We start from the raw sequence: 241,785 nt of genomic DNA on the forward strand, positions 1-241,785 counted from the left end.
CTTTGTTAGAAAAAGTTTTAGAAACTAAAATCATAGAGGTCCCCAAAGGACCTCTAATGGAAAATCATTAGAAGTATGTGGGTTCCTAAAGAACTCATTACTACTAAAGATAAAAATATCTTACACAAATGGATACCTAAGGGGACTAGGATTTTGGAAACTAATGAATATGGACCCAAAAGAATTTGGGTACCAAAAATCAAAAATTAATCTATGTTTGTAGGGAAAGGAGCATTGCTACAAGGCACGGGAAACAAATTCAAATTCATGGTACCTTGATAGTGGATGCTCAAGACATATGACCGGAGACAAAAGCCGGTTCATTGAGCTTAACGCCAAAAATGGAGGAGAAGTGACTTTTGGAGACAATTCAAAAGGTTACATTGAAGGTATTGGTACAATAGGTAATACCTCTTCCATACAAATTAAGAATGTTTTATATGTGAATGGATTAAAGCATAATCTATTGAGTATTAGTCAATTATGCGATAAAGGATTCAATGTCTTATTTGAAATTAATGGTTGTAAAGTCATTGACATTGCATCTAATCGGATTATGCTTGTTGGTCATAGAATAGGAAACATTTACATGGTGCATTTAGATTCTATTGATATGACTAATTTATGCCTAGTTGCTAAGGATGAGCATGATAGTTGGTTATGGCATAGGAGACTAGGTCATGCTGGTATGAGTGTTTTGCAATGGTTAATTCAAGGAGACTTAGTAAGAGGGTTGCCTAAGCTTAAATTTGATAATGATAAAATCTGTGATGCTTGTGCTAAAGGAAAACAAAAACGAGTTTCTTTTAAATCTATTAATGATGTATCAACTAGTAGAGTATTACAATTGATCCATTTAGATCTTTTTGGGCCAACTAGAACTACTAGCTTGGGTGGAAAACAATATGCATTTGTCTTGGTAGATGACTATTCTAGATACACTTGGGTTCTATTCTTAAGTACTAAAGATGAAGCATTAGAAAATTTCATCACATTTTCAAAAATAATCCAAAATGAAAAAGGTTACTCTATCACTAGTGTTAGAAGTGATCATGGAACTGAATTTGAAAATCTTGGATTCATTGAGTTTTGTAATTCTAATGGTATTAGCCATAATTTTTCAGCACCTAGAACCCCTCAACAAAATGGAGTTGTTGAGAGGAAAAATCGAACTTTAGAAGAAATGGCTAGAACCATGCTTTGTGAAAATAATTTGCCAAAATATTTTTGGGCGAAAGCCACAAATACCGCTTGTTATGTTGTAAATCGAGTAATGATTAGGCCAATTTTAAATAAAACTCCATATGAAATTCTCAAAAATAAAAAGCCTAACATTAGCTATTTTCATCCTTTTGGATGTAAATGTTTTGTTTTAAACAACGGTAAAGAAAATCTTGGCAAATTTGATGCTAAAAGTGATGAAGGAATTTTTCTGGGTTATTCCTTAAATTCTAAAGCTTATCGTGTATTTAATAAAAGAACTTTAGTTGTAGAAGAGTCTATACATGTTGTTTTCGATGATAATCCCCTTCCGAGGAAGGATTCTTCTGTTAATGATGATGTAGGTATTGTACAAGCAAATGACGTTAGACATGACGTTGGAGAATCATCATCAAAGGAAGAAACAAAAGATGAGGAAACTCATGATCCCCTCGAGAATCCAACCATTGAAGAAAGGGAAGTATCTTTTCCAAGAGAGTACAACTATGTCAAGGATGGTGAAATTATAGGTGATCCATCAAAAGGGGTAACTACTCGATCTTCTCTTAGAAATATATGTAATTATGTTGCATTTATTTCATACATAGAGCCTAAGAACATCAAATAAGCATTAAAAGATGAACATTGGATTATGGCTATGCAAGAAGAATTAAATCAATTTGAGAGAAGTAAAGTATGGACATTAGTTGAAAGGCCTAGTAATAAATCTACTGTAGGTACTAGATGGGTTTTTAGAAATAAACTTGATGAAAGTGGTAATATAGTGAGGAACAAGGCTAGACTTGTTGCTCAAGGCTATACTCAAGAAGAAGGCATAGACTATGATGAAACATACGCTCTCGTAGCTAGGATGGAAGCAATTAGAATGTTATTGGCATTTGCATGTTTCAATGAATTTAAATTGTATCAAATGGATGTTAAAAGTGCATTTTAAATGGTTTTATAAAAGAAGAAGTGTGCGTGGAACAACCTCCAGGTTTTTAAGATTCAAATTTTCCGAATCATGTTTTAAAATTGACAAAAGCTCTTTATGGTTTAAAACAAGCTCCTAGAGCTTGGTATGAAAGATTGTCAAATTTTTTAATTGAAAAAGATTTTTTAAAAGGAAAGGTTGACACTACATTGTTTTTAAAGAGAAAAGGTAAAGATTTATTAGTAGTTCAAATTTATGTTGATGATATAATATTTGGTTCTACTAATGATGTTCTTTGCCAAGAATTTTCTAAGCTAATGCAAAGTGAGTTTGAGATGAGCATGATGGGGGAGCTCTCATTTTTCTTGGGACTCCAAATCAAGCAAAGAAAAGATGGCATCTTCATTAATCAAGCTAAGTACGTCAAAGATATGCTCAAGAAGTTTGGACTGGAAAATGGGAAACCTCATAACACTCCAATGAGCTCTTCAACAAAGCTTGACTTAGATGAATGAGGTAAATGTGTAGATGTTAAATTATATAGGTCAATGATTGGCTCTTTGCTTTATCTAACTGCAAGTAGACCGGACATTATGTTTAGTGTTTGCTTATGTGCTAGATTTCAATCATGTCCTAAGGAATCACATTTACTAGCTGTTAAGAGAATCTTTAGATACCTTAAGGACACTCCTAGTTTAGGACTTTGGTATCCTAGAGACTCTAGCTTTAGCTTGCATGCCTTTTCTGATGCGGATTATGGAGGATGCAAATTAGATAGGAAAAGCACCTCCGGTACTTGTCAATTCCTTGGAAATATGTTGATTTCTTGGTTTTCAAAGAAACAAAATTGTGTTGCATTATCTACCACTGAAGCGGAATACATTTCAGCTGGTAGTTGCTGTGCACAAGTTTTATGGATGAAACAACAACTTTTTGATTATGGAATTGAAGTAGGTATTATTCCTATCAAGTGTGACAATACTAGTGCTATTTGTCTCACTAAAAATCCCATCCAACACTCTAGAACTAAGCACATTGAAATAAGACATCACTTCATTAGAGACCATGTCACTAAGGAAGATGTAGTTCTAGAATTTGTTGATACTTTGCACCAATTAGCGGATATCTTTACAAAACCCTTAGACAAGGAAAGATTTTGGACACTTAGGAGAGAATTAGGTTTGACCAACCTATCTTCACTTAGTGTTTAAAATAATTTTAGCACTTTTAATAAATCTTGAAAAATGCTTATAATAATAATTGATTGCATTCTTGCTATTAGTTAGGGGGAGTTTGTGATTCTTAATGAAAATTAATTTTATGTTCAAAAATCGATTAAAGATTAATTTAATTGTTTGAACATAATTAATTTTTGATATATGAGTTGCCAATACCACTAGAAAAGATTAATTTAGCATTTTGTGCTTAAAAAAATCGGATTTTAGCATTTTGGTGCAGAGGGAATCGATCCCCCATGAGGGAACCGATTCCCCCTTTGAAGGGGAACCGATTCCCCCCACAGGGGAATCGATACCCCCCTGGGGTTCTGTTAAAATCGGACAGAACCTTCAAAACACCCAAAACCCTCCTTTGTTTTTTTCTCTTCCGCCGTTTCCTCTCAACTCTTCTCAAATCTCCATTTTTGCCTCGAATCAACGATATCAATCGGAAATCACTTCAAATATCATCTCCTAAACTTGCAATCATCATTAAAATCGTGCAAACAACATCTAAATCCCCTCAATCTTCATCTTTCAAGGTAAATTTTTCTAAACTCTCTATTTCATTATTTTTGAACATAGGATTAGTTTCAATTAGTTCTAGGTTGAAATAGTGATCGGGCATTGATTATTTAGGGATTAAAAACTAGATGTTACAACTAATTTCATCAAAAACACAAGAATTTTTCAAAAATTTTAAATTTTCGAAATTAAAAAAAAATGTTATTTTTCAAATTATTGTGTTTTGATTAAATTGTGTTGTTGTTATGAAAAACTATACATATATTGTTTCTCAAAACCATATTTTTCAAAAGTTTTTCAAAAACTTTTCCCATTAGGATTGATTTAGAGAATCTTGAAATATTGAGGACTCATTTGAGTTTTGGGATTAATTGAATTGCATACATTTGTTTTAAAATTGTAGGTTATTCTATCTATTCCGATTTCCTTCACCATGTCAAATCCTAAACGTCCTAGGTCTTCATCTAGTCGTTCTAGTCGTCAACCAAATCCTCCTCCTATTCCTCAAAATCCTATTCCAAATCTTGATCCTAACTTGACTATCCAAAATTCTTGTTTCAATCAACCGGGTCCTAAAGATTATCGTTATTGGTTTTACCAATATTTTGACTCGTATAAGATTAGGGAAGAACGTATCCCATCTCTTCAAACTATGGTTGATATTAACTTTAAATATCTCCCTATCTTGCACGAATGGAAATTTGATAAACTTTTCGAACTTGAACCCATTGTCTATCATCAACTTGTTCGTATCTTCTACTGTAATGCCGTTTGTATCAAAAATTGTGACAAAACCAAAACCATAGGAGTGCGTTCCTACCTCCTAGGTCAATATTTCCATCTTGATCCGGATTACATAGCCAATGCCTTAGGCTTGGACAATGAAGGTTTATCAAACGAAAAACAAGTTTTAGGCTCACGATATAAACGGAATGATAGTGCAAGTGTTTTAGATCTCCATGAGCGTTTCCTTCATCTCATGATCACTTGGTGGTTTCGACCATCCGGGGGTCGATATTCAACTCTTAGAGCTTTAGATCTTTGGTGGTTGCACTGTTTTGAAAACAATATAAAAATAAACCTTTTCGAGATTATCTTTGCTGAAATCGTTGAAACCGTTAACTTAGTGCCAAATAAGAAACTCTGTTCTTCACTAGTTTACGGTTGCATTCTTAGTAATCTCTTTTCTAAAGCCGAACTCCGAGTTGGTCTAGATGCCTCATTTCCTCTTAAGAAACAAATCAATCTTCTTTCTTTAACAAGAGCGGGATGGGTCAAAAATAAGGAAACCGGTGCATGGGTTCGATCTTCTACTCCGGGAGCTAGTTCTTCACAAGCTCCACCCGAAGCTGACGAAGATCCCGAATTTGAACAATTAATGAGGGATATTGATGAAGCTGAAGAAGAACCTGAACAACCCGAGGAGCACGCACAACAATCGACTCAAATGCCTCCATATTTCCAATCCTTTATGGAGACATTTGATTTCCGTTATGCTATAATGGATTCGCGCTTTTCCTCTATAGAGTCTCATTTATCCACAATGGGAGCTCAACAATTAGAGATTCTTCAGGAGATGCGTGCAAACAATGAAGCAACCAATGCTCGTATTAATGAACTAACTCATGAAATGGCTGCTATGCGAGCCCGTTTTCCACCTACCGATCCGGATGCTTGATTTTATGTTTAGCTTTAAAACTTTGAACAAACTGAATATTGTTTCAACATTTTGAATTGTTTGATTTTGTGGATTGTTGGATTTTGGATTTATGGATAATGTGAACTTATATGTTTGGTGTGTTTTATTCGTTATTGCATCATTTACATCATTATTAGCAATATGACCAATTTTGCCATATCACATTATTTATGAATATTGATGAAACTAATGGCTAACCTCTCTTTTGATTGTGATCTTAGCAGCTTAAGCTTATAATTAATAAATCAATTGGCTAAATGATTTCAAAACCTTGTTTTACAATGTCTTTTTGGTTTAACAAAAAGGGGGAGAAGAATAAGTTAAGTGTTAAATGTTTTACATAATAAATTGAAGAAGTGTTAAAGTAAGGGGGAGTAATTTCAAAACTTGATTTCAAAAATCTTAAAATTACTAAAATGTTTTGTTATATCAAAAAGGGGGAGATTGTTGAAACATTTTGATATTTCGATATAACAAATTAAGTTAAATGGATTTTAAGATTTTCCAAATGATTTTCTAAGTATATTCGATATAACTATTCGAATATCAAAACATTACTCCAAATATTTCAAAAATCATTTTTAATCCTTACTTAAGTGTAAAATTAAGTTTTAATCATAAAACAATTTCAAAATAATTTTACAAAGTATTTCGAACCAATTCAAAGCCAAAAATTCCAGATTGCTCATAGGGAACCGATTCCCCCCCATAGGAGGAACCGATTCCCCCTGAATGGTTTGGCTCCGAGATTTCCAGAATGCTCGGAGGGAACCGATTCCCCCATAGGAGGAACCGATTCCCCCCTAAACAGTTTTATTCCAAGAATTCCAGTATGCTCGGAGGGAACCGATCCCCCCCAAGGGGGTACCGATTCCCCCCTTGTACAACGGTCGAAATATTTGAATTTTACACTTAGGAACCGATTCCCTTCAAGGGGGAACCGATTCCCCCCACGCTCCAAGCTGTTTTATTAAATGTTTTCACACTAAAACGGCTATAATATCTTCTCTAATCATCCCCAACGTTCAGAAGTGATCCAAGGTGTATTTAAGCAAGCTTAGAAGCCATTGATCAGTAACAAGAAACATCAAGCAACTAGAATCAAGAGAGAATCAAAGAGAAAGCATCAAACCTCAAGTTTGAGCATTTCAAGTCTATTTTTCATTCAATATTCATTTTGCTTTCAAGAACACTTTTTGTGCTCAATTGTATTCATCTTTGAGTGTTCTTTTCTTTGTTCTAGAATTGTGCAAACATTTTACCTTGTGAGGTTTTCTTGTAAGTTTGCAAATTTGTAATCTTCTCTTTGGGAAAAAGAGTGTTCTCAAGAGTTGGGGTATACTCTTGAGGGAATTGTAAGGTTATCTCTTTGGCCTCAAAAGAAAGAACAAATTAGTGAATTTGTTGGAAAATCCTTAGTGTGGATAGCTAAGGTAGTGGACGTAGACTTTATTTGAGAAAGTCGAACCACTGTAAATCGCTGTGCAATTACTTTCAATTTTCTGTAAAAGCTTCCACAAAAATTTTAATTGCCAATTCACCCCCCTCTTGGCCGATTTCGTCAATCGATTAACTCAACAGTTTTTTTAAAGGTGATATTCATAGGCTATCCCTAGTTCATAGGCTATCCAGGCAAACTTCCAGGCTGCTGCTTCGCTTCGTTTCCAAAATTCATAGAAATCAACAATATTTGCCCTAACCCTAAAATTTAGTGTGAAAAATGAAAATAAGAATTTTTAATTGCTTCCATTGCTATCATCTTTATTTTATTTTGTGAAGGATGGCCTTTGGTAATTTGACGAGCTTAAGAGTTCTTTTAATTGCTTCTTTCTCTTTGATCTTTATTTAGCCAGCGATGACACTAATCTTAATGTCGGTTACCGATCGTCGGGGAATATTAGTTCTATTTTTTTTCTTGAGTCTTTTTAACTTTGAATAAGCATCTTTATCTTTGTGACATGATTTTTCTCTATTCTTGTGGCACAATCCTCATATTTTTTTGGTACGTTTTTTCGCATACCTTTGAGGTCGTTTTAGTTCTCGCACAAAAACCATCACGATATTTATTTTCTGATTGGTTAGTCGGTTGTCACATATAGTCAGATCCCCTCTTTTGGTAAAAGGTTGTTTGTTGATATAATCAGTATTGTGTAGCGAAGTAGCATGCCGGATTATTTAATTCGCTCTCCACTCCTTTATCACTTCGTCAAACGTCTCATTCGACAGAGACAATGAGTTTGTGTGAAGGTTATTGGGTTTTGATATTGGTCATCATTCTCAATGGAATGTTTTAATTTTCTTCGTATTTTTAGGTTTATTATTTACTTTTATTTTGAGTATTTTGGTGATTATTATCTCCAAATTTATCTCTTTATTCTGATACGATATAATTTTGATTTCTTCCATTATTAATAAGATTCAATCGTCATTGTTAAAAAAATGTATAGAGCATGACCATTATCATTATAATATTACAAACTGAAAGTGATAATCTGATATATGACACATCACCGAAAGTGATAATGTAATATATGTTATGTCACTCTGTCACGTCATTAAATTAATTATATAAAAAATATAACGCCAATATAATAGATCGATCGTTAGTCCACTAATAATTTTCATATAACATTGTATGTTTTTGACAAAGTTCAATGTTATAGCTCTCAGTTACCATTTTGGTTATCGATATTTTACTAACTTGATTATGACTTCTTTCTTGGGTATTCATCTATTCTGAAAGATCAATTATGTTAAAACAATAATTCCAATTAAATTTATTAAAAACAATATCAATAAATAATTTAGGGTTAATTACATGATTGATCACTTATGTTTATATTTTGTCCACTTGTCCTTACTGGTTTTAGGGAAAAAACATAATATATGGTCATATTTGTTTTTATTTAAGGGTAAAGTATAGTAATGGTCACTGAACATTTCTGAAGCTTGCATTTAGGTCCCCTAACTTTTAAAACTTGCAATACAGTCCCCCAACATTTATTCCGTTTGCAATATGGTCCTCCAACTTAAATCACTGTTAGAAAATTAGGGTAAATTATATAAAACGGTCATTGAACTTTTTAGGCACTTGAATTTAGGTCCCCAACTTTTAAAACTTGCAAAACAGTCCCCCAATAATTGTTTTTTCTTATTAAATATAGATGTATAGAAAATATAAATGATTCAATTTATATTTAAATGTATGAATCATTTATATTTTTGATATATTTTATTTTTCTTGTATAAACTAGTATTTAAAATATGTTTATATTTTAATCAAAATATTTCAATATACGAATAAAAATATATTTATATAAATGTATATTTATATTTAGATGTATAAATAAAAAAAATATATTCATATATTAATGTATGAATCATTTATATTTTTGAATATTTTATTTTTAATAAGAAATTAAAATTATTAATTATATTAGAAATACTCAACTTAAGATTATATATATATAATCATGAATTATAAATATGAAAAATATAATTATTAAATTTAGTTTAAAAATATATAAATCTTAAATTTATTCTTTTAAAATATTGTATCAACTAATATTTAAAAAATATATTAAATCTATCAAACAATTTATCAAATATAATATTTTTTATTGTAAAAAAATATAATATTTTCCCATCATTTATTGCTTTCAAATTTTTTGCCGAAGTTCAAATCTCATTATTTCCATTTTCCATTATATTCTTTTTTTTCTGGCATTGGTCATACTATTAGTATATGTATTATTGTATATCTCTTAACACAAACGATGGTGTTAGCTTAGTGGCTTCACCCTGTATCTTTCATTTGCGTGACTCAGGTTTGAGTTTGCCCAAGACCCAAATTTTACTTCTTTGTAACTTAATTTTCTTCTAATTAGGTGGTGACATGTGTCACCAATAACATATATCATGATCATGTGTTAACACATGTCAGATCCTGGTTAAATGATTAATTTATTAAATTTTATTTAATTTAGGACCAAATTGATAGCATATAAATAATTAGGTGGTGACATGTGTCACCAATGACACGTGTCATGATCATGTGCTAACACATGTCAGATCCTAATTAAATGATTAATTTATTAAATTCTATTTAATTTAGGACCAAATTGATTATATAAATAATAAAGACTGAATGCATAATAATGTCAATTCCTTTTAACTGCCACTTCATCATTTGTATCAATTGGTAACGACTAGTGGCTTAGTTGAAACAGTTAAATAATTATGTTGTATGATTGATAAATTTAAAAGATCGATGACAAAAGTAAAAAGGGCTAGATAGTTAAGTTGTCAACCTAGTAGTTTACACTTTTATTTATACGTCAAAATAACATTTTATAAATTTAAAATTCGAATTATTTTCAACCTCTTCTATATCCTAACTACTTTTTTTAATTAAAAATTTCTTCAACAGATAAGAATTATACTATTATATTTATATAAAAAATACGTATCACATGAAATAAGATGAAATTAAATAATAATAAATCTTACATAATTGAATTTAATTGAATTATTTTGGAATTTAGGGTTTAGAATGAAATTGAATTACTTTGGAGATTGGGGTTTAGAATGAAATTGAGGATTGTTTTGCAAGTTTTAAAAGTTGGGGGACCTAAATTCACGAGTCTGAAAAGTTCAATAACCTTTTATATAATTTACCCTAATTTCTAACGGTGGTTTAAGTTGGGGGACCATATTGCAAATGGAATAAATGTTGGGAGACTGTATTGCAAGTTTTAAAAGTTAGGGGACCTAAATGTAAGCTTCAGAAATGTTCAGTGACCATTACTATACTTTACCCTTTATTTAATTAAGATGTGATCACCATGAGTTGACTACCTTTAACAGTTAACAGATTAGGTGACATAGTATTTGATATAATCACACATTTGATCCCTATTACTTATATTTTCTCTCAATTTAGCCTTAATTTTAATAAATTAAAATAAATTGAATGACATCATGTGTCATCAGTTCCATGTGTCATTGGTGTCACGTGTCACCATTTGGTTGTAGGACTAGTTTTATGTTAATTTATTTTAATTTAGTCCTACTTTCAATATATTTTATGTTAAAATATTTTGAAGTTAAGATAAAAATAAAATAAAATAAAATAAAATAATGTTCGTCCTCCAACCGAATGATGACACGTGACACGACAGATGGTACCAGTGAAGGATTAAATTTATTTTAATTTATTAATAGTATGACTAAATTGAGAGAATATGTAAATAACATAGACCAAATGTGTGACTATACCAAAATATGTAATAGACAAAACGGAAGTGACCATATTTACTGTTTTTGAAATCAATGAAGAGAAGTGGACAACGCACAAACATAAGTGATTAATAATGTAAGTAACCCAATAATTTAAGTAATATTTTTAATTTAAATAATTAATTAAATGATTTTTTTTTCCAAAATAGTTGAAGCACTTTATTAACCCGTAGTTTTTCATTTTAAAAAGAAGGAAACTACAAACTAGGCCCATTTGAAATCCCATAGAACTGATCGCGAGAGGAAGAAGACGAGAAGGATATGGGAAGAATCAAAGCAATAACTTCAATTCTTCTCCTTCAATTTCTGTTGTTGCGGTTGGCAAATTCCCAGGTTTATTCATTTATCTTTTTAATTGCGAATATCTTATTGCCTCAGTAGTTTAATAGCGGATTTCGATTTCATTTCATTTTGCTATACTCATCTCGGTTTCCACTTTAATTCCTTCAATCCGATTTGGTTAGTACTTCCTTATAACTTAGGTTATTCAAACTCCTCGTTCTCTTCAAAGTATCCGTTCCGATATTCGGATATTAATACAAGGATTGAATTCTTCAAATGTGTGAAACTAAATGTATTCAAGATTACTTAGGCCTGTCAATTGAACGGGTAGAATTGGTTTTTGGGTTTGAATTTTAAAAGTTTTAGGGTGATCTATGTTCGGGTCTGTTTCGGATTTGAATCATTTCTGGTTTGGATTGTTTTGGATTCAATTTGAGTCTTTGGTTGTTCGGGTCTAGTCATCACGAGTGTTGTAATATACGAAAATCCCTAACTATCAAAGGGTCATTTTCTTGCATAATTTTTTTTTAATGAAGATATGCATGAGTTATTTCTGTATATGCTCAAGTCTGGAGCTCAGGGGATAGTTTTGGTACAATGTTGTTTGCTTATGTTGTATTTTTCTTCTTGAAACGAAAATCTTAGAATATGCTGAGCTGCACCGTTTTTTCCAACCTGATCTTTAGTGTTTTCTCTTCTGTTTGTATGCAGCAGGGCTTGGAAGAATTTTCTGCTGCAAGGTATGTTGTTTCGACTGTCATATTGGGGTAAACATGTACTGTATATTAGGCTTAATTTGTTTTCCTAAATGTAAATAAAACTTGGAGTTGTTTGAATCAAGAAGATGGAAGTTTGTGTTGACTTGCTGTATTTGTGATGACTAGTGATCTTGGGTGTTGGAATTTATTTGAAAATGGAAAAACTACTTAAAAGGCCCTTAAACAAGTTTACTTTTGTTTAATAACCACCTATGCTTTTATTTTACCTAAATAAGCCTCCAACCTTTGATTTTTACTTAATTTAGCCCTTATTTCAAATGAACTGATGATTTATGTTAAGAGTTTATCTAGGTATAAATTCAAGGTTTGGGGCTTATTTGGATACAAGTTAAAGATTAAGGGCTTATATATATGCAAATTAAAATTTAAGGGCTTATTTGGATGCAATAAAAAGTATAGGGGATTATCTAAATAAAGTAGTGAAGTTTGCGACTGCTTAATACTTTAGCCTTTAATAATATAGTGTCTTCTTTCTGGAATTTGTGCAACTAATATCATCATTATCCTTATTCTTAGGACTCCTAAGCAGGGACCACATGATTCTCATGAAGTGCATTGTTCCAGAGAAAGAAGTAGGGCAGCCTGGCAGATTATGGAAGATGTAACGACAAAATGTGTTCTTTAGGTTTACAAGGACTACCATTTTAGTTTTAGTTGTTTTGCATGGTGCTAATGAAAATGTTCTTCATGTTCACTCTGTAGTATTTGATGCCATTTGTTGAAGAAGAAGGGTTTGAGATTTCGAATGACTGTAGGCTTCATCCAGACAATGATCTTTTTAGGGATCAGGAGCAGCACAAGATTAATTTGGATGTAAACGAGTGGCGGTGTGGATATTGTAAGAAAAGCTTTCGTGCTGAAAGGTTTCTCGATCAGCATTTTGACAACAGGCATTACAATCTTCTGAATGTTGTATGTAGACCCCTGTTCCTTCTCTTGCAATGAACATTAGGTCCTTTTTTTGTGTTATACCATAAAATGCTTGCTTTTCTCTAACTCGGATTTCAACATGGATGTTATTTTCCTTTTGATGGTAGTCGTCTGTATTATCGTATACTACTTTGTTTCTTTAACTGATGCTTCTGCACTACACATCTTGACATGAATATCCCTCAAAGAAAAGATAAAGCTGGAAAATCTCCATTTTAATGAATAGAAAATAAATAATTTGTTTCAATAAATTCATTCCATTGTAAATTGTTTGCTAAACTTCTTTCGGTCAAGGGTGTAAACCTCTCTCTAATCTTCATAAGCAAATTATGGTTCATATTAAGATTGCTTATAATGCTTGAATGATGAATTCAGAGTCAAAGTAACTGCTTGGCTGATTTATGTGGAGCATTGCATTGTGATTTTGTGATAAATTCCAAGTTGCGCAAAGCCAGGTGCAATCCTGCTGCTGTTGCAAGGAATCACCATCTTTGTGAGGTTGTTTCTAATTATTGTAACTGCATGATCTGATAATTGCATTGTTCTGGCTCATTTATATCCATGCTTTCATGTGAACAGAGTCTTGCCAATAGCTGTTTTCCTATTAGTCAGGGTCCATCCGCCAGCCGCCTCCATGGTATATAAACACCTTTTCATATCCCAAAGTATATTTCAATTAATGTTTCTCTCTTTTTTTTCTCATACTGAAAAGCTGATACTATTGTAGTGATATTTATCCTTCACTTAAAACAAGGTACAGTCATACTGTTGCTAATATCTCTTATTTTCCGATGCTTTCTCTCTTACTTGAAGAATTGTTTCTGCGCCAATTTTGTGATGCTCACACTTGCTCCGGGAAAACAACACCTTTTCCTAGAGGAGGCAAGGTAGGTGATTTTTTTTCCTTCTTTAACGATAAATGGTTTTGTTCGGACTTGGGGTTAAGAGTTGAACTTATGCATGGATGAGTGGGGTTCAGTTTTTATGGTAACATCCCATTCTTCAGCTTGCATGACAGTGATGCCTAGATTTACTGCCTTTTCTTTTAGGATATCCACAGAAAAAATTCAAAGACCAACTAAATGTGGCTATAAAAAGTGTAATGCTACTTTTTTGGATCGTCATTGTTGGAAACTTCTCATTATCAATTTTTCAAAACTTTTATGTAATGTTGAAGAATTATGCTTAACGAATGTGATTGCTCATTTTTATTGTTTCAGAAGAGAGCAAATTTACTCTACTTGGCTACATCGATACTGATTCTGATGCTGCTTCCTCTTTTCTATCTTCTTTATTATTTGTATCAAAGGTGATAACCATAAAACAAAAAAGCTTTTATGTTTTTGGCATTACCGAGTCCCAGCAACAATGTTTAGGACTTCTATTTATTCTGCAGAGATATGAAGAGGGTAACCCAAGTGCTAAGACGAGTGTCACAAGTTGGACGGAAAGCAAAACTTTCGTAATTGGTAATATTCTTTTGCATTTTGCTTTTTCACTTCTATTAATAGGTTATTGTCATTGATTACTTATTTCAGTGGCAACAGCTTTGCATATTAAAACTTTCGACTTTTCGGATAGCAATGTGTGGTTTGAATAGCAACAGCATATGTTTCTAAGGGTTTGATTTTGCATATCTTGTTTCTGAGATTCACCTCGATGGGGAAGAAAAGTTTGCTTTAAAGGAAATTCTGTTATTTAAATGCGAAATGTGGTTTTGGATATATTCGAATAGTGGTTAGAAGACGATAGGGCATGTTTCCGTTCCCTGTTATCCGATAAAAGGAGTAAAAGTGTCATTTTAGTAGTTTTTAGTTTATTATGCTTCTGTTTTAGCACTTGTTCACTCCCTTTTCTCGTGTGCAACAAATTGTAGCCATAATTTAATTAGTTTTGCTTACGCTGGTCAGGTACTCGGATCTATAAACCATTTTAAACCTAATCTCAACCGTCCCCTAATCTTTCCTTTGTTTTCGGTTGCAGGGAGGAGGAGGAGGATAAAACGACTAAGATCGCTTCCTCGGATTTAGAAAGTTAAAAAGAATGTGTTGGCATGCCATGGAAATTTTCAGAATGGACAGCACAAACGCAGATGTCAATGCCCTGTTGGTAGTGATTTTCAGTTTTTGACGATGACAGCGAAAGGGTGTGTGCAGTCTGGTTGAACAAGTCAACTGAACTGGTTCGAGTCTCATCGAGACTGTTGTATAGTATGATGTATGGTAGTTGTGTAAGGTTACAAGGAGTTTTGCATACAGATTATATGTTGTTTCTAAACTGCAATGAATTCTGGATTTTGTCATGTTTTAAGCCTTTTTCTATCCTGTTTTCCTGATTGATGTTAACTAGAATTTATGTTTTCAAATTCGGGGTACATCTATGATTGTAGATGTATGTCTTCTTGTGACATAGGCCTAAATTCCAGGTTTAGGGTTTAGGGCATTCTTGTGATATAGGAATAGGTTTAGGGTTTAAGATTTATGACCTCTTGTGATATGTTTTGGGTTTGGGATCTTCTTTCAATATAGGCTCGGGTTTTGGATTTAAGTTTTAAGATTTAAGACGTTATGATATAGCCTTGGGTCTCAAGTTTTTTCACTCTAAATTCATTTATATATTTTATAATTAATGACATAAGTTATTTTTAGAGATTAAATTTAATGAATTATATTGAATGAAGACTAAATCGATTAAACATTGAAATAGAAAGGACTAAATGTATTATTATATAAAATTTAAAACACTCAAAAAGTTCTAAAATAATAATATTATTAAAAACTAATTCAGGTCAACTTATCCAAATGATCTTTATTCCTACGTATAAACAAGGTGTGAATAATTATTTGGAAGTATTTAAAATTAATGAATATGATTTGTCGGGATCATAGATGACGTTCCACATCCGACTGGGACGCATCGCCGGCCACCATCCGCTTCTCTCCCGATAATTTCAAGCACTCTTTGACTCTTTTTTCAAAGTTCTTTTCATATTTTCCTTGTCCATGAAATAATTTCTCTGAAAAATTATTAGATTAACCCGACTCACCATGTCAATCGTGATCCCAACCTATAACATTTTTCCATTTCATTTTTTTCTAAGATGAATCTTCACATCTTTCTTTCGTGTAAATAAAGAGTGGACAATTATTTGAAAATTATTTTAAAATTAATAAATGTAATTTATTGGGACCATGAATGACGTGGTGAGTCAGATCCATGAAATAATTTCTCATTCAAAGTAGTGTAACATACATGTAACGATGGTCCAATACAAACAAATTAAAAAATCAAAAGCCAAATTGGTTATAATAATAAAAAAAGAGATTTCACCATGTAAGGCCCTTCCAGTTCATACCCCAACTTCCTATAACAATGGCGGGTTCCTACTACCGATATCACTGCTATTTTTGTTGACCTCTGCTCCCTCCCAGCTATACGCTCTGCTTCTTCCATCAACAGCGTTCCATAACCCTGCAACATGCACCATGTTACTCGAATTCGGATGTAAATAGGTATTCCGATCTACCAGTTCCAATGAGATACTAGCGCTCGCAAGCCACTCGAGTTCAACTTGGAAAAAAAACTCATATTCGATTCGGTCTTATTGATTGAGTCAAGTTCGAGTATTTTCATACTCAATATGAGCGGCGCACGAGCCTACTCGAGCTTTTTATTTATAATATTTATAATAATAAATTACACTAAATTTTACTATTCAAATATAAACTATATGAATCAAGTTCAAGCTTGAGCTCAAATGCAATCAAGTTTCTAAATAATGTAAATGAGCTTAATCGAGCCAAGCTCGAATAGAGCGATTCTAGTTCGAGCGGAGCTCGAGCCAAGTTTCAAGCAGTAAATTTTGACTTGAGCTCGAGCTTCTGAATGTTCGATTACAGCTCTACTTAATTTCATTGAAGCTTTTCCATGTCTTTGTTTTCTTATACTTCCATACTCATGTCCAAATGTACACCAAACACGAGTGAGAGAGAATAGTTGCAGCAGCATAGATTACTCCATGGCGTGCCTATTTTCCTGTGCTTAAGATCGAAATTAAATTCAAAGTGTAGAACTTTGAAGTGTACCCACCTCAAAATGGGGCAGCTTCGATTGAACTCGGTTCTTTCTAGGTTATATTTAGTAGTAAAGATTTAATCATTACCTGGTGTTGTAGGTTATCAGCATCTCTGCCATGAACCGGAACAGCAGTTCCATATGCATGGAGTTCACAGACGATAGAACATTTTCCCATTAGTTCAGGGCAAGTAGTATTCCGGCCACATTTCCGCGGTCGCAACAACCCAACAAGAATATCCTATGTATCAGTGCATCCAAAAGAAAAATGCTTATGGATGTACACCATTATTGAAATAGACGAAAAAAGTTTCAAGTTGCACAAGATATCGTACTTGTCCCCTAAAACTAGAAAGTTAGGTCAGTTAAGGGGACATGGCATAGATATTTGTTTGCAAGCAGCGATTCAACTGTAGACACATATCAATAGGGAGGGTAATCACAGTACCTGATGTGTACCTGCGTATGACAGAAATGTTTCCCAACCTTCATTTGCTGTATAATCACGTCGAACAAGCTCCACTTCTTCAGGTTTAATTTTGTGGTGAATGTCCTGTATCAAAAGACATGTTAGTATTATACTCTCAACAACATGAAACCATGACCAGATTCCTGAGAAGCAACATCAATTCTCGTACCTGAATTCCAGCTTCACATGTTCGAACATCCCGACACTTCAAGCCCAAGTCATCAATACGAGCTAAAGCTAGTTCACGAATATTTCCTTTCTCAACACCTGACGTAACCAGAGGCATTGGAATATCACGCTGGACCCTATAAACACGTGTCCAAGGAGGCATCATAGCCAAGATTCTTGCCAAAATGTCCACAAGCTGCTCGGGTGCAGTTCCACAGATTACAAGGGTGGGATAGATTTTAAGTCTCTTTCAACACCAACATTAGGAAGATCAGGCATCATATGAGCAACAACCTCCAGATATGAAATGAAAAAAGTTCAGAAACGAGAGGATAAAGCTGAAAGAATCAAAGAACTTAAATGCATAAAATGCAGAAACTGATAATTAAGCCATACTCCATCACAATGTAAACTGATTTCAGTCAAATTGATATATGGCTTACACTAGACAAAATGCTGCTTGGAGTTCAAAAGATTCTTTTTTTCTCAATGGCTGTGTTAACATTAGAGGGAAGAGACAGCAGGGAGGAGGAGGATGAAGGAGATAAGAACGGGGATTCTTTATACTATATAGAGGTGTCTAAGGGAAACATAACAATCTTTCCACTCAAGAGAAAATTATGAATGCCAGGGTATGGAAATTGATACCTTGAAACCAGCATCCTTTGCCAAGCAAAAACAATCAGCTACTGCAGCAACAGTATGTCCTCTATTTGTATCACGGACAACATCCTCGTATGTGCTTTGAACTCCAATCTCCAATCGTGTACAACCATAAGAAAGCATTTGGCGCAGATGGGGACCGCGGCAATAGTCTGGCCTACTGTAGAATAGAAGACAACATTCTATTACTTATGCGGTGTATTACTCGTCAAAATAAGTCAAAATCAAACAAATATTCTTACATATTTATGACACGGGGAGAAAAAACATATATTCAACTTTGCAGGCTATTGTTACACAAACTAATGTCACTCCTACCTAAATATGTTACTTAGCCTCGAGAGTGACTGACAGATACAAATATGCATCCAATATGGATGTCTTCAATTTTATTTTATTTAAAAGAAAACTTGAATCGGGAAGATCCTTGGAGGGTCATATCTCCATACCCACAACAGGCATGGATACTTCAAGGAAAATAAAGAGTCGAAGCACTACAGCTGCCTAGTTTTGTGCAACAACATAGCAAGTAACAATATTTACAGAAAATAAATTAAGAAAACTATGAACCCCGATAAATTTCTAGAAAACTAACAATTACACCATTTTTGAATCTGAATAACTAGAAACCAAAAATGAAAGTCCTCGACAGTATAAAAAAACTCAGACAATGTCTCAAAATGCGACATGATAACTCATGTTTCAGTTGTCATTCCAATGCACTTTACAGCACTATGCTCGGAGTAGGCAACTGCCTCTTCAACATTCACAGAAGTGTGTCCTGATAATGCATCATGAAGATTTCTAATAAAATAGTCTCGGTAATCTGCCGGAATGGACATGAAAGTGTCACCCAGAAAGATGAATTCGACCAGCAAATCCCATAACTGTACTGTTAACAAATGCCAAAGTGAGATTTGAATTATATAAAAGGACTCGTAACAAAAAACAAAAGCAGATAATTGATCTGGAGAATATAATTTGAACCTTATCTACACTGTGACCCAATCGTTTCAGCTGGTCAATCCTGCTTCTAGCCTGGACGCATGGGACAGAGCCAAGAAAATGCACAAAAAAGTTCTCACTCTTCAATTCTCAACAATATTGAAACCTCAATGCTGCTAATTGAGTTCTCGAAAGGTAGTAATAGGAACAAACAAAAATATGCAAACATAACATAATATGCAAACAGAAATCAACGAGCTCAAAGAAAGCAAAGTGAAAAAGGACGGCAAAAACGCTTACCTGGCTCGAATTGCACGCATGCTAGTTGGTTCATATCCCGTATATTACTGCGTACTATACTCAGAATCCGAGTCCGGTCCACCTGGACAATAAACAAAAATATTTCCCATAGTTGCAGTATGCGGACACCGATGCGGCTTCGTCATCACCGCCACGTCCGCGATTCCGGAGGCGGTTCGGACCGGTTTGGCTCGGAGCTTAGGAAGCAAGGACTCCCGATCCGACTAGGGAAGTGCAGCGATCATCTCCACCAGCTTAGGGGCGCGTGCGAGTCCATATTTCCGACACACGGCCCCTGATTATTGATCATTGTATATGAAAGATTCATACATTTGTATATGAAGTAACAGGATAAAGTATATAAATGGCAGGATAAAGATTCATATATTTAAATTTGTCCTTTTTCGTTAAAACATTGACAATTTTATAAGTTAAACGTTAATCTACTAACTATGATATTATAAAATCATATTTTAATTATATCTACTGGCACTGTCGTTGCTTTCAAACACTAGCTCAATAATATAATGTTCGAAGCAGTAGCTCGACGGTATAATGTAAATAGAGAGTTGATCCATAAAATACAACTCAAACAATTCTTAGATATGATTTTATCGTACCCCAGTCAACAAGTTTACGTCTAGCTTAAAAAATTGTCAATTTTTAACGAAAAATGATGAGTTTATGACATCTGAATAATCGAGTGATCATTTTATAATTTTTAATAGTCGAAAGACTGAACAAAATAATTCCTTATAATCGAAGAACCAAGATAATAACCCAATAATTAATATCATAAACTCTTCCATTAATTAATGAGCTATAAGGTCTAAAACTAAATTGTAAATTTAAAAGGATTAAAATATAATTGATAGGGAACAAAATTAAATTTTATCATCATCTAAACTTAAAAATGCATAATGCAATAAAACAACCTTAACATTTGACACTAGTGTCAAATATACCCTTATCGTTTTTTTACACATTCGTCTAATCAATGTTTAACTTTTGGTCAAAAATCACCCTCAATAGATGGAAACCGTTAGTCAACTAACAATCAACGCCTAATACTGACCAGACATGTACACATAGACGTCGATGCTGACGTGATATGTCCATGTTAGAGATCATGATGACGTGACACTACTATATCAGAATTTTTAAAAATAAAATAAATATTTATTATGATTAATAGTATTTATGACCACGTTTGTTTAAAGAAACAATTAAAAAGGAAACACACAGGAGGGGAATCGAACCTGGGTAAAAGATAGGGAATGTCACAACTTTTACCACTAGACCAAGCTTCTTATTTGGATAAATAATGAAATAATTGATATTTAATAGATACTCTATTTGAATTTAATAAAAACTATTAAAACATGTGTTTATACTTCCCCTATACCTTATTATTCCCAAAATCCTCTCATAATTTGATTTTCCATCTACACGATTATTCTTAAAATACTAACCCTAATATCACCAAAATCGTTCCCCTTATGAAATCCATCTCCATTAAAGTAGAATCAAGCAGGAAATTGGAATCAGTTACGCATTTCCCATTCTTAGAATGTGAGTTTAATTTTTCAAACTAACTCGTTGAATATTTTGGTTATTTAGGATAAATATCGAATTTTGAATGGGTTCTAGTATAATGTTTGGGTTTGTGCCTTTTTTCATATTCTTTGTTTCAATAGATGGGTTTTATAAATGGGTTGTTCATAACCCTAAAATTTCATGTGAAATTCTTTGTGTTTGGGTTTTTATTTGGGGGTTTTGTTAGGTTATATGTTGGTTTAGGGTTGGGTTTATATTAAGGAATCGAAGTAGTGGGTAAATGGCCCCTCTATGTGCATACGACCAATTTTTGTTGGGGGTATATGTTTGGATTGTATGTTAGGTTATATTTATTGTTTTTAACTGGAAAAGTGGAAAAGTGGTCCATCTATTTTCATAGGATCATTAGAATTGTCTTAAAAGGAACTTCCAACATAAATGATTGTTATGGCCACTGATATTTTCTTTTTGATTTTCTTTTAACAACAATATTGAAACTGCTGATGATTTTATTTTCCACCTTACGTTGATAATGTAAGGATGCAACTATACCAACTATTTAGGTATAATTTACAAAATTTTAGATGTATATCTATAAGTATACATGTCAATTATGGAACAAAAAATGGTAATGATACTGTTTTTAGCATATTTTTTCTCCTAACTATTAAAAAGATAACATTAACTTTTATGCTTACCTTTTGCATATTGGTTATGAACATGTGTGATCATAATGATGCACAGGAAAGCATAGCTAAGACAACTATGTATACTAGGAAGAATAGTTAAATAAGATGGGTCTCTCCACGTGTATAGTTAATTTTTTTGTTTTTTACCTGTTTTGGGTCCCTCCATATCATGCTAACAATTATTTATTTATTGTTAAAATACAGATGGGCGAGGATAAAGAGTACTATATGAATTTACATGTTGGTGGGAAATTTGTCTGAGATCCATATGTGAGATATATAGGTGGTGAGTTGATTAGATTGAGAGAGGATCCATATCTCATACTTTGAAGTTTGTAAAATTATTCAGAATGCTTTACATTTCTATACTATCAAAATAATATACTTTCATGAACCCTTTAGTGGCCGTTTACAAGGTAATTTTAGGGTGCTTTGGGATGATACAATTACAATTGCCATGTTGAACTTTCGGGTTAAATATGGGTTTATAGACATATAAGTAGAGCATGAAGTAGACACCCCTAAAATTATTAATGACATTTTACAAATAGTTGCTGGTGAGGGTGATAATGTAGGTGAAATGAAGATGATTGTGATGTTGAAAGTGTTAGTGAAGATGCTAAAAATGTTGTTGTTGTAGGAGAAGTTGTTCATGTAGCTGTTGTAGCAGAATGTGTTGTCGAGGATGTTGCATATGGTGTCGAAGTTATTGCTGCAGCAGATTGTGGTGTTGCTACTGATGGAGAAAATGTTGAAGCTGGTGATGCTGCTGAGGGTGGTCTTGATGAACATAGAGATGGTGTTGCTGTAGGAGATGGAGTTGTTGTAGTTGCAAGCGAGGATGATGAAGAAAGTGATAGTGAGGAAGTAAATGGGGAAGAAGAAAATGATACTGAAAGTGATAATGAAAATGAAACTGAGATCCATGCAGAAAATGTAGGTGGGAATGACACTGATTATTATGACAGTGATGACCACGGGAGCCTGATCAATTTAGATGATGATGAACATGAAGAAGCTGCTAGGATAAGAAAAATATATCATATTTACAACCAACATACATAGAGTCCTCATTTTTGTTTGGGAATATTGTTTATAGATAGCAAACAATTCAATTATATCATCCATAAATATTCAAGATGCAATAGGAGAAAGTTGAAGATTGTACATTGTGAAACTAATAAGATTGGTTACAAATGCATTGCATCTAAAATTGTCCATGGAGAATCAGATTACAAATAAGATGACAGGTAGTCTACAGGTGAAGACTTTCATAGATGAACACATATGCGCTGTTAGTTTTAGTAATATGATAGTTCTACTAAGGTTGTTGCAGAATATTTTGAGGATACTATTAAAGACCACAAAAAATAAAGCTTAAAGAGACAAAAAAATGGTGCAATCTGAGCTACATGTAAATGTTAAGTTGAGTAAATGTCGAAGGGCAAAGAATTTGGTGACATCAAGGTTAGTTGGAAACTGCTAGGAAGAATTTGCTCAGTTGTGAGACTATGTAGAAGGGTTAAGGCCAAAAAATCCAGGGAGTACAATAAAGATGGCAGAAAATAGGGTGTCAGATATTTCTCCACTTCATTTCAAAAGATTTTACTTATGTTTTGATGCTGCGAATAGAGGTTGGAAAAAATGGTGCAAGCCTATAATCGGTCTAAAAGGTTGTTTCCTTAAGGGTCCATTCAAATATATACTTGTGTTTGTTGTGGGAAGAGATGGCAATGATCAGATGTACCCTATTGCATGGGTTGTTGTGGAGGGTGAAAGTATATATTCTTAGTCATGGTTTCTAAGTCTAGTCACAACAAACTTGGGATTGGATGATGGTTTAAGCTATACCATCATTAGTGATCAACACAAGGTAAAATTTTATTTAAATTTAATATACATACTATTTTTTTCATTTGTATCACTATAATAATTTATATTTTTACAGGGTATAGAGATTGCTATAAATGATATCCTACCACAAGTAGAACATAGAAATTGTGCTCGACACGTGTTTGTGAATTAGTCTAGAAGGAAACTAACAAAAGAATATCAATTTGCCTTTTGGCAAATTGTTAAGTCCACTACAAAGAGGGAATGAGAGGAGAACAAATATGCACTCTCGAAGATTTATGCCACAATAGTTGTTGAATTGTTTAGCAAAAAAGAGAAAATTTGGACCAAGACTTTTCAAAAATTGCATGTCAAGTCATATATAATTGATAATAATTTGTGCGAGGCTTTTAACTTGAAGATTCAATGTACAATGCTTGAGGAGATCAGAGTCGAGATAATGATTAGAATAGTTGAGAAAATGAGATTCTTGAGTACATGAAAATACAACTATGGGCCACTAATCAAGAAAAAATTGACAAGATGAAGAATGATAGCATTGAACGAAGAATGATTTGGAATGGAGAAAATGAATGTGAGATTAAGAAATGAAGGAAACAGTACATTGAGGACTTGAATGAAAGAACATGTGCCTGTCAAAGGTGGTAATTATGTGGGATTCCTTGTCCTAATGCTTGTTATGCAATATAGAATACTGATGGGGACCCAGATGAGTATTTGCATCCTTATTATCACAAGGACAGTTATAGTAAGGTATATAAATATTTTTACAACTTATTAATGGGCCTCAATATTGGAAGAAAGCTGGAATTGATCCTGTACTTCCACCTGTTGATAGAGATATGCTTGGAAGGCCTAAGAAAAATCGAATGAAGTTAAAAGATGAACAAAAAAAGTCAGGCACGGACATTTTAGTAAGACTAAACTTATTATGACTTCTAGAAATTGTGGTGGACAAGGTCATAATAAAATATTGTGTTCTCAACCTAAAACTGCAAACCAGGTAAGCTTCATGTATATATTGGATTTTGTGCTAAATTTTTATTGATTTATATGTTTCATTTATATGTTTCGAATGGTTGTAGGAGAGAAATAGGGATGCCACTGATTCGATGAGGTCATCAAGTACAATGGTATCAAACGCTACACGTGTATCAAGGAAAGAAAAGAAAAATCAGAAGGTTAATACTACTTTTGATAGATCAACAAGAAATAAAAGATATCATGGAATAGACCTCTACACTATTTGAGGATACATATTTTTTTATGTAAGAACACATATGTTATGTCATTCTTTAGTAATAATAATTTATGAATGTTTTAATATTTGTTAGTTTGTAACAGTTTGGATCAATTACACCAAAGAAGAGGAAATGAGTTGAAGAACATATGGGCACTCAAGAATCAGTTGCACCAAAGAAGATGAAGAAGATAGAAGTTGTAGACTTGAATGAGTAGTTCTTTGTGAACTTGCTATTATTTTTTGTGCCTAACTTGATATGGGAAACAATTGGCAGTTATAGATAGTTTTTGGGTAGCACGAGTTTTTGGGTAGCATGATAAGAAATGGATAGAAATATTGTCAATCATTTTACGTATGAAGCAGGTTATTTATGGATGAACATGATACTATCTATCATTTTGTATATGAAAAATACTATCAATTAAACAATAGGATACTATCCATCATTTTGTGTCTTTACAGGTTTAATTTTTTTAGATGAATAATATTCATCAACGCTAATTACCATAACAAATTAATTATTTTTTACATAAAATTGATTCAATTAATCAACCAATCTTGATTTTTTGAAACTATACAAACAAAATTACATTGAATTATAGATGACCTTATTATGTACAATTTGCATAACATATAGTGTAGATAAATAACTTAATAATTCATTTTAAATAAGTAATTGTCAAGCACTTAATCATTGACACAAACACTTAATCTTAAAATTTGAACACTAAATAGTAGACATACATAAACATATAATTATCTTATTACCTAAACCCTAAAGATTAAACTGCTATTACAAGTACTATTATCACAAAGATAAGTATGACACACAACATAGAGCAAATGAACATTGTCCTATAAAAATCTATTTGTTTGTTCAATGCTTTAGATTTTCCCCACAAGCTCTTAATATTTCATTTTAATTCATTATCACTGACTTCTCATTGCATACTTTAATTATGTTTCATTCTCTTTGCACACTTCCACTCTCTTCCTGTGGCATATTGTTGATTTAACCAGTGGAAATACCTCCACAACTTCTAAGTATTGTATTCTTCTTCGCTAAATTCCATTAACTATCACATAATTGTCGTAGCAAGTGATTTGTTCGTTCAGACATGCTACCATTATATCATTCAAAATACCTACAACCATTCTACAATAAGAGAAAAATCAAATTTCATTATCAATTTATATATACATTTCTTATTAGAAGTCAACTAATATGATAAAGTATCAAATTTTTTTACCAGAAAATTTGTGCAACCATAATACCTTCTTCCAAGGTTTAAATCTCTCCATGAAGTTTCTTTAGGAGCCAATTTATTGCAATAACATTTTTTGTGTTCTCCATCATACATGAAATCTCGTTTGAAAGAACTAAAGATGGTTGCAGAATCAGACTTGTCCATTAGACAATTTCTATCAACCTAAAAGCATACAAACAAGATTATTTATTAAAATAAATCTATTTTCTTATCCTATATACATCAAAATGTGGATTTCAACAGTATACCAACAATATTCCTTACTACAAACCTAAGTAAAAACAAAAAAAAATATTGAAGTACAAAATAGCACTAACGAATTCATTTTGAGCTATGCTATAGAACAATATTCAAGGGTTATAAACAACCCATTCATAAAATCTAAAAAACCCAATCGAAACTGACACAAACCCTAACAATGTTAGACAAATTATTTCAAAACCCATTCGAAAATAAAGAAATTCAAAATGAATTGATTCACAAAAATAAACTCACTTTCGAAATAATTTGAGGACTGTGGGAATAATCAATTGGAGAATAAGAAAACGATCCTTCTTAATCGATTGGAAGTTGCTGCTATAAAGAATTTGAAAAAGCGAGAAGGGTAACAAAACTTTAAACCCCAATCTATTTTGGGAATAATCGAGATTGTGAAGATGAGATTACGAGATGAGGGGAAAGTATAAACATATGTTTTAATTTTTTCCCATTAAATTCAAATAGAGTATCTATTAAATATCATTTAGTTCATTATTTAATTAAATAAGAAGCTTGGTTTAGTGGCAAAAATTGTGTCATTCTCCATCCTTTGCCTAGGTTCAATTTCGCTCTTGTGCGTTTCCCCTTTTAATTAAATATAAATACTATTAATCATAATAAATATTTATTTTATTTTTAAAAATTTTGATGTGGCAATGCCACGTCATCATGATCTCTGACTTGTACATGCCACATCAACATTGTGTCCATGTGTACATGCCTGGTCAACATGACCGTCAGTTGACTGACGGTTTCCATCCATTGAAGGTGGTTTTTGACCCAAAGTTAAATGTTGAGTGGACGAATGTGTCAAACAAAACGATAAGGGTATATTTGACACTAGTGTCAAACATTAGAGTTATTTTATTGCATTATGCCAACTACTTTAGAGTTCAAAGGAAAAAACCAAATTTACCAATAAGGAGCCAAATAATTATCATTATTAACTAGTTAGACACTTGGACTTCATAACGATACTATAAAAGAGTATCAAATTATGTCAAACTAAATTGTAAACTAAATCTCAAATTAGAACATAGTAGAGGGACGAAACCAGCAATTAACCTATATATAAATATACGGTCTTTTCTCTGTGATATAACTAGAGTATGGTTTTAAACGACGGCGTTTTAACAATTAAGCAACCTATTTGTCTGTGGGAAAGCAGAGAACTGGAAGGAGTTGGAGACGGCGGAGATGGAGGCGGAGGCGGTTGCGGCAGCGACGAGGAGGAGAGAGGTGGAGAGCCAAGTGATGGAGAAGGTTGGCGAGGTGATAAGGGAAATAGAAAGAGTAAAGCACGTCGAGCAAGTGATTTGCGCTCTTCACTCTTTAGCTGTTCTTCTCTTCCCTATTGATTCATCTCTTCTCTCAGGTCACTCCTTTCCGCTTTCCTCTTTAACCTTATAAAAATTATCAGAAATTTTACTAATAACTTTGTGAATATATAATTTCTGATTATTTTTTATTACTATAATGGACTTACAGGGAGTATCGACGAGCGTTACAAAGAACAGGTTTTCTTCTTATATTCCTTCCTTTTGGATTTATCCATTTCATTTTCTTTGAATTTTCATTATTTGTGCTTTGTTAAGATTGTGAGTACCGAAGTTCATGCTGCAAATGAAAAGGACGATTGGTGGAGGGCATTTTATCAAGGAGCTGCCTTCCCAACACTGGCTCGAGTTTTGTTGCTTGGTAATTTTTTTCCAGAAATTATTAATGTTTTTGGCAAGAATCAAATCCAGCATTTTCTTATAGGAAATCTGTTGTATGCAGATGTTGCTTCCAATTGGCTCACTTGTTTCCCTCTTTCAGCAAAGAAACATATCTATGATATTTTCTTTGTCAATGGACTTTCAATTGAAGTTGTTCAGGTTTTGGTTCCTTTCCTACAGCAGAGCAGCAGCAGCGAGAATCTCAATGTCAATGTTATTCAGTCAAATGTAGAAAGGTATGCTGTGGCATTTTCTGTTTAAATCAGTGAGTATTGAAATCATAGTTCAATTTCTTCTGTTAAACTTGATTTTTATCGATTGCTACTACATGTTTTACATTTGACAGGTTGCTTGTACTCTGCCTTCTCGACAATGGTGGGGTGCTTAAAATGGCTATAGACCTTGCAGTTTTCCCGGAATTGTAAGAGAATACAAATGAAAGGCTTAAGTTAGCTGTGTCTAGGGTAGCACAAATTGTAACATCTATTCCTGACAAAGCACGGTTGAGAGCCCCGCCTTTTCTTTCATCACAGTATCCTTTATTTTTTGCTCGCTAATTATTCTGTTTGTTTATGAATGTCTATCCATCTATTTGTGCCTTGACTGCCAGAAAGATGCCAGGCATTTTCGTTAGTCGTTCAAGGAGAAATGGGATTAAATTTTGACATCTATTTATTCTGGAAGTTTTTGTTTAAAATGCCTTTTATTAATGTTTTTCCTTAACAAAATTATTACAGTTTGTTTTTCAAGCAGATCACTGTTCAACTTCTGACTGGCATGGTTGAAAGAGTAGCCATCACTAATAAAAGTGATGTTGATGTTAACATTTCATTTCTTGGAGAAATATTTTCCCGCATTGTTCGACGTGGATCTTCGGGTAGTTTAGATATTTCAAGTTCTGGAGTTGGATTTTGTTTCTTTTGTTTTGATCGTACATCTCCGTTTTAGTGGACTTGTCCTCCACTATGAATTATATATCGAATTTGTTAAGTGAAAGGAAAAGTTTGAGTCTGACGATTATTCCACCCATTTTTCTGCCTTATCACTCTCTTTTGGATAGTTCAATGCATCATGCCAGTAGGTAATTCTTAGCTAAACAGATGAGTGCCATTTGTTATCACCTTAGTTTCTGATTTGTGAATGCAGAAATATTTGTTCTCTATGTACTAGATATAGAGAATCCATTTCATGTTATATACTGATGTTTGTGTGTTTCTTGGTGCTATACATTTATTATGCATCTTAAATATTGATGGGACAAAGGTAAAGGGATGGGACAAAGGAGGAATTGGAGGTCTGATTAGGGATGACAGAGGTTTGAAACTAGGAATATTCTCTGAAAAAATTGGAGGAGGCCCGTCTATTCTTGCAGAGCTGTTGGCGATCAAAAGAGGTTGCAGTCTCATCGAGGAGTTAGGATCTTTTCCAACTCAGAGGATTATTTTGGAGTCAGACTCGACTACAGCCCTAAAGTGGATTAAAAATCCAGACTTATGTACCCCGTTGTTTCAGTCGTTGGTAAGAGGCGTAGCTAATTATGTGGAAGGAAAGGGCATCATTTTAAGACATATTGTGAGAGCTGCTAAATGGGAAGCAGATGAGTTAGCAAAAGCTGGTATAGGATGATCTGTGGTTATGAGTTATTGTTTTTAGGATGTGGTGTCTATTCAGTTTTTTAAGGAGTATGTTTTAGTGCTGCAGTTTGTGTTTAGGTTGTTAAGTCTTATGTTTTTAGCAGACTATGGTTATGGATTGGTTGTATGTTATGTTCAAGATTAATATAATTCAGAGGCGCTCTTTTCCTCCTTCCTATGTCCTTCATGTTACTTATATAACATGTAGGATATGAAGGGGGGTTTTAATGAGGCCTATATTCTATAAAAAAAAATACTGCTAAAAATGATGAAATTTTGAACTGAGTTGAAGCTGGAGAAGCTACGGTGAACTTGAAGAACATGGTGATATCCGGATCCTAATTTTGAAGTGTTACAGTGTAGGGCTAGTTAAGTAAATGAACATTCATCACTATTAGTTTTTATAAGTCGGTAAACAGGCATGAGGGTCCTGAATCATGAATATTTATGTTCTATAGTTTCAAATTTCACATAGCATTAACCACGTGAAATTTAAATTTTCTGGTTTATTTAAAGGCAAATTCTATCCGAATATTCTGTTCATTCCATCACACACAGCTGAAGATGTTCTTTTTTTCCCTCTCTTTTTTCCTCTTTAGGAAAGCAAGATGGTGGTGAAATTGACACTGAAGTAACTGCATTCATTGCTTGCAGATGTGCTGTTAAGTGAAGTAACCCCCCAGATTCTTAGACATGTTCGAAGTTGCTTATCTTCAAACACTGATGTAGTTGAAACAGATGCATTTGAGTCAAACCCTGAATCTCAATTGTGGTTAAAGATAATGGAAGCGATAACAGACCCCTACACTGTTGAAAGAGTTGCAGAACAGCTTTTGCGTCAGCTTGCAACTGAACGAGCAAGTGATATTGAAGCTTATTTGGATATTGTTTCATCATTTACTACAAGTTCAGTCATCAGTCAGGTCAGTGAACATTTGTTATGTCAATTTTTTTGTTCAAGTGTAGCTGACAATATGCATTATTCAATTGGAATGATCCTTTTATTGCATCTGGGTCATTCAGTCCAGAGGAAATGACCATTGCGTGGTCATAAATCATTATAATTAATGACATTAACTTGGATAATTTGCATGCAACTTGACATTCTCGAATACAATAAATTGGAGAATGAACCTTTCATTTCTTTTCCTTTGTTGGACTTGGTTGTATATTTATCCAGAAGGTAATTGAAACTTGGATATCCAACCATAATAGGTCTCTTGGTTTCTCTAGGTGAACTGTGCGGCGTGCAAGTTGTTGTGCAATGCGGAAGTATTTCTTACTATGCAGATAAATAGATTAGCACATTGTACTTCTTTGTTTCTGTATAGCTGATGTTCTTTTTCTTACTTTTCTTTCTCAGGTCCATGTTTATTGACAAATCTTTGCTGTGGAAAGTGTTTCCTGTTTGTTGCCTCCGGTGGATCTTGCAATTTGCTGTCCTTGATTACTCGCCCATTAATAATTTGCAAACTAAAGGTCATGAAACCACCAATTGTCTTTTACACACAGCGGAACACCTGGCTGCTGTATGGTCAAAAAGAGACTTTGTGCAATCAGCTCCACTAGAGCAGCAAGCTTGTATCCTTTGCTTCTTTGGCACATCAAATTAAAAGTTCTTAATTTGGTTGAAAATTCTTTGACATGCAAGCTGTAGAAACTTCACTGTTATTGTGGGAATCATATATTTGTACAGTTACTTTCTTCTAAATATGAGTTGTCAAGGTGTGTGCCTACAGATGCCTGCACTTTAGCACTAGACTCAATTTTTTCATTAGATATACCTTTACTTGTAAGAAAGAGAAGTATCAAACCTTATACTTTTAACAGAAGACATGAACTGTAAGGAAATCATGCATATTGACCAATAAAAAAAATTGCATGTTTTGTAGATAAACTAGACCATGCTTTAGAGTTTAAACACACACACACAAATACAAAAACTCATAACATACACATATTGTGCTATGCTTCTCTCTGGCCCTCCTTCCATACTCATTCCTTTTCTCGTCTTCAATTTTTCATGTTTTTTTCCCTTTAACATGAAAAACAGATATAACTGCTGCTTTAGGCCTTTGCTTGGAGAAGATGTCCAAAGAGGAACTAGAGAAGACAAAGGATGTAATGCACTCAATTCTCCAAGGAGTCAGCTGTAACTTCTTGAAACTTTTGCTACCAAATTGTCCTGGATTTTAGGCTGTTGCTGGCTTTTGCACTAAAAATCTTTGCTGTTAACAGGTAGGCTGGAGAGTCCTGCAGACCCGGTGTGGAAAATGGCTAGCACTATAGCTTTAGTATTCTCTAAAATAGTTGACCCAAAAAATCCTCTATATCTTGATGACAGCTGCAATGGGGAGAGCATTGACTGGGAGTTTGGATTAACCACCTCTGAGAAAGGGAGCTTGTTGAATTCAAATGCAGAAAATAAAATTGATGGAACAGGGACGCTCCAAACAGCTGGCACTGGGAAAGGCAGTGGCGTGAAGAGTAAAAGCAAGAAATCCTCTGAGTTCAGTTTGGTTGATCCAGATGAGATTATTGATCCAGCTACTCTAAATTATGAATCAGCCTCAGATGAGAACGATGATGATAATGCAAGTCAGAATTCTGATTCAAGTGACTCCTCTCTGCAGCCATATGACTTGACAGATGATGACACGGATCTGAAAAGAAAATTTTCACAGTTGGTTTATGTGGTTGGAGCCTTAAGGAAATCTGATGATGCTGACGGGGTAAGTTTGAGTTCACCGTTCATTCTTGTGTTCATTACTATTATTCAGTTTGTGTTATGTTATCTATGTCGTCTAAACTTTGATACGGACTATGAAGAGAGTAATAACTGTTAGAAATTTTTTATATCAGCTACTGCATTGGGTTTTTCTTTTCCTTCAGCTGCTCAACTGACTATTATTTGCTCCCAAATTTGGTATGATTGCATGGATATTGATGGAAAATATTAATGCTATCAGCAATTAGACTACAATTTTAAATTGGAAAATTAAGGGTTTAATTTTTAATTTTTAAGTACAATGACAATCCAAATTTCATTCAAGTATCGATTTTGTATGTTTTCTACACTGCAGGTGGAGAGGGCTCTAGATGTTGCTGAAAGTCTTATACGAGCATCACCTGATGAACTAACACATTTAGCAGGTGATCTTGCTCAAACTCTTGTACAGGTTCGTTGCTCCAATGTGGCTGTTGAAGGTGAGGAAGAATCGGCTGAAGAGAAGCGGCAAAGAGCTTTAGTAGCAATCGTTGTCATGCGTCCATTTGAATCTCTTGATACTCTAAACAAACTATTATATTCTCCAAATGTAGATGTTAGTCGACGAATAATGATACTCGATGTCATGACTCTGGCAGCAGAGGAGCTTGCCAACGTGAAAACAGTGAAACCTAAACATCAAACAGGGCCCCTCATATCAACCATTTCAGAACCTCAACCATGGTTCTTGCCAAGCAATACAGGGCCTCCAGGAGCTGGATCCTGGAAACAGGTCTCAGATACAGGAACCCTTCTAAACTGGTCAAACCGATATGAAAGGGAACTTCCACTAAAAGGTGGGCATGTCAAGAGAGGAAAGACCCGCAGATGGAGCCTTAGATCGGGGAAATCTACATGAAAACCAAATGGAATGGTCTCAAAATAAGTTTCCTCTATATGCGGCGGCATTTATGCTTCCAGCTATGCAGGGATTCGATAAGAAAAGGCACGGTGTTGACTTGCTTGGTAGAGACTTTCTTGTCCTTGGAAAGCTCATCTATATGCTCGGTGTTTGTATGAAATGTCTATCGATGCATCCGGAAGCATCTGTCTTGGCTCCCCTTCTTCTTGATATGTTAAGATCCAGGTACTTGACTCAACATCTGGTGTCTGATGATACATATATATTGGCAAGCTAGTCATTCCCTTTCACATGGTCGTGAAGGACGCATACGCGTGCGGCCATGAGACTACATTAAAACATGCGTCATTCTTTGTTCATTCGACGGTGGTTTTGGTCATCATCTATTTTATTTCAAATCTTCATGCGTACATAATTTGATAATCTGCCGTTACCCGATTTTGTTAATGCAGGGAAGTAAGCCATCACAAAGAAGCATATGTCAGAAGAGCTGTTCTTTTTGCAGCTTCATGTGTCCTTGTTGCTCTTCATCCCTCTTCTATATCATCTTCCCTGGTTGAAGGAAATATCGAAATCTCTGAAGGGCTTGAATGGATCCGTACATGGGCCCTTCATGTTGCAGACTCGGACACCGATAGAGAATGCTATACGGTAAGCAAAGAGATGTCACGAATCTCTGCATCGGTTCTTGGACTTCCATCTCTCTGATCTATGCCTTTTAAGAACATTACAACGACCGCATTTCATCTATTATTCGAATTATCAGAATGTTGTTTAATGCCTAAAGCTTTTCCGATTTTAGATGGCGGTATCGTGTCTCCGACTACATTCCGAGATGGCGCTTTTAGCTTCCCGAGCGCTGGAGTCTGCAGAAAGTACATTCAAAGCCAAGAGTATCAACCTGTCATCCGATCTTTCAAAGGGAACAATCAAAATCCCCAAATCCAATGGTGAGTACTAGCAGATTCACATACAGTTCATGTCCCCTCGAAGCCAAAAGTGTTAGCACCTTGTGGGTGTAAATATGAATACATTTTTGAGAAAAAACTTATATTTTCACTAATTATATTTAAATTATACTCTTTTTTATTAGAAGGTATGTAAAGTTTTTTTTTAAAAATAAGTGTTTAACGTTTATTCCGTTATCGTACAAGGTTGTTCGTCGTTTGATCTTTTAATTTTTAAGGGAATTTAGAGATTTATTAAAAATAATAATATTTAGGGAACTTTAAGAATTTTAGTATTTTTTTTACTTTTAGAAAATAAATATTAAACAAAATTATTTCAGTGATAGTGAATGAATTTTTTCAGCTATAGTTGACTAAATGATATTAAAAAATATCGAAATAAATTTTAAATACTTTACAGAATAAATATTAGATATCTATTTTAATTTTTAATGAAAAAAAATCAGAAACTTAAAGTAATCAAAATATATAATTTGAATAATTATTTTTTGAGTTAATTGCAGTCCCCAAACTATGACTCTCATTTTAAACTAGTCCTCAAAACTATTACTCATTCTAAATTAGTCCTCAAACTTTTAACATTTCATTTCCATCCCCAAACTATGATCTTCATTCTAAATTGGCCCCCAGAAACTATGGTTGAAATAGATTACCTATTTGGATGAATTTGGGGATAAAATCGAAGATGCAAAAGTTTGGGGACCAATTTAGAATGAAGATCTTGGTTGGGGAATGGAAATGAAATGTTAAAAGGTTGAGGACTAATTTAGAATGAGAGTAATACTTTTGGGATGAAATTGAAATGTTTAAAAGTTCAAGGACTAGTCTGGAATGAGAGTCATAACTTGGGGACATATAATACAATTAACTCTTATTTTTAATTAAACTCTAACTATACATTGTATTAGAATGAATTCCAGTGATCTGAATTATTGAAGTGATGATTATTATCTTTAGAGATTACGGGTTTAAGTGTAATGTTTAAAAAACTCTAAACTCAACCTGATCTAATATCTTATATAAGACCTAAATTGAATTCAATTTTTTTTTATTTAAATCCATTATCATTATTTTAAAAATATTTAAGTTTAATTTAATCTATTAAAAAATAAAAGAATAAAAGAATTTTAATTATTCGTTATTTTGAAAAAATAAATTAAAATTTTTAAACCCTATTCTCAATTTTTTTAACCCGCCACTGAATCCAATTCCAATGTCGGAACCCATAGACAGAAATCATCGTCATCATCAATGGCGTTTTCCCTCGCTTCTCTCTGCAAATCACTTTCCTCTCTCCTCCCTTCCCAATCAATCCTTCCGAAGCCATCAGATTTTGCCCCACCGGTTTCCCGGTGGGACCCCAAATCGACATGGACGCCGACTTCTCTGTCTCTCTCTTTGACGACGGCCGATGAAATCAACGCCGTAACATGTCCATCGCTGGCGTATTCGAACACCCTTTTCTTCAAATCGGTTTGCTATAACGTTCAGGTGTTGGTGGCCGAGAATGAACCGGAGGAGAAGCTGTTGAACCGGTTCCGGAGGGCCGTGTTTAAGGCCGGCGTCATCCAGGAGTGCAAGAGGAGGCGATTCTTCGAGAGCTCGCAGGAGAAGAAGAAACGTGGAACCGCAAAAGGTTGGTTGGTTTGTTTTGTTGATATTGGAACTCGATCAAAGTGCCTCAGATGATGATGATGGTTTATTGTGCTCACTGTGAGTAAGAAAATTTATAACATGCTTTTCATGTTCACTGACCTGAGATAGAAATTCCGATTAGTTTTGTTGAGGATCTCCCATCAAACCTGAACATAGTTTGAATTATGGATGTGATTGCAGTTCCGATGATGTAGCGGTGTTCCTGCGGAACAGACACATAAATATATGTCGGTAGGTGCGAACATAAGAAGTTTAAAGGGCTGCGGACATATAAAATTTTAGGAGTGTGAAATTAGATAATCAATAGAAAATACAAAAAAAATCTAATTATCAGGGAATTTGAAAATTCTTGGGGGTGTGACCGCTTCCCCAGCACCCCTCAGTTCATTCTTGGTGTTGCGGCTAAAATTTAGTACTATGAACCCGAATGACTCGAATACGAATTGACCCAAACTTCGAAGTTTATCAGGACTGGATAAAACTCGGTCCGAGTTGATCCTATCCATATTGACCCGGTCGAGAACCAACACAACCTGCCCAATTGTCCCAGTTCCCAGTCCCACCATGGATTATAGAATTCGGCTTCTATTGTGCAATGGTTTAGAGGTTAAGCAGACAATAAGCATAATGGTGATTCAGATTGGTTGCAAAAATGAGTGTGTATTCATTTTCCTTTTGCTTACCATAGGGAGCGACTCTAAAGGCTTTTTTAACTTATATACAGTCTAGATTGATTTTCCAGAGGTCTTAGGCTATGTTACTCGAACTGTGCTTAATTTTCGGGTACGACTATGTGTCCAACACTTCGGATATGGGTATGTGTTAAACGCTGCTTATTGCTCAATACGTCACTTGAATATATGTATGTTTTCTGCTAATGAGCAGCATAGGATGCGACTCTTAAGACTTCCTAAGTTTTATACAGTCTAGATAGATTTTTCACAGGTCTTAGGCTATGTTACTCGAACTCTGCTTAATTTTCGGGTACGACTATGTGTTCAACATTTCGGATATTGTTACGTGTTCAACACTGCTTATTGCTTAATAAGTCACTTGAATATATGTATGTTTTCTGCTAATGAGCAGCATATGATGTGACTCTTAACACTTCTTAAGTTTTATACAATGTTGATAGATTTTTCAGAGGTTTTAGGCTATGTTATTCAGACCCTGCTTAATTTCGGGTATGGATATGTGTCCAACGTTTCGGATATGGTTACGAGTTCAACACTGCTTAGTATTTAATACATTACTTGAATATATGTATGTTCTCTGCTAATGATCAGCATAGGATGTGACTCTTAAGACTTTTAAAGTTTTTTAAAGTCTAGATAGATTTTTCAGAGGTCTTACGCTATGTTACTTGGGCTCTGCTTAGTTTTCGGGTACGAATATGTGTCTTAACACTTCGGATATGGGTACGTGTTCGACGTTGCTTATTTCTCAATACGTCAATTGAATATATGTATGTGTTCTGCTAATGATCATCAACATCAAGCAGAACCTATCATGGCAACTTTTGATTGTCAAAGAACAGAAGCAACTAATTACATATTTATTTACACAGTTATTAATGAAGATTTAACTTTTGAGGAACCACTTGACAGCTAACAAATCATTTCATAGATTTTAAGTGGTCTTAGCCTATGTTACTTGGTCTCGGGTATGTGTCAACCACTAGTGCGGTCATATCCTCGGACACGAGTGTCGAACACTAGTAGTGGTTTGTTATCAAAATGACCAATTCCCATCCAGTTTCAAGGAGTTTGGAGCAATAGATCTCTGGAAATAGCTTACTGAACGATCCCTTTTTTGCCTGTTTTCAGACGCTTTAAACCAAAGGCTTCCGCACAAGCCAAAGAAGAAGGCCCTAAGAAGAATTATGATGAAGATGATAACTGGGACCTTCCTGAAGGAGACTTGCCCTATTAGCCAGGTTCGATACCAAAATCCTATTATTGCATCGACTTCGATATCAGGTTACGAAATCTTGGTCTAGGATGATTTAGTTGCAAAGTTCACTTTTATCCAATTCCGAAATCAAAACGTGTTGTACATGTTTTGGATGTTCCATTGCAGGGTTTTCTAATAGCATTATCGTTGCAGACTCATACGACGGTCGACAATACGATCTTTTAATTATATAAAAAGAAAGTTTAAAACGAATTAAGTATATCAGTGTTAAACATATGCAGATAAAAGATTGTTAGTACAACAGACTGAGCAAAGGTTTAGAGCTGTCTTTGTGGAATTGAAGGAATGAGTGCTTTACCAATGGAGTCTCGTGTTGGGAAAGCCTTGGTTTGTAGGTAGGGTTAGAGCATATCAGATGAGGGAATGTTTGAGGACTAATGTTAATGGCCACATTCTCGTGTTCATGTTTGTGTTCATGTTTGTGTTTATATTCATGTTCAGATCTGTGTCATATATGAATGTCAAATAAGAATAGTCCCGTATTCGGTTTCATAATGAAATATTTCCATTTCAATCTTGTATTACAAAAAAAAAAACTATAAAAACCGGCATTTTCGTACGACGGTTCTATCCAGCTCACAAATATTTTGAGAGATCATTCAAAGTGGTTATAATTCTTCTTTTTAAAACGAGATATTATTGTCAGATGAAACTAACGGGAGGTAACATTAAAGATATCAAAAACGAATTAAAAGTTCGGTGACGTTAGAGACATCAAAAACAAACTAAGAGTTCGATGATTGTATTACAAGTTTGAAAAGTATGGTGATCAAAATGCAAGCACCCTATAAAGCTCAATAACCATTTATGTAGTTTACCCTAATTTTTATTACTCATACGCTATTATGACAGTCATAATATAAAATTGTTAATTTTATTAAAAATATAAAATATTCAAAATTATAATGAAGATTTATAAACTTAATTGTAAACATAAATTAAATTATAATTAATGTATTTTTCTATAATTATTGACACAAAAACTAGTCATTTAAATCACATAAGGACAAAAAAATATTAAAAAATCTAACAAATTTTGAAAAAAAAATATTAACAAATATGACTGTATCGATAAACGAATCATAAAAGGGATAAAACTACTAAAGACCACTGACAAATCGTAAATCAGAGTCAAGCGACGTGAGAACTATTTACGAACGCAAATACGTATCTGAATCAATCCGAAAATCTAAAACAATGAATATCGGCATTATAATAATCGAATATTCAATTAATCAAATGAACATAAACATAAGATGTCTTAAATAAAACTAAAGATTATAATGAATGGAATAAGAATATTCAATTAATAATCGAATATTAATTGTTGAAATTAAACAAAAATCATCCATAATAACCATATTTTATAATAACAAAAATAAAACATAAAATCTGGGAAACGTCAAAGCACATCAAAACATGCAAATTAAACTTAAAACAAAGATGGAAGAACGAAAATATTTACAATTTTACAAGGAAAGTTGATGGAGGGATGCATATGGTAAACTAAGCAGCTTTCTTCATGCATCGGAAATGGGTGTTTACCGGCCCAAGCAGAGGGCTGCGTTGATGTCTAGCCTCCACGCGAATCCGCCTCCGTTCATTCTCCAAACGTCACACGGCGCCGTCAACGAATTCATAAATATCCTTCCCGCATACGTGTTGCACCCTCACCCTGCACGTGAACGCCGCGAACGCCATCACCGGCGGTGGACTCTGCTTTATCAGCAACCGCACTGTCGTCTCGCCGCCTACCATTTCCTTATACGCCCCGTTGGTCCACGTCACCCTCCCGAACATATCCGACATAAACCCCGGACACGTGTCCTTCCCTAGATTAACCTTCCGCTCCTCGTCGGTACACCCCAACCCTTCACCGTTAACCCAAGTGTCCGTCACGCACGACGACCTCACCAGCTCACCGTCTCCGTCGCCGAAGAAACCGAAACTCGGTTTTATCGGCTTCACCGACGCTTAACCACAAAGGCATCGTCGTCGTCTTCATCTTCATCTTCTTCGTCGTGTTCTCCATGGAAATGGAGTCCTTGCAGTCTGGGGTTTCAGATATAAGCGGCAAAGTAACCATTTTTCTCCTCTTTGTATTATTATTACTCTCTTTCGACTGTCTTCTCCTACCTCTCCCCAGTTTACAATAACCCTCGGCACCGTTTTCCCGTGGGGAAACCGACCCACCGCCGTCGTTCGCCGGCTTGGGTGCGATCGGTCGGAACCGGAGCATTATCCGGTCCACTTTCGACGTATAGTAAACCCCACAGGCTTCATATCTATTAGCTATACAACATCCTCCTCTACTCTCCATCTCTCTCTCGCTCTGCATACGTTCGGAAGAAACCGGGAAAAGTGGAGAAATTTATAGGGAAGATGAAGGTGGCACGTGCGGTCTTTTCCACACGTGTGATCGGATATTTAAACTGAGTAATGATTTTTTTGTTACGGAAATGCCCTTGTAATTGTAATGTATTTTGAAAATGACCTTGGTAATTCGGTCATATTACAAAAAGTATAGATTCCGATGAAGGTGACGTTTAACTTTGCTTGGCTTGAAATGGAAAGTCTTTTATTGACATTTTTATCCCTTTTAAGATATTGGGATAAACTAATGCCAGTGTTGGGATAATAAAAGAAGGTTGAATTTAGGGTTTGGGGATGAAAATAATAATTTAATCATAAACCTATTGGATTAATTTGATGTAGAGTTTTCCCAATCTAATCAAATATATAATATATGTAACTTTTAAAAAATCAATTTAATCCTCAACTTTGTTTTATTCAATTTGATCTTTCAGCGGCAAGTATTACAAATTATTTCTTCTCGTCAATTTATTGAGTCTTTTATTACTCTCATCGGTACTTTATCCTCAAAATTTCTTCTTTAAAAAATAACATTATTAATATATTATATAATTTTAGATGATATTGTAACATTATAAATCTTACTTATCCATACGAGAAAGACCTTTATATAATTAATATTTTAAATAATAGACCTTTACGTTAGTCGATAAATTAAATAACGATGATTATATAAAAAATACTCTCAAAGTTCATAAGATGGAATCATGATAACCCCATAGTAGTGCTACCTTTATTGTCATTTGTGAGATTTAAGAATGTGGTTAGACTCTCTTATTACCTATCCCCATGTTCCCACCATTGTCTGTCCCCATGATCCTCGAATGCGTGGGGAAATGAACTTCAAGGACATTTTCTCGGCTGGCATATTTTTTTTCTTTCCACCCAAACAGAAGGGAAAAAAAAGCAAGGTTCCTTGAAGCACGTTACATCAATCATTTAAGCATTCTTTTCTTTACAAGTTATAGCTTTTATTTCATCGCCAAGTGTCCCTTGAAGCACTCGAAAACTACTCGAAAACCATTGTTTTTGAGGGATCGAGGAGCAAAGAGACAAAGGGTTCAATAATTCCGGCAAGGGAAAAAATATATATCATGGGGGAGGGGGGGACCCCATGGATGCAAACCTAAAAAGAGATGATACAAATGGAGAGATCTTAGCCATTGGTTCGGGGGTAGATGGAGGAATAGATCGGAGGCACGTGTTTTCTGAAAATTTTAAGTCATCGTACTTTTTTATTCGAGAGGGTCCACAAATCAAATGGAAGATCATGGGGGATGGTGGTTGGATGCTGTGGTGAAGGAGCATGAAGAGAGGATTACCTACATGTGTGTTCTCTGTTAGGTAGACGTGATAATTGAAGTGGAAGGGGGGCAGTTGGCAAATCTTGAGCCATGCAACGTTGTGATTTTTTTGGGTAAGATTTAAGGTTTGTGGTACTTGTAGTTTTTGGCCACTTAATTTTTTTTTTGGCATAATGTCCAATAATGTTAGTAACATTTTGTTGGATAGTCACTTTCATTTCTATATTTTTTTTTGAATTATTTTGACCCTGATTAAAGAGTACGAGATCTGAACCAGATAGATTTCGATCTGATCTGATTTAATCATATTAGATTTTAAAAATATTTTAGGTTTAGGGGTTGGGGTCGGGTTGAATTTTTTAGAAAATTTGTTCGAGTCAGGTTAAATTCGGGTTTAGAGTTAAAAATATCCGATCCGACCCAACCTAAAAAAATAATATAAATTTAGCTTGTATATTTAGAAACAATTATAATAATAAATCTCTATATATTATCTTTTTCAATTAGATCCCTATTTTTGTTGAATAAAAATAATATTTTATAAATAAATTTATTTTGTATCAGGTCGAGTTGGGTTCGGGTTTTATCTCAAAAAGCCGGGCCAGGTCACCCTTAAACTCGGGTCGGGTCAGGTCGGGTTTTAGGTGGAGGGTTTATATTTTCAGGTTGGGTCGGGTTAACCGAAATCAACCCCGACCCGATCCGACCCGACTCATGCCCATCCCTAGCCCTAACTTTTCAATTTTGGGGCAAAAAAGTCATTATATCGAATGGAAATTATTAGTTAACAAACGGTTAACGTTCCGAATAAGAGACTTTTACCTTAAAATAAAAATGTTAGGGGTCAAAATATTTAAAAAATAAGAAAAAGAGTCGAAGTGATTAGTTTGACATTTTGTCAAACGTTAGGAGATTTTTTGTCCTAAAATGAAAAAGTGAGAATCAAACTCTCCAAACAAAAGAAAAAAAGAATATTGATCAAAATGACAATTGTGAAAAACATTTGGAGCTAATTTTGATATTATGTTAAAAGTTATTACAAAGTAGTATACGTTCTAAGTACTCTTAATCATTTGACAATGAACGTTCAATGACCCTTGTAGTCTTTGGTGTTCGAACCCGTATCCTTTATGAACAACAATGATTCCTTTAATTATAAATTTTTTAAAAATTATAAAATGATCCTCCAATTCATCACATTGTTACAAAATAATTATTGTGATGTTATGCTAAGTATAAAAATTTGATAAATTTACTGATTGTTTTATAATTTTTAAATATTTAATAATTAAAAATGATCATTTAAATATGATTATGTAATTGGTGTGATGGGAACATTTACCTGAACTAATCGAAGTAGTTGGTTTTGACCGGAGAGGAGGGAACAGTGAAAAAGACTTTGAATTAAGATAAGATCTCCCTTCCAAATGGACTCTTATTTTCCTAAATGGTAAATTATAAATTTGGTAACTTAACTTTACTCTCTCACCTGTTTTATTTACTATACTTTAAATCTTTTTAATTTTCTCACTAACTTAATACATTTAGTTTTTTTTATCTCTCGACCATTGAATAGTTAACGGCATTAAAATGGGTTGTTATATAGATGTAAAATGACGTCATTTTGGTGAAACTTTTGTTTTTTTAAAACGGCGTCGTTTTTAATGTTGTTAACTATTTAACGAGCGAGTGACCAAAATAGGAGAGAGAGTAAAGTTAATGACCAAAAAAATCTAACGTATTAAGTTCAGTGAGAAAATTGAAAACCTTTAAAGTTAAATGAGCAAAATAGAAGAGAGAGTAAAGTTTAATGATGAAATTTGTAATTTACCCTTTCCTAAATTAGGGATTTAGCGTTGCTTTCGTCAAACACAAACACTCAAAATATTGTATGCTAGTTTTTACAATACATACATATATTCATGTACATACATACCATACATACATATATGCATACATATATACATTGTATGCTATTCATTTGAATATTTTTATAACATTCGATATTTGATCTATTAATTAAATTGATTCAGATTGTATTTTTAAAAGTTCAGTATGAAATATTTTTTTAATTTAATTTTTATTCATAATATTAAAATTTAAATTTATAATTTTATTTAAAAGAATATAACATTCATTTAAATAATCAAACCGATATTATTAATTTATTTGAATACTAATGGAATAAAATAGTGCATTTATTATATGCCGCAAACATATCAAAGTTAGGTTAAAATTTCCCTTAAAGACAATGCAGCATGTTGTTGGCTTTTAGCTTTAAGACCTTTGGGAGGGATTCCTCGCCCATATAGGGTTGTAAAAAAATAATTTTCTTATATAAGATATTCACCATATTATTTCTTGAAATAAGATTTTTTATTGGTCTAAAACGTCGTGCACTCATGGGTCTTCTCCATTTTCCTGAGACGCCATGCAATCGTATTCATTTGCATGAAAACGTCATGCAGTCTTTGGAGTCTTCATATTTGGCTTGAATACGCTTGGAGCACCTGACGTCTTTAAGTTGGTACTGTGCATAATTCACCCTAGATGGGAGAAATAATCCTATATTAGATTGTATTAGGAATTAAAAAATATCACTTACATTATCTCAGCCATTTGACCCTGTGGGAGGGTTACTGAAAACAATATTTATATTATTATGTAATATCTATATTTAGCTTTTAGTCCAGGATAGGCACGAGTCGGATCAGGGTCGGATTTTTGATCAACTTGATATGATATGAAAATATGTATGTGCCATCGGAATTCGATCTGACCTGAAAATCATATATTTTTCATTCGACCTGACCTGACCGAAAAATATATATTTTCATAATTTGACCCGACCCGAATTTTAAAATATAAATTCGACCCGACCCAACCTGATATAAAATAAGGATGTAATGTAATTAATAATAATAATTTTAAAAAATACTTTATTATCTTCGGGTGGGGCCGAGTCATATTTTTTCACCCTCCACCAAAATTCGACCGACTCGACATCATCCCTTAAAAATCTGGCCCGAACTCGATTTTTTTTCTAAAAAAATTGACCCTATTGGATCAATTTGGGTCAAAAAAAAACCATCATATTTAGGTAAAATTGTGATCCATACTTTTAGTTTAAATAATAATTATATATGCTTTATTTCTTTTACAAAAATTGATTTCAAAATTTATAGAATTTTAAAAAACGAATTTATAAAATTTTAAATGATATGAAAATAAATCATCAATAAAAATATAAATAAAACATTTCAAAGGATGATCGTCTCTATCAATCCTAGGGATGAGCATGGGTCGGGTCGGGTTGGTTTTGGTCCACCCGACTCGACCAAAACAAGTTTTCACTAACCCGATATTTAACTTAAACCCCAACCTAACCCGACCGGAAATAATAATAAAATATTATTTTATTCAATAAAAAACAATGATTTAATTGAAAAAAATATTATAGAGGGGTATTATTGTAATTATTCTTAAATATATAAGATAAAATTATATATTTTTTTCGGGTTGGGTCGGGTCGAGTATTTTTCACCCTAAATTCGAACTCGACCGACCTGAACAACATATTAAAAAACTCAACCCGACCTAAACTCAATTCATTTAAAAAAACTCTGACTTGATCGGGTCGTGTTCGGGTCTCATGCCCATCCTAATCATCCCATAGCCATATTTGATCCTACTTTAATATTTTTTTGGGGGAAAAAAACAGATAGAGAATAGTCAATTCAATAATTTCGTACTGGAATCTTGATTAAAGTGACTAAGACTAATAATTGTTAAAGGATTTGAAAGGGAGACAAGATCATCAGCAAATTATTGTACCAATATGGTAAGATTATTTTTAAGATAAATTGAAAAAAATATTAATGCATAAAATTTTAATCTCAATTATCTATTTAAATTTATTAACGGGTTATATTTTTATATAAAAATAATGTAAAATAATTTTTTATTCTCATATATATAGGATCAAACTTAGAAATTTAATTTTTTAAAAAAAATAATATTAAATGAAAAATATTTTAAATTGTAAAAATGTGATATATAACTAAATTAATAATTAAAATATCAGTAATATAAAGTTATAAAATGTGTGAACCTAATTAAGTTAGGTAAATGTGGGTGGATTCTGGATATTGTCTCCTACAAGTAGAGATGCACATAAGTCGGATTTAAATTCGATCCGATTTTTTTACCAAGCCAAAAAATCGGTTTATAAAAAAATCGGTTCGGATCATAACCGCTTTGGAGGGCCGGATGATGTAACCGGTTTTTAATCCTGTAAAAAATCCTGTCATCCAATTTTTTAAACCCCATACCGGATTTTTTTCCGGATAAAAAACCAGTTTTTTATCCGTTTTTTTCAAACCGATTTTTAATCCGGTAAAAAATCCGGTCGCTAATTTTTTTCCCAAACCGGTTATACTATCCGGTTTTAAAATATCCGATCCGATTTTAAAAAAACCGTTTTTCCCAAATCCGATTTCGAATATTTTTTACGTAAAATCGAATATTCGAATTTTTTGTCACCTCTACCTACAAGTAACCCACCACTTTGATGTCAAATGGGGAGGTTATGATGTGAAAGATTAAAATATAGTTAAAAAAATATCATGACTGGTTAAATAAGTGACGATTAAAATGCTATTGAAATTGTTATATGTTTCATCGGAATTGTTATTTGTGTTGGTAATCATAATGGTAATAATTGGAAATATTATCGTAGTATGTAAAATATGCCAAAAAATATTGACTTTAATATTATCGATTAATTACTGGAAACATTACCAATCTAAACATAACAGGTAGCGCTTATTTAATGTAATAGGTAGCGCATGTTTTAAGCTGATGGGCCTTAGAAATCTGACGATAACAAAATATATTAATTACTTAATTTGTTATTAATATTATCAACATATTAGGTTGCACCTAAAAATTACCAAAGTTTAAGCTGACGGGGCCTTAGAAATCCGACATAACAAAATAGGTTACTTTTATTATTAATATTACCAACATATTAGGCAACGCCTAAAATGTTACCAAAATTTAAGCTGTTGGGGCCTTCGAAATCTGACGACAAAAAAAAATTAATTCCTTATTTTGTTATAAATAAATGTTAACATACTAGGTTGCGCCCAATAATGTTATTTTGAATAAAGAAGTGGGTTCCAATCTAGAATATTAAAGTGTGTTTAATGATGTCAGTAGGATTTAATATATTACGTATTTTTAGATGACAATTATTTTAAAAAAAATATTGATACTACTATGATATGATGGTCGATGCTTTAGCAAAATCAATAGCATCTATGATATTCGATATTTTATCATTTTAAATCTGTTAATTTGAAAAATTGAAAGTGACTTGTTTACAAAATTCCATTAAAATATTTGTAAAAATTATCGATACTTAGTGTAGTGTATGAAATTATTATACTTAGTGTATATGTATCAGTACGTATTCAGGAAAATTATTAATATTCGATATTGATACTTTAGAATTTTAGATTTTTTTTTGACTGTTAACGAGACTTTAGCATTTGAAAAAATTGATAAATGTTAAAATCGATAATTGATATTTGATGTATCGATAATTTTGAAAAAAATTGATGAATTCCACCCCTCACATCAACCTACAAGTATCAATACTTTCGAATTTTAAAAAAATATTTCAACGGTTAAGTTGTATATATTTATTGTTTACATTATTATTAATCTTTAAACAAACCGGTAGCTAGTTTAACGCAATATGTAACGTCTATTAACATAATAAGTAACGCCTATTTTATTTTACCGTTTACATTATTATTAACCTTTAAACAAATCGGTACCTAGTTTAAGTAAATAGGTAGCGCTTATTTAACGTAATAGGTAGTGTCTATTTAACATAATAGGTAGCGCCTATTTTATTTTGTCGTTTACATTATTATTAACCTTTAAACAAACCAGTAGCTAGTTGAACATAGTAGGTAGCTCCTATTTTATTTTACGTTTACAATATTATTAACCTTTAAACAAACTGGTAGCTAGTTAACGTAATAGATAGCGCCTGTTTTATTTTACCGTTTACATTATTAGTAGTCTTTAAACAAATTGGTAGATAGTTAACGTAATAGGTAGTGTATTTTATTTTACTGTTTACATTATCAGTAACCTTTAAACACACCGGTAGATATTTTAAATTAATAGATATCGCTATTTTATTTTGCCGTTATATTATTAATAACCTTTAAACAAACCGGTAGGTATTTTAACGTAATAAGTAGCGCCTATTTTATTTTATCGTTTACATTATTAGTAACCTTCAAACAAACCAGTAGGTAGTTTAACATAATATGTAGCGTCTATTTTATTTTAACCGGTTAAGTTTTAATATATATATCAAATATATTTTATTTAATCATGGTGTAACACGACGTTCCAATGTTCCTGTAAATTTAAATAAATAATACTTAGTAAAATCTATTAAATATGATAAGTTACGGATTTAAAGAATAATACATGCATGTTTCTTTTCTTGTAGTATCACTGTTGAATAGAGGCTCAAAAAAACTCCATTAACATAGTAATAGTAATTTTCGGGAATGACGACTTAGAACGTCGATTGATTCTGCACTATTAGATGTCATGAAACCATATCTTGCTCCAAGTTGATGTACTTTTGACCATCTTTCAAACCCGACATCTTCTAGTGTTTGAGCACATTGAGGCAAAACACGTCTTAAACAATTTATATGCTTTTTAAAATCAATTTCTCGATAAGCTTTTACAGCCTTCCAGTATGTCCATTTGTGATTTTTTTACCAACAGACCTTGATTTTAGATTTTTGTACAAATGAATACCACAAAGACCATGAAAAAAAATCTGGGAAACACCTTCTAACAGCGTTCAATTGAGTTTGCCCTATCGGATATGATTGTCAGATTGCTAATAGGACCTATGCAATCCCTAAGATGCCCCATAACCATGTTCATGAATCAGAGGTTTCAGATTTGCCAACCCCGTAAGCTATTGGCAGTATCCTATTGTTAGCATTCATGGCTATTGCTAATAAGTTTACTCCAAGGTATCGACCTTTCAAATGTGTTCTGTCAACTATAATAATTGGGCACATGCAAGTAATAAACGAACGAATCTACAAAATAATATACACAAGAAATATAATCATTTAAATTTGAAATGCATGTAACTAACAAAAATGAGTCGACAAGATTATATTGATTTACTAACCGTAGCACCAATGGCGATAAACAGCAACTCAAAACGTTCATCTCTATCTATTTTGATATGAGTTATCGACCCAGGATTTTTCAGCTTTAAATTGTGACAATAAGCCGACAGTTGGGTAAACGATGCTTCTGGCGACCCCCTCAACAATTCCAAGGTATAACATTTGGCTCTTCAAGCTTGAGAATATGAAATATTAATCTTGAACCGAGCATTCATATCAGTCATAATTTCATGTCCCCGATATACCCTGCCATTCAAAAACATTAACTCAGCCAGAAAACCACCCAACACCTTTTTGTTTGCCTGTCTATGGTGAGGAAAAACTTGGGTTCTTGAACATGTATGTTTAACAATAAAAGTTCTAACTTGAAACATTTCGCAATCATTTATCCTCTTTGCAATCATACGCCACGTACAGTTTTTTTTCAATCATACACTTTATTTCGAAACGATCTTTGCTTGATTTGTTAACTTTTAATTGATAGCAATCTTCCACACATTTCGTATACAAAGCTATCTTCAAGTCTTCCTTTGTATCAAAACAATCATTTTTCTTGATACGAATAACTTTTGTATAACAATCAACTGCTATCTTTACCAACTCTTCTTCCGGTATCTGAAGTAATTCTGGCATATTCCAGTTATACTCCCATGGCATTTTCTTCTTTTTCTTTTCTTCGGGGACTTCTTCTTCTTCTTCTTCTTCTTCAGGGTTATATGAATTACAGAATGGATGTTCAATATGTTCATTCACAGTCGTAACTTCCTCCTCATTATCATCAACAACATCTTCATCGGCAGCGGCTGTTTCATTATCAAAATCTGGGTATTGACTAATATCAAAATCATTACATGCAAGGTCTGTTTCTTCTTCTGAAACATCATCAAAATCCGAGTATTGACCAAGATCAAATTTCGGGTATTGACCAAGATCAAATTTTGAATACTGACTAGTACTCACAATTTTTTATGTTGGCTCATCATCGTCTAACTGGTCAATACAAAAACTGAAATTTGGTGCTGAAAGTTGATTGGGATTTGGATTAGGGAAAGGTTGTGGGTTTTGAGATTGTATTTGATATTGTGTTTGGTATTGGAAATGTGGTGAAATAAAAATTTTTTGGTGATGAAATTGTGGTTGAACTATTAAATTTTGAGGTTGATAACAATGTTGTACATTATGAGCACCATAAACTGGGGTTGAAGCACTTAGTTGATTACTACCCGCTACTGACCCAACTTCACTACTTCTAGGTTCAACAACATACAATGTAACATCATTATCTTGCGAAACACTAATGTAAGCAATGAATCGTTCAACATCTTCATTGTCGGTTAACAAATAAAATTTACCTTTTCTCTGATAAGATAGCCTAAATCCACTTAAAGACTCTAAATTCAATTTCTTTGCAACACGTAACATTAGAGTTTCATAAGTTAACTTTTTGAATGATAGTTTTAGTTGAAGATTCATGGGTAAAGGCATATATTGTAAAACACCATTAACATTCTCCCATGACCCTCCAAAACATAAATCTATCCAAACATGATCAACATTAGATGATTTCATTCTACAAATTGTAAATTAATTTACTAAACAAAACGAGCTATAAACTAGATATCATCACTAACTTAGAGAAAAACATATCTTTATTAAGTTGATAGTTGATACTTTGGAACATGTCGCCGGAGAGATTGAGAGATGAAGATGGAATGAGTTACAATTTAGGGATTTAGGTTATGAGTGTCTGCTGCTGCGTAGTTTATATACCCAAAACATTTGTGTTGCGAAAATAAAAGCTGTTGCGAAATTAAAATTCGTGTTGTGAAAACAAAATTCGTGTTGCGAATTAGAAAATTTTGTTGCAAAAAGGCAACTTATGTTGCGAAAAGGAAACTTGTGTTGCGAGAAAGAAATTCGTGTTGCGAATTTGGAAAATCGCGTTGCGAGAAAGAAATTCGCGTTGCGAATACAGAAAACTGAGTTGCGAATTTGGAAACTGTGTTGCGAAATTAGAGTTCGCGTTGCGAATTTGTTGGTCATTTTCGCAAATAAAAAAAAAGTTGGTTAAATCGTATATATAAGGCATTTAGGTCACTGAAGTTATTTTCTATTTTTTTACAACTTGTGTCAATTTTATTGATCAATCTAACTTTTTCTTCTTTAATTTTGTTTAACTGCCGACGGTATCGATTTTGATGCTAGTTGCCGCCTGTCGGTTGTCTTTTTTTTTTAGTTTTTTTTTATTAAGAATGCTTATGTCTTTGTGACATATTCTTTGTCTTTATGTCGCATTTATCTGTTCCTTTGTGACACGTTTTTCTCTGTCTTTTGGCAGCTTACGGTTTTTTTATCGTTGTTTTCATTTATTTTTTTTCTCAAGTTTAGATTTAACATCATCATGACTGATCAAGATGAGGCTTATTTGTTATCATGCTGATCTTCTCTGCTTTGGACCTTTAGATTGATTTGGATACGCGTTTTACGTTCTTATATAGTTTTCTCACTTCGCTTAACTCTTATTTGCGATTTGTCAGTTGTCTTCAGTAGCTTCATCCATTTTTATGGTTCGTTTGCCGATACAGTCAAATTTGTTCGTATCTTTATTTTGTTCGAGCATTTGTTAGATTTTTTAATATTTTCCTTTTTTGTCCTTATGTAATCTAGGTAGCTAATTTTTGTGTCAATGGTTATAAAAAAATGTCTTAATTTAATTTAGTTTATGTTTACGGTTATGCTTATAAATCTTCATTGTAATTTCGGATATTTTCTATTTTTAATGAAGCTAGTGATTTTCTATAAAAAAAACATTTAAAATATTCATATTTGTAATTTATAAATTTATAATTTTTATTAAAATATAATTATATAATAAAAATTTTATGAGTTTAATTTTTTTGGTTCTTGGACTCATTAAGCGACTCTAGTGGTTAGAGTTATCTTAGACATTTTCGGAGTCATGAGCGAAACTAAAATACAGACTTTTATAAAATGTTAGAATATTCTATTACTTTGAACAATTAGTTTAATATTAAATTAGTAAATCATATAAAATGATTAAATTAGGGGCTTAAACTATAGGAGTAAGAAGTATAGTTGAAAAAATTAGGGACATCAATTATAAAGGTAAAATGTGAGATTAAAAAATTTGGGGGCCTCAATTGTAAAGGTAAAATGTGAGATTGAAAAAAAATATGGCCTAAATTATATAAGTAAAAAATGGAATTGAAAAAAACTAGGGGTCCAAATTATAAAGGTTAAAAGTGAGATTAAAAAAATTAGAGCCTTAATTATAAAGTTAGAAAGTGAGAATAAAAAAATTAGGAGCTCAATTATAAAAATACAAAGTGGGATTGAAAAACTTAGGGTCATCAATTATAAATGTAAAAAATGAGATTAAAAAATTAAGGAGCTCAATTATAAAAAATAAAAAATTTAATTACAAAAATTAGAGACCTTAACTGTAAAAATAAAATTAAAAAAAATAAAAGACTTAATTATAAAAGATGGGGCCGGAGCGGTTGCTCAAGGTATACCCCCTAATAGTCATCCCTTGTAGTGATAAAAGAAAATGTTACTTTTCTTAAATATCAAGTATTCGATCAACTGCGTTTGTCGAATGTGTTTCGTCAACGACTAAGATTTTTTTTAAAAAAAAATCATCTTATAATTATTCTAGACTTTAAAAATTATTCACTTTACACTCACGATTACTAATATCTGATTAGACAATCACTTTAATCTCATTATTTTTTTAGCATTTTGACTAAAATGTTCCATTTTTGATAAAATGCTCGTATTTTAAAGTATTTATCATTCGTTAACTAACGATTTTTATTTACGAATGTTATTTTAAAATAAAAATATCAAAACCATAATATTTTTAAATTAAACAAAAAATAAGATAACCATTTAATCAAATACATAAATATTTCTTATCATTTTATCCAAAAACTATTATATACTAAGAAAGGTAACGGAGGGTTGACAGAAATTATAAAAAAAAACAATGATATTTAAATAAGATTTCAATCTCAAATATTAGGAATAAATATAGAGAATATTATTATTACAATTAAATTTAATTTAAAATTGAAACAATATATCCGAGCATGAGATATTAATAATTAGTTGATCTCGTAAGATAATAAATTAGGTACATAATGTTTAATTTAGGTGTCTAAATTATAATTCATTTTTTATGTTTAATTTTTTTTATTAAAAATAGGTACATAAAATTTTATTTGTTACATTTTTTCGGTGTCTACCGTTTAAAGAATCGTTAAATGACATATATCACGCCCGAAAATTAAAATAATTATTTAATAAATATTGAGAGCTAATTTTGATATTATGTAATTATTATTTCATAAAGTTGTCGCCATAAACTAGTTTTTGATACAAAAACACACCACACCCCCAGTGGTTCCATTAGAACATTTTCAGAGCTTGGGCTGACCATTTGGATGATGAATGACAATGTGATTATACGCATCGAGTGTCAAAAAATCATCCAATGTCGAAGCCGTGCACTGTCGGATGAAAATCTTGCAGGCTTCTTTGTACATCCCCTTCTTGAACTTCTCTTTCCCCACCTCTCGTTCGATCCGGCCCATCTCTTCCTCGACCACTCTCCCGAAGAGCTCGCGGTTCACTCGAACCCCGAGTCCGTCGCCGTCCAATTCGACCCCGTATTTCAGCCACTGCCAGTTCTGAACCCTACTGATCTCGGCCGTCGCGGCGTCTTCCATGAGGTTGTAAAGAGGGACCGAGCCCGCACCGGTTAGCCAAGCCGCCAGGTATTGGATCCCGACGCGAGTATTCAGACGGAGGCCTTCATCGTACGAACCCCTCGAGGCCTTTGCAATAAGTCGTCCTCCGTTACGCCGCTCGCGTCTTCTCGTTTGACGGTTTCGATCTGGTTAGGGGAATCACCCATGGTGTTGGTGAAGACTTCCATGCATGCTTGGATGAGCCTGGATGAGCCGCCCATGTGCCATCATGCCCTGCCTTCACTTCTCTAAGCTTATCTTTTCTTACAAGATCAAAGGCTGCCTCATTAGCCGTCGGATCATCCCTGATCGGTATCTGAGCCGCCTGTTTAAGACAATTGGACCGTCATTAACACATACAACACGTACGATATGTACTGAAATGTTACAATTTATGTTGTATGTACCATTCCGCCCATAGCATGGACGCCGCGTCGATGGCATGTTCGGATGAGGAGGTCGGAGTAGCTCTTCATGAAGTGTTGGGCCATGCCGACTTGAACGCGATCAGGCAACAATCGGTCCGGGTGACCTTGGAAGGTCTTGACGTAGCTGAAAATGTAGTCCCATCGACCGCAGTTGAGGCCAACGGAGTGATCCCTAAGTTCGTAAAGGATTTCATCCATCTGGAAAACGGCAGGCAGAGTTTCGATCAAAACAGTTGCCCTTATGCTTCCTTTCTCTATGCCTGCCATCTTCTCTGCCCTCTCAAACACACTGTTCCATATCCTTGCTTCCCTGCCAAATTAAGGTAAAATTAATATAACAATAGAATCATACAAATTGCGATATCGAATCAAGAAATCATTTCGGGTTTGAGTCGAGTATTAAACAAAGTTTAGGATAAGTTGTATTAAATTTTAAATTTAAACAATCTCGTATGGGGATGAACATTTGACCCGAATTCTATGGGTTTAAATCTGACTTATCTAATTATGTAGAATCAAATTTTTCTGGAAAAAAAATTGGGTTTGGATTTTTTGTCAGGTTTAAGATGAAAAATACAAATATGACATTACCCAGATTATAAAATAATATTTTATAAATATTTAAAAATAATTACAATAATATTTTTATATGTACATATATTTAAACAAATTCATATTTTATTATATATATATATAGGTTATAAAACTTTTATTTAAGTATGTAATAAATAAAAATAGACACTTAAGATTAATAAAAAAAATAAAAAAAAATTATCGAATAAAAAAAAAAGCAAGGAGTTATAACTCAAGGTCAAATTGAAGGAATGGTGAAAATATTGTGTTTTTATACATTTTGGTTCAGTAGTAATTTAGGTCTTATAAGTTTATGTATCAAAGAAAATTATATCTTAGGGTAAATTCCACAATTAATACCTAAATTATCAATTTTAATATGTTTTAATACTTGAACTAGCAATCTTTTCACAGTCATATCTGACATTTAATTTTCATTTTAATACTCTTCCGTTGAATATCTAACGCGTTTAGTACATAAACTATCAATTTCGATTCGTTTTAGTACTTAAACTTTTAATTTTTTTCAAAACCTAACGTTACATTTTGAATCGGCACTAAAATGAAACAAAAGTTAAAATTTTTAATCTCTTGCTACTAAAATGAAACAAAATTAAATTTTATGTAAGATTTAAAAAAAAAATAAAAATATAGATACTAAAACGGATCAAAAAATAGTTTAAATACTAACTACTAATTTATCTTATATCTTATTATTTAAAGAGTTAAATTTTAAGTTCAAATACTTTATAAATTTTACTGTCTTATAAAATTGAGAATTTACCTTGAGTTCTCCATTTTGGGAAGATAAAAGAAGGGCCCAAAGCCTTGACCTTGGGACTTACGGAAGGCGGCATGATTGTGGTAAAAATAAAGGCCGAAATCGACGAGACAACCGGTGGCGGGTTCGCCGTCGATGAGGATTTGGGCCTCCGGCAAGTGCCAACCCCGTGGGCGAACAAACAGCTTGGCGGTTTCGTCGTTGAGCTTGTAAACCCTGTTCCTCGCCTTGTCGGTGAACATTATCGTCCCATTCACTGCGTCCTTCAGGTTGACTTGGCCTCTCATCAGATTCTCCCAACTCGGCGACAGGGCATCCTCGAAATCAGCCTAAAACCAACCAACCAAATCATCATATGGTAAAATGAACAAAAAATTATATCTTTTAATTAAGAATAAACTATAATTTTAATATTTAAACTATCAGTTTTAAACTGTTTTAATATTTAAATTTTAATTCTTTTTTCAAATCATATCTAAAATTTAATTTTTATTTTATTTTGATACCCTTTGAAATTTAACATTAAATTTAAAAAGTGAAAATTTAATTATTAAATGTGTGAAATTTTTAACTATTAAAATAAAATAAAAAATTAATTTTATGTATGATTTAAAAAAAAAACAAATATACTTGAATGAACAAAAACTGATAATTTAAATATTAAATATATATATTTTCTTTTTAATTAACTAAATAATTAATTTAACTCCTACTTTTTTAAGTATTTTAATTATAATATTTCCTTTTTAGAGTAAAAAGTTTTATCTATATAAAGTTATTGATTAATAAATTATAAAATAGAGATCTTTTCGTCATAAAATAAAATATTAAAAGTTAAAACATTTTGAAAATATAATAAGGATCAAATGTTTATCTAATCAGTGTTTGAAGTCATTTTTCATTTAAAATAAAATATTTCAAAATAAAAATAAAACTAAAATGATCATATAATCAAATATTAAAGATATTTTAAAAGGATAAATTACATATTTAATATCTTAATTATTTGTATAATTCTATTTTAATCATTCAATTATTTTTATTTTTTAAAATTATATCTAATATTTTAGTTTATTTTAATAACAATTAGTAGAATTGTTGATGTGATATTTTTTATTTTTAATAATGATATATTATATTATGATGATATATCAATAGTTTTATTAATTTTTTAATGATTAGTGACTGGAATAAAATTAAAAATAAATTTAGATATAATTTAAAAAATAATCGAATGACTAAATAATTGGTTTACCCTTTTTTAAATTATAAGGCAAGAAAAATCACTCACCATGAAGACTTTAGCTCCGGAATTAAGGGCGTTGATGATCATCTTCCTCTCGACCGGACCCGTGATTTCGACCTTCCGATCGGCCACGGAAGGCGGAACCGGCGCGCAAGTCCATGGCCTTCTCTGATATACCTCGTGGCAGGGTCGAAACCAGGCAACGCTCCTTCATTGTATCGCCTCTTGGCCTCTCTGCGGCATTCCATCGCATACTTGATGTGGTTCCTGAATTCCCTCTGCAAATCAACCACGAATCGCAGAGCCTCCTTCGTTAGAACACCAGCGAATTCGACGTCGAATCGGCCCGAATATCGACGCCTTCCGGCACGTCATAGCCGTTGGTCTTCCTCGGAGCCGGAGCCGAGCAACCGTTGCTCTCTAGCCCAATCATCTTTGCTGCTAAACGTGGAAATTGAGTTGTTTCTTGGCTTTGTGAAAATGGAAATATAGAGGTGAGAAGGGGCGGGGAGCGGTACAGTTTTTGAAAAAATGAAACAAATTATTGAATTAGTGTTAAGGGTTAATTTATGACTAATTTAATTAAATTTATTAAAATAAAGGGTAAACACGTAAATGATTCCGACTATAAAATTTATTTTATTAAGTCTATTGACTATTAAAAGTCACAAAATGATTCTTTAACTATGGAGTGTGCTTTATTGAGTCCCTCGACTATTAAAAGTTACAAAATGACAACCCGACTATTCATTATATTCCAAACTCGTCCTTTTTCGTTAAAAATAGACTATATTCTAAGCTGAACATTAACTTGTTGACCGTGATATGATAAAATTTGATCACAAAATCTCAAACGCCTATCACATCCCAGTCATCATGTTAACATCCAGCTTAAACAATCGCCAATTTTTTAATGAAAATGACTACTCTGGAACATCATGAATAGTCGAATGATCATTTTGTAACTTTTAATAAGTGAGGGACTTAACAAAGCAACACTCCATAGTCGAATGATCATTTTATAACTTCTAATATCAGTTGGATTTCCTAAAACAATATCTTATAGTCGAGGTCATCTTCATTCTTTACCCTAAATTCATTTTAAGAAGTCATTAATGTTATATATAAGTATTAATAGAGAATCAACCCATAATCAAAAAATTAATGTAAAATTTAGTTATAAGTGACCACGAGGGGTGTAAATGAGCTGAGTCGAGCTCGAGTATTGTTAAGCTCGACTATATTCGAAAACTCTGAAATAGAGTTCGACTTGAATACTCGTGAGCTTAAAATTTTCATGCTCGACTCAAACTCGAAATCCTGAACTGAAGCTCGTGAGCAGCTCGAAAATGCTCTAAGTGAAAAAAAAATCTTAAACTTAACTCGAATGAAGCCTCAAACTCGAACTTGAACCTTAAATACATAAAAATCTTACTGTATTTTAAAAAAAAATCAATACATAAATATTAATATTATTAATAATTTATTTTTTTAATAAAATCTTAATATATTATATTTTTGAGCTGCTCACGAGATTTTCGAGTCGAATATCAAGTAGCTCATTTCGGCTCGTTAAGAACTCGAGTCTATTCGATCCGAGTATTTATCGAGTCTATCTCAAGTAGCTCACGATTTGTCTTGTCTCATTTACAACCCTAGTGACCACCCTACTAATAATAACTTATTAAAATAATTTATGTAAATATATTTTTTACATAAATATTGTGAATATAAATAAATAATTTAATCAATCGATTAAATATATTTATTCTTATTAAAACTCGTTATTAAGTTTGGTTTCACAAGTGAAATGACATCAACTTAATTAGGTAAAATTCTAACATATTTCAAAAATATAAATAGTTTCTTTTCACGCTGTGAACAAAATTTTTTCAGAATGATTTATGTAAAAATAATAATATTTAATTTTAAATATAATTACTAAAACTAGGTTTAACTTTTATTAAAATAATTATTTTAGATTTTGTTTTTTTAATATTTTAATTTATATTATTTTTCTAATATTTTAACATCTAATATTTTATTTTATGACAAAAAGATATCTTACTTTTCATTAATAGTCATTTGACACTTATTCTTATTTTTATAACATTTTAATCTTAACGTTTTGTTTTAATATAAAAGTACGCCTATTTTAGAGTATTAATTATTTATTAATTAATGTTTTTATTTATAAAATAATACTTTTATCTTAAAATGAAATATTTTAAAAATAATAAAAATAATCAAGCATGGATGGATACAGGGATGGGCATGGGTCGGGTTTCGACCAACCGACCTGACCCGAAAATTTGACATTCTTCACCCGACCCGACCTACTCGAAAAATATATACCCTCCTTCAAATCTGAACCCGATCCGACCTGACACGAAATAATAAATATTATTTTTATTCAATAAAAAAAGTGGTTTAATTGAAAAAATATTATTGTAATTATTACTAAATATATAAGGACAAAAAAGGAAAATATTAAAAAATCTAACAAATGCTCGAACAAAATAAAGATACGAACAAATTTGACTGTATCGGCAAACGAACCATAAAAATGGATGAAGCTACTGAAGACAACTGACAAATCGCAAATAAGAGTTAAGCGAAGTGAGAAAACTATATAAGAACGTAAAACGCGTATCCAAATCAATCTAAAGGTCCAAAGCAGAGAAGATCAGCATGATAACAAATAAGCCTCATCTTGATCAGTCATGATGATGTTAAATCTAAACTTGAGAAAAAAAAATAAATGAAAACAACGATAAAAAAACCGTAAGCTGCCAAAAGACAGAGAAAAACGTGTCACAAAGGAACAGATAAATGCGACATAAAGACAAAGAATATGTCACAAAGACATAAGCATTCTTAATAAAAAAACTAAAAAGAAAAAGACAACCGACAGGCGGCAACTAGCATCAAAATATTGTATGCTAGTTTTTACAATACATACATATATTCATGTACATACATACCATACATACATATATGCATACATATATACATTGTATGCTATTCATTTGAATATTTTTATAACATTCGATATTTGATCTATTAATTAAATTGATTCAGATTGTATTTTTAAAAGTTCAGTATGAAATATTTTTTTAATTTAATTTTTTATTCATAATATTAAAATTTAAATTTATAATATTTATTTAAAAGAATATAACATTTCATTTAAATAATCAACCGATAATTATTAATTTATTTGAATACTAATGGAATAAAATAGTGCATATTTATTATATGCCGCAAACATATCAAAGTTAGGTTAAAATTTCCCTTAAAGACAATGCAGCATGTTGTTGGCTTTTAGCTTTAAGACCTTTGGGAGGGATTCCTCGCCCATATAGGGTTGTAAAAAAATAATTTTCTTATATAAGATATTCACCATATTATTTCTTGAAATAAGATTTTTTATTGGTCTAAAAACGTCGTGCACTCATGGGTCTTCTCCATTTTCCTGAAGACGCCATGCAATCGTATTCATTTGCATGAAAACGTCATGCAGTCTTTGGAGTCTTCATATTTGGCTTGAATACGCTTGGAGCACCTGACGTCTTTAAGTTGGTACTGTGCAATAATTCACCCTAGATGGGAGAAATAATCCCTATATTAGATTGTATTAGGAATTAAAAAATATCACTTACATTATCTCAGCCATTTTGACCCTGTGGGAGGGTTACTGAAAACAATATTTATATGTATTATGTAAATATCTATATTTAGCTTTTAGTCCAGGATAGGCACGAGTCGGATCAGGGTCGGATTTTTGATCAACTTGATATGATATGAAAATATGTATGTGCCATCGGAATTCGATCTGACCTGAAAATCATATATTTTTCATTCGACCTGACCTGACCGAAAAAATATATATTTTTCATATAAATTTGACCCGACCCGAATTTTAAAATATAAATTCGACCCCGACCCAACCTGATATAAAATAAGGATGTAATGTAATTAAATAATAATAATTTTAAAAAATACTTTATTATCTTCGGGTGGGGCCGAGTCATATTTTTTCACCCTCCACCAAATTCGACCGGACTCGACATCATCCCTTAAAAAATCTGGCCCGAACTCGATTTTTTTTTCTAAAAAAATTGACCCTATTGGATCAATTTGGGTCAAAAACCATCATATTTAGGTAAAATTGTGATCCATACTTTTAGTTTAAATAATAATCTTATATATGCTTTATTTCTTTTACAAAAATTGATTTCAAAATTTATAGAATTTTAAAAAACGAATTTATAAAATTTTAAAGTGATATGAAAATAAATCATCAATAAAAAATATAAATAAAACATTTCAAAAGGATGATCGTCTCTATCAATCCTAGGGATGAGCATGGGTCGGGTCGGGTTGGGTTTTTGGTCCACCCGACTCGACCAAAACAAGTTTTCACTAACCCGATATTTAACTTAAAACCCCAACCTAACCCGACCGGAAATAATAATAAAAATATTATTTTATTCAATAAAAACAATGATTTAATTGAAAAAATATTATATAGAGGGGTATTATTATAATTATTCTTAAATATATAAGATAAAATTATATATTTTTTTCGGGTTGGGTCGGGTCGAGTATTTTTCACCCTAAAACCAAACTCGACCGACCTGAACAACATATTAAAAAACTCAACCCGGCCTAAACTCAATTCATTTAAAAAAAACTCTGACTTGATCGGGTCGTGTTCGGGTCTCATGCCCATCCTAATCAATCCCATAGCCATATTTGATCCTACTTATAATATTTTTTTTGGGGGAAAAAAACAGATAGAGAAATAAGTCAATTCAATAATTTCGTACTGGAATCTTGATTAAAGTGACTAAGACTAATTAATTTGTTAAAGGATTTGAAAGGGAGACAAGATCATCAGCAAAATTATTGTACCAATATGGTAAGATTATTTTTAAGATAAATTGAAAAAAATATTAATGCATAAAATTTTAATCTCAATTATCTATTTAAATTTATTAACGGGTTATATTTTTATATAAAAATAATGTAAAATAATTTTTTATTCTCATATATATAGGATCAAACTTAGAAATTTAATTTTTAAAAAAAATAATATTAAATGAAAAATATTTTAAATTGTAAAAATGTGATTATATAACTAAATTAAATAATTAAAATATCAGTAATATAAAGTTATAAAAATGTGTGAACCTAATTAAGTTAGGTAAATGTGGGTGGATTCTGGATATTGTCTCCTACAAGTAGAGATGCACATAAGTCGGATTTAAATTCGATCCGATTTTTTTACCAAGCCAAAAAATCGGTTTATAAAAAAATCGGTTCGGATCATAACCGCTTTGGAGGGCCGGATGATGTAACCGGTTTTTAATCCTGTAAAAAATCCTGTCATCCAATTTTTTAAACCCCATACCGGATTTTTTTCCGGATAAAAAACCAGTTTTTTATCCGTTTTTTTCAAACCGATTTTTAATCCGGTAAAAAATCCGGTCGTCTAATTTTTTTCCCAAACCGGTTATACTATCCGGTTTTAAAATATCCGATCCGATTTTAAAAAAACCGATTTTTCCCAAATCCGATTTCGAATATTTTTTACGTAAAATCGAATATTCGAATTTTTTGTACACCTCTACCTACAAGTACACCCACCACTTTGATGTCAAAATGGGAGGTTATGATGTGAAAAGATTAAAATATAGTTAAAAAAATATCATGACTTGTTAAATAAGTGACCGATTAAAAATGCTATTGAAATTGTTATATGTTTTCATCGGAATTGTTATTTGTGTTGGTAATAATAATGGTAATAATTGGAAATATTATCGTAGTATGTAAAATATGCCAAAAAATATTGACTTTAATATTATCGATTAATTACTGGAAACATTACCAATCATAATAACATAACAGGTAGCGCTTATTTAATGTAATAGGTAGCGCATGTTTTTAAGCTGATGGGGCCTTAGAAATCTGACGATAACAAAATATATTAATTACTTAATTTGTTATTAATATTATCAACATATTAGGTTGCACCTAAAATATTACCAAAGTTTAAGCTGACGGGGCCTTAGAAATCCGACGATAACAAAATAGGTTACTTTTATTATTAATATTACCAACATATTAGGCAACGCCTAAAATGTTACCAAAATTTAAGCTGTTGGGGCCTTCGAAATCTGACGACAAAAAATAAAGTAATTCCTTATTTTGTTATAAATAAATGTTAACATACTAGGTTGCGCCCAATAATGTTATTTTGAATAAAGAAGTGGGTTCCAATCTAGAATATTAAAGTTGTGTTTAATGATGTCAGTAGGATTTAATATATTACGTATTTTTAGATGACAATTATTTTAAAAAAATATTGATACTACTATGATATGATGGTCGATGCTTTAGCAAATATCAATAGCATCTATGATATTCGATATTTTATCATTTTAAAATCTTGTTAATTTGAAAAAAATTGAAAGTGACTTGTTTACAAAATTCCATTAAAATATATTTGTAAAATTATCGATACTTAGTGTAGATGTATGAAATTATTATATACTTAGTGTATATGTATCAGTACGTATTCAGGAAAATTATTAATATTCGATATTGATACTTTAGAATTTTAGATTTTTGATGACTGTTAACGAGACTTTAGCATTTGAAAAAATTGATAAATGTTAAAATATCGATAATTGATATTTGATGTATCGATAATTTTGAAAAAAAATTGATGAATTCCACCCCTCACATCAACCTACAAGTATCAATACTTTCGAATTTTAAAAAAATATTTCAAACGGTTAAGTTGTATATATTTTATTGTTTACATTATTATTAATCTTTAAACAAACCGGTAGCTAGTTTAACGCAATATGTAACGTCTATTTAACATAATAAGTAACGCCTATTTTATTTTACCGTTTACATTATTATTAACCTTTAAACAAATCGGTACCTAGTTTAAAGTAATAGGTAGCGCTTATTTAACGTAATAGGTAGTGTCTATTTAACATAATAGGTAGCGCCTATTTTATTTTGTCGTTTACATTATTATTAACCTTTAAACAAACCAGTAGCTAGTTGAACATAGTAGGTAGCTCCTATTTTATTTTACCGTTTACAATATTATTAACCTTTAAACAAACTGGTAGCTAGTTTAACGTAATAGATAGCGCCTGTTTTATTTTACCGTTTACATTATTAGTAGTCTTTAAACAAATTGGTAGATAGTTTAACGTAATAGGTAGTGTCTATTTTATTTTACTGTTTACATTATCAGTAACCTTTAAACACACCGGTAGATATTTTAAATTAATAGATATCGCTATTTTATTTTGCCGTTTATATTATTAATAACCTTTAAACAAACCGGTAGGTATTTTAACGTAATAAGTAGCGCCTATTTTATTTTATCGTTTACATTATTAGTAACCTTCAAACAAACCAGTAGGTAGTTTAACATAATATGTAGCGTCTATTTTATTTTAACCGGTTAAGTTTTAAATATATATATCAAATATATTTTATTTTAATCATGGTGTAACACGACGTTCCAATGTTCCTGTAAATTTAAATAAATAATACTTAGTAAAATCTATTAAATATGATAAGTTACGGATTTAAAGAAATAATACATGCATGTTTCTTTTCTTGTAGTATCACTGTTGAATAGAGGCTCAAAAAAACTCCATTAACATAGTAATAGGTAATTTTCGGGAATGACGACTTAGAACGTCGATTGATTCTGCACTATTAGATGTCATGAAACCATATCTTGCTCCAAGTTGATGTACTTTTGACCATCTTTCAAACCCGACATCTTCTAGTGTTTGAGCACATTGAGGCAAAACACGTCTTAAACAATTTATATGCTTTTTAAAATCAATTTCTCGATAAGCTTTTACAGCCTTCCAGTATGTCCATTTGTGATTTTTTATACCAACAGACCTTGATTTTAGATTTTTGTACAAATGAATACCACAAAGACCATGAAAAACATCTGGGAAACACCTTCTAACAGCGTTGTCAATTGAGTTTGCCCTATCGGATATGATTGTCAGATTGCTAATAGGACCTATGCAATCCCTAAGATGCCCCATAAACCATGTTCATGAATCAGAGGTTTCAGATTTGCCAACCCCGTAAGCTATTGGCAGTATCCTATTGTTAGCATTCATGGCTATTGCTAATAAGTTTACTCCAAGGTATCGACCTTTCAAATGTGTTCTGTCAACTATAATAATTGGGCACATGCAAGTAATAAACGAACGAATCTACAATAATATACACAAGAAATATAATCATTTAAATTTGAAATGCATGTAACTAACAAAAATGAGTCGACAAGATTATATTGATTTACTAACCGTAGCACCAATGGCGATAAACAGCAACTCAAAACGTTCATCTCTATCTATTTTGATATGAGTTATCGACCCAGGATTTTTCAGCTTTAAATTGTGACAATAAGCCGACAGTTGGGTAAACGATGCTTCTGGCGACCCCCTCAACAATTCCAAGGTATAACATTTGGCTCTTCAAGCTTGAGAATATGAAATATTAATCTTGAACCGAGCATTCATATCAGTCATAATTTCATGTCCCCGATATACCCTGCCATTCAAAAACATTAACTCAGCCAGAAAACCACCCAACACCTTTTTGTTTGCCTGTCTATGGTGAGGAAAAACTTGGGTTCTTGAACATGTATGTTTAACAATAAAAGTTCTAACTTGAAACATTTCGCAATCATTTATCCTCTTTGCAATCATACGCCACGTACAGTTTTTTTTCAATCATACACTTTATTTCGAAACGATCTTTGCTTGATTTGTTAACTTTTAATTGATAGCAATCTTCCACACATTTCGTATACAAAGCTATCTTCAAGTCTTCCTTTGTATCAAAACAATCATTTTTCTTGATACGAATAACTTTTGTATAACAATCAACTGCTATCTTTACCAACTCTTCTTCCGGTATCTGAAGTAATTCTGGCATATTCCAGTTATACTCCCATGGCATTTTCTTCTTTTTCTTTTCTTCGGGGACTTCTTCTTCTTCTTCTTCTTCTTCAGGGTTATATGAATTACAGAATGGATGTTCAATATGTTCATTCACAGTCGTAACTTCCTCCTCATTATCATCAACAACATCTTCATCGGCAGCGGCTGTTTCATTATCAAAATCTGGGTATTGACTAATATCAAAATCATTACATGCAGGTCTGTTTCTTCTTCTGAAACATCATCAAAATCCGAGTATTGACCAAGATCAAATTTCGGGTATTGACCAAGATCAAATTTTGAATACTGACTAGTACTCACAATTTTTTATGTTGGCTCATCATCGTCTAACTGGTCAATACAAAAACTGAAATTTGGTGCTGAAAGTTGATTGGGATTTGGATTAGGGAAAGGTTGTGGGTTTTGAGATTGTATTTGATATTGTGTTTGGTATTGGAAATGTGGTGAAATAAAATTTTTTGGTGATGAAATTGTGGTTGAACATTAAATTTTGAGGTTGATAACAATGTTGTACATTATGAGCACCATAAACTGGGGTTGAAGCACTTAGTTGATTACTACCCGCTACTGACCCAACTTCACTACTTCTAGGTTCAACAACATACAATGTAACATCATTATCTTGCGAAACACTAATGTAAGCAATGAATCGTTCAACATCTTCATTGTCGGTTAACAAATAAACTTTACCTTTTCTCTGATAAGATAGCCTAAATCCACTTAAAGACTCTAAATTCAATTTCTTTGCAACACGTAACATTAGAGTTTCATAAGTTAACTTTTTGAATGATAGTTTTAGTTGAAGATTCATGGGTAAAGGCATATATTGTAAACACCATTAACATTCTCCCATGACCCTCCAAAACATAAATCTATCCAAACATGATCAACATTAGATGATTTCATTCTACAAATTGTAAATTAATTTACTAAACAAACGAGCTATAAACTAGATATCATCACTAACTTAGAGAAAAACATATCTTTATTAAGTTGATAGTTGATACTTTGGGAGAGCAATCATTGAAAAATTATATAGAAATAAAATTATGTAAAAAAAATTAGAGATGAGGAAGGATATCGTTGGATATAGGAACATATGTCGCCGGAGAGATTGAGAGATGAAGATGGAATGAGTTACAATTTAGGGATTTAGGTTATGAGTGTCTGCTGCTGCGTAGTTTATATACCCAAAACATTTGTGTTGCGAAAATAAAAGCTGTTGCGAAATTAAAATTCGTGTTGTGAAAACAAAATTCGTGTTGCGAATTAGAAAATTTTGTTGCAAAAAGGCAACTTATGTTGCGAAAAGGAAACTTGTGTTGCGAGAAAGAAATTCGTGTTGCGAATTTGGAAAATCGCGTTGCGAGAAAGAAATTCGCGTTGCGAATACAGAAACTGAGTTGCGAATTTGGAAACTGTGTTGCGAAATTAGAGTTCGCGTTGCGAATTTGTTGGTCATTTTCGCAAATAAAAAAAAAAGTTGGTTAAAATCGTATATTATAAGGCATTTAGGTCACTGAAGTTATTTTCTATTTTTTTTACAACTTGTGTCAATTTTATTGATCAATCTAACTTTTTCTTCTTTAATTTTGTTTAACTGCCGACGGTATCGATTTTGATGCTAGTTGCCGCCTGTCGGTTGTCTTTTTCTTTTTAGTTTTTTTTATTAAGAATGCTTATGTCTTTGTGACATATTCTTTGTCTTTATGTCGCATTTATCTGTTCCTTTGTGACACGTTTTTCTCTGTCTTTTGGCAGCTTACGGTTTTTTTATCGTTGTTTTCATTTATTTTTTTTCTCAAGTTTAGATTTAACATCATCATGACTGATCAAGATGAGGCTTATTTGTTATCATGCTGATCTTCTCTGCTTTGGACCTTTAGATTGATTTGGATACGCGTTTTACGTTCTTATATAGTTTTCTCACTTCGCTTAACTCTTATTTGCGATTTGTCAGTTGTCTTCAGTAGCTTCATCCATTTTTATGGTTCGTTTGCCGATACAGTCAAATTTGTTCGTATCTTTATTTTGTTCGAGCATTTGTTAGATTTTTTAATATTTTCCTTTTTTGTCCTTATGTAATCTAGGTAGCTAATTTTTGTGTCAATGGTTATAAAAAATGTCTTAATTTAATTTAGTTTATGTTTACGGTTATGCTTATAAATCTTCATTGTAATTTCGGATATTTTCTATTTTTAATGAAGCTAGTGATTTTCTATAAAAAAACATTTAAAATATTCATATTTTGTAATTTATAAATTTATAATTTTTATTAAAATATAATTATATAATTAATAAAAATTTTATGAGTTTAATTTTTTTTGGTTCTTGGACTCATTAAGCGACTCTAGTGGTTAGAGTTATCTTAGACATTTTCGGAGTCATGAGCGAAACTAAAATACAGACTTTTATAAAATGTTAGAATATTCTATTACTTTGAACAATTAGTTTAATATTAAATTAGTAAATCATATAAAATGATTAAATTAGGGGCTTAAACTATAGGAGTAAGAAGTATAGTTGAAAAAATTAGGGACATCAATTATAAAGGTAAAATGTGAGATTAAAAAATTTGGGGGCCTCAATTGTAAAGGTAAAATATGAGATTGAAAAAAAGTATAGCCTAAATTATATAAGTAAAAAATGGAATTGAAAAAACTAGGGGTCCAAATTATAAAGGTTAAAAGTGAGATTAAAAAAATTAGAGCCTTAATTATAAAGTTAGAAAGTGATATTAAAAAAATTATGAGCTCAATTATAAAAATACAAAGTGGGATTGAAAAACTTAGGGTCATCAATTATAAATGTAAAAAGTGAGATTAAAAAATTAAGGAGTTTAATTATAAAAATAAAAAATTTAATTACAAAAATTAGGGACATTAAATGTAAAAATAAAATTAAAAAAATTAAAAGACTTAATTATAAAAGATGGGGCCTGAGCGGTTGCTCAGGGTAAGAAAAATGTTACTTTTCTTAAATATCAAGTATCCGATCAACTGCGTTTGTCGAATGTGTTTCGTCAAAGACTAGGATTTTTTTTTTAAAAAATCATCTTATAATTATTCTAGACTTTAAAAATTATACACTTTACACTCACGATTACTAATATTTGATTAGACAATCACTTTAATCTCATTATTTTTTTAGCATTTTGACCAAAATGTTCCATTTCTGATAAAATACTCGTATTTTAAAGTATTTATCATTCGTTAACTAATGATTTTTATTTACGAATGTTATTTTAAAATAAAAATATCAAAACCATAATATTTTTAAATTAAACAAAAAATAAGATAACCATTTAATCAAATACATAAATATTTCTTATCATTTTATCCAAAAACTATTATATACTAAGAAAGGTAACGGAGGGTTGACAGAAATTATAAAAAAAAACAATGATATTTAAATAAGATTTCAATCTCAAATATTAGGAATAAATATAGAGAATATTATTATTACAATTAAATTTAATTTAAAATTGAAACAATATATCCGAGCATGAGATATTAATAATTAGTTGATCTCGTAAGATAATAAATTAGGTACATAATGTTTAATTTAGGTGTCTAAATTATAATTCATTTTTTATGTTTAATTTTTTTTATTAAAAATAGGTACATAAAATTTTATTTGTTACATTTTTTCGGTGTCTACCGTTTAAAAATCGTTAAATGACATATATCACGCCCGAAAAATTAAAAATAATTATTTTAATAAATATTGAGAGCTAATTTTGATATTATGTAATTATTATTTCATAAAGTTGTCGCCATAAACTAGTTTTTGATACAAAAACACACCACACCCCCAGTGGTTCCATTAGAACATTTTCAGAGCTTGGGCTGACCATTTGGATGATGAATGACAATGTGATTATACGCATCGAGTGTCAAAAAATCATCCAATGTCGAAGCCGTGCACTGTCGGATGAAAATCTTGCAGGCTTCTTTGTACATCCCCTTCTTGAACTTCTCTTTCCCCACCTCTCGTTCGATCCGGCCCATCTCTTCCTCGACCACTCTCCCGAAGAGCTCGCGGTTCACTCGAACCCCGAGTCCGTCGCCGTCCAATTCGACCCCGTATTTCAGCCACTGCCAGTTCTGAACCCTACTGATCTCGGCCGTCGCGGCGTCTTCCATGAGGTTGTAAAGAGGGACCGAGCCCGCACCGGTTAGCCAAGCCGCCAGGTATTGGATCCCGACGCGAGTATTCAGACGGAGGCCTTCCATCGTACGAACCCCTCGAGGCCTTTGCAATAAGTCGTCCTCCGTTACGCCGCTCGCGTCTTCTCGTTTGACGGTTTCGATCTGGTTAGGGGAATCACCCATGGTGTTGGTGAAGACTTCCATGCATGCTTGGATGAGCCCCGGATGAGCCGCCCATGTGCCATCATGCCCTGCCTTCACTTCTCTAAGCTTATCTTTTCTTACAAGATCAAAGGCTGCCTCATTAGCCGTCGGATCATCCCTGATCGGTATCTGAGCCGCCTGTTTAAGACAATTGGACCGTCATTAACACATACAACACGTACGATATGTACTGAAATGTTACAATTTATGTTGTATGTACCATTCCGCCCATAGCATGGACGCCGCGTCGATGGCATGTTCGGATGAGGAGGTCGGAGTAGCTCTTCATGAAGTGTTGGGCCATGCCGACTTGAACGCGATCAGGCAACAATCGGTCCGGGTGACCTTGGAAGGTCTTGACGTAGCTGAAAATGTAGTCCCATCGACCGCAGTTGAGGCCAACGGAGTGATCCCTAAGTTCGTAAAGGATTTCATCCATCTGGAAAACGGCAGGCAGAGTTTCGATCAAAACAGTTGCCCTTATGCTTCCTTTCTCTATGCCTGCCATCTTCTCTGCCCTCTCAAACACACTGTTCCATATCCTTGCTTCCCTGCCAAATTAAGGTAAAATTAATATAACAATAGAATCATACAAAAATTGCGATATCGAATCAAGAAAATCATTTCGGGTTTGAGTCGAGTATTAAACAAAGTTTAGGATAAGTTGTATTAAATTTTAAATTTAAACAATCTCGTATGGGGATGAACATTTGACCCGAATTCTATGGGTTTAAATCTGACTTATCTAATTATGTAGAATCAAATTTTTTCTGGAAAAAAAATTGGGTTTGGATTTTTTGTCAGGTTTAAGATGAAAAATACAAATATGACATTACCCAGATTATAAAATAATTATTTTATAAATATTTAAAAATAATTACAATAATATTTTTATATGTACATATATTTAAACAAATTCATATTTTATTATATATATATATAGGTTATAAAACTTTTATTTAAGTATGTAATAAATAAAAATAGACACTTAAGATTAATAAAAAAAATAAAAAAAAATTATCGAATAAAAAAAAAAGCAAGGAGTTATAACTCAAGGTCAAATTGAAGGAATGGTGAAAATATTGTGTTTTTATACATTTTGGTTCAGTAGTAATTTAGGTCTTATAAGTTTATGTATCAAAGAAAATTATATCTTAGGGTAAATTCCACAATTAATACCTAAATTATCAATTTTAATATGTTTTAATACTTGAACTAGCAATCTTTTCACAGTCATATCTGACATTTAATTTTCATTTTAATACTCTTCCGTTGAATATCTAACGCGTTTAGTACATAAACTATCAATTTCGATTCGTTTTAGTACTTAAACTTTTAATTTTTTTCAAAACCTAACGTTACATTTTGAATCGGCACTAAAATGAAACAAAAGTTAAAATTTTTAATCTCTTGCTACTAAAATGAAACAAAATTAAATTTTATGTAAGATTTAAAAAAAAAATAAAAATATAGATACTAAAACGGATCAAAACTAATAGTTTAAATACTAACTACTAATTTATCTTATATCTTATTAATTTAAAGAGTTAAATTTTAAGTTCAAATACTTTATAAATTTTACTGTCTTATAAAATTGAGAATTTACCTTGAGTTCTCCATTTTGGGAAGATAAAAGAAGGGCCCAAAGCCTTGACCTTGGGACTTACGGAAGGCGGCATGATTGTGGTAAAAATAAAGGCCGAAATCGACGAGACAACCGGTGGCGGGTTCGCCGTCGATGAGGATTTGGGCCTCCGGCAAGTGCCAACCCCGTGGGCGAACAAACAGCTTGGCGGTTTCGTCGTTGAGCTTGTAAACCCTGTTCCTCGCCTTGTCGGTGAACATTATCGTCCCATTCACTGCGTCCTTCAGGTTGACTTGGCCTCTCATCAGATTCTCCCAACTCGGCGACAGGGCATCCTCGAAATCAGCCTAAAACCAACCAACCAAATCATCATATGGTAAAATGAACAAAAAAATTATATCTTTTAATTAAGAATAAACTATAATTTTAATATTTAAACTATCAGTTTTAAACTGTTTTAATATTTAAATTTTAATTCTTTTTTCAAATCATATCTAAAATTTAATTTTTATTTTATTTTGATACCCTTTGAAATTTAACATTAAATTTAAAAAGTGAAAATTTAATTATTAAATGTGTGAAATTTTTAACTATTAAAATAAAATAAAAAAATTAAATTTTATGTATGATTTAAAAAAAAAACAAATATACTTGAATGAACAAAAACTGATAATTTAAATATTAAATATATATATTTTATCTTTTAATTAACTAAATAATTAATTTAACTCCTACTTTTTTAAGTATTTTAATTATAATATTTCCTTTTTAGAGTAAAAAGTTTTATCTATATAAAGTTATTGATTAATAAATTATAAAATAGAGATCTTTTCGTCATAAAATAAAATATTAAAAGTTAAAACATTTTGAAAATATAATAAGGATCAAATGTTTATCTAATCAAGTGTTTGAAGTCATTTTTCATTTAAAATAAAATATTTCAAAATAAAAATAAAACTAAAATGATCATATAATCAAATATTAAAGATATTTTTAAAAGGATAAATTACATATTTAATATCTTAATTATTTGTATAATTCTATTTTAATCATTCAATTATTTTTATTTTTTAAAATTATATCTAATATTTTAGTTTTATTTTAATAACAATTAGTAGAATTGTTGATGTGATATTTTTTATTTTTAATAATGATATAATATTATATTATGATGATATATCAATAGTTTTATTAATTTTTTAATGATTAGTGACTGGAATAAAATTAAAAATAAATTTAGATATAATTTAAAAAAATAATCGAATGACTAAATAATTGGTTTACCCTTTTTTAAATTATAAGGCAAGAAAAATCACTCACCATGAAGACTTTAGCTCCGGAATTAAGGGCGTTGATGATCATCTTCCTCTCGACCGGACCCGTGATTTCGACCTTCCGATCGGCCACGGAAGGCGGAACCGGCGCGCAAGTCCATTGGCCTTCTCTGATATACCTCGTGGCAGGGTCGAAACCAGGCAACGCTCCTTCATTGTATCGCCTCTTGGCCTCTCTGCGGCATTCCATCGCATACTTGATGTGGTTCCTGAATTCCCTCTGCAAATCAACCACGAATCGCAGAGCCTCCTTCGTTAGAACACCAGCGAATTCGACGTCGAATCGGCCCCGAATATCGACGCCTTCCGGCACGTCATAGCCGTTGGTCTTCATCGGAGCCGGAGCCGAGCAACCGTTGCTCTCTAGCCCAATCATCTTTGCTGCTAAACGTGGAAATTGAGTTGTTTCTTGGCTTTGTGAAAATGGAAATATATAGAGGTGAGAAGGGGCGGGGAGCGGTACAGTTTTTGAAAAAATGAAACAAATTATTGAATTAGTGTTAAGGGTTAATTTATGACTAATTTAATTAAATTTATTAAAATAAAGGGTAAACAACGTAAATGATTCCGACTATAAAATATTATTTTATTAAGTCTATTGACTATTAAAAGTCACAAAATGATTCTTTAACTATGGAGTGTTGCTTTATTGAGTCCCTCGACTATTAAAAGTTACAAAATGACAACCCGACTATTCATTATATTCCAAACTCGTCCTTTTTCGTTAAAAATAGACTATATTCTAAGCTGAACATTAACTTGTTGACCGTGATATGATAAAATTTGATCACAAAATCTCAAACGCCTATCACATCCCAGTCATCATGTTAACATCCAGCTTAAACAATCGCCAATTTTTTAATGAAAATGACTACTCTGGAACATCATGAATAGTCGAATGATCATTTTGTAACTTTTAATAAGTGAGGGACTTAACAAAGCAACACTCCATAGTCGAATGATCATTTTATAACTTCTAATATCATAGGGATTTACTAAAACAATATCTTATAGTCGGGGTCATCTTCATTCTTTACCCTAAATTCATTTTAAGAAGTCATTAATGTTATATATAAGTATTAATAGAGAATCAACCCATAATCAAAAAATTAATGTAAAATTTAGTTATCAGTGACCACGAAGGGTGTAAATGAGCTGAGTCGAGCTCGAGTATTGTTAAGCTCGACTATATTCGAAAACTCTGAAATAGAGTTCGACTTGAATACTCGTGAGCTTAAAATTTTCATGCTCGACTCAAACTCGAAATCCTGAACTGAAGCTCGTGAGCAGCTCGAAAATGCTCGAAGTGAAAAAAAAAAATCTTAAACTTAACTCGAATGAAGCCTCGAACTCGAACTTGAACCTTAAATACATAAAAATCTTACTGTATTTTTAAAAAAAATCAATACATAAATATTAATATTATTAATAATTTATTTTTTTAATAAAATCTTAATATATTATATTTTTGAGCTGCTCACGAGATTTTCGAGTCGAATATCAAGTAGCTCATTTCGGCTCGTTAAGAACTCGAGTCTATTCGATCCGAGTATTTATCAAGTCTATCTCAAGTAGCTCACGATTTGTCTCGTCTCATTTACAACCCTAGTGACCACCCTACTAATAATAACTTATTAAAATAATTTATGTAAATATATTTTTTACATAAATATTGTGAATATAAATAAATAATTTAATCAATCGATTAAATATATTTATTCTTATTAAAACTCGTTATTAAGTTTGGTTTCACAAGTGAAATGACATCTACTTAATTAGGTAAAATTCTAAAATATTTCAAAAATAAATAGTTTCTTTTCACACTGTGAACAAAATTTTTTCAGAATGATTTATGTAAAAATAATAATATTTAATTTTAAATATAATTACTAAAACTAGGTTTAACTTTTATTAAAATAATTATTTTAGATTTTGTTTTTTTAATATTTTAATTTATATTATTTTTCTAATATTTTAACATCTAATATTTTATTTTATGACAAAAAGATATCTTACTTTTCATTAATAGTCATTTGACACTTATTCTTATTTTTATAACATTTTAATCTTAACGTTTTGTTTTAATATAAAAGTACGCCTATTTTAGAGTATTAATCATTTATTAATTAACGTTTTCATTTATAAAATAATAGTTTTATCTTAAAATGAAATATTTTAAAAATAATAAAAACAATCAAGCGTGGATGGATACAGGGATGGGTATGGGTCGGGTTTCGACCAACCGATCTGATCCGAAAATTTTACATCCTTCACCCGACCCGACCTACTCGAAAAATATATACCCTCCTTCAAATCTGAACCCGATCCGACCTGACACGAAATAATAAATATTATTTTTATTCAATAAAAAAAGTGGTTTAATTGAAAAAATATTATTGTAATTATTACTAAATATATAAGGTAAAATTATATTTTTCCCGATTGGGTCGAGTCAGATATTTTTCACCATAAACTTCAATCCTACTCGACCCGAACATCACTTTTAAAAAACCCGATCCGACTCGAACTCAAAATTTTTTTTTAAAAAAAATCTATCCAATCAAATCGAGTCGAATCTAAATCTGTCAGATTCGGGCATCATGTCTATCCCTATACGGATATAAAGAGAGTTATCTTAATATCATGGAGTGAATTATTAGTTGATATAGTCGTGACAATATATAATATGATGTCTAAATATAAAATTATATAATTAGGAGATTGTAAGTGGATAGGCACAAAGAGAGTTATCGCTTTGGACTTAAACTAACCCACCCAATAACGCCAAATTCTGACTCGGTGTTTGAGGCGTGCCCGCCATTCATATATATATATATATATTCAATCATTCATATTTAATTTATTAATAATTAATTTATACGATTAAATAATATAAATGATAAAAAAATTTATTGAGATTTTATATTCGAATATTATATATGTAAGAGTGTATAAATATTTATTATCAATTATCATTTTTAATTCGTTTTACTACTTCAATTTTTTTTAAAAAAAGAAAATTTTAACGTTTAATTTTTATTTCATTTTTGAACATTTATTAAAAACTTAATTGGCGGATATATTTTCGATGGACAAACGACCAATCCTAACGATGGATTACAAAAAGACGACGAGTCGACCAACATAGTCCGATTTCAAACCCATCAAACGACATTATACAAAATTCCTAAAAATTCATTTATCGGACCGATATCTCCCAAATAGATTTTTTTGAAAATATACTCTCAAACTGTCCATATCTCTTATTTTAGGAAAATTAGAATTGCGTTCATGAGAATAATAAAAGAAAAGCCAAAGTGAAAAAGTTTAGACTTATCTGTCCATGGATACAACGACAGCGGAGTGTGACGGCAGCAGGAATTTCATTGATGGAGAAATGGGGGTGGTGATAAGGATGATGAACTCTGTTTTGAAAATCGGACCGGATCGATCGGTTCAATTGGTTTAATCGAAAACCGTTGTTTAGTCTGGTTCAATCTAAATCGGTTGAACAGTTATTAGTGAATCGGTCAGAACCGCTGAACCGTTCGAACCGGACCGGCTGAAAACCAAAAAAACCGAGAAAAACAGGGATTTTTGTTTTTTTTTAAAAATAATTAAACCAAAAAACGTCATTTGTTAAACGAGTCAAGTCGAACTCGAGTATTGCTGAGCTCGACTCGAACTTTAAAACTTTAAAAGTAAGCTCAACTCAACTCAAACTCACAAACTAAAAATTATCAAGTTCAACTCAAACTCGAAATATAATATTGAAACTTGAACTCAAAAAGGCTTGAACTCAAAAAAAAAATAGAAGCTCGATTGAAGCCTAAAATTCGAGCTTGATTGAAGTGAAAGAATAGTTATATAATTATAATTATATAATTTTGTTATGATTTTTTTAACCCAAATTTATTTTTTAAATATAGTTATATAATTATATTTATTATTTAATATGTTTTACCTTAAATATTATGTTGTAGTTAATTTGAATCATTTTTTTTCACTTGATTTTATGGTTTTTAACTTATATATGTTATGACTTGCTTTGAATATGACTTGTGATATAAAAAATTATTTTTTGTTAAATATTTTTGGTATTTTTATTTAATTTTTTAAATAATTATGACGTCGTCCGGTTCTTCTGATCGGTCGAACCGGTTTGACCAGTTGAACCAATGAATCGATAACATGACCGGTTCGCTAATCTGATTCTGAAAAATCATAATGATGAAGTGCGTCGTTTTTGGGCTGCGTGCCTTCGGGATGCGTAAGCTGTGGAGATATATGATGATAAGATCATATGATTCCTCAATTCAAGGAATTTTGTGCACTGCTTTTGTATCATTATCTACTTATCCATCGCTCTGAGAAATTCTATCTAAAATATTATTGATTTTATTATTTTTTAATAAAATTGGTAAAAAATATATTTAAAATATTATTATTTATATCTAAAATATTAATAATTTTTAACAAATCCGATAAAGTACCCAAAAATAATAAAATCAATACAAAAAATAATGAAATCGTTGAAGTTTTGTATCAATTCAGATCATTTTTGAATATATATTGTAAAATGATTTTAATTAATTTATTACTTTTAAAATTTTAGTGGAAAAAGAAAAAATTTACTCAAATATTAGTAATTATTTGTATAATTTTTTTTATATATATTCATTACGTTACATCAACAATCCATTAAAAGTTTAACTGCAGTTAACCATCAATGATCATAAATTAATTAAATAAATAAAAGTTACCAAATATTATGTTTTTCAAATTTAATAAAAAAATGTACAAAACTTTAACGAAAATGAACAATCGTGTAGTTTACGTTAAATTTTGTTAATAATGTTTTTAATTATTTTTATTGAATTACTGTGTGATTTTATAAAAAAAAGAAAATATTAAACTACTTTCTAACGTTAGATGCGTATAATATAATTTACCTTTTGCACTAAAGCCTTAAACCAATTATTAATCTATTTTCTAAGAGTTTAAAAATCATTTTGACCATTTCAAAAATTACAAAGTGGTCATTAAACTTCCAAAACGATTACAAAATGATCATTAAACTGTATCAAATTATTAAATAATGGTAATTTAATTGATTGAATCGTTACAAAATGATCCTTAAACCTATCAAATTTTATCACTATTTCATAATGCATAGTGACTATTTTGTAACAATTCAATAAGTTTTAATGACCATTTTATAACTTGTGAAACTCCAAAATGACCAAAAAGATATTTTCAGCGTAGTTTAGTGACCATTTGTGTACTTTACCAAAAAAGTATAATTCTAATGAGTTCATGTAGACACAATCATTTGCTAGACATGAAACTCAAATTCCAAGATGTCTTTTTGTCTCAAAGGGTGTATTCAGTTCGGTTCAATTTTTACTAAAAATTGAATCGAACAGTAATAAACAGTTTTTTAAAATTTAAACCGAATTGAATAATTAAAAAATCGAAATATGTGAAATATTTTTTTGATTCGGTTCGGTAATGCAGTTTTTTATAAACCGAAAGATTTAGGGTTTTTTTTGTATTTACTTTAATTGGGCATTTAGGCTTACACTTATGGGTAAGGGTAAGTAGGTAACCAACTGGACTGACCCAAATTGTTTATTCGGTTCAATATGGAACAAAACCGTTTTACTTGGTTCGTGTCGGTTTTTTTGTTTTCTCGGTTTCGTTGCTCAACCCTGGTCATCAGAGATTCAATGATCAAAATGCAACATGAAATTGTGTTACCTCTAAGCTTATCTCTAGGATGATTGATCATGTATACATCAAGAAACTCTTCATCAAATGAACAGTTCATGTAGAATTTTAAGGTGTTGTACATCTCACACACACCGACAAAGGAGGACCAATCATGTTAAATTGATCATACGAATGTTAAATTGATTCAATCAATTCTTTACGAGGTAAGCTCAGAATACACACTTCAAAATGAAAAGAAAAGCAGCTTGGGAAGTAAGGTACTTCACCGAGATGAGGCTTCCACTTTCTTCCCAGACAAATACCTAAACAACATTCGGAACTTCATTATATATACTGAAACTTGTCTTCCACTACAACTTGAAACAAAAGGTACCATGCCAAAACAAAACAATAAACAGATACCATTCTCCTATACATAGATATATATGTATGTATATGTGTGTATATATATATATATGTATGTATTTATATATCTTGAAAAGTAAATGGGGCCTCCTATATATATATATATCCATTCTCCTTATTGATGTCATAAAATTTTCGAGACAGAATCTCTAACGTCAGTGTTTTTCAGGACTAAAATGAAAGAAACAATAATAATAAGATTAAAAATTAAAAAGATGTACAAATTTTATTCAAAAAGGTAATTTTGATTTTTTTAAATAATCCAATAAGATTACAAGATAGTATATGTGTTTCACTTCAAATATAAATAAATTCACACATATATATGCAAATAAGTTACTCAAACTCGGATAATTTATGGAGAATAATATTTATGAAACTACTCCTTAAATTATCATCTTTAATTTTTTGATAATAAAAATAAGATAAATATTTATTAAAAAGTCAAATATGAAATATATATTAAATAATATAATATAAATTATAAAATATTATAATAATATATTTATAATATAGATTAAAAATTATAAAATATTCAATTTGGGATTAACTTAGAACTAACATCGTAATATAAGGGCGTATGATGAATTTTCCGAAAACAAAAAGCAAGAACCAAATGTTTTTTTCATACGTTGTTAAAATCGAAATGTATGTACAATTGGGTGTTTTGTTTCAGAAAATGGCAGCAGAACGGCGTCGACACATGCATTCCGGCACCGGAAAAGCGATCACATCGTTGTCTCTCTCCTTCTTCCTCGGCTCCGGCTTCATGGATTTACTATGCAGCGATCTTATGATCCTACTCAATTCTTCGTCGGGAATCGATGGATCTTCAAATAATGGAAGCAATGCTCTTTTGTTCGGCCATATGCTTTTCCTGTTTCCCACGTATGCCCGATGTCCCTGCAAGGCTCGCGCCATGTTTCCGCCGTGGGAAGGTATGAAGATGTCGCTGTTGAACGACACGAGGTAATCGATCGCCGATAGGGCCGACGAGCGATTCAGGAACGGCGAGAGTTCGCCGTCGCGGGCCAACGATTCCTTCCGCACCAAGTTTGGGAACTCAGCCGCTAGTGGCGCTAAAGCTTTGGTGCTGCCACCAAATGGCTCTCCGCCGGCGATGTAGAACCGAGCACTTTTTGGTGCCCCTAGAGCCTTTAAAAGCCTGCAACAAAACAACCATCACTCTTATTCACGTAAATGAATGATTTTCGATATTATTTTCGGTATAATATCAAAATTAGTACACAACATTTATTAAAATAGTTCTTTAGCCCCTATTATTTTTTGAGCATTTTAATCCAACGTTTCATTTTAAAATAAAAATCCCCTAATATTTAATCGAATATTCACTTTGGCTCTTTTTTTAAAAACATTTTGGCCCCCAGCATTTCATTTTTTTTTGGTAAAAAGACTCTTATTTTAAAGTGTAAATCAATTGTTGACAGTTTCCATTTATAAAAAGATCTTTTTGCTTCAAAATGAAACATTAGATGTCAAAATACTATAGGAAAAAAAAGAATAAGAGTCAATATGACTATTTTGATAAACATTAGAGACTAATTTTGACATTATGCCATTAATGTTTGATTGAATATTTACTTTGACCCTTTCTTTTTTTCTATAACATTTTTGCCCTCAACATTTCATTTTTGGTAAAAAGATCCTTATTTTGGAATGTTAACAGTTTGTTAACTTACAATTTCCATCTATAAAGAGATCTTTTTGCCCCAAAATAAAACATTAGAAGCGAAATTGCTATAGAAAAAACAATAAGGACTAAAATGACTATTTTAATAAATATTAATGACTAATTTTGATATTATTTCATTCTTGTCTAACCTTGCCATCTCCAATGCATTTAGAGGGCACAGTCCCGAGAGGCGTCGTTGAGCGTAGCTCATGTTGACTCTCCCGGTGAGGTACTGAGGCTGAGATTTCTGAATCCGGGTCACGATCTCGTCGAATTCAGGACCTAATCCGGTGAGGCATCCTGTCCGAACCCACACGTCTTTCTCGAGCCGGAGATGGAGGGCTACGTATGGACCTTCAATCCACATTCTTCTTGCCAGCTGATTTCCGAGCTGGAGAATTGGCTTGGCAAATCTCAGTGCATGGAAAGCTACCTGCATACGAGTCATTAAATCGAATATTCGGATCAGATATTTCAAGAAAAATGAAGAGTTCGAGTAATTCGTGTTCGTAAATCGAACTCGAAGTACCTTACACCTAAGCTTATGCAAATCAGATGGGAGATTCTTCGAGAGCTTAGAATCTAATCCTTTTAGCACAAGAACACCTTCTTGATTGAGCTGAAACAAAGATAATGTACCATAAGAATCTAATATTTTCGTGTTCGTTTCGTGTTCGTGTTCCGCTTACTTGTTTGAAGAATTTAGCACGGATCCAAAACGGGGAAACACCGTAAGGCATTTGTGTTACGATCGTCTGTTTAGCAATCAAATGAGACGATGGTAACGAAGACACAACTCGTACATCGGCTCTTAGTGTCTTCTTGAAGTGTCCCGCATCGAATATATCTGGGAATTCACTGAAATTTCCCAATGATCTCGTCAAATATGAACCCTAAATTGCATGAAAAAAAAGAAACGCTAGATCGCATTTACCTTTCGTCTTCCCATATCATGTTGACTTGCAAGATGGGCAAAACTAAAGCAGCTTCAAGGATTCGAGCAATAACAACGGCGTCGATGATTTGATTCCTTTGTTGATTCAATCCACCAGCGGCGACGACGACCAAGAATCTGTTTTTCTCGATCGAAATCTTGGCAGATCTTTTTCGGTACTCCATGGTTGAATCCAAGCAAGGACGGTAGCCATTTCCGTCCGGCTGTTTCCAGAACTCGGCTTCTTGTTCGGATAGATCACCGGGAACCAGATGAACCGGTAATGGCACCATCGAAGTCCCGCCGATTCTGGGTTGGACCTCGTCGTTGGAGTTTAACCCGGAGAGCAGGGATGCCAAGATGATCTGAGAGTGGGACGGCGGTAAAGAAAGGGGTGAAATCGGGGACATTGTTGGAGATACGATTGAGCATTGGATTGGATCTTGGGAAGCTGGGAAGAATCTGAACATGGAGATTCCCAGGAAAGTGACGGAAAAAACGAAAGAGAGGACGAAGATTGAGTGTGATGGGGATGTTTTCTTGGAGGAGGAGAGTGATGTTAATGGTGAAACTGGGAACAACTGAGTCAATGATCTTGGACTCGGGGTTAAGCTCATGAATGGGTTCTTGATGATCCTCCCTGATGATCTTGCCATTGATTCTGGGTAAGAAATGGAAACTGGATTGAGCTATCAGATAATGATTTTTTCCTACATTTTCTTGTAGAAGATACGAAGAATCTAAAGAACCAGTGGTAGTTATTTAGTAGCAAAAAACAGTTAATATTTTCCCGGCAAATATTTTCCCGGCAAAAAAACTACCCTTATGGCATGATCTATATAGGCTTGATTCACCCTGTTCAAAATGTCACGAATTAATTTTTATTGATAAATTGTAATTTTATTTATTAAAACAATTAATGTTAACGGTGTAAACGTTTAATGTCAAATGATTTAGAATTATCTTTGAATAGATATCGGCTCCTTGGACTTCTTTTTCTTTTTAGTTTCACTTGCAGCAGCTCCTTCATCTTTGCTCTTCTTTTTCTTCTTCTTGGCTGTTCCTTCTTGCTCGGCCACATCCTCATTGACGCCGTTCGTTTTCTCTGCTCCGTGATCCTGCTCGTGCTCCATCTTTCTCTTCTATTTTTTCTTTTTCTTCTCCGGTTTACTGTCATCCTCGGGAGCATCTCCATTTGTAGCCGCAACTGGGGTGTCTTCGGGTTTCACTTTCTTTTTCTTGCTCTTTTCTTCTTCCATTTCTACATCTGCGTAACGCATGGTGATAGATGAGAACTTCAAAAGGAAATCAAATTTTTCGACTCTCGGGTTCGTCTTCGTTGTAATGAACATCTTAAAATGAGACATCATACATTTGAAATCGTGCAAAAGGAAAAGGATTCACAGATCCGAATACCTCTGTTTTGAGTATTCTCGATAGCAGACTTCATAACATCGATGTTTTTTCGAGGTGCAACGCCTTTGTCATAGAATTCAAGTCGTTCATCGACTTGTTCCCGCAATTTCTCCCAGAAAACAGTGGTGCCCCCCTCTGCAAGCAAGAGGAGTATCGATCGACTTTCAGGAAAACTTACAGCATGTGACGAAAAGAAACAAAAAGATGATGATCACCTACAAAACAATCCATGCGAGATGCAACGGAACATTTGTTTGCAAGATAGCGTGCCATCCGGCCATTGTTTTTAGCAGATGCTCGACCAATGAAAGATGAATGGAAACTAAGGCCATACTTAGGTGTGTTTCCTCGTGTTTTCAGTGCCCTGAAGCCAGCAGTCATCGTTCAGCTTAAAGAGGTGCATAATTTTATCAAGAACTCGTGTTCTCCACGCATTTTTACGACTCCACCAAGAATCTGAAGAGTGGAAGAGGGGCACTTTGCCAACTTTGTGAGATTATGATGCAGGGGATCCGAGACAGATGATGCTGAACTGTCAGATTGCACGTTGATGGCGCTGAGATACCATGAGTTGGCAGATCAGCGCAAAGGCGGGAATTGATTGTGACATGTTTCTCATTAGGGTCGTTTTGAGTATGTTTCAGTATTTTGGCCATAACTTTGGCTACAGGTGTCAGAATCGCGCATAAAACCCCAATCCGAAAAGCTCTTTTCGACGCGCACGCTCTCCACAGCTACGCTCCATGTGGCCTTTTTTTCAACCTCAAATTCTGCCGTTTTCCCCGCCAAATCACTAGATTTAGTTATTTTTTACTATTTATGGTAATATTTCGATTGTTAATTAGGAAGTCAATTTAAATCTGATTTAGGCCGGATTTTTGGGAGATTGCTTATTTTATTTCGAATTTCAATTTAGAGTGATTTTCGGGATTTTGCTATTTTTGGCAAAATTCGAATAAAGACGATTTTTTGCTATAACAGTCCGGCTTGTGGACTGCTTTTTGGATAGTTTTTGATTTTATAATATTTTATTAAACCCTAGAGACTTTTTTTCTCTGATTTTTGGGCGAATTTTCTCTTGTGAATCGTCTGTCGAAGCTAGCCTACAGGATAATCACTATTCTGTCTGGCGTCAGACTACCGGGAAGAGAGATCAACCGCGCCCCAGCAACTTCTCCGATCAATGATGCCAAATTTGGTGCAATGTCATTCATATTCGTCACTAAATAATCGTATAGATTCTTTCTGTACTCGGCAAGATTCATTACCCTATGAGCAAATAGCTGAACATTAATCAAATCAACCGGGGTCAAATCCTGTCCTGCAAAGGAGGGAAAAAAGTTAATAAATGGGGGCATGAGAAAATGAAGTTCAGCTGTGGTATAAGTACAAGAGGTCTACCCATTGATGCTTTGCCTGCTTCAAAGATTTCTTTCGCTTTGTCCTCGTCCCCGAGAATTTCAGTTAAGGCAGGGATGTGTTCTTCAGACAACTTCGACTTACACTCGATAAGCTTTGCAACTCTTGCATGGAGATAATTGTCATTGACAATCTTTACCAATTCGGGAAAATGCCATGAGTACCACTCCCTGCAGGAAGTAATCAATCGGAGGACATCCTTTATGTAAATCCATGCATATACTGGTTGTCATTGCACATTGAACCGGAAAAAATAGCCCGTTTCAAGGGTAAAGTAATAACGAACCTCACTCTCATGGAAAAGGAACTAATGTCCTTATCAAGAGTATCAAGAAGGAATTTTGCTTGAATGGCCGTATTGTCGACTCGATTGACGTCGAACTTCACTTTTGCTAGACTGTAACCGTGTGCCAGACCAAGCTGCGCTTTTTTCAAGTCCCCGGGCTACAAAGTTTTAAGAAAAACACACACCTGTAGCTGTCATCTTTAAAGAGAAATAAAGGAGAAACACAGTGTATGCAAACCTTTAAGTCCTTGATGAACTTATCAAAATGCAACCGCACACCATGAAGAAGCTCGAGAACAAACTCTCCGCTCTGGCATGTAATTTTAGTTGTTTCGGTGACGTGGGAACCAAGCTTAGGCTCTGCAACTCCAAGACTGAACTTCGATTTCTTGCCTACCCTGACTTTAGGGAGATTAAGCTCTAAAAAGCTCCTCAATTCATCCGTAATAAGCCCTACCAATGAGACCAGACGTAAACCAATGGCTAACCTAAATTACACAGCAAGAAACCTCAAATGAAATGGTAATCAGTTTCATCGTGTCGTCACCGTCTTTCAGTTGGGCCCCGGAATTGAGCTTCGACTTGAAAAATGTGGATTGGAGTCGCCACCGATCATTTATTTAAAACAAATGGGTTGATCGGATACCCTATTTCTTACCTGATCTGCGTCTTTCCAAAGATGTGTCGGGTTCGGGAGTCGGTTACGGTCAAAGAAGGATTAGCACCCTTGAACCGTCCTTTCGGTACTACGTAATTTCCAGTTGTCTTTGATTAAGAAAATTGCAAGTTAAATTAAAAGGTAAAATTTGATCCGAATTACTTACCCTTAATGAGTTTAGGGAAATACCCTTAAAAAATAAGATTTTAAAAGAAAATAATAATAAAAGAAAGTAACAAAATTAAAGAGTAAACTAAGGAAATAAAAGAAACCAATAATAATAAACATAAAATAATTGGATGGAAAAAAAATGAAATTGAATAAAATAAAATAAATGAAGATAAAATATATATACAAAAAGAATAAAAAAGGTAAAGTATTTTTTTAAAAAAAGAAAAATAATAATAAGAGCAAAGAAACTAAAAATATAATGAAAATAAATAAATAATATAAATAAAATAATAAAAAATATATATATAAAAATATAAAAATGTATGTATAATATAATAAAATACTAAATAGTAATAATAATAACAAATAAATGAAAAATAAATATACATATAATATTAACTAAAAAGATAGTAATCATAGAAATATAAAATAAAATAAAATAAGAATATATATATATAATGTTAGGAAAATATAGTAAAAAAACATAGTAAATAAGTAAACATAGATAAAATAATAATAATATAATATATATATAATAATAGGAAAATAATATAATATAACGTAAAGAAAAATGAAAAATTTTTTATAATAAATAAATAAATAAAATATAATTAAATATATACATATAAATAATAAGGGTTAAATTAAAATAAAAAATGAATTAGATATCAAAATTAAAAGTCAATCGAAGAAAAAACGACAAAACACGCAGATCCACACGGCCCGTTTATAAAAATCTGAATATTTTTCCAAAAACACAAGCCTCGGGGACTAGATCTACAAAAATAGATCTCGAAAATACCCCCGTTCATCGGTCAAAAACACTTCTCTCAGTTTTCTTTCGAAATCAAAACACAGCAAAAGTAAGGAAAATTAACATGCGAATGTATGAACTTTACCTTTCAAAATATAAATGCTTCGAAAAATGGCTACGAGTTGCTTGTAATTTTTTGCTTGGTATTTCGTATATCCTACTCCGAATGTGTTACAATAGTGACTTACAATGACTATTTATAATGCTTATTGATCTTATCTTTAGGAGTTTAAATAATAGTAGAACTCTATTCTATTTTTAGGAATTTGAATCCTAACAAAATTATATCCTATTTTTAGGAGTTTAAATCTTAGTAAGACGAAAATACAAAAAAGAAAATGGTTAGGGTAAAAATATATTGTTATGATGCAAATGCTAGAAAACAAACACAAAAGCAAAAGGATTAGTAAAATAAAAATAAAAATAAAATGACGAAAGAAAAAAACAAAAAAAATAAAATGGTTAGGGTAAAAATATCTTAGGTTTTGAAATGTGATTTTGGGGTAGGCTCTAATTCTCCATAGTTTCCCGGTTTAGGTTCTAAAAACGGTACCCGAGTTCTCCTTGTTGGTGCCCCATTGGGCTTGTCAGACCCTTAGTCCTAAACCCATCACAGGCTTATGTGGACTAAGTTAAACTCGAGAGGACACATTCCCTTATGCTCGCACAGTGAATAAATTCACACGAAGACATAAGGTATATGAATCCCGAAGGCTACTTGCTAGGTCTGCACGGTGAATAAATTCACACGAAAGCGTCGCTTTCACCCTTACTTAAAACAAGGTTTAGAGCTCGGGTATAGAGCCTTAAATGAAAAAGATTTAAAGGCTGAAATCACGAGAAAACGATTAGTATAACTATTTACTCGAAAATATAATCAAAAGTAAATAAAAAAGGATCGAAATGTTACCTTAAAATTTAAACTTACCCTTTTCGTTAAAAAGACAACTGAAATTACCTTAGTCTGACTCACTTACCTGTCCCCAGCGGAGTCGCCAAACTGTCGTCACCGTCTTTCGGTTGGGCCCCGGAATTGAGCTTCGACTTGAAAAATGTGGATTGGAGTCGCCACCGATCATTTATTTAAAACAAATGGGTTGATCGGATACCCTATTTCTTACATGATCTACGTCTTTCCAAAGATGTGTCGGGTTCGGGAGTCGGTTACGGTCAAGGAAGGATTAACACCCTTGAACCGTCCTTTCGGTACTACGTAATTTCCAGTTGTCTTTGATTAAGAAAATTGCAAGTTAAATTAAAAGGTAAAATTTGATCCGAATTACTTACCCTTAATGAGTTTACGGAAATACCCTTAAAAATAAAATTTTAAAATAAAATAATAATAATAAAAGAAAGTAACAAAACTAAAGAGTAAACCAAAGAAATAAATGAAACCAATAATAATAAACATAAAATAATTAGATGAAAAAAAATGAAATTGAATAAAATAAAATAAATGAAGATAAAATATATATACAAAAAGAATAAAAAATGTAAAGTGTTTTTAAAAAAAATAATAATAATAAGAGCAAAGAAACTAAAAATATAATGAAAATAAATAAATAGTATAAATAAAATAATAAAAAAATATATATAAAAATGTATGTATAATATAATAAAATACTAAATAGTAATAATAATAATAAATAAATGAAAAATAAATATACATATAATATTTACTAAAAAATAGTAATCATAAAAATATAAAATAAAATAAAGTAAGAATATATATATATATGTTGAAACATTTTAATATTTCGATATAACAAATTAAGTTAAATGGATTTTAAGATTTTCCAAATGATTTTCTAAGTATATTCGATATAACTATTCGAATATCAAAACATTACTCCAAATATTTCAAAAATCATTTTTGATCCTTACTTAAGTGTAAAATTAAGTTTTAATCATAAAACAATTTCAAAATAATTTTACAAAGTATTTCGAACCAATTCAAAGCCAAAAATTCCAGATTGCTCAGAGGGAACCGATTCCCCCCCATAGGAGGAACCGATTCCCCCCTGAATGGTTTGGCTCCGAGATTTCCAGAATGCTCGGAGGGAACCGATTCCCCCCTAGGGGGTACCGATTCCCCCCTGTTCAACGGTCGAAATATTTGAATTTTACACTTAGGGAACCGATTCCCTATGAGAGGGAACCGATTCCCCCCACGCTCCAAGCTGTTTTATTAAATGTTTTCACACTAAAACGGCTATAATATCTTCTCTAATCATCCCCAACGTTAAGAAGTGATCCAAGGTGTATTTAAACAAGTTCTGAAGCCCTTGATCAGAAAGAAAATTATAGAGAAACAAGAGAGAAAGCATCAAACACAAAGTTTGTGCAATTCAAGCCAATTTTCATTCAATATTCATTTTGCTTTCAAAGAACACTTATTGTGCTCATTTGTAATTTTCTTTGAGTGTTCTTTTCTTGTTCTAGAATTGTGCAAACATCTTACCTTGTGAGGTTTTCTTGTAAGTTTGCAAATTTGTAATCTTCTCTTTGAGAAAAGAGTGTTCTCAAGAGTTGGGGTATACTCTTGAGGGAATTGTAAGGTTATCTCTTTGGCCTCAAAAGAAAGAACAAATTAGTGAATTTGTTGGAAAATCCTTAGTGTGGATAGCTAAGGTAGTGGACGTAGACTTTGTTTGAGAAAGTCGAACCACTGTAAATCGCTGTGCAATTACTTTCAATTTTCTGCAAAAGCTTCCACAAAATTTTTATTGTCAATTCACCCCCCTCTTGGCCAATTTCGTCATTCAATTAACTCAACAATTGGCATCAGAGCCTAACTCATTTGAAGGTTTAATCGCCTCTTGAGTCGATCCGGGAAGAGTTACATCGATTACCAAGTCATCAATGGCCTCCACTTCAAACTTCGACTCCGGTCTCGATTCGATGCCCGTCAACAAGCCTCCTTTCTTCAATGGAGCTAACTACGCCTATTGGAAGAATAGAATGATGTACTTCATTCAAGCAAGTGACATGGGAGCATGGAATGCCGTAGAAGAAGGATACATTAAGCCTATCACTCATCCAAGGTTGTGGAGTGAAGGAGATACAAAAATGTTCCAGCTCAACTCCAAAGCCATCCATATTATCTTGTGTGCTCTTGGACCAGATGAATACGGAAGAGTTTCATCGTGTACAACCGCCAAAGAAATATGGGACAAGCTTCAAGTCACACATGAAGGTACCGATGAGGTAAAGAAATCAAAAATTAGTATTCTAACGCATAGCTATGAAAATTTCAGGATGAAACCAAATGAAGACATCAAAGCTATGACGGATAGATTTTCAACGATTGTCAATGGTCTCAAATCATATGGAGAGATCATCTCAAATGAAAAGCTTGTGAGGAAGTTAGTCTACTCCCTCCCAAAATCATGGCAATCAAAGAAGACGGCAATCATCGAGTCTAAGGACCTATCGTCCTTAACTCTTGAAGAACTTATCGGTTCACTCCTCACTCATGAGATGATGCTTGAAGATGAGGTGGACCTTGATAAAGTTGAAGAGACACCAAAGGAGAAGGAGAAGAAGAAAAACATTGGAGTTGCTCTCAAATCCACAAAAGATGAGAGTGATTCTAATAATGATGATGATGACGAGAAAATGGCATCGTTTGCCAAACGGTTCAAAAAAATGATGAGACCTTACCAAGGAAGAAAATTCAAACGAAACGAAGGCCTCAAAAATGAACCAAAAGAGAAGGACCCAATCATTTGCTATGAATGCAAAAAGCCGGGGCATGTCAAATATGATTGCCCACAATTGAAGAAAAAGGGTCAATCAAAGAATAAGCACAAGACTAATGTGGCTACATGGAGCGATGAAGAAGGTTCCGATGAAGAGGAACAAGAAGTAGCAAACTTGTGCTTGATGGCATTCGGGGAAGATTCTAAGGTAACCTCTAATTCATCCGATTTTGATGATTTATCTTATGATGAGTTATTTGAGGAGTACAATGGGTTGGCTTCGGATTATGAGAAATTGTTTTTAAAATATAAAAATGATGTTTCAAAATTGAAAAATGAAAACAAACTCATATCCAAAACCAACAACGATCTTGAAAGTAAAATAAAAAATTTGCAAATCAAACTAGAAGAGTTTGAAAAGAAAAATTTAGATTTGCAAAATTTACTTTCAAAGATCAATGATGATCATCAAAAGAAAATTGATGATCTTAAAACTTCTTTTGATAAAGTTGGAACAAAATATTTTGAAAAAGGTGGAAATTCAAAATCCAACTTTGTTAGAAAAAGTTTTAGAAACTACAATCATAGAGGTCCCCAAAGAACCTCTAATGGAAAAATCATTAGAAGTGTGTGGGTTCCTAAAGAACTCATTACTACTAAAGATAAAAATATCCTACACAAATGGATACCTAAGGGGACTAGGATTTTGGAAACTAATGAATATGGACCCAAAAGAATTTGGGTACCAAAAATCAAAAATTAATCTATGTTTGTAGGGAAAGGAGCATTGCTACAAGGCACGGGAAACAAATTCAAACTCATGGTACCTTGATAGTGGATGCTCAAGACATATGACCGGAGACAAAAACTGGTTCATTGAGCTTAACGCCAAAAATGGAGGAGAAGTGACTTTTGGAGACAATTCAAAAGGTCACATTGAAGGTATTGGTACAATAGGTAATACCTCTTCCATACAAATTAAGAATGTTTTATATGTGAATGGATTAAAGCATAATCTATTGAGTATTAGTCAATTATGCGATAAAGGATTCAATGTCTTATTTGAAATTAATGGTTGTAAAGTCATTGACATTGCATCTAATCGGATTATGCTTGTTGGTCATAGAATAGGAAACATTTACATGGTGCATTTAGATTCTATTGATATGACTAATTTATGCCTAGTTGCTAAGGATGAGCATGATAGTTGGTTATGGCATAGGAGACTAGGTCATGCTAGTATGAGTGTTTTGCAACGGCTAATTCAAGGTGATTTAGTTCGAGGGTTGCCTAAGCTTAAATTTGATAATGATAAAATCTGTGATGCTTGTGCTAAAGGAAAACAAAAACGAGTTTCTTTTAAATCTATTAATGATGTATCAACTAGTAAAGTATTACAATTGATCCATTTAGATCTTTTTGGGCCAACTAGAACTACTAGCTTGGGAGGAAAACAATATGCATTTGTCTTGGTAGATGACTATTCTAGATACACTTGGATTCTATTCTTAAGTACTAAAGATGAAGCATTAGAAAATTTCATCACATTTTCAAAAATAATCCAAAATGAAAAAGGTTACTCTATCACTAGTGTTAGAAGTGATCATGGAACTGAATTTGAAAATCTTGGATTTATTGAGTTTTGTAATTCTAATGGTATTAGCCACAATTTTTCAGCACCTAGAACCCCTCAACAAAATGGAGTTGTTGAGAGGAAAAATCGAACTTTAGAAGAAATGGCTAGAACCATGCTTTGTGAAAATAATTTGCCAAAATATTTTTGGGCGGAAGCCACAAATACCGCTTGTTATGTTGTGAATCGAGTAATGATTAGGCCAATTTTAAAGAAAACTCCATATGAAATTCTCAAAAATAAAAAGCCTAACATTAGCTATTTTCATCCTTTTGGATGTAAATGTTTTGTTTTAAACAACGGTAAAGAAAATCTTGGTAAATTTGATGCTAAAAGTGATGAAGGAATTTTTCTGGGTTATTCCTTAAATTTTAAAGCTTATCGTGTATTTAATAAAAGAACTTTAGTTGTAGAAGAGTCTATACATGTTGTTTTCGATGATAATCCCCTTCCGAGGAAGGATTCTTCTGTTAATGATGATGTAGGTATTGTACAAGCAAATGACGTTAGAAATGACGTTGGAGAATCATCATCAAAGGAAGAAACAAAAGATGAGGAAACTCATGATCCCCTCGAGAATCCAACCATTGAAGAAAGGGAAGTATCTTTTCCAAGAGAGTACAACTATGTCAAGGATGGTGAAATTATAGGTGATCCATCAAAAGGGGTAACTACTCGATCTTCTCTTTAAAATATCTGTAATTATGTTGCATTTATTTCATGCATAGAGCCTAAGAACATCAAAGAAGCATTAAAAGATGAACATTGGATTATGGCTATGCAAGAAGAATTAAATCAATTTGAGAGAAGTAAAGTATGGACATTAGTTGAAAGGCCTAGTAATAAATCTACTGTATGTACTAGATGGGTTTTTAGAAATAAACTTGATGAAAGTGGTAATATAGTGAGAAACAAGGCTAGACTTGTTGCTCAAGAGTATACTCAAGAAGAGGGCATAGACTACGATGAAACATACGCTCCCGTAGCTAGGATGGAAGCAATTAGAATGTTATTGGCATTTGCATGTTTCAATGAATTTAAATTATATCAAATGGATGTTAAAAGTGCATTTTTAAATGGTTTTATAAAAGAAGAAGTGTACGTGGAACAACCTCCAGGTTTTGAAGATTCAAATTTTCCGGATCATGTTTTAAAATTGACAAAAGCTCTTTATGGTTTAAAACAAGCTCCTAGAGCTTGGTATGAAAGATTGTCAAATTTTTTAATTGAAAAAGATTTTTTAAAAGGAAAGGTTGACACTACATTGTTTTTAAAGAGAAAAGGTAAAGATTTATTAGTAGTTCAAATTTATGTTGATGATATAATATTTGGCTCTACTAATGATGTTCTTTGCCAAGAATTTTCTAAACTAATGCAAAGTGAGTTTGAGATGAGCATGATGGGGGAGCTCTCATTTTTCTTGGGACTCCAAATCAAGCAAAGAAAAGATGGCATCTTCATTAATCAAGCTAAGTACGTCAAAGATATGCTCAAGAAATTTGGACTGGAAAATGGGAAACCTCATAACACTCCAATGAGCTCTTCAACAAAGCTTGACTTAGATGAAGAAGGTAAATGTGTAGATGTTAAATTATATAGGTCAATGATTGGCTCTTTGCTTTATCTAACTGCAAGTAGACCAGACATTATGTTTAGTGTTTGCTTATGTGCTAGATTTCAATCATGTCCTAAGGAATCACATTTACTAGCTGTTAAGAGAATCTTTAGATACCTTAAGGACACTCCTAGTTTAGGACTTTGGTATCCTAGAGACTCTAGCTTTAGCTTGCATGCTTTTTCTGATGCGGATTATGGAGGATGCAAATTAGATATGAAAAGCACCTCCGGTACTTGCTAATTCCTTGGAAATATGCTGATTTCTTGGTTTTCAAAGAAACAAAATTGTGTTGCATTATCTACCACTGAAGCCGAATACATTTCAGCTGGTAGTTGTTGTGCACAAGTTTTATGGATGAAACAACAACTTTTTTGATTATGGAATTGAAGTAGGTACTATTTCTATCAAGTGTGACAATACTAGTGCTATTTGTCTCACTAAAAATCCCATCCAACACTCTAGAACTAAGCACATTGAAATAAGACATCATTTCATTAGAGACCATGTCACTAAGGAAGATGTAGTTCTAGAATTTGTTGATACTTTGCACCAATTAGCAGATATCTTTACAAAACCCTTAGACAAGGAAAGATTTTGGACACTTAGGAGAGAATTAGGTTTGACCAACCTATCTTCACTTAGTGTTTAAAATAATTTTAGCACTTTTAATAAATCTTGAAAAATGCTTATAATAATAATTTTTGATTGCATTCTTGCTATTAGTTAGGGGGAGTTTGTGATTCTTAATGAAAATTAATTTTATGTTCAAAAAATCAATTAAAGATTAATTTAATTATTTGAACATAATTAATGTTTGATATATGAGTTGCCAATACCACTAGAAAAGATTAATTTAGCATTTTGTGCTTAAAAAATCGGATTTTAGCATTTTTGGTGCAGAGGGAATCGATCCCCCCCTGAGGGAACCGATTCCCCCTTTGAAGGGGAACCGATTCCCCCCACAGGGGAATCGATACCCCCTGGGGTTCTGTTAAAATCGACAGAACACCCCCAAAATCCCAAACCCTCATTTTCTTCTCTCTTCCGCCGTTTTTCACCTCCTACACCCTCAAATCTCCATTTTTGTCTCAAATCGACGATATTAATCGGAATTTACTTCATATATCATCTTCTAAACCTGTTGAAATCATTAAAGTCGTGCAAACAACATCTAAATCCCCTTAATCTTCATCTTTCAAGGTAATTTTTCTAAACTCTTTATTTCATTATTTTTGAACATAGGATTAGTTTTAATTAGTTCTAGATTGAAATAGTGATCGGTCATTGATTATTTAGTGATTAGAAACTAGATGTTACAACTAATTTCATCAAAAACACAAGAATTTTTCAAATTTTTTAATTTTCGAAATAAAAAAAATTGTTATTTTTCAAATTATTGTGTTTTGATTAAATTATGTTGTTATTATGAAAACTATACATATATTGTTTCTCAAAACCATATTTTTCAAAAGTTTCTCAAAAAATTTGGCCATTAGGATTGATTTAGAGAACCTTGAAATATTGAGGACTCAATTGAGTTTTGGGATTAATTGAGTTGCATACATTTGTTTTAAAATTGCAGGTTATTCTATCTATTCCGATTTCCTTCACCATGTCAAATCCTAAACGTCCTAGGTCTTCATCTAGTCGTTCTAGTCGTCAACCAAATCCACCTCCAAATCCTCCTTCTATTCCAATTTCTAATCCCAATTCCACTGATCCTAACTTGACTATTCAAAATTCGTGTTTTAATCATCCTGGATCTAGAAATCACCGATTTTGGTATTATCAATATTTCGATTCTTACAAAATCCGGGAAGAACGTATTCCTTCTCGTCAAGCTATGTTAGCTATCGATTTTAAATATCTTCCCATTTTACAAGAATGGAAATTTGATAAACTATTTGATCTTGAACCCATCGTTTACCATCAACTTGTTCGTATATTCTACTCTAATGCCGTATGTGTTAAAAACCAAGCTGAAACCGAAACCATAGGAATTCGTTCCTACCTTCTAGGACAATTCTTATATATTGACCCGGCATATATAGCCAATACATTTGGATTAGATAATGATGGTATCTCGAATGAAAAACAAATTTTAGGTTCTCGTTATAAAAGAAGAGATAGTGCGAGTGTCTTAGACCTACATGAGCGTTTTCTTCATCTAATGATTTCTTGGTGGTTTCGACCATCCGGAGGTCGTTATTCTACTCTTAGAGCTTTGGATCTTTGGTGGTTACATTGTTTCGAAAACCGTATTAAAATTAACCTACCTCAGATTATTTTTGCTGAAATTGTTGAAACCGTAAATCTTGTTCCTAACAAGAAACACTGTTCATCTCTAGTTTACGGTTGCTTTTTGAGTAATCTGTTTTCCAAAGCTGGGCTTAGAGTCGGTCTAGATGCCGTTTTTCCTCTTAAGAAACAAATAATTCTTCTTTCCTTAACGAGAGCGGGATGTGTAAAGGACAAAGAAACCGGTGAATGGGTTCGTTCTTCTACTCCGGGAGCTAGTTCTTCACAAGCTCCACCCGAGGCTGACGAAGATCCCGAGTTTGAACAATTAATGAGGGATATTGATGAAGCTGAAGAAGAACCTGAACAACCCGAAGAGCAGCCCGAGGAGCAAGCACAACAAACGCATCAAATGCCTCCATATTTTCAATCCTTTATGGAGACATTCGATTTCCGATACGCTACCATGGACTCGCGCTTTTCCTCTATAGAGTCTCATTTATCCACAATGGAAGCTCAACAATTAGAGATTCTTCGGGAGATGCGTGCAAACAATGAATCAACCAACGCTTGTATCAATGAACTCACACACGAGATGGCCGCTATGCGAGCCCGTTTTCCTCCTACCGATCCGGATGCTTAATTTTATGTTTATCTTTAAAACTTTGAACAAAATGAATATTGTTTCAACATTTTGAATTGTTTGATTTTGTGGATTGTTGGATTTTGGATTTATGAATGGTGTGAACTTTTATGTTTGGTGTGTTTTATTCATTTTTGCATCATTTACATTATCATTAGCAATATGACCAATTTTGCCATATCACATTATTTATAAATATTGATTTATGAAACTAATGGCTAACCTCTCTTTTGATTGTGATCTTAGCAGCTTAAGCTTATAATTAATAAATCAATTGGCTAAATGATTTTCAAAACCTTGTTTTACAATGTCTTTTTGATTTAACAAAAAGGGGGAGAAGAATAAGAAGAATAAGTGTTAAATGTTTTACATAATAAATTGAAGTAGTGTTAAAGTAAGGGGGAGTAAATGTTTTACATAAGAAGAATAAGAAGTAGTGTTAAAGTAAGGGGGAGTAATTTCAAAACTTGATTTCAAAAATCTTAAAATTACTAAAATGTTTTGTTATATCAAAAAGGGGGAGATTGTTGAAACATTTTAATATTTCGATATAACAAATTAAGTTAAATGGATTTTAAGATTTTCCAAATGATTTTCTAAGTATATTCGATATAACTATTCGAATATCAAAACATTACTCCAAATATTTCAAAAATCATTTTTGATCCTTACTTAAGTGTAAAATTAAGTTTTAATCATAAAACAATTTCAAAATAATTTTACAAAGTATTTCGAACCAATTCAAAGCCAAAAATTCCAGATTGCTCAGAGGGAACCGATTCCCCCCCATAGGAGGAACTGATTCCCCCCTGAATGGTTTGGCTCCGAGATTTCCAGAATGCTCGGAGGGAACCGATTCCCCCGTAGGGGGTACCGATTCCCCCCTGTTCAACGGTCGAAATATTTGAATTTTACACTTAGGGAACCGATTCCCTATGAGAGGGAACCGATTCCCCCCACGCTCCAAGCTGTTTTATTAAATGTTTTCACACTAAAACGGCTATAATATCTTCTCTAATCATCCCCAACGTTAAGAAGTGATCCAAGGTGTATTTAAACAAGTTCTGAAGCCCTTGATCAGAAAGAAAATTATAGAGAAACAAGAGAGAAAGCATCAAACACAAAGTTTGTGCAATTCAAGCCAATTTTCATTCAATATTCATTTTGCTTTTAAAGAACACTTATTGTGCTCATTTGTAATTTTCTTTGAGTGTTCTTTTCTTGTTCTAGAATTGTGCAAACATCTTACCTTGTGAGGTTTTCTTGTAAGTTTGCAAATTTGTAATCTTCTCTTTGAGAAAAGAGTGTTCTCAAGAGTTGGGGTATACTCTTGAGGGAATTGTAAGGTTATCTCTTTGGCCTCAAAAGAAAGAACAAATTAGTGAATTTGTTGGAAAATCCTTAGTGTGGATAGCTAAGGTAGTGGACGTAGACTTTGTTTGAGAAAGTCGAACCACTGTAAATCGCTGTGCAATTACTTTCAATTTTCTGCAAAAGCTTCCACAAAATTTTTATTGCCAATTCACCCCCCTCTTGGCCAATTTCGTCATTCGATTAACTCAACAATATATAACGTTAGGAAAATATAGTAAAAAACATAGTAAATATAGATAAAAAATAATAATATAATATATATATATAATAGAAAAATAATATAATATAACGTAAAGAAAAATGAAAAAAAATATAATAAATAAATAAATTAAATTAAATTAAATATATACATATAAATAATAAGGGTTAAATTAAAATAAAAAATGAATTAGGGGTCAAAATTAAAAGTCAATCGAAGAAAAAACGACAAAACACGCGGATACACACGACCCGTTTATAAAAATCCGAATAGTTTTTCAAAAACACAAGCCTCGGGGACTAGATCTACAAAAATAGATCTCGAAAACGCCCCCGTTAATCGGCCAAAAACACTTCTCTCAGTTTTCTTTCGAAATCAAAACACAGCAAAGGTAAGGAAAAATAACATGCGAATGTATGAACTTTACCTTTCAAAATATAAATGCTTCGAATAATGGCTACGAGTTGCTTGTAATTTTTTGCTTGATATTTCTTATATCTTCCTCTGAATGTGTTACAATAATGAATTACAATGACTATTTATAATGTTTGTAGATCCTATCTTTAGGAGTTTAAATAATAGTAGAACTCTATCATATTTTTAGGAGTTTGAATCTTAATAAAATTTTATCATATTTTTAAAAATTTAAATCTTAATAGGACGAAAATGTGTGTTTACACATCGTATCTTCCTTTAGCTAGTATTTTGAAAAGACTAAACCTAAATCAACTAAACAACCTTACAAAAATGGCAGAATCTTTTATTTCAAGCAAACCCCAAACCAAGACAACAACAAAACATAAAAACTTAAACAAAACCCAGAAGCTTGAAAGAAAAGAAAGACTTCGTTAATACCTTCGGAAACAGAGTTGCATTGGTTGAGGCCGTCAATGGCGGACTCAAAAGGTTGAAAAGCAGTGAGTTGAACCACCTTACCGAACCGGTTCAGATCGGCGACCGAGTTCCTAACAGCCTCTGTGTTTTGACCGATTTCATCGAGCCCCTGGACCTGGAATAGACCATACCCAGAAGATGACTCGTACAACAAGTAAAGAGCCATTGAATCAAAGGCTCCAAAATAATCAAATCAACTGAAAAATTGGCGGGGTCTTTGGATTGAGGTCTTAGGAGATAAGAAAGGAGGCTAGAAATTAGGGTAAATTAGGCTAAAAATTGGGGTCTTTATTTTTATAAAGATATGGATTTGGTCCCATTTATTTTTATGAATATCAATCGAGTCCTTCCTTATTCGACTGATGCTCCAAATCTAGAAATTAGGATAGTCTTTCTTGAAGAAAAATATTATTGCTGAATTATCAAAATATTTTTATGACTTCGTAATGGTTTCAAAATATATTAGGGTAAATTATGTGTTTAGTACCTAAACTTTTAATTTTGAAAAAATTATATTTAACATTTAGTTTTTGTTTTGTTATTTTTATGGATAAATTATATCATTCATCACTAAACTATCTTCTCAATTCTATTTTGGTCACTAAAGTTTAAATCCTTTTAATTTGATTTCTTAACTTTCAAGATACTCATAATTTAATCACTCTAACTTTCAATTTTTTAATTATATATTAATAAAATAATAATAAATAATGCCATCTCACAAAAATTATTAATAAAATAAATTAGAGTGTTTAAAATAGGAGCAATTTGAGAGTTCAGGAGTTAAATTGAAAGTTTTTAAACTTTAGTAACAATAGGAGTGAGAAGATAATTGAGTGATGAATAATATAATTTACCCATTAAAAATACACTGTCGTTTAAGATTCTAACGCGATGTACTAAAGTGAAACGAAATCTAAAAATTTAGATATTAAAACGGATTAAAATTGATAATTTAAGTATTAAACACATAATTTAGCTAAAATATTATTATTATTATTATTATTATTATTATTATTATTTTATTAATCTAAGGTTATTACAAAGTATTATCTATTCTAAACACTCTCAACAATTTCACAATAAACGTTGAATTAACTTGCAGAAGCCGTTGATGCTCAAACTCATGATCTCTAGAAACAACGATTCATTTAACCACTGAGACAAGTTGATTCGTGCATCTAAAATATTATTATTAAAAGCTGGTGTATATGTCAAAAGTTCAGTGTGGACAAATTTTTATTTATCGTAATTTTAAAATTGTTCAGTTTAAAAGAAACTTTAGAAATATGATAAAAAAAATTGTCCAATTAACGATGTTTTCTAAAATTTAAAAAAGAAAAAAAAAAGTTCATATATTGATTGCTATATTATATGAGAGATAATGACGTTAAAAACAATCGTATGCATCATTACTCTCTTTTCAAATTGATCCCTAAATTTTTAAATATTTCAATTTCATCCTTAAGCTATGAATATATTTCAAATTAGTCTTCAAGCTTTTGAACATTTCATTTTTATCCCCAAACCGTGACCTTTATTCTAAATTAATCCCTGAACTTTTTGAATATTTCAATTTTATCAAGTTATATTATTTTGCGTTTGGAAAAAAAATTAAAATTTAGGTTAAAAAATGGTTGAAACGGATTAAATGTTTGGATGAATTTGGAGATAAAATTGGAAGATCTAAAAGTTTAGGGACCAAGTTATAAATATTTTTGAATTTTAGAAATATAGAAATAAAAGTGATTTTGCTCTTAAGCTCCCATATTAATCTAAAACCGATAACTGAAATTCAAATGATGTGTCAAAACTTGATACATTGACAATACACCACTATTAAGTTAAGCCCTGAAATTCCACACACTGGTACAAAAAAGAAAGCACTTAGATACCCTTCTTAAGCATTGCCCTGACCCTCATCGGAAGACCATAGAGGCGAATAAACCCGGCTGCGTCGGCTTGATCATATATGTCCCCGCTCTCGAAGGAGGAGATATCCTCCCGGTACAAGCTATAGGGACTGGTCCGGCCAGTTACGCAAACCGATCCTTTGTATAGTTTCAAAGTAACGGAACCGGTGGTGGTTCCAGTGATCTTCTCCATAAACGCATCCATGGACTCACGGAGGGGGTCGAACCACCTTCCTGCATAAACTAGCTCGGCGTACTTGAGGGCAAGTGAGTCTTTAACTTGAATGGTTTCGCGATCGAGGGTTAGAGTCTCCAGTTCACGCACGGCGTTGAATAGGATGGTACCGCCGGGAGTTTCGTAGACTCCGCGACTCTTCATACCAACAAGCCGGTTTTCAACCAGATCGATACGACCGATCCCATGTCTGCAGCCGATTTCATTGAGCTCAGCGAGAAGAGAAGCCGGCGAAAGAGTCTTTCCATTAAGTGAAACAGGGATGCCTGAATCAATTCCGATTTCCACGTATCTGTAGACATTGTGCGTGTGAAGAGCTGTTAAATTGACACGCAACACATGAAAAATCAATGAGAAGCAGCAGGTAAAACATACTCAGGTTGATTAGGAGCATCTTCCGGGTCAACACTCATCATGTACATATCTTTCTTAGGTTCATTTGCTGGATCCTCCAAGATATCTCCCTTCAATGCCAAGATTGATTAATATCGACGAGAAACAAACAGAATCGTGTTAGGTCTAGCAAAGGAGCTTATAGAAAGACTGAAGCGCCAACAAGAAACAGACAAATAAGGCTTAGTTACCGAACCTCGTGGCTTAAGTGCCATAAGTTCCTGTCTCTGCTGTATATCGATTTCTTTGTCACCGGAACAGGCACATTATGCTTCTTAGCATATTCAATAGCATCTTCTCTCCCTGTAATGTCCCATTCTCTCCAAGGAGCCACAACGTTTAATTCGGGATTTAGAGCAAAGAATGTAAGCTCAAACCGAACCTGGACGAATAATATATTGGTAAATATCTTTTTCTAAAGAAACACAAACAATTAATCACAACAAAGGTTTGGTTGAAAGGCATGCCTGATCATTTCCTTTCCCTGTGCATCCATGAGAAACAGCATCAGCACCGACCTCTTTTGCAACATCCACCATGGCCTGTCATAAAAAGAAAATGCAGTTAAAATTAAAGATATTGCAGAAGAACACAACACTCTGTTATTAACTGGGGATCATGCATTATCTATCACTATATCACAATAATCTTGTCATGGAAGAGGTTGGATTTGCTAACACCTATTTGATTTCCTCAATTAACAAACCTTAATCACATTCGAAGTAAAAGTAAAATAGGATCCCGGCAAATGAAGTACAAGTCGCAGTTCACAGGTAGCATGTTATGAATATTCTAATAAGAGCTTCAAGTGTTATGCTTGAATGAATGTATAAATACCGAAACAGATAGTAACCTTCGCAATAACCGGCCGGGCCATTGAGGTCCCCAACAAGTATTTCCTTTCGTAAACGGCACCAGCTCGCAAACAAGGAAATATATAGTCTCTCACAAATTCCTCCTTTAAGTCCTTAACTACTAACTTGCAAGCACCACTTGCCTTGGCCTTTTCTTCCAGACCATCCAACTCCTTTATTCCCTGCAAAATTTTGAAATGGCATATAAATTATGAATGTAATAAGATGGCATTATAAACATAAACCGCATAATAAAAGAACCTAGAGTGAATCAAACTGCTTAGCAAACCTGTTACTCCCACTTACTTGGCCAACATCGGCGGTGAAGCAAACAACCTCACAACCATAATTCTCCCTGCAAAAGAAAAATGCTGAAATCAGAGGTTTCATAAGCATGTCTCAATGATCGAGAAAAACTAATCATAAAACTTGTGCTTCGAGAATAATGATAGAACAGTGGTAACTCTTTTGACCAAGAAAATGGATAGTATTAGTATCTATAAGATAAAACAGTAAAACTACCTCAGCCATGGAACAATAACAGAAGTGTCTAAGCCACCACTGTAGGCTAAAACAACTTTGTTTAACTTGCCTCGCAGTCCTCCACCCTTTGTAGCTTTGGAAGATTCTGTCCCTGTGTCGCTTGACAAAACAGCTCGAATCCCTGCAAATTTACAAGGAAAAATGCATATGTAACCGAAACAACTTGGAACTAAAATGCAATAGTGAAAAATATCTCAGAAGATATGCAAGATGAAATATCCAACAACAGAGGCCGAATACAGACATCAAAATAGAATAAATTATACTAAAGTTCCCCGCAGGTAGGACAAACAGAACAAGCAAAAACAACAAATGATGCATATGAAACCGAAACGAACTAAATTTCAACAGTGAAAGTATCTCAGAAGATATGCAAGATGAAATATCCAAATTCCAACAATGAAGGCCGAATACAGAAAGCAAAATAGAAGAAATTCTACTAAAGTTTCCCGCAGCTATGACAAACAGAACAAGCAAAAACAACATAAAATGCATATAGAACCGAGACAATTTGGAACTAAAATACAATAGTGAAAACATCTAAGAAGATATGCCAGACGAAAGATCAACAACAGAGGCCGAATACAAAACGCAATATAAAAGAAATTCTTCTGAAGTTTCTCGCAGGTAGAACAAACAGAACAAGCAAAAGCAACATGCAAAATCCAAAAGAAGAGAAGGGGGTCATCCCTATGGTACAAAAAAGACCGAATAATCGAGCAACGTTAACCCTCACCTTGTTTCTTAGGTGTTATAGAGATGGAACCATTGTTGCTTGCAATAGCATGACCATGAAGTGAACTAGATTTTCCACTTAACTGTCAATGAAATTTAACAAAGCACATTTCGAACAGCGGATTGTAAGAGAAAACCACAAACAATTGGAAGAACCCAGAAAGGGGGCAGGATTTTGATATTACCTCTCGGAGAGACGAAAACTTCCTGGAGCAGATCAAATTATCAGGGCTGGACAATGTATCTGCAAAATACTGAACTTTTAACGAAAATGAAGCGAAGAAGACATAAAAGCTTGGAATGCAAAGTAGAATTACTTCTTTTGGGGCCGTAAGAAGCGAGATTAACGGACGAAGCTGGTGAAATAGCCTTGAGTTGAGCCATCTTTAGGCGTAGAAACAACGGCAGTTACACTAGGGTTTTTGGTTTTAAGGGAATCAGTGGCAATGGACGTTGCGTTTTGTCATAGGATATTGATTTGTCACTTTCATGGATTCGAAGAAGCAGCCCTGTCCCACCCGCCAGCGCCTGAAGGCCCAACGCGAGCGAATTGATTCATCCAACCTAAAACTTTATAGGGTAAACAACCGTTTAGTATTAAACTATCACTTTTAGTCCGTTTTAATATCTAAAATTTTATTTTCTTTAAAATCATATCTAATGTTTAGTTTTTATTTTATTTTATTTTAGTACCCCATCATTATAAACTTAACGGACGGGTTCGTAGAATGTTGCGTCTACAGTTATCGACTATTGCATCTATCGACCGATGAAGCTCATACTGTCCAACACGCACCTTTTTAGACCACTTGAAAGCTATTTCGGGCTTCGTTTCACCGGAAAACGCCTTATTCTTCCCAAATCAACGATTGTGTAACATCTGCAATACCGGGTTAGTGACCAAATTGTAAAGTTTCAGAATTTGGTGACTAAAGTATAAGAATGAAATAGTTCAATGATTATTGGATATATATGATGAAGGTTAATTAGTAATTATTAAAGGAAATTAAGGGTTAAATGGTCATTTGACCAGAAAGATTTTTATCTTTCTTTTAAAGGTGATATAAACGTGGGAAGGGTGAGAAGAAAAGAAAGTTCTGGAGCTGAGTCATTTCCTTCCTCCTCTCTTCCCGTATGCTCCATGGCAAAGGTAAGTTTAATTTCAGTTGGTTAATTCTTGAGTTTTAAGCTTAGTTTTGATTATTTGGGTATTAAATAAGCTTAAGGAAAGCTTATATGGGATTTAAACAATAAGATAAAGGAATTATGAAGGAATTTGCAATATGAGTTTTAAGATGAAATTTTGATATGGTATGGTTGTTGAAGTTTTATGGATGAATTTGACTTGTCATCAATCTAATTAAGAAGTATGAAGTGTTAGAATTGGAATTAGAACACAATGAAAATTTGGTATGATTCTTGAATCTCATATGGAAGATAGGATTTTGAGGTTTAAGATGAAATAAATGAATATAGATTGGTTTAAGTATGTGTACTAGAGTTAAGAATGAAAAGGGGATGATATATGAAGTGTTTGAGAGGAAATGAAGTAATTTTTGAGTTAAAAATATGATTTCTGGGCAAGGGGAATCGGTACCCATTCAAGGGGAACCGATACCCCTTCAAACGAACAAAAATTTCCAGAATGTCATGAGGGAATCGATACCCCCTTAGTAGGGAACCGATTCCCCCTAAAGGAAAAATGTGAATATTGGTTTAATAAGTTCGTTTAAGTTGCTAGTATCCAATTACAAGGTGTAGGTATCTAATGATTGCCTCAAAATGTACATTTATGTAGATTCTGCGCGTAAAGCAATTCCGGAACATTTGGCAAGTAAGATCGATCAAGGGAAAGATAAGAGATTGAAATTGACTAGTGAGGCCAAGGTGAGTGCATACTAGTGACATGTAGTGTTTAATGGAAATAAGACTTGCGATGAGTCTATTTTCTAGAGTAATATGCATGAAGTCATAGACATGATTATGTGTTGGTTATAACTATATGTGATTATATGTATTACATTGATTGTATGTATGCATGACTAAAGATAATGATATGATTTGTATATGCTATATGATTTATGTAAGACTTTATTATGTAATAATGGAAGAACATGGAATAAGTTATATGATAGAGTCATAAGAAATGAAATGAACATGAGAGAATAAGATAATCAAGTATAAGTCATATTATATGGTATAAGTGATTATACGAGAAATGTTAGGAGACTCTAAGAGAATAGTATGAATTCGAGGGCATAAATAAGGATACATAAGTTATATAGAGAAGATTGATAAATTAAAGGAAACTATGGTTTATGTATTAAAGTGAAGAGCTACAAAGTGTTATTAAAGAGTATTGTGGAAGTCATGAGAAATTGAACTAAATAAATAGATGGTTTATGTGAATAAAAAGAGAAAATGATATAAAATAAGTTATGAAATTATAGGAATATAGAAGATAAGTCGAGAGATGTAGGGAAATAGAAATAGATGTTTATTAAGGGTCATAGGAGAACAAATATATGTAATATGATAATGAAATATAAGACTATGTGGATACATGGTTATGAGATAAAATATGTAATAATAGGAAAATATGATGAAAGTGAGTTTATAAGAAGTGATATGAACTAGGTAAACATGGGTAACAGTATATGCATAATGGAAACATGAGTTGGACAAGCACCTAGTGGTATGATTTATTATGAGAATTAGTATAATGGAGCTATATGAAAAGATTATAATGAATATATGAAATTGAATTAAGTAAAGAGATTAAATTAGTACCTAAATAAAAATACTATTAAATGATATATGTTTATAAATACGGCATAATTTATAATCTAAGGAAATACAAAGAAATAGAGCATAAGGTAGATAATATGATATCCGTTATTATATATCTATATGATATATGTCATCAGGTAATATGAAAGGACTCTGAAAATTGATATAAGCTATGAGAAAGTGTTCTAGGTGTTTCTATGTGTTATATGAAGCATATATGATCATATATGAACAAGATATGATATGTATGTTTATATGAATATCTGAGAAATGATCTAAGCTATATGATATGATATATGTGATTATGTGCACTTTGTGATATATGTTATATGATATGGATCTATGTAACTACGTGAGAAAGTATATAAGCTATGTGACATGTAAATGTGACTCATATGAAAATGTTCTATGAGTAATTGAACTATGTGTTATGTGAAATGATAAGTATAAAAGAAAATGCCCATGTTATATGTCTTGAGAGTTAGGGGTATAGTTGGCATGCCAAGAGTTGAGGGTCTACGCGGTCCTTCGGGACATATATGTATTCTTTGGAACATGTGTGAAGTCTGGTGAGACACATACTTGATCCCTAGTATATATATATGATTCTTAAGGAATGATATGTAGTCCTTATGGACATTATTATATGGCACTCCGGTGCAATTCTACGCGGCACTCCGGTGCAATTCTACGCGGCACTCCGGTGCAATTCTACGTGGCACTTCGGTGCAATTATACGAGCTGTGGTGACAGCATAGTGCACAACCTCTATAGACTCACATATCTATAGTTCTCACATGTGTACATGGGTTTTAAAAAGAGAACATAATTTGATATAATGATATGTGTATTTTTCGTGACATGGTAGAAGTGCATATATGTCTTGGTGATATGAGAACAATGTATGTGATATATGTATATGATTTGTGATATGATGTGTGCATGATATGATATATGTGTGATAGGGGTTATGGTATCTGTTACATAATATGCATGAATATATGTTGATGTATATGTAAATGAGTTGTATAATTTGATAGCATAAAACAGTCATGCATGATTAGTGGGTATGAATTCCATTAGATGTGTTTTCTTTATGCCTCACTAAGTCTTCGACTTAGCGTGTGATTGTTTCACACGTAGGTTTCGAGAAGAGTAAAGAGTAATGCGGAGCAAGACATGTCAGTTCTCCTTACCAAATGTCAGATCAGAAAATATATGTACTGTATATAGAGTGTAGTTGGCATGTAGTCTAAATATATAAATTGTATGAACTCTGATATATATTTTGTAAATGTTTTGAATAAGTTAAATGTTATCAAAGTTTTTAAATTACTCACTATTTTATACGAATAAATGTTTGAAAATTCAATGTGACACTTCGGACTCGTATCCGGATCGGATACGGGTTGGGGGTGTTACAGATTGACTGTTCAAATTTTTTATCATATGATCTTCATGGTTCACCGTACGATGGGCCTAAAATTGGACTATATTGGTTGACTCGTCATTCTCTCTTAATCCACCGTTCAGATTGGCCGCTCGTCCACCAGAACTATATCACGTCAGTTCGTCCGTTAAGTTTTTAACGGTAGGGGTACTAAAATAAAATAAAAACTAAACGCAAGGTGTGATTTAAAAAAATGAAAGGTTAAGTATTAAAATGAACCAAAACTAATGGTTTAGGTACTAAACACGCAGTTTACCCAATTTTCAAATAGCTAACTTGGTATTGAATTAGTTAAAATTAAATTAATTGAATTTTATTTATTTATTTTCTAATTAAATTAATTTTTTTTAAATTGAACAAAATAAAATTCAGTTAATTCAATCATTTTTTTTGAATTAATTAGAATTTATTGTATATTTTTAGCTTGACTAATTTGAGTTTAATAAATGAATTTTTTTCATCTTGGTTAAATTTTGATAGGATCTTAAAAGTTTAATGGGTCTTCTTTGATTAAGAGATTGTTAGGTTTTGATTGTTAATTGGTTTGAGCTTAATATATAAATATTATTTTAGGTTAATTCGATTAATTAAACAATTTTGAACTAAATTAACTAATAATCGGACTTTAAAAAGATTTTAATTATTATCGATCTAACATCTAATTACCTAACTGATTAACCGAACTAACTTTTGATTCAGTCAAATGATTTGATTGAAATAGAACAATGGACAGTCCTAAAAATTAATATAACATGATGATTTAGGATGCAATTGAAAAATCTCCAATTTAATTTTTTATCCAAATATCACCTCAAAATCTAAAATAATACATGTTTGAGATTATTTCTCATATTGGCATCCTTTTATGTCAAGTAAGATAAAGACATGTCACATTAGTAAGAAGCACTCTTTAGAAGACATATTAATTTTAAGTTGTCAAATATAAATCCTAAACTTGAATAAACAATGTTTAAACTCTATCAATTGTTAGCTTATGAAATACTCGAGATTTTGGTATAAAAAATTATCATTATCTGTGGTCAAAGTAGAAAGTTGGAAGAAATCAAAGATTAAAAGGGTAATTTTTAAAAATAAGGTATTTTGAACCCGTCAATTAATAGTTCAACACCAAGAATGATGTTTTCGTGAGAATTATAATTTTTATCTAAAATTTATGTTAAAAGCTATAAAGTAATAAAGTCTGAAAGAAAATCGGATAATCAGATCTAATCGGAATTTAATTTTTTTTTGAAGGATGATATATAAAGGTTTTAAGTATTATTTCCAAATTTTATAACAGTGAAATTTAATGTGGATCATTGGAATTGAAGTCAATTTTACATATTTAGCTTAAATTGAAAAATTTAGTGACTAAACTGTAGTTTTTGAAAATTTTCAAGGGAAAAGGTGGAAAGTGGATTTTTAATATTATTTTAAAAAAAAATAGGTATCATTTGAAAAAATTTCAAATATATTATCTAATTTTGAATAAAATATATATTTTTTTACAAAATTGGCTCTTGTTTACCAACTTTTTTAACTTCTAATGAAATTGGTTATATTTTGATTCATGTCTCTTCATTTAATTTCATAAATTAATATTTAATTTTTAGGACATCTTATAAATATTATTTGTTTATGAAAGTCATATCTGAAATGTCTTATCATATAATAAATAGAAATGAATGTGTCATAAAAACTTTATCTAACAAATTTGTAGTTTTGATGACATCGGTGCCTTCAAAATGGATAATTATCAAGAATATATTTATTACGGAAAAACTTACAGCATGTTGTAACTTGCAAGTTCTTTTACTCTTCGTACATTTTAAATTTAGTCATCCTAATTTTGTTTTATGAAATTAGGTAATTGTTCAAATTGGAATATGTAGTTGGACGTTTTAAACTCTACTTCACCATACCTAGGGTAATGTCAATTCCATATAATTAAATTATAACATTTTAATTTGACACAATCACTATGTCGATTGAAAATTTTAAATCAAACACTTGCAGGAAGTAATTTTCACTTTCTTTTACAGATGATTAAATTTCAAAGTCTTTAGGAGTACGAGACATATTTCAGAACCAAAAATTAATTATATGAACAAACAATTTTTATCAAGAAAATATTAATTAAAGTTTTTTTAGGAGCTAAATATTATACATGTTTACGGTTATATTGGATCATGTCCCAATTTAGTTCTAGTACACCTTTTTTAAGTAATATTCGTAAAATACTTTTATTTAATTCACAAGATTCAAGTTTGCAAACAAACTAACCAAAAATTTATCTAGCCATGCCAGATGTACAAGAAAACACAAGCTAATCGTAGAAAGTAAAGTCTAGCCATATAATTTACACACGTCGGTTAAATTAGAAAAATGTTTGATTGACAATTTTGGTTGGTTGTAATTTTCCCAACCATCTCTATATATTTGAGACTAAACAAAAGGAAAAACCATTCCACCTTCAAGTGAATACAAAGTAAAAGAGATGGCAATAAATTTTAATGTTGTTTGTACAATGTCGATAATATTAAATTTATTCCTTACATCCGTGGAAGCTCAAGCAGGTGCACTTGATGTCGTAGCTAAGTTTGGCGCAAAGGCTGACTTGAATACAGATTTGAGTAAGGTAAGCAAAATTATAGCTCACTTTAATACTCTAACGGTGAAAAACATGTATAACTTCTTTATTAATCTATTTTGTTTTAGCCATTGTTGGATGCTTGGAAAGAAGCTTGTGCTTCACCAGCTCCAACAACAATTGTGATTCCTAAAGGGACATATTTATTAAGTCAAGCAACCCTGGAAGGTCCTTGCAAGGCTCCAATTGAGCTTGAAGTTCAAGGCAATATAAAAGCACCAGCTGATCCTAAAGATTTCAAAGAGCCTAAATGGGTTAGCTTTCTTCATGTTGAGAACTTTAAATTGTTTGGTGGAGGAGTTTTCGATGGACAAGGGACCGCTGCTTATAAGAGAGAAGGTTGCGAAAAACACGACTTCTGCAGTAACCTCCCCATCGTAAGGTTTCTTACATTCCACAAGAATTAGATATCATTTTTAATAGTTATAACTAATACATATTTTTTTCTCGTGACTCTTTTAACTCCGAAATTAAATAGAATATCAGGCTTGATTTTTTGACCAATGCAATGATACAAGATATAACTATTAGAGATAGCAAACAGTTCCACGTAAATCTTTTGGGATGCAAAAACATTACTCTCGAACATGTCACTGTATCTGCACCTGAAGATAGCCCAAACACGGATGGGATTCACATCGGAAGATCAGAAGGGGTTAAAATTATAAACACGGATATCAAAACTGGTGATGATTGTATTTCAATTGGGGATGGTTCCAAAAATCTGGACATCACAGGAGTAACTTGTGGACCCGGACACGGCATCAGTATCGGTAGTCTTGGAAAGTTTGCAAATGAAGAACCAGTTGAAGGAATTAAAGTATCCAAGTGCACCCTGACTAATACTTCGAATGGTGTTAGAATCAAGACTTGGGCAGGTGAATTTCCTGGCACTGTATCGGATATTCATTTCGAGGATATCACCGTGACGAATGTTAGTTGCCCCGTCCTAATTGACCAGAAATACTGCCCATGGAATAAATGCAAAATGAATGTATGTACATACTTATCAAATACGCAATACAATTAAAATATTTAATCAATCATCTAACTAGTAGATTGATCTTGCAGGCAGAATCAAATGTTAAACTAAGCAACATCAGCTTCAAGAACATTCATGGTACGGCTGCGCTTCCAGAAGTTGTCAAACTCGTTTGCAGTGGTACTTTTCCTTGTGAAAATATAGAACTCGCCGACATTGACATTACGTTTAATGGACCGAATGGACCTGCCAAATCCGAATGTAAAAATGTTAAACCAAAAATTACTGGCAAACAAAATCCGGCTGCATGTTCTACTCCTGTACCAGAAAACCCTACCCCTACGGTTTAAGTGTTGGCTTGCAATAAAAAAAAAGTGAGCATCCATTCATATTATTTCTAAGTTATTAAGAAATGTTTATTTTATTTTTTTTAAAGAAAATATACGTTAAAATAAAGAGAAACAATATGTATGTGGTAACATTTTAAGTATTTTGACTTATTCGTTTCAGATGCGTGCACTACACTTGAACGTACACGATATTTATCTTTATTTCAAGTAAAAATGCTAAGCAATCATCATTAAAGCTATATAAAACTACACGAGGTGTCAAACATACAAAGTTTACTTATTCAAACTATTTATCAAATCCGTTTCAAAATTCCAATAAAATATTGAAGTCTCAAAGACGTACTACTCTAACGCTTACTCCGGGTGTGAGTCCGATTTTTCTTTTTTTAAATTTTATTAAACTATTTTGAAGATTAACGTTGAAAAATGAAATACATAATTTTGAGCCTTGAGGTTAGACTTTTGTTTATTTTACATGTGCAAGGCAATAAAACAAAATATGGTTTGAGTATGTTAAAATTTGTCAACTCAACTATTCATTTTTAATTAAATATCAAACAATTAATTCCAATTTTTAATATTATTTTTTTAAAAAAAAATATGTCTCGTTTGAATATATTTCAAATATATTATCTAATTTTGAATAAAATATATTTTTACAAAATTGGCTCTTGTATGCCAACTTTTTAACTTCTAATGAAATTGGTTATATTTTGATTCATGTCTCTTCATTTAATTTCATAAATTAATATTTAATTTTTAGGGCATCTTATAAAAATATTATTTGTTTATGAAAGTCATATATGAAATGTCTTATCATAAAATAAGTAGAAAAAATGTGTCATAAAAACTTTTTCTAACAAATTTGTAGCTTTGATGTCATCGTTGCCTTCAAAATGGATAATTATCAAGAATATATTTATTATGGAAAAGCTTACAATACGTTGTAACTTGTAAGTTCTTGTAATCTTCTTACATTTTAAATTTAGTCATCCTAATTTTACTTTTATGAAATTAGGTAATTGTTCAAATTAGAATATGTACTTGGACGTATTAAACTCTACTTCGCCATACCTATGGTAATGTCAATTCGATGTAATCAAATTATAACATTTTTATATTCATTAAGTCGATTGAAAATTTTAAATCAAACACTCATAGGAAATAATTTTCACTTTCTTTTATAGATGCTTGATAATCTGAGGGACTTACCCTGGTAGCTGTCGATTCATTTATATTAGATTAAGCCAAGTGTATTATGTTTTAATTGAAGAAAAATCAGAAATTTTTAGTTTCTTCCGGCCCCAAAACGTGCACCACCATAGCTACAAGGTAAGAATTTTATTTTTTATTTTTTATTTTTAAGCTTATTCGGCTGATTTTTGGATTAAGCTATTAGATATATAATTAATCCCCTTGAAATTCTCTATCATTTGGTACAAATATTACATGGAGATCATGCTTATATTATGAGTTTGGAAATTATGGTTTATGTAGGATTTGTTGATTTTGAGGATTTGATGAATGTTTTTTATGTTGGAGATTAAATATAAAGCTTGTATGATGATTAAAACTTCTTGAAATTGGTTGAAATTCCATTTGACCATGACCTAGGGTTTTGAGAAAATTGGTATTTAGTTAAATTATGTTAGGGATTTGATTGTTGAAGCCTTGAAATATTGTTTAGAGGTGGAATCCATGCTTGAATCAAGTGAAAATCAATAACCCTAACCACTATGATATTCGACCCTAAGGAATTAATTAGGGGGAAATTGTGAAAAATTTCCCTAGGCTTAGGAATGATGTTTGAAAGGTTCTACAAGCTTTAGAAAGTTATTTGATCTATTTTGTAATTTTATTATAGTTAGGGGACCTATTCAACAATTATGGAAAAATATGGTGTTTATGTGAAAATGTTAGAAAGATGATGCACTACGCTGGAATTGAAAGTTAGAATATTGAATTTGATGTTAGAATGTGAAATTTGACTATTTTGGAAAGTTAGCAAATGACAAATATTGAGAAAGTTAGTGACTTAAGTGGTAATAGTGGAGGTTTTGAGGTATTGGGCTGAAAAGTAGATGCTGGAAATTTAATTAAGTTGTTTGAAACTTGAATTGAAGCTAAAAGGCAAGGGACTATTTGGAATAAAATGGAAAGTTGATATAAATTCTAAAAGAATTCATAAATGGTAGTTAAAATAGAAAGTTGAAAAATGTAATGTGAAGTTTGGATAAAAATGAATTTATTGGTCAAATTGAAGTATTAAGGTCAACATTGATGATGTGATATGAAATTTGTATCGAATGAGCATCGAAATGTTTTTAGGAATTTATTTTCTATTGTGTGTGTCTATGTTAGTAAGATTCTAACATATGGTTTGAAATGTACATGTTATGTAAATGGTGTTCATTTAGATTATGATTGAAATCAAGATCAAGCGATTTTAAAGCTAATGAGAAGCTTAAGAACATAATATAAAGTGGTAGGAAGGTTTACAAGCTAAGGGCACATGGTGCGTGTGTAATATCCGCAATGCCGGGTTAGTGACTAAATTGAAAAGTTTCAGAATTTGATGACCAAAGTAGAAGAATGAAATAATTCAATGATTATTGGAATATATAATGAAGGTTATTTAGTAATTATTAAAGGAAATTAAGGGTACTATGGTCTTTTCCTTTAAAAGATATTTTCCCCTTTTATAAGAGTGAAAAACGTGGGAAGAGAACTATCTGGAAGCTTTCTTCTTCTTGCTTTCTCTTCTTCACGTGGGGCTTAGCTACAATAGGTAAGTTTAATTTCAGTTGGTTAATTCTTGAGTTTTAAGCTTAGTTTTGATTCTTTGGGTATTAAATAAGCTTAAGGAAAGCTTATATGGGATTTAAACAATAAGATAAAGGAATTAAGAAGGAATTTGTAATATGAGTTTTAAGATGAAATTTTGATATAGTATGGTTGTTGAAGTTTTATGGATGAATTTGACTTGTCATCAATCTAATTAAGAAGTATGAAGTGTTAGAATTGGAATTAGAACACATTGAAAATTTAGTGTGATTCTTGAATGCCATGTAAATGATGGAATGTTGGGTTTAAAGAAGTGATTATGGAATAGAAATGAGTTTAAATATGTGTATGGAAGTTAGGAATATTAAAGGAAGTAAAATATGAAGGTTTAAGCTGAAATGAAGTGAATTTCGAGCTCAAAAATGTGATTTCTGGGCAAGGGGAATCGGTACCCATTCAAGGGGAACCAATACCCCCTCAAGCGAACCAGAATTACAGAATGTCAAGGGGGAACCGATACCCCCACAGGAGGGAACCGATTCCCCCCTAAAGGAAAATTGTAAATATTGGTTTAATAAGTTCGTTTAAGTTGCTAGTATCTAACTACAAGGTGTAGGTATCTAATGATTGCCTCAAAATGTACATTTATGTAGATTCTACGCATAAAGCAATTCCGGAACATTTGGCAAGTAAGATCGATCAAGGGAAAGATAAGAGATTGGAATTGACTAGTGAGGCCAAGGTAAGTGCATACTAGTGACATGTAGTGTTTAATGGAAATAAGACTTGCGATGAGTCTATTTCCTAGAGTAATATGCATGAAGTCATAGACATGATTATGTGTTGGTTATAACTATATGTGATTATATGTATTACATTGATTGTATGTATGCATGACTAAAGATAATAATATGCTTTGTATATGCTATATGATTTATGTAAGATTTTATTATGTAATAATGGAAGAACATGGAATAAGTTATATGATAGAGTTATAAGAAATGAAATGAACATGAGAGAATAAGATAATCAAGTATAAGTCATATGATATGGTATAAGTGATTATACGAGAAATGTTAGGAGACTCTAAGAGAATAGTATGAATTCGGGGGCATAAATAAGGATACATAAGTTATATAGAGAAGATTGATAAATTAAAGGAAACTATGGTTTATGTATTAAAGCGAAGAGCTACAAAGTTTTATTAAAGAGTATTGTGGAAGTCATGAGAAATTGAACTAAATAAATAGATGGTTTATATGAGTGAAAAGGGAAAATGATATAAAATAAGTTATGAAATTATAGGAATATAGAAGATAAGTCGAGAGATGTAGGGAAATATAAATAGATGTTTATTAAGAGTCATAAGAGAACAAATATATGTAATATGATAATGAAATATAAGACTATGTGGATACATGGTTATGAGATAAAATATGTAATAATAGGAAAATATGATGAAAGTGAGTTTATAAGAAGTGATATGAACTAGGTAAACATGGGTAACAGTATATGCATAATGGAAACATGAGTTGGACAAGTACATAGTGGTATGATTTATTATGAGAATTAGTATAATAGAGCTATATGAAAAGATTATAATGAATATATAAAATTGAATTAAGTAAAGAGATTAAATTAGTACCTAAATAAAAATACTATTAAATGATATATGTTTAGAAATACGACATAATTTATAATCTAAGGGAACACAAAGAAATGGAGCATAAGGTAGATAATATGATATCCGTTATTATATATATGTGTGATATATGTCATCAGGTAATATGAAAGGACTCTGAAAATTGATGTAAGCTATGAGAAAGTGTTCTAGGTGTTTCTATGTGTTATATGAAGCATATATGATCATATGTGAACAAGATATGATATGTATGTTTATATGAATATCTGAGAAATGATCTAAGCTATATGATATGATATATGTGATTATGTGCACTTTGGGATATATGTTATATGATATGGATCTATGGAACTACGTGAGAAAGTATATAAGCTATGTGACATGTAAATGTGACTCATATGAAAATATTCTATGAGTAATTGAACTATGTGTTATGTGAAATGATAAGTATAAAAGAAAATGCCCATGTTATGTGTCTTGAGAGCTAGGGGTATAGTTGGCATGCCAAGAGTTGAGGGTCTACGCGGTCCTTCGGGACATATATGTATTCTTTGGAACATGTGTGAAGTCTGGTGAGACACATACTTGATCCTTGGCATATGTATATGATTCTTAAGGAATGATATGTGGTTCTTCGGGACATATATGTATTCTTTGGAACATGTGTGAAGTCTGGTGAGACACATACGTGATCCCTAGTATATGTATATGATTCTTAAGGAATGATATATAGTCCTTATGGACATTATTATATGGCACTACGGTGTAATTCTACGCGGCACTCCGGTGCAATTCTACGTGGCACTTCAGTGTAATTATATGAGCTGTGGTGACAGCATAATGCACAACCTATATAGACTCACATATCTATAGTTCTCACATGTGTACATGGGCTTTGAAAAGATAACATAATTTGATATAATGATATGTGTATTTCTCGTGACACGGTAGAAGTGCATATATGTCTTGGTGATATGAGAACAATGTATGTGATATATGTATATGATTTGTAATATGATGTGTGCATGATATGATATATGTGTGATAGGGGTTATGGTATCTGTTACATAATATACATGAATATATGTTGATGTATATGTAAATGAGTTGTATAATTTGATAGCATAAAACAGTCATGCATGATTAGTGGGTATGAATTCCATTAGATGTGTTTTCTTTATGACTCACTAAGTCATCGACTTAGCGTGTGAGTGTTTCACACGCAGGTTACAGAAAGTGAATATGGAAGCTGTGAGGAGTAATATAGGTCAGCATCTCCCTTACAAGATTTCATATCAGAAAATAGATGAGTTAATTGATTTTTGTTATTTTGAATATAGTTGGCATGTACTAATTGATTGAGTTAAATATGCTCTGATCGATTTTGGTTATTGTGGTCAAATTACGTAACTAAATTGCTTTTACTCTAAGGAAAGTTTTAAATTTTCTTTGAATTTTGTCAAGAGTCAAAGTTTGAAAAGTCAATGTGACACCTCAGACTCGTATCCGGGTCGGGTACGGGTTGGGGGTGTTACATTTAATGGTATCTGTAACATCCCAAACTAGGGGTTAGTGACTAAATTGTAAAGTTTAAGAATTTGATTAATTAAGTAGAAGAATGGAATAATTCAATGATTTATTTGGAAATAATTCCTAAAAGTTGTTAGTAATTATTAAAGTAGATGAAGGGCAAAATGGTCATTGAACAAAGATAATATTAAATATTAATAAATGGGTATTATAATACATGAGATGTATGATTGAAGAGATAAGTTTTAGACTTATCTTCTCCATCTTCTCTCAAACGTGAAGAGCCAAGCTTGCAAAGGTGAGTTTCTTTGTTAGTTGGTTATTTGCTAAATTTATGGTTGGGTTTTGATCATTAGATAATAACTAAGCTTAAGTTATCTTGAGATTGAAAGATAAAGAAGTTATGAAAGATTAAAGAAAATGAGTTTTTAAAGGAAATTCTGGAAAAGAGTTAATAAGAGATTTTTAAGATGGAGTTTGACTTGTCATCAATAAGAATAAGAGATTTATGAAGTTAGAAAAGATTTATAACAAATTTGAAAGTTTAGTAAGATTCTTAATTTTAAGAATCTTGATGAAATATGGAAGATAAATATGATTTATATGGACATAAGTTGGTTTCAATAATGATAGTTGAGTTTAAAGACATGATAAGGGATTGAAATAGAAGAATTGAATGAAGAATTGATGAATTTCGGGCTTGAAATACAATTTCTGGACAAGGTGCATCGATGCACATTCATAAGTGCATCGATGCATTCCTTTAAAAGAAGAACATCGAATGCCTTTGATGCATCGATGCATAGATAATGCATCGATGCATCCTTTTAAAATAATAACATCGAATGCAATCAATGCATCGATGCATAAGGAGTGCATCAATGCATCCCATTAATAATAGAACATCAAATGCAATTAGTGCATCGATGCATAAGATATGCATCGATGCATCTCATTAATAAGGAAACATCGAATGCATTTTATGCACCGATGCACAAGTAGTGCATCGATGCATACCTTCATTGAAAGAGGAAATTGGCTTTTCTCTTAGCCTAAGAAGTGACAGTTTAGAATATATCAATTGGAATATTGATATGAATCTGTGTATTGTTATGTAGAGATAGAACGTGATCCGTTTCGGGACAATTAAGGAATTAGAATCGAATCAAAGCAAAGCTAAGGTGAGTGCAATTTATTTTGTACTTATTTTATTGAATTAACATTGGCTTGCGATGAGCCAGTGATAGAGTTACTATGGTAAGAAGTAACTTCTAAATTGTTATGTGATTACCATGTATGCATTAATACATAGAAATAGATGGATGTTATGTTATATGATTTATATGCTTAAGTGAAAATGCAACATATGATATATGTTATTTGACATGACATGCATGGTTACATGAAAGAAAGCTATGTGACTACATGTATATGTGAAAGAAGCTATAAGCTTATATGCACATGTGATATATGTGATATGAATTACATGAAATGATTTACGTGAATACATGTATATATAATATATGTGATATGATATGAGATATATATGGTTACACATACATGTGGTATGTGATAGAAGAGAAAGAACAAGTGATACGAAATGTATAAATAAATGCCCATAGTATATGATACGAGAGCTATAGGTATAGTTGGCATGCCAAGAGTCGAGGGTTTACCTATGTTGAAAGGAACAATGGATAGTTGCCGAGGATCTTTATGACCTCTGGATAGTTACCGGGGTTTTTTGTAACCTCTGGACAGGTCCTTCGGGACGAATACTGAACGAATGTTCGGTGCCCCATGAGGGAATTTATACGAGCTGTGGTGACAGCATTAGTGCACAACCTCAATGTACTCACATACCTCTATTCTCAATAATATACATGGGCAATGAAATTGAAAGACAAATGAAAGTGAAAGTGATACAAGAAGGTAAGTTGCATGTGTGCATGACCTGATTGTATATTGTTATCATACAATAGATTCATGCATATTGATATGCCATGATTCAATGATATGAATGCACATACATGAATTATATGATGTTATGTGTGTTTCTGGGTATAGTGATATATGTGTTATATGATGAGTATATGGTAAGTGGAAAGGATTATTGATAGTGTTTGCATATGTATGTCTTTTATTTATATGAAATGATATATGGTTATATTATATGTTTTATATGCCTCACTAAGTCTATGACTTAGCGTGTAAGTGTTTACACGTAGGTACCAAGAAACGAGAAGTGAAAGAATAGAAGTGGCAAAGACAGTATCACTACTAAAAGATCAGATCAGAAGTATTTGACAAAGTATGTATTTGGTTATGTATAAAGTGTTGGCATGTAATAAGTCATTAAGAACGAGCACTCTGATAAAGTATGTATTTTGTTTTAAATAAAGTTTTAAATTTCCCGGGATTTTTCTTAAGAGTCAAGGTTTGAAAAGTCAATGTGACACGTCGGACTCGTATCTGGGTCGGGTATGGGTTGGGGTGTTACATTTAATGGTATCAGAGCTACGGTTTAGCCGATTCTAGGCTAAAAACGAAGTCAAAAGTGTTTTAAAAAGTATACATGCCAACGAAATAGTGAAAACTTCTGATTTGATAGAAAGTAAGTATACTGTTTTGCTAATAGAATGATATGATTGTATTTTATTAGATGTCTGGACAAGACAACTCCCGAGACGTAGCGGGAAATGATAGATTAGCTGAAGGTAGTAATTCACCTGCCCTGGCCAGGCAAGGTGAAGGACATACACTTTCTGGAGTGCCTATGCAAGACCAAGACGTTTTCTTTAGAACGTTAGATGCGGTGTTGATGCGTTTCCAATCTCCTGCTCCTTCCACTCCGAGAAGGAATATAGCAAAAGATTTAAAAGGATTAGGAGCTCCTGAATTCAAAGGTGAAGTTGAGGAGAGTTCTGTTGAAGCGGACTTTTGGCTCAATGACGTAAAGATTATGCTAGATGGACTTCATTGTTCTGATATGGAAAAGTTAGACGGAGTAGTCTCCTTGCTTCGTGGACAAGCGAGAATATGGTGGATGGACGTTACTCTAAGAATGATAAGTGACCAAGTGACCTGGTTCTTGTTTTTAGAAGATTTCAAACACAAGTATATAGGAGACCAGTTCATCAAGCAAATGAAACAAGAATTCTTGAATCTGAAGCAATTGGATCACACTATATATGAATATGAGTGTGAATTTAATAAGTTGAGTCGTTTTGCGGCTGAGTTAGTTCCAACAGAAAAAGATGCATGCGAATGGTTTGTGGAGGGCTTACGCCCGAGATTAAAGGAGATGTTGATTGTGTTAAATTTGTCCTCGTTTCAAGAGGTAGTGAATCGTGCAAAAGCTCTTGAAAGAGCTCATAATGAACGTTATGGGGATCAAAGAGTTCAATCTTTTAAAAGAACGAGGCCTTCATCGAGTTTAGTATCACCCAAAAGAAGTAGAGATTCTGGTTTTCGATCTCAAGCACGGTCAGAGTCGATGACATCCTCCGTTAGAGGATCAAGTCAGATGAGAGATAGACAGACTCAATTTGTAGAGTCTGGTGATGGAAGAGCACAATTGAGACATTGTCAGAATTGTGGAAGATATCATGGTGGGATGTGTATAATTAAATCTGGAGCTTGTTTCCGATGTGGGGAAATAGGACATTTCATGAGAGATTGTCCATTGAAGGACAGAGAGCTTGCACAATCAGAACGATATGTTTTGATGTCTCAAAGAGGTAGGGGTAGAGGTAGAGAAAGAAATCAAACAGAATCTTCTACTCAACAGGAGATGCGCTCCACTGCTATAATATATAATCTTAATGCTAATGAAGACTGTGAGGACCCAGAATTATTAACAGGTATCTTTCGGTTGTATAGTAAATGCGTTATGATATTGGTTGATTTAGGCTAGCATAATTACATTTGAACAGTAAATTGATGAGAGAAGTACTAATTTTAGTTATAAGTTAATTGTAGTAGTTTTATTGATATAAACCCATTAAGGTATAATGTTCAGGTAAATAAGATTTGTGGTTACTTGAGTGGATTAAATAGCGTATGAGAACATGAGAAAATATATGGTTTAGTTATGCTATAAGGAAATCTTGATAATGAGGAATAAATAGAGAAAGAAATGAGAATGATAGAGTTTAAAGAATCAAGTAAGATAAGTGTTATAAGTTGTGTTAGATTGTTTATAGCATGAGTGAAAGAGATATGTATTGAGTAATAAAAGAGGATTGTATATAAGGATTGCTTCATATTGTTATAAAGTGAAAATTCGAGGACGAATTTTCTTAAGGAGGGGAGAATTGTAACATCCCAAACTAGGGGTTAGTGACTAAATTGTAAAGTTTAAGAATTTGATGAATTAAGTAGAAGAATGGAATAATTCAATGATTTATTTGGAAAAAATTCCTAAAAGTTGTTAGTAATTATTAAAGTAGATGAAGGGCAAAATGGTTATTGAACAAAGATAATATTAAATATTAATAAATGGGTATTATAATACATGAGATGTATGATTGAAGAGATAAGTTTTAGACTTATCTTCTTCATCTTCATCTTCTCTCAAACGTGAAGAGCCAAGCTTGCAAAGGTGAGTTTCTTTGTTAGTTGGTTATTTGCTAAATTTATGGTTGGGTTTTGATCATTAGATAATAACTAAGCTTAAGTTATCTTGAGATTGAAAGATAAAGAAGTTATGAAAGATTAAAGAAAATGAGTTTTTAAAGGAAATTCTGGAAAAGAGTTAATAAGAGATTTTTAAGATGGAATTTGACTTGTCATCAATAAGAATAAGAGATTTATGAAGTTAGAAAAGATTTATAACAAATTTGAAAGTTTAGTAAGATTCTTAATTTTAAGAATCTTGATGAAATATGGAAGATAAATATGATTTATACGGATATAAGTTGGTTTCAATAATGATAGTTGAGTTTAAAGACATGATAGAGGATTAAAATAGAAGAATTGAATGAAGAATTGATGAATTTCGGGCTTGAAATACAATTTCTGGACAAGGTGCATCGATGCACATTCATAAGTGCATCGATGCATTCCTTTAAAAGAAGAACATCGAATGCCTTTGATGCATCGATGCATTCTTTTAAAATAATAACATCGAATGCAATCAATGCATCGATGCATAAGGAGTGCATCAATGCATCCCATTAATAATAGAACATCAAATGCAATTAGTGCATCGATGCATAAGGTATGCATCGATGCATCTCATTAATAAGGAAACATCGAATGCATTTTATGCACCGATGCACAAGTAGTGCATCGATGCATACCTTCATTGAAAGAGGAAATTGGCTTTTCTCTTAGCCTAAGAAGTGACAGTTTAGAATATATCAATTGGAATATTGATATGAATATGTGTATTGTTATATAGAGATAGAACGTGATCCGTTTCGGGACAATTGAGGAATTAGAATCGAATCAAAGCAAAGCTAAGGTGAGTGCAATTTATTTTGTATTTATTTTATTGAATTAACATTGGCTTGCGATGAGCCAGTGATAGAGTTACTATGGTAAGAAGTAACTTCTAAATTGTTATGTGATTACCATGTATGCATTAATACATAGAAATAGATGGATGCTATGTTATATGATTTATATGCTTAAGTGAAAATGCAACATATGATATATGTTATTTGACATGACATGCATGGTTACATGAAAGAAAGCTATGTGACTACATGTATATGTGAAAGAAGCTATAAGCTTATATGCACATGTGATATATGTGATATGAATTACATGAAATGATTTACGTGAATACATGTATATATAATACATGTGATATGATATGAGATATATGGTTACACATACATGTGGTATGTGACAGAAGAGAAAGAACAAGTGATACGAAATGTATAAATAAATGCCCATAGTATATGATACGAGAGCTATAGGTATAGTTGGCATGCCAAGAGTCGAGGGTTTACCTATGTTGAAAGGAACATATGGATAGTTGCCGAGGATCTTTATGACCTCTGGATAGTTACTGGGGTTCTTTGTAACCTCTGGACAGATCCTTCGGGACGAATACTGAACGAATGTTCGGTGCCCCATGAGGGAATTTATATGAGCTGTGGTGACAGCATTAGTGCACAACCTCAATGTACTCACATACCTCTATTCTCAATAATATACATGGGCAATGAAATTGAAAGACAAATGAAAGTGAAAGTGATACAAGAAGGTAAGTTGCATGTGTGCATGACCTGATTGTATATTGTTATCATACAATAGATTCATGCATATTGATATGTCATGATTCAATGATATGAATGCACATACATGAATTATATGATGTTATGTGTGTTTCTGGGTATAGTGATATATGTGTTATATGATGAGTATGCAGTAAGTGGAAAGGATTATTGATAGTGTTTGCATATGTATGTCTTTTATTTATATGAAATGATATATGGTTATATTATATGTTTTATATGCCTCACTAAGTCTATGACTTAGCGTGTAAGTGATTTACACGTAGGTACCAAGAAACTAGAAGTGAAAGAATAGAAGTGGCAAAGACAATATCACTACTAAAAGATCAGATCAGAAGTATTTGACAAAGTATGTATTTGGTTATGTATAAAGTGTTGGCATGTAATAAGTCATTAAGTACGAGCACTCTGATAAAGTCTGTATTTTGTTTTAAATAAAGTTTGAAATTTCCCGGGATTTTTCTTAAGAGTCAAGGTTTGAAAAGTCAATGTGACACGTCGGACTCGTATCTGAGTCGGGTACGGGTTGGGGTGTTACAGTATCAGAGCTAAGGTTTAGCCGATTCTCGGCATAAACTGAAGTCCAAAGTGTCATAAAATGTGTACATGCCAACATAGAGTGAAAAATTTCTGATCTGATAGTGTAAGGAGTATGTTGTCTTGCTAATAGAATAAGAATAGTTTAATACAGTAGAAATCCGATCGTGATAATTTCGAAGTAAGTGAAAGGTGATATTCCTGATTGTGATAGCTATTCACCTGCCCTGGCCAGGCAGGATGAAGAGCGGACACCTCAGGAAATGCCTAGTAAGATCAAAAGTTGATTTCAGAAAGCTGAAATCATATCTGAATAATGATAGAAAGTTTTCATTGTTTTGAATCGGAAACACGATATAGAGTAGTTTTGTTATTATGTGGATAAGATGGAATATGGTGAACGAGTGTCACCATAAGGATGCTAAAAGATCAAGTGGCGCAGTTATTGTTTGTAAAAGAGTTTGTATTCTAGATGGAAAGAGTTAGCATTGGCTAACAAGAGTATGTGATGAAAATGTAATGGAATTATATATATTGACCGGTTATGATAACCAAATATGAAGAGGATTTGGATATAGTTGTATAGTTTGATCATAGTAAGGTGTTGTGGTGAAGAAGATAAAGATTTGTATGTTTGAAGGAAATACAAGTACAATAGATGATAAGAATGAGGTTCTGTACAAGTAAAGTTAATTATCAAAGTTATAAAAATATATAGTTTAGTTATGTTATAAGAAGATTTTGATAATGAAAGGATTATAAGGAAGTGCAGATTATAAGTTTGATTAGAAGTAAGAAAAATATGTAAGGTTATATGAAGAGATTATGTGTATCGTAATACAGACAAGGATGGGAGAATGAGTAAAAGTTTGGATTGTGGTGAATTAATTAGAGAATGAGGAAAGAAATCAATTGATTGATTTTTGATTTTGAGTGATAAGAATTGATGTTACTGTCTACAGGATAAGTAACATTATATGAATGAAATCAGAGTTATGAATTTGAAACAAAGGGATAGTATTGTGTATAAGAAAGAGTGTGGAGATGATAAGGATTTGTACTTTAGAATGAAAGAGTTAGCGTTGACTAACAAGATTTTGTGATGAAATTGTATTGGATATAGTTGTATATTTTGATTACGTAAATGTGATATAGTGAATAAAGTGAGGATTCGTATGGAAGTGTAGATGATAAGTTCGATATAGAAACACGAAAAGTGTGCAAGGTGATGTGAAAATATTGTTTGACTCCTTAAAGTATATGTTTAATCACAATTGAAGAAGATTTAAAGTTGTGTTTTGGTCAAATGATGACGAAATACAAGTTTGGTATGGTTATAAGGTAATTAGAGAGTTATGAAGAAATAGATGGATTTATGATATAGAGTGATGAGATGGATGTTACTATCAACGTGATGAGTGACATTATATGGAATTTTAGAAAGGTCAAAGGAAAAATGCATAATCGAATGAGAGAAAAGACAACAATGGATTGGTATTACTGGTTATTGTTTATATGATAAGCAACAGAAGATGAATGTATAAACGAAAAAGATAGTTGGAAAACTAAAGAATTGAAAAGTAAGTTTCTGATGATGACAAGAAAAAATAAGTCAGGGAAGCAACATAAGAACATTAGAAGATATGTTCTTATTAAGATGTTCAGTGAAAATTCGAGGGCGGATTTTCTTAAAATGAGGGGAGATTTGTAACATCCGCAATACCGGGTTAGTGACTAAATTGAAAAGTTTCAGAATTTGATGACTAAAGTAGAAGAATGAAATAATTCAATGATTATTGGAATATATAATGAAGGTTATTTAGTAATTATTAAAGGAAATTAAGGGTATTATGGTCTTTTCCTTTAAAAGATATTTCCCCTTTTATAAGAGTGAAAAACGTGGGAAGAGAGCTATCTGGAAGCTTTCTTCTTCTTGCTTTCTCTTCTTCACGTGGGGCTTAGCTACAATAGGTAAGTTTAATTTCAGTTGGTTAATTCTTGAGTTTAAGCTTAGTTTTGATTCTTTGGGTATTAAATAAGCTTAAGGAAAGCTTATATGGGATTTAAACAATAAGATAAAGGAATTAAGAAGGAATTTGTAATATGAGTTTTAAGATGAAATTTTGATATGGTATGGTTGTTGAAGTTTTATGGATGAATTTGACTTGTCATCAATCTAATTAAGAAGTATGAAGTGTTAGAATTGGAATTAGAACACATTGAAAATTTAGTGTGATTCTTGAATGCCATGTAAATGATGGAATGTTGGGTTTAAAGAAGTGATTATGGAATAGAAATGAGTTTAAATATGTGTATGGAAGTTAAGAATATTAAAGGAAGTAAAATATGAAGGTTTAAGCTGAAATGAAGTGAATTTCGAGCTCAAAAATGTGATTTATGGGCAAGGGGAATTGGTACCCATTCAAGGGGAACCGATACCCCCTCAAGCGAACCAGAATTACAGAATGTCAAGGGGGAACCGATACCCCCACAGGAGGGAACCGATTCCCCTAAAGGAAAATTGTAAATATTGGTTTAATAAGTTCATTTAAGTTGCTAGTATCTAACTACAAGGTGTAGGTATCTAATGATTGCCTCAAAATGTACATTTATGTAGATTCTGCGCATAAAGCAATTCCGGAACATTTGGCAAGTAAGATCGATCAAGGGAAAGATAAGAGATTGGAATTGACTAGTGAGGCCAAGGTAAGTGCATACTAGTGACATGTAGTGTTTAATGGAAATAAGACTTGCGATGAGTCTATTTCCTAGAGTAATATGCATGAAGTCATAGACATGATTATGTGTTGGTTATAACTATATGTGATTATATGTATTACATTGATTGTATGTATGCATGACTAAAGATAATAATATGCTTTGTATATGCTATATGATTTATGTAAGATTTTATTATGTAATAATGGAAGAACATGGAATAAGTTATATGATAGAGTTATAAGAAATGAAATGAACATGAGAGAATAAGATAATCAAGTATAAGTCATATGATATGGTATAAGTGATTATACGAGAAATGTTAGGAGACTCTAAGAGAATAGTATGAATTCGGGGGCATAAATAAGGATACATAAGTTATATAGAGAAGATTGATAAATTAAAGGAAACTATGGTTTATGTATTAAAGCGAAGAGCTACACAGTTTTATTAAAGAGTATTGTGGAAGTCATGAGAAATTGAACTAAATAAATAGATGGTTTATGTGAGTGAAAAGGGAAAATGATATAAAATAAGTTATGAAATTATAGGAATATAGAAGATAAGTCGAGAGATGTAGGGAAATATAAATAGATGTTTATTAAGAGTCATAAGAGAACAAAAATATGTAATATGATAATGAAATATAAGACTATGTGGATACATGGTTATGAGATAAAATATGTAATAATAGGAAAATATGATGAAAGTGAGTTTATAAGAAGTGATATGAACTAGGTAAACATTGGTAACAATATATGCATGATGGAAACATGAGTTGGACAAGTACATAGTGGTATGATTTATTATGAGAATTAGTATAATGGAGCTATATGAAAAGATTATAATGAATATATGAAATTGAATTAAGTAAAGAGATTAAATTAGTACCTAAATAAAAATACTATTAAATGATATATGTTTAGAAATACGACATAATTTATAATATAAGGGAACACAAAGAAATGGAGCATAAGGTAGATAATATGATATCCGTTATTATATATCTGTATGATATATGTCATCAGGTAATATGAAAGGACTCTGAAAATTGATGTAAGCTATGAGAAAGTGTTCTAGGTGTTTCTATGTGTTATATGAAGCATATATGATCATATGTGAACAAGATATGATATGTATGTTTATATGAATATCTGAGAAATGATCTAAGCTATATGATATGATATATGTGATTATGTGCACTTTGGGATATATGTTATATGATATGGATCTATGAAACTACGTGAGAAAGTATATAAGCTATGTGACATGTAAATGTGACTCATATGAAAATATTCTATGAGTAATTGAACTATGTGTTATGTGAAATGATAAGTATAAAAGAAAATGCCCATGTTATGTGTCTTGAGAGCTAGGGGTATAGTTGGCATGCCAAGAGTTGAGGGTCTATGCGGTCCTTCGGGACATATATGTATTCTTTGGAACATGTGTGAAGTCTGGTGAGACACATACTTGATCCTTGGCATATGTATATGATTCTTAAGGAATGATATGTGGTCATTCGGGACATATATGTATTCTTTGGAACATGTGTGAAGTCTGGTGAGACACATACTTGATCCCTAGTATATGTATATGATTCTTAAGGAATGATATGTAGTCCTTATGGACATAATTATATGGCACTACGGTGCAATTCTACGCGGCACTCCGGTGCAATTCTACGTGGCACTTCGGTGCAATTATATGAGCTGTGGTGACAGCATAGTGCACAACCTCTATAGACTCACATATCTATAGTTCTCACATGTGTACATGGGCTTTGAAAAGAGAACATAATTTGATATAATGATATGTGTATTTCTCGTGACACGGTAGAAGTGCATATATGTCTTGGTGATATGAGAACAATGTATGTGATATATGTATATGATTTGTAATATGATGTGTGCATGATATGATATATGTGTGATAGGGGTTATGGTATCTGTTACATAATATACATGAATATATGTTGATGTATATGTAAATGAGTTGTATAATTTGATAGCATAAAACAGTCATGCATGATTAGTGGGTATGAATTCCATTAGATGTGTTTTCTTTATGACTCACTAAGTCATCGACTTAGCGTGTGAGTGTTTCACACGCAGGTTACAGAAAGTGAATATGGAAGCTGTGAGGAGTAATACAGGTCAGCATCTCCCTTACAAGATTTCAGATCAGAAAATAGATGAGTTAATTGATTTTTGTTATTTTGAATATAGTTGGCATGTACTAATTGATTGAGTTAAATATGCTCTGATCGATTTTGGTTATTGTGGTCAAATTACGTAACTAAATTGCTTTTACTCTAAGGAAAGTTTTAAATTTTCTTTGAATTTTGTCAAGAGTCAAAGTTTGAAAAGTCAATGTGACACCTCGGACTCGTATCCGGGTCGGGTACGGGTTGAGGGTGTTACAGCATGCATATTTAATTCATATTTGTGTTATTGAGTAAACATTGGCTTACGATGAGCCATTAAAGAAATTATTATGGTAAAAAGTAACTTCTAACTATTTTGTGAATTTTGATTCATACATATATTTTCAATTAATATGCTAATAGAATTAGTGAAAAACTTCAAACCATTGGGCCAAGGCATGCACTTGGTTACATTTGTACAACAAATAATATATATTTTTGCATCTTAGTAAAATTTTCTTTATACAACAAATAACATAATTAATAAATAAAAATTAATAATATTTTTTACATTAATAAAAAATACAAATATATAAAACATATTAATATTTTTTGTTAATATTTAATATTTAATATATTTATTAATATAATACGAATATATAATATAAAATATTATATTCATATTTTTATTAATATAATACAAATAGTAATTTTTTTGTTAATATAAAATATTATTTGTATATTTGTATTTTTTATTAATGTAAAAAATATTCTTAATTTTTATTTATTAATTATATTATTTGTTGTATAAAGAAAAATTTACTTAGATGCAAAATATATATTATTTGTTGTACAAATATAACCAAGTGTATGCCTTGGTTTGGTTTTTTCTACCCCAACTAAGAGGTTTATGGTTTAAATCCCTTCAGCCCCCTTTAATTTTTAGTTTATTTTCTTTCAATCAGAAGGTGACATGTCTCAAAATCATATCTAACGTTTAGTTTTTATTTATTTTAATACATGTCGTTAAAAACTTAATGCGTTTAGTACCTAAACTATCAATTATGGTACATTTTAGTACCTAAACTTTCAATTTTTTCAAAACTTAACGTTAAATTTTGAACGAGGTACTAAAATGAAAGAAAAACTAAAGTTTTTAACGAATTATACTAAAATAAAACAAAAACTAATTTTTTAACAGGGGTACAAAAATGAAACATAAACTAAACTTTAGGTATGGTTTTAAAAAAATTACTAAAATGAATAAAAAAACTAATAATTTAAGCACTACACACGTAATCTACCCACGAAAAAATAGTATAAGAACTTAAAGTAATCAGTATGAGGACTACATTTTAAATTTAACAACAGTGCATGGACTTTTAGCCATTTTAGAACTTTAAAATTTGAGTCATAATATAAGGGCTTAATACACAAATAAGTACCCAAACTATGCCTCGAAAAATATTTTAGTTCACAAATAATTTTTCGTTAAAAATAGATTACCATTTTTCAGTTATACTTTTAAGTGTCCATTATTTATTTTTTAAAATTTTTTAATAATACAAATATTTTTTAATTTAAAAATTAATTTATTTACAAAAAACCCATTTTTTTATTGAAATTATAAAAACCCTAAAAACTAGAATCTTTCATTTCAACCCCATTACCAATAATCACCGACCATCTCTGGCCACCATCGTCATCGTCGAACGATCACCCACTGTCGGATGTAAATCTCCGAATCCATCATGATCGGATCCTTTCAAGGATGTTTTTCAATCAGTTCTTCCTAGCAAACAAAAAATCGGTCGGAATCGAGGAAAAACGGTGACAGTGACTTAAAACCCGACGAATCTTTAAATGCTTCTTTACGGTAAACGGTGGCATGTTACGATAAAAAGTCAACAGGAGTTTGATGGGGATCGACACCGATACCGATGATGGTGAGGGTGAGGGTCACGGCCGGCCGAAAGATGACCTATTGAAGGGGAAAGGGAGGGGGAGAGGAGCACATGTGGAGGGGGTTGGGGGCTCCTTTTTTTTGAATTTTTAAAAAAATTCAATATTATCAGAATATGACATGTTTCATTTAACGGAGATATTTAATAGAGGTTAACATCCGGACACCTAATAATATAATGTTTGAAACATTAGACACTTTTTTTAAGAAAAAAATTCTTTAAGTACTAAAACATTTTTCGAGCATAGTTCATGGCCTTATTTTTGTATTAAGCCTAATATAGGGAGGTCCTGTGCAGTTAACCCTTTAGAAGAAATGATAAGCAGGGATATTTCTTATCCTCAAAAGAAATATCCTTTGAGTGACTCAATTTCCCGCTCCCGAAAGCTCAAGCATCTTCCCCAAATTCAAATCCCTTTTTCATCAGAAGCATGCAAAATCTCTAGGGTTTTAGTTTTCCTTCAGGTACAATAAGGGTTTTTGGGAGGTTTCTTACACCCTTCACTTCTTTCACGCCACTGTAAGACCCAACGAAAATGGCTGCTTCAACTGCTCTCTCGCTTTGTCCGTACATATTCTCTCGCCGGCCTGGCCCAAAAAATCGTTACTTTTCTTGCTCCACCGGCTCTTCTACACCTATAGGTTTCTCTTTCTTTCTGTTGTTGTATTTACTTAACCTGCATGCATTCCATATATAATAGTCTTTTTTTTATGTTGTTTTAGGATTCTGTTTGATTGCCGATAGGGTGTAGTAAGAACGGGATTATGAAGCTTTTCTGTTTTATGTTTGTTTAAAGCTGGGGGTGGGTTTTGTTTTGGGGGGGTTGGTTGGGGGCTGGACTTGTTTTATGCTGATGTTTTTAATTATGGAAACAAGGGGGAATGGATGGTTTAGAGTTGGTTGAGTACTTATAGACCTGTAAGCTTTGACCTGAATCCGAAAAGCCAGACCATCAACCTAATGCAATTTGATCATAAAAAGGTAACAACTTGAACACGAATTGATATTAAATTGGAAATGATTCAATCCCAAATGACATAATGAAATGATCCAACCCGAAAACTGAGCCTTAAACTCCGGTGACCTGAACCTGAACTGACAGCAATCTGAACATGAAATGACCAAAAACTTTTAAAACCCAAATTGGTCCAACTCCAAACTATCCCTGCCTGTGAGAGATAGATAAATCCTTTTATGGGCATAGAATCAAAGTATAGAGAACTAAGTTGAAAGTTTTAGTTATATCATCCGCGCCGGGCTCTTCCGTTAAGTACGTAACCTGTTGAGGTTGTTAGCTTTTCCCATGATTTTAATGCTTCATAATTATGGCTGTTTTAGGTACACGAAGAACTGAAGTACCTCGCAAATACTCAGGAAGATTGGAGGGAGCTAAAACAAGTATGGAAGACTCTGTTCACCGCAAGATGGAGCAGTTCTATGAAGGGAATGCTGGGCCCCCTCTTCGGGTCCTTCCAATTGGTGGTTTGGGTGAAATCGGGATGAATTGCATGCTTGTCGGGAATTATGATCGCTATATTCTAATTGATGCGGGTGTGATGTTTCCAGAGTAAGTCTTGTGTGTTTGGAGTTCAAGAAAGCTTTTGGAGTACTTGTTCTTACATGTCATTTGTAATGTTGTGCTTATAGCCTTATTGGAGTAAAATTTGGTTCTCCTATTCCAAGTTCTGTTGTTTCTTAATGAATTTTCCATATATCAAACAACAGTCCAATTTTGACTATGGGGTTGATCCTTTATTTGTGCAAATATATATCAAATGTGCCGGTGCATTTATGGCTACTTTAATTCTCTTCTATTTTCCGTTAATATTGACATTGCAATTTCATTTTATTGTCATTTCAGCTATGATGAACCTGGAGTCCAAAAGATTATACCTGATACAACATTTATTAAGAAATGGAGCCACAAAATTGAAGCAGTAGTGATAACACATGGCCATGAAGATCACATCGGTGCGTTGCCTTGGGTAATTACTTGTCCTTCTAGCCTTGAGAATGGTCTATCTTTGTAAGAATTTGGTGTATTCATGATTGGTTGTTTCATAGTCAATGATGCTTTGGGTGGGTGGTGAAAGAACGGATGAAATGACTAGACCATACTTTTTCATATTTTCGTTTCATGATTTCTTTCTACCATGAACTTGCGTTGGCTATTTCCAATGAAACTGCAATTGTAGGTGAATATATGACAAAACAAGCTGTTGCTCAGATTTTTGTTATTTTTCTTCTTTCTCTTTACATTACAAAGCATCGCCACCAAACTGGGTTAGAACCACTCAGAAAAATGTACTGGATTCAGCAGGATTTTTCCAACTGTAAATACCAGTTAAACTGCTCTATTTGGTAATTGTTATCGTATTGTAATGTTACTGATGATACTGCATTCTAGCATGGTGTTTATGTTGCATTTTCTTTTTTAACATTATTTTTCTGTTTCATTTCTTGTTTGAGCAGGTTATCCCCGCATTGGATCCCCACACTCCAATATTTGCATCATCCTTTACAATGGAGGTACTTTTTGATCTGACAAATATATGCAACTATTATTTGAAAACTTAATATTGCCTCATTTCATAAGACATTTGTAGGGATATTTGGCAGAAATTACTCATTTATGGATGCTGACGTGATGATTCTAAAATTCTCAAATAATAATGAAGATTATTAGAGATTGTGAAAATTACTCCTTAAAAGTCTATGCTTTTTAATAAATATTAACATTTGTCTTGGTAGCTCTTGGAAGTTGTCCTTGTCAGAACAACAATGGCCCCACTATTTTTGAGGTGTTTCAGCCTCTTAATTATCTATATTACCGGGGTTGCAAACATGACAATTTTCTGTTGCATCTTTATCATCTCTTGCTGAAAATGGCCTTGTGACACACTTGCATTTATGTTAACAGTTGATCAAAAAACGATTGAAGGAGAATGGGATTTTTGTTCCATCTAGGCTTAAGGTATTTAAAATCAGGAAGAGATTTATGGCTGGACCGTTCGAAATAGAGCCTCTTAGGGTGACCCATTCTATTCCCGACTGTTGTGGGTTAGTTCTTCGCTGTGCTGATGGTACAATTCTTCACACTGGGGACTGGAAGGTGATTCTTTTTTCTTATCTTTACATTTTCTTCTCAATGTTTTTGTAACTTTCAGGTCACTTAAGCTGTTTTATATATATATATGACAGATTGATGAATCACCATTGGATGGGGATGTTTTCGATCGGCAGTTTTTGGAGGAACTATCCAAGGAAGGAGTAACACTTGTAAGATCCTTAATATACAGTTAATTTTGTGAGAGGTTAGCAGATTAAAAGGGATACTATTTTGGAGTTGTAGTGAGTGTGTGTGAAATGTCCGTGAGGAACTTAAAAATGAACTATAAATTTTCAATTATCCGACTCATGATTGAGGCATGTCTGCTCAAACTTCTATAATCAGCTGAGATGATTGTCTTGAAATGATAGCATATCACTTGATTTTTGGTACTCGTTGCAATTTCAATGATAAATACTAATAGCTGACATCTTGTCTTTCTTATCTCTTATTCTTTGGCTTCCTAGGCTTATTTACTCATCTCTTTAGTATAAATTAAATCCATAAAACAAACAAGAGATGGTCAAGATTTGTCTTAATCTTTTGGAAATGTTGTTATGAATATCTAATTCAGTTAATGTGTGTGACGTTTACAGATGATGAGTGACTCTACTAATGTTTTGTCACCTGGAAGGACAATTAGTGAGCGTGTAGTAGCAGATGCTTTGTTGAGGCATATTTCAAATGCTAAAGGAAGGATTATTACTACCCAGTTTGCTTCAAATATACACCGGCTCGGAAGTGTAAAAGCTGCTGCAGATTTAACTGGTAGAAAGCTGGTATGTATCGTTCAACTGCATTGGTATCTTTGTACCTAGTTGTATGAATAATGTGGATGTCAAATTGGGCGACAGATTATATATTTTGAAAGCTCAGATATTTTGGTCCTTGAACTAGGTATTTGTTGGCATGTCATTAAGGACTTATCTAGATGCAGCTTGGAAGGATGGAAAAGCACCAATTGATCCATCGACGCTGGTATTAACTCTTTTTAACACTTTGCTTGTTACTTTGTGGTGAGAGTTTATGTTTTTCTCTTCCTTTAAGTTTTAAGTTTGTTATTATCACATCAAGCTACTCGATTAGAAACTACGGTTTTGTCAACATGCTGCAGTACTTGTTTAGCTTATGTTCTTGGCCTATTCTCGGTAACATGTATTCTCTTTTCCTATTTCATGCACTTTAGGACCATACCTTGAAACAAAAGCTGTCCCGCAATTTTTTTTTAACCATGTTTGTTTTATCTCTTCTTTTACCCTTATTGAAGTGGATTTCTGCCTTAAGTTGTGCATCCATTTGCTATCTCCTCATAAGCTGTCTTAATTTTTATGAGAAAAAAGAAAAAGAAAACCTGAAAAACTAAAATGATCTCCCATCTTGAAAAACTATTATTTATCTCGTATCATCTGTTCTCTGTTCTTCCCGTATGATTTAGGTGAAAGCAGAAGATATTGATGCCTATGCTCCAAAGGATTTGATAATCGTCACAACTGGATCTCAAGTAAGTTAATTTGTGTAAACACCAATGACAATTCTTTCAGTTGACCAGTTAGCTTGTTTGTGACTGTACACTTTATTATGTCAGGCAGAACCACGGGCAGCCTTGAATCTTGCATCCTACGGAAGTAGTCATGCCTTCAAACTGAACAAGGAAGACGTGGTTCTCTATTCAGCTAAGGTAATCATATGCATTTTGTTTCTAATTGGGAATGTTTCCTGATTAAAAAAATAGCAGCACACATCTTTCTTGTTCTCTTTTCTTGACTACCATGACTCTAACCTGTGTGGGAGATATGTTTGTTATTTGATTGTTTTTTATTTAGAGTGTGCTTAATCGTGCCTAAGAGTATTGAACTGTTAAGACGTCAATCTTGTACTATATCAGGTAATCCCTGGTAATGAATCTCGGGTAATGAAGATGCTAAACCGTATATCAGATATTGGATCAACTATTGTGATGGGCAAGAATGAGGGGCTACACACTTCAGGTCATGGCTATCGTGGAGAACTGGTAAGAACTTCATCGTTGTTGCTTTCATTCTGAAATTTTCTTGGTCACTATCCTGTTGTTTGAGAATGCGAATGCAAAAGGATAAGTAAACAGCTTTACGGTTAAAACTCAGGATAGAATATTATACATTGTTGAGATCTTTTCATGGAACATACATTTATGGGACCTCTGATGCTATCTAACATGAACTTTAATATATATATATATATATATATACTAGTTGAAGCGACTTGTATGTAATAATCAATTTCAACGGGGATTTTATTTTGAAGGAGGAAGTGCTTAAGATTGTGAAGCCACAACATTTTTTACCTGTACATGGAGAGCTCGTGTTCCTGAAGGAGCATGAGCTACTTGGGAAATCAACTGGCATTCGGCACACCACTGTAAGTCACTATTTATTGTCATATTATTGTTGTTGTTGTTATTATATAGTTATGGATTGGTATAATTCCAATTTTTAATGGTGAAAATTGTAATATAATTCTTATTTATTTTATCAGGTTATAAAAAATGGTGAGATGCTTGGGGTTTCTCATTTAAGGAATAGAAGAGTTTTGTCTAATGGTTTTCGTTCCCTTGGGAAGGAGAATCTGCAGGTTGGTAATCCTTCAAAAGTATTCTCCGTTCCAAAAACGAAAAAAAAATTTGAGGAAGATATTCATGAGTTTAGTCTTAAATTGCAGTTAATGTACAGTGATGGCGATAAAGCATTTGGCACGTCAACTGAACTTTGTATTGATGAGAGACTAAGAATTGCCTCTGATGGCATTGTAGTGGTCAGGTAGATGAATTTTAGATGCTGACATGAAGCCTTACCTATTCCTTATTTGTTTCATGTCTATTAACGTATCCCTTTTGCAGTATGGAAATTTTACGCCCCCAAAAGATAGATGGCATAACTGGAAATAGCTTAAAAGGAAAGATAAGAATCACGACACGCTGCTTATGGCTAGACAAGGGGAAGCTTTTAGATGCACTCCATAAAGCTGCTCATGCTGCACTGTCGAGCTGTCCTGTAAATTGTCCTCTAGCTCACATGGAACGAACTGTTTCTGAGGTATTGAGGAAGATGGTAAGGAAGTATAGTGGAAAGAGGCCAGAAGTCATTGCCATTGCATCGGAGAACCCTGCAGGAGTTCTCTCTGATGAGCTAAATGAAAAGCTGTCTGGCAACTCCGATGTTGGGTTCGGGATACCGACATCGAGAAAAGTGGTAGATGGACATCCTAAAAGGAGACAACCAAACAAAATAAGAGCAGAAGAAGATGAGGGTAGTTTGCGTCTAGAGAATACTTTAGAACAAAATTCGATAGGTTTGTCCTTCAACTCTTGTTCGATATCTCTTCAATTCTCTCACTTTCCATGCAAGTGTCTATTGGAGTTGGTGATCTGCTTTATTTCGCAATATAAGCACTGCCTAAAATTGATGTGGTCTTCATGATTTCTTCGTGCAGTTGGTGTCGGTGGTGATGATGAAGTTGAAACGTTCTTACCCGAGGAAGTGACCACTACTTCAAGTCCTGACCATACTGACAGTAGTGAGGATTCTGATGAATTTTGGAAATCATTCATCATATCATCGCCTGTTGACAAATTGGAAAATGGTAACAATGGGTTTGTCCCAAACAAGGAGGAACATAAATCAGAAATGAAGAGTGATGGTGCCTCAAGCAGTGGAGATGACTTCAAAAGGCCCTACTCTAAATCAAAGTTGTTGAAGCCTGCGAAACGGAACAAATGGAAACCCGAGGAGCTTAAGAAGCTAATTGAAATGCGGGGTGAATTACATGGCAGATTTCAAGTTGTGAAAGGGAGAATGGTCCTTTGGGAAGAAGTATCTGCAAACTTGTCGGCTGATGGAGTTAATCGAAGCCCTATGCAGTGTAAATCCACATGGGCATCTCTGGTTCAGAAATACGAGGTTTGTTCTTTCTCTTTAGTGCTCCTCGGGTAACTACAGGTCATATATCATCATACTTATTCTGGGGTAGAACACTTGAGGATTACATATTAATAACTACTGTAGCATATACCCTTTCTTCCTTACACTAGTTTTAGGTTCTTATCATTGACCAAGAAATGTTCTTGATGGGAGGTGATAGCAGCTCGGTCTGGTTTGAATCAGTTTCCGTCATTCTCGGTTTTATTGCTTAGCCCTAGTTATAGATGAATGCAACCACTTTCAACTTTTTCCCCCCTTTACGAACGTTGCTTATCGACAACTGTTGGTATATATTTGATAGGAAATCAAGAGTGAGAAGAAAAGCCATGAAGGTTGGCCCTATTTCGAGGAAATGGATAGAATTTTATCCGATGAATTCGAGGCAACGCAACAGCCACAAAATGATTAAGTCGTTGGAGGATCCAAACATGAAGTTATACAATTACAGCCTCCTCAAAATTGTGGGATTCCATTGATTTTCAAAGGAGACATGGGGGTTGGTTTTGAAACCATGACATGTTCTTGTGTTGGTGATAGTTGTCAAGATGGGGACATATGCCACTAATGGCGAAATGATTTTTGTAGCAATAGAGACGTGTGTGTAAATTCAAAGATACCGCAAGGGCATAAATATTGTTGAATTTACAGCAACGGGGCTGGTTTCCTTTTTATAGTTAATGCTCCATTCATTTGATGAAATTCTTCCTTTGTAGCTAGGCCTGTAAATGAACTGAACGTTCAGCGAACCGTTCGTGAACCGTGCGGCGGGAAGTTCGTTTATGTGCGTTTATTTATTAAATGAACGAACATGAACAATATTTTTTGTTCGTTTAATTAAATGAACGAACATGAACATAGGTCTCGTTCGTTCATTTACGTTCGTGAACGTTCGATTATGTTCGTTCGGTTATGTTTGTTTATGTTCGTTCGATTATGTTCGTTTATGTTCATTCATTTATGTTTAACTCAATCTTCTTAAATCAATTTTGGTGACCAATTTGTAAGTATCTTAAAAATATTAATTAATCTGATATTCTGATGACCAACTCCATAATTAACCCAATTTTATTTGGAGATTAAATCCAATATGTTAACATGTGAGGCACATCGCACCTATATTCATTTCCCCTTTTTTCCCCAAACCCTAGTATTCACTAGAGAGTCGAGACGATCGCTGAAAGCTTCAAAACAAGTTATATTATAGTGCAATATGAAGATTTACAGGTCTGTTTTCATCTATTTCTCTGTTTTATTTGGCTTAATAGTTGATATGTAAAGTTATTGTAGGTATCTTCACATCTAAAACTCAAGAAAACATCGTACTTCTTTCTAGAAATAGATGGGAAGATAAAGGTAACAATCGGAAGTATATGAGCATCAATAAAGAGAAAAATATATAGAATTTGCCAGAAAACAAAACAAATGTTTCTATGAATTTCTGAAAAGAGTGTAATAGCGAAAAATGATTGTTCATATGTAATCATGGACCACTAAGATGAATGTTATAGTGTTAAATTAAAGTTGTGTGAATAATTTAATATCTTTAAAAGATCGATCAAAATATTTGATATCTTCAAACATTTCATCACTGCTAATAAACTCTTACGCTATTTATCACTGTAGATTTGGTTATTTGCATTGTCGACTATTTTTCATGAAAGAACAATGGAAGGTAGGGTCTCCAACGTTTATGTTCGTTTATGTTCGTGTTCGTTTATGTTCGTGTTCGTTTATGTTCGTTTATTTATTAAATGAACGAACATGAACATATTATATTCCTTAATAAACGAACATGAACAAAAAAAAATTTGTTCGTTTATGTTCGTGTTCGTTTATGTTCGTCTATTTATTAAATGAACGAACATGAACATACCTCCGTTCGTGTGCGTTCGGTTCGTTTACAGACCTATTTGTAGCTTATGGTAATTCTAATTGAATTTATGAGTAAAATTATTCTAATATGATATAAAAATTGTGCTTCGTGTTTGCATTTCTGTGGTAAAACATAGTGTTTTTTTTTGTTATACGTTAATGATTTGAATTACAGATGGCATGGGTCGGGTTGGGTTGGATTTTTGGTCCACCCGACCCGAGAACAATAACTCTTCCGCCTGAAATCCGGATCGATCGGCATGATATATACTAACCCGATCCGACCCGATTTTTTGAGATAAAATTCGAACTCGACCCGAAATAATAAAAAATATTATTTTTATTTAATAAAAACAATGATTTAATTGAAAAAAATATATAGAACAATATTATTGTAATTATTCATAAATATATAAAGTAAAATTATATTTTTTTTCAGGTCGGGTATTTTCACCCTAAACCCGAATCCAACTCAACCCGAACAACACCTTTAAAAAACCCAGACCCGATCCGAACACGATTTATTTTAATAAAAAAACCCAACATGATAGGGTCGGGTTGGGTCCCACCCATAGAATTCGGGTCCCATGCCCATCCCTAATTTGAATCATGTCAATTCTAACACGATTTATACCTCTGGTGTTCATTTGCTTTATTGAATCCTCAATTATTAGAAATTATAAAATAATCCTTCGAATATAGGATATTATTTTATTGAGTTGTCTTAACTAAATTCAAACTAATTAGACGGTGTGACACAACATGCATGTTTGGGCCTTGAATCATACCTCTCATCAGTGTGGGTTTAACATCTTTACATCACCCACAATCCCCCATTAGTGAAAAAAATAGAAATTAAAAAATATGAGAGGAGCAACTACAAAATTAATCGTTTAAATACTAATACTTATTAGGTTTAAATTAACACGCAAATATAGAATTTGTTAAAATAAAAAGTAACTCAAAACACACGACTAGCCAATGTGCATCAAGATGCTCACTAGTAGGGATGGGCACAAGACATGAATCTAATAAGTTTTGATCCTACTCTATTGGTTAGTTCTTTTAAAAAAACTCTGGGTCGGGTTTGAGTTAAGTGTGAAAAAATCTAACCTTAAAAGGGATAACTACAATAATTATCCTTTTTTATAATATTTTTTCAATTAAATATCCTATATTATTAAATAAAATTAATAATTTTATATTATTTTGGGTCGGATCGAGTTAGAATAAAGTTTAATCTCAAAAGTGGGTTCAGGTTTCAAATCGGGTGAATTTACCCTAAACTCAAGTCAATTCAGGTTTCGGGTATAAACTTTTCGGGTCAGGTCGGGTTGATAGAAATCGAACGTGTAAACCTCCCAACACATAAATGTTCTAGAAAAATAACCCAACATATTGTATAGAAGGCGACTAATCCTTCACATTTATATAGCGGACTTCTTCAAATTATCCAAATATAAACCACCCGAATCAGGACTACAAAACACGAGAGCATTTAAGTTCATCCTCTCAAAGTAAATTCGATAAACCCATAAAGTACTCAAAATAACTACCTAAATTCTGGACTACAAATTCATTAAGAGCATAGAAAGTTAATCTCAAACTTACATTTTACATATAGGAATAAGTAAAAAAAATACAATACATATCTTTCTATAATTTCGTTTGATCACATTGAATCCGACGAGATTTTATGTTAGGAGGAACGAACTTATAAAATTTTAAAGGGAGACGAACTTATGAGACCATTGGTAGAGAACCGTGATGATAGTGAAACTTATCTTAGAATACGAACATATGGTCTGGCCGCCGGATCAATGGATACGACGAGCCCGATGCTCGTATCGACACATTTAACAAGAACTTGGGAAATCAAACAAATATGGCTTTGAGCATTACTCGTTGATGAAGAATTCTTGACAATCATGAAAAGGAATCACCATAAATATATATATCCCCCCTTGTATATATATATATTCACAGCGTCCTTTTTTTTTTTATGAAATGAGATCGTTACATAACTTGAATACAACAAAATTAGAAGCATGCACTTTCCTTGTGCAGGCAACGAGGAGATGGCGAAAGGAAACGAGACGAAATAAAATCCGCGAAACCATTGCCCGAAACGTCTGTTTGGTTTCGCTGCCTTAACATACCATCTCCAGAGAAGCCCGGTAACAACTGAGAATCATAACTTAAAAACCTATGCTTTCATTATACAGGCGAAATACGAGTGAGCGACACCGGACGTGTCATGACTCGATAAAACTCACTTGAATACAGGATTTTAGAAGACGAGCAGAGAGATTTTGGAAGAGTTGCGTACGAACCATTTGTACAAAGACGCACATACAGCTTCACATGAAGTAGCTGAGAGCCTGCTTTCTTCGAGAACCACCCTCACCGTAGAGCTCATTCCACTGAAGCAGCTCAGTCATGTTTACGGATTCGGATGATACACTGGCACATACCTGTTGAGATTTGAAATGGAGTAGCTTAATCAGCTATGACATTTTTTTCTCCTTATTGGAGGAAAAATTACTAATATAACTTGTATTTATCGGTTACCCGCTCATGAGCGTATTTGAAGTCCTCCATGTTTAGAGAGCGGATATCGGCACTTCCACTCAAAGGAGGCGGTGGTTTCCCCTCTGCTAGAGCAGCAGCTCGTTCCTGCCAATCTTGAAACTATTAGAAACATGGTGCCGGTGTGCAAAATATGACATGATCTACCAAATATATCAGCAGTCAACTTTTGCATAATGGTTGCATCAAAAACAAGCATTGGTTCTTATATAGGGGAATGCATGAATAGCCAATAATCTACCAAACATAACACGGTCGATTCAACGATAAAAGTACAATTGCAAACTATGGCCACTGATTCCAACTTTCAATGAAGTCATCATCATTGCATCGACAAAATATACGAACAGAGCCAAAAATCTTTCAATATAAACAAACGGATAACACAACGCTACATACTTTTTTCTCCTTTTCTAGAATTTCTTTAATCGGACAGTGTGCGGCAGTCACACAAAGATTCTGCAATATAACGGAGCAACCAGTCAGTCGGTCAAAAAGGCCCACGAAAAAATACATCGGAAGTTGGGAAAAGAGCGGTTAGTGTAACCTTAAGATCACTCCCAGAATATCCATCTGTCAAACTCGCAATAGAATCAAAATCGACAGCAGGGGACAAGTCCTCCTTTGCAAGAATAACCTTTAGTATTTTTGCTCTATTTGCTGCATCTGGCAAATTTACCATTAATCTGCCAAATTACAACCCAGCCATTAGATCTTGGGCTCAAACTACCAGTAACTTAACCTGGAGTAAGGTGGTCACATTAAATTCGTTCGTCATATATGCAACAGATGGACAGCAGGAAAAGAAATCGAAGCAAAAAAAACGGGGGGTAAAGAAGAAAATAATTCTTTTCGCAAAATTTCTGACTAGTATTCCGTGTACTACAAAAATTTATGTTTCATAAAGGTCTTTTCATTCTTTATTTTCCACTATAGCATAAGATAGCATCGTTAGGAAATGATCTCAGGCTCCCACGATTTCTGTTACTTGAAAATAATAAAAAGGAACGGGAAGGAGCATTATTTTCGTTTTCCATTTTTTTTTCTCCGAAAAGAGCCAAAGTGATGGCTCTTACCTTCGTGGAAGTCTTCTAATGACCGCTTCATCAAGGTCAAAAGGCCGATTTGTGGCTGCAAGTACAAGAACCCGTTCTGTGTCTTTTGTACGTAGACCATCCCAGTTCACCATGAATTCATTTTTCATCTTACGCATAGCTTCATGCTCTCCGGGATTTTCCCTCCGGCCCAACATGCTGTCAACCTATAAGACAAAGCAGAGAGGAAAGGGAAAGCAAATGAATTGGCATAGACCCAAACTGAAAATACAAATTGAGGACCATGAATAACTAACCTCATCAACAAAGACGACACTTGGAGCAATTTTACTTGCCAATGAAAAAACAGCTTTTACGTATTTCTCACCCTCACCGAACCACTGCAACAAACAGATACATAAAATTCGAGCAAGATATCATAGCATTGCAAAATCAAATCGGTTAAAAGGAACAACAGAATTGACCTTTGATGTGATGCTCGACATTGATATATTAATGAAATTTGCTCCAGCTTCAGTAGCCACAGCTTTTGCCAGCATAGTTTTCCCAGTCCCAGGAGGTCCAAATAAAAGTATGCCCTTGCAAGGCTGTTGACCAAAACGAACTTACATCAAATAAAGGTAAATGAAATATGAGAAAACGGGGGGGGGGGGGGTTGAGGATCACTATATATCAGATAACCTTGGTAAGTTGCCCCTTGCAAAAGAGTTCAGGCCTCTGTAAAGGAAGCATAACCAACTCCTTTAATGTATCCTTCACGTTTTCAAGAGCTCCAATATCGTCAAAGGTAACTCCAATATCAGTGGGTGGAATGACATCAGCTAAAAGCCTTTTCTCAAATTCATTTTCAGTTGCAACATCCTGAGATCAGCAAAACAACCATAATGAAGATTAATCGACTTTTATTTTTCAGAGATATATTATAATTTAGGAATCAGAAAACACAAACAAGACTTGATAGAGCATTTTGTTTCACAAAAAAGGTTAACAAGGACCTTTAGTGACTTCTTCAAGCTTTTAGATTCATTCTGGATAGCCTGTAAGATCCCAATGCCATGCTGAATACTGCAGAATAGCAATTGTTTTATGATAGTATTTCCGACAATTGACTCTGCAATCTGATCTGAAAATTGAAAAGATTATGAACCCAGTACCTTTCACAAGACAAAACAAGCCTCGAATCAGCATCTGCTTCAGGATGCTGCATTAGATGGTGACTTAGAGCCCATCCAATTACTTTCTCAGCACCTGATATGGATAGCAAAATATAGTTCAGAAGGGAATATTTTACTTGGGAACTATTGATACAAGAATATGTCAAAAGAAAACTAACTTTCGTTTGCAAGGGTTTGATCCTTGATGCATAAAGTTTCAAGCCCTTCACATTCCATCCCACTCCGACCCAAAACCTACATAGAAAAACGAAAAATACAACAATAGTAATCATTTTCAATATGCCACCATATCTATAACCATAGCATGTCAAGAGAGTTATCAAAAATTGAAAAAACTTAAGCTTAGAATCAATTGTCAAAGACTATTGTTTGGGGGCTCAATGCCAAGGGCCAGATGAAGAGAGGAGACATGAAGAGAAATTATGGAATCCAATTACCTAAAGGTAAAATAAAACACCCGAAGGGTAAAAACATCAAAAATCTCATCTTTAATTCACAAATGGATTCTCCAAAGCTTAGCCTTAGGACATCCATAAAACTTGGAAAAAGACTTGACAAGGAAACCTTATAAGAAAAAAGGCCCAACACAGAAACCACCCTTTGACAAGCCAGCCCTCTTGGAGAAAGCTCTATCAACATGTCAGAAAACTTCATAAATGATATGATGTTACTATATTTCCCCAACCCACACATCAAATTAGAAGTACTTCTCAGGTTCTAAATCCTAACCCTAAAATAAGTCGTAAATTTATTCTAACGAACATTCTAAAGAACAAACCACACCACATCATACCCCAAGAGAATAATGTAATGGGCATAAAGTATGAACAAAAGCTTGCAAAGAAAAAGGATCTAACCATAGAACTGTTTCTATGACATAAAATCTAGGGGCCATCCTTGATGGAAATAAGTTTCAGAACTCCACAATGATTTATCTGAAGAGGACTAAAAGTTTCACTGAACTTAAAGCCTTGAATAGAAGATAAAGGTAACATAAACTGATCTCTAGCATTTGGAAGACCAAAAAAAACTTACAGTTCGTAGAAGATTCAGATTTCCCTTCATCTTAAGAGTTTCAGCATCACGATCAAATTGGTGCTTCCAAGATGACAGCAGGGCTTCATCCTGTAGTAGCACATAAGGTTCATTATTAGTTCCGTTCTGAAAAACACACACAGTGCAACAAACACAAATTATTTGGGATACACCATTCGGACCTGTGGCAAGTGAATGGTAACTTTATTTGGGAAAAGCTTTGTCAAAATTTTAGTAGCCTTTGGAACTTCCTTCCCCCTGTCATGCAACCTACCAAAACTATCCTGAAAATATCAAAACACCACACCCCCTAAATTAATAATATAACCTCTAACGTGGTGAAGTGTGCACAAAAATGTGCAAGTGTATGTAGGAGGAAAAACATACATGTAATGAGACAGAGACGAACTAAACTACAACATAGTGAAAACAGTAGGGCAAATTTTCTTAGCATATAAATAGCTGCTCCAGAATCTTTACAACATAACTACAAACGAAAGTAGCATAGGGATGAAAAAGCTCAACTTAAAATAAAACTAAACATCCTCGGTTATCCCAAATTCAATTAAAAAAGATGCCCAATATGAAAGACAACATATTACCTATATACCCAAACTCAGATTCCATAAGAAAACTACATATAACACTAAACTTACAATTCCCAGTTACATGTCGTGCAATGACAAACATTCAATCAAGAATTTCATCAACATGAAAAGGCTTATACAAATTCTACTCCAGCATTTTTATGCAACATCAAAGAAAAAATATTCACGTCTTGAATAATATGCAACTCCCAAACTGTGAAACTCAATTATATAGGGAATGATACATACAGTAAATAAACAATGCATAATTTGAATCATTGTAAAAACCCAGAATGAGGATCCTCTTTTTCCCAAGAAATGCACGGTTGAACAAGAAATCAAATACTGAACAGTATAAGTGAAAAAATGTCAGTTTATCTAGCAACGCCATTGGAGATTATTTTTTTTTGATAAGAATGACAGGCCTCCTTAAAAACCTCCTTGATCAAAGAAGGAGGAAAAGAATGCCTTAGAAACTTTATTACTCCTCCGAAATTACATAAGATTTAACATAAACACCATACTGAAAAAACACAACAGACTAAGCTACTCAACAGAACCAAAAACCTAAACTCAAACGATACAACGCACTGGAAACGCCATTGGAGATTATGCCAAGAACTAAGAGTAAATCCTTTGGGCATGAAGTTTAAGAGAAGGGTAAAAGCTTTGCAATCAGCCACCGGAGAAGGTAAAGATAAATAAGCATCAAAATTACATGGCATTTTCATGTGTTAAAAAGTATGAGAAACTTGTTGTGCAAGCATTTTCTTTTAAAAGCTAATCAAAAGCTTTAAAAAGAACAACTTTTTACCCCCATCATTTTGGAAGCTACTCACAGTCAACTATTAGTTACAACTTTGGTAAATAAAATAAAAGCATCCGCAGGGACCACAATTTAGGTAGCCCCCACCAGAGAGAGAGAGAGACAGAGTCTTTCCAAAAGATTGAATCATTACCGGAAATGCCAAGTCAAGGAGAGCAGTTTGACTTCCACCAAATTTTGTGAAAAGCAACCCACCAGGATGAGACTGCAAGGATAATATTTAGCACAGGGTAAGGTACTCCTAAATCTAACATTTAAAATAATAAGGCCAGCAGAACTACTCCTAATAATTTTTTTTGCCCCGGGGGGGGGGGGGGTGAACATACTCCGAATCACAAATCTTTCTGTGTATTTATGATAGAAGATTACACCCACAATAAAAAAAATGCAGCTTAAAGGCTAATGCTATTTTGTTATTGGTATAACCACTGGTATCCAAACCATTGGCCGACTAATCTAGATCGAGTACTCCCAACCCATTTTGCTCCACTTGCAACACCAGGATTTGAACCCTAGACGTCGTTTAGAAGCAAATGCTATTTGAAACATGGATCACAGATCATATAAAAGGAAGAGTAGTGTTACACAGGTTATAGAGATTGCTTAAATAACAATTAAACGTCAATAAGCATTTAGCTGCTGTACAGCATTTCTTGTCATTAACACCTCTAACTTCCTCTTGGCATTACCCTACCACTTAAATTCATTGCTTTTTGCAATTTTGGGTTCCAATTCTCTATGATATTGGTGTCTTACTTTAGCTTATCTTTTCACAATCCAAAACAAGGCATCAAAAGAATGGATTATAACAACTCAGAGAAGTTAAAACAAAAACAATTGTACCTTCTCCTTACGATTGTCAGTATGAGTGTGTGAACCAATCACAATGACATTATCAGGAAGCTTTTCAAGTTTGCTCTTAAATGTGGAATAAGCGTCAGTATTTCCTGCAAGAGACTTCTCAGCATCTTTCATAAACAAAATAAAAGGAGAAGTTCTGCTCTCGTTGTATATAGCCTGATAAAAACATTAGATTTAAGTTAATAAGGAACCAAAAATGGATGCACTGTATAGCCAGACAAGATTCATGAAAGTATTCAAATATAAAGAAGTCACCTCAAACAATGTGTTAATGAGTAATCTATCTAAATCCTCGGTGTTTGAATTCTCCAAACGAAGATCAGAAGCTACATTGTAAGAAAGAGAGAGAAATAGAGACAGCGCTTAGTAATCAAAAGAAAAGTTCATAGATAGATGCAAATCATGGAGAAATGTACAAAGCATTACCATTGCAGAAAAATCCATGACCTCCCTCACAAAGATTTCCAAGGTCAACACCATCAGGTATGGGTTTATCAAATCTTACACCAATTTTTGAGAAAGGGTTGTCCACAAAGAGTAACACAACCTTCCCACGAACCCCATATGGTGGGCCTCTGTAAATTGATTTGATAAAAGAATAAATTAAAGCATGGTAAGAGATAAATGCCTCATCACCGGGAGAGGGGAAAACCCCACCACCAGTATGAACATGTATGAAAAAGGATAAAACTAGAAAACTAGATGGCTGGCCATATTCGGTGAGTTGATATCAAGTGGAAGTGCATGTTCACTTTCAGCCTTAAATGAAAAAGAAAAAAAGGTTTTTCAAGTTGCAAAATATCAATAAACATGTTAGATAGGTCCCGATTACATTAAAACCATGTAGAGATACAGCTATTCTTTAGTTCTCATCATATGGTTTCATCCAGAACAGGTTATCGAGAACCATGCTGACATTTGAAAGAAAAGCATCCAGGAAGGTGTGTTTTTCATTTAGGTCAAGCGAAAGACTTGTGGAAAAGTTCAAAAAATAATACACTTGAACATTGGATGCTTAAATAAGGAAAGACAAGATGCTGAATTAAAACCACCTTCTGAATCTCTCCAAAAATAGTAGACAGAGGTTGCAGTACCTAGATGGAGATGCTGCTGGATATAGACTGCCTGAAGTTGTATTTATAAATTTCACTCTGTCACCTGCATGTTCCATGTTAGGTCAACTGTCACAATACTAAATCCAAATCATAAAAATTCTTCTGAAATGTCAATCACACGGAGACCTGATCTGAAAGATTTTTCAAGGAAATGCAAATACCTATCTTAAACATTTTATTCGTAGATGTCCCAGATGAGGAAGGAATGGAATCAGCTTGCATCTTTGGCTGAGGTTCAGGCTCACAAGTAGCATCAGGCACCGCACTTGAAGTGTCTACTTCAACAGCTGGAGTCAAACTATTGGCCAAATCAATGGGCCCAGAATTCTGTTTGGCACAGGTGCTGGATTTTTCTGTGTTGGCTCCATCCTTTAGAAGCTCAGCTTCCTTTGAAGACAAACCCTATAACATATGTAATCAGCAATTTTACTAAGTTCTATGTGCCTTTATCATCTTCAATTTCTGAAGCAATAATACGCTAACAATGAAATTGGATAAGAGGGGTTTCGGATATTGTAGATCTTTCATGTCCTTCATGTAATTTGGCGGATGAATCCTCTTCTCATTTATTTTTCTCTTGTTCTGTCATGTGGTCTTTGTGGAATAAATTTTTGCAGTATTGGAGTATCAGTTCGGTCTTTCATTGGAAATGCGCAAAACTTTCTTCTAGCTTGGGAAGATCTAAATTCCAATTCTACTATTTGGAACTTTATTTCGGCTGTTGTTATGTGGACTGTTTGGAAAGTTAGAAATGACATCGTCTTCGAAAGAGGGAAGTTAGATCAAACTAATTTATTTTTCTTAGCTAGAGTAAGGCTTGCATCTTGGTTCCTAGCTAAGTTTGCAGATTCGGTTATTTCTTTGGATTCCCTTATCAGTGACCCTTCCCTTGGGGATTCATGTTTCCCTCCAAACAAATCAATTGTCTCTACCATCCCTTGGTCCCTCCCTCCTAAGGGCTTTGTCAAACTGAATGTGGATGCAGCTACTAGTTCTGACTGGAAGAGCAGTGGAATTGTGGGTATTCTAAGAGATGAAGAAGGTCTACTTTTAGGTTTTTTAAGACGGCTTCTGGTCCGGGTCCACCTATTCTGATGGAGTTAAAGGATGTTAAGGAGGGTTTAAATTTCTTTCACTCAGTGAGAGGAGGTATTAAGGGTCGGTTGATTATAGAATCAGATTGTAAAATGGTAGTGGATTGGATTAAGGATGGATCTTGTTGTCCTGTTTTCTATGCCTCCATTGTTAGGGAGGTAGCTGTTAAACTCAAAGAAGTCGAGGGAGTTATTAGATGGGTGGCTAGGACATCCAATATTGAGGCTGATGGGTTGGCTAAGTCTAGTATTGGTTAATTTTACTTTGTTGTTGGATATTTTATTTTGGGTTATTAGGTTGTTTGTAAGGGTTTTATCTTATTATTGTAAATCTTATGTATCCTTATTAATAAAGTTCAAGGCTCTCTTTTCCTCCTTCCTCTTATTAAGGAATTCAATATGAGTTCCTTAAATCATGAAGGGGGTTTTTAATGAGGCCTCAATTCCTATAAAAAAAACAATCAAATAACCCATAAAAAAGGATTTCTTACCCCCAAAAAGGAATGGCTATCAAAAATGAGCAATTTGGCCCCAAAATAATTAGCAAGTGCCTTCGTCAGCATCTCCTGAAATATTTCAGACCCTACATTTCCATTTTAAGAAAAAGATCAATTTGCAGTGTGATGCTTCTAATACAAGCATCACATTGTTGTCTAGACAGAAAAATAACGAAACATACACACCTGCAGGGCCAGAGAGTAAAATCCGTGGGTTCACAGTGGTTAGCTCTGAAGTATACTTCGCATGTTCTTTGTGCTTGAGGTGTATGATTGAAGCTGCTATGAGCACATTTTTTGTATTTTCACTGGAAATACGGAAACTCACTCCTTAATGGCATATCATTCTATAAATAACCTAGATCGGATCTATTGCATCTATTTCTGGAAAAAAAACACATTGAGAATGCATAGAAGAATAGATAAAATAAACTTAAATAGCTAAACTATCAGTTCAACAATTTAAGGTGTACATAAATTTCACATGACAAACTTGAATTATAAGCTATTGTATTGTCACATACCAACCTGGCCAGAGATTTATTGAAGGTAATTGAAGAGGAGCTTACTTGTTTCTCATTATTTCCTTCCCCAACAATCTCTAATGCTCACTAATGAGTTCCTTTTCTAGATGCAAACCAAAGCGTGTTTTGGTAACTAATTTAGCTTTCAAAAGTCAGCAAGCACTACTGAGATACCTTCCCATCCATCCTCTCCTAAATTATTTCCTTTGTCTTGAATTTTCTTTCATGTGCTTATCCCAATTAACTCAGCACTTTGCTTTCATTCCATTCTCCTAACATTCTAGAATTAACTGAAGTTAAGAGCATGGGTTTGCAAATAGTTTACCAAAACCTTGTCTAACACAGATTCAATAGGACCTTCCTTTGAAAATAAGCTTTGAATCTCAAATGGCTGAATCAGTATCAGCAGGGAAATAGTTCTGTCCCAGCTTCAGTCCAGTCCAAAAATAACAACTTCATGTTTTGATTGTATTCTTCTACTACCACAGAAAACATAGGCAACCGGGAAATCACACATAGAAATAGAGAGGCTGTGAGTCCAACTTGTAGGTTTTTTTGAATGACCTTTTACGTATTGGAAAAGGTGAGTTGCAAGACAAACAACATTTTAAATTATTTTTCCAACCTTCACTTGGATTTGGAAAAAATGAAAGAATTTATTTTTCAAAAAAAAATGAAAAAATTTACACAAAACTGAAATAATCCCAAATTGACCGTTCAATGTTGTAATTGCACAAGGGCCATGAGTTTAGGTATACTCTTAATTGTACCTGCATGGGTGGGAAAGCAATGAACAAAAGCTCAACAGAAATCTGGTTTACATTTGAAATATTTGTTTAATTAAAAAAGAAACAGTTATGCATGAAATTTGTACCATACCTTAAATAATATGGGAAGTTATCAAATGACACTTCTAAGTTTCTTCCATCAAGAATTCCTGCATGAATGTCCTCTTTGAATACTGCACAGCGGAGTGATATACTTGATAGCATCGCCGGCTGTGAATCCTTCAACCACTCGTTTCTTCCGTCCAATACCTGTTTACATATACTTTTGCTCAATTTCAGATTACAACTAGTTGATGGTGCAAACATCCTCAACAAAGGCCTTAGCAAATCATTCACCCCAGAGAGTTTTACATTGCCTGCCTCTGTGTTGGAGTTGTGGTTGCAATCAAGATGAAGATTCTTGTTGATTGATCCAACATCTGCAGCTTTACCATTCCCTATGTTTGCAGTTGAATTTCTTTCAATGCCATCAAGATCAACATCTGCAGCAGTAGTCACCTGCTGGACTTTAGTGCTGGCTTGAGGAGGAGATTTCCAGCGGGATAAATCTGGCCTCAAACTTGAAAGTGATGCCAATATGGTAGCCCCAGTAACAGCCGATGGATCTCCCGATCTCCTCTCGAGTTGCAGAAACTTTCCAATGGTATTCTGGACATCTGAACCCTTAACTGCAACCTCAGTCATGAGTTGCTGAAATATCTAAATCAATTGAAGTTAAGGAGAGAATAAAAATAAGCATAGACATAGAAACAAATAACACTCAACAAGCAAGAGAAGGATTTTAACCACTTTCTCTCAAACCCAGTAAAAGGATACATATGCATGATTCCCCAGCAAACCAAAGGCCACCTCATCACCCGACTTAAGCACACAAGTGTTATTTTTCTTCAGCACTGTCCCATTTACTTGAACTGACCCCTTGCTCCCAGTGCTTTCTAACATTGCTGCTGCGCTGCCTTCGTGCTGATCATGTCGACAAATAATGAGTACTCATACTGCATATACATATTAAGGAGTTTATCTCCACAACACAAATATAAACAGTGGCATCCCAAACAAAAAATGGAAGGGAAAAAAGGAGGGAGAAAAAAGCACCCTAAATCAAAAAAGCTAATGCATCTAAAAGTGGTCAGTACAGCACGCACATAAAATATTCAGGATCAAACACAAGTGACAATTTCTTCTTGAATTCAGAAGAGTTCTTAATTTTGTATGAATCCAACAAAAAGCAACAGATTCAATGGAAAATCCCGGTGATAGTGATACCTGGGCACGCTTTATCTTGCAAAGCACTGCGCTAATTGTCTGGTCCTTCAATTGGAAATTGCAGTGTTTACTCGAGCCAATAGTGAAATTTGTTGTGCAAATGGCAACATTATGATTCTGTAGTTGATAAACGCACCCAACTCATTACAAATAATAACATGATATATATTTAATTCAATCTACAGAAAGACCAGTAGTTCATATATCTTAAAAGCACAAAATGATTAAATCAATATACAGAGAGAAGATTATTGTTCAGAAGATAATCTGAAAGTACAGTGCTTTATGTCAACTGCCGAGCAAACAAAGACTAATTACCAGAAAAATGTTTACTTTAAGAGGTTTGAAATTTTACCTGTGCAGACTGTGTCAAAAGTCTGCACCAAGGTGTAGAAGTATCAAAATTTGGATTTTGTTTCTGAGAAATACTCCACGTAGAATACGAACTCCTCCCCTTATCCAACAGAATCGGTGCAGAACCTTCAAAATCCACATTCAGTGAAAATGACACACTCAAACTTCAAAAAGGAAAAAAGATTCAAAAAAGAAAATGCAAATCCAAACAAACTCAAATGAGACATAAATTCAAGAAGCGACAAATGAGAATAAACTAAAAAGCAAATCCAATAACACACTGAAAGGGACACAAAAAAAGTTTTTCAGATACGGGCGCATCCACAGAACTCAAATTCAAATCCAAATTCACTGAAATGAAACTCAAATAACAACGAAATTAGCCAGTCGCGTAAAGCTCGAAACCGAAAACTAACCATCGGCGATCGGCGGCACCACAGCCACAGCAGCGGATGATGTCTCTGCCTTCTCCGCGTTGTTCACATCATCTCCGGCGATCGGAGCCTCGCAGTTCCCACAATCTCCGGGATTCACGGCGGGCGGCGTGCACATTTCTTTGGAACTCTCCGCCGCCGGCATCGGTTTCTCCGCATTTTCCACCTAAAAAAAGACGCTGAAAAAGTCAAATACCTTCACTCAAATCCGCCACACTCAAATCCCCCCCAACAAAAAGAATCCAATAAAACTCGAGAAAAAATATCATTCGGATGCGTTTTGTGCTGTCACCTTTTGTCGTTTAGGAGACGGAGGCTTATCTTCAGAAGAAGAAGAAGATCTCTTGCTGTTGTTGCCAGAGAGAGATCTACCTCGTCTCGTTGAAACCATGACTCTCTCGTTTTCTCTTTTTTCGTCTCTTCACAACTCTATTAGACAGAGAGAGAGATTGAATTATAAAATTGTTTGTTCAGTCTCTATTTCTTCCTTCCTTTATTTTTATAAAAATAAATGCCTGTTTTGAGGACGGAACGGAAGTAGGTTTTTACAGAGACTAAACGCTGTCGTACAAGCATGTGGTTGTTAATTTGTTTATCAAAGTTTTTTTTTTTAATCATCTCTATTAATCAATCAATTCATATAAAACAGTACATATACTCATTGTGGGCATTATCTTCTCAAATCAATTTATTCAATTCATAATATTAAAATTTTAAATTTTGGCACGATCCAAGTGGTCTTCTTGGTAAAAGAATTGTTATTATTCCTTGAAGACTTAGGTTCGAGCACCATAAATACTAGAGGTGTGAGTAGGGATGGGCATGGGACCCTAACCCAACTTAATCGGGTCGAATTTTTAAAAAAAAATTGGGTTCGGGTAGGATCATTTTTTTAATGTGACGTTCAGGTCAGATTCGGGTTTATGGTGAAAATACCGACCCGACCCAAAAAAAATATTTTTATCTTATATATTTATGAATAATTACAACAATACATCTCTATATATTATTTTTTCAATTAAGTCACTATTTTTATCGAATAAAAATATTTTTTTATTATTTCGGGTCGGGTCAAGTTTTTAAGTTATATATTGGGTCGGGTGGAATCTTGTTTTGGTCGGGTCGAGTCGGGTCTCCGGTGGAGAATTCCTTGTTCTCGGGTCGGGTGGACCAAAAATTCGACCCATGCTCATCCCTAGGTGTGAGTATTCAATGTCGAAAGATTGAGAGTTATCCTTAAACAAATAATACCTTATATTTACCCTAAATTAATAAAAAAATTAATCTTTTGATCTTATTTTACAAAGTGACCTCTGTGGTAAAAGAATTGTTATTATTCATTGAGGACTCGGATTCGAGCACTACAAATGTCAGTGGTGTGAGCGTTCAATATCGAAATGTTGAGAGTTATCTTTGAACATATACTACCTTATACTTACCCAGTTTAATAAAAAGAAATTAATCTTATGATTTTATTTTAAAATTTTAACTTTTTATACAACTAGACCAATCGATAGTTAATTAATTCATAATTTTTTAATCTTTTTAATAGTTTAATATAGGGATAAAAATTAAATATTTTTATAATGAGTATAGATATTCGATTTATTGGCTAATTAATTAAAATCGAGTACTATAAAAATATATTATATAGATAGTTATCCTAATCTAATTTACTTTATTTATAATATCATAATTCCTTTTGATATTATTAGTTTAATAAAAATTAAATAAAATATTATTATTTGAATTTAATTTTTTTAACCAAGAAAGGTGCTTATATTAGATTAATAAAAATTAAATAAAATTAACAAATAATTTTTTTTGATAACGTTAGGTCATAGGTGTGGACTGTTATTGTCATTGGCCGAACAAAATATTCGGATGTAACCCTTCTTCTAAAGTACAATCAAAGACTATGTCCTTGGCTTAATTAATAATTTGATATATTATAGGTAAAATATTTAAATTATAATAAAAATATTTAAATATCAAAATTTAATGAGTAATTTTAGTGATAAAAATATTATTTTATTTAAATTATCTAAATTTGTAAAAAAAATTTATTTGAATGTCTATGTGATTTTTGTCTATATTTTAAAATGAACATAAATTCTAAATTGTTAAAAAAAATAAAAATATCGCATATCATGATTGAATATAAAAATTATTTTTTCATTAACATTTTATTAAATAATAATCCTTAATAAATAATATTTGAATATATATATATATATATATATTAATTAATTGAATTTTATTTTATTATGATAATCAGTATTAATTTTACTTCAAATTTAGTTACTCTTCTTTTAATATAAATATAGAAAGGTCCAAATATATTAAGAATCTAATTTTTAAAAGTCTAAATATGTTGTACATTGCTAACGAGTGTTGGCACAAGTGGTTGGGATTTATGAATTTGAGCTTATAAGATCAAGTTCGAATCCTACCATCGTGACTCCCTATGGGCAATCTGTAAATTCCTACGTAAATCCCAATTGGGTCTTAGGTATGCCCTGACCCTGGATTCGGGAGTTACTCTTGACCTAAACTTTTATGTCTCAAAAAAATGTTGTACATTGCCAACGAGTGTTGGCACAAGTGGTTGAGATTCAGAGATTTAAACTTGTAAGGCCAAGTTTGAATCTTACCACTGTCATTCTTGGTGGACAATCTGTAAATTTCAATATAAATCTCTATTGAGTAGTAAGTATGCTCTGACCCTGGACTGGGGAGCCACCCCTTACCTAAATTTTTTTAATAAAAAAAATGTTGTACATTAATTTTGAACATTGAGTTATTCTTATCTTTTTTTAAAACAAATCATGATTTCTTTATTTAAGAATGACAAAGAAAAAATATTAAGTGATTTTATTGATATAAAATAATATTAATTTTTGGAGATTTCAAGTTTAAGTAACTGTGTTTATAGGGTATATATATATATGTTATCAATCGACTTAGAAAATTTTAAAATAAACACTACCTTATAACCACTCCAAATTATTAAAAATGACAAATAAAAAAATGAGACGGATGCTATTAAAATTAATTGTTCCTCTATAATTAATAGTCGGAACGTTATTTTACTATCTCATAGATGTAGCTATTCGAAACCGAATCCTCTAAAAAATAATACTTTATTTTATTATACTTTTCTTCCACGAATGATGAGACAAAATTGAAGTTTATAATATGTCTAATAAATAAATAAAAATATTTTATGAGGGATTTATAGGCTTAGTGGATCAGATTGTACTAATAGGATGAATTTGTAATTTATTATTAATAATAAGGAAAATTGTCTATTTGATTATTTACTTATTATTTACTTATTATTTTATAATTATTTTTTATATCCTATTTAACGTTACGTTTTTAGATTCAGTAATCCACCATTAAAATTAATGATGATGTTGATGTGACATCATTAAACAATGTCAAGCATGGTTTTTAGAACCGTACCGGTTAGTGAACCGGTCATACTATCGGTTTACTGGTTTAACCGGTCGAATCAGTCCGGCCGGTCGAAAGAACCGGACGACATCATAATTATTTAAAAAATTAAATAAAAATACCAAAAATATTTAATAAAAAAATAATTTTTTATATCACAAGTCATATTCAAAGCAAGTCATAACATATATAAGTTAAAAACCATAAAATCAAGTGAAACAAAATGATTCAAATTAACTACAACATAATATTTAAGGTAAAACATATTAAATAATAAATATAATTATATAACTATAATTAAAAAATAAATTTGGGGCTAAAAAAATCATAACAAAAATGATATTGTTTGGTTTAATTTTTTTTAAAACAATCCCACATGACTAAGAAACATAGAAGATCATCCCAACTAATTTCTATAAATAATAGAGGTTATTTGACATTCAAAATCATGGAGCATTTTGGTAAGCATTAAGTGAACTATTATTTCACTTCAATCAAGCTCGAATTTTAGGCTTCAATCGAGCTTCTAATTTTTTTTGAGTTCAAGCCTTTTCGAGTTCAAGTTTCAATATTATATTTCGAGTTCGAGTTAAACTTCATAATTTTTAGCTCGTGAGTTTGGATCGAGTTGAGTTTACTTTTAAATTTTTCAAGTTCGAGTCGAGCTCAACAATACTCGAGTTCGACTTGGCTCGCTTAACAAACGACGTCGTTTGGTTTAATTTAAAAAAAAACAAAACAAAATTGACGATTTTTTCCGATTTTCAGCCAGTTCAGCGGTTCCGGCCGGTTCACTAATAACGGTTCAATCGGTCTAGATTGAACCGGACTAGGCAACGGTTCCCAATTGAACCGGCCGATCTGATCCGATTTTCAAAACAATGACGTCAAGTCAACATTGAAAAATGATAAGAAAAATATCACGTCAGCATCATCATTAAAATTTTAACGATATACAATTAAAACAGAAATAAAAATAATAATATTAGGTATGGTTTTAAAACCCAAAAAAATATTAAGTTGTGACAAAAAAATTAAGTAATAGATACGTGACCAAATAGACAGTTTACTCTTATTACTATTTGTAATATTTATTATTTTTTTCTTAGACAAACGCATTAAAACAAGGATACACTACATAAATGGCCACCCAACTATGAGTTTGGTCTCGAAATAACCATTATTTTTAAATTTATGTCAATATGATCACTGAATTATTTAATTATATTCAATATAGCCACTAGTCGTTAACATTTAACAAAAGTGATTACTTGACAGTTAATGAAATTGGTATAATTTCATATTTGATCCTTAATACTTGTACATTCAATCAATTTGGTCCGAATTTTAAAGTTTAGGAATAATTTATAAGTTTGACTATAGTTTGAGGATGTTGGTTGAATTAATCATTAGTTTATATCTCCTGTCATCTTCTTCCCCTTCCTTTGTCTCCCTTCATCCCCTCCACAACCCCATCGTCTTCTTTTCTTGGAGATGGTGACCCTTTACTATTTCTTCTTCTTACAGGGTAGTTCTCAAAAGATACCCTCGGAAGAGCAGTCGCTGAGGGCGACGACGATTCAACGAATGTAGGCAGTACACCGCCAATTTGGGGCGACTCTTGTTGAGGTTCATCCATTTCCAAATCCATATCCAATGAGAACTCGCCTGAAGCTTTTTGTTTATGCAGAAACTGACCTATCAACTTTGAACTGGCCCTCACTTTCCCTGTTATTATTCTTACCATTACTGTCAGTACCATTCATGTTACCATTCATTTCCTTCCAGTTGCTTTCGATTTTCTCACTGTCGATCTAAAAATCGTAGCTTGTCCCTGTCCAAAACTTACCTCCACCAGCGGTGGATGCTCCGCCGGAAGCAGGAATACTACCGTCATTACTTCTGTCCTCGATATCAAAGATAATTTCTTTCCGGTCACCCGAACTAACGACCATGATTTTGCCGATCTTAAGCCAGTATAGCCATAAAAAAGAATCATATAATGTGAAGAAAAATAAATAAAAAATGGGGTCGAAAATATTTAGTAAAGAAGACCGCTTGAGTTTTAAAAAAATGCAAAACTTTTTTAGTAAGGTGGTGGAAAGATGAAAGTCGGTGGTGTTTGATTCCTAAGAAAATGCGAGAAAATCCCTTTTCTTCTTCCTTGTTAAAGCTGGAAAGGAGAGGGTGAAGCAGTAGAAAATGTAAAAAAATAAAATTAAAGCTTTAAGCATAGACATCGGAAAAGAGAAACACATGTGAGAAGGGAAGAGGAAGAAAATGACGAGAGATATATAGTAAGGATTACTTCAACCAACGTAGGGATGGCATGGGACCCGAACCCGATCGGGTCGGTTTTTTATTATAAAAAATTCAGGTTTAGATTTGATCGAGTTGGATTTTTTTAAAGTTAATGTTTGGGTCGGGGCGAATTCAGGTTTAGGGTGAAAATATTTGACCTTATAAAATATAATTTTACATTATATATTTAGGAATAATTACAATAATATTCCTCTATATATTATATTTTTTTTAATTAAATTACTCTTTTTATTGAATAAAAATAATATTTTATTATTATTTCAGGTCGGGTCAAATTGGGTTTGGATTTTATCTAAAAAAGTCCGATCAAATTCAGGTATGGTGGAGGATATATATTTCTCGGGTCGAGTCGAGTGAATGATATAAAAAAATTTTATTGGATAGGGTTAGCCGAAACCCGACCCAAATCCGACCAATGCCCATCCTTAAACAAATGTCATCAAACTATAGTTAAACTTCTAAATTATTCCCAAACTTTAAAATTAGGATCAATTGATTGAATGTACAAGTATTGAGGATCAACTATGAATTTTACCAATTATGTTAAATGCCACATAAGCAATTCCATCAACTGTTAACGACGGCTGGTTATATTGAATCCAATTAAATAGTTCAGTGGTCTTATTGACGTAAATTTAAAAATGATGGTCATTTCAAGACTAAGCCCATAATTGTGTGGTCATCTGTGTAGTTTACCCTTAGAACAAAGCTATAAACGCAAAGCTGACCGTATTATGAAAATCTGAACCCCGAATTCCCCCTCAGCTCCTCCCCAGACAAAATGATTTACAAAATTTCCATCCTTTGATTGATTCGGTGTTTTCACTCCATATCGGAGACGCCAAAGAGAACGCCAGTTGAGATACAAGTCACAGGCGACGATGAAGAAGAAGAAGAAGATTCAACTGCGGTAATCCATTCCACCGTTTCAGCTTCAGGTAATGGAACAATTTTCATTTACTCCTCTTCCTCCAGGTCTCGTCCACTTAGAAACTTCAAGCACCAACTCCCTTTTCGTTCTTTTTGTTCTTCAATGGGTAATGCTTTTTTTATCATCCATTTGTGTAATTCTTCTAAGACCGGTTGTTTGAATGTGTAGATAGAAAGGACACAAGAATTTAGGTTTAGGTTAAAGGGTGTGAATTTAGAAAATTATATTAAAAATATAAAGGATGTCAAATTATAAAATATTAAGAGTTGCGAAATTATGTTTGAATATAAAATATAAATAAAATATTTAAATTATATGAGAAATTGAAATTTCTAACATTTCTTAGTCCATCACGGAGTGTAGATTTGTAGTATTTAGGGATGATAGACGAGTACAGTTTTATAGATTTCTCACTGTATCAATTCAAATTAGGGCTGAGAGAGATATAAGTTTAGTGGGTAGTAGGCGAATATGGATGTAAAAAGTCATACATGTTGTGGGTAGTGAGTAAATGATGAGTTAATATTATTATAATTATCTTTAAATATATAAAGTAGAATTATGTTAGTTTCAAATTGAATCGGGTTGTATTTTTCACTCTAAATCTGAACTCGACTTAACCCGAACATATTCTCTAAAAAATGAATTGATCCGACCTAAATTCGATTTAAAAAAAATAGACCCAATAAAATTTGGCCGAAATGAAACTCGTCGGGTTCAGGTCCTATATCCATCCCTAAATCTGAGTATTTAAAACCTAAAAAAAACCCCATTAGTTTAAGTGTGAGATTATGAGCTAAGAGAGAAGCATTACATCATAGAGTTAATGCTAGTATAATACTCGCCCGCTTCTTTATTATCTTTGAAGTCTAATAAAGAGCGCATATACATTGTTGAGGTAATAAATGCGCATACGAGTCTTCCTAGAGAGGGGATATATTGAAGGAATTCTTGCGTGTTCTTCCATAACTTTAAGAGAGATTTCTTTGGATAAGAAGAAGATTGAGAGTTTATTAGAATCGGGACGGACGTAAAATTTTATATTAAAGGGGATGAAATTGAATTTATAAAATTCAAATGGTGGCAAACTTAAAATTATAAAATTTCAGGGGGACGAAGAAGAAAGATTTAAATAAGAATACATAGAAAAAATCTAAAATATATGATAATTTTTAGTGGGTGACCGCCCTCATCCACCCCATCTAATAATTCAGAAAGGTCCTTAAACCCAAATTGAGTTTGGACCTTGAAAGATTTTTTTTGAGTCGTCACACATCTTTTAGGTTGAGCAAATAAAATATAGGATAAATTATGTGTTTAGTATCTAAATTTTCATTTCCCCCCTAAAACTATACTTAACGTTTAATTTTTGTTTCATTTTAGTACACTGCCGTTAAAAACTTAACATGTTTAGTACATAAACTATCAGTTTTGATCTGTTTTAGCACCTAAACTATCAATTTTTTTCAAAATTAATGTTAAGTTTTTCACAGGGATACTAAAATAAAACAAAAACTAAATGTTAAGTGTAGTTAAAAAAAATGAAAGTTTAGGTATTAAAACAAATCAAAACAAATAATTTAAATATTAAACACATAGTTTACCCTAAAATATATTAACATACTTTTCTAGTTAAGATGCTTTGTCTTGAACAAAAATAAACTCTATCTATCTATATTCTTTCTATTTCACATGCATATAATTAAAAAAATTAAACTAAACATAAGTGTCATTTCTCCTTTGTGTACACTTATTTGAGAATTAATAGAATTTCTACACGGATCTAATTAGGTGAGCTCTTATGGTTCACCGTCAATCCTCACTTATTATAGTCTTCAAATTGTCAAAACGTCTTTAAAAATAAGAGATGATCTTCTTTCAAAGTTTTGCTTCGAATGAATATTAATGCAGTTTGAAAGAAGTCGTCACCAATCTTTATTAGGGTGAGATTGAATCCTGAAACTTATCATTTTAATAAAATTAAAATATTAAATTAAATATTACTTACCAAAGAAAAGAATATGAGAGTGGATTACGTGTGAAAAATGATTATCATCCTCACAACACTATTATGATATTTAATTGGTTAAGGGATACCTTATTAATGAAATTTATAAATTCGATCCAATTATTTACCTTTGAAAAATGGCTAATGCAAAAAAAATTAAGTTGAAGAATTATAATAATAAAAATGCTAACTAAGCACTAAGGTTAGGGTTAATTCGTAAAAAAAAATAAAATATCTCATCCAAATTTAACACATAAATAAGAAATATAATGAAATTACATTAATTTTTTAAAAAATAAAAGTGCATAAGTTTTTTTGTTGCCCTCTTGGTTCAAGGGTTTTGCTCTGATTAATTCAGACCGACCCACGTCACATACCTGTTTTTGGGTGAGACTTCCAGCATGAATTTTCTGCATATAAAAGGACTTGAACTCGAAATCTACATAAACGATATCAAACTATTTACCACTTAAACCAGCCCGTTGATATAAAAATACATAAGTTAATATATAAGAAAACATAACAAAGTTAAGGAAAAAATGAAATGAAAATAATAAATGATAAAAAAAAATACAAACAATGGGGACTTGAGTTTTCTCTATTAGCAATGCAGTGTGCCAAATGAAGCAATGGTGCAGCCCTTGCACCATCAAAACAATCCAGCTCTTCAACCGATCGAGCCATCAGATCATCGGCAAGTTTTTTCGCCCCGACGATGCCCATCAACTTCGGATACGTTACCTTATCGTTTGTCCAAGTCTTTCCCCGCAGTCTTCCCGAGCTGCGTGGAAGTCTTGGTCACGTCCAAGATATCATCTGCCACTTGAAACAACAATCCTACGCACCTCGCGTATTTCCGAACCCTTTCGATGTCGGCATCGTTTCCTCCTCCCATTATTGCACCGCATACGGCACAGGCCTCTAAGAGCTTGGCTGTTTTATGGACATGGATGTACTCCAATTCTTCCAAGCCCACTTATTTTCCCTCACTCACGAGTAGGACTGCAAATGAGACGAGACAGATCGTGAGCTACTCGAGATCAACTTGGTTAAAGCTCGATAAATACTCGGATCGAATGGACTCGACTCGAGCTTGAGCTCGAATCGAATTCTTAACGAGTCGAAACGAGCTACTTGATACTCGTCTCGAAAAGCTCGTAAGCAACTCGAAAATATAATATATTAAGATTTCATTTTTTTAAATAAATTATTAATAATATTAACATTTATGCGTTGTTTTTTTTTATAAAAGATACAATAAGTCTTTCATGTATTTAAGGTTCAAGTTCGAATTTGAGTTTGAGGCTTCAATCTAGTTAAGTTTAAGATTTTTTTTTTCATTTCGAGCCTTTTCGAGCTGCTCACGAGCTTCGGTTCAGGATTTCGAGTTCGAGTCGAGCTTAAAAATTTTAAGCTCACGAGTTTTCGAGTCGAGCTCTATTTCAGAGTTTTCGAGTCGAGTCGAGCTCAGCAATACTCGAGCTCGACTCGTTTACACTCCTGAGCCCTTTGTACCGTATTGCTGAGCTCAATTCAGAAAACGCTCGAACCATGCAATCGGGCAAAACATTTCTTGTGTTGGAAACAATATGTTCAAAGGCAAGGGAGAGGCGAGCATCGCCGGTGAGAACGGCGGTTCCTTCGTCGAATACCTTATGGTTCGTAGGCTTGCCTCTTCTAAGGTCATCGTCAAGTTATCGTGGATCAATGAGGCCGTATGTATCATCTCTACGGCGCAAGCTACCGGCATTGCCAACGAATCGTCTCCTCCCACTAATTCACACGAAGCGATACAAAGAATGGGATGGACTCGCTTACTGAATTTTACTCGCTCCTATTTCACTTACGTACTTTCAATTTTTTTAATTTAATCACTAAGCTTTAGACATTGATTTTTTTTTCACTCCACCATTTTCTTCTCAACTCCGTGATGAAGTGACAATTTTATTAATTTTTAATCAATTAATATTTTATTAATATTATTTATTTATTATTTTATTATTATCCACCCCTCATTTGCTACTCAGCTTTCACACCGTCACTACCACCATCTTCACCGCTGAAAATATCTCCTCCTTTCTAATACTCACATCCTCCGACACTTCCTCAGTATCTACCGCCTCAAAGGATCAAACTTTAAAAATTCAAGAAGCCAACCACTTCAACCCAAGCTTCCACCAAAAACTCTCTCCTCTTCCAAAAAGTTTGAAGGCTCGTCGGAAACAGTAAAGCTCCGGTCCTTTCCTCATCGCCGATCAACATTTATCTTAGTTGGTACGATAAATGGCCCGCCTTTCGGAAACTCCTCATCAAAGACTTCATTGACTCCATTTCTCATTCCTCGATGTCGCCGTCATCTTTCATTTTCGACTGGTGGACAATCGTCTCCCTCTACACCGACCAGACCGGAGTCAACGCTTTTCGAGCTGATATTGGTCCACTCAAGCTCTTAAGATCAAAGATGAGATAGTTCACAGAGTACAGGAAGATGTAGATGGCAACCGAACCACATGCAAAGAACGATTTCCACCATTTCCAGTCCATTCTTTCTCAACAATCTGACGACAGATCCAGTCTGTGATGCGACTTAAATTTCATTATTTAAGCTGCTTCGTTACATCACATCATAACCACATCTGCATGCATTTCAATCTTACTATATGATGCAAGTTATGATTTACAAGAGGAAAAATCATGAAAATGGGTAACGAACAAGGCATGATTCTTGGTTCTTGCTATATGATGAATCATCATATTACATTTGAACATATCCTATCTTGCAGGAACTTCCTGACCCTATTTTTTGAGATAAAATCTAAACTCGACCCGAAAAATATATTTACTAAAAAATTTTATTTTTATTCAATAAAAATAAAGATTTAATTGAAAAAAATAATATATAGAGAGATATTATTGTAATTGTCTCTAAATTAATAACCCTAAATATAAGGTAAAATTATAATTTTTTTGGGTTAGGTCAAATTGGACATTTTTCACCCTGAACACGACCCAATTCGAATATAACCTTAAAAAAACTCAACCCGACTCAAACCTAAACTCAATTTTTTTTAGTTATCTGTCATTTGAGATTGACCGCTCATATCGTTAACATTCTTATACTCTAAATCTGATCCTCAAAGTATATACAAGATTTGACAAATATAAATATGAAATTACTCTCAAATCACAAACATCCCATATATATATATATATTCGGATATCAAATAATGTACTAAGCTTTTTTCATATCAAAGTCCTATGATTTTTTGTTTATTTTCTAGAAGTTGACGTGGTGGAGCGAACAAGATTAGGAGGATAGCATATGATCTCACCGTAGATATGTGAATCCACGAATGGTGGGGTATATTTTTCTTTATAATTTTAAGATAAATATAAAATAATATATATATAAAAATTCTCAATCATTTGATAATAAATATAACTTTATATCCATCTCATCCCAATCCGTCTAGAATACATAATAAACTTATTTTAAAAAGTAGATATTAAGAAAATAGATTAAAAACATATATTATATATTATTTATATTTAAATATTATGTAAAGATTTCATCTTCTGAATTATATTTTAATTTATCAATTACAACATCATATCAATTTTTCTTTAAATTTTGAAGATTGCAATAATACCACAAATGTGATAGGAATCCAAAAGACAATTACTTCATTCTTTTCCCTAAATATTTGATTTATATTTAGGCTTAATATTAAAATAAGTGCCTAAACTATATTGCTTTTCCCAAATAGGTGTCTAAACTTTTTTGACTTATTCAAATGTCTAACATTACAAACGTTACCCATTTAGGTGTCCGAGCCGTAAACGGTGCTAATTTTCCCGTTAGGTGGCATGTGTCATACTTTGGTAAATTTAAATTTTTATTTACAATTAAAAAATTAAAAACATATATTAAAAAAAAGAAAACACAAATTTTGAAATAAACCTAAAATTTTAAAAACCTTCATTTCAACCCCTAGACCTACGCCGACTTTTGCCGTCGACGAAACTCTACCCGACCTCCACTCCCCCTGACGACCAAAATCCATATGAAATCGTGACCGATCGACGATGAATCGACGTTTTATACTCTGATAACCCTAGGTTAAAAATCACAATCCCATGCAATTCTAACTACCAATCGATGATAACTACAATGACATATAACTAGGAGGTTGATAGGGACTACGTCGACTGCGATTATTGTGGCCAAAAAAGGCGATAGCGACGAGTTAAAGTTAATATTTGAAGATTTTAGGAATTTGAGGGTTATTTTACAATTTAAGAGAAATTAGATTTTTTTATAAATATAATAATATTTTTAATTTCTTTTAAAAAATAAATTTCAAAATCACCTGATTATGACACATCACTTAACGGTATAAATTAACGTCGTTGATGGCCTTAGCCTCCTAAATAGGTAATATTTGTAACATTAGATACCTAGATGAGTCAAAAAAATCATTTAGACACCTATTTTAAAAAAATGTCTAATGTAGACACTTTTTTTTTAATATTAAGTCTTATATTTATCTAACTAATACCTATAAATATAGTATACGATGTAAATTGCAGAATGAATATAATAGAGATTAAGTGAACCTCGAGACCCGTAAGGATGGTGGGATGTAGATTTAACCCAAACACGACGGATTTCGACGCGACCTGAGTCGATATGATAATTTTTTTAATTTAGGGTTCAAGTCTAATCGAATTGGGTTTTTAAGTCATTTTTTAAATAAATCCTTATTTTTTATCAGATTAGGTTGAAACGAATTTATACGCTAAAAATTCGAATGGGATCAAAATCAAGTGAAGGATATATAATTTTAGGTCGGGTCGGATTCGAGTGGAGAATACATATTTTCAAATCAAATCAAATTGATAAAAAACACCCGTTCCTAACCCGACTCATTGTCGTCCCACATCCCTAGTGGGACGGGGATGCTTTTAATCTAGCAGGTAGCCAAACGAGGATAAAATTCTTGACGGGTTCACGTTGACATCCCTACAAACATGTTTTATTTCAATCCGATGGAACAGTAATATGAACTCATACTTCATTTACCGACTCTCCATCTTAAATATCCAATGCACAAGACCATATTTAAGTTTTCAGTACTCCCGCAAATTACAACTACAAAGATGCTTTCACGTTGAAGTTTATAACTAACCGAGCACATGCTTGCTATCGAGTATGATATTCGAAAGGGTAAATTACGCGTTTAGTATCTAAACTATCAGTTTTAATTTGTTTTAGTATCAAAACTTTTAATTTTTTCAAAATCATACCTAAAATTTAATTTTTTGTTTCATTTTAATATCCGTCATTAAAAACTTTAGTTTTTGTTTCATTTTATTACTACCGTTCAAAATTTAACGTTAAGTTTTGAAAAATTGAAAATTTAAGTATTAAAACGAACCAAAACTGATATTTTAGGTACTAAACGCGATAAGTTTTTAACGGTGGATACTAAAATAAAATGAAAACTAAACGTTAAGTATAATTTTGAAAAAATAGCGAATTTAGATACTAAAACGGACCAAAACTGATAGTTTAGGTACTAAATACATAGTTTACCATATTCAAAAAGTTCGTAAAGCTCACCTTGTTCGAACAAGTTCAAGTGGTAGAGTTTCCATTGCCATCTGAAATTCGAAAAGATGGGTTTAGATGCGACGAAAAGCTTTGATTTGGAAAAGAAACCTTGAATATGCATACCCATAATCTTGGAGTTAGTGGATCCGATTTTGGATGTAGTCTGGATAATTCAGACTGAAAGGTGATGACTACAGCAACTTTGAATTCGATGGAGAATGGACCAGCTAAGACCGTTGGACATGTCAAAAGACGGGGTAATACGACGTATATCGGCATCGTCATATTGCGGCAGACATCTCCATCTGCGATCTAGACTCGAATAAACGAAAGCTGTTAAACGATACATCAACTGTTGAATTTATCAGTTACACAGGGTGTGAAAAGTCGCACCTGTGTAGTCTGTATCAAAGAAGATTCAGTGATGATTTTTTCGCCAAGAAGAACCGACTCTACCCGAAGCAAGTGAATGTCGATAGAAGAAATGGGAAGTGCAGATGTTTCTACGGTTAGTTCTCCACCAAGAGGTTCAAGCATAGGACATTGGGTGGATATTCTTCCTGTCATGCGAAAGCCACCTATTCAGCCAAACATCTAGTCAGTGGGGGTCAATGAAATGAGTATATAAGAATTCGGATGAAATGCAGCTGAAGTTCCACATCATAGGAATTTCTTATAAATAAATGTACTATGAATAACATATTGAATACTCCCTGCTTTAAAATTTGAATGATACTAGAGCAGGAACATGGGAAACAGCAAAAAACCTGATTTCAGTTCAGGAAGTATAGGATGCCTTTGAGTGTCCTGAGTAATGTAAAAGATAACCATCTCGGGAGAAATTGGTTGATTAAGAAGATCAGCTGCAAATATGTCATAAACGAAAAAGTCCATTTAACCTGATTCATGTTGATATAATTAAGAAGACGACTTTAAAGTTCAAACTGAGCCATACCTTTATCACTTTCTACTATGAATTCCACTGTAGCAGATAATGATTTATGCAGGTATCCTCTCATCATATCTGCAGTTGCCAAATACTATAACAAGATTGATTAAAATGAAGAAAGAGTCCAATAGTGACCGCACAACAATGTTAAACAAAGAGATTTCTGGTATAACAAAATAGTCACCTGAATGCTAATATTTGTTCCATGGAAGGTTTCATAAAATCTTTCCGAATTATCTTCTTTAGGGTTCCGCAGAGTTATAGCGAATGGTATCTGCCACAACAAACTAGAATGACTGCTAATGGACATATGTGGTACTTGCAGTTGCCAAAAGAATGAGAATCAACCATTAAGGACAAAAAAAATTAAAAGACAGTTGCGCAACCATGTTCTGTTCAACTCCCGTCACCACACAAAACCCAAAATTCAGCCCTTCTATTATTTAGAAGAGATGTGATGTTTAGGTCTCTCAGCTCTGTCAAAGGTTAGAATTTACGGCAGGGGCTGTGGTTCATGAATCATGCTCGAGTACCATTATTACAATCGTATCTTGCCATTAGACTAGTTGAACTCTCACTTAAACATGCAGTTTTTGGTGTGAGTTACTTCCTCTTTGTTCAGGAAGAACTAAATAAACATATGTAACTCTTGAAATATAATTTGCACAAATACAGAACCATAAGGGTATTATATATTTCATATAGATGTACTACCTCTGTTGTACCTGAAACAATTCTTCCAGCTGGTTTAATCTCGATGATCCTATTCCTGTGCAAATAAGAAAAATAAAACTTCTAAAGATATTTGCATAGCTTCAACATAAGAACAGCTTGCGAAAATTAAAAAAGGCAAAACACAAATCACAGAAAGTATTATTAAGATAATGCTAATTTTAGAATAAACCGTTTTGGTTATTTTGGGAAACCCCACAAGTACTAGTCAAATTAAAAGGACTTCCACAATGCAATTCATGAGTATGCCTTCAAGCTTCACTAAGAAAATAGTGCAGAAAGCTAAATATCATCAATATTATCAAATAATTCCTTCTAATGAGACTTCAAGCACCCTAAGTCGAAGCCTAACGCCCATACCAGATCCTGGTTTCCTAGGCAAAACTGATCTAGAGCCAAAGATATGGTACGGGAATGAGAACTTAAAATAACATGAATAGCATTCTAATCCATTTTAGCCGTAGAAGACAAGTACAACACATTATTTGCCACAGCTAACCATATCAAAACTAGAAATCGTTTAAGCATCTAGAACAATACCAACTCCCTTAAGGCACCTGAAAGCCTTTCTGCAAAGACATTAGACCAAGGATCACGTAAACACATATTACCGAAGGTGTACATCGAAATCCAAAAGTTTCTAAATCATAAGAACCACCCCTATTGATCGTTTCATTTACCAATGTTCCCAACACTAAGACTAGCTATACCATTTGACTGTAATTTACATAGAAATCCATTCCTCTCTCTCGAGTCTACACACTAAACTTTCACATCATTAGCTCAATTATTCGAAACATATACACAACTCATCTCTCTTCCAATCCATCCTAAACAAAACAAATTTCCAAGGAAGTTAGCGATTTCCATTAAGCAGGACTCAAGCACAATCCGAGATCAGATTATCGTAAACAACATTGCATATCTTTTAGGTCGGTTTTCAAGTTCCATTTCAAATTTCCAATTACAGTCCGCACGTATCAAAGCTATAAGCTAGAGAAAATTTAGATAAACGTACAGGATTATAATTGGCTTGAGAACACCATATAAGGACTCGATAACTCCAGCCGAACCTCCTCGAACCTACAAAAAACAGAAAAAATAAAATGTTGAAAAAAGGAAAAAAGAATAGTCACATAAATAAAACTCTTCGTTATCTCCGGAAATGGAAAAACCTGGAGGGTGACAGATCCGTTGAGGACGACGCGGATTCCGTTGTGAGAAATGGAAGAAGAAGATTTCACCACGATCTTGCCTTCAAGAGGCTCCTATTAGAAAGACAACATACAAATCCACCGTCAAATCACTAGAATTTTAATTTCATCGCGGAAAATAAGAGAGAGAACGCACGGAGGGGCGGTAGATGCGGTTGGGCCGGGAAAGGGAGAGCTCTATTTTGGACGACATCGCCTCTACAGTCTACGGAAGCATCAACGACTGATGCAGAGTAGCAAGTATATGAGGGGAAACTAGAGATGTAAAAAAAAAACCGAACAGACGGAAACCTAAAATCGAATTAAACGGGAGGGGAAAAATCGTTTATGCTAAAGGGGACGGAAAAACCGTTTATGTTAAACGAGACGAGAACGAGTTTGGTAATCTTCAGCCCGATACTCAACCCGATAAATATTAAAAATAATTATATATATAATTTTAATAAATTTAATTTAAATTAATATATATATATATAATATTTATATATTTAATTTAAATATATATATACTCGGCCCGATATCTGTTTAAATAATCGTTTATGTTAAACAGGGATACCCGTTTCTCAGCGGTTTTTTCCGATTACTCGATGGGGATCTCCGTTTAAATTCTCGCGGTTTTTTAAACAGATACGGATATGAGTTTTTTAAACAGGGACGGAAACGGGGATCAATACCCGGCCCGAACTCAGCCAGTTGCCATCCCTATCCTAAGGACGGTATAATTTACGGCTAAGCATATCTAAAATTTATAAACTTTTAATTTTTTTCAAAATAATATCTAAAATTTAATTTGTTTCATTTTAGTATACCATTCAAAATTTAACAATAAGTTCTAAAAAAATTAAATTTAAGTACTAAAACAGACCAAAATCAAGAGTTTAGGTATTGAACACTTAGTTTTTAACTGTGAATACTAAAATAAAATAAAAACTAAACATTAATTATGGTTTTGAAGAAAATAAAAATTTAAATACTAAAACATATCGAAATTAATAGTTTATATATTAAATACGTAGTTTATCCAAATTAATATTTTAGTTTATATATAATAAAAATATTTTATTTTTTAATATTTTTTATTATTTCTATTCTCTTTCGTTCTTTAACCTTAATTTAAGCTACCATCTCTTAGACATTCCAAAAACTATGAGAGAGAAAGGCAAGTTATACTCTCTTTTCAATATTGAATTTTACAATTAAATTTGGTATTAGTCCCTAATGTTAATGATTTCATTATTTTAGACTTTAAATTTCAATGTATTTCTTTCTACTTTATTATCGATTTGAATGTAACAGAGTAATAAGGTTTACTATAAAAAATAAGTGCTCAATGTAATATCCTCAATACCGAATTAGTGATTAAATTGAAAAACTTTTGAATTTATTGGTCAAAGAAGATAAATTGAATAGTTCAGAGGCTTATATTATAAATTATGTATAAAATTAAATATCAAAGAGAATGAAAAAATTAAATATCAAAGAGAATGAAAGAGCAAAATAGTCATTTAATAGCAAGATAATTTTTGAAAGGGATTATATTATCACATGTGGGAAATGAAGGAGTAAAAGAAAAGTTCTAGAAAACTCCTCTTCATTCTTTTAGGTGTTACACTCAAATTATACTTAAAATTGTTTTTTGGTGTCTAATTTTTTTTGTTTGTTAAAAATATGTGTTTAACGTTTTCTCCGTTATATATTTAGGTGTTTACCGTTAAAAAACGTTAAGTTACACGTGTAAAATTCATATTTTTAAAAAAAATCAAAAAAAAATATAAATGTGACACGTGTCACTTAACAATTTTTTTACGATATATACTTAAAAGTATAACGTAGAAAACATCAAGCACTTATTTTAACAAAAGATCTTTAGACACCAAAAGTCAATTTAGATATAGTTTAAACGTTAAGTTACACGTGTAAAATTCATATTTTTAAAAAAAATCAAAAAAAAATATAAATGTGACACGTGTCACTTAACAATTTTTTTACGATATATACTTAAAAGTATAACGTAGAAAACATCAAGCACTTATTTTTAACAAAAGATTCTTTAGACACCAAAAGTCAATTTTAGATATAGTTTAGACACTTATTTTTGTATTAAGTCAAGTAATAACGAAACTTAACTTTAATTTTTTTTAAAAATAAAATTTAACTTTAATTTTTATATTATTTTTATCACACCATAAAAAAATAAAAAAAAATATCTAATTTTTTAAGTTTTTTTTTTAAATTATGACGTGACAAAATATATAGAATGTCAACATGTAAATACAAACTAATTTTATTATATTTAGATGATTTTGATAATTTATTGGATTAAAATTCATAACTATAAGTACATATTTATAATATATATTGTTATCATAAAATATTATATAAATTAAGTAATCAATTATATTATAAAGTCATGAGATGTTAGAAGTATTATAGAAACAAAAGTGTAGTTACTATTAAAGTTGTATTTATAATGTGACGAATGACATAGTTATAAGCATAACAATAAATGATTCTTAGATCAACTATATATAGATTTTATGGTCCCCAGGAAATAGACAATATCATATTTTCTCTCATCCCTTCAGAGAGTTTATATCCGATAGAATCTTATCTTCTTGGAAAATAACAATCGAAAAAAGATTAAGGATCACGTATCTAGTATTTTATTCTTGATGATTTGATATGATTAGTTTATTTTATTATTGATGAATTGTCCGTCCAGCTCAGTTGGTAGAGCGCAAGACTCTTAATCTTGTAGTTGTGGGATCGAGTCCTATAGTGGGCAATTCATAATTTTAATTGCCGGAGGTCTCCTACAGAAGCTACTCTCAACCTGGCGTTGGGGGCAACCTACTATCCTACCCCCCTTATCCCATTATATATGGGAATAGGGTCATCTAATTTATATGAAATAGGTTTGTTCGAAATTAAATCGAATAAAAAAATAACACCCCTAATGTTTGTTTATCTTTTATTAAAAAATAGAATCGAATCGAACCGAACTGAATACACCCTAATGTTAGCTAAGGCAGGGAACAAGATTATATATAATGGATTCTCTTAATCTAATGATTATTTATTAATGAAGAAATAATACGTGAGACGGTGAGACATGTAATTCATCCTACTAAGTGGCAGGCATTAAACACCCACAGGATCACCATTAACACCCACATAAAGAACCTGTCCTTCAATGGTCATCCACTTATAAGCAACAAGATGATGCTGAGAGATGCCAGGAAACCGGTCGTATTCAATACGACGAACCCTCGATATGAATCAAATCCGAATAAGTCCTTATTTTATACAGGGTCAGGACGGGTTAAGTTGGATTTATACTCTGTCGGACTTGAGTAGATAATATATAATATATATTTTTTGAGTCGGATCGAGTTGGGTGGAAGATATATAATTTTCGGGTCGGATTGGGTTCGGGTGAATGATACATGTTTTTGGGTTGGGTCGGGTCGGGTTAGATTTGTACTCTAAAAAGTCGGGTCGGGCGGAGTTGAGTGGATGATATATCTTTTTCAGGTCGGGTTTAGTTGGATGGAGGATATATAATTCTCTAGTCGGGATGGATTTATACTCTAAATATTCGGGTCGGATTTATTCAATAAGTAATTTCTTATTTGATTTATTAATAGATACTAAAATTCTATTTAAATATTTTTTAATATTTAAAGCAATATTTTAAAAAATTAATAAATTTATAAAAAAATATAATTTATTTTAAAATTATACTTTTGTTATATCTTATTAAAAAAATAAATCATAAAACAAATTACAAGGAGAGTTTCCAAACAAAAATGAAAGCATGCATCCAAGTATCATATTGTACATCAAATTGTTAACATAAATGTTATAATATCTAAAATATTCAAATTCTTAAATGATAATTATTTAAATAATTATATATACAAATAAAAATTAGAGTAATTTTTATTTTTAATTAACGAAAAGAAATTAAAAATTTAGAATTTGATTTTAAATTTATTAAACATCATATATTTTAAAAAATTATATGTAATTGGATAGGTGAACATCGTATATTATTTTAGATTGTATTTAATATCATCCACGTAACAAATCCTACTTGCACATATGAAAAAGAATATAACAGAATATACATATATAACATATGTGATTAGAGATATTCGTTTAAATTGGAACCAATGAGTACCGTAACATTATAAATAATTACAATTAAATTTGAATAGAAATTCGAATTAATATATATATGATTTGTCTCGATTCAAATTTTATAAACTAAACTCGACTCGGAAAAAATTAAAATAAAATTTAAAGATAAAAGAGTACACATCAACTCAACTAACTTAAATTTTTTATATTTAATTTTTCTCGGCTCGATCGAATACTCGTCCCTAAGTCAAATTAAAATTCTTCATCCGTTTCTATTTCAATGTACATGAACTGTAAAGGTAAGATGTTTAAGTGAACGCAGAGTATATTCTAAACCAAAAAGGTCACTGTTAAAAAGGTAACTTACTCAAAAGTTACATAGTTTTTCCCCTTTTATACATAGTTTAAAGGAATTATTGTTATTTTATGAGGATCGGGTTTAAAGGAATTATTGTTATTTCTTGAGGACTCGGATTTGAGCAACATAGTTACCAAGGGCATGAACGTTTAATATCAAAAGGTTGAGAGTTTATCTTTGAACAGATATTGTCTTGTACTTACACTATATTAATAAAAAAATAATATATATATAGGAATGAACCTAGGCAGGGCGGGAGGGGGATATCACCCCCTAAAAATATAAAATTATCATATATTTTTTATTTTTTTCTATGTATATTCTATTAAAAATATGTTTTTGCCTCCTAAAATTTTTTATTCGCTCCTTTAAAATTTTATAAGTTCAAGTTCGCTTCCTCTAACATAAAATCTCATGTCGGTCCAATATATATATATAAGTTAGAATAACATCAAAGCATCACTAAATAGAAAGCTTTGGCACATGGGTTGAATCTTTAAATTATATTCACTCCAAGTACTAAACCCAACATTCTTTTTAGTAAAAATAATAATTTAGAAAACAATGCATGTCTTCATGACTTTTAGCTTTTCTTTTTATCATTACTTTTTATTAAAATATTTAAAAAAAAAATCTTTGAATTATTTTGTTTTATTTTATTTTAAAGTAAATGTTTAACTTTTAAAGGGAAATAAAATTATATCATCAATAAAAATACAAAAGATATCTAAATTATAAAAAATATAATTTTTTCATAATTTGTGATCGTCCCTATATCTCTTAATTAATTTTAATTTAATACAATTAATAAATAGACATTATTATCGGAATCTTTGTTATTTTTATGAATAATTTAATTAGTTTTGATTTAATAAAATTTAAAATAGATTTTGACATTTTAATTCATTTTCTATAAATCAAATATCCGGCTCTTATCATAGATAATATTAAGATTTTATTTGGAAAGAAAAATGAAAATATAATAAAAGAATTGAAAATTTGTTGATCCAATAATTATAATTTTATAATAATTTTTTTTTTAATTTTTGCAACTTAAGTTTTATATGATTTTTTAATATTTAAAATGGAAAAGAAAATCCAAAGAGAAAAACCCAAAGGGAATAGCAATGGATACCAAACTTGGAAGAAGAAAAGAGAAGGAAGCATCCAACCCACACGATGGAGATTGGATAGAGAAGGGCCCACACGATGTACGGTCCAAGTGGATGACTCAGTATCACCAATCATGCTCCGCCTCTCCACTGTGTTCATACCACGTGCACCTCCCTCCCTCCCTCTCTTTGTACCATGCAAGGCCCGACATCCTCCTGGCTCCTGCCCTACCATAAAAAGCATTAGGCCTAAATATAAAATAAGTGTAAAATTATAACGTTTTTCATGGATATATATTTAAAGTATTTTTTTACTCGTTATAGTGTCTAACGTTATAAATGTTACCATTTTATGTATCGAACGACGTTAGTTTCTTCTGTTAAGTGACATGTGTCACAATTTGGTATTTTAAAATTTATTTTTTAAAAAATATTATTATATTCATAAAAAACACTAATTTCTCTTAAATTATAAAAAACCCCAAATCCCTAAAATCTCCAAATCTTAACCTTAACCCGACATAATCGCCCTTTCCGGTCACGACCATCTCCGCAGACATAGCCCCTATCATCCTCCTAGTCATGCGCTGCCATAGTTGCCACCAATTTGCCGTCGGAATCGCGTGAGATCGAGATTTTCATCTTAGGTTTTACGGGGTATAAAACGTCGACTTGTCATTGGTCGGTCACGATTTTATAAGGGGTTTTAGTTGTTGGGGGAAGTGAGATTGAGCGATGATCGTCATGTGTTTAGAGGTTGAAATGAAGGTTTTCAAAATTTTGGGGTTATTTCAATTTTTTTATGTTTTTTAAATAGATAATTTTCATTCTTTTAATTTTAAATAAAAGTTTTAAAATTACTAGATTTTGACACATGTCACTTAACAGGAGAAATTAACACCATTGATAGTTTGGGCACCTAAAATGTTAACGTTTATAACTTTAGACACTATGGTGAGTTCAAAAATATTTTATACACCTATTCGTAAAAAGTAGTATAGATTGGACATTTTATTTTATATTTAAGCCAAAGCATTAATACGATGCCCACAATAATAAAAAGAGAGTCTAAAATATAATCGGTTAATATAAAATTAAAAAAATATTATAATCAGTTATAATTTAAAAAATCAAGTATATAACTATTTAAAGTAAATTATATAATATTTTAGATTAAAATTAAAAATATTACGATATTTATAACAAATCATATAAATATTTAGGTTATAACCTAGAAAGGTTATTGTCAAAAAATTCATGTAATATTCTCTGTTGTAATCGAAATTATTACTAATCGTATAATTTTCTAGAATAGACTAACATTGTAGGCTAAAACCTATTGTAGTGTAGCATTATTATTTACAATCGAATATATTATTAATTATATAATTTTAAAAATAGAAATGTTCAACTTATATAACTAATTTTAACATTAAACAAATTCAATATTTAAATTATAGAGAAAATAATCTTAGTGACCAAAAATGTCTTATAATATACGATTTTAACTAACTTTTTTTGGATTTGCCAAAATGACCAACTAAATCGCAATGCGATCGATAATTCGCAACGTGATCTCCGGTATCGCAAATCAGTTTCCAGATTCGCAACGCGAACTTCGACTATCGCAATGCGAACTTGGAATAAATCGCAACGCGAACTTCGACTATCGCAACGAATTTGGAATAAATCGCAATGCGAACTTGGACTATCGCAATGCGAATATGTAAATCGCAATGCGATAGTCGAAGTTCGCGTTGCGAATCTGGAAACTGATTTGCGATACCAGAGATCGCGTTGCGAATTATCGATCGCATTGCGATTTAGTTGGTCATTTTGGCAAATCAAAAAAAATTTGATTAAAATCGTATATTATAAGGTATTTTTGGTCACTGAGTTTATTTTCTCTAAATTATAAGATGGTAAACTCTCTTCTTCTTTTTTTACGAATTATGGATTTATTTATTTATTTTTTTCCAAAAATAAAAAGAAAGTCCCTAAACCCAACCCTATCAGCCCTAACGCACGTGCGACTCTAATCATGACTCCTCCATCCTCATCTCTCTAAAAAGGAAAAATTTGAGTGAAGTACAAAATAGTCATTCGATTATAGAATGTTTATTTATTTAGTCTGTCGACTATTAAAAATTATAAAATTGTCACTCGACTATTCGTTGCGTTACAAACTCGTCCTTTTTTGTTAAAAAATTGATGGTATTCTGAGTTGAATATTAACTTGTTGATTGTGATATGATGAAATTTGATCCCATAATTTTAAACGACTATCATATCGTTGTCATCACGTTAACGTCCAACTTAAACAACCACCAATTTGTTAACGGAAAAGTACAAGTTTAGAACAAGATAAATAGTAAGGTTACCATTTATAATAGTCGAAGAACTTAACAAAATAACATTATATGGTTAGATGATCGTTTTATAACTTTGAATAACCGAGGGACTGATTAAAATAGCATCATATAGTCGGGGAGCATTTGTGTACTTTACCCAAAAAATAATAGGGAAGCCTTTATAAAAATAATTAATAAAAGATTGACTTTAAAAAGATATTAAGACAAAACATATGGTAAACTACACATTAGAAATTAATCTATTATATCGTTTTTACTTGAAGTAAATTTGCAATCTAACTCGAAAGGTTATTTGTCTATTTTTAAAAATACACAAAATATTAATTTACATTGAATTTCAATTAAAATATTATTATATTCAACTTAAAAGGTTATATAATTGATAATAGTTTCGGTAATAAACGAGAATATCACATTACTGTGGATATAAATTTAAAATGTTATTTTTATCTTTTTCTATTAATTTTCGGATAATTATATTATGATAATATCCTAATTATGTTGCCTTTGTAGTCTCTATGGATTTAACGATGTTAGGTAGGTATTAAACTAGTTGATTAATGAAAATAAATGTACCAATTTGGAAGAAGAGTATAATTAGATACCAAAATAGAAAATATTGATAAGTACTGAGACCAGATATGTATTTAAACCATATATAAAGCACAAAAAGGATACTCATCATAACCTAATATTAACGTGATCCGTTATTTCGTACGCCTTGTTTCCTTCTATTACGGGCCTGACAACGATTTCACAATAATGCCCTTTACTTTCCATTTCATATTCAATTTTATAAAGCTAGTATTTTTTTTTGTCTTTGATTTCATAAGTTAATTGAATATCAATTTAGTTAAAAAATTATAATACTTTTAATTTAAAATGAAATATATATAATATAATATTAATTGCATGTAATAATTATTTTTAAACAAAATAAAAACTATTATTTAAGAATTAAACAAAAAATTAATATATATATATATATATATATATATATATATATGAGTTAGTGTCCACTTATATAACCAACAACCAGTTGACCGAGTGGGATGAGACTCTAGGTTCCTTAAGGAAGGCTAGGGGTTTGAATCATGGCGTTTGTGAATGGAGAAAACTGGGTTGGGAGGGCCACTCTCGCCTATGCAGTACCCAATTTGGATTAGTCGGTCAATAGATTGAATACCAGTGATTAATTCAAAAAAATGTCCACTTACATAATGTATTTTTTAAAATTTTATATGGATTTATAATCGTTATAAGAGTTAAAATAGACGATTGAGATTAACTCTTTATTTTTTTCGACGAATATCTTTTTATTTCATATTGTTAATCCAACAGACTATTTTTTTTAAAAAAATGTGTAAAACTAAAAAATTCTACATTTTATAATTGTATCCAATTACACATATATATACACAGGGGTATGATCTAATTATTTATGGTAAATTAACAAAATTTATACCATTTTAGGATCGTTGGTGATTATACAATAATATATATTCTATATTTGAAATTGAACGCTCAATCATCCTATTGTAACCGCTGGTGCTCGAACTCGTGAGATCTAGGAACAACAACGATTCATTTTTGTAACACCTCAACCCGTGCTCGACACGAATACGAGTCCGAGGTGTCACATTGACTTGTCAAAACGTTTACTCTTATAAGATAATTGAAAACTCAAATTTCACATTTCAAGAAAACTGAATATTTTACATTAATTACGATCATATGATTTTACAAACCGATCAGAGAATATCTTATTCAAATCTTTAATTACATGCCAACTACATTTACTATAACAAAATACATATAATTACATTCTTTCCTGATCTGATCTTTAAAAAGGATAAGCTGACATGTCTTGCTTATCTTTGCTCCTTAATATTCTCGGAAACCTACGTATGAAACATTTACACGCTAAGTCGATGACTTAGTGAGGCATATATAAAACGTATAATATAAACTTTAAATGCTCATCAATACATAAGCATTCATATCATAACAACATACAGAACCATAAAACATTTCATATAAAGAAATACACATACATATCATAACAACATACAGAACCATAAAACATTTCATATAAAGAAATACACATACATACATACATACATACATACATACATACATACATACATACATACATATACCATCATGATCAATATTAACATTCTTATTATTATCTCTATCATTATCATTAATCCTTTCAATCATATAATCTGGTTCTTAATCTTTATACACCTCATATAATACAGTTCACAAATCAACACACATACCATCACATACACTTTATTTATATTATCTCTTTTAATAGCCCATGTACACTTCTGAGAACTTAAGGCATGTGAGTGCATTGAGGTTGTGCACAAATGTTGTCACCACAGCTCGTATAATTTGCACTGAGTGCCATATAAAATTATCCCGAATGACCATGTAGAAATGTCCCAAAGGATCACATAGAATTGTCTCTAAGGACCATATATATGTTTCAGATGACCAAATATATGTCCCGAAGGACCGCATATATGTTCCAAAAGAACACATATATGTCCCGAAGGATCACATAGAACCCTCGACTCTTGGCATGCCAACTATACCCCTAGCTCTCATATCACATAACATGAGCATTATCATTTATATTTGTCATATAATCACATAGTCACACAAATAATCACGTAACTTATATCATTTCACATGTATTCACATGGCTCATATCTTATAGCATATATCACATGTGAATATAATCACTTATATCGTATCATATAACTTATGTCACATAGGCATATAATCTCATAACTTTTTATCACATAGTTTATGTAACATTTTCATATGGTCACTTAGATCATTGTCTTATAACACATATCACATAACTTCATGTCACATAACATGTAATGCAAGCAAGGTGTATTAACATATACATGTAATCACATAGCATATATCATATAACTTATCCTTTATCCTCTTATGTTCACATATCAACCCATATAGTTTAAGCAGATACTCTTATACATATTTTAATATAGTCAGTATATCAATACAATATATCTTATCTCACATATTTACATAATCATCTATATCACATAAATTTTATACTAGTTTCATATATTCACTTAGTTAAGCTTCACATAGTTTGTTACCTAGACATTTATTATCATATGGTTTCATATATATTTACCATACAACTAATATTATATGTTAGAATAATTACTTATGTCAATATCTCATAGCTTATATCTGATTCTCATATATATATATATATATATATATATATATATAATATATATATATAAATGCTACTTAACTTATCTCATTCTTCATTTAATCACATAAGTACATTGTATCAGTTTACATAGATCTAATTCATATAACTTATACCTTGTTATCATATATTCACCTAAATCATTATCATACAATATAACATATATCATATAGTTCACTTAACTTAGAACATTTCATAGGATTCATATTCATATGTCACATATTCACATAATTACTTAAGTCGGTAACACATAGCTACGTAATTCATAACACATGGCTTACATCTTGTTCTTCTATCTTATCATAGACATATAGACACATAGATCCTCATTACATAACTTATATTACATGCCCATATAATCATTTATATTTATACCACATAGTTTATATCACTTTCTCTTGTTATTACATAAGTCATTATTATTTACATAGTTCATGATCATGTAACTTATATCATAGAGTCACATCACTACATAAATCATATCACATAGCAAAGAACATAACAATACATATTCACATACTAACATCTACCAACCATACTTATATTCATGCATTCATAAAATCAAAATATAGAAATAGACTCATCGCAAGTCTAATTTCCATATAATCATATACTATAATCATCATATGCACTCACCTGGGTCTCACTAGTCACAACAACACTTATAACTCTTGTACACTCTTATAGCTTCAAATCGTCTTAGACTTGCCTTCGATCGATATCTTTGAAATGAGCTCACGATTTAGCTAAAGGAAGAAGAAGAGAAAATATTTCCAGATACTTCTTCATTTCCTATTCCCACATATATACTCCACTTAGGATATTTTTAATTCATCTTCTTATATAATGACCATTATGCCATTCTATCTTTCCATCTTTACTAATCAATCTCACTACTATCATTTCCAATTAAATCCCTGGACTTTTCAATTTTTCCAAAATTAGACACAAAGTTTTAAAATCTTGCACTTTGGTCACTAGCCCGGTTTTTGGGATGTTACAATTTTGACCACTGAGATAAGTTTATTCGTACATATGGATTAAGATCTAATTGTAACAAGTGTAAAATTTTCATTTTTTGGATGATTGGATAAGTAAAAATAGACGAATATGATTATTTTTTTAGTAGTTATCTTCTTATTTTCTATTGTTAGTCTCGATCACATATTTTTATTCATCTAATTATCTTGAAAGAATGTAAACTAATTTGATCGAGTCCAAAATACAAGGATGGATTGGTCATTTCCAGCATTAAAGATGAGTTGAAGCCATTTTGCTTGGTAAGGAAGGGTAAAAAGGTAAAATCAATAGAGGCGGCAACTTGTTTATATATGGCCGAAATTGCTTTCACCCTCCATTATTATTATCTCTCACAATCTCTCTGAGGTATGGAAGATGAAGATCAAAAGGTGCTCCAACTTCTCCCTACTCCACTCCCCATTTCCTCATCGACCCAGATTTCCTCTCGCTCCTCCGGTTCTTCGTCCCTAAGGTACCGATCCACGACGGCGGCGGCTGCGGCGGCCGCCGTGGATCAATTCGAAGGCCCTTCACTCGACTTGCAACTATCCATCAGCCTGAGGCCAATCCAACAGCCGTCGAATTGCGTGATAAAAGGTCCCATATGCGACGCAACGGGCAGCGTGGAGTCGTTGAAATGGCAAGCGGCGGAGCAAATCCGGCTGGCGGCCATCGAGAAAGCCTACGCGGAGCGAGTGAGGGAGCTGACGAAGAGGGAGATGGAGATGGCTCAGTCCGAGTTCGCTCGGGCGAGGCACATGTGGCAGAGAGCAAGAGAAGAAGTGGAGAAAGTCGAGAGAATGAAAGAGAGAGCGACGAGGCAGATTGATTCTACGTGCATGGAGATCACTTGCCAGTCTTGCAGGCAAAGGTTTACTCTTTGAAAAATCACTATTAAATCTCAATGTTTTCCATTTATATATATAAAAAAAAACCTTGTTGTTTTATTCAAAGATAGATGAGTTATTTTATTATATATCCCATTCTCCATGGCTGAGCTGTTCTTTCAAGGGTTTGAAACTTTGGATTTAAGTAAACAAAACAACACAATTAATAAAAACCTATATATATTTGAGATTCCAGCAATGGGTTTTGCTTTTACTCTAATCATGAGATCATACATACATACATACATACATACATACATCATCTTAAGATCATATGCATCTTTTGCTTTACTGTCATGATGCCTGCATGTGAAGAAGAAATCAAAGTATAAACAGATGATTTGTTGATTATAGGTTTTGAATTGGAGATGCCAGCAAAGGGTTTTGCTTGCATTTCAATGATCATATATATATATATATTGAAGTCTATGAATATATAATTGATTATGCAGAACAAATCAAAGTTTTAACAGATAACTTTGGAAACTGAGATTCTAGCAATGGGTTTTGCTTGCAATCTAATGGTGAGATCGCATATATATATATATATATATATATATATATATATAATATATAGGGTTACATCTTTTAGGATTGTTGTAGGGGAAATCAAGGGCTCATTAATTCATATTTTTTCCGGTGAATATCTTTTCGTTTCCTACTGTTAATTAAATAATAACGATTAAGGTGTAAAACTAAAAAGTTTTGCACTATGTAATCAGATCCTAGCCCTATATATATATATATTAAGATCAAGAAGTCTCCTACTTTCTTTTAGTACTTTACCATCATGATGTTTATCGGGGATTTAAATAGTGGTCTGTTATCGGAATAGCGATAGTGGTGTCATATAAAATCATTATTACATGATTGTGATACTCATAATGATCATAATAACAATCGTTGTATTCGCAATCGCATACTCATAATGATCATAATAACAATCGTTGTATTCGCAATCGCGATAAACACGATCCAAAACTCAATTTAAATCCCTGAATTGCCTGCTGCATATATAGCAAGGAATCAATCAACTGCTGACACTGCTGCATTATTGTCCTAATATTTTCGTTTGGTGATACATTATTGTCCTAATTGCCAACATGCTTTTTTAGCACAATTTCACACAAATGTCAGATATTATATATGCATTTTTAAAACTTTTGAAAATGCAAAAAGTTACTACTGATATCAGGAGCAAATAGGCAGGCATATCTTATCTGCTATAATTTGCAAGATTGGATCATGTGTTTCACTGATGCTATTCCCACTATCAAAGTGTAAGGCTGAAACCTATAAAAAAATATGTATTTATATGTAGACCAAACTCATACTTCTTTTAGGGTTAGATCTTGATAATTTTCATTTCTCTTAAATATTCGTGTTTGTCACTTATTTAATACATATTTCGATATAATTAAGATATAATCATTTAAATATATATCGTAATCAATATATATGATGACAACATATCGAAAAATACCCTTATTTGACACATATTCAAGCAACATATATGATCATCTATGACAAAAATGTAAGATTAGTAGTATCATTACATATTCGATGTCCAACACTCACTACTCGAGTACCGTATACGATCATCAATGATGAATATTATATTCGACACCTATGACAAAAGAGTCATGCAGTTTATGTGATCATTATATATATATATATATGTGTGTGTGTGTGTATAACTGTTGAAACTCAGTACAGAAAACTTGGCATTGATGAGTCAAACCTGCAACTAAAGAGTCAAGTTTCAGAACCTTGATTTTGATAGAAAGGCAAATGAATGAGAACAAAAAGTTCAGTAAATTCACCAGCAACAAGACAGAACAGTCTGTATGCCACTTGTTTTCAACTTCCTTTTAACTTTCTTCGCCCATCAAAAAAACCAAACACCCACCACTCATCCGATATCCCAAAGCAAAATAACCGGGCATTATTTGGTTAAATTATGATTTTGGTCCCTTTATTATTTAAAAAGAGAATCCTAGTTTAATAATAGAAGGACCAGAATCATAATTTGATTTGTTTTGGTGGGCTGAAAAGCATCAGTCAAGTCAAGAGGAGTTCAACAGTGAAAGCTTTAATTCAAGATGTTTGTGACAATGGAGTTATAGCTGGTTTTTGTCAGCAACCTCCAAACATTACTCTCATGGAACAGAATTATATGTAATATATAAAAACAAGTATATAGATATAGTACCGGATGAATGAAAATAGATGAATGAGATTAATCATTATTTTTTTTGCCAATGAATATTTTCTCGTTTCTTATTATTAATCTCAAACATCTATTTTCACTTATCCAACAGTCTTAAATCTATGTAAAATTGCACAAACCGAACGACTTCAGAGGTATAGGAATTGATGTTATTCCTTGAGGTCCCGGATTCAAGCACCTGGAATGACATGGGTATGAGCATTCAATGTCAAATGGTTTGTATTTACCCCATATTAATAAAAAAATCTATATAAACTTAAAAGAGTTTTGTATCGTATAATAGGATAATACCCTATATATATATATTCAATAATTTAAGACATTGATTTTGATGATTTTCAAGACTATCAACAGTGTTGGAGACATAACCTAGTGGGGGCAAAGGATTATGGAGTTTCAAAATTAGGCCCTCATGAAAAGTACATCTTTATTTTCCCTTCAAAGTGATGGAAAATACCCTTTATGATTAACTTAATTATTAGTTTTGAGCCTTCTTTTGGTTGCAAGAATCTTCCAATAGATTTAACCTAATTCATCATCTAAAAGCAAATTAGCTTTTGTTCCCAAACAACAAGTGATTTTTCGGTTATTCGAGCTATGTTGTTCCGAATCTTCATTTCTTTTAAAATATACTTATTCGAAATTTGAGAAATGTTCGAACACGAATATAAAAATAAAATCTTTTGTGTGGTTTCCATATAGATCATGAAAGATTTCAAAACCCTAGACACATGTAGACATTGGTAAAGGGGATATCATCCTTCTCCAACTAAAAAGAATTCAGGGTGCGTTTGGTTCACGTAATGGAAGATTACCAGTGGGAATGTAAGATTACTATGGAATAGGATTACTGGGAATGTTGTATTTTGTGTTTTGTTGGCTTAACAGGAATGTAAGATTACCGTGTTTGGTTAAAAGAATAAAAGATTATTGGAATGTATATTTGACAAAATTGTCCTTATTATATATTTGTTTTTTTAACAAGTTGGAAAATATTTATATATTTTCTTTAAAAAATTTAAATTCATAAAATTTATATAATTTTTTTTACAAAATTGAAAATATAAAGAGGTTTAATGAAAGGGTAAAATTTTATTTTAACTCCTGAACTTCATATAAAATTTTAATTATAGAATTTTTTTGTAAATCTAAAATAGTTTAAGGATAAATTTGTAATTTAACATTCGTAGAATTTTTATTATTTAATGACAGAAAAATGACATTTAAAAAAATTAAGGGCATTTTAGTCCAAAACGCCGGGAATCCAACAATATCTAAGGAAATGGAGGTAATGACATTCCCGATAATATACCTTTAAAAATACACTATTGGTAATCTTACATTACCGGGAAGGAGATTCCCGGGCTAACCAAACGGGGGAATGTGGATTCCATTCCCATGAGAATCCAACATTCCCCCATTCAAACACCCCCTCATTTCTTAGGAACGTATTGACTGTCTATTTACCTATGATTTTGGACGGTAAATGAGTCGAGTCGAACTTGAGTATTACTGAGTTCAACCTAACTCAAAAAATATAAAATCGAGTTCGATTCAAAAACTCGTGAACTTAAAATTAAGTTTTTCGAGTCGGGTTGTAATTAATTTATGGTCTTTCTTATTTTGTTGTGCATTATCGCCAAAAGAACAATTCATATTGATGGGAGACCGAGGGCTGACATATGACCACTAGCAATACAGGTCCATTTGTCTTGTATTGCTTATTTGGTTACAATCATAGAATTGCAATCACCCATCAGTGTCTTCCATAAAGTCGAAGTGCAGGATAAAGCTGTAGGGACAACCCTAACCAAAACAATCAAACTTGTCATCATGACACAACCTTAACATTTGTCTTCTCACATTTGTCCACTTATTACCATCTGCTGATACTGTTTTTATGTTCCTTTGATCATACGATCATCTGGTTTAAATTCCTAGCTTTAATCCCATCACTTCTACACTGATATGAATTATGAACAAGGGATCATTATGTTATCGGATTTTGAGTTGGTAGAGTTTGTGATTCGAATTTTGTTTTAATTCGGTTCGAAAAGCTTGCGGATGTAGAGGTTCTCAGGCCGAACCATGAGTGTATGGATAGACACTCCATTGTACGAATCTTGTTGCACATCGAGTTCGTACAAAATTATACTTCTTATGTTAGCTTTTGATTGCAAGTAATTAATCTTATAAATAGATAATCGAGATCAAGATTACTACTAAACAAAATCTTAGAATATGCGTGAGGTCTTATAGACACCAACCCTTGTAATTTTGACATTATAGTCGGGGACGAAGCTAAGATCAAATGTTGAGAGGGATAAATTACTCAAGTTCAAAATAATATGTACTTACTAGGTATTTAATCTGAAAATTGGAGGGGCAAAACTCTACTTGTACTTCAATTTAAACTAATAGGAACCTAGAATGCTATTAGACCAAAAATTTTGGGAGGGGCAAGAGCCCACTCTCTATGTACCTTCTTCTCTGATTATAATGAATTTCTTTCATCTGCCTGTGACTTACTTTTACTATTTTTTACATAAATCTTAGTATTTTTATTTTCGGTCCCGTTTATTTTAACCGTCGTTATCTTTCCGATCATCATGACATGAGTTAGTATTTTCTAATGATCTTTTAAACTTCCATGATCTATAGATATGTTTGGACACAAATATTGTACATCAATACTCGAATACTATCATTCTAAAAATTATAGTACGTATGTTCGAATATGTATCGAATACATGTACGGAACATCGATATCCGAATATGTATCATACAAAGAAGATGGTGGGAAGGAAAAAATATCATAATCAAGAACATGTGGAGACGTGGATCCTTGCCATAAAACTATGGGGGGGGGAAGAAAAGAAGAAAATTAGGGTTGAATTATAAAACCAAAAAGTTTTAGGGTTCACAATGACAACAAACACACAATAATGGGGCTTGCAATTGCATGGGAGACTTAAACTAATCATAACAAAGAAAATATTCCCATGTCCCCCATCCCATCTTCTTCTAATTATTATGACTTTAAGATAAAAAAATGGTCAAGAATATTATCATTGAATAAAATAACATGTAGGGACCAAATTGATATTTTTTTGACATGTAAAGTATGGAAGAAAATATTTTTTTAGGTAGTGTGATTGTTACAATGTACGTCGAAAGACGTTTGGATGATACGATATTTTTGTAAAGATGCTCGAACGACATGACATCTTTGACGTTATCTAATCGAATTTATCTATTTGTAATTGTCAATATTAATTCTATCGAGTTATTTAGAATTATAATTAAACTAAAAGGATTGAATAAGTATTAATTTCTTTTGATTAATCTCGATAAGTACATGTTAGAATCTGTTCAAAGGTAATTCTCAACTATTTGACATTAAACGCTCATACCCTTGACATTCTTGGTGCTTAAACATGTGGTATCAAAGAATGACAACAATTACCTTATTATCGATTCTGTTTGATTCGTACGAATAAGTATTAAAAATTAAATATATTATTATATCAATTAAAAGATAACAACATTATAATATATAACTATTTAGCTGTTATTGATTTGATTGATAATATTTTTAAACTAATTTAAAATTGAAAATTTTGTTTAGTGACCAAAATAGAAACTCGTTTGTAGTTCAATGACGAATAAGATATTTTACCAAATAAAAATGCGGTTCACTTCTGTTTTCGGCTTACCCAAAACAGCGGGCAACGCTTTAGAGCTAGGGCTTTAGGACCAATTGTTTTCTCCGTACTACAATGGCGGATCTTTCAGAGGAACCGAACCCTAACCCTAAATCGACATTCACGAACCAAAATCACTGCGAAACAAAGGAGGAGGGGAGGAAGAAGTGAAAAAGAAGAGTGAATTCGAGTTCTGCAAGGTCTGTAAGCTGAATCACAACCAAGGGGCACGTCATAAGTATTTCCCTAACCACAAAGCCGCTCTCTCCGCTTTCCTCTCTCGATTCGAAAATAAGATCAATGACGTTCCTTTCTTCTTGAAAAACCCTACCGTTCTTCGACCCGAACACGCCGATCGCAATCGATTTTGGTGCGTCTTCTGCGATACTGCTGTTGTCGAGCACAATAGCACTTTTCTTGGTAAGGATTTTAATTTGAGTTTTTTTTTAACTTTTACATTCTTGTAGATTTTAAATCATTAAATCAAATAGAAGTATATTTGAAGCTCGGCTTAACTTAGTTTAAGTAATATGGAATTTACAGCCATTTAGGATTAAGTTACTTAGAGGATATAAGGAAGATTGGAAATTAGAAGTTTGGATTTGATGAGTGAATATATCTTCAAAACATACCGCTAGTTCGTATACGTCGTTTAAATTTTGGTTTAGTCCCTCTACTTAAAAAGTTCAAAATTAAATCATCATACTTTTTCGATTTAAGAATTTGAGTCCAGTTGTTATTTAAATGCTAATAGTATCAATGATTAGTTTAGGATTTTTAAATTGTGAAAGTTCGAGGTAATATTTTTGAATTATAGGACTAAATACCTAATCTCTATCTTCCATTAACTTCAGGAACTGGCAACATATGTTCACCAAATTTAGGGGATTTGACAAAGATTGCTTTGCCTTTCCTTTGGTATTTCAGTGATTTAACTGTAATGGAATTGTTTGAAAGCTAGTCTAAGTGTTTTTGGTTCTTTGAACAGTGAAAATGCTATTAACCACATGGCGGATGCTCATCACCTGAAGAATTTGGAGCATTTTATCTGGCAGTATGGTGGAAAGATGGAACAATTGGACAAATGTAGGATACTGGAAACCGATCTAACTAAGGTACGACAGTTAAATTGTTCTAAAGAAAGCTTGGAAGATTAATTATGTGATGGAATTTCATTTTTGATCATTGTAGTGGGAGAAGAAGTGTGAGTTGTTGAGGGATGAAGCAGTGGCTGCTCCTATTGAAGGGTCTTGTGCAGTTGAATATGGAGCTTCAAATGATATCCACAATACTGTGAACTTTAAAAAAACTGATAATCTTGGACAAAATACTCTTAACAGTCTTAAACCATGTTATTCAAATGCTGTTTTGCCTTTACAATACAATACAAATGAGGTATCAGATATCTAATTCAAGATTCCCTGAAGTTGCAAACTTTGGGTCAAGTTTTCATGAGGCTAACTTTTCTTTGCATGCTGGTGTGCATTCCAATACATGTTTGTTGAACTCGGATGATTTGACAGGTATGAATAAATGGTTATTTGATATTTTCCTTATTAAATCTAGTTATAGTTATTTCCCTGATATTTCAGTGAAACTTCCTTGTATGAAAATGAGAATAAACTGACTTACTAGTTTGTTCTCTGTGTTTTGTGATGATTTTCCAGCTAATAGCAGTAGCCAACAAAATCTTCTTTACAACAGTGGAACATACTCGGGGAATGCTGACCTGAGCAATGTTGGGTTAAGTTTATTATCCCATGCTCTTTCCTTATGCAACCAATCTTATTTTGTTTCCACGAAATTGTTTTATGAGTGTTCTATGCTGAAATTTGAAATCATCACATAACAACATTTATGCTGATTATAAATCTTCTTTTTGAAGCTGTCCCATAAAATCTTTATTCTTAGTAGAAATCCTTTTTCTTGTGTTGTTTGATGGTAATTTTATAGAAAAGTAAGAAATCAGAGGGTTTTCTTAACCGCTTTGTCTTTTTTAAGAAAAACATTTACACAGTCCGTTAAGCTTGTGTCTTTTTTATCTTCATGATTATGCTATTTCATTTCTGCTCCATATTTATTTTCAAAAGAACACTTGCCTCAATTTGTAAAAACATGTGCATTCTAGTATTTTACATATATGTTCATTATTTTCTTTGAATGCATTCTTCTCCAAGCCAGGTCTTTACTATTTAAAATTTTCTGTGGGGCTAATTATCTTATGTTTTTGAACTTTTAATATAGTACTGCAAGCCTGTTGTACAACAAACCCATCTATGGGGGGTCCTTCTAGTTTGTTTAGTGGGATTTCACAATGTAGTTTCTTTGTATATGATGTTTTAGTCATATTCTTCACAAATATATACTCATCAGGTCTGCCAAGTGTATCAACGGGCAAGTATGGTGAATGAAGAAAGCAGTTCCCAGGGTAATGCTTTAGTTACATTTTGGTTTCATATAATTATGTTTCCATTCCATGTCACTTTGAAACTAAAATGTAAATAATGCGTATGTTAAAAATTATACTATGGTTTTCTGGTTGCTAAGTGGAGAAATGCTGCAAGGAAAAATATTTTTTCTCATCGTATTTTTTCTTCAGGTTCGCAGATCTTAACTCAAGTCTCTTCCATTTCAACAGTAGATGCCGCAGGAAATGTGCATTCTGGAGCTCCCCCTCCCTGGCTTGAGGCAGCTGATCAAACTTTGCTAAACAATCAAGTAAAACCAGCTTTAAGTAGCTTTATGTCATCAAACAAGTCATGGAAATCCCGTAAGTTGAATCCAAAAAGGGTTGGGGCTTCTTGGGCTGAAAAGCGAAAGATGGAGCTGGAGAAAGAGAAGCGAGGGGAGATTGTGATGCTAATTGGCTTCCTAATTTCGGTAGAGTTTGACAGTCAGGTAGCAGGAAGGAATCCAGAAAAGAATTTGAGATTGAAAAACGGAAGTTCCTCAAGGTTGAAAGCCAATAGTGCAGAACTTATAATGGCAATACTAAAGTCAGCTGAACTGGTCTTTGGGTTACCTTGTTAACAACAAAAGGGCCTATTAGTAGAATGTCTTTAGTTTGCTTAGAAATGCAACCATTCAACTGCATCTTGAGGATCGACTTTAGTTTTGAAAATTCTGGTGAACAATGATTGGTGATCATGCAAGCAAAGACAACTCATGTGAAGCTGTCTGTCAAATAATCAAGTAGTATTCTTTTGTTTTCCCCTCTATGGTGAATGTAATTTTTCGCTATGAGAGACTTTGAGGAAAGAGAGGAGTAGGTCATGGATTCGTGGCGATTTCACCCTGTGATATTTAGCAACTGTGGTGTCCACCACCTACGGGTTTCTTTAAAATGAATGTGGATGGGGCTATAAATTTTGATTGGAGGTGTACTCCGGGATGCTGAAAATAATAGGTTGAGTTCTTTCTCAAGAGCGACTGGTCCAGGCCCCCCGATCCTAGCAAAGATTCTTGCTATCCAAGAAGGCTTAAACTTGTTTATTAATTCAGAGTGGAGGGATAAGGGGAGTCTGATTTTAGAGAGTGATTCATCTACTGCTTTAAAGTGGATAAATAACCCGCAGACTAGTCCGGTTCACTATGCTGATTTGGTTAGAGCTATTCAGAAGACTATGTTGCAATTCAATGTTATAACTACCCTGGTTAAGAGACGTACTAATGATGAAGCTGATGGCTTAGCAAAATCTGGTATAGGATAGTGTCAGGAGTCGTTTTTGTTTCGGTTATTTAGGAGTCCTGTTTTGGGTGTTTGTACGGGAACCTATCTACTCTATCTATTCTATTTCTGGTTGTAATCCTAATTTCTGGTAATAAAATTTAGGCACTCTTTTCCTCCTTCCTATGACTATCGAGTTTTTCGGAACTTGATGGTTATGAAGGGTTTTTTAATGAGACCACATTCTTATAAAAAAATATTTAGCAACTGTGGAGATTCCCTACGTGTATTCTTTTGTCCATCCTTGAAACTTGTGTACAGATTACACCTGAATTAATGGTTTTCCCTCATTCTTTTACTTGTCTCATAATTGTATGTATGTGCCTATCTTGTATGTTTATGGATGATGTATGTGGTGATAATGTTGAAAATATTGGAAGCTCATTCCCCATATTTTCTCCATGATTCTTATAGGTGACAGATTGAAGAAATCCATCGGAACACTTCCTTGACCCCTTGTGTACATTTTTTGTCTTGAACTTTTGTCCGAGTAGGTGGTATGTACTAGTATCAAGTCATGTTGGTGATTGTTGTATAATGTAATGATGAATAGTTAAGGTTTTGTGTTTGTTAATGGTAGTAACATGAATGTTCATAAGTACATGATTGTTGTATGATGTTATGATGAATGGTTAAATATGTTTTCAAGCCCCTGAATTTGTATGACCTTCATGTGTTTCACCATTTAATTACTCTATCGCCCCTCCTATGTTCTGATTGGTGGCAATTAGACCCTCGAATAACCTGATTGGGAAATCTAGTTATTAGTAAAGGTTCACAATGAATTACTAGAAACTATCTAGAAGATAATGGTATGGAAAATGAAAGGCAAAGTCATAGTAATAAAAACAGCACGAGGTTCAATTTCAGGGGACAGAATCAGCTAAGTTGTTAAACACATTTGAAGAAAATTGTGGTTTTAAAAAAGGGAGGCAGCTCCTTGCAGGATTCTTTTGACAAAAGTGCTGCAAACAATAGCCCTTCCAAAGGGCATATTTACCCCAAAAAAGAAATTCAAAATATAAATTAAAAAATATATGAAGAAAAAGAATTTATCTAGAAGATAATGGTATGGAAAATGAAAGGCAAAGTCATAGTAATAAAAACAGCACGAGGTTCAATTTCAGGGGACAGAATCAGCTAAGTTGTTAAACACATTTTGAAGGAAAATTGTGGTTTTAAAAAAGGGAGGCAGCTCCTTGCAGGATTCTTTTGACAAAAGTGCTGCAAACAATAAGCCCTTCCAAAGGGCATATTTTACCCCAAAAAAGAAATTCAAAATATAAATTAAAAAATATATGAAGAAAAAGAATTGTTTTGATCTTTAAACATTCTTCAGGTTCACAGATACGTCTGACTTGAACTCAGTTTCCGAAGAGGACCCATACTATCCGCAGATTCCTGAATATAATAACAACTATGAACATTGTGCATTCTTCGTCTTTTGCTGTGTTCTTCGTTGTCATTGAACCGTAAGGGTGCTTTCCTATAGGAGAACAAAATTTGTAATTCCTTATATTCATCAAAAAGAATTCCTAGGTTTCCTGTTTTCTTTGCTGTCGTCTACCGTAAACAAGCATCCGGGGTTTCTTGTTTACATTCTCTTCTTCGATAACAGCTTGTCCGGCAGATTCTACCCTAATATTTGGTTTCCTTTCCTGAACTGTTTTGGTGATCACTTCCATTTCTTTCACCTGAGCTTCAGTTAATACCCGAAGAAGGTCCAATGGTGTAGCTGCAGGATCAAGCTCCAAGTAACCCTTAGGAGCATTTAAACCTTCTTGGCCTGTGAGCAAATAAGAAGGGACCTGGTGAGAAAATCGAAACAACTCTTCTCTTGGAATCATCCGTGTTTTACTCCGTCCGGAATGCTTCTGAAACACTGTCTTGAACCCAGGCACCTTAACGAGTGGTGCAACAGCAATGCCCTTCTGCTCATTGTAATCTTCAAGCACCTCAACCATGTCATATCTGTGTATCACTTCATCAGGTGTAAGCTCATTCCAATCAGTGGACCAGTTCCTATAGAGAGCCCAAACATCTCCCTTACTTGGATATATTTGAATTGTTCCTTTCCGGCCTTTCGACCACTTCACCTTGTGCGAGAATGAATTGAGAGACCTATTAACTTCAATTTGCCTACCCAGAAATCCCCACTAGTTTTGTAAAAGCCCGAATTAATCCAGTTTAGCGGAGCCAGTTCGGCATTGCTTTTAGAATTAAGCCAACTCTCGCCGAATGACTTTTCAGTACGATCCTGGTCAAAATCATGAAAATCGGGATCTGGAACATTCATGGACATCGATCAGGTTCCTTCGTAGCAGGACTGACATGAGAATCAACAATGTAAGAACTTTTGGGCTGAATGCTAGAATTGATATCAACATACTTCAAGGTTTCATGTGCACCAGATTTCATACTTACGGCATCTTTCCCATTTCCTTCATCCTTATCATTGGTCCCCTCATCAAAAGCCTTTGGTTTACTCGAAGCAGCTGATAGAGAAGCCAGTTTCCATGATTTTAGTTTCTTGTTGATTTCTTTCTTAGCCAATTCCATCAGAATATTCCGTGTTTCCAGCTGTGAAGGCTGCTTTATGCTATTAGTTCTAGAGATTCCGATAGTATTTTCGAAACCACTCTTTTGAAAACTAGAAACACTAAACCCTTCATTTCCTATGGCTGACTGATTTCCCATCTCGATTTCATCTATGTGCCTCTTCTTAGGTCTTTGTTTCTTTGCCGCAAAACTAGAAACAGAAGCCGAGGACCCGGTACCTAAACCTGCCACGATTTTCTGAGAAGGATGAAATTTCTTGTGCAAGTTTTCATCTCTCTTTATATCAGTCAGTAATTCATTGTGTCCACTCTTTAATGTTTCACCGGCTGAATGAGTAACACCAGAAGCTTCAGTGGTGAAAGAAACTGGTGAAGACACATTTATGTTACTTCCCGGTCTAGGGAACACGCCTTTTTGAGAAATTTTTGTAGATAAACCGGAAAATCTCGCCTGTCCAGCACTATGAACTTGGCGAAACTTCTGTTGCTGCATGAATTCGGAAAATGAAGTATACTTACTACTGCCATTTACTGTCGGGGCTGGTGTGTCTCAACAGCGAAAAAGGGTGTGCGACAATTGATACAAGGAAGATTTAAGTTGACATAAACCCTAGAGTACTCAAAATGCATCTTACAGGCATTGCAGGTTGTCCAAAAGGTATCATTTGTCACCGTGCGAGGAGCAGGCTTGGAATAAGTAGCATTGTTACGACCACTGGTGTTTGAAATATTCTTGTCGGAGAAATTATGGAAACCATTACTACTGGTAGTCGCTGATGAAGATGATTTCCCATGCGAAACATTAGTATAACTGCCCCTCAAGTTCCGTTTCTGGTCATAAGCATTTCTCTTTGCTCTATCAGACAACAAATTCCAAGCTTCAGATAGAATTTTGAAAGCCCCATCCGCACCTACAGATTTATTTTTGTCGGGATGAAGAACAAGAGCCAGCTTCCTATAATGTTTCCGAATTGTATCCTCGTCAGCAAATGGTTGAACAGCAAGCACCCTGTACCAGTCGACCTCTCCATTGATCTTTTTATCCGCGGATATGTACACATCGAGAGTTGCAAGCAACTGAGGAAGACCATCAAGCTCAGGATACAAGTTTTGAGCCTTCAAAGCAAATCTTTTGGCACCAACAGCATCCATCTCTGCAAGTTTTTTCTCAGCGAGCTCTTTAGCTCTAATGGCCTCGTCTTTATTACAATCCATTTTAGTTATGCTAGCGAGTCTCTGCCTGCGCTAACCACTTGCTGTTTCTTTCTTCAGTTCATTATCTGATTTGTCATCGAATACGATATCAGAACAGATTCTAACATTAAAAAAAACGAAGTACATGCATCAGAAGACACCAAATGTTGTTTAACCCAATATAAGGAAACTTTTTCAGCAGAAAAGGAAAATAATAACACAATTTTGTTGATTTGCAAATTGACTGATAGATACAAACAAAAAACCAATGATACCATTTAATTGATCAAACTCCATATATTCAACAGACCCGTAGAAGGTAATTCGAACTTCCAAAAGAAGCATACATCAGAGTTGGAAATCAAACACATTAAACAAAATGCCTTTCATCCAAGAACAACGCAAAAGGAAAAAGCTCGGGAAGGCAAGTCATTGAAAAGTCTATGAACTTGAGTACCAAACTCGTGAAATAACTTAAACAGATATGGAAGCAACACACTGCATAACTGAAACAACTAATAATGCACAGGATGGTCGTTCGCTGAAAACTAAAGGAACTAGAATACCAAAATTTTAACATAAGCAAAGTATGCTTGGAAATAACACATCGCAGAAAAAAATGTAATTAAATGAGAATTTATTAGTCAAAAGAAGCCGAACTCATTCATTTTGGATCTTAACAAACTTCACCGAACTTTTGAAGCAATCATGTATTTGGAGAAAACATGTTGCAGAAAGTGTCCTTATCAGATAATTCTAACTTAAAAAGACAGAAAATGCAATGGAGGTCATTCATTTTACATCATGGCGTACTCTAGTACCGAATTTTCAACACGATCATGATGGATATCGAAACACATTGCGGAGACGTCCTCACAATGCCATAAGGTTACTGAGAATATCACAAAACATTGAAAGAAAAACTTTATATCCATCAAGTTACAGATTCTAATGGCTTCATTTTTATCCCTCCATAAAATTCTTCAAGAAGCTAAACATATGATAACTCAGTTTCGCCCCTCGGAAAACTGAATTCTTAGTAAACTCTTCAAGATTTCACTTCAAACAACAAAACCAAACACCATCAAAGTTAAACCCAACCCACATTGAATGAATAAAACAATTTAAATAGAAAACCGACAAAAAAATGAAAATAGAAGTTCAAGTTCATCGATAAGAACAATTCAACAGTCTTTGATTGAGATTGCCAATAGCTATAACCAACAGTTAACGATTTTCACGTTCAAAATTGTCAAAATTCAGTAATTATTATCTGATAAAAACCCTAAAAAATCTCTATCAGAAGTACACAATCAACGGCTTTAAAAAAGGATTCATATTGAGTTGCATGCAAAGCAAAACAAAAAGAGTACTAAAACGTGAAGAAAAAGGGGAAAAGAAAATTACCCATTTAACAGAGAATTCAATATGAGAGAGGGCATTGAAGAATTCCCAGTTTCGATTTTGAATTCGTTTCCTGCGAATAAATAAAAATCCCCAAAACCTGAAATTTGATAATTTTCTTAATTTCTGTAAAAAAAAAGGAGAGATTTTTCTTAATAGAAAAAAATTATATTTTCAATTTATTTGTAGGAAAAAAAATTATATTTGTCATTCATCATTTAAAAAAATAGAAAAAATACAGGTTATGATGTTAATTAGGGATGGACATGGCTCGAGTTTTTTGTCTATCCGACCCGATCGGAGAACAATGACTCTTCCACTCGAAATTCGACCCGACTCACATAATATATACCATCTACCCGATCTGAACTCGATTCGACTTTTTGAGATAAAATTCGAATCTGACCCGAAATAAAAAAATATTTTTTATTCAATAAAAACAATGATTTAATTAAAAAAATAATATATAGAGAAAGTTTTATTGTAATTATTCCTAAATATATAAGGTAAAATCATATTTTTTTCAGGTCAGATTGAATCAGGTATTTTCACTTTAAACACGAATTCGACCCGATCCGAACTCATTTTTTTTTATAAAAAACTGATCCGATCGGGTCAAAACCATGATCCCGTGCCCATCCCTAATGTTAACACTTGATGGATAGTGATTATACAGGAGCAATGTGTGCAGGAATAGCAGGTAATCAACACGTGGTCGTTCATTATTTGAGGAATGCACTATGCTAGTCCAAGAGATTGTATAATCTCATAACGATGATGTTGACATAAAATTATGTCACGTCATATTTAAAATTTTTAAAAAAATTTAAGTTAATTTTTAATGATGTGTGACTAAAAACGAAACTAAAATATATTATTATATATAAATTTTAAAAAATAATTAAATAATCAAAATCAAATCATATAAATAGTTAGATAAATAAATATATTGTTTACCCTTATTTATATAGGCATAAACCTAGCCATTTTACAAATGATAAAAACTATGATCAAACATCAATAACTATTTATGTAGTTTACTCAAAATTTTATTATTCGTCGAAAGTTTTTAACATCGAATTAGATAGTTTGTTGTATTTTGAGTAAAGTACACAAATGATCATTTAATTATAGGATATCCCTTTATTAAGTATCTCGATAATTAAAAAATTATAAAATGATCTTCCGATTATATAGTGTTGTTTTGTTGAGTTCATTGACTATTAAAACTTACAAAATGGTCACATAATTATTCATTATGTTTCAAATTCGTTCTTTTTTGTTAAAAAATTGACGATATTCTAAGTTAAACATTGAAATACTGACTGTGATATGATAAAATATGATCCTAGAATCTCAAACGACTATCATATCTCAACCATCATGTTAACGTTCAGCTTAGATAATCGCTAATCTTTTTAATAAAAAATAATGAATTTAAAATACAATAAATAATTAAATAACTATTTTATATTTTTTAATAGTTAAATTACTTAACAAAATAACATTATATAATTGAACAACTATTTTATAACTATTCATATAGTTGGAGATACAAATTTCTCCATTTGATATTTTCTCAGCGACCAAACAGTAAACAAGGAAAAAAAAAGTAATACGAAACCCAGAAACCCTTCATTGAAAAAAAAATGGAAGAAAATAGCGTTGTAAGTAGCACAACAACACCAACAAACAGCAGCAACAAAACGACGCAGGAGCTTGCATCGGAGGGCCTAAAACATCTAGAAGAAACCATCGAAGCCGCTTTTCAGATTCTCTCTTCCATGAACGACGAGCTTTGCAACCCTGCCTTATGGTCCACCACTCCTACCACCAGCGCCGCCGCCGCTAACGGCCCTTCTCTCTCCAACGGCGCCGTTTTAGGAAACGGTGATTCGTCCTCCGACGGCAGCGGCGGCCATCACTCGGAGACGGGGGGAGCTGGAGGTAGTGGCAATGGCGCCCTCGATGAGGCTCGCCTTATGTATAAGAACTCCGTCGCTGCTCTTCGCACTGTGCTCACCGCTATTCCCAATTCTCAAAAGGTATTGTAACGAAGTTTAGGGTTTTTTTAACAACTCAAATTAGGAAAATTTTCATGGTTTGAACTAAACAGTGTTTCAAATTGTTGAGTAGGAATCTTGGGTTTGTTTAAAATTCAATGTTTTTGCGACGTAGGGAGCCTTTGAAAGTTTGGATGTGGATTCAATTCTGCAATTTCTTTTTTATCTTTAAATAGGCAAAAGCATTTGAAACGGGTTCAACTGCGAGTAGCCCTGCAGGTGAAGCAGATATCGAGAAGTTGGAAGAGCAAGCCTCGAATCTCAGGAAGGTATTTGCAGTGCAAATGTTTGTAATTTTATGGTATTTAAGCTCTGCCTTTCACTATAATCGAGCTGAGCCGATCTGGAATAGTGATAAACTCGAGCTCAACTTAAAACTCACTGCTTGATATCGAGTTCAATCAAGTATCATCCTTTTAAGTTTGAGCTCAGCTTGAGATATTAATGAACTACTCAAGCTCCACTTAATTGAGCTTGTTTACTCGAGCTCGAGCACAAATTAAGGTTTTACATGTTCAATTTTGAATATTTAAAATACATATTAAAACTAAAAAAGCTCAATTGCGCTCGCAAGTTATTTGAATTGGGTATTATGATGCTTGAATTCGACTTCTTGATAGCACAAGCTGCATGAATTCAGGTCGATAATTACCAAAAGGAATCCAATTTTTCCCCGCATCGAACACAAGTCTCTTGTTTACACCCTTATTTCATATCCCTTAGAACAGTTGTGGTAGTGCCATTCACTCTTTAAAGTGAGCAAGATTTGGGCTCCTATGTTATATATATTATTTTCGCGGTTTTAAACTGTTTTAGCTTAAGTTTAACGCTATGATTTTATCAAGTTTTGAAGGCATAGGGAAATTGTGATCGTTTTAAGCTTTTCTAGCGAGTTTCAAATATGATTTCTTTTTGCTTTTTTGCATATATTTCTAGAGCTTAAACCTCCATTTCTCTTACCTGTCCACTTGCTTCTCTAAGTGGTTGCTTTGGAGCAGGGCCGGCTCTGGGAATTTTTTGGCCCGGGGCGAAATAAAAGAAATGGGCCCCTAGTTATGCAAAATCTTGTAGTTCTAAATTAATAGGCACTATGGAAAATATTATGGCCTGCGCGGGCGCCCCTCCTGCCTCGTCCCCAGGCCAGTCCTTGTTTGGAGAATAATATTCCAATACCCATATATCAGGGAAAATGTGGGCTAACGTTGGGGATCGATTAGCTGATCGTTTTCTTTATAATGCTGCTGCATTTTGAACCTTAATCCGTGAAGAAACACAGTTTATTAAATTTATGTACAAATTCTACTAATCTGGAAATGACTTATTTGTAGGAGCTTGCAAACAAGAATGAATATATAAAGCGTCTAATTGATCAACTACGGGAGCTTATCATAGACGTATCGACTTGGCAAAGTCCTTGTTCCATGTAAAACTCGGACAACAATCGAGTTATCTTGGCTGCTGATACCCTCGGAGGTAAGCATGAACCCATATATCTGCATTGAGTGATGACATTGTTGTCTAGATCTCTTTGATTGACATTGAACTGCATTTTCTTGCTGTTAGTTATTGGAATTTGAAGGGTGGTGGTTCGGCCAATAGGAAAGAAATAGAAAAGGAAAAAGAGCCGTAAAGATTTCCTTTTCGATGCCTTACTATATATATATATATTGACATTTTTATTTGCAGGAGGAGTATGAGCTTCATTGCGGGTGGCGCTGTATTCAAGCAATAATGTGTCTCTCTTATGGAACCATTTGGCATGGTTTACTTGGAGGAATATTGCCTGTCGAGTAGTTCGATATTATCTCGAGTGGAAGTAAAAAAAAACGAGATGTTCTTCGTAATCGATTTTTCATTATTAAGTACATTCCTATACTACTACCAAACACAAGCAAACGTAAAATGCATGGATGCTAAATCTGTAATGAGAAGACGCAGCTGATTCAAACACAGTTCTTTCACCAAAACACTGCAGCTTTATTGCATATTCCTTGACAAATTTTAATTTGAGAACATACATTTCTAAAACCTGTAAGAAAATTTAGAGGGGGAACGAGGTTTTGAGTTCAACCGGTTACGGATTAGAAGACCTTGTTGTAAGCGATGATCGCGTATCTACAATGGCGGATTTGTCTGCTCCCAACTTGATGGCCTCTTTGCTAGCACTTATAAACCGGGAAACGGCTCCCCTCGTGTACTCATGAGCTTCTTTCAGTGTCACTTTCTTGCTCATCTCATTAGGGAAACTGCTCAAGAAATGGTCGCCGATCAGAACAGTCGCCAGGTGAACTATCTCACTCTGAAACTCAGAGAGACCAGCATCTTCTTTGGCTTCAGTTGTCCTCGGAGGTACAACATCTGGCAATGTCTCTGCAATAAAATTCAAAGGCAAAAACTTTATCCATGTTCTTAATTATTACATGTCTTTTTTAATTGTTAGATATGTTTTTCACCAGTATGCGATTCAATAATGAAATAAAATACCAGGACAATCAGTTCTGGGAGTGGTTAACTCCCCAACAACTCCCTCAAAAGTGCCAGCCCAAGCATCTCTATGGGTTAAGAAATTGGAGGAGAGGTTGAACATTTTCTTTATTGTTGCTGGGATTGATGAGTGCTCAAATTCTGAGCTTGGAGTTGGTCCATTTGGTCCACTTATCACTGCACCACAAGTTTCAAGCATTAAGCATGCAAGGTGGTGGTCGATAAGTAATCCGACAGTTCGAGCCCGAGTAACTTGCCGGTGCCTTTTTGATCCAAGGAGAGACCATAATAGTTGGTACGCGAACTCCGAGCCGGAGTAACTTGCCGGTGCCTTTCTTGATCCAAGGAGAGACCATAATAGTTGACAGGCGAACTCCGAGCCGGTCGAACTTGAAGAACGAAGGAGCAGGGTTGGTGTTCCCGTCCGAACTTGGGACAATCACGAACGGTGTCTCGACCTGATCATAGAAACCACCACGTTCATCATAAGTAATCACCAAGAGTGTCTCGTTCCATTGAGGGCAATGTCTCGTACGCCTCTTTCACCAGCTTCTGATTGTTGGCGACGTCGTGGGGTGGATGGTCGTCATTCACGGGCTATCCTTTGAGATCGAAATACCTCGGATCGATCACAGTCAAGCTCTTAAGCTTATCACCTCGAGCATCTTTCTTGAACTTAAAATCTAACTGATGGAACTTGAAGACATACTTTAACTTCCTCAAGTTCCTATAGAACAAAGTTGTGTGAATGTTTTGGAAGTAAATCCCAAAGTCCCTACCATTTTCATGGAGTGATTCAAAGATCGTTTTTTGAAGGTACCCTTGAGCCAATTGTCTCTTAACATGACTGGTCGAGCCACGGGAAGTGGCCGAATACACGAATAACCGGTTCGGTTGAGTCAGACCGGGGATTGACGAGAACCAACGATCAAACACTGCAAATTCCTTCACCAGCTAAGCGTAAACCGGCACCGCCTCCGTTCGAAACCCTTTCATCACGGTCTCGGAGAATTTCGGCCACACGGAGAGCGCCTGCTCGACGAAGCCGGACATGGAAGGGGATGTGGCTGAACCGAACACCTGTTGCTCGACGGCTTCGAACGAGTGACCAGATCCGGATCCGCGAACTCGGCATCGTCGGAGAAACAAATGGATTGCGGGTTCGGGTTCTTCGTCGAAATGGGATTGCATTCGTCGCCGGTGACGCCGTTGATTGATGGGTTTATGGATTTCTTCATCCACCCGACCATGTGATCGAAGGATCTGTTCTCCATCCCTAAAACCACTATGGTCTTAATGAATGACTGTTGCTGGGCTACTAATGGTGAAAATACAGTGAGGAAGAGGAAGAAGATGAAGATGAATGAGATTGGTCGGTTGTTTTTGGATTGCTCCATTGAAGCTCTGAAGAGAAAAAGGCTGGTCTTTTGATTTTCTGGGTAAAAGGACTATCCTTCTGGGTTTTTATAGTAGGTTTCTAGGAATCCAGACACTAAAAAATATTTGGGTAAACTACAAGCCTAGTGCCCCAACTAGTATTTCTTTTCAAAATAATGTCTAATATTATGTTTTGATATCATTTTGGTCACCATCATTAAAAAAGTAATTATAAATCTTTTTTTTTATAAAAAATTTAATAATAATATGGTATTACCTTTTGGTTACATGTTAGCCTCGGCTCCAACACATTTAAATTCATATATTTTAATTACGGATTAACTACATAATTGATTAGTTATGTTTGTGTTGTCTATTTTTATCACTGATTTAAAAATATATATATATAGTCATTTTTTTATTAAATTAAGGTTTGGTCCTCATTTGTTAATTATTACTAAATATTTTGATATAAACACACATTTGGTCTCAGTTATTTACATATTCTCTTAATTTAATCATACTTATAATAAATTATAATAAATTTAATCATCCAATCAAATGATATCACGTGTCATCAGTGTGATGTGTCACCATTCGGTTGGAGGACTAACTTTATTATAATTTAATTTATTTTAATATAGGGTTAATTTATTTTAATAAATTAAATATATTAAATTAAATAAATTAAAATAAAATTAGTCCTCCAATCGAATGGTGACACATGACATCATTCAATTAGATGATCAAATTTATTAAAAATAAGACTAAATTGAGATAATATGTAAATAACATGGACCAAATGTGTGGTTATACAAAAATACTATGTCAACTAATATGTTAATCGTTAACGGAAGTTAACCAGTGATGATCACATCTTAATTAAATGAAAACGAAAGTGACCATAAATTAATTAAATAAAAACGAAAGTGATTATGTATTATAATTTTTGAAATGGGCAAAAAAAAGTGTAAAAAACACAAACATAAATGATCCATCATGTTGAATTAACTTTTTACCTGTTTGATTTAAGGATGGGCATGAATCGGGTTTTTGGCCCACCCGACCCGACCCGAGAACAAGGAGTCCTCCACCCGAGACCCGACCCGACCCGACCCGACCAAAACATGATTTCACCATACCCGAACCAGACCCGATATATAACTTAAAAACTCGACCCGAAATAATAAAAAAATATTATTTTTATTCAATAAAAAACAGTGACTTAATTGAAAAAATAATATATAGAGGGGTATTATTTTAATTATTCCTAAATATATAAGGTAAAATTATATATTTTTTGGTCGGGTATTTAATGTAATTTATCGAACATAATAATATATAATTAAATTAAAGCAAAGGTCAAATCATCATTTTCCTAAAAAGTTTTAGATTACAATTATCACAAAGATTCTCTATGTTTTTACTCAAGGAAGTTACTCATCCATTATTTAGTGTTATGTATCTAACGACAAGTTATTATCCATTAATTAGTGCAATGTTAACTAACAAGTATAATGATAATTAGAAAAATTCTATATCACCCGACGAGTATCGTTGAATACTACTAACGATGAGTATGTTGAGTACCATTAATTTAATTTATAAAAATTTAAAATTCTAAAGGACTCAACGTATAATTATAAATTAGTTAAAATTTAAAAGTTAATTATTTAAAAAAATATTAATTACATTATATTTGATCCAATCATTGTTAAAAAAATTATGGAAAATAATGTAATCAATATTTTATTTTAAATAATTTACCTTTATATTTTTAACTAATTCATAATTATACGCCGAGTCTTTTAGAATTTTATATTTTTATAAATTAAATTAATGGTGCTCAGCGGTGTTCGTCGAGCATGACTGTCTCATCTAATAATTAATGATGATAATAATTTATTGCATCAAAATATAAATAAGCTTCTTAAAAATCATTATTTAAAATTTTAAGGGAAAACTACATAAATAATCCCTAGGATGCTTATATTTTAATCATCAAACCTTTTAAAAATTGTAACATAATCACTTATTATTATTCTCATTGTTGTCAACTGCCACTAAAAAACTGACGTGGCACGCTAAAGTCAAATAAAATCTTAGAAAAAGTTTGAAAAACTTAATTAACATTTAGGCTTAATATAAAAATAAGTGCCTAAACTATAGTCAAAATTATCTTTTAGTTCCTAAAGAATTTTTCGTTAAAAATAGGTGCCTAAAGTTTTCTCCGTTACATTTTTTGGTGTCTACCGTTAAAAAAACCCGTTAAGTGACACGTGTCACTCCAGATTTTAATTTTTTAAAATAATATTTTATTTAAAAAAAATCTGGACGTGACACGTGTCACTTAACGGTAGACACCTAAAATATATAACGGAGAAAACTTTAAACATCTATTTTTAACGAAAAATTCTTCAACGTTTATTTTTGTATTAAGCCTAAAATTCATAAAAGATATCTATCTTTATATATATATATATATATATATATATATATATAAAAAATTACATTAAATTTGATCTATTAACTAATTTAGAATAAGATCAAAGGTTCAAATCACATGTTATGAATAAAACAATCTGAGTTGAGAATATCACTCTCATATTAGAGCTCGTAATATTCTATCTGAATAATCGACCATAGATCAAATACGGATAATTATATGAAAGTAAAAAACAAACATTTTATCATATGAATTAATTGACTAAATAAAAAAAGTTATACATTGAGGCATGTGCACCACAGCCTAATCCAATTATTGTTTTGATATTTCTTATTTTCAAGAAAATAATAATAATTTAAATGAAAAGTGAATGAGGTTAATCTTTATATATTTAAACTTTTAAAATTTTATTTTTGACTCAAACGATATATTAATAATATGATTAAATTAAGAGACTTGAAATAATCAAATTAAAAAATATATGAACTAAATTTACAACTTGTGCATATAGTATAAGAATAATAATGAAATTTGACATAACAAGTTTAATGATTATGGTTATGTAAAAAAATTGGAATTTGAAAAGTACATGACTAAAAATGATAAAATTAAATAATATGAACTAAATCAATAATTTTCATATAGTACGGTGACTAATAAAACAATTTAACCATTGTAGATAATTGGAGACAGGTTGGTCCTTAGGGATGAGAATAGGATCCGAATCGAACGAGTTCCGACCCTACCCGACCCGACCGGGTCAGGTTTTTTAAAAAAATTCGGATTTAGGTCGTTTTTTAAAGGTGGTGTTCGGGTCGGGTTGGGTTTAGTGTGAAAAATACCTGACCTGACCCGGAAAAGAAATAATTTTACCTTATATATTTAGAAATAATTATAATATATTATTTTTTTCAATTAAATTATTGTTTTTATTAAATAAAAATAATATTTTTTATTATTTCGGGTCGGATCGGGTGGAGGGTATATATTATACTGGTCAAGTTAGATTTCTAGTGGAGGAGTCATTGTTCTAAGGTTAGGTTAGGTGGACAAAAAAATCGGACCCAGCACATCCCTGTTGATCTTAAAGGAATTTATATAGTCAACAATGCTAACATGTTTTAAGGTGATTTTTTTGGGTAAATTACATTATTTCTTACTGAACTTTACCTACTTTCTTATTTTTTTCTCTACTTTCAATTTTTCTAATTTATTCACTGAACTTTCGAATTGCTCCTGTTTTGATCACTTTGGATTATTTTATTATTATTTTTGTATGAAGTGTCATTATTATTATTACATAATGTAAAAGTAATTTAAAATAAATAATAAAATAATATTTTATTTTTACTAAATTCAAAAAGACTCAAAATAATCACCACCGACTGTTGATCACCTTGATATTCGAAATAATAATAAAATTATTTTTATATTAAATAATTATAAAAAATGCCATGTAATGTGAAAATAATAATAAATAATTCAAAGTGATCAAAACAATAATAATTTGGAAGTTCAATGAGTAAATTAGAAAAATTGAAAGTACAGTAAATAAAATATGAGAGATAATAAAGTTCAGTGAGAAATGATGTATTTTACCCTTTTTTAATATGGATTAATTAGATTATTTAAATTTATTAAGAGAAATTATTAAAAACGATTAATTTATTTAAATTTATTATTTATAAAAAAAAGTAAATTCAAATAATAAAATCTTTTTTTGAGGAAAAATAAAACGAACTGAATAATAAATATTCAAATTTAAATTTAATATTCATAAAAATGAAACAAATACAAATAATAGATTTATGAATATTATTATTCATACCAGCTCTAAATGTATTAAAAATAATAATTAAAATAATTTAATTTAAATATTATTCAAATATATAAAAACAAAGGGAAAAAAACTCATATACATTTGGATGTGTATTATCTATTATTAGTCTCGGCCTTAGAGACTAAGGAATGTGAAAAATGATGTATGTTCTTTTTTTTGGCCAATAATTCACTAAAGGGAAAATTATAAAAGAAGTTAAAATAAGGGTAAATTGTTCTATTGATCACCCCAATTACTAAAGCTTTTCTACTTTGGTCACTAAACTTTTCTGGGCCGACTCGTCATTAACATTATATTTTCCATTTAAAATTTAACGGCAATGTTAACGTGAAAATAATAGTTTATCTATTTTTGATTTTTCATTTCATTTACCCTCTTCACATCAGTAATTTTACTTATTAATTTTTTAATAAATTGATATTTTTAATAACAAGAATATAAATGTCATCATTTTATTTGCCAATCGATAATTGATAAAAATAATATTTAATTTAAACTATAATAAAAATTAATTGTGCTTATATCTATAAAATATATATCAATCATAACATAAATTATAAATATTTTATTGAAATATATTCTTATAACATTTTGTAAGTTGTGTTATAATTAATATACTTTAATAAATATAAAAACAATTAATTTCAATAAAGTATCTTGTTTAGTGCAATGGTTAAGCATTGAACCCTATTGAAGGATGTTGTGCCCATAGTGCAATATTAATAGTGTGAAAATTAAAAAAAAAGTGGGAAATTCAAGAGTTTGATGACCAAAGTAAAAAATAATAATAGATGGGTGACTAGTTTTAAATTTACCCTAAAAATAATGAAACAAAAGTCCCAAAATAAGGCATTGAAAAAGGGTGGATTGACCAGTTTCACACTACTACTATTATTTCATTATTTTATAATAATAATAATAAGTTTAAACTAAAATAATTTTGATTTAATTTTTTTAAATACTTATAATATTTTGATTTTTATTATAACTTTTAAGAGTTTCTTTTAAAATTTCTTCAATTTTTTAATTAATATTATATACATGTCTTTAACTGATAATATTAGATGATATTTCGAATTATTTCGACACGTATTTGTAAGAACACAAGTCGACGGATGATGAGATACACATATATATCTTATCGACTTATCTTTAATATCTAAATGACTGTATGTTTAGAAACTTATATTTAAACATTTTTAAAAGAGATATAAAAATACGAGATTTGAGAATATTATAACAAAAATTTGTTAATTTTAAACACGTATAAATTATTTCTTAAACTTGATTAGACTTGTCTTATTTTATGAAATACTCATAATCTCGATATTTAAAATTATCTTTAATCATCATACTTATATAAATTTAATCAAATTTTAAAAAAAATATTTGAAAGTTTAAATTCTTTTGAAAAGATAATAAAAATATGTCATCAACTTTAAACCTATATTAATCCACTTTCAAATAATCCAAAAATAAATTTTCAATCTAGTGACAATTCTTGGGATACCCATTTGAATGGTGATGACAATCTGTCGTGAACAGAGACGAACGCATAATTTTATGGTAAGGGAGTGAATCTGAATTTTTAAAAATTTCAAGAGACGAACTTAAACTCATAAAATTTAAGGAAACGAAAACAGATTTTCAATAAAAATACATAAAATAATTATAAATTTTCATTTTAATCGATATATGAAGATTTAATATAAGCTAAGAAAAAATTCTTAATTTGTATTTTGAAAATGAGGGAAACAAATCAAACATATGGAGTGACTCTAAACCAAACCCAACTTTGGCCAATCAATCCTAAGCAAAGTTCTTTATATATATAGAGAGAGAGGGATTGGAAGTTTTCTTAAGAATGCTAATTACCGGCCTTCCTCAAGTACGCTAATAAGCCCAACCCGGCAACGACGGCCGCCCCGGCTGCGACGGTGTTGTATGCAGTAGTCCATGCATCGGAGTTTGCATAATTCGAGTATCGTGAATTGGAGGCACGTAGATGATCTTTCGTCCCTGCACAATCTAAGTGCAACCTCAAACCCTGCACAAAGCATCATTTAGATGCCTTTAACTTGATTCAATAGAAAATACATAGAAGAATATAAAATATATGATAATTTTGAATTTTCAGGAGGACAATTGCCCTCACCCACCCCTCTCGGTCCATCCCGAGTAAAAGAGGTTTCAGACATGTTGAGCTCCACACATAATTTTATAGGGGATTGATTCAGTATAGACATTGTTCCGACGCAACAATGCAATTTCAAGCATGTATCAATGTGACATAAAGAAGAATTAGTACGAACCTAAACTTGAAACTAGAAGGTTGATCAAAATAATAATAATAATAATAATAATAATAATACCTATTCAAAATAATTAATAGGGTAAACTACATATTTAGTATTTAAATTATCAGTCTCGGTATGTTTTAGTACCTAAACTTTTATTTTTTCAAAACCATACCTAACATTTAATTTTCATTTCATTTAGTACCTATCATTAAAAATTTAATGCGTTTAGTAATTAAACTATTAGTTTTGGTCCATTTTAATACCTAAACTTTCAGTTTTTCAAAACTTAACGTTAATTTTTGAATGGAGGTATTAAAATGAAACAAAAACTAAAGTATAAACTTTAGGTATGATTTAAAAAAATGAAAATTTAGATACTAAAACGAACAAAAACTGATAATTTGAATATTAAAAGCATCAATATATATATATATATTCCTTCGCACTTCTACCAAAAGTAGCATAATATTATATTTGCATAATATCAAAATTATTCTCCAATATTTACTGAAACTATCATTTTGGAACGTTGCATTTTAGAAGAAAAAGGGCCCGTAACATTAGACAAAATAGTCACTTTGACCTTCTTTTTTGTTATAGTATTTTGGCTCTCAATATTTCATTTTAGGGTAAAAAAGGCCCTATTTTAGAGTGCTAATTGCATTCTAACTAAGGGTTTCCATATATAGAGGGATATTTTTCCCGAAAATGAAATGATGAGGACCAAAATGCTCAAAAAAATAATAGGGTTCTTTAAAAATATGATCATACCTTCAAGCCAACCAACCTTGCATGTTCCACGGCCACTTGAAGATCATAGTCTGACGCCAATACAACTTTGTCATGGTCTCCATCTTCATACTGCATAATAAGTCCATCAATTAGCATAAATTTCTGAGAAAAATATTTTAGACACCTAAAGTAATCATAAAAACAAAAAGACTAATAATATTTGTAAAAATATACCAGGATCTGAGGCACTATGTTTCTATCTCTGTCATCCCCCAGCCTACGAAGGACTGCACTTGTTAGATTAGTTAAACTGCGTGTATCTGCATCCAGCAGAAACATGCCAAAAAAAAAAAAACTATCAAATACAATTGTCTGGACACAATAGTGTGTAAAACTGTATGGTGTATATAAAGAATTAGATCCTCTTAAGCCTGTAAACGAACCGAACAAACACGAACGAGGGTATGTTCATGTTCATGTTCATGTTCATGTTCATGTTCGTTCGTTTAACAACAAACGAACAAAAACGAAAGGAATTTCTTGTTCATGTTCGTTCATTAAGAAATTTAGCTTGTTTGTGTTCGTTCATTTAAATGATAAACGAATTAAACGAACACAAATGAACGAACGTAAATAAACACAAACGAATGAATATAAACGAACATAAATGAAGGAAGATAAAATTAATTGGGTTTACATTTAAGAAGAGTATTTTTCTTTTCAAACAATTTTAGGATTTATATTTTCTTTAATTGATTTGATTTATTTGGGTTTAAAATTAATTGAGTTTAAAAATATTAATGGATTTATGGTTAAAATTTATTAAGTATTTATATTTCAAACATGTCTAGAGAACATAAATGAAATAAACAAACGAGCATAAACAAATGGATTATAAAGCGTTCACGAATGTAAATGAACGAACAAACATTTTTTTTCGTATTTATTCATTTAGTTAAACAAACATAAAACCTTGTTCATGTGTGTTTGTTTAATAAATAAACGAACATAAACAAACTTCCCACTAAATGGTTCGCTAAACATTTGATTCGTTTACAGGCCTAGATCCTCTAATAGTATATATTGAACACTAATTTCAGCAGCTGTATAAAGTGGCCAGCCCACTAGAAAAGTGTTCTTCAATAATAACTTGGACCAAAATGAATTTGAAGGAACAATTCTTGAAGCTAGTGGCATGCCGGCATTTACAAGTTAACTAGCCTAGAAGTGTTTTGTAGGACTGCATATGTTTGACAAGTTACAAACAAGCCACACTCGCGTATGAGCCACATGTAAAAGAAAAGGACATCTATATGTGGAGGCAGGGATGGACTGAAAAGGGACTGGCATGTCGTCCATGAAAATTTTAAATTGTCATATAATTTAGATATTTTTTTTATATTTTTAATTAATAATATATTTTTATCTCTCCTAAAATTTTATAATTTAATCCCGTAAAATTTTATAAAATCACACCTCATAACATAAAATCCTGCGTCTGTCCTTATGTGTTGGTGCCTAGTATCACAGTCTAAACCAATGCGGGATTCATGGTTCATGGTTCATGGTTCCTCTCTAGGACCATGACATTCTCCCATACTCCAACAAGGGCTCATTGTCCTAAATGGCACATCAGTCGTACTCTAGACCGGCTCTAGTATCAAATGTCACAGACTACACAAAACTAGAAGTTATTGTCCTCTTCAAAGTGTTGAACCTCACAGTTTTACTCATGAAAAAGGAACCTCACAGGTTGAAAGTAATGCGAACACTATGTCCTAAGATCAACTCTAATACTCAACCGATATGGAATTCATGGGTCCTCTTTGAAACCATTGCGCAGCTTATGAGTAGAAATAGTACATACCACAAAGAAATCTATGCATTCGGCCCCTTTTATCTTGTAGTTTGAAACCAAATGTACAAGGCATAGTGGAGGAAGGACAAGGAAGAGATCTCTCTGTCTCTGCTACTTCAGAAGCCAACTTCAATGAGCTATAGCTGAAACATCACTATCAATAAGTTAGTAAAGCAGTAATGGCACATAACACTGACACAGCAACATAAACAGGGCAACAACATTAAAAACCTTCTTGTCTCGTCTTCATCTTCAATGGGAGGTAAGGACATTGCGGAATCCCAAAACTTCTGCACCATTGTTGTGGTGGTCTCATTGTTGATTGCAAAATTTTTCCCAACCTAGTTGTTGAAAAAATTATGGGGTCATAACAAAAACATCATGAATCGCCAAGGAAATAGGAAAAAACATTATAATCTTGTTCTTTCTCATTAACAAGTTCATTATGTGTTTGAGAATAAATAGTTGTCTTCAGGACGCGTTGCACATGTATTATTTATAAAAAAAATGTTGTATTTATAAGTATGAAACAAATGTGCCTGTGAATCTTGATTTATTTAATCTATGATTACTTATCAAAATTTCAGTGACTAAATATTTAAAAGTCGATAGGGTAAGTGATCACATCTCAATTAAATAAAAACGAAAGTGATGAAATATTATGTTTTTTGAATTCAGTGAGAAAAAGTGAACAAAACTTAAACAAACGTGACCAATCATGTAGTTTACCCCAAGATACACTATAATTTCAGAATGACACTCACTTGACCTACTGTGGCAACAGCGGCATGAGTAACGTGGAACACATCCACAACAGCAACTATTTCTCCGTCTGCATCCAACCAAAGAAACTAATTGAGAACTGGTTTGATGTATGTAGAAAACTATATTCTTTGTAGGGTAGCAACTCATATCACCTCTATCTACCACAGGAAGGTGTAAAAAGTTGCCATCATGCAAGGTCTTCAAAGCATGAACAATTGGCGTGTTGAGCGTTGCACATGCTGGGTTAGGAGTCATAACCTATACATCAAATCAAAAGCAAAATGAACAGAACTCAAGAAATTGCTTATCATAGAGGTCCAAAATGATGAGCTGCTGCTGGCATATAAGGTCAAGCTATAAGAACAAACTCTGTTGGCACAAGAAGGAAAAAGAAAAATCCAGAAGAAGGGGAAAAAAAAGAAAAGAAAAGAAAAGAAAAACCTTCTCCACTAAAGTAGTCTCTGGAGGCAGATTATGTGCTATTACCCGCATCAATATATCCTTTGAACTATCAGAAATCCAAAATAAAAACTTAGAATAACATCAATATCAACTGTAACAATTAAAAATAATAACATCAGAATGGTAAAACTTAGAAAAATGTTGAATTGTGATTTGATTCAAAAGAGACTCACGTTAGAATCCCCCGTGGTTTGTTTTCAATAGTCACAACCGCAGAGTTTGCCCGACATTCAAGCATCTTTTTTGCAGTAGTTAAAACTGTGTCGGCCGGTGAAACTGTTGCAATCCTGAAAGAAAGGTATCATATGAAGCAAAGCGACTCAAAATATCACAAGGAAAAAATAAACATACATTAAAAAGGAAAAAAGTATTACCTACTTTGGATTGTCTGCAACAATTGTAGACAGTGAGGGCCTGAACATATAATCTTTAAGTGTCTGAATTAATGTATTCTGACCTGCATATTACCCCAAAAAGCAGCATGGACTTAAAAGTTAAAAGTGGTATGTTGATAGCTAAAACTATAGAAACAAAATGAATATAACAAAGACAAAAAAACTCATTGAAGCAAACGATAACATTATCCACACACCAGAGAAAGATGTTCCCCAGTTTTTTTCTACGCCTTCAACAGCTGCAGCAATAGCTTTTCCCTTTTCAGCTGACCTTTCCATTCGAGCAATAGCATCATACAGACACACAGCTATATCAAGCAAAGCAATGACCTCCCCATTCTGTACAACAGGCAAGTGTCTAAATCTTCCTGTTTAGAATGATATCAGAACAATATTAAAGGGTAAGATACAGGAAAATATATCACATAAAAGGGTGGGAATCAACCAAAAAAAGCACCTTGCACCATCTTCTGGAGTGCTTCCACAGCAAGAGTGTCAGAAAGAACAAATACTGGGTTCTTAGTCATTACTTTGGAAACCGGTGTCTCCTCCATATTAAGCTCCTGAGCAATCACTCTTGTAGCTATGTCCTGCAGGCAAAAATGAATCAATAAAGAGAGACAGCATCGTTAACCTGATTCACTTTAGATTAAATATATAAGAACAAAGCACATTCTTCATGCAAATGTGAAATCCAAAATGCCTAAGAGAGCAAGGCATGAGAAATCATATCGGAATGAAGAAACTAATTCAGGTACTTGTCTCCCTTATTTTGAGATTCAAGTAAAGTGAATTTGGTATACTCTTTCAAGGATTTTAGCCATACCTTGTCTGTGAGAATCCCACAGAGCAATGCATTGGAGTCAGTAAGCAATAAAGCATCAACCTTACGAGCAGCCATCTTCCTGGAGGCCTCGTAAATGGTGGTACTTTCCGGTACCGTCACGGCCTTCGACATCCGTAATCTCTTCACCGTTCTCTCACCAGCTAGTCCCCTTTCCACAAGCAAGTTGAAACAATAAAAGAGGGAAAAAAGAATCATTACTTTTTTTCAACATAAATTTTACGTTGAATACAATTTTTAACCATTTTTCATTATTAATTTCACAGGATGTACATATTTAGAACCTGAATGTTCACAAATTATTACCAACTGCCTTTATCAATCCATTCAAATCCAAATTCAATTATTCATTTTTGGAACGGAAGTTCAACAGACTAATTATGCCTTCCACACATTATAACTTCCAAGATCCTTCATCCAAAATTGTTCGATTTTTTTAAAATAATGATAAAGAAACCAAACGTAAAATTTGAAATGAAAAAACTTACTTCGGAGTAGTACGAGAAGATGGCAAGAGTTTCCGGATAGAGTCGGAACCTCCATTCTCCAGTGCTTTTCTCCTAGCTGGTGATACGCCTGACTTTGGAAAACTCCGCCTCGGTGAACCGCTGTAACTCGCCATCTTCGATCCCTGCTACACGCATTGAATTTTCCAATTTTCTCATACGAATGCAAAAACGAAAAAAAAAAACAATATATCAATAAATAAATCAACAACTAACCAGAATAATAGACTTATTTGATTTCAATTCCGATCAAATCGCAAAAAACAAAATCAGCTCAGATTCATTGATGAAACGAATCGAGAAGAGGTCAAGCGCCAAAATCAAGCGATTCATGAAACAAACAGAAAATGAGATGAAGATTTTCGAGTTTTTCCGGAAAATGCTCCGAGCGGGAGGAAAAAGGAAGAAATGGATGAAAACTCATTAAGAAATGAGATTGTTCCACGTGGGAACCATTTTAACTGAAATTACTCCGATTCAAATGATCTCCACAAAATCAGAGATAGTGTCGCTTATTTTTGCCATGGCATATATCCAATAGCGTTGGAGTTTGAGTTAGCTCCGCTTCACAACGCTAAGAGAGACGACGAAACCATCCGAATCCAAGCTAAACCTTGGAAACAAGTTGATCAAAGATGATCTAATTCATCGCTCGTGAGTGTTCTTGTCCGAGTCCGATGCGAGTCAACCGGAATCGAAACGATGAATGAACCATATGTATATAACAACGATTCCGAACAAATATCGTTTTATCATCACTTTATATTAATAAAAAATCATGTATCGATTCGATACAACCTCGTATAAGGCGTGATAGGATTGGATTACAAGCACCAAACTCCATTGCGTTGGATAAAGCTCGAGATGAAGCTAGTTGACCGAACCAACTTATTTCATGCATCGATGTTTCATTATTTATTATAAAACAAAAACACCAGGCACTATTCTATTACTTTTGAAACATCGGGACGTCTCAGGTACGACAACCTTAATATACGGCTAAGAAAATGCGTTACCGGAAATGTTATTATTTTTTTAAAATTTCCGGTAATACGCTACCTAAAACATTATTTTTCTACCGGAAATGTTAATATTGGACGCTAACTAAAATATTATTTTTTCTATCGGTTTTTAAATAGTGAAATTAACATTTCCAGTAGAAAAAATAATGTTTGTTAGCACTTTACCGAAAATATTAAAAAAATAATATTTATGGTAGTGATTTTTCTTAACCGTATATTAAGCTGCCGTACGATAAAACTACCTTTGAAACATCAATGGACAAAAGAGGAAAAAAATACCCATGCTTTTTAATTATTTTTTTCATTTTATAAAACTATCTATATTCATCTTATTATTTAATTAATCAAAATTAAAGGTAAAGTACATAAATGGCCTAACCTTATTATTCAATTAATCTAAATTAAAGGTGAAATACATAAATTGTCCCTGACTATAGGGTACTGTTTTATTAAGTCTCTCGACTATTAAAATTTATAAAATGGTCTTTCGACTATAATTGTTTCTTTGTTGAGTCATTCGACTATTAAAAGTTACAAAATGATCATTTGACTATTCATTATATTCCAAACCAGTAACTTTCTGTTAAAAAATTAACGGTATTATGAGCTGAATGCTAACATGCTGATTGTGATATGATAAAATCTGATCTCAGAATCTCAAATAACTATCATATTCAATCATTATTTTAATGTTCAACTTAGACAATAGTCAAATTTTAACGAAAAAATACGAGTTTGGAACATAATAAATAGTTGAGTGATCATTTAGTAACTTTTAATAGTTGAGAGACTCAACAAAGCAACACTTTATATTAGAAGGATTATTTTTTAAGTTTTAATAATCGAGAGACTAATAAACAATACCCTATAGTCAGTACCCTTTGTGTACTTTATCTAGGAATGGCAACGGGGCGGGTTTTGCTCCCCCGTCCCCGTCCCCAAAATGATTCCGCATCCCTGCCCCGTTTCCCGTCTGGTTTTTTATCGGGGCGCCCCGTCGGGGATTTTTTTGCCCTGTCCATGAACCCGACCCGAAATGTTGTACTCAAACCCGAAACCGAACCCAAAATGTTTTGTTTGTATTAAATATAATTAATATAAAATATATAATATATAATCCGAGCCGGGATACCTTAACCCGAACCTGAACCCAAAAAAATCTCCAAATTTTACCTTGAATTCCCGACCCGATATTATTCAAATCCGACACGAACTTAGCCGGGTTTCGGGTTTTCCCGTCGGGTTCAGGTCGTTCTGCCATTCCTAACTTTATCTCTAAATTAAATACAGAAAAACTAAAAAACGAAAAATTTTCCGCCCTAATTTATTCACTTGGTGCTATTTTGTGGACTGGTGTGAGAACCCAACAGAAGAATTTGTTTTGCAAATTGGGCTTTTCTTCTCTACAGAATTACTCCTTATTTCTCGTGTTACTTTTTAGCAGTTCTGAATCCCTTCTTCCCTCACTCAATTGCCACATGTAATGGCGACATATATAGCAGGCGTGACGAATTTCAACGAGTATAATTTTCAAATATTTGACCGTTGGATTGATCGTTATTAAACGGTCAATTTTTTTAATCAATGGAACTCGTCACGCCTGTGTGACGAGTTCCAATTGCTATTTTCAGTTTGAAAAAACTAGTCGTTGGGTAGAGTAATATAAATATAGGTTTGGGTTGGATAAATTTTTCACTTGTAATCAAACATTCTACTGAGAGCAAAAACTTTTGTGTTGAAGAGTTTGTGTTGAAATGACCTCAAGAGAAGAAATGTTACGTCTTGATGAAGTTCATATTTCGTCGATCGAGTTGACAACGGTAAATTTAATTTGTTTTATTTCATTTTAGTTTTGAAAAAATTATAGTATTAATAATAATTATTTATGTAATTGTATTAAATAATTTATTTTCAAATTGTAGCAAGAGGAATGAACCATTCGACATTGAGGAATGACGAATGAAGAGCCACATCAGCGGATGATGATATATCTTTCACAATCCAGATTATATGGAGTGATTCTTCGCGAATTTAAGGTGATGCCATCACTGATATCAGTATTGATCGAGTGTTGGAAGCCCGAAACGCATACATTTAATTTACCTTGTGGTGAAGTGACGATAACTTTGGAAGATGTCGCGTATCAACTTGACGTTCCGATTAATGGTATGTCATTATTGCTTCACAACACTTGTAAGGTAAATAATGTTATTTCAAATTTATTGGGAAAGGAGGCTCTAACCGATATTGATGGGTTGCGGGTACGAATGACGTGGTTGAAAAGAGAATTTAGAGTAGATGAACAATCAACGGAGCAAGAGGTGATATATGCAGCTCGAGCATATCTTTTGACGTTGATTGGAGGGACTTTGCTACCGGATAAATCAGGCAATTTAGTGCACACCCAATATCTTCCGGTAATGGAGGATTTCGTTGTATGTCTCCAATATAGTTGGAGTTATGCAATTTTGGCTTTTTGTAATGTGAACTATGTAAGGCGACAATAGTCGTCAGAGGACAAAAAGAGGATGTAGCGGGTTGTTTAGTTTTGCTCCAATCATGGGCGTGGTATCGTCTCCCGTTTATGACGCTTATTACATCCGCTCCTATGGAGTTTCCTCTCGTCGCAAGGTAAATTCATATATTTAAGGTTTTTATATTTTATAATATTTATTTAAATATTTTAAAAATGACAATAAATTTTGTAATTTTTTTAGATGGCGACGCCAAATAATCGATACAAAGTTATTGGGTGCAACCAAAGTAGATATTCGGATGAGAATTGATATTGCCGGTAGACATGCAGTAAATTTTCGTATTTTTGCATTAACTTTGAAATTGTAATATTAATTGTTTAATTATACTAACATAATACTTTTGACAGTTTAATTGGATATCTTATTATGAGTCGGATATCCAACGGTGCCTTATTAAAAGGTTCATCTTAACTCTTTGAATTTTTATCAATTCAAATGTATTCAGTCGTGCCTAATTTAAAACGATCAATGACAACTCTAATCTCGTAACAAGCCTTTTAAAGTTTTAATACATTTGAACTATCATAGATTTCGTCAAGTATATGTATTCGATTTCAAATATGGATAAACTCATCTGTATCTACAGATTAAATTGCTCGAGCCCCAGTTACCTAGAGAAAACATGCCACCCTCTACCATCGGAAACACTCAATAGATTTAAAATTATAAAAATATTAGATGTTATAAAATTATAAATCATAAATAATTAAAAATTAATATTTAAAATACTTTAAAAAAATCAAAGTATTCAACTTCCTCTCCCCAAACTATTACTATTCCTTGAATATATTTTTAGTCGAATCAAATTTGTATTAGACTAACATTAGATTTTACATCAAAGTGATTGGTTCTCGAATTTTGATTTCTTAAATACGACGGATACAAGAAGACGATATCTACGAGTCTTATTACAGATCGAGGAAAGGAGAAGAAGATTTCAATAGGGATTGTAGGTTTGGATGTGTTGGAGAATGTTTTGGAAGGTCTCAATGAACTTCTCTACCGGGTGGGTGTGTATCCCTTCGTAGGTAGTCACCACAATTTCATCATCTTTTGAGCTTCGTTGCACTTGTTTCTTCACATTGCACTCCTTGTGCGTGCACCTATAATAACTTCTGCAGATCAACAAGACAAAAACAACCCAAATGAAAGTTATATCACTTGTATATATATAGAGAGAGAGAGACGAAATCCGTTTACACCGTGTAAAATCTTCCAGTTTTATACCTTTTTAGGATCATCGAATGAGGTGAAATAGACGAATGAGATTGACAGTAGAGAATGAGAAGAGATTCACTGAAGGGATAATCTCGGTCGTCTATTTCCACCCATCCAACGATCTTAAAATGTATAAAACTAAAAGTTTCATACTATTTATTACTTTTCGAATGTGATTTTGAAAAGTGCGATAAAATATTATTATTTTAAAAATCACAGTTTAAAATTTAACTGTTTGAGGTTACTGTTAAAAATCGATTTTTGAAAAGATAAAATGTCCATTTTAGACATTGTGTTGTGAATTGAAAATATAGTATTTAAGGATAATAATATAATTTCACCAAAGGTGATTTTCCCAATTAGGTCGAAAATCACTTTCCCAATCATGATTTAAACCAGTTTTAAAGTATTTAGCATTGCTTATGGGGTAGAAAAATATTTTTCCGTTGTCAGAAGCATAAGTGGATCCTATCTCATATATTTAGTGACGGAGCCATGTTAACCGTGGGAGTGGCCATGACCCCCGAAATTTTTAGGTTTAACTACATCTTAGGTCTCTAAAGGTTTTGAAACTATGCAAATTAAGTCCTACTCCTCTAAAATTTTCCGGTTTAATTACTCCTCTAAAATTATGATATTATTTTAGATCTTTTAAATAGGGTTAGAAGTTTGAATCCCGACAATACGAATGGAACAGATTGAGCTTGAAAGATTGCTCCATAATGAATCTAAGTAATATCTTATCTGAATTAATTGACCAATAAATCGAATACCAACTGTTTCACTTTAATTTAGCATAATATGAGCTTATTACAACCATTGATGTTGTCTTAAAAACCCACAACTCAAAATTCCCTTTCCAATCAAGTGACAAAACTATGATGATCAAAATCGCAACCATTAATGGTGTTCACGATATGGACTAAGCTGTAACATTATACTCTGTCGAATTAAAGTAAGGGTACTAAATCGACAAGTCAAATATAGTATAAGGACTGAAACCGAATTTCCAAGGAACGAAAAAATACCTAGGGAATTTGCTGTTTTTAACAGTTTTCTGCCCATATTTCCTCCAACGATACCCATCATCAAGAATATCAACTTGACTCCTTGTTTGAAATGCGTACTTGTGCTTCTTCATCCCCTCCTTCTTGTCACCTTTCTTCCCCCCACCTTTCACGTGCTCCTTGCCGTCGGCTTCCGAGTAACTCGGACGAGGAGGGTTCGCCATGGTTATCGACGATGGCGAAACCGATGATCCGTCCAAAAAAACTATGGGATAATTCTCCATTGAAATTAGACCGAGCTGACGATGACGATAACGAAGGCGGTGGTGGTATATGTATTAGAAGAGAGATGAATTGAAGAAATATATGTGGGGGAAAAAGGTGGGCGGCGTAATGGCCATTGGCCAACGTATGTAATGTGACTGAAAATGGCAAAAAGGAAATTGAATGCATGGACCGAACCGGAGGCTAATTCTTCATGCATGAATCGAAGACACAAAGTTGAGTCGTACACGTCACGTAACACCATTTTATCATCACATCATTTGTCCAAAGTTTTTCTTCTTCTTCTCATTCAATAATAAAAATAGGGACTTGCATGAAAAATATTTAAAAAATCAGCTAAACAATATAAAAATGAAGAATACGAATAAATATCATTATCGACCCTGAAAGATAAATATCATTAATATTATTATAAAAATAAGTAAAATGATGATAACACATTGATAGATTATCCTAATCAAAGACAGATCAATAAAATAATTAAATAAACACTAATTGTAGAGGTAATCATGGACGGAGCCATGATTAGATATTGGCAATGGCTGGAATATTAACCTTTTTAAGAAAAATATAATGACTTATTAGATATTTAACCTTAAAATTCATAAGATAATGTCTAATTTGTATACTATTTAAATTTACGATGACCTAAATTGTTATTAAACCAAAAAAACTGAGAACATTGGATTATCATTCTTTAGTTCGACCCCTACCTGACTAAATATTTAATAGTTTTTTTATATTTTTAATTTAAATACTTATTTTTAAATGAACTAAAAAACTATTAACTAAAAATTTATTGAATATAAAAAATTTACAGGGACCGGGTCCCCTTTGAACCCTAACAGAACTCCGCCCCCAGAGATAACATTAAATCTAACCTCAAAGAAAATTTAAACTTCGATCCCCTTTGAACCCTAACAGAACTCCGCCCCCAGAGATAACATTAAATCTAACCTCAAAGAAAATTTAAACTTCAAACAAAATTCTCCTTACAAAATTTTAAATTATATATATATATATATATATATATATTAAGTTTATTTTTGCCTTTAACTTGTTTTTATTCTATGATTATATTCAAATGATACAATTATATATATTTTAGTTACAATTATCAATACATATTAAGTGGAATGGTAAGATAGCATAAACTCTCAATAGCAAAATTAAGACAAAAATAAAGAGGTCAAGAGACCTTTAATTTTTGTTTGTTCCAATGTCAATTTTTGTATTAAGTCTTATATTCAAATGATACAATTATACTCTTTAATTAATAGTTATTTTTATTCTTATTTTTTAGAGTATTTTGGCCTCCGATGTTTTATTTTAGGATAAAAAGATCCATAATATTTGAGTAAATAGTCACTTAGGTTATTATTCTTTGTTTTTGGAGTATTTTAGCCCTCAACATTTTATTTTAGGATAAAAAATCATCTATTTTGGAATGTTTGACTAACGATTTTCATTAACAGAAGGACCTTTTCACCCCAAATTAAAACGATGGGTACTCCAAAAAAAATATAAATGAAAGTGAATATTTAATCGACCATTAGAAGTGTACCAAATAAATTATAGAAAAACGACATCGTTGAAAGAGGCAAACTCAAACTCCAAACATGTTACTCCTTGTATCCCATAATTTGTGTCTTATATTAACCGTACACATTGTTTTAAGAGATATATTTGACCAAGGGAAATGATAAATTTATCCTTCAAAGTTGATTAATAAATTTGACTGGTTTGTTTTGATAAGTGTAAGAGAAAAGGGTAAAAAGAAAATATAAGTATTGTTGTTTATTGACTTTTCTAATCAGTGGCGGAGCCACGGCTAGCCCACCATGAAATTCAAATTTTCTTCGATTAATTATTTATTTTATTAATGGTTCACACCCTGAATTTTTTCGTACACACCCTGAAATATAAGTTTTGTTTGATTAATTACTTATTTTATTAATGGTGCCCACCATAAAATTCTATCTATACGCACCCCATTTAAAAATTTTATGTTGTTAGTATATGTATGTAGGGACGGGGATGGGTCGGGCTTTGGACAAATCGACCCGACCCGAAATTTTTACATCCTTCACCCGAACCGACCCAACTTTTTGAGATAAAAACCAAACCCGATTCGTCCCGACCTCAAATAATAAAAAAATATTATTTTTATCCAATAAAAATAATGATTTAATTGAAAAATAATATATAGAGGGGTATTGTTGTAATTATTCCTAAATATATAAAGTAAAATTATATTTTTTGGGTCGGGTGTGGTATTTTTACCCTAAACCCGAATCTGACCCGACCCGAACATCACCTTTAAAAAAACCCGACCAGACCCGACCCTAATCTAATTTTTTTAAAAGAAACCCCGACCCGATCTGGTCCGATCGGGTTAGAATCGTAGGGTTCGGATCCCATGCCCATCCCTATATGTATGCCCACCCTAAAAAATATTTCTGGATCTGTTACTATATTTAATATGACACTTTGAATAAGATAATTTTAAAAATCGAAAGATACATATTTAATGGAACGGAAAGAGTAAGTTAGATAAAAGAAATAAGTAATTTAATTAAATTGAGAAATTATGGATTGAAAGTTTGGTGGTTGATGTTGAAGACTTGGGGTCTAAAATACACTGTTGTTTTACCCAAATTATTCTATCAAATGACTTATTTCAAACAAATTAGGCACATGTTGATGATGATATTCTAATTTTGTATTATTTTGCAGCGTGGATTCTTTGAAAACAAACGCCATGGTCCACGTCAGATCAAAGACTTTGGCAATCTGTATCTATAAATATTTGTTTATTTGTGTAAACTATACATTTAGTACCTCAGGTATCACTTTTCTTCGGTTTTAGTCACCCAATTTTTTTGTTTGTTTCAAAATCATACTTAACATTACGTTTTGGTTTTGGTTCGGTCACCAACCGTTAAAAAATTAATGATGATGGTAACGTGTCACCATAAGGTAATGTTACGTCATCATTGACTTTTCTTTTAAATGTTACATTAGTAGTTTTATTATTTTTTTAATTATGAATGACCAAAATGAAATCAAAACGTAATATTAAATATTGTTTAATTTATTTAAGTAAATGACAATGTACATTATAATATATGTGAAAAGTAATATTAATAAATTAAAATATAATTTAAATTATAAATTTTACGATATAATATAAAAAACCAACATTATATCTTGTAAGGATTAATTATAAAATAAGTGCCCTAACTATACTGTTTTTTACAAATAAGTGTCTAAATATTTTGGAATCATTCAGGTGTCTAACGTTATAAACGTTACCACTTTAAGTGCATCGACTGTAACGACTATTAAAAAAACTCGTTAAAGGACACGTGTCAAAATATGGTAAATTTAGAAATTTTATTTAAAAAACTTTAAAATAATAATATATTTTAAAAAAAACTCTAAATTTTTATATTTTATACAAAATACCCAAATTTTCATAAAAACCCTAATTTGCAAATCTCAAAAACCTAATTTCCTATTTGGCTGGTGGTAGCCGATAGTGGAATATAATGATTGATGGATGGGCTTCGATGACAAGACAATGACGGCAGGTGGGTGGTGCTGGGACGGAAGAGAAACACAAAGGAAAAGAAGATAAAGAGACGACGTTGTCCCTTGCCATCGATTCTCATCCTTTGTCGTCGATCTGGCTGTTGGTTGTTCGGCCACCCATCGTCGATGTCGTTTCCTCGTCTGTTGAGAATTAATACGGTCAACCAACGGAGTGAATTAGAGATTTTGGGAGTTTGACTTTTTTTGGTATTTTAGAAAAAATGGGGCTTTTTCGAATTAAGTTTTTTAAAAAATTAAATTTCCAAAATTATCAGATTATGACATGTGTCACTTAACGGACTTTTTTAATGGCCGCTAAGATCGAGACACGTAAAGTGATAACATTTGTAACATTAGACACCTAGATGATTAAAAAAAAGTTAGGGCACCTATTTAAGAAAAACAATATATTTTGAACACTTATTTATGATTAAGCCATCTTTTAAAAAACACCAAAAGAATGAATAGATTTGAATAGATTTCATACGAAATTAAATAAGGCATTGCCAATTATGATTTAGTTCACGTGAGCTACAATATGTTGTTCTAAGAATATAGGGAAATGCTCACAGTTTTAATTTACAGCTAAAAAAAACAATAACAAAACCGGTAAAAAAAATGATCGAAAATATTATTAAGTGCTACTGATTTTGTTATTATTGGAAGTTTTACCGAATTTGGTAAAAATGACCGAAAATATTATTAGACGCTACCGGTTTTGTTATTGTTGGACACTTTTACCGAAAATGTTAAAAAATTGATATTTTAAGTAAAAATAATAATATTTTAGGTAACTTTTTACCGATTTTGTTATTTAAATAATAACAAAATCGATAGTACCTTATTTTAATCTTATATTAATGTGTTGTACTGTAGAACTTCCAAAGAATCTAAGCTACCCTCTTTCATTCACACTTACTAGCAATTTTTGACCGACTTATACCAACAACAATGAGAAATCAATTCCACCAAACCATTCCATGTGACATCCAAGAATCTTTCATTTGAAACAACTGGAAAAATTAAGCAATATTTTCTCGAGAAAATGAAAAAAAGAAAGACAATAGTTTCACTCCATAACATAGAGTTGAACAACCCCACCACATCCGGCAGAACCTTCCTGTCCGTCTACGGCGGCAACCACCTCCATTTCCATCTGTCCGGCGGCCACCACTGCATCACTTTCAGCCTCCACCAACCCTCCCTTTCAGTCATCAATATTTCTTCACTGGCCTTATCTATCTTCCCGGAAGCCCTGGGGGTTTCATTTTGCACCAAATGGTCCTCAAAGGCTTCAATAACTTGATGAATGAGGTCCCTGTTGGGTGAAGAATCCCACCTGTGCCAACACCTGGTGCAACAATCGAAACACCCGCATTGAAAAAGTGGGACTCCATTGACTCTTTCGCGCTTGTGTAGGGACTGGAATGGATTTTGTTTTTGGCTCGGCAAAAGAAATTTTATTAATATCGGACCAAAATGATCTAAATCGGACCAAAACGAGGATCAATATTTGATTAGGGTATGATTGGACACCCAAAAACGTATTTGTTATTTTAATAAAAATATTAATTTTAATTAAAACAACAAATTTACGGTCTGCGTTATAAAAAATTCGAGTTTGGGAGTCGGTTATGCGTGGGGAATGATTAACACCCCCACAACGCCCTAAATCAATACATAGTCGATTAATTAGTTGTCTTTGCAATGAAATTTACGAGTTTGAATTTAATTTAATTTAAGATCTCATAAAAATAATGTTCTTTGAATTTTAGGATGAAACACAATAATATTTAATTATTTCCTATCGAGCAGAATCGACCTCTCATACCTTAAAGCAGTCAATCCCTACTCCAATCGAAATAAACAAATATTATAATTCCATTCATAGAGTTCAATAATTTTAAATTAAAATGCATAAATAACAATAAAATAAAACAAATTAAATTTAAGATTTTCATTTTAAAACATGTTTCTTGTAATTTAGCACAGAAAACAACAATATTTAATTATTTCTTATCGAGAAGAAACGACATCTCATGTCTTAAAACAATCATTTTCTACTCCAATCGAAATAAACAAATATTACTATTTTCGTTCTAAAATTAATACTAGTTCGAATGCTATTTATTTTCGAAATCAATAAACAACACACACAAAATAAAACGAAAATTAAATACATATACCAAACAAATATGATTAATCAATTATTTTACCAACCATTAATGAGAATAAAGATGTTCAATTATTTAAATACATCGAGACGAGACCTTTGATTCGATCTAGTTGTCTTTTCTCAGTGAATTTAATTAAAAGAACATGATATTTTTCTCGGTCCCCAAATTTTAATGTAATCAATTTTATTAGTGATTTCATTTAATAGAATACCCTTTTATTTTAAGATTATTGAAAGCGACCTCTTATTCTTTAAGACAATCACTTCCCTTAATCTTACAATAAACGAATATTCTCTTAGTCAAATTATTTTGATTCGAATCGAGAAATGCTTACGAGGATACCATGCAAATTAATTAAAATAGAACCTACACCGATACACATCAAATAATACATTTACATACATAGCATACATAAAATAACAATACAACTGATATATATATAATATTATTTATCAAAGTATGTTACACTTAATAGCAAAGATTAGTAACATAGCATATATGTATAAATTTAAAACCCATAAAAAGTAACATAAAAAAATTTCTATGCTTTTATATATATTTTTAACTTAGGATAGAAATAATTACATATACAAAAAGTGCAAAACTCACACATATATGTATATATATATATATATATATATATATATATATATATATATATATATAGTAGTTAAAAAGAACAATAAATGAAATAAATATGTATATACAGTATATAATATTTTATAAATACGTAAATATGCGTATATGAAAGAATATGGTATAAGGATTAAAACATATTTAAACCATTCGAAACAAGGATTAAATCACAACATGACAAAAGACTAAGGACTAAGCATGCTAATAAATCATATCATTCATAACAGTATCTGAAAAAGCAAGGATTAAAATGAAAAATCTGAAAGTAACATGTCCAATGTGCGAACATGCATAAACTCGAAATATTTAAGCCTAAGGATCAAAATATAAATAACCTAACATACAAGGACTAGGAATAAAAAATAAACTATAAATGTTTAGGACCAAAGTCAAAGCATTTACAAAATTACATGCTAAAATTATAATAAACAACAATAGATAAACCATATGGACCAAAATACAACACCCATGAATCAACAAGGCTAAATCAGAAACAAAATAAACTTTTAAACAAGGACTAAAATGAATATGTGCAAAATAAAAGATTCAAATCAGAAGGTCAACAAAGTCTACAAATTAAGCTTGTATCCTTCAAACTTTTCACTTAAGAAAGGAAGAAGAAAAGAGAAAAATAATAAAGAAGAAGAGAGGAGTGTTTGATGAGAAAATGGTGGGGGTTAGAGTTGCATAAAAAATACGAATATATGATTTTGTGCAAAAAATATTCGAAATCGGATTTGGGAAAAATTGGTTTTTTAAACTAGATCTTTACAATCGGATAGTATAATCGGTTTGGGAAAAAATTGGACGATCGAGTTTTTACCAGATTAAAAACCGGTTTGAAAAAATCGGATAAAAAATCGATTTTTTATCTGAAAAATAAATCCAGTATGAGGTTTAAAAAACTAGCCGTTAATATAACCGGTTTAGGAAAAAATTGGATGACCGGTTTTTTAAAAAAACTTGTTTTTTTCAAACCGAAACCGGTTACACCATCCAGCCCTTCAAACCTATTAGGATCCGAACCGGTTTTTCTAAAATCCGATTTTTTGGCTAGGTAAAAAAACCGGATCAGATTTAAATCTGACATTGTGCATGTCTAGTGGGGATGGTTCACGTAAACATGATATAAAAATGAGAGGGTTTTCAGCTTTAAAACAATAAAGGAAAAATTGCACTATTAGCCGCTCTACTATCTCTTACATAAAATACTAATCACCTATCACCTAATCTTTTGAGCCCAATACAAACCCACTAACACTAAATTTGGTCCAACTTATTTATAAATCTTTTGGGCTCAACTTTGATTCTCTGGTTGACCCGAACTACTAACTCAGGATTCAAGGTGCTACACCCATCCCAAAGACAAAATGGGTCCGTAATGAAACATTGTATGCAGGGACGAAGCTATTCATTGTCCCGGGAATCACTGCCCCCTTAATCTTTTTAATCATGAAAAATACATAGAACTAAATACCTATTTGAATTTTTAAATTTTGATTTTTTTGATTTTTTTTCTTTTTCTGTCGATTATACTTTATCCGTCACACTATAATCCTAGCCATATCCTTAATTATACGAGTGAGTACATATCAGAGTTAAAACCATCATTCCCTAAACCTCATTGGTGAGTAATTTAAGTGTGCAAAACCCAAGATATAGGATTCTAGCCCATCTTGAAAGCGTGGCCTCACATCATCACATCCATGGCTTTTGGTCATCCATTTTACCTTTAGGGCCGTTTGGATGGGGAATATGAGATTTCTATGGGAATGGAATCCACGTTTCCCGTTTGGTTAACTGAAGAATTCCATTTTCGGTAATGTAAGATTATTAATAGTGTATTTTTTAAGGTATATTATTAGGAATGTCATGACTTCCATTTCTTTAGGTATTATTAGATTACCGGTATTTTGGACTAAAATACCCTTAATTGTTTTTTCAAAAATATCATTATTTTGTCATTGAATAATAAAAATTCTACGAATGTTAAATTACAAATTTATCCTTAAACTATTTTAGATTTACAAAAAAATTTATAATTAAAATTTTATAAGTTCAGGGGTTAAAACAAAAATTTTACCTTTTCATTAAACTTTTTTATATTTTCAATTTTGTAAAAAAATTATATAAATTTTATGAATTTAATTTTTTTTAAAGAAAATATATAAATATTTTCCAACTTGTTAAAAAAACAAATATATAATAAGGACAATTTGGTCAAATATATATTTCAATAATCTTTTATTATTTTAACCAAACACGATAATCTTACATTCCTGCTAAGCCAACTCAAACACAAAATACAATATTCCCAGTAATCCTATTCCCTGGTAATCTTACATTCTCACTGGTAATCTTACATTCCCACTGGTAATCTTACATTCCCACTGATAATCTTACATTCCGTGAACCAAACCCACCCTTATATGTTTAAACTTTTTAACCTACAATGAATGTCACTTGAACCACTTTGGCAATTCTCCTTTTGTCCTTCAAAGATTGATGTGTTACATCATTTTTTTCAATAGCATTTACAATATTTGGAAGTTATCTTCGTTAAACTAAAAGCACGATACATAAGTAAAAGGGATAGGACAATCTAATAATAACATTAGGTCGAAATTCGAAGAATGGAGGTGTACTTTTGCTCTCATTTGAAAGAGTACTCTTTTTCTCCATTTAGGTTTAAGGGTTTTGAACGAGACTCTTCGTTGAGATTATAATCACTTTCGATAATAAAATTTACGAGTTCTTGAGCAAAAAATGACATGATTGTAATCGTTGATTAATTCAGTAACTCATTTACAATTTTTTAGAATTCAATGACTCGTGTATAATCTTATTTTTTGAATCAAGTCGAATTAGATATAGTTATTCGAGTTAAATTTAAATGTGAATTAATTATTATCATAGTATAAAATTGAATGAAAATGGCCTCGGATTCTCTACATCTGATGGTGCTGGGGAAATCACACCTTACAGGGAGAAAAGAGAGAGAATAAACGAAAACAAAAAAGCAAAAGCAAATTCAGTTCAGAGAGAAAAACACCATAGATGAGCAAAGCAATCAAAGTTCCATTGTATCATCATCATCATCATCATCATCAATATCAAAGTCAAACCCAGATTCTGTAAACTAAGGGGGAGGTGATGAATGATGATCATCTCTTAAAATACCCATTTTTTCACTCTCCTTTACACTTCCTTTTTCGACCTTATATAACATGATTTGTCTGAGAAACCACGCGAGGAGAAGAAAATGGGACAGAAAAGGGTTGAAGAAGATGAGTCTGCCGTTACTGCTCCTCAAGTTCATCGTCCCCAGGAGATTGTCTTGAAAGTTTACATGCATTGTGAAGGCTGCTCCAAAACGAAGAAGCCAATGCAGCCACCGCAACGGCGTAAGAGACCAAAGCGGCGGCGGTGGAGCTGAAGAGAAATGAATTGTATTATTACGCTCCAAGGTATGCAACTGAGTTTTACGCTTATCCTCCGCAGATTTTCAGTGACGAAAACCCTAAAGTGACATTTGATTCGCTAAAATGTTTTTGAGGTAATTGAAATCTATCAGAAATTAGAATCCAATTCCATATTCTGTTTAGTTTGCAGGAAATTGAATTGGAATCCAATTTCATATTATGTTTAGTTCGCAAACTTGTCAGATGAATTTGATTTAAGTAATGTAAAATAATAGGATTGCCCTTCTTGTTTTTTTTTTGCTTAATTTAAGTTTGTTTTATAAATTACATGTAGCAATATATTATAAAAATTTTAAAAATATTAAATTTTAATTTTATTGATTGATTATTCATTTCAATAAATTATAAAAATCATGCTAATAAACATCATAAGTTAAAATCATCCCAATTAGGGATGACCATAGGTCGGGTTGGGTCGGGTTTTTGGTCTACCCGACCCGAATATATGAATTAGAAACTCGACCCGACCCGAAATAATAAAAAAATTATTTTTATTCAATAAAAACAGTGACTTAATTGAAAAAAATTATATATAAAGGGGTATTATTGTAATTATTCCTAAATATATAAGGTAAAATTATATATTTTTTGGGTCGGGTCGGGTATTTTTCACCCTAAACTCGAACCCGACCCGAATATCACACTTAAAAAAACCGACCCTACCCGACCAAAATAAAGTTTCACACGACCCGACCCGACCCGAATATACGAATTTTGCCCCTATTTTCCTTTTTTCCCAGATAATGTTATATATAATTATTTATTAATACTGAAACATTTTAAATATTTGTACTTTTTCTCATTTTTTTATTTCATACTTCGAATATAAATGAATAGTGATGATTCGAATATTGAGAATTCGAACGATATAAACTTTGAATTTTGCTAAAAATTGTTTTAAAAATTGAGAAATTCATGCTTTGTAATGTTTTAAAAGTTTAGGGTCATTTCGATGGTCAAATATGACATATAAAAATCATTTATAGGATCTCTGTAAATTTTTTGGTTTATGTTGTAGAAAGTTTTGTAGGGTTGTTGGAAGAGTGTTTTGGGATATACTAAATTTTGGTATCCATTTCGGGTTTTTAGATACATGTTATATCATGTGTTTGTACTCTTCGTATTCTATACGTATATAATAGATTATTGTTCATCTCGTCCGTTGAGGTAGACAAGGTCGGACCATGTTAAATCTTATTTTTCTGCATATCTTATTTTAAGTTAATATCATTTTTAGTTATTTTTCTGCTCTTAGATTCCTAACAAATTAAGAGTCATTTAAACACATATTACCTTATAATCTTCTCAGATTAATTCATTCATTTATGGGTATCAACTGTGATCAGGGATAGACCGACATAGGTGAATGGGAACAGTCGCTCTTCTGAAGACTTAAAATTATTATATATTTTAGATTTTTTTTACGTATTTTTATTGAAAATATGTTTTTATCCCTTTTAAAAAAAATTAAAAATTTTAAAAATTTATCTCTAACATAAAATTTTATGTCAGTCCCTAACCCGTGATGATTTATAGTCGGAGGAGATAGTTGGAAATTTGCTAAAATTGTAGCTTGTGTCGTGTAATGAAGAGAATAGCTTCGATGTTGCTCCCCGAGTAGGTAGCATCGATGTTTCTATGCCTCGTAGTGGTCCACTACTTATAGAACAAATAAATTTAATTAAAGTTATATTCGATTCATTCATATTTACGAATAAACTTATCTATAAATTATGTATTTAGTATATAAATTATAAGCTCTGATCTGTTTTAGTACTTAAACTTTTAATTTTTTCAAAATCATACCTAACGTTTTGTTTTTGTTTTATTTTAATACCTCACCAGTAAAAATATAAGGAAACTTTTTCCTGGTTAAATAACATCATTCATCACTTAACTATCTTCTCACTCCTATTTTAGTCATTAAAGTTTAAAATTTTTAGTTTAACTACTCAACTTTCAAATTGTTGATGTTTTAATCACTCTAATTTACTTTATTAAAAATATTGTGTGACATGATATTTTTATTATTGTATTAATATATAATTAAAATAAAAAATAAATTTGAAACTTGGAGTGATTAAATTAGGAGTAATTTGAAATTTAAGTAATTAAATTAAAAAATTAAACTTCAATAACCAAAATAGGAGTGAGAAGATGTTGAGTGATGAATGATGTAATTTAATCATAAAAAGTGTCAAGTTGTAATAGTTCTGCTAAGTTTTTAACGGCGGGATATGAAAATAAAACAATAACTAACCGTTAGGTATGGCTTTTAAAAAAATAAAAGTTTAGGTACTAATACGAATAAAAACTGATAGTTTAGATATTAAACGCAAAATTTGCCCAATTATTTATTAAGTTAAAAAGCAATCCTACCATCTTTTTATCATGCTTTTTTTTATTAAACTTATATACGAGGAAAGATCGAGAGGGAACAAAAAAATCAAATTATTATATATTTTAGATATTTTTTTATTTTTATTAAAATTTTATTTTTCGTTTTTCTAATATTTTATATGTTCGACTCGTCTAATATAATATCATGTGTTTGTCAATGTTTATATGGTTCTCTTTTAACCATACATATGAAAGATAAAAGAGATTAAATTTTGTGCTCTTAGAAATGTTATCTTGTCATCTTATGTACGGATGTTCGAAGCCGGGTCGACAGATCAGATCAATCGGATCAGATATTTTTAAACACCAATTATCTTATGCATGATATGTAGATAAGTTCCATGTAAACATCTTTACAGAAAAGCGAAATTTCTCGAGAAAGTTGCAAACTTTCCCACCCGGAAAAGTACAAAAAAGGAAGAGCAGGTTGAGGAGATATTTCTTGTTTTTTTTCCTTCCCAGCTAAGTATGTTGTAATTGCATCCAAGGTAGGGATGGCAACGGGCCGGGTTCGGGCCGGGTATTGGTCCCCCCGTCTCTGTCCCCGTTTAAAAAACCGGTACCCGTCCCCGTTTAAAAAACCGCGGGGATTTAAACGGGGATCCTCGTCGGGTAATCGGGGAAAACCGCGGGGAAACGGGTATCCCCGTTTAGCACAAACGATTATTTAAACGGGTATTGAGCCAAGTATTGGGTCGGGTATTAGGTCGGTATTGGGCTGGAAATCGGGCCTGGTATATATATATATTTAAATTAAATATATATTTTTTATTTAAATTAAATTTATTAATATTATATATATATATATAAATAATTATTTTTAATATTTATCGGGTCGGGTATCGGGGGCGGGTAATCGGGGCGGGTAATCGGGTAATCGGGGCGGGGATTACCAAACCCGTCCCCGTCCCCGTCCCCGTTTAAAATAAATGGGTTTTCCCCGTCCCCGTCCCCGTTTATCATCCCCGAACCCGACCCGTTTAATTCGGTTTTCGATTTTCCCCGTCGGGTTCGGGTTTTTTTGCCATCCCTAATCCAAGGATGGGTGTGTGTTTAGGGGACAGTAATTATGTTCTTCACGGCGTAGTAACTATTTTATGGGTAAAAAGGTATACAAATGGTCCCGACTATATAGAGTGATATTTTGTTAAATCCCCTGACTATTAAAAGTTATAAAATTGTCATCCGACTATTCATTATGTTTTAAACTGGTTTTTTTCATTAAAAAATTTAGCGATATTCTGAGTTGAACGTTAACCTGTTGATTATGATATAATAAAATTTGATCCTAAAATCTCAAACGACTATCATATTTCGATCATCATGTTAACGTCCAACTTAGACGACAGTCAATTTTTTAACGGAAAAAAAGACGAGTTTGGAACATAATTAATAGTTAGGTGGTCATTTTGTAACTTTTAATAATTGAGAGACTCAACAAAGTAACACTATATAGTCAGAGGATCATTTTGTAAGTTTTAATAGTCGAGAGATTTAATAAAGTAGTATCTTATAGTTAAGGGACTTTTTATGTATTTTATCCCTATTTAATTTCCTTCATATTAATACTTATCAATGTTAACGATTATTAATATTTACCGTCGCAGATAAAGGAAAAATTATTAGATAGAGTCGAGTCCATCAAATAATTTCTTGAGATGAAAATTTATTAGTTGATCTCAAGTTTGCCACAACCAATCAAAATCCGACACGTCGACACGCCATGTCCTCCAGGAAACTTCACTCCATTTGTCTCTCATACACGTAATAGACATCATAAGTAGTTAAATTTGCTTCTTCCTCGTTCCACTTTGTTTACAGGGAGCACAAATGGAGGACGAATTTGCAAAACTTATCAGGAGAATCAACCCTCCAAGGTAATATTACCTTTTTCTTTTTACAGATTCCATCTTGTTTTTGATTTGCCTTCAATGGGTTGTCTTCCATATCTGCAGAATTGTTGTTGACAATGGTGCATGTGAGCATGCTACATTCATACAGGTATATGTTCATCCTTTCTTGTGTAACAAGCAATCATGCATGAAGTTGATGATTTCTGTTGTTGTTTCTTCAGGTTGACAGTGTGTACAAGCATGGGATTCTCCTGGAATTGGTCCAGCTTCTTTCGGACATGAATCTTAATGTCACCAAAGCGTATGTCTCGACCGATGCCGGATGGTTCATGGACGGTATGTTCCGATAAACGTCTGTTGCGTCGAATGGGTTCCGATGTTTTATCGAACTTTGTTGTTGTTTCTCCAGTGTTTTATGTGACAGATGATCATGGAAACAAGATTGCAGATGAAGGTACCCTAGTTTATATAGAGGAAGTAAGCAATCCTTGACAGTGTGTGGTTATAATCTCGAATTCGGATGATATTCGACATCGATTTCCGTTTGCTGAATTCTGCAGACTCTTGAAACCAATGTGCACTACTTGAATTCGATGATGAACTCGGTTGATTCGACTTCTTCCGAAGATCGTACATTGATAGAACTAACCGGACGTGATAGGCCCGGGCTTCTATCCGAGTTATCTGCTGTTTTAGCCGTTATGGGGTGTGATGTGGTGAATGCCGAGATGTGGACTCATAACGGTCGAGCTGCCGCTGTTATCGACGTCGTCGACCACTCGACGCGGGACGCGATCGTAGACCCGAAGAGGGTCTCCGTGATCAAGGAGTTACTCTTCAATGTGATGAAAGGTGACAGTGATGTTAAGACACCAACTGTGAGAACGTCGGTTTCGACTTCAGGGGAGACTCATAGAGGGCGAAGGCTGCACCAAATCTTGTTCGCAGATAGAGATTTCGAGCGGCCGAACAATGTCGAATTTGAAACCTCGCAGCGACCCCATGTTTCCGTGTTGGAATGCAGCGATCGGGATTACACGGTCGTGACGATAAGGTGCTCGGATCGACCGAAGCTGCTGTTCGACACTGTTTGCTGTCTAACAGACATGGAATATGTCGTGTTCCATGGAACAGTTATTACTGGGAGAATGGAAGCTTATCAGGTTTCAAAAATATTCTAACTAAATAAAAAAGTGGAATTTTCATTGTAATTTCATTTTTCTTTTTGTAGGAATATTATATCAGACATGTCGATGGATTCCCTATAAGCTCAGAGGCTGAACAACAAAGAGTTTTGGAGTGTCTTGAAGCAGCCATTGAAAGGAGAACCACAGAGGTTAGGGATTAGCGTTCGACCGAGTCGAGTCAAAAAAAATTTTGAGTTATTCGAATTGATGAACCATATTATAGCTCAAACTTGATTTGAAATTTTTTCGAGTCAAGTTTATAAAATTAGTCTTTTTAAAATTTTCTATTTAAATTTAATCGCAAATATTTATAATATTATAATACTATTTGATTTCTATTTAAATGGTTTTTTATAAGAGAAAATAACTTCAGTGACCGAAAATGCCTTGTAATATACGATTTTGACCAACTTTTTTTGGATTTGCCAAAATGACCAAGTAAATCGCAATGCGATCGATAATTCGCAACGCGATCTCCGGTATCGCAAATCAGTTTCCAGATTCGCAACGCGATAGTCGAAGTTCGCATTGCGATTTATTCCAAATTCGTTACGATAGGCGAAGTTCGCGTTGCGATTCATTCCAAATCGTTGCGATAGTCAAAGTTCGCGTTGCGATTCATTCCAAACTCGAAACTCTTCGTGTATATATATATATATATATTTCTTCGTATTTCTCGACTCAAACTCGAAAGCAATCTACTAATTATTAAAAATTTTAAGTTATTTGATGTGTATTTTACAACTCAACTTGAACTTGAAATCAATTCGAGTCGAGTTTCTTCACATTGAGTTGAGAAGAAAAAAAAAAACTAATTTTCCAAATCGAGTTTTGCTTATCCATAACAGAGGTTACAATCAAACCTGCCAAAAAAACCTTCGGTCAAATTACAGTTTTAGTCCTTGTACTATTTTCAAGGACGAAAACCACAATTTGACCCAGAAAAAGTTTCATCGACACCAGATTTGTTTTGTTGTTCAACAGGGACTGGAATTGGAAGTGATTACAGATGATCGATTGGGGCTTCTTTCAGACATCACAAGAATATTTCGTGAGAATGGATTGTGCATCAAAAGAGCCGAAATATGTAGCGGCAATGGTGGGAAAGCAAAACACAGTTACTTTGTGACCGATGTGGGAGGGAACAGTGTTGACCCCAGAACTGTGGATTTGATCCAGAAGGAAATAGGACAGGGCTGCCTCAAGGTTAAAGGCAACTCCTTTTTGTGTCCGAAACTTCCCAAAGAGACAACCAGAAGCTTCCTCTTTGGGAACCTGTTTAAAAGACCAAGCTTCCAAAGCTTCAAACTCATCAAATCTTGTTCATAAATCTCTGTTCCCTGTGGGGGAAATCTAGTGTCTCGTTCCCCATATAGGTCAAGTCTTGTGAATGTAATTTGTACATAACTTAGTGGAAGTTCGAACCGATTGGATTATCAGTCCAAAACTAGAAGAATTCGGATAACATGCAAAACAAAACATCGATTGATAGTTCATTAGAAAATCAAAGAACTGCAAAACGATACGGAGGTGCGGGAGGTGTTTGGTCGTGCTCTTCCTTTGATCAGGAGTACACGAGGATATCATCTATGAAGACCACCATGAACTAATGAAGATACTGGTAGAAAACTCGCTTCATCAAATCCAGGAGTGCCACTATGAAGACAACACGAACATCCCAAATGTTACTAATAAAGTATTTCAAAATAGAGTTATGACTCGAATACATGAAGATATATGTATAGTACATGCCCTATAATAAGTAAGTCAAGACGTAATATGCTACTCTGAACGGCCTGGAAAGTAGACTACGCGATAAGCTCCTCGATGCTCTTTCTAAGAACCTGTGCACTTAAACAAATTCTGAATGTTAAGCTCACAAACTCAGTGTCACACTAATAACTAGATTATACCACAAGATTTCACTATGTGATCATGATGCCAAGGAAGACATAAGCATACAAGTATGCTTAACACACAACCTGAGTTATGCATTATGTCGTGGTCGGAGGGTTTCACCGCATCTTGGGACACACACCCCTCTAGCCTACTTATGGTGTGTAATACCCCAATTATCAGGTAAGAGACTTTATTAAAAAGAATTGAAAATTTAAGATTTATTTGAATAAGTGTTAAAAGATGAGAAAATGCATTAGGTTACTCCACCTCGTGTATCATTAAGACACCCGAGTCATATGAGTAATAGTGTCGTATCATATAACAAATAAAATACCCTATAGATTGCACTAGATCACTCCACCTCGGCACCACTAAGGCACACGGGTCATATGAACAATTATACTGGTGCAACTCGTAAACTTGTACTTGTTCACTCCATCTCTTGGCATGTCAATTGTACCATTAACTCTCATTTACATCGTACTCTCACTAAAAATCATATGCTATTTTGTATGTAATCTAATCATATATTCAATTCGAATAAAATCTCGTAAACATTGTATTGGGCAGTTCATACCCAAAACAATCACAATATAAAATAAAATACTTTGATAAAATATATGCTCAATTACTACTTAAAAAATACCTTTTCAATAAAAACGATCGAGGTTAACTCATTGCAAGTCTTCCTCGTATTATTTCGTTAAAAAGTTAGTTGTACTCACATGTTGCCTCACTAGCTTTCCACTGTTTCTATCGCTTTCCTTTCACACTTTATCTCCCTCTTTTAATTCACTTTGAATTTGAGTGCGATCAAGATCTACA

The 241,785-nt window shown here is 32.6% G+C and overlaps 15 protein-coding genes and 6 pseudogenes across 26 annotated transcripts; 8 read left to right on the plus strand and 13 right to left on the minus strand.

Moving 5' to 3' along the window:
• Nucleotides 1-11,099: 11,099 nt before the first annotated feature.
• Nucleotides 11,100-15,090, plus strand: LOC120203018. 2 transcript variants are annotated; one of them, XM_039203383.1, is made up of 10 exons: nucleotides 11,100-11,206; nucleotides 11,867-11,895; nucleotides 12,451-12,535; nucleotides 12,637-12,846; nucleotides 13,240-13,362; nucleotides 13,444-13,501; nucleotides 13,678-13,751; nucleotides 14,085-14,173; nucleotides 14,261-14,333; nucleotides 14,848-15,090. In XM_039203383.1, exons 1-9 carry the CDS (start codon nucleotides 11,135-11,137, stop codon nucleotides 14,328-14,330), a joined length of 810 nt encoding a protein of 269 aa, XP_039059314.1. In that variant the 5' UTR covers nucleotides 11,100-11,134; the 3' UTR covers nucleotides 14,331-14,333; nucleotides 14,848-15,090. The 2 variants fall into 2 exon arrangements, with proteins under 2 accessions (XP_039059314.1, XP_039059315.1); XM_039203384.1 differs by having other exon boundaries at nucleotides 11,101-11,206; nucleotides 11,870-11,895.
• A 1,077-nt stretch (nucleotides 15,091-16,167) lies between these two features.
• LOC120203013 lies at nucleotides 16,168-19,798 on the minus strand (annotated as a pseudogene).
• A 7,688-nt stretch (nucleotides 19,799-27,486) lies between these two features.
• On the plus strand, nucleotides 27,487-34,320 carry LOC120203019 (annotated as a pseudogene).
• A 1,195-nt stretch (nucleotides 34,321-35,515) lies between these two features.
• LOC120203014 (30S ribosomal protein S21, chloroplastic-like) lies at nucleotides 35,516-37,889 on the plus strand. Its single transcript, XM_039203381.1, has 3 exons — nucleotides 35,516-35,937; nucleotides 37,093-37,141; nucleotides 37,784-37,889. The coding sequence occupies exons 1-3, from the start codon at nucleotides 35,553-35,555 to the stop codon at nucleotides 37,887-37,889; spliced, it is 540 nt and encodes a 179-aa protein (XP_039059312.1). The 5' UTR covers nucleotides 35,516-35,552.
• A 1,564-nt stretch (nucleotides 37,890-39,453) lies between these two features.
• Nucleotides 39,454-40,269, minus strand: LOC120203015. The gene has a single exon (XM_039203382.1). It carries the CDS (start codon nucleotides 40,267-40,269, stop codon nucleotides 39,850-39,852), a length of 420 nt encoding a protein of 139 aa, XP_039059313.1. The 3' UTR covers nucleotides 39,454-39,849.
• A 13,022-nt stretch (nucleotides 40,270-53,291) lies between these two features.
• LOC120203021 (malate synthase, glyoxysomal-like) lies at nucleotides 53,292-57,100 on the minus strand. The gene is given in 8 exon segments (XM_039203385.1): nucleotides 53,292-53,692; nucleotides 53,695-53,826; nucleotides 53,829-53,949; nucleotides 54,032-54,362; nucleotides 55,410-55,735; nucleotides 56,698-56,813; nucleotides 56,816-57,001; nucleotides 57,004-57,100. Coding segments are annotated over 8 exon segments (1,692 nt in total). The 5' UTR covers nucleotides 57,086-57,100; the 3' UTR covers nucleotides 53,292-53,294.
• Nucleotides 57,101-69,514: 12,414 nt separating this feature from the next.
• On the minus strand, nucleotides 69,515-73,346 carry LOC120203022 (malate synthase, glyoxysomal-like). The gene is made up of 4 exons (XM_039203386.1): nucleotides 72,942-73,346; nucleotides 71,643-71,968; nucleotides 70,257-70,587; nucleotides 69,515-70,174 (listed from the first exon to the last, which is right to left on the minus strand). Exons 1-4 carry the CDS (start codon nucleotides 73,329-73,331, stop codon nucleotides 69,518-69,520), a joined length of 1,704 nt encoding a protein of 567 aa, XP_039059317.1. The 5' UTR covers nucleotides 73,332-73,346; the 3' UTR covers nucleotides 69,515-69,517.
• Nucleotides 73,347-79,706: 6,360 nt separating this feature from the next.
• LOC120203012 (O-fucosyltransferase 37-like) lies at nucleotides 79,707-82,376 on the minus strand. The gene is made up of 5 exons (XM_039203380.1): nucleotides 81,721-82,376; nucleotides 81,476-81,644; nucleotides 81,316-81,405; nucleotides 80,936-81,219; nucleotides 79,707-80,258 (listed from the first exon to the last, which is right to left on the minus strand). Exons 1-5 carry the CDS (start codon nucleotides 82,374-82,376, stop codon nucleotides 79,766-79,768), a joined length of 1,692 nt encoding a protein of 563 aa, XP_039059311.1. The 3' UTR covers nucleotides 79,707-79,765.
• Nucleotides 82,377-82,679: 303 nt separating this feature from the next.
• LOC120203016 lies at nucleotides 82,680-98,953 on the minus strand (annotated as a pseudogene).
• Nucleotides 98,954-100,554: 1,601 nt separating this feature from the next.
• Nucleotides 100,555-103,875, minus strand: LOC120203023 (argininosuccinate synthase, chloroplastic-like). The gene is made up of 10 exons (XM_039203387.1): nucleotides 103,775-103,875; nucleotides 103,643-103,701; nucleotides 103,459-103,540; nucleotides 102,702-102,843; nucleotides 102,486-102,534; nucleotides 102,179-102,361; nucleotides 101,793-101,867; nucleotides 101,522-101,707; nucleotides 101,308-101,396; nucleotides 100,555-101,224 (listed from the first exon to the last, which is right to left on the minus strand). Exons 1-10 carry the CDS (start codon nucleotides 103,839-103,841, stop codon nucleotides 100,672-100,674), a joined length of 1,485 nt encoding a protein of 494 aa, XP_039059318.1. The 5' UTR covers nucleotides 103,842-103,875; the 3' UTR covers nucleotides 100,555-100,671.
• Nucleotides 103,876-110,177: 6,302 nt separating this feature from the next.
• On the plus strand, nucleotides 110,178-111,709 carry LOC120203024 (polygalacturonase-like). The gene is made up of 4 exons (XM_039203388.1): nucleotides 110,178-110,335; nucleotides 110,416-110,724; nucleotides 110,826-111,341; nucleotides 111,419-111,709. Exons 1-4 carry the CDS (start codon nucleotides 110,195-110,197, stop codon nucleotides 111,677-111,679), a joined length of 1,227 nt encoding a protein of 408 aa, XP_039059319.1. The 5' UTR covers nucleotides 110,178-110,194; the 3' UTR covers nucleotides 111,680-111,709.
• A 19,912-nt stretch (nucleotides 111,710-131,621) lies between these two features.
• On the plus strand, nucleotides 131,622-138,956 carry LOC120203026 (ribonuclease J-like). Of its 4 annotated transcripts, none has more exons than XM_039203397.1 (18): nucleotides 131,622-131,889; nucleotides 132,587-132,815; nucleotides 133,110-133,233; nucleotides 133,721-133,777; nucleotides 134,169-134,360; nucleotides 134,450-134,527; nucleotides 134,954-135,136; nucleotides 135,255-135,335; nucleotides 135,793-135,858; nucleotides 135,943-136,035; nucleotides 136,243-136,368; nucleotides 136,641-136,754; nucleotides 136,872-136,967; nucleotides 137,055-137,152; nucleotides 137,233-137,642; nucleotides 137,826-137,993; nucleotides 138,039-138,292; nucleotides 138,615-138,956. In XM_039203397.1, exons 1-18 carry the CDS (start codon nucleotides 131,784-131,786, stop codon nucleotides 138,720-138,722), a joined length of 2,583 nt encoding a protein of 860 aa, XP_039059328.1. In that variant the 5' UTR covers nucleotides 131,622-131,783; the 3' UTR covers nucleotides 138,723-138,956. The 4 variants fall into 4 exon arrangements, with proteins under 4 accessions (XP_039059328.1, XP_039059326.1, XP_039059327.1 ...); XM_039203396.1 differs by having other exon boundaries at nucleotides 131,625-131,889; nucleotides 137,233-137,684; XM_039203395.1 differs by having other exon boundaries at nucleotides 131,624-131,889; nucleotides 137,233-137,684; nucleotides 137,826-138,292.
• Nucleotides 138,957-142,055: 3,099 nt separating this feature from the next.
• LOC120203025 lies at nucleotides 142,056-154,850 on the minus strand. 6 transcript variants are annotated; one of them, XM_039203393.1, is made up of 28 exons: nucleotides 154,678-154,850; nucleotides 154,368-154,551; nucleotides 153,953-154,077; nucleotides 153,598-153,714; nucleotides 153,148-153,294; nucleotides 152,692-153,030; nucleotides 152,423-152,580; nucleotides 151,206-151,327; nucleotides 151,014-151,105; nucleotides 149,590-149,830; nucleotides 149,366-149,471; nucleotides 148,740-148,888; nucleotides 148,569-148,639; nucleotides 148,296-148,469; nucleotides 147,586-147,657; nucleotides 146,222-146,323; nucleotides 146,040-146,129; nucleotides 145,163-145,238; nucleotides 144,984-145,077; nucleotides 144,825-144,894; nucleotides 144,511-144,690; nucleotides 144,294-144,416; nucleotides 144,126-144,209; nucleotides 143,851-144,035; nucleotides 143,322-143,460; nucleotides 143,174-143,233; nucleotides 142,757-142,861; nucleotides 142,056-142,659 (listed from the first exon to the last, which is right to left on the minus strand). In XM_039203393.1, the coding sequence occupies exons 1-28, from the start codon at nucleotides 154,774-154,776 to the stop codon at nucleotides 142,546-142,548; spliced, it is 3,618 nt and encodes a 1,205-aa protein (XP_039059324.1). In that variant the 5' UTR covers nucleotides 154,777-154,850; the 3' UTR covers nucleotides 142,056-142,545. The 6 variants fall into 6 exon arrangements, with proteins under 6 accessions (XP_039059324.1, XP_039059323.1, XP_039059322.1 ...); XM_039203392.1 differs by having other exon boundaries at nucleotides 152,683-153,030; XM_039203391.1 differs by having other exon boundaries at nucleotides 152,668-153,030.
• Nucleotides 154,851-163,436: 8,586 nt separating this feature from the next.
• LOC120203028 (vacuolar protein sorting-associated protein 26C-like) lies at nucleotides 163,437-171,877 on the minus strand. 2 transcript variants are annotated; one of them, XM_039203400.1, is made up of 11 exons: nucleotides 171,751-171,877; nucleotides 171,576-171,668; nucleotides 171,419-171,483; nucleotides 170,383-170,437; nucleotides 169,853-169,942; nucleotides 169,675-169,759; nucleotides 169,487-169,582; nucleotides 169,113-169,279; nucleotides 168,843-169,031; nucleotides 168,729-168,769; nucleotides 163,437-163,544 (listed from the first exon to the last, which is right to left on the minus strand). In XM_039203400.1, the coding sequence occupies exons 1-11, from the start codon at nucleotides 171,805-171,807 to the stop codon at nucleotides 163,475-163,477; spliced, it is 1,008 nt and encodes a 335-aa protein (XP_039059331.1). In that variant the 5' UTR covers nucleotides 171,808-171,877; the 3' UTR covers nucleotides 163,437-163,474. The 2 variants fall into 2 exon arrangements, with proteins under 2 accessions (XP_039059331.1, XP_039059330.1); XM_039203399.1 differs by having other exon boundaries at nucleotides 163,453-163,544; nucleotides 169,113-169,297; nucleotides 171,751-171,874.
• Nucleotides 171,878-181,565: 9,688 nt separating this feature from the next.
• Nucleotides 181,566-205,556, minus strand: LOC120203030 (annotated as a pseudogene).
• On the plus strand, nucleotides 184,243-184,951 carry LOC120203032 (protein indeterminate-domain 14-like). The gene has a single exon (XM_039203403.1). It carries the CDS (start codon nucleotides 184,256-184,258, stop codon nucleotides 184,769-184,771), a length of 516 nt encoding a protein of 171 aa, XP_039059334.1. The 5' UTR covers nucleotides 184,243-184,255; the 3' UTR covers nucleotides 184,772-184,951.
• LOC120203017 lies at nucleotides 195,806-198,248 on the minus strand (annotated as a pseudogene).
• On the plus strand, nucleotides 201,154-203,732 carry LOC120203031 (mediator of RNA polymerase II transcription subunit 30-like). Its single transcript, XM_039203402.1, has 4 exons — nucleotides 201,154-201,636; nucleotides 201,831-201,923; nucleotides 202,983-203,127; nucleotides 203,341-203,732. The coding sequence occupies exons 1-3, from the start codon at nucleotides 201,241-201,243 to the stop codon at nucleotides 203,079-203,081; spliced, it is 588 nt and encodes a 195-aa protein (XP_039059333.1). The 5' UTR covers nucleotides 201,154-201,240; the 3' UTR covers nucleotides 203,082-203,127; nucleotides 203,341-203,732.
• A 6,009-nt stretch (nucleotides 205,557-211,565) lies between the features above and the next one.
• LOC120203007 (CBS domain-containing protein CBSCBSPB5-like) lies at nucleotides 211,566-218,013 on the minus strand. 2 transcript variants are annotated; one of them, XM_039203376.1, is made up of 15 exons: nucleotides 217,880-218,013; nucleotides 217,653-217,791; nucleotides 217,140-217,330; nucleotides 216,771-216,903; nucleotides 216,511-216,681; nucleotides 216,297-216,375; nucleotides 216,092-216,205; nucleotides 215,898-215,964; nucleotides 215,609-215,714; nucleotides 215,465-215,523; nucleotides 214,923-215,032; nucleotides 214,701-214,834; nucleotides 213,068-213,153; nucleotides 212,873-212,962; nucleotides 211,566-211,848 (listed from the first exon to the last, which is right to left on the minus strand). In XM_039203376.1, exons 2-15 carry the CDS (start codon nucleotides 217,777-217,779, stop codon nucleotides 211,669-211,671), a joined length of 1,647 nt encoding a protein of 548 aa, XP_039059307.1. In that variant the 5' UTR covers nucleotides 217,780-217,791; nucleotides 217,880-218,013; the 3' UTR covers nucleotides 211,566-211,668. The 2 variants fall into 2 exon arrangements, with proteins under 2 accessions (XP_039059307.1, XP_039059306.1); XM_039203375.1 differs by lacking the exon at nucleotides 217,880-218,013 and having other exon boundaries at nucleotides 217,653-217,829.
• A 4,101-nt stretch (nucleotides 218,014-222,114) lies between these two features.
• Nucleotides 222,115-223,803, minus strand: LOC120203009 (probable WRKY transcription factor 43). Its single transcript, XM_039203378.1, has 2 exons — nucleotides 223,469-223,803; nucleotides 222,115-222,337 (listed from the first exon to the last, which is right to left on the minus strand). The coding sequence occupies exons 1-2, from the start codon at nucleotides 223,729-223,731 to the stop codon at nucleotides 222,160-222,162; spliced, it is 441 nt and encodes a 146-aa protein (XP_039059309.1). The 5' UTR covers nucleotides 223,732-223,803; the 3' UTR covers nucleotides 222,115-222,159.
• A 14,045-nt stretch (nucleotides 223,804-237,848) lies between these two features.
• On the plus strand, nucleotides 237,849-240,412 carry LOC120203034 (annotated as a pseudogene).
• Nucleotides 240,413-241,785: the final 1,373 nt, after the last annotated feature.

Source organism: Hibiscus syriacus, unplaced genomic scaffold (assembly GCF_006381635.1).
Source record: "Hibiscus syriacus cultivar Baekdansim isolate YM2019G1 unplaced genomic scaffold, ASM638163v2 tig00009013_pilon, whole genome shotgun sequence".
Classification (NCBI taxonomy): domain Eukaryota; kingdom Viridiplantae; phylum Streptophyta; class Magnoliopsida; order Malvales; family Malvaceae; genus Hibiscus; species Hibiscus syriacus.

What these genes read in the sequence shown, in the direction of transcription:
- LOC120203018 (XM_039203383.1), top strand. Translation starts at nt 11,135, where the DNA reads ATGGGAAGAATCAAAGCAATAACTTCAATTCTTCTCCTTCAATTTCTG. An exon ending in ATCCGCCAGCCGCCTCCATG is followed by an intron (nt 13,502 to 13,677) that starts GTATATAAACAC and finishes TCTTACTTGAAG; the next exon opens with AATTGTTTCTGCGCCAATTT. An exon ending in CTTTTCCTAGAGGAGGCAAG is followed by an intron (nt 13,752 to 14,084) that starts GTAGGTGATTTT and finishes TTATTGTTTCAG; the next exon opens with AAGAGAGCAAATTTACTCTA.
- LOC120203014 (XM_039203381.1), top strand. Translation starts at nt 35,553, where the DNA reads ATGGCGTTTTCCCTCGCTTCTCTCTGCAAATCACTTTCCTCTCTCCTC. An exon ending in GAAACGTGGAACCGCAAAAG is followed by an intron (nt 35,938 to 37,092) that starts GTTGGTTGGTTT and finishes CAATGTTGATAG; the next exon opens with ATTTTTCAGAGGTTTTAGGC. An exon ending in CAGACCCTGCTTAATTTCGG is followed by an intron (nt 37,142 to 37,783) that starts GTATGGATATGT and finishes GCCTGTTTTCAG; the next exon opens with ACGCTTTAAACCAAAGGCTT.
- LOC120203015 (XM_039203382.1), bottom strand. Translation starts at nt 40,269, where the DNA reads ATGCAGAGCGAGAGAGAGATGGAGAGTAGAGGAGGATGTTGTATAGCT.
- LOC120203022 (XM_039203386.1), bottom strand. Translation starts at nt 73,331, where the DNA reads ATGATTGGGCTAGAGAGCAACGGTTGCTCGGCTCCGGCTCCGATGAAG. An exon ending in CCCAAAATGGAGAACTCAAG is followed by an intron (nt 70,588 to 71,642) that starts GTAAATTCTCAA and finishes TTAATTTGGCAG; the next exon opens with GGAAGCAAGGATATGGAACA. An exon ending in TCCATGCTATGGGCGGAATG is followed by an intron (nt 70,175 to 70,256) that starts GTACATACAACA and finishes TGTCTTAAACAG; the next exon opens with GCGGCTCAGATACCGATCAG.
- LOC120203012 (XM_039203380.1), bottom strand. Translation starts at nt 82,376, where the DNA reads ATGGCAAGATCATCAGGGAGGATCATCAAGAACCCATTCATGAGCTTA. An exon ending in ATGATATGGGAAGACGAAAG is followed by an intron (nt 81,645 to 81,720) that starts GTAAATGCGATC and finishes GGGAAATTTCAG; the next exon opens with TGAATTCCCAGATATATTCG. An exon ending in GTGCTAAATTCTTCAAACAA is followed by an intron (nt 81,406 to 81,475) that starts GTAAGCGGAACA and finishes TCTTTGTTTCAG; the next exon opens with CTCAATCAAGAAGGTGTTCT.
- LOC120203023 (XM_039203387.1), bottom strand. Translation starts at nt 103,841, where the DNA reads ATGGCTCAACTCAAGGCTATTTCACCAGCTTCGTCCGTTAATCTCGCT. An exon ending in TTCTTACGGCCCCAAAAGAA is followed by an intron (nt 103,702 to 103,774) that starts GTAATTCTACTT and finishes AGTATTTTGCAG; the next exon opens with ATACATTGTCCAGCCCTGAT. An exon ending in CAGGGAAAGGAAATGATCAG is followed by an intron (nt 101,708 to 101,792) that starts GCATGCCTTTCA and finishes TTATTCGTCCAG; the next exon opens with GTTCGGTTTGAGCTTACATT.
- LOC120203024 (XM_039203388.1), top strand. Translation starts at nt 110,195, where the DNA reads ATGGCAATAAATTTTAATGTTGTTTGTACAATGTCGATAATATTAAAT. An exon ending in TCTGCAGTAACCTCCCCATC is followed by an intron (nt 110,725 to 110,825) that starts GTAAGGTTTCTT and finishes GAAATTAAATAG; the next exon opens with AATATCAGGCTTGATTTTTT. An exon ending in GGAATAAATGCAAAATGAAT is followed by an intron (nt 111,342 to 111,418) that starts GTATGTACATAC and finishes TTGATCTTGCAG; the next exon opens with GCAGAATCAAATGTTAAACT.
- LOC120203026 (XM_039203395.1), top strand. Translation starts at nt 131,784, where the DNA reads ATGGCTGCTTCAACTGCTCTCTCGCTTTGTCCGTACATATTCTCTCGC. An exon ending in GCGGGTGTGATGTTTCCAGA is followed by an intron (nt 132,816 to 133,109) that starts GTAAGTCTTGTG and finishes TTGTCATTTCAG; the next exon opens with CTATGATGAACCTGGAGTCC. An exon ending in TTGGGAAGGAGAATCTGCAG is followed by an intron (nt 136,968 to 137,054) that starts GTTGGTAATCCT and finishes CTTAAATTGCAG; the next exon opens with TTAATGTACAGTGATGGCGA.
- LOC120203025 (XM_039203389.1), bottom strand. Translation starts at nt 154,776, where the DNA reads ATGGTTTCAACGAGACGAGGTAGATCTCTCTCTGGCAACAACAGCAAG. An exon ending in CTTGTTTTGTCTTGTGAAAG is followed by an intron (nt 144,895 to 144,983) that starts GTACTGGGTTCA and finishes GCTATTCTGCAG; the next exon opens with TATTCAGCATGGCATTGGGA. An exon ending in ATTAGAAGACTTCCACGAAG is followed by an intron (nt 143,461 to 143,850) that starts GTAAGAGCCATC and finishes GTAATTTGGCAG; the next exon opens with ATTAATGGTAAATTTGCCAG.
- LOC120203028 (XM_039203399.1), bottom strand. Translation starts at nt 171,807, where the DNA reads ATGTCGTCCAAAATAGAGCTCTCCCTTTCCCGGCCCAACCGCATCTAC. An exon ending in CTTTGATACAGACTACACAG is followed by an intron (nt 169,032 to 169,112) that starts GTGCGACTTTTC and finishes ATTCGAGTCTAG; the next exon opens with ATCGCAGATGGAGATGTCTG. An exon ending in CTTGAACTTGTTCGAACAAG is followed by an intron (nt 163,545 to 168,728) that starts GTGAGCTTTACG and finishes TCGTTTATGTAG; the next exon opens with ATTTCGAGTTCAAGTCCTTT.
- LOC120203032 (XM_039203403.1), top strand. Translation starts at nt 184,256, where the DNA reads ATGGAAGATGAAGATCAAAAGGTGCTCCAACTTCTCCCTACTCCACTC.
- LOC120203031 (XM_039203402.1), top strand. Translation starts at nt 201,241, where the DNA reads ATGGAAGAAAATAGCGTTGTAAGTAGCACAACAACACCAACAAACAGC. An exon ending in CTATTCCCAATTCTCAAAAG is followed by an intron (nt 201,637 to 201,830) that starts GTATTGTAACGA and finishes ATCTTTAAATAG; the next exon opens with GCAAAAGCATTTGAAACGGG. An exon ending in AAGCCTCGAATCTCAGGAAG is followed by an intron (nt 201,924 to 202,982) that starts GTATTTGCAGTG and finishes ACTTATTTGTAG; the next exon opens with GAGCTTGCAAACAAGAATGA.
- LOC120203007 (XM_039203376.1), bottom strand. Translation starts at nt 217,779, where the DNA reads ATGGCGAGTTACAGCGGTTCACCGAGGCGGAGTTTTCCAAAGTCAGGC. An exon ending in AAACCACGGGGGATTCTAAC is followed by an intron (nt 215,965 to 216,091) that starts GTGAGTCTCTTT and finishes GATTTCTGATAG; the next exon opens with TTCAAAGGATATATTGATGC. An exon ending in ACATAGTGCCTCAGATCCTG is followed by an intron (nt 212,963 to 213,067) that starts GTATATTTTTAC and finishes CTTATTATGCAG; the next exon opens with TATGAAGATGGAGACCATGA.
- LOC120203009 (XM_039203378.1), bottom strand. Translation starts at nt 223,731, where the DNA reads ATGGAGAATTATCCCATAGTTTTTTTGGACGGATCATCGGTTTCGCCA. An exon ending in AAAAACAGCAAATTCCCTAG is followed by an intron (nt 222,338 to 223,468) that starts GTATTTTTTCGT and finishes GTTGATCTGCAG; the next exon opens with AAGTTATTATAGGTGCACGC.